Genomic DNA, 251,925 nt, shown 5'->3' with positions numbered 1-251,925 from the left:
TTAGAACATCTGGGTTAGCAGCCCACGTCTGCCGATCCTCCGCCACTTCAGAGTATCGTTGAATAAGTATTGTTTTGGTCGCTAGAGGTCTCTATTTTACACGATATATGTCAATACTGAAATTCAGTTCGGACAATACTATAGGAGAACTGTTATAGGGTTTAGGATTTAGGATATGAAATTTGAACATCTTTAAGAAAAGGTAGATTACAGAAAAAACATCATACTACTTGCATTTTACCAGATACAATAAATAAATTTCATCATTTTGATAAAAGCGTCAATAGGGGTTTCCTGTCGAAGAGGAGTTCCTTCGACCCTATAAAGTTTCTAAATATAGCTATATTTGTACTTAATTGATTTATAGACTCCATTCATTTATAATTTCAAAATGGAAGGTGTCTTAGTGTTCGAATTTCGAATAGAATTTCAATATTTTCGTATAATCTGAAAGAGGGAGACCTTTGGAGGTCAAAACCTTACACTGAGAGAAATCCAAAAAAGTTAAAATAACATTCCGGAAATGTTAATTTTACCCTACAGTATTGATTCGAAATCGGTGTAAAGTATTATGCTTTTTAGGTGTATTAGGGGTTAAAGTTAGCCTTTTTCATGTTAATTTTACCCTTTAAAAGGTGTAAAATTAACATTAAAAAATGTTGATATATTTTTACACCTAAAAAGTGTTAGTTACGAGGAAAAAAGTTAATCGCACCCTCTTTTTTTCAGTGTACTTATTCAACGTAAGGTTATTTTTTTTTATTTCCACATTAAAATTATTTCATTGAAAATTTAAATGTAGAAGTTGTAATTCTCTTTTTGTTCGCCACTGTAACTTGAGAATTTGAGTTCAAAATTAAATTAAATAGTCCTAAGTGGGACTTTAGGTACTATTCTTGGGGATGATAAAAATACTTATCAAATTAAAGAATAAGACCATCATCCCCATTTTGTTGAAGTTGAGAGGACAGAAATTTTAGCTTTGCATACAAGTTTTTTAAGTGTGGAAAACATCTCCCAAAGGCGAATTGAAGGATATGCTTTATGATGGAAATTTAGGGCCCACAGCGTTTATTCTTCTAAAGTATTTTCCTATTTCCAAAGCTCTTCTCGATCACATTCTATCTTTCCACTTCGAAAGCCATTCCGTTTGGGTGAATCCTTGAGGGAGGATGGGTGAAAAATAAATACGAGGGGATGTCTTGGAGACGAAAAGAAATGTCAAGAAGCCAAAAAGGAGAGCGAATACGACAAAGATATACTGGAAGATGTGACTAAGCTTCAGTACTTCACAGGCACTTTGAGTCATCCCCAGCTCACCCCCAAAAAGCCACCCTCTGGCGTGACATCACAAGGGAAGTTGCCTGAACAAGCGTTACGACGCAACAATTCAAACCAATTTCACAATCGACTTCGTACATTCTCTCAATGAGAATTTTAATTATGATTCATGCAATTTGATGGAATAATGTCCTTGGTGATCCTATTGCCGATGACTGTTACTTAGCTTATTATTAATGCATTCCAAGATACAAATGATTTTTGGGAATTAATTAATTAAATTAAATGATAATTGAATTATCGCTGACTTCATATATTTATAGGAATCTCTTTTATCATAAGCTAAGAATTACACATTTGTCTTTTTAAAAGTTTATTTAGCATCTTCAGATTTTATAAGAAAAATCCTCAATCCGCACTAAAATCCTCAATTTGGATTTTCACCTTATCTTAGCAGCTACGGCATGCTATTGTCACACGTGGAAGAATTCTAGGTCAATGGGCTTAATCTTTTATTAGATACACGTGTGTCGAATTTAAGGGTCCATCATCGTATAGAACTCACATAATTCTGCACGAGTATCCTTACAAAAGTCTGATTTCAATGCTTTCATGTACTTCTTTGCATAACACGCAATCGATTTCTTTTAAAATATAGATAAAATCTTAAAAAGAGTTACAATGTAAAAGTTGCTGGCTCCACTCCAAACACTTGGCTCACAAACTTGCATTTCCGTAAGACGATGCTCAAGAAAATTAGTTATATAGAGATAATTTGAGCCTTACACAAAAGAATAATCTACTGCAGTTCTCAGATTATCCACCAGCAATTTGTCTTCGAGACTCTCTTGCATTCGAGATTTTTTCTTCAGCTTAACTTTCGCATTTGGAGCACGAAAGACGGTGATCGTGTGTCCAAGGCAAAGAATACCATACAATGTTGCAAAAAGTGGCAAAATTCATGAGTCCGTGAATTTAAACGCCTCACCATGATACAACATCATGAATCATCGTGGATTTAACTGTTTAATTGCGATTCAGTGTATTCACTTCAGGATGTTTCTGGCTGTGATTTCTTGGATTTATTTCTGCCATGCTGAAGACTGATGCTGACTGAATACACTGTGCGACACGTTGTGGGTGTCTTTGACGAGAGTGCCAAAACTTGTTAGAGGGTCATTTAAGGACCTCAAATCTGCAATCCGTTTGTCCGGGTCACCTCTAGATTTTTTTGAAAAAGCATATTTAGTTTTTTGATGTTTTATAAAATTCAAAAATTCATATCTCCGGTTCTAATTATCCGGTGGTAGTCACATAAAGCTAAACTGACGCGTAATTTCATCCTCTATAACTCTTGTGAACATATCAAGCATCTACGATGAAAATGAAGTATATTTTTTAAAGATTTTTTGAAAAAGGGCACCTAAAATGGTACATTTTTCTGTGTTTTTTCCATCTTCTAGTAATTTTCCCACTTTAATAGAGCATTTTATATGTCAAATAACTATGCCTAAAAGTTAGAGAATTTAATATTCTTTCATATCTTTTTGGTTTAAATTTTCTATCCTAATTCGTTTATTCACAATAATTTATTGAAAATAAAATGCATTATTATAAAAATAAAATCTCTTATTATATATAATTATTTGGTATCTTTGTCTAACCTACTGAAGAGCATTCTCTTTTGCACTCTCACTTACACATTTCATATAAAAAGAAGTGAAATGAAAAAAAGAGACGTATATAAAAATAAAGAGAGAAGAATAGTTTTTTGGCACTCATAACAGCTATTCTTCTCTCTCTATTTCTATATACGTCTCTTTTTTTCACTGCACCTCTTTTTATATGAAATGTGTAAGTGAGAGTGCAAAAGAGAATGCTCTTCAGTAGGTTAGACAAAGATACCAAATAATTATATATAATAAGAGATTTTATTTTTATAATAATGCATTTTATTTTCAATAAATTATTGTGAATAAACGAATTAGGATAGAAAATTTAAACCAAAAAGATATGAAAGAATATTAAATTCTCTAACTTTTAGGCATAGTTATTTGACATATAAAATGCTCTATTAAAGTGGGAAAATTACTAGAAGATGGAAAAAACACAGAAAAATGCACCATTTTGGGTGCCCTTTTTCAAAAAATCTTTAAAAAATATACTTCATTTTCATCGTAGATGCTTGATATGTTCACAAGAGTTATAGAGAATGAAATTACGCGTCAGTTTAGCTTTATGTGACTACCACCGGATAATTAGAACCGGAGATATGAATTTTTGAATTTTATAAAACATCAAAAAACTAAATATGCTTTTTCAAAAAAATCTAGAGGTGACCCGGACAAACGGATTGCAGATTTGAGGTCCTTAAATGACCCTCTAACAAGTTTTGGCACTCTCGTCAAAGACACCCACAAAAAGGTAAATTTTGTCGCACCGTGATATTCCCAGGAGATGGAATAAAAGCACTTGTCTGATTAGAATTTCAGTGCAGTTCTGCGACTTCTAGTTGAGATTCAATAGACAATTTTATAAAAGTTTGATGTTAAAGGGAGCTTTAACATAATATTTTTGAAATTTTATCATTTGAATTATCACAAGAGCTGAGATTAGTTTAGGATCTGAAACGAATGAGTAACAAATTTATTTTTGGTAACTGCAAAAAAATAATTAATTAATTACAAGGCTCTATAGTTGGCTCTATATGTTCTATACTATATAGAAACATAACGTTACCTTTCTATTTTTCAGTTTGTGGACTGCATATCAGGAGATGTTTGAGTACGTTTAGAAAGTGGCCTGTGAATGGCAGATAGTCCTATCATTTTTCATGATCAGCTGATCGCATCGATAAGTATCCATGATCGGCTGATCGGCACCCAAATGTGGCCCATGAATGGTAGACTTGCTTAACACCTGTTGCAGAACCTGTGCTCTATACAAGTCCCTTATATCTACCTAACAAACCTTTCTCTGATAATTTTTTCTATTTAAAAAAAAAAGCATTGTAAAATGGGAGCCGGCCAAAATCGCAAAGCTAAAATTCATAACGCCAAAATCATGAAAGCTTAAATCCCTAAAAATCAAAATCCCAAAAGAATTAAATCCAAAATGGATCAAAACCTTGAAGAGCCAAAATTCTGAGTGGCCCAAGATCCCAAATGGATAAAAATCCCAAAGAGCCGAAATTCCAGACTTTGGAATCTCAAACGCTAAAATCCCTAAAGGCAAAAATTAAAAAGTCTTAATTTCAGAACGTATTAAAACTTTGAAAAGCCAAGATTCCGAATGGATCGAAATCCCAAAAAGCCAAAGTTCGAACGCCAAATTTTCAATAGGACCAAATGTTGAATAGGCCAAAATCCTGAAAGTCAAAATTCTGAAAGGGTCGAATTTCCAAATTTGTCAAAATCCCAAAAAACCAAAATATCGAAAGTGAATATCCCGAACAATTAATTCCAAAATTCCAAAATCATGAAATTGATAAAATCCTAAAAACCAAAATCTCCTAATTCTTGAAAGTTTCATAGTGTCATATCTTCCTACGATTGCACCCGTGCTTATTGGAGGCAAAGGGAAATTTTCTGTGTTTTAGGGATTTTTTTCATATTATTTTCTGTATAATTTCGTCCCTTTCAGGATTGTGAACATTAGGCATTATAGTTTTTGTGTGGCTATATGGGATTTTGGTCGTAACTTAGTGCAAAACATATAAGGTAAAGTGGTACAAGTTGGACAATGCAATGGTACAATTTTGACAGGGCTTTTTGTCTTGATAAATTTAGTACTTCATTTTTATTTGTACATTTTTAATGCTTTAGTTTTATAATTTGATTCCTTGTGCTTAAAAACAAATTTTGTACTGTATTTATCAAGAAAAGAACCAAGTCCAACTTGTACCGGCGAATTGTCCAACCTGTAACACTAATTCCAAATTATATCACTTTACCCTACCGTAAAATCACACAACTTTGTGTCACCGTATTTTTAGACATGAAAAGCTCTCTAGCGGAATTGGTAGTTGCAGGGAAGCTCATTAGAAATTCTGCAACGTAAAGTGATTACACTGAGAGAAAACCGAAAAAAGTTGAAATAACATTCCGGAAATGTTTATTTTACCCTGCAGTATTGATCCGAAATCGGTGTTAATATTATGCTTTTTAAGTGCATTAGGTGTTAAAGTTACACTTTTTCATGTTAATTTTACCCTTTAAAAGGTGTAAAATTAACATTAAAAAATGTTGATATATTTTTACACCTAAAAAGTGTTAGTTATGAGGAAAAAAGTTAATCGCACCCTTGTTTTTTTCTCAGTGTATGGGTATTCCCTTTTATAACCATTACCAAAGATTTGTAAAAATTCTATCATTATGCTGTTTCTTCATTTTTGCAAATCTGCAGAAAAGCGTCCTCTAAAACACAAATTTAAAAAAGTTTCTAATTTATTCCTTGTGTTATTTTGCATTCCTTTACCATTAAGGATAAAATAGATAAATCAAAATGGGGGAAATTAGTGGAACAACTTTATGCCACTAGTTTTGTCGATAATTTAACCCCTATATAATCGATATCGTTCAAATTTCAGTGATTAGTAATATCTGGGACTCAGATCTTTCAAACAAGAAAAATTTGATCCCCTCCAACCGCCCTGACCAGAGATATTGGTCATAAAAGAATAAATTTTGAGACTTCCTATAATCATTTAAAGATTTTATTTATTTTGAGCCGTTCTAGTTGTCAGAATTTGATCATTGATAGTGTAAATTAATGGTCTCATGAAATACACAATTCTTGGGAGCATTACAGCTTCGAGCGACCACCACCAAGGGCGCTATAATGGAAAGATTGATTTTCGTAATTTCTAAATCTAATATTTCGAAATCTACGTCCCAATTTCGACAAAATTTTGGTATGCTGTAGCTAAGGTTGAAATCTTTCTAACGATAGGTCGCACTAGCCTCTCGATTTTACTCGAGTCGACTTATAAAAAAATAATTTATGAACAACAATAAATTGAATTAAATTAAAAGGGAAATGAAAATAAGACTTCTTATGTGTAGTGGTTAATCGTAAATGGTTATAGAGTGATGATTTGAAGCTAAAATTGTGAGATTGGACAAGATAAACAACAATTTTATCCGAAAAAAGGGTGGCACAAAGTTGCACAACTTTCGTTTACAACTTTGTGCCACATACTTACAAAAAATTTTCCTTCTAGTCCAAAGAAACCTGGATTTTTTTCTATCTTGGAACTATATTCCAGCAGAGATGTGTTGGATAAAAATCTCATTGAAATATTTCAACTAATTTGGAAAATATTCAAGAAAAACTTTAAAAAGTGGCACAAAGTTGTATGATTTACTGTCAATGTGATTCTGAAACATTGATTTAAGGTAATTTGAAAGAAAAGAATTTATTTTAACAGATTGAAGGAATTTATATAACTTTACTTTAAATGACAAAATTTATTGGTGGAAAAGAAAAAAGAAGTGAATATTTAATCGAGAGAATTAGGAAAAATCAGAATTTTAATTACAAAAAACTCTCAAAGGGAGGAAAAGGGTTGATAGCGTACATACAATAAGAGTCTGGTGTTGAGACGTAAAAGTCCTCTGGGATTCCTCACATGCTCGATCCGTGATGAACTCTTCTCGTGTCCGGGTATTGGAGATTAATTTCTCTTCTCACTCCATCCGGAAAGAACGCTCCGAGTTGGTGTCCACCAAGATCCGCTGTCAATTCCCCCGATGAATCCCTCGACGATTCCCCAAAGGGGCTGGAAACCTCCCACGAAGGCGACGAAGCATGACCGATGGGGCCCATAGAGTAAATTCCCTTCCGGGAGTACTGCAGTCGTCCAATGCGCTGATCAGGTGTCCCACGTAACCATAACCTCCAATGTAGATTTGGCTTCCGTCTGGTCCTGAGTGGAAGAGGTTGATCTTGGGCAGAATTGCCCTTTTCTTCCGGGAGTCTCCACCACATGGAGAAGAACCAATTACCTCCACTCTCCTCTCACACACTCCGCACTTGTTGGAGGACAAATCCAGACTGCCCCGATTAGGAAATAGTAGGATGGGTGAAAGGTGGGATTGAACAAACACAGTCAAAGTGGCCATTATTCTGAATTTCGCCGCAATTTCCGAATTATCAGAATATGTATATTTTAAATTAAAACGACCGTTATAATTCTGCCCTAAATTTTTAAATATTTCTAAAAATTTAAAAATATGTAAATTCTACTTAATAGTATTAATAATAATAATAATAATAATAATAATAATAATAATAATAATAATAATAATAATAATAATAATAATAATAATAATAATAATAATAATAATAATAATAATAATGTTAGGTGGCAAAATTTGAATCACCCGCCACCTAGAATTTCCCTCATAGTCAGCGCACAATATGACTACCGTGACTACCGGGCGCTGACCATGAGGGAACCTCATTTTTCTATCCGTTACTTTCCACCCGACCTTCCTGAAGTCAAAACCACCTCTGTGAAAATTTTTATTAAAGTGAATTAAATATATCTGTTGAACCCAAAAAGTGTAGTTTTTCTACTACGCGTGCACCACGGGATTTGGCGACAATTCTGGGATTGGATTTTACTAAATATTCTTCTATTTCCCAGGTAAATCCCGTAACAATACATAACAAATAATAATAATGGTGGTACAACATTCCATAGAGGAACTTAGGCCTTCCCGCAAGGGGAGTTCGGAACGTAATTTCGTCTATTAGGGGAAGGTTTTGAAGGTTCGTATTAAAAAAGGAGTCCAAGATTTAAGACTTTCTACTGAATGTCACACACACCGAATCAATTATATCACTATATCAAAAAAATCTCTTGCTTATTGGGTTCATAATTCTGCCTCACAAAATTCCTGGAAGTCCTTGGATTTTCCTCTACAGGAAAAAGAAAATGTAGCGGCATTTTTTACGAAGGTGCCCTGATTAACTCAGCTTCGTACCACTTTTTCACACCTCTGTAGGCCTCATTTTCCCCGAAAATAATACACCGGACACAAAAATTTTAGCATCACTGCTTCAATAGAACTTTCATCTACTTGTTTTCACCATTTGTAGGAGGTATCACGCATTAAAAATCAATTTTAAGCTATTTTTCTAACACATGTTTTTTGATACTCGGAAAACCATTTTTTTCCTGCACTCTGACAGTCAGTTAAGAGCTTGGTTAAGTATGATTCTCTCATAATCACACCTAATGTAATCCACGGATTTTCTCTAGCACCTCCAATTGGTCTTATAGAACATATTTCGGACGTAACTGATTTCAAAAATGACCAGCCACCAATTTAAAGTGAAATGTGGGAAGTTCTACTTTAAAACAAGGAAAATAGAATGAGAAATACTTAAAATACATCGAAGTGGCAATTAAAGAATCACATCTATCATAAGCAGTCTAGTTTTATCACTGCACAAGTCAAAAGGTAGTAATCACACCTATTGTAATCCTTGTTTTCTCTCTAACGTCTCGAATCTGTCTTACAGAACATTTTTTGAACATCAGTGATTTTTAGAATCACCAGTGATTAATTTAAAGTAAAATGTGGAAAATTCCGCTTGAAAACAAAGCGAATTGGATGAAAAATTCTCAAAACGCACCGCATGGGCAATGAAAGAATCACACCTACCATAAGCAGATTCAGGCTTAATGTTTAATTTGACAGAAGTGAAATAAAAACATCTGATGAAGTCTAATTTTTATGGGGAAGTGCGTGTTTTCCTTCGAGATTTTAGTGAAAATTGTTTAATATCCCAAAATTTTCTTGTGAATTTATTCAATGGAATCTCTGATGAGTCAAATATCCCGAGCAGCGTGCACAGTGCGGCCCAATACAAAGAGGAATTCTCAAATTCGGAGGTCAGTAATTTTGACAGATGTTTTTACGAAGCTGCAAAAATAAATTTTCCTGAGCTGCAGGGGTGGTAATTTTTATGAATTTTCCTCCACCCACAAAAACGACCTCTTCCGAGCAAAAGATTTTCACGGTAAATATTAACCCTATTAAACCCTCTATAACCTGGAATAGTTGCTTTTTCGAGAAGCCACTTGCAGTGTGCAAAAATGCATAAAATATTACACATCAGGAAAAAAGGCCTAGGCTTCCAAGTTTGTCAGGAAATGTGAGATGTATGACTAGCTTTTACATTATATGTCCATGGATGGAATTCATTTAGTAACTTGGAAAAAAATCAACCTTTACGGAGCTGCAAAATTACGAAGGTGCAAAACCCTCCCCTAGTAGTTGCATTCTTACACTTTCAATAAAATGAGTCTTTAATAATTTTTTTGACGACAATGTGTTACAGCTCTTAATATGAATGTGAAAAATTTCAGAATCTTTAAACTTAAACTCTATTTGATAGTTAGATGTAATTTTCAATTCATTAATTACTTCTCAAAATTAATTCCCAATTGCTCTTTTTGTGAAAAAAATTGCGTTTAAGTGATTGCATCCAATGAAAATAACCCTCTCATCAGTCGTATTGGAAGGTAATTTTGTTTCTGGTGTTCTTGAGAATCTCTAGTAATTTTCTGATGCTGGAAAATTGCATCGTGTGCCTTAAATTCCCCCGATAATGACCAATGATGAGTCTCGTTGTATAAAAGACATAAATAGCCGTGTTTCCTGGGTATTTTCTCCAGAATATACACTTCAACTGTTCCTGGAAGATGCAGAAACTCTGGTTCTTCATCACCCTCATCATCGGTGTCGTCATTGGACCGACTCGAGGCACCAGTGTAAGAATCACTACCAAGAAATCTTTCATTTGAAATTCCTGTTCAAATTTGTCGCCCCTCTTTTTGCCCAGGAAGATGATCATTCTGTTGCTCGATGGATTATGGCATTGGACTCTGCTGATGTTGAATTTGGACCCCTTCCTGACTCATCTTCCTCCTCTGAGGAGGATTCAATACCTTCCCTGGAGTCCATAGACACAGACAGCCGGATTGCTGCTGAGGATCAGAGTCCAACAGCTCGAGTCTTCATTCCAAGCATCAATAAAATTCGCACTATTGTGGATATTCTGAAGACCGTAGGTGAAGTTGTGATTCCAGTGATTGTGGAAAAAGGCGAAGCATCAGCTGGAGTTTCTGCTGGAGGTGAAATCTTAGAACAGATCAAAGCAGGAACTCCAGAAGACATTGTGGCTTACAGGACTCACGGCATCATGCTGCTGCAGAATGCAAAGAAAGAATTTGGGAATTTCGGTCCAATGGGTACAAAGATGTTTTGATAAATGAAAACCGATTTTTTTTTATTAGAAATAGGGAGTGTTTGCACATAATTTTCAACTTAAATATAATATCACAAATTTGTACAGTTTTCAACCGTTTTTTCTTTTATATTTAAAAATCTTTTTGTTATGCTTCTCATTCCCTCTGTTGATGAATAGTCGAAGTCTCTTCCACATGTACTTCACAGATTTTTACCCAGTGGACCATACGAATACCATACTATTCCTGACACATTACATGTAAGGTAAACCAATCCTTGTCCCTTCAACTATTTCATTATCTAGAGCATTTAAAAAATCTTCATGGCGCTGCCACACCTTTTCAATTGAGTGATATTTGATCAATGGAAATTTTACCTCTTACTCTTTCAAACTGAAATCAGATATAGCTGTCCCTTTCTGTCAAATGAAAATTAAAATTGAAATTGAAAATGAAATTGAAAATCAATTTTCGTTTGACAGATAGAGACAAATATATCTTATTTTAGTTTGGAAGAGTAAAAAGTAAAATTTCAATCGATTGAATTTCACTAAATTGAAATGGTGTGCCAGTGGCATAACATTTTAAAACCCAAGGCAAAAAACCACGCAGAATACGAAATAAGCATATAATTCCAAGTTTTGAAGTATTGGGTAACCCTTTTAAAGTGGGGCACCTTTGAAATTGAGATTTTTTACTTACTTAAAATAAAATTGAGCCTTACCGTGATATAATTTAGCTGCACAAACAGATTGAGAAGCTAAATGACATTATGACATGGCTCAGTTCCAATTAAACATAGGAGAAAACTCCGAATATCAATGGTGCTCCACTTTCAAAGGTGCCCCACTACCCCCTAGCTAAATAACATTTTTTTATTGTTTAGTAAAAGCAATTAAACAGGGACATGACATTTCCTATGTTTCCCATATGTTTCTAGTGCGTCGAAAAAACTTTTGAGTGTATTAGCTGTTTTCTGTCATTGTAGAATGAATTAGCAAAAAATACAAATATAAAATAAAAGTCAATTTATTAACAAAGAGGCAACCGAAAACCTCAAATTAGCAACCTACGTAGTTTTGACGATATCTCGTAAACTGCGTACGAAAACAGGAAAAATGTTGTACTAAAACTGGTCGCATTTTTCCGAGCTAATGCTACCCCCCTGCAATTAAAATTTCCTTTTCTGATGTCGTATACCAGAGGTGTGCAAGAAACCGTTGAAACTGAATTAACGTCAGAATAAGTTTGAATAGTAGCGTTTTGACCATTGACGTACATGTTTCATTTGACGTTAATTCGGTTTCAACGGTTTCTTGCACACCTCTGTCGTATACCATATAAAAGAGGTGACAAAGCATCCTAGACTTTGCGAAATACTCATACTCGTGACTTAGACGTTATATCTCTAAAGTATTTTCGCATCATTTACCGCTTACAGACTGTCAATCGATTTGAATTGAACCGATTTATAAGTCGTTCAAAAGATCATCCAAAAATTGTTTGAAAAGTAAATAGAATTGATTTTCTGACATAAAATTACTTATCGGTTCATAACACGTTCACAATCGATTTGAATCGATTTATAAATAATTCAAAACATTTCCCAAAATACCTTAGCCGTAATGTAAGGTGATTATATTATGGATGCGAAGTTGAATAAAATTATTTATAATTTTTATTATTATTAATTGGTTATCGGGTATGAACCGGTTCATTACCGGTTTAGTCTATTACCTTTTAAACATTTGACCTTGAAAACTACCCATTCTTAGGAATGATTCTACGGTATTTTCGTATAAAGACGCAATGTCTTGCAGTCTTGTCATGTTTATTACGAGATTTTACATGAAATTAGTACTGAAAATGAAACTATACTAAAAACAAACGCTAAAAATTTCAATTGCTGCGAAAATACTGTAGAAAACTCTTTCATATGATAGGGAAAACACTCCAGCTCCTTTCGAAGCTGACCTTGGAAAACATTATCCTATGTTAGCTGTTTCTGAATTCCACTCGCATTTCCTGAAGAAATGTATTAAAAATTTCTCAACAGACGTTCTATAAATTCTACGTTCTTATCTGGATACGTCCCTATTAAGCATTTTCCAGTTTTTGAGGCCATTTACCACGATTTCTTGTAGTAATCTACAGGAAACACGAAAAATTCAACGACCTTTCTAATAACCTTAGAAAAATTGTCAGTATTTCCTAAGAATTTTCCTCAGACCTCTTGGACAAATTTGTACAATGTTCCGGGAATAGAATGTACCAATTTCGGAATAGTTGTATATGGAAGCGCCACAGTTTTGAGTTTGTAATTTAATACAAATTGTATTGTTTTGTTACCTCTTCTTAAGGAATGTTGCATGGAACAGATAGATTGTCATCTTTGTTTTTTTCAGAAATCAATCTTAATTCCTTTTAAAATTAAGAGAAATAGATATAGTTTTGGATAATATTTCGTCCATCTTGATTATCATACTTCCAGACGTTCCAGAATTCCTCCAAAGTGTTTTTGGCTTCCACATCAACTCGTTCGTAAAAATGACACTTTTTTGTGTTTTTTGCATTGTATAACCTCTAGAGCAGAGGTGTGCAAGAACGGTTTGAAACCGAACAAACGTCAAATTAAACATTGTACGTCAATGGTCAAAACACTACCAGAACAAACTTATTTTGAAGTTTATACAGTTTCAAACGGTTCTTGCACACCTCTGCTCCAGAATATACAAAAACTTTAAAAAAAATCATGGGAATTTGAGGAACAAAAGAAGTGGCCGAAATTGCAAACTGTCCGAAATTAGATACAGTTACCTTATAACACAGATTTCTCACGAAAATTTATGTGAAAATATTCAACACAAGTTGGAATTCTCCATAGGAATAGTGCGTAACACTCTCCTAGGTCTCCTAAAAATTTCATCGAGTACAAGAGGAATTTGAGGAATTTTTTCCTTAGGTGACATTCTTTAAATTTTCCAAGGAAATTTCGTATGACACGGCGGATATTTTTTTATAGGGTGCTGGCTGTCCCACAATTATCGTGGGTTGTTGTATTCGATTTTATTTGTGAAACCTCTACTGATAGTCGACACAAAAACCCTAAAGTTGTGGATTCAGAGTTGTCCCCGCTGTCCCACGATATGGTCAGAAGTCGGTTGTTGCCTTAGATTGTTTGTGGAACGTACCTTTCGCAGTCGGCACAAAACAAATCTGAAGTGGGTTATTGTCTTCGATTGTTTGTGACACCTATTTCTGACAGTCGAGACAAACACCGTGAAGTTGTGGATTGAGAGCTGTCCTAGCTGTCACACAATAGTGCAAAGTCGGTTGTTGTCTTAAATTGTTTGTGGAACGTATCTTTGACAGTCAGCACAAAAACAAGCTACACGTGAGTTGAGTATTTTATTTAATGCGAATTTTGCGTGAAATCCTTACTTCATTTCTAATCTTTTAGAAATGTCTCTTACTCTGGAAAAGTTGGAAGAAGTACACTCCCAATTCCTTCAGGATCTAGAGGTGTACGAGCGCCAGTTGCAGAGAATCAATGCAGAAATATCAGAATATTGCCAGCTGAAGCAGACTATTGTGGTGATCGAAAGGGATTTGAGGGAAGGCTTCAAGGCTCAGGTAAATGTTGGAGCTAATGTCTTTATGCAGGCAAAAGTGAAGGACACAGAGAAAATCCTTGTAAATGTTGGGATGAATCACTATGTGGAGTTTTCGCTGGAAGAAGCCCTAAAGTTTGTGGATTTAAAAATAAGGATTCTCACAAAGCACAGTGACGTCATCCGGGAAGAAGTCATAAAGACAAAAACAAGGATTAAACTCGGCCTACTTTGTGTCCAAGGTTAAACATTCAGCAAAGGAACATCTTAATTTAAGAAAATGTAAAGTGTAAATTTTAGTTATTTGGAAATTTTTCATTATATACTTACATTTCTTTCACTTATTCTTTCTAGATTGTGCGATTCACCAAGATTTTAGAGATAATAATACTAAATATAAATTAAAAGTCATAATAAAATTTTGTGTATTGTTTTGTTTTTTTTTTTTTTACTGCCCAAAAACTCCAAAAGCTCGAACTCACGAGACAGAGCTCACTGTGAATTAGCTTTTTGCATAATCTTTTGGAATCACTGATCTACTAGAGATTAAATTGATTCATAAATCAATCACAAAAGCATTTGAAAATCAAAAAATCGGTACTTAACCGATTCACTACCGATGAAAACCGATGCAGCCGGATTCTAATTTGCAATACTTTTCTAAAAAAATCAAATCTTAAGCAAAAAGAAAAATGAGCCTTCCAAAGTAGTTGACCTTTGACCTTCAATAATTCAAAATGGCGAATTTTCCGGTCATAAGTATGTTTGGGCGAAATGTTCAACTGGACTAGCTCTAAAACATATCCGAAAATCATTGAAAAAGCTTGGGTCAATTTTGAGAAAAATCGAAAAACATTTTTCTTTGGGAATATTACTAAAAAGGAGATGTAAAATTATTCTAAAATCGGTTATTAACCGGTTCATTACAGATGAAGACCGATGCAGACGGGTTCGAAATTACAATATCTTTCCAAAAAACCCAAATTTAACCAAATCGGTTATATAATCGGTTAACCAATGGGCCCCCCAAAGTAGTGGACTTTGACCTTCAATAATTCAAAATGGCGAATTTTTCGGTCATAGGTATGTTTGGGCGAAATGTTCGCCTGGACTAGCTCTAAAACATATCCGAAAATCATTGAAAAAGCTTGGGTCAATTTGGAGAAAAATCGAAAAACATTTTTCTTTGGGAATATTACTAAAAAGGGGATGTAAAATTATTCTAAAATCGGTTATTAACCGGTTCATTACCGATGAAGACCGATGCAGACGGGTTCGAAATTACAATATCTTTCCAAAAAACCCAAATTTAACCAAATCGGTTATATAATCGGTTAACCAATGGGCCCCCCAAAGTAGTGGACTTTTGACCTTCAATAATTCAAAATGGCGAATTTTTCGGTCATAGGTATGTTTGGGCGAAATGTTCGCCTGGAATACCTCTAAAACATATCCGAAAATCATTGAAAAAGCTTGGGTCAATTTTGAGAAAAATCGAAAAACATTTTTCTTTGGGAATATTACTAAAAAGGGGATGTAAAATTATTCTAAAATCGGTTATTAACCGGTTCATTACCGATGAAGACCGATGCAGACGGGTTCGAAATTACAATATCTTTCCAAAAAACCCAAATTTAACCAAATCGGTTATATAATCGGTTAACCAATGGGCCCCCCAAAGTAGTGGACTTTTGACCTTCAATAATTCAAAATGGCGAATTTTTCGGTCATAGGTATGTTTGGGCGAAATGTTCGCCTGGAATACCTCTAAAACATATCCGAAAATCATTGAAAAAGCTTGGGTCAATTTTGAGAAAAATCGAAAAACATTTTTCTTTGGGAATATTACTAAAAAGGAGATGTAAAATTATTCTAAAATCGGTTATTAACCGGTTCATTACAGATGAAGACCGATGCAGACGGGTTCGAAATTACAATATCTTTCCAAAAAACCCAAATTTAACCAAATCGGTTATATAATCGGTTAACCAATGGGCCCCCCAAAGTAGTGGACTTTTGACCTTCAATAATTCAAAATGGCGAATTTTTCGGTCATAGGTATGTTTGGGCGAAATGTTCGCCTGGAATACCTCTAAAACATATCCGAAAATCATTGAAAAAGCTTGGGTCAATTTTGAGAAAAATCGAAAAACATTTTTCTTTGGGAATATTACTAAAAAGGGGATGTAAAATTATTCTAAAATCGGTTATTAACCGGTTCATTACCGATGAAGACCGATGCAGACGGGTTCGAAATTACAATATCTTTCCAAAAAACCCAAATTTAACCAAATCGGTTATATAATCGGTTAACCAATGGGCCCCCCAAAGTAGTGGACTTTTGACCTTCAATAATTCAAAATGGCGAATTTTTCGGTCATAGGTATGTTTGGGCGAAATGTTCGCCTGGAATACCTCTAAAACATATCCGAAAATCATTGAAAAAGCTTGGGTCAATTTTGAGAAAAATCGAAAAACATTTTTCTTTGGGAATATTACTAAAAAGGGGATGTAAAATTATTCTAAAATCGGTTATTAACCGGTTCATTACCGATGAAGACCGATGCAGACGGGTTCGAAATTACAATATCTTTCCAAAAAACCCAAATTTAACCAAATCGGTTATATAATCGGTTAACCAATGGGCCCCCCAAAGTAGTGGACTTTTGACCTTCAATAATTCAAAATGGCGAATTTTTCGGTCATAGGTATGTTTGGGCGAAATGTTCGCCTGGAATACCTCTAAAACATATCCGAAAATCATTGAAAAAGCTTGGGTCAATTTTGAGAAAAATCGAAAAACATTTTTCTTTGGGAATATTACTAAAAAGGGGATGTAAAATTATTCTAAAATCGGTTATTAACCGGTTCATTACCGATGAAGACCGATGCAGACGGGTTCGAAATTACAATATCTTTCCAAAAAACCCAAATTTAACCAAATCGGTTATATAATCGGTTAACCAATGGGCCCCCCAAAGTAGTGGACTTTTGACCTTCAATAATTCAAAATGGCGAATTTTTCGGTCATAGGTATGTTTGGGCGAAATGTTCGCCTGGAATACCTCTAAAACATATCCGAAAATCATTGAAAAAGCTTGGGTCAATTTTGAGAAAAATCGAAAAACATTTTTCTTTGGGAATATTACTAAAAAGGGGATGTAAAATTATTCTAAAATCGGTTATTAACCGGTTCATTACCGATGAAGACCGATGCAGACGGGTTCGAAATTACAATATCTTTCCAAAAAACCCAAATTTAACCAAATCGGTTATATAATCGGTTAACCAATGGGCCCCCCAAAGTAGTGGACTTTTGACCTTCAATAATTCAAAATGGCGAATTTTTCGGTCATAGGTATGTTTGGGCGAAATGTTCGCCTGGAATACCTCTAAAACATATCCGAAAATCATTGAAAAAGCTTGGGTCAATTTTGAGAAAAATCGAAAAACATTTTTCTTTGGGAATATTACTAAAAAGGGGATGTAAAATTATTCTAAAATCGGTTATTAACCGGTTCATTACCGATGAAGACCGATGCAGACGGGTTCGAAATTACAATATCTTTCCAAAAAACCCAAATTTAACCAAATCGGTTATATAATCGGTTAACCAATGGGCCCCCCAAAGTAGTGGACTTTTGACCTTCAATAATTCAAAATGGCGAATTTTTCGGTCATAGGTATGTTTGGGCGAAATGTTCGCCTGGAATACCTCTAAAACATATCCGAAAATCATTGAAAAAGCTTGGGTCAATTTTGAGAAAAATCGAAAAACATTTTTCTTTGGGAATATTACTAAAAAGGGGATGTAAAATTATTCTAAAATCGGTTATTAACCGGTTCATTACCGATGAAGACCGATGCAGACGGGTTCGAAATTACAATATCTTTCCAAAAAACCCAAATTTAACCAAATCGGTTATATAATCGGTTAACCAATGGGCCCCCCAAAGTAGTGGACTTTTGACCTTCAATAATTCAAAATGGCGAATTTTTCGGTCATAGGTATGTTTGGGCGAAATGTTCGCCTGGAATACCTCTAAAACATATCCGAAAATCATTGAAAAAGCTTGGGTCAATTTTGAGAAAAATCGAAAAACATTTTTCTTTGGGAATATTACTAAAAAGGGGATGTAAAATTATTCTAAAATCGGTTATTAACCGGTTCATTACCGATGAAGACCGATGCAGACGGGTTCGAAATTACAATATCTTTCCAAAAAACCCAAATTTAACCAAATCGGTTATATAATCGGTTAACCAATGGGCCCCCCAAAGTAGTGGACTTTTGACCTTCAATAATTCAAAATGGCGAATTTTTCGGTCATAGGTATGTTTGGGCGAAATGTTCGCCTGGAATACCTCTAAAACATATCCGAAAATCATTGAAAAAGCTTGGGTCAATTTTGAGAAAAATCGAAAAACATTTTTCTTTGGGAATATTACTAAAAAGGGGATGTAAAATTATTCTAAAATCGGTTATTAACCGGTTCATTACCGATGAAGACCGATGCAGACGGGTTCGAAATTACAATATCTTTCCAAAAAACCCAAATTTAACCAAATCGGTTATATAATCGGTTAACCAATGGGCCCCCCAAAGTAGTGGACTTTTGACCTTCAATAATTCAAAATGGCGAATTTTTCGGTCATAGGTATGTTTGGGCGAAATGTTCGCCTGGAATACCTCTAAAACATATCCGAAAATCATTGAAAAAGCTTGGGTCAATTTTGAGAAAAATCGAAAAACATTTTTCTTTGGGAATATTACTAAAAAGGGGATGTAAAATTATTCTAAAATCGGTTATTAACCGGTTCATTACCGATGAAGACCGATGCAGACGGGTTCGAAATTACAATATCTTTCCAAAAAACCCAAATTTAACCAAATCGGTTATATAATCGGTTAACCAATGGGCCCCCCAAAGTAGTGGACTTTTGACCTTCAATAATTCAAAATGGCGAATTTTTCGGTCATAGGTATGTTTGGGCGAAATGTTCGCCTGGAATACCTCTAAAACATATCCGAAAATCATTGAAAAAGCTTGGGTCAATTTTGAGAAAAATCGAAAAACATTTTTCTTTGGGAATATTACTAAAAAGGAGATGTAAAATTATTCTAAAATCGGTTATTAACCGGTTCATTACCGATGAAGACCGATGCAGACGGGTTCGAAATTACAATATCTTTCCAAAAAACCCAAATTTAACCAAATCGGTTATATAATCGGTTAACCAATGGGCCCCCCAAAGTAGTGGACTTTGACCTTCAATAATTCAAAATGGCGAATTTTTCGGTCATAGGTATGTTTGGGCGAAATGTTCGCCTGGACTAGCTCTAAAACATATCCGAAAATCATTGAAAAAGCTTGGGTCAATTTGGAGAAAAATCGAAAAACATTTTTCTTTGGGAATATTACTAAAAAGGGGATGTAAAATTATTCTAAAATCGGTTATTAACCGGTTCATTACCGATGAAGACCGATGCAGACGGGTTCGAAATTACAATATCTTTCCAAAAAACCCAAATTTAACCAAATCGGTTATATAATCGGTTAACCAATGGGCCCCCCAAAGTAGTGGACTTTTGACCTTCAATAATTCAAAATGGCGAATTTTTCGGTCATAGGTATGTTTGGGCGAAATGTTCGCCTGGAATACCTCTAAAACATATCCGAAAATCATTGAAAAAGCTTGGGTCAATTTTGAGAAAAATCGAAAAACATTTTTCTTTGGGAATATTACTAAAAAGGGGATGTAAAATTATTCTAAAATCGGTTATTAACCGGTTCATTACCGATGAAGACCGATGCAGACGGGTTCGAAATTACAATATCTTTCCAAAAAACCCAAATTTAACCAAATCGGTTATATAATCGGTTAACCAATGGGCCCCCCAAAGTAGTGGACTTTGACCTTCAATAATTCAAAATGGCGAATTTTTCGGTCATAGATATGTTTGGGCGAAATGTTCGCCTGGACTAGCTCTAAAACATATCCGAAAATCATTGAAAAAGCTTGGACCATTTTTTTTGCAAAATTCGAAAAGCTTTGTTTTTCGGGAATGTTAATAATATGGGATGTAAAATTATTCAAAAATCGGTACTTAACCGGTTCATTACCGATTATGACCGATGCAGTCGGGTTCAAAATTTCAATATCTTTCCAAAAAATCCAAATTTAACCAAATCGGTCGAAAAACGGATCCTCCAAAATGATTGAACTTTGACCTTCAATAATTCAAAATGGCGAATTTTCTGGTCATAGATATGTTTGGACGAAATGTTCGCCAGGACTAGCTCTAAGACATATCCAAAAATCATTGAAAAAGCTTGGGCCAATTTTTTGCAAAATTGGAAAACCTCATTTTTGACCTATTTTTGAGGAATAGGGAACGTATGAAAGGGGTGGGTGGGGGGGAAATAAAGAGGTTGGGCACGAGATAGTGTCATTTGAGGAAAGGTCACCGAAGACCGGAAGTCGATATCTCTTACCGTTTAAGCTCCAGAACAGTGCCAGAAAAGTCGATTATATAACTGCTCTCTCTTTGAGTTCGAACAGTAAAATTAATCATTATGAAGCTTGGGGTCGTGCAAAGCATGGGGCATTTGCCCCTAAGCGGTAAATTGCGCCAAAGGCTTTTTGAGGTGTAGAATCTAAGTAATGAGCACGAGTTCGAGCAATTCGCAAAGTCTGAGACGCTTTGTCACGCCCTTGGGAAAAAAAGCATTTGTTAACGAAAAAACTATCAAAACTTATTGATATCCCTATAATTGTGATTGTTTGATATTCACAGCTATTTTTTTATAGTAAATCGTATAGATTATAAATTATAGAATAATCTCATATAAAAATGGCATGGAATAATAAAAAGCGTAATATTTTAAGAGTTGGAGATATTTTTTATTCCTCTGTGTACATATTACATACAATTACTTCTGCAAACACTTAGGAGATTAGAAATTTCTACAGATTTGAGCATCTCCGTGACTATTTGGAGTTTGCCAAAAAAAAAAACACATCCTAAGAAATACTGGACAGAGAATTATATCCTCCTTTGCTTAACTATTCCTGTGAGGATTCTTAACGGATTTCCAACATTCTTGCTCTTCATTCTCATTCACAAAAAATCTGTCTTCTGAAACCATTGTCTGAGTTCAATTACCATCTACGACTGGGTCAGTCTTTGTGGTACAATTCTTGCTTTTATCACTTGAAAACCAACGTGTCCTGAAACCACTGATTCATCTTTGAAAAAAAAAGCATCCTTGCACTCTCTCTGTAATATTTGATAGATGCCAGGAGATCAAGAAATATTTAGCTTCTTTACACCAATAAATCTAATTGATTTTTTTGCATCATCAATCTAAAATTTTAGTATTTTTAATTTCTATTAACTATGGGATTGATTTTTATTGTTGAATTCTAATTTTTTTTAAATTACAGCTGATAAATCTCTGTAGTTTTTTCTACAAGATGCATTAGATTTGCTTTTTAGCTCAATTCTACAAGCCCTTGTCCGAGTAATGAGAAAGGCAAAACAAACGCTGAAAAATATTGCAGATTTCTTTTACTCTGATTTTTCTTTCTAATGTTAATGTATTGGATTTTTTTTAATAGCTTGTAATTATTAATATAACGGCCATCAGCATAGTTAATTACGCCTACAGTTATTTAATTTGTAGAACATACATTTAATATTTTAAATACATATTTTATAAGTTTTGTTTTTTTATTATTCAATAATTATTATGCATATTTTCTTTTTTAATATTCTCAAAAATTAATTTTATACACAGTGAGAACTCTTTGAAAATCATATGCAGTAAAAAAGGTTGTGACATTAAATTAGGTACGCAATTGCGTTATATTTCCTCTGTGCAAGTTCTGCTCAATATCCTCTTTAAAAATTATTTAATTTAACAATTTAATTATGTAATTTTATTCTCTGTGTGCACAAAAAAATTCACAGTAAATTTGTCGCTTTTGCAGCAACATCACACAACACTATTAATATTTATTACAATCATACGGTAGTAATATCATTAATAAATTCGTTGGCGTTTCTTGGTAATTAAATATAATTCTTCTCTCACTTTTTATTTTTTGTTTTCAATATTTTTGACTCTCTGTTCAATGCTGATTTTGTGTATATATAGTTAATATTTTATTTTCACAAATTTTTATATTTGTATAAATGTTAATTTCGGATGGCATTTTTCAATTTACTTTCAAACGTTTCAAAACCAATTTTTCTTGTTTAAAAAATCACAAAATTTTCTTCTTAAATTGTATTTCATAAATTTAATAAAAAAAAAACATTTCAAACATTGACAATGGAAATTGTTTTTGCATAAACCTATAATATCAAAAAATATTTGAAAAACTTTGTCGTATTTTTTTTATCTTTTACACAGTTCAACTTTATTATTTAAAAAAGTTTAATTAAAGCTTTATTTGAAAAATTATTCTCATTTCAATCACACGTCCCTAAAATAGATTATTCTGCAATATTTCCATACAGATTAAATCACAATAAAACATCTTCCTTAGTGCTTTATTCAGTTTTTTTTATTCATCACAAAATAAAGTTAAGTGAAAATAATTAGAACTCTGATGACTGGCGACGGATTCTGGACGAATACAGGAGATTTAATGAGAACCTTGGACGAATATTTTCACCAACTTCACGTTAAAAAAAAGTTAGAACTGTGTTTTGTTCGATAGATTCCATTCAGTACAGAAAGGTAAGGTCCTCATTTGAATTTTTCCAATTAAACTTTCCACTCTCTTTGTCTAATGAGAACAATTCTGGATGTACTGAGGAGGTATCTATGGAAGGATTTTGAGATTTGTCCATTTGCTAATTTTTTTTGCAGCTCTGTTGTTTTCTTCCTTATCTTGATTTAGATTCCAATCAGAAATCTGTACGCGCACCATTGGTAAATGGATTTGTCACATTGCCTTGCTGTCCTAATCGACAGTGGAAATTGGAGCACCTGTAAAAGGGAAAAAACAAAAATGGAACTCATTAAAATTTTTCTCTATATTTACTCTGAATATTCTAAAAGTTTCATCAAATTCAATTTAAGCTAACTGACTAAAATAATAAGGAAACATTTTGACAGCTGTCAAGTGTCAGTTACAGTTCTTGAGAAATTTTTGATGTGTTGTAGATATTTCCATTTGTAATCCTACTTGGAGTTTGCGGAAAAGTAAACTGTTCATAGTATAATATAATAATAATAATAATAGTTTATTTTAATTCACAATAATAGGGTCATCCCTCTTACAATTGTGAAAAAAGAAAAAAAGAAAAAAAAAATACAAAAAAAATTAATACATCAAAATGAGAAAAAAAATGAAAAATAAGCAAAAAGAAAAAAAATTTAGGCGATAATTTCTCAAGGCTCAGCCCGAAAATGCCGCCGAATAGCATCCGCAGAGTTACGGCTATTAGCCGGAATGGAGTTGTGAAGTACTATGCCCTTTACAAACAGTGTGCGATAAAGGCAGTCACTGTTAGATTTAGGTACTATAAGTCCTCGAACCCTTGCCGAACCCCCCCTAACCAGAAGATTCGATAGGTACTCAGGACGTCCAAAAAGCAACAAGTTGAACAAAAAGAGCACTGCTCTCATGTTCAGAAGAGAAGTCAGGTCACAACCAACAAATACATTGCGATGAGGAGTAATGTGGTCACGGCGATTTAAGCCGCAAATATACCTGACACAATTATTAAAAGCGACTGTTATGCGACGAATTGTGTCACTATCCGCCGCGAAGAAAAGCTCTGCACCGTAATGAAAAAAAGGAAGAAGAAGCGCTCGCGCGAGAATCAAGCGAGTATCATAAGGCGTGATGTCCCGGAATCGTCTGAGGGTATATAGAGAATAGTTGACCTTGCGACAAATGGATGTGGCATGATCAGACCATGAGAGGGTTGAATTGAAGATGATACCAAGGTTTTTGACCTGATCAACGTAAGGGATAATCTCTCCGTTAAGGAACAAGGGATAAGAAGTAGAGGATAATGATTTCTTTGAGATAATGATTGCTTGAGACTTTTTGGGATTCAAAATCAAGCCGTTTGAAGTTGCCCAGTGCTCAATACTAGAGAGGTTTGAATTCATGAGATTAAAAGCATTTAGAGGATTGGAAGGATCACCCTCAACGTAAATTTGGAGGTCATCTGCATAGAGATGAAATAAGCAATTATGTAATACTGTAGGCAAATCATTAATAAAGAGGGAAAACATAAGAGGGCCAAGAATGGAACCTTGACCAATGCCTCTACTTAAGGAACAAGGTGGTGAAACATCTTCACCAAATTTGACAATTTGAGATCTTCCTGTAAAGTAAGATCGAATGAGGGCAATAGCTGAGGATGAGAAATTGAAGTATGCAAACAATTTATAGCAGAGAAGATTGTGAGGGAGACTATCGAAAGCCTTTGTGAAGTCCAGAAGAACTAAAATCACAAAGTGACCACGATCGATAGCCGAAGAGATGTCATGATTAACCTTGAGAAGCGCCGACGTAGTGCTGTGACCCTTTCGGAAGCCCGACTGAAAGTCACAAAGCAGACCATTGTCGGTTAAATACTGGGAAATTTGTTCGTGAAGAAGGTTTTCAAAAGCTTTTGAAAGAATAGGAAGAAGACTAATAGGCCGAAAGTCAGAAACAGATTTAGGATTCGACGTTTTGGGAATCGGAACAACAAGTGCTCGTTTCCAAGAATCCGGAAAAGTGGAAGTTGTGATAATGTGGTTGAAGAGATCTGTGAGCACTGGGATGATTACCGGGAGGAGAATCTTAATGAAATCTAGAGAAATACCATCACACCCCATAGCACCCGACTTGACACGGGAAATAGCGAAAATAACATCTGCTTGTGCGAAGCAGATGAAGCTAAAACCCTCCCAGGGCGCTGAGGGAAGCGATGGACAGACTAAGGAATCAGCAGATGTAGAAGAAAAGAATGAGCATAGAGCAAAAGCTGAAAGAGAGTTCACCTCCCCATGTGAGACAGATGGTCGCATACCAAGCTTTTTAATATTGGACCAAAGTGTTCTCGATGGAAGCTTAGGGTTTAAGCTTCTATTAAAATGTTGTTTCTTGCGAAACTTGATATGATTTCGAACTCTATTTCGTAATCTCCTAAAAATGGCCCAATCAACCTGATTGCGAGAACGCTTCCATTTAATATATGCAGAGTCCCTGCGCTTAATAAGATTCACGACACTGTCATCAATCCAAGGAGTGGACAAGGGAGGGATAATTGAGCGCTTCTTGGGCACTACTCTCTCAAATAAATCGTTGATAAAAGATGTAAAAACTTGTACTTTCTTGGTGGCTGAAGTTTCAAGGTATAAATTACCCCAACAGAGCTCTAAAGCAGCAGAACATGCAACCTTGCTATCACAGCGCTTAATATCGAAGATGATTTTAAATTTATTAGACGGTTTAGGAAATCGCAGATTATAAGAAGCAAAGATTAAGTCGTGGTCTGATATACCAGGAAGAGGAGCCTGGCCGTAATCAAGTATTCTTTGTGAATCATGGGAGGGAAGAATCATTAAATCGAGAAGTGACCCCATACGAGTTGGGCTAAAAGGTACATGATGAAGAGAGTGCTCAGATAGGAATTCTAGGAATTTTTTGGCTATTGAAGTTTCAGCGTTGAGATTAACATTAAAATCACCCAGAACCATAAAGTTGAAGAATATGGTAGCAAAGAATATGCAAAGAATATGGTAGAGAAGAAATTAATCTCCTATTAAATGGCCTGATACATCTAATCTAATAGAGTGATCGATTGAAGTGCTTTATGCAATTGGTTAACCCTTTAACAACGAGACAATTTTTACGGACTAAAAATCAACAATAAAAATTAAAACGAGAAACATAATTAATGATAAGTTTTACATCTAACCTTGGAAACTCTAACCGAGTCTGATTCGGTGTCTTTTGTGCTTCTATGAAAGATAGGGACAGAAATAGCCCAAAAATTTAAGTAATTTTTCTGACAATACCAATGAATAATATTTTTCGCTTTAATGAAAAGTATTATGTATAAGTATTGTAGTTTTTATTGCCAAAGGGGTTTGCTTAAAAAAAATTGGAAGTATTAAAAATAAATAAAACCAATTATGAAATTGAGAATTTAAAAATTCACCATTTTTTAGCTTAAAAATTTACTATAGCTGGAGACTTGCAAAAAATATTGTAGATTCCTTCAACCTTCTACTTTACAATTATATACAGACTACAGACATAAGAAAAAAATAACTTTAGGTAGTCAGGAAAAAATATTTTCTTTATTGGACACCGGTATTCCAATCGTCGTTAAAGGGTTAAAATCGTATGGAAAGTCAAACGATAATTTTGTGAAAAATTTAAATATTTTCTCAAACATCTGGCAAATCTCAAATGAATTTGGCATTGTTATTAATGAGTTGAAATTGCAATTATTTGATGATTAATTAAATGAAATATTATTTTTCAATGGTTCTCAGCAAAATGAGCGCAAAGATTCTTACATTTCTTACATAAAAAACTCAATATATTTCCTTTTCTCATTTACACATTCTCAAGCTAGTTAAGGGGTTACGTGGATCAAGAAGACTGTAAAAATATAATAATTTCTCAATTTTTTCAGCATATTAAGAAAAAATATTTAATTTAAGCTCGTAGGATATAAAGGTGCAACATTAACATAACCTATATATTCTAAATTTTTCATTAATTTTTTTTTTAAATTTAGTCATTGAAACCTTATTTTTGGATTTTTTTTTGAAAAAAAAAACATATTTTTCGGTGAAGAAGTTTTCTCGGAATTGGTGCATCTAAGTCCAAAAATCAAATGTTTCCTGTTAGCTGATAAGTTAAACTAATCCTTAAACCAAGATTTTTATGTTCACTTGATCAAAACGTATTCTACATTCTACAAGACGAAACGTAGTGTAAAACACGTCAAAACTGATATTTTTATGTATGAAATCTTCTTAAAAATTAAAATTTCATTTTTTGAAAATTCCTTCGTTCAAAGACTAACTCATCAGGTAACGGAAATCTTTGGTTTTTGGTTTCCAGATGAACCAATTTCGAGAAATCTTGTCGAACAAAAAGTATGTTTTGTTTTTCAAAAATGTCTCCAAAATTAAGTCCCACAGAATAAATTTTTAAATGAAAATTTCAGGAAATATAGTTTGAATGTTGTACTTTAATATGCCTAAGAGCTTAAATAAAATGTATTTTTTTATTAAGTTAAAAAGAAATTATAACAAAATCTGCTGTTTTTTTTGTCAATTTTGACCCACGTAACTCCTTAAGTATCGAGGAATTAGAATAATACTTTATTTTTAAAATTGTCTTTTTGAATATTTTTTTTTTTTGTTTCACCTCAATCATTAAAATTCAAGCGAAGTGTGGGACCGAAATTGACTAACCAAAATAGATCAATCAAAAATTTTGATAATTGCCCTACCTTTAACTACTGGTGCACTACCTTAAATTCAACTCAAGCTACGGCCCTGCACGAGATCCCTCCACTTAATTGGCCTGATCTGGGATCTTGCAATAATGCGAAAGGTATTTTAGAATGGGTCTGCATGAACAATATGCCATATGTGGAATAGATGTTTAACCCCACTTGTACCCTGGAAGTCAACCCAAATGAGAAAGACTGGGGAATTTGTAAGATCGAACTCAGGAATAAAGCTCAGCCAGCTGAAAACTTGCCGAATCTCAAGAGGAAGTGGAAAAAATCGTTCGTGACCGTGAAAATGGGCTGGTAAATTCCTTAATAAAGTTATTGCATTAAAAAAAAACATCAAAACCGCGGAAAAATCCTAATAAGAATATTTTTCAAAAATATATTTGGTTTTCTTAATATGTGGTTAATATTTAACAGCCATTTTTCAATGGAGAAATTTCAGTATTACACAATGCGCACGATTTAGTAAAGTTCCATAGATGTCTTACTACTGGGAAAGCCTTGCTCTATCAAGTTAGAATTTTCTAAGGGTTTATTAAACTGAATAGGGTAAGTGTGCCAAATTTCGGCATAGTTGCATGCAAACGCCAAAGTCTCAAGTTTGATATGTAATATCTTTAATAGAAATTGATTTTTTACATTCCTTCTACTTAAGGAGTGTTGCTTAGAACCTTGTAGACAGTTTATCGTCTTTATTTTCTCTAAAAGCATTCTTAATACATTTTAAAATGAATAAAAATGTAGACATAGCTTTGGTGCCTTATTTCGGCCACCTTCACTTTCATAGTTCCTTGCCCTTCGGGAATTCTTCTAATATCTTTTTCACGTTATCTCATTTGTCGAAGCTACATTTTTTGTTATTCTTTTGCATTGTATAATCTCTAGAGTACGTAAAATCTAAAAGTTCACGGAAATTCAAGGAACAAAAAAGGTGGTCGAAATTACAAGCTGGCCGGAATTTGGCACACTTACCCTAAGGTTTTTGTTTTGTACATCAATTCATAAACTATTCTAAACCACTTTATAAATCACTCAAATTATTGTCTATAACGTCTATAATAACTTAGGAGAAGTACAATTGAATTTATAATGAAAATTAGTTATCAGTTTATACTATTATTGGCTTGTCAAGGATTCCCACACCTTTTCAAAAATGCCAAAGTGACGCTCGGATAGATCAGATGGATAGCCAGTCAGTCAAATTTTACATTTTTTTTTTAACATTTTCTGTCTGAAAGTCTTAGTATTGCCTAGAATATAGATGTGTTGTACGAAACTATTTGTAAAAACCTTTATTGTTTATTTTATGCTTACATCTTGCTAATTGCTGTCAATAAAATCTTTAATTCTGTAATCACAGGCATTGAAATACGCCAATTACTGATCATTAGAATGGAGTATCAAAGTAATCTTCCATGAATCTTTATTGCATCTAGATAGTACCTAGGATGTAGTCAGAGCATATAGCTACAATCACAATATAAAACAACTATTGAACACCATTGTTTTTTAAATAAACTTTAGAAGACAGAAACAAGGAAAAATTAAGTTATTCAAATTTCAATGTGAATGTGAAAAAATGCCCAAGCTCCAATTTCAACAAAATGTTTTAGTTACGGTAAATTTAATTATTTAAATTATCAATGGAAAGATGATATGTGAGAAAAATGTGTACATTAGTTCCAAGCTCCAATTTCAACAAAATGCCCTAGAGTTCTAGACACAATTACGGCTTAAGCCTACACCGGCTTAACGTAATTATTTAAATTATTGATTTAACTAAATTTCCATCAGTGTCTCACTAAGTTCGTTCCTCGACTTTGGCCGAGATAGGGATTAACCAGAAGCTGATGGAAATGTAATCAGATCATTATTTTGATTATAATTACGTTAAGCCGTCTCTCGGCTTAAGTCGTAAGTGTATTCAGGGCATAACATCAGTTAATAAATTTTAAAGAAGATTATACTCTAAATAAGATCAGATTATTAATAATCTCACTAATTTTGAAAAAATACTCACAATATTTTGATCGAGAAAATGTTCAAAACAAATCCACCTGGCCGTCGTTTACACTAAAATTTTCATTTTATTTTCCAAAAAACATTTTTATTAAAAACTCTAGAAGTTTTGAGCAAAAATGTACACTATCAAAATCTTTTAAAACTAAAGTTCCAAATCTAAAATGCATAGGGTAAGTGTGCCAAATTTCGGCATAGTTGTATGCAAGCGCCAAAGTCTCAAGTTTGAAATGTAATATCTTTAATAGAAATTGATTTATTTTATTCCTTCTACTTAAGGAGTCTTGCTTAGAACCTTGTAGACATTTTATCGTCTTTATTTACTTTAAAATTACTCTTAATACATTTTAAAATAAATAAAAATGTTGACATAGCTGTGGTGCCCTATTTCGGCCACCTTCATTCTCATAGTTCCTTGCCCTTCAGGAATTCTTCCAATATCTTTTTCACGTCATCTCGTTTGTCGAAGATACATTTTTTGTTATTCTTTTGCATTGTATAATCTCTAGAGTATGTAAAAACTAAAAATTCATGGAAATTCGGGGAACAAAAAAGGTGGCCGAAATTGCAAGCTGGTCGGAATTTGGCACACTTACCCTATCGGTTTTTATAATACAGGATTCGTTGAGAGATTACATGCCATTCTAAACTAAGCCAACTTTTAATTAGAAAAGTATTGTGAGTTGTTCTAATATTTGCTCTATTCCACTTTGCACTTCACCAGGAAGTGGAATTTTGCAAATTAATTTAATATAGTGTGACAATCCAGAAAATGTTTGAATTACCCAACAAAAAAAGTTTGTATGGGTGATAATCTCTTGCCACAAGCGATAAGTTTTTCCCCAGTATCAGTGAAAAATTTGCGATAATTTCAACTGCACTCTTGATAAGTGCAAATAATATAAAATGCATAAAAATAAACAAGCTTGATAATAAATATCAAATGTATTGTTGGTTTTATTGTAGAGTGAGAAAAGTAAAAAAAAATGGCCAGAGAAGTTGATCTAATATTTGTATTAAAGCGTCTATTGCTCTGATATAAACTCCATATGACTGATTCTCACATTGAAATATAAAATAGCAAACATTTCGTGTATATGCGTGTAATTAATTTTCCGTTTTGTATACTATCTACTACAATATTTTAAATTTATTCAAAAATACACAGTATGTTTTATTGCACTTATTTTATATACCGCTCACAAGTTGCACCTCAATGTATATAATTAACATTTTTGTATTTACTGGCTTTCCAATGATGTATTTTGCTTCATTTGATTGATAGCTTCTTGAGGAATTTACAAAAAGGGAACCAGAAGTAATTCCAATGAGCTGAGATCTTTTTATTCGTCAGTTCATCCTCTCTCCTTCATTCCAGTTTCACATTAATCTTTTAATTTTCAAAAGAATCACCCAAAAAAGAGTTTATCATCTTTAAGTATTGCAATTAATCCAAACATGGGGGTATTTTGCTAACATATTTTGCAAAATTTGATTGATTTTTGCTGGAATGTTAAGTGGCAGATTAAGTGTCATCATTCTATGTTTGACAAGATTTTGCACTAATGAGCCATATTGTATTAGTTATGAATGAGATGTTGAAGATTGGAAATAAACAACATAAAAAGAATTAAAATAACATTACGGTAGAATATACGCATTGCAAATACGCGTAATAAAATGAACTCTTTTGAGTTTGTCGTCGTTAAAGCAATTAGGAACTGATAGATCATTAGTTCAAGCTCTGACGGTTGTGATAGAGATAACCTGTAGTTCCGATTAGTTTATTAAAATGCAATGACATCAGTGCAATTATGTGTATAAATTGTGTCATTCATAAATTTATTAATTGATAGGGCGAAGTGGGGCTACTTTGAGATGTGAGGCTATATTTTTACAATTTTTTACATATTTCTAAAGAAAGCTGGACCTTACAATAATTTAATTTAGATCCACAATTTTTTTGCCTATCTAAATTACATTACGTTAAAGCCCAGATTCCTTTAGAAATATGCGAAAAAATCGTATATCAATATAATCCTACTGCTCAAGTAGCCTCACCTCTCCCTATTTTGCAAAATTAAAAAGTATTTTTTTATTTAAAATTATCCCTATTTCATATCTTTTAGAATATTTTACTGTTTTTATCTACTTGTTATAGAACCAAAAAATCTTAATTTCTTCCTGTCTCGCTGCTTATTCGATTACAGCGACCCTTGTTACAAGCCTTCAAATAGAAAATTATCCTTGTGAGCCTTTTATAGGTTAAGACTTCTTAATGTATTGGTTTTATAAGACAACTATTTTGATTCTCGAGCTACTTTTTGTGTTATTCCGAAATTTTAGAGGCAGGTTAAACTCTTTAAATTAACCCTAATTAGTAATAATTTTAAATCACACTCCTTGCAGATTTACGGCCTTTTTCAATTGCCATCTATGGGCCGGCTTTTAGGCTTAGCACACATTCTGAATTCAAACACTTAACATTCTTTCCATTTTCCTTTAATGAATTTGTGGAGGCCCCTAGAATGCCATAACCCCAGGGAATCCACCTTAAATACGGCCCTGTTCTCTTTATAAAATGTCCGTTTAGGCAAGGCTCTGATGGCGTCTCCACACTCCCCATAAAAAAAATCCCCTCGAAGGAAATTTCATCAGGGGATTCCCTATAGAAATTTCATCAGGTACCACAGAAATTTCCCCCTACAAGTCTCCAAGATTACCCTTCATAGGACTTCAAGTGAAATTGCTCGAGAAATTACCCACTAAAGAGTGGAAATTTCCAACCCAAGAAGCAAAATAGCTGCCTTATAGAACCAAGTATTAAACAAGTCTTTTAGTGCACTTTTAAAAGACTTAAAGTGAGAATTTTCATTTGAAATTCCTATAGAAGCTCTTAAGATCCTTAAGAGTGCGCCACTGTACTTATAGTAATCTCTGTGATGGAACCAAGAGCGTTATAAGCAAATAAAAAGATTTTTGGTTGTATAGTGTGTTACTTAAGGAATCCTACAAGACTATATTAAGAAAAAAATGCTTCTTGGGAAATTAGATAATTGGGCTCCATTGGAATTTTCTTCTTTCGGAAAACACAGTGTTATTACAGATTGAATTTTTTGATACTTCTTTTTCAAAAGTGTTGCTTGGAACCTTGTGGACGGTTTATCGTTTTTATTTTCTCTAAAATCATTCATAATAGACTTTAAAATGAATAAAAATGTATATATAGCTTTGGTGGCATATTTCGGACACCTTCATTCTCATAGTTCCTTGCCCTTCCGAAACTCTTCCAATATCTTTTTCACATCATCTCTAGAATCTCTATAATCTCTATAATCTCTAGACTATGAAAAACTAAAAATTCATGGAAATTCGAGAAACAAAAAAGGTGGCCGGAATTGCAATTTAGCCGAAATTTGATACACTTACCCTATGGTAACTTCCTAGGGAATTTCAATGAAACTCCTAGAGAAATTTTTATGTGCAATTTCCATTACATTCTTTAGGATTTCCCACCAAAATTTCGATATTCACGTCAGGGTTTTTCACCCTAAACTCCCCTACAATTTCAACAACGAGAATTAATGTGGAATCTCTGGGAAAATTACCCCGCTGAGCTGTCGACATTTTTCAAAGAAATCCCTTTGGAAAATTTCCCTTAAAAATTCCCTTGGAAAATTTGGCTGGCTCCCAGTGAATTCCCGACGAATTCAAGAGGAAATTTTATGGGGAATCTTCTACCGGTATTTTTGGAGATTTAAAGGGGAAATACTCTGCTAGTGTTTAGAAAAATTCCATGTGCATTTCCAGAGGATTCTTTCAAATTTTCCGGATCATTCTCAAAGATGTCCCAGGGAAATTGAAAGGAAAATTCCTTCCGGAGATACATAAAAATTTCGTGGTGAGTTCAGGGAAATCCTGGGGAAAATTCTGTAAAAGTTAGGCTTATACTTCGGGCAAAGTATTTTACTTCAAAAATTGTATTTTTCTTATTTTGACGTTACTGCTTGACAAGGGAAATTTTCTTTAAAAAAAAAAACATTTTCTTTTTTAAATTACTCCTATGTAGAGGCCTTAAAACCAATTCAAAAATGAAACATTTTTGAGAAATGTCCCCCCTCATTTCCATGAGGGGGGGCATGGTTGACTTCCGAGAGTTCCAAATCCCTATCTATAACTGTTTGACCTCTAGAGCTATTGACGGACAGATGGAAGCGACGTGACATAAAAAAAATTGAAACTGCAACGAAAACTTTACCTTCGACTTCTTGCTTCCTAATGCCCTCTAGGGTAAAGTGATATAATTGGAATTAGTGTTACAAGTTGGACAATTCGCCGGTACAAGTTGGATATGGCTTTTTTCTTGATAAATACAGTACAAAATTTATTTTTAAGCACAAGGAACCAAATTATAAAACTAAAGCACTAAAAATATACAAATAAAAATGAAGTACTAAATTTATGAAGACAAAAAGCCCTGTCCAAATTGTACCATTGTCCAACTTGTACCACTTTACCCTACACACTATGAAAAATTTCTTTAAAAAATACCTTTTTAAAGAAAATTTCTCCTATCCTTGTAGGCAGAAACGTAAGAATTTAAAAAAAAAAACGCAATTTTTGACGAAAATTGCTTCTAGTGTGTAGACACCATAAGGGATTATATTTTGGGATCACAAATCAAGAGATTATACTGCTTTCTAGGTAGAATTTGAGCATTTAAAAAATTCCGTAAATCATGCAATAATATATCTAACCAATTCTTATACAGTGCCGCTCAATAATTTTAAGATCGAGTTAGAGGCGTGGCTTAATGTTTAATCATAAATTGAAACTGTACGACGGAAACTGTCCTGGGAAAAGCATAAGTGTAGTGAAAATGAAATAATTTGAAATGAAGATGGCAAAAGTTAGAAACATCATAAATCTCAATCCATCAACTGAATTTATCTTTGCTAATATATTGAAAGGAATTAGTGACACAGAAAATTGACTAGTACTTGAAGCTGTAAAAGTATTATGGGTGAGAGTTTGCAACTGCACTAAACAGGATATATCATACAATTTCATATTATGATTAATAAAATCAATTTTATGTATTTGATCAACAAACTTTTAAATCGAAAACACAGGATTAAATTCAAGTATATAATTGTTTTGTCCCTGAACTTCTAAGTTGAATCAACTTCGATGAAATTTATTTGTGCTACTCAACTGGGCTTCAATAATACTTGTTTAGATTTCGCAAGTGCAGAAATCCGATCTATCAACAGATTTGTGGCAATATGGGTTGAATTTTATTGCGTTTTTGACGATCGCGCGGGATAATTTTTTGCTGACTCCGCACAAATTGTCTTTATAGAGATTAATTTATGGCTATGTTGGCCAAATAGAAGCGTCTGGACAAATTGCTGGCTCACAAAATGATTTGTGTCTCTTTAATCCTACTCAGAACAGAATGTATGGACGTAAGGTATTTTGAGATGAGTTGGTAGCACATAAAATTGCAACCAAGGATGAAGGTGCAAAGGAAGGAGAGAAGAAAATTCCTAACAAGTCCAAATGCATCATGAATCAAGAAGACTTAAATTTAACGATCCTGTCCGTTGAGGATGATGTTCCAGAGATGCCGAATGATGTCTATACAACATTCTGCCTTCCGCCACCCTCCCCAAAAAAAAGAAAGAAAAAAAACGTGGTGAGAGTGATTGTGCCTCTGGGGGCATCGTAAAAATGAACAGATTAGCAATCGAAAGACATTCAAAATAAGAGATTTTTAATGTCATAAAAATTTATTATGTGTGTGAGAGAAGAAACCCTTGCACATCTTTCCAATACCAGAGCATTTTTCTCATTTATTGCACATATTTGCCAAACAACTGTGTTGGAAAGACAGACTAACAGCCGCATGAGAATTTAAATTTATATTTAACGATGATGCAGATTTGCAGTTAATGTTCAAATGTTGAGATTAACGATGATATTGCGCCGGACATTTATATTAAAACCAATTTAATTGCACATAAGGGGTGGAGCACAAGAGATTTGCAAGGTGGATCAGTTGAGATGTCTTGAGTGTCAATTCTAAAATATAAATGCTACTATCTAGCCATAAATACATAAGCTCGTTAACTTATGGGTATTTAGCCTTTAGTCAATTGTTGTTTTTTTTTAAAAGGCGACAAAGCGTTCCAGCTTTGCATAATACTCGAGTTTTTGACTTGGATTGCATAATAAATTTTGCAGTCTCTTCTGTCCTACTATCCCTTCAATATACACCATATTCCTTATTGATCCTTTAACCGAAATCAGAGAGATCGAGGTTTAGGGGAAAGTGCTCTCCCTTCGAACGTTCATGCCTTTGATTAATGTGAATATTCTTTTAGTTTTCCTAAGAAACTTACACATTTCTATAAAATATTAGTTGGCTTATCATCAATTGTTGATAATTCCGTGATAATTTAATGTAAATCTATTATGAAAAACAAAAGAATTTAACATTATTCGATGGCATGAACGTTCGAAGGGAGAGCACTTTCTCCTATGTGGTGCGAACACCTGAGGACGACCCTCAGACACCACTGCACTGCCTTGGCACTCGCCATGTACTGAGTGACTGATTCCTCTCGTTCAGTAATAACCTTCCCGATTTGAGAGCTCTCTCCGGTAGAGGTTTTTCCTTTACCGATTCGAAGGTATATCAGAGAGAACTTACCTAAAAACCCGTTGGAAGTTCGAACGTTTAAACCGACGAATTACACAAAAGTGAACAAATTCACGAAAAGGACATTTACCTTAATAAAATTGCAATTAACACGTTCTGCCATCCTGAAATTCTGCAAAACTACACAAAATTCACTTTTTGCAGCAAACGTTTGCACACTGTTGTTGACATTATTGTTGACGATTGAAGTGTCAAGAATATCGAAATTCGAAATGGCAGAACAATCAGCGCTAAAGCGGCGAGTACGTGAACTTGCACTTTAGGCTTCCGGTAGATTTTCGAATGGGTTTGGCTTGGCTTTGGAGTGGCTTTGTCTCTTCGAAAGGTTATTAGTGATCGGAGCCATTGAGCAATGAGCGAATGTCTCGCCTCGGGGTGCACGCTATGCTCGTGTGGGACATACCGTTATAGTATAATCTCTATGGATAATCTACAGCAGAGGGATTTTACGCTTATCGTGACTTTTCGTGTAACATAAGCACCAATATCATATGGGGGTTCCCCTAATTAGATGGTCAAAAATAAGCTGTTTTAATTTTTTTTCTCATTGAAAACAGAGAAAGAAATCTTTTTGAAATGTTTGGGATATGTTTAAATATACTTAAATTCTTAAAAAAAATCCTTTCGCAAAAAATAATAATGCCCAACTAATTAGTAGTTCACAAGAACGCCTTCGTCAGCTGATAACTTTTGTCTGAGTAAAATTAACCACTTGAGTGTTCCTGATTAATTCATCTAAATAATGGGAACTTAGCAATTATTGAGTTAAATTTTTATATTCTTTCCAATAGTCCTCGATAACTATACATTTATTTGTTCGCAATTATATATTTTTTGTCCTCAAAAAGAACAAAAAAAAAACAGAGAAATAATGATAAATGTGTTGTAAGGAAGGCCTTACTAAAAAGAGTAGTTCGCTAAGTTCCTCTGAAATTATCTAGAGACTATTGTTGTATTCAAAATTGGAATGCTTTCTATTCTATGCTATATACAAAAACGTATCATTATTAATTCAATAGTCCTTTTCTCGACAACAATTCTTTCTTGTGGCATATTGGGAAAACTCTAGATTCCAAGTAAAGAGTTCATTTAAGCGAATTATCTCTTTTTAAATAATAATAATTTTTTTCAGAAATTTTTACGACAAAAATTTCGCGCCTCTTAAGTGCTATTTTGATTTAGCAAATTATTGCAATTCCATCCTAAACGTGATAATTTTTAAGTATTTCTAGAATTTTTCTAAAAAAATGTCTCAAACAATTTTTTAATTATTGAAAATCCCTTTCGATGAATGATTCAAAAATATTGCTGTAGGGTAAAGTGGTACAAGTTGGACAGTGGTACAATTTGGACAATGGTACAATTTGGACAGGGATTTTTGTCTTGATAAATTTAGTACTTCATTTTCATTTGTATATTTTTAATGCTTTAGTTTTATAATTTGGTTCCTTGTGCTTAAAAACAAATTTTGTACTGTATTTATCAAGAAAAAAGCCATGTCCAACTTGTACCGGCGAATTGTCCAACTTGTAACACTAATTCCAAATTATACCACTTTACCCTAACTAGACGAAAAGTTGACCTCGACATTTAAGAAAAAAGTGTATTTCTTTACAACTAATAGTATTTCATATTTTTAAGTTTTCTTAAAAATAGAAAGCCACAAATCTTAAAATTGGAGTAATGGAAGTCAGTAAAAAGCAATCCCTGATGTATTAGGACCCAAATAGATGCAAGTTGATTCTCAAAAATTTAGCCCTTGAAATTTGGGACTAAAGGAACTAGAGTTTCTAATACTGTACTCTGAAATTCTGTCTGGGATTTACGAGATTTTCGAGATCTCTAAGCTTCCGGGGATCCGAAGATCTTGGGGCTTCGAAGATCTCAGGATTCTGTGTGGTTCTTGATAGCAGGGTCCCGAAAACAAGTATCCCAAAAGAAAATTCATGCAAAACCCCTAATTTTTTATTCTAATCCTGCATTATATTAAAATTTAGAATGATCCTTTTCCTCCAAATGTTTCTGATAAGTAACCATGATCAGTCTGAATTTATCTGGACCCTTAGAAGCTCGAACCATTCTGAGGATGTAGCCGATAAAAGCTATAGGAATTCAAGTTAAATACTTGAAAAACCATGCAAATATGAAAATATTCCAATTAGGTACTCATGGAGAAGGCTTGAGAACTAACAGAGAACTTTCTTTTGAACTCATAGGTTTCCCCGGTTTTCCCAGAATAAATGTAAATTTAAAAAATTCATTTGCATCAGGCAAAATTGATACAGGATTAGCAGGCAAAACGAGATACATTGGAGTTTCTCAAAGCTCAGTCCCTCAAATTGAAACGCGAGAGTAGAAATCAAAATGTCAGGTAATTTATTAGTTAGAATAATATTTGATGTACTTAAACTTATATCTATTTCTTCTACAAATGTATAGTTATTAGTGAGTCTAGTCTAGAGCTAGTAGTCATGCCTAGAAGTAGTACAAAATTGCACCCCTTAAATCATGAAATCGTCAGTACTACCACCTACCATCTTTGTAGTTAGACTAGAGTATGTAGTATGTCCTAAAACATTTAAGAAACGAGCAACCGATTTTTTCTCATGGGACAGTGCGACCGAGGCAATTTGTGCCGCCAAAAAGTTGATTATAGTGCCTCAATGAAAGGGTGTGGTATACATAAGTCATCACTAAATTGTCCAATTTTTGGTTAACAAGAAGTCCATCTGCAATAATTGTTGGTCTGCAATAGCTTGAGGATGTAATTGATTTACAATGCTCACCTTTTCAACATTACCATATTACATGTTATCACATGGCATAATGAATTGACTTGAGAGTCTCAAACATGCTTACAATAAAATTTATTAAAATCTCCACCTCATTGTTCAACCCAAAGGGGGGACGGTAAGGCTGCCATCGGCAAGGTGGTACCCTCACACTCCTCCCCAAAAACCCAGCCACATTGCGAAGAATCCACAGAGCGAAAAAAAAACTGATCTACTAAAGTTGCAATCAAACTTAAATCGCATGCAACCCATAAAGGTAAAATATTTTATGAGCAGTCGTAAAATTGTAGGATCTCTTGTGCCAAGTCCTCCGCCGTCTATCGCCCGTAAAAGAGCTTATTGGAAAAGATTATGCTGCAATGGTGAAAATGCATTGCGACCACCGCACAACAATTGCACCGTCAATTGACGGCTGTTGCTGCTCCAACTCCACACTAAAATGATTTAAATTTCTATTGAAATTTAAACATTGAATGCCCCCATCACCGGTCTTAAGATGTCACTTTAGTCCGATATCATCTCACTTTGGTGCATTTTAATGGGATGAAAAGGATGAAAATGAAATCGAAATAGGGTCATTCACAAAGTAAAATTGACTGGGTGAAAGTCAGTAAATTTAAAACTATTGTTTGTATCTCCAGTTCACCTGTCAGATCGGGAAAACTTCATGGAATTAAAATTCACATAACATTCTTTTTCAAACTGATTTTGTTGTGATGTTCAAAAAAAAAAGAAGAAGAAGAAGAGTACGAAAGAGTGGAATAGACATTTACAAAATATTTGGGAAAGAAAGGAATGTGAATTTTGATTTTGCGAAATTTTCCCGATCGAAAAGTGTGTCGAAATCACTAGCACCATAATAAAACTTAGAAAGTTCAGAACAAGTTCCAGAAAATAATCCATTTTATTAAGTCAAATTACACTGAAGGGAATACGGAAATCGAGTTTTGCAGAAAAAGGTGTATTGCAGTCAAGTGTGCTAATCCGGGCGCTTCGCTATCTGGATCGTTTATGACTAATTCACTTAAAATAATTATTTTTATTTCCATAACGTAGTCACTACAGTAACATAATAACTATTCAAGTTTGAGAAAAAGCAAAAATAATATTTTTATCCATTAAATAAGTGAGTGTACTTCACTTATTTAGTCTTCACTAAAAATTTTCTAGCAGTGATATTTTCGCTAATGACAGCTGGTTGATGGAAAACATTTATTGTTTTTCCTTGTGAAAAAAAAGTATTTTAAGTGCAAAGGTTTAATTAAAAGTGAATTAGCGAAAAGGCGACCCAGTTACAGCATGCTGACTTATTTCAGTATTATCATTATTTTATACATTTTCTTTAATATTTTTGATATTTTTTATATTGTGTTTCTGAATGAAACAGTGAATAATTCTATGGATTTAGAAGAAGTAAAAAAGAGTTTCATCAGTCCAAAAACAAGCGTTTAAGTAGTACTTTTCGGAAAACGATCCAGTTACTCCACCTTACTATAAACTTATGAATATAATAAAGAAGATGCATTGAAGTTATATAGTGTTATATATATAGTGTTAAGTCGAGTTATATACTACTGCTCATACTACACTTATTTTATTTAAAAAAAATCGAAAAATACTTAACATTTTCCATGATTGAAACTTTTCAGCATATAATATAATAATAAAAAAATAGTATATCAAGTTTGAAAGGAAAGCATTTAGGAAAATCAAGTCAAAGTAGCTTTCAAGGTGTGCGTAGACTTATCGTATAAGCTAAATTCTTTTTTTTGCATATAAACCTAGCAGAATTTTACCTGTTTTTTAAACTTTATATAAAATAGAAACTTTTATTGCACTACCCAAGTGGCAAAATATTACTATAGTGCCAAATTGAGGTAATGGAAACGGTAGTCGCACGTCACTAAATTTACCTCGAGTTGCTCTGAGATTAGTAAACCCTTATTACCTAAATATAACGTTGTAGTTACTTTAATTAATAACGTGAAATCAGCTAAGTCATAATAACGTAATTTTTTTGAAACTATTTTCTCAAACAATTACGTTACTTGTGGAAAGAAAATATACCTTAAGTTGACGTTAATTTGTTACACACGCTTTTCAACAGTTCTTGTCAAATTCAAATCAAATTATTTACACATTTGAAGTGAAGTTTGTGAAAATGGTCAAATAAAAATGAAAAAAATAAAAGATTATACATATTCGTCTACGCATTATCGTAACGTGAGCACGTGAAGAGCGAGAGCCAAGTGCGTATGTATATGAAAGATGATGCCGTGGAAGAAAGTCAAGATTTCTAAAACTCTGTGGTTGAAAGGATTTTTGATATGTAAAACAGCGCCAACAATACAATATCTTCCAAAGTATTCCTGCACCTTTATAGAAATGCCAAATAACATTGCTGTGAAGAGGATTTGTTCTGGAGAATTCTGTCACAACTCAATAAAATCAACAATGTTTGATGATTTGAGCCAGGATATAAAGATCACATTCCAGCTTCATGTTGATGGTTTTCCAATCTGCAGGTCATCTAAAACGCAGCTCTGGCCAATTCTTTTTTGAATTATCGAGAAAGTAGGAGTTCCACCACAAATTATGAAGTTGTGTCTGGTTATTGTGACAAGGGGAAATGCAGAAGGTATTGGATTGGGATGTTCCCTTGTGAAAGAGTGAGGTTATGCTTTCTCACATTTATCCAGTATTTTTGGTTTTTACCTTTGTGAATTAGATTCTTATCACTTAATAACATAGACGTTTATTTATTCTTATTTTTACACGATTGAGATGAAGTTTCGTCTTGTACCTGTACATGTGCACCATGAATTAGTTAAATAAATCTCCTGAAAATTCTCCAGCATTGAAAGATGATCAGAAGGCACAACACGCACAACATTTGAGTCTTCAGATTGCAGAATTTTCCTTTCTGAACCTAGATTCATGTGGCCAGCAGAAATCTGAAGATTTGCAAGGTTTTCCTGTCGCGAAATACTCTGCGTCTGAAAATTTAATTCTGCGTCTTCTTGGGTGTCACTGCACAACAGTGTTCGTCTTTTAAGCTGGGAGGAACTCTGCTATCATCTTGTTGTAGCCTAATGGGTTTGATGGACTTTCAGGGCTGTCAGGGCTTCCCTAATGTGTCCTGCGCCTTCTAAGGAGCACTATTTTCTCATCATCACTGTCTGTGCTCACCTTTTCTACAAGAAACTTCACGTCAATTGCTTTTCTGAAGGTTTCATCTTGAGTCAAAATCACTACACATGGACACGTAATTCAATTTTCTCCTGAAAGAAAAATACAAGAAAAAGTTATAAATTCGTGAAGTAGCCTTTTTTAGTTGTACAAACCTGGAAGGGAAATTGCGTTCGATCTAAAACGCTAAACGCTGCCAGAAGTTGTCCGGGACGGAATTCCATTAGCTACCATCAAGAAGTTACAGCCTCTGTGTACACTAGCTCAGTTTCTACTATTTTTAATACCTTAAATGCCATTTTTCTTTATAATTATCACAAAAACCACAGCAGAACGAGAATAAACAAAACTGACAGCGAGCGGAGACACTGACACTCATGGCGTTTCTGCTGCCAATTCAGCCCTATAACAAAGTGTCTGCAATTTTTCAACACGAATAAAAAGGCAATAGATTCTGTGGATATCGTACGAACGTACGGCGACAAATAATTTTATATTTTTAGTATTTTAATTTTTTATATTACACTTTTAATATTCAAAAACAAAATTTTTGGTAAAAAATATTGCTTTCACATATTTCATATAAAAATAATAAAAAAGTAAGATTACTTAAAAAAATATTAATGAATAGCACAAATTTAGAAAATTCAGAATTTAAAAACTGAAAATATTTTAAAAGTGATTTATTAAAATGTTGTCCTAAGTAATAAAATGTAATTTAAATGTTGTTGAGGAAACGAATGCACCGATACCATATCTTCCTAGAGAAGACAACGATACTTTAAATTTTTATTACATAAATGTTTTAAAATTCAAAATAAAAATTAATTAAAATATATTATTACTTTCAAAAGTGCTTTTTTTTTTTAAATATTGCTATGAATATGGGCAGGAGAGCTCCCACCTCTGTAATAAATGCATTCTGGCAAATCGACAGGGAGTGAAGAAACCCATCTGTGGCCTCGATTGGGTAAAATCATCGGGGTTTGACAAATTAAGTTCTAATTTGGGCAGAACACTCCAGAATTCAGTGTCCGAACTGCTCTAAGCGTAGTTAGAAGCGTAGTTCATGAAAAATCCCAAAGATGACTTCAAGAATAGATCTCCTAAACTCCAACAGTCCCGCTGCCATGTAGAGCATTCTCTTTCTAGCAACATTCAATAGGGCATCTCTAAAATCCTCAAAATCTCAGACGTGATCCTCCGGCTTGAATTTGAATTGAATTGAATTTATTTCATCTCATTCTTGATCTTTCCCACCCCCCATGCGGCCACCGCCATCTTAGCGTTGATTCCAACCTCCAGGACTAAACGGTGGAAATGTCCTTTCTCTGGTTGTATGTTACGGATTTTACAATATGTTTTACATTTCATTGGGGATAGGCTAGTCAAAAAGAGAGAGCAAGATTGCCAAGCTAATCTAGTAAGCTGTATGGCAATTTATTTCCAGCCTAACTACATAACTTCTCATAATCACCAGTATAACAGAAAAAAACAATAGTATGCTAGTTTCAGTTTAGGGAGTTGGTTGGTTTCAAAACTTTACAGAAGAAATTCTGCTTCTCGGCTTCCAATAAGCCCCAAGCTGACCAAAGACTAATCTGAAGAAAAACGAGTTCCACTAATTTATATTGTTTTCGTTTGCCAAACGATTTTCACAACGTTAAGAAGTTCCACAAACATTTGTCATGCTTCTGAAAAAAAAATTTAAGGCTTGAAAATAAAGCCTCTTGCGCACTAGGCATACGTTGATTGTATTCTCGCTCTTGTTCCTGAGACTAACCTAAAAACTCAAATGAAGACTAAACGCCAGAATATTATATTATAAGTCTTTTTGGCAAAAGTTTAGTTTAATTTAATGGCGTGCAATCTCTTAGTGAAAACGTGATTTATTGTTCTCTAAATTTTGTTGATTCTAAGTGATCTGAAGCTCCTAAAATAACTCTTAAGTTTGATATTTGTTTCTGATATTTGAATGTATCATTGAATACAAAGACATTGATTGAATCGATTGGAACTAATGAAAGGAGAAGATTCTCAGAAAGTAAGGTTACGAAAAAATAAAACTGTCAGGCCATTAACAATTAATTAATTTTCAGATTCCTTTCTAATGTTTTTCTTATTCTCTCTATTGTTATATATTCTAAGTTCCGGTTAAAGTAAATGATGGCTTATTCGGAACAATTTTATTTCACAAATTCTACAGAAATTTTACACAAGATTCTACAGAAATATTTAAAGAGTCTGCCATTATTTTGTAAAATATTCTATTATAAACCTACGTACTGTAAGAGAATTCGTCCTTGGAATTGAAGATATGTCGCACGACTATCCGAGGACACACTTTTATTGGGGTGAATGCGCCATGAGATTTTCTAGCGCGGGAATTCAAAATTTTAAGAACGATTTTAAAATCAGTTTTATACAAAATTTAATTGATTTTGAAAATTATTTTTCTGATAAAATAGTTGTAATAACTTGTAAGAAATTATGAGTAATGCTGCAAAAATTTTCAGGGAATTTCCACAATTATTTCACCTAAAAAAATATTTAATATTGCTTTTTTTCTGAGTGGGAGGTATTTTATATCATTAATCGATAATATCTATGTCGATAAACGACATTGGCATGTTCTATATATTATATAAAATCAGTGAAATCCCGCGATATTTGTGCGCTTATTATTGAAATATTTGCAGTGAGAGATTTCATGATAGAATTTTGCGCCATGGAAATAAAAAGGAAAACGAAGAGAGAGAAAAAATTTTAAGGTGGGATAGAAAGAGATGAATAGAAAAGAGGTAAGAAGCGACGTGAAACAAACGTAACAAGATCGTTAGAAAACTTACCAAAATGGTAAGTTGTGTCGCTTTCCTTACCTCTTTATAACGTGGAGGTTATTCCCCACTTCGAGAGTATGACGTGCGAGTGCACCAATTAATTACTATTACCATACGAAAACGATGACGTTATAATGCCACATTTTTGCTACTTGGGTACGGCGTAAAAATCAGTAGTATGATGTACCTCTTGTCTCAATATAATTTATTGTGTATAGTTCTCTCGTTAATAATTAATTTCATTTTATGTTTTCATTTTAGATAGTTCCTTGTCTATTTTCTCGAACTCTGTAATTACGTTACAGATAAAAGGTGGAATTTTCCTATGGAATGAGCATGCGAAAAACCATAATTTTTGGTGCATTGTTATTAATTAATACGACAAGGAAGGGAGAAATAGATAGAAATCCAAAATATTGTGTATACAATTGCACAACGTTACAAAGATTAAAGTTTTAATTTATAGTAATCAATTCAAAGAAAGACAACGTTTGAGCGACTGTAAAATTTTCTCGTCATAAGTATTTTTTCACAAATTTTCGCGTTTGCAACTTTTTTTTTCTACTAAGAAAACCAGTTATTACATTTTCTTGCCACTAAATGCGATTCATTAATATGAAAGAATGTTGAAAAATCAATCCGAAAAAAAATAAAAAAGGTAATAAAAAAGTTGCATGTTGCACACTAACACATTGATATGGACACACACCATGAGGGCTAGACGTGTATGTTGTAGTAAACTAAATTTTATATGGCTATTAAAAACCGTAAAAACTGAGAAAAATTTTAAAAAAAAATCGCAAGATGTTCAATTAAAACTCAATTAAACAATTCATCAGTAATACTTCCAGAATAGCCGTAAGAGTATCTATTAAGCTTTCTAATTGAAATAAAAATTTACGTAGTATATTCTCACTGAAGCTATCTACCTGACCCTTATCATGAATTACTTTATGATAAGGGTCAATTCTATTTACAAATAGGAAAAAAACTCAAATTTCAAAGTTCTCCAAATTCAAAGGTGCCCCACTTCCCTCTACTTCAAACTGCTAGTGACTCATGCACCGGTGTGTTTTGGACACTTCATCCTAGTAGTTGGTTTCTCACTTTTGGATTAGTTTTAAATGGGTCCGGATCAAGATCCCGAAAGCCAAAATCCCGAAAGCCAAAATCCCGAATTCCAAAATCCCGAACTCCAAAATCCCGAAAGCCTAAATTCCGAAAGCCTAAATCCCGAAAGCCAAAATCCCGGCTTTCGGGATTTTGGCTTTCGAGATTTTGGCTTTCGGGAGTTTGGCTTTCGGAATATTGGGTGCCACCGGTTTTAAATATCTCACGGACATTGAATAAAGTGCTTTTTTAATGGAGGAAGTATGGGTGTAAAACAACGATTGTTGCGTTATTCCATAAGAAAGTAATTTTTCGCTTTTGGGTTATAATTCTTGAGAACAATACATATTATAATTGTAACTATATAAAAGAAAGTAATATTTCAGCCGCGAGTTTTGAGGAGAGTGTTGAGACTCTGGATATCTGGCCCGAGTCGTTTGTAGGCGATTTCTAAAATATCCGCCCTGGTTCTATTTCCTTTTGGTATCTATTTCCTCGGCCTAAGCCGAGAGCCAGATTAGTCAGGAAATGCAATCTGATCATTATTTTGTTCATAATTATGTTAAGTCATCCCTGAGATTAAGTCGTAAGTGTGTCTAGGGCATAATCTTGTGGGGCGTGAACCCCTTTCTGTAAAATTGCCCATTTGGCACTCAAAAAATGATGTAAAATTTAGTGAAATAAAAAAAGTCTACAAGAAGAATTGCGATGTATTTGCTGGAACTATAAAAACCATATAGTATTTTGGTCATTTGTTAGCTGAAAGTGGTTACGAGGTGTTGGAAGGTTTTATCTTACACCTAAAATTGTAATAATATATATGTAGGGTAACTGTACCAAATTTCGGTTTAGTTGCATGCAAGAACCAAAGTATTAAGTTTGAAACGTAAAACGTAATATTTTTAATACAAAACGAAATTTTTTGTTAATGCTTTTCGAGGAGTGTTGCATGGAACCTTGTAGATAGTTTAACGTCTTTTTTCCGGTCTTTTCTTTCTAAAATAATTTTTAATACATTTTAAAATGAATTAAAATGTAGACATAGTTTTGGGTAATATTTCGGTCATCTTAATTCTCATTGTTCCCTGCCCTACCGGAAATCTTTGAAAATTTTTCTCACATCATCTCATTCGTAGAAGCGACATTTTGTTTTTTTTTACATTTGTAAAATCTTTAGATTATGCAAAAACTAAAAATTCAAAATATTTGGCCGAAATTGCAAGCTGGCCGAAATTTGGTACAGTTACCCTATCTCATTTCGATATAGTTTCAGGGCTTTATTTTTATAATTTTTTCCACGTACCTCGTTGAAAATATTCGCATAAATTTACTGTATTTGTTAAATTTACTTATGTATTTTTGAACAACAAAAACTATGCCTGAAAAAAGTCTAAACGTTTTAAGATCTTTAAATAACAGCATATCTTGCTGAAAAACTAACTCATACCTTTTCACCATTCATTGGAATTTCTTTTGAATCTTACGTATAGATAAAGTATTTGAATTTTAAATGATGAAGAAAAGAAAATTGTATTATTTTAATGTAGACACCCCCTATGTTTTTTTTTTATTACGTTTCTCTTGCTTGACATTAAGTACGAGAGCGCGATACATATTCAAGTTAAGTTTTTACTATCCGCCAACATCTGCCCTGCACTTTTCCCATTTTATGAAATTCCCACTCGAGCATATTTTATATCATTTTAAAATATACATTAAAATGTTGATGTTAATTTAATTAATAATTTAATTAACAATAACTTCATAAAGTTCAAGGCAATAGTTACCACCTTCTGCAAAATTTCTAATGTGCAAGAGTTGTGAATTGAAATTTATGCATTTTGTAGCATGTGAAATGCTCACAATACTTCTTTTATTGCTGCAAATACCATCTTTTTATTTCCTTCTCATCCACATGAGATCCTCCAAAATCACCACATAACACCACAAGACAATTAAACATACATATGATGAAGGCTTTTTTCAGGAAGTTGCTAAGTAATTGTATTTATTCTTCCACACTTGTGAAAAATACCACGGAATCATGCCCAATAGGTAAAATGGCATTTAAAACAAGTGAAAATAAGGATCATTGTCGATAAATTACTTTGTCCGACCCTGTAATTAGTCGGAATATATACACATATATACAATATAGTTTAAAAGTATATATTAATAGCTCTTGGGAACATCTTCCTCAACTACTTCCAACCTTTAAAGACTCTTCAATCATTTTGAAAAATTTCATCAAGTGAGAGTTTTCACGATTTCAGCGCAAAAACTAAGCTGTAAGCATTCTTAACTTGGTAATTACGGTGTTGAAATTTTGAAGAAGATAAAGGAATGATAAATGTTGCAAAATTGCGCGAATGTTGTCACGGTTACGAATTTTAAATAGGATTTTTCGAGCTTTTGGTGATCATTTTGGCAGCTGTCTTTTTAAACTTACCAGGAAATACTGCTTTATTACAATTATATCAATAAATTAAACACTAATTTATTTTTTATTCCTACGCAATTTTAAGTATAATAAAGGTGACAATAAGGTTTTTTTATGGGTGCTTTAAACCAATTTGCACATGCCCTAAATTAACCTTCATACAGTCAGATATAGTAGTATATTTGATTGTATCAGCAACTGGACTAACTGCAATTCTTTTGTATTTGTATTTATTACAAACATCACGAAGTGATGCGTCGTAGGTAAAAATATCATTTATTGCGACTTTTAGCTAAAGAATTAGCTAAAGAAAATACTTTTGGAATAATACAATATCAGAAAAAAAAATTTATTAACGGCTCATTACCTGCCAGGGCATTCAATGGGTCAACTGGTAGATGCAACTGGTAGATGGTTGCTCTATGATGCAAGTGTTCCGGGTTCGAATGCACTTTAGGTCACCAGGAATTACTGGCATTAAAGGTGTTCGAATTGCATCCAGTGGGGTCCCGGTCAAAATTCCGAAAGCCAAAATCCCGAAAGCCAAAATCCCGAACGCCAAAAACCCGAAAGCCAAAATCCCATATGGGCTAAAATCCCGAATTCTTAAAAGTGTCATAGCTACTCCCACGATGGCACCCGCGCTTGCTGGTGGCAAAGCGAATTCTTCTGTGTCTTGGGAAATTATTCTATAGGCGAAACTGGGGCACCACCAAACACGGGGTACCACCAAACAATAATTTTTATTTCTAAACTACTTGGACTATCTCGACCATTCTTTCACAAGCATCCCTATAATGCCTATAAATTCCTTTAGGTCTTATCCTCTGAAGTCGAATATTCGATTAAAAAATCGCAGTGTTTGATGCTACCCCGTGTTGGTGGTGCCCCAGTTTCCCCTACATTTTCCTCCATATAATTTCATCCTTTTCACGATTTTGAACGTTCGGGATTTTGCCTTTCGGGATTTTAGTCTTTTCGGGATTTTGGTCTTTTCGAGATTTTGGCGTTCGGGATTTTGGCTTTCGGGATTTTGGCTGCCACCGTTGCGGGAAGGCCTAACTTCTTCTACGGAACATTGTACCACCATTATTATTATTTATCATTACCTGCCCATTACCGGTTTCAACCGCTAATAGACTTCTTAAAGATTTCAATACCTTTCTAATAGCGCCGAATTTGCCCAAATCTGTTAATAAATGCGTTCTTTTGAATCTTTTCAACTTATTATTTAACTTTCATTAAGAATGGTTTTGCATTAGTTTATTATATAAGATGATAATTGTAAATCTCTCAATTTACTCGGTTTCCCAAATATCTCTATTAATTAGTAAAAAGGTTGCTATAGAATTTTTTGATTATCTATGATGCAATTGCGAAACTAAGGCCTTTCATACACCTGAGGATTAGCCGAGAGACGGCTTAGCGTAATTATATTTGAAATAATGGTTAAACTATATTTCCATCATTTTCCACTGAGCCGTCTCTCGGATTAAGTCGTAAGTGTGTCTAGGGCATAAGATTATCATAAAACAATATTTAAGTAGTTAATTTTAAATTATTTCAATAGTTTCGTATTAAACAATTTTAGTTCTATAAAACTATAAAAGGTATTTAAAAATCAGTTTGAAAGTTGAAATTCTTATTTTAAAATGTGATTGATACAGTTGTAGAAAATTCTGATGAAATATATCCGCTTGTGCTGCTTTAAGGTTAAATTAAACTTTCGAAATTTAAACTGCACATTTTTAATTTTTAAAAAAAAAAAGAATATTCTGAAATTTTTGTATTGGTTATAAAATATTTCTTATTGGTTCTCAATGGCCCAATTAATTTACCGAGTCTGATGAATAGTGCTAAGATGGAGCAAATGCCAAAAGCTATTAACTTTTATAGCTCTGTGAAAAAGAACCAATTTGAATATTCAATTAAATGTCGCTCGAAGGTGCAAATAACCAAAATTTCATTTATATAGCTTTTCATCTCAATTTCCCAATTAATTACACCAGACCGTCATTGCCCTATTCATATGGCAAATTAAACACCAAGTGGGCAAAATATAGGATTTGTGGGAGAGCTTATGTTCTTCCTTGTGTGGTCAAATTTAGTTCCAATGGGAATTTAGCGTGTGCATTTGATGCTTTTTGTCATTCAGCTTTTGAGTCTCTCAGAGGGAGTGGGACATTGGTGGGTGTTTTCGCAGAGAATAGAGCGATAAAAGAGTTGCAAAACAACCAGATTCTAAAAACAGGGTGCATCAAATGAATAGAAAAGATTAATTGGGGTTAAAAGTTGTCATTTTATTAATATACATATTTCAGGTATATGAAAAATACTCTTCTTGTAAAAAAAAATTTAAAAATCAAAATGAAAAAAGTTTGTGATAAAGTAAATTTTTTTTTGTAGTGTCAATTTTTGCTTTGGAATGGAAAATTTATTTTGATGAATCCCTTGAAAAATACGGTTCAAACTTTGGAAATTTCAAAAAATGGACAAGTATGCCGCTTTCAAAATTAAATTTGAATTTTATCTTCGTAAGATAATTTCGTTAGTTTATCCATCAACACTTTTTATCTCATTTCAATACGCCTTTTTCACACGTTTCTGTGGTCTTTTTTTTCTCCAATTCCTGGAAAAATATTTTGAACATTTATTAACAAACCGTAATATTTTATTACTTTTCTTACGTTGTATTAGTCGATAGTGATTCTAATACACCAAATTTGGCGAAAAAGTAAGACAGGAAAATACAAAAAATATATATAATTTGCTGCACACAAAAACAAGCTATCGCCTATGTCATCAGGTTATATAGTTTTAAGAATGTGTGTATGTTTTTTTTAAATAAAACGGCCAGTATCATTAATTTTGTTTTTTTTTGTTTTGTCAAAAAATCAAGATCCTAAACGAATATATAAAATCACAACAAATAAGACAAATGTCGAAACTTCCCAATTTTGAAGAGTAGGGCAGACTGGGGCAAAAAGTAACAAAACTGATATATTATTTTTTTACAATTTACCCTGGCGCCCCAGAAATTTCTAATTAGTGCAGTTTTATAGGAAATTTACTGCTCTACAACTTTGTGAAAGTCATTTTCCTCTATTTTGTAAGGAAATACATTTATCGAACTGTTTTCTAAAAGGTAATTTTGTGACTATTCTCAAAAATGCTGGGGCAAATAGTACCAGACATGGGATATTATCACATTTTTATTTGCTTTATTACGAGCTTTCGTAAATTAAAAAAATAGCTAGGTGACATACTTTCATAGGAAATTTATACCTCTACACCTTTTTAAAACACAGTTTTCTCTATCTGAGTGAGAAAAGCGCTTTTCAAGCTATTTTAGAAAAAAAAACACACAAGAGACTGCTAATCGTTCGACTAATGCAAACAAAAAGCGGCGGGTCGCGAAAATGACGTTTCTTCTTGCCGTGAGACATCAGAAATTGCTTTGGTCTTTGTTACTTTTTGCTCCATAGTTTTTGTTACTTTTTACCCCAGTGGTAATTTTTAATAAAAGGATTTCTGGAGAAAGGAATCTTTGTAAAATTCTAAAATAGATAGTGGTTTCGTATTCAAAGAATCCAAATTATTTAGGAAATGTTCACCAGTGCATTAATTTTGGAAAATAAGTAGGTCAAAATTGATATCTGTTGAAAGGAAAACATTTGAAAAATAGGACTAAAAATTTCAATATTTTTTATTTTATTTTCTAAATTCCTTGTTCGAATTCAAAGAAACTTACGACTTTGAAGAAGGTCTATGGAGGCCATCCATGGAAAAAATTTTAAGCCGCTATCTTTTTTATCTTGGAAGATATTGTATTTTCAATTTGTGACTTTTTACCCCAGTCTACCCTATTTTCAGTTATCATATTTTTTTAAGGTAGTTAAAGGAAAGCTGTAGAGTAATATATTGACACACCCTGTATGTATTTTCTGTGCTTTATTGCATCAATTTGTCGTAACCGAAACTGAGGCACTATAGAATGTGGTTTTGTGGACCGTTTTGTGATAAGTTTAATACGTTGAATAAATTGTGGATGACAAGAAGGAGAGGGTGGGCTTTTGATAGCCATACAAAAAGAAGCTAATGATCAGTCTTGTTGCCACCAATTTCTTTCAGTGCATGTTAAAATATAGCTACATCTTTTTATGTGTCTCTCAAGGGGGTTCCATGTTTTCCGCCAAATAAATTGTATTTCAAATTAAACACAAAACAATAAATTATCCTGCCAAGGGATCATTTTCTACGAAACAAGTCATAAAAGTTCTTGAAACTTGTAGACAGAGATTTCCTTCTTATGGCAAGAGACGTTTCTGCCGAAAAAAGGGGTAGAGGGACAAAAATTCAATCTTCTCAAAAATAATATAATATTGCTTTTTTTTGTCTACTTTGCTGCAAAATTATTTGTGCAGAAGGAAAAAGATGCCGAGTATGGCTACAAATATTACAAAAATTAATATTTCATTTTAGACTTTTATAGTTGTAGTTCATAATTTGTGAGATATTTTTTTATGTTCTCTCTTTTGGTTGCTCTCAACAATATCCCAGCCAGTTGGAACATAATTGCATTTTAAATACATTTTTATGTGATTTTTATAGATTTGGCGAAACGCTTTCAAAAATTAATGACCACGAAAATCTCTCGGGGATTATTGAATATAGAGAAATCATTGGGTAAAAGCAAAAATATGTACAAAATTTATTCTATCTGATTGGTTTTGCACAGAGTATTTACCACTATGGATAGTTCTTTTATGATTTTTTTTTTCATTGTACTGTAAACAATCAAAAAATATTATGAATCCTGTTAATCAAATTAATGCAAATATAAAAATCTCTTGAATAGGAGCAAAATTATCAATTTAGATAGAATTGTCAGAATACAAGTAAATTCATGATATCAGTGGTGCAATTAAATGATATTAGTCGGATTACAAATATTATAAACAGAACATTAGGATATGATGTTATAGTTAATTCTAAGTACTCCTCATCAAAGCCAGACGAAATATCAGAGGGAAATTGCATCCTGATGGAACCCATTTACAATGAGGGTGGTTTTCCAATGATATCCAATCCAATAGAATGAAGAGGTGTACAGTGATCAAAAGTGACAACACTTTGAGTAGCCCGGCAATTGGAATTAGAGATTTTCCACCCTAAACTCTCAACATTGTAACATGACAAGCTAATGCAGAGTTACCAAAACGTGGGAAATAAAATAAATGTTTGAAAAAAAAATTATGATTTCATACGGCCCAAGAAGCAAAATCAAAACTTAGTCAAATACTCGAACTCATGATTAATTTTATTTATTTTATCATTTTAATTATTTTTTGAATTTATGTCTGTGTTCAATTTTTATTGGTGAAACTCAAAGAGAGAGCAGTTATATAATCCATTTTTTTTTCAACTTGTGACACGGCTAGAGACCAAACGGTAAGATTATCGACTTCCGGTCTTCGACGACCCCCATATAAATAAACAATAACTAGGACAGTATTTTTTCTTTTCCCCCTACTCCCTCTTTCCCTCCAAAATCAAGTTGATTTCGAGTTTATTAGGTTATTAAGTTATTAAGCTTTTTAGGTTTATTTCGAAAACGACTCCTAGAATTTTTCTTTCATATTCGAATATGTCTTGGAGATAGTCAAGGACGATGGATTTCGATTTTTTTTCAACCGATTTGCTTAATATTGAAATTTTTTGAAAAATTTCTAAATGTTCAGCCCGATTGCATTGGACTTGATGAGCTCGATCACAAGTAGATTTTGATTCTCCAATAGTGTCTTGAGTGAGCCTAATCACAAGTAGATTTTGATTCTCCAATAGTGTCTTGGATGAAAGGTAAATGGAACTCTATTTGAACAAAAAGTCGTTGATGTTCCAAGAATTCAAATTCAATTTCGAATTTTCATACTAAATTTTCGAACAAGGTGGGAAAAGGAGAATGGTCAAAACTATATGGGCGCTGGTCCCGAAATCGCCACAAACGAGAGTAGTCGCATTTTGCAGGTACTGATATAAGATTGAAAAATTCCCGGTACCCAGGACGATAAACGCTGGGAGTCCTTGTAAAAATGCCTTTATCCTTTCGATAAATCGCTGTTTTGACAACGAATTACGCAAGAACAGCTAAAGTGATCTCGATGAAATTCGGTATAGGGTCACTGTATGACTTAAAGTTTTTATCCATGCATATCACCCCCTCCCCCCACCCTCCATTCTGATAGCCCCCATACAAAATGGGGGCGCTTTACCTTTTAACTCCTTTCTAAGAGGAGGTAGAATGCTGAAATTCGACAAGGGAACAAAGCTTAGGGAAAACTTTTAAACCATGTATAATATTTCCCTTCTCTGTCCCCCTTTCTGGTAGCCCTCATACAAAATGAGAGCATTTCACCTTATAACTCCTTTCTGAGAAAAGATAGAAAGTTGAAATACAGCACGGTACCAAGGCTTAAAGAAGACTTTTTAACCATACTGACCAAACTCTTCGTCCATCACCCCTTCTGGTAACCCCCATACAAAATAAGACTATTTTACCTTATAACTCCTTTCTAAGAGGAGGCAGAAAGCTGTAATTCGACTAGATGTCTATAAATGCATATAAAATCTAGAAAATTGTTGTTAACGTTATTAGTTATTCATTTTTTTCATTCTTTTACAAACAAACTACTTCTTCTCAGAAAAGAGGTCAAAATGTTCTCATTTTGTATAGGATTACTAGAAGGGGTGGTGGAGGAGGGGATTAACATGCATGGTTGAAGTGTCTTCCATAAGCTTTGTTCCCTTGTTGAATATCAGCTTTCTACATCCTCTTAGAAAGGTGTTATAAGGTAAAGCGCCCCCATTTTGTATGAGGGCTACCAGAACGGAGGGTGGAGGGAGGGGGTGGTATGCATAAATAAAAAGTTTAAAACATACACTGACCCAATACCGAATTTCATCAAGATCACTTTAGCAGTTCTTGTATAATTCGTAGTCAAAACAACGATTTTTCGGAAGGATAAAGTCCTTTTTTACAAGGACTCCCAGCGTTTATCGTCCTGGGTCCCGGCATTTTTCTCAACTTTATATCAATATCTTCAACATGCGTCTACTCTAATCTTTGTATGAAGATGAACCAGCGCCCATATACTTTTGATCATTCTTCATTATTGTAAAAAATAGTTTTTATGCTCTAGAACTGTTCCTCCATGGTTTAGAACATTGATCCCAGAACAAAAGTTGTTACCTATACTAATGTATATCCAATGACATAGGTCCCGTTCGTGGCGATTCCGGGACCGGATTTGACCATTCTCAAATCAAATCAAATATCAGACTAAAAAGCTGGCAAAAGAGTTACTCAGTGATTATGGAGTGATTAAATACTGTGGCAAGAACAGTAAGCGTCTTTGTTCTGTTTTTTTCCTCACAACAATGTGAAGACCGTCACATTTTGACACTTGAGCACTTCGAAATTCGAACAGGATGTATCTCAGCCACCTTGCGGAATTATCTAAAAGTAAGAAAGTCTCTTTTTTGGATCTTCAAATAGATTTTCGAATTTTTCAAGATCTACTTCTGTACGGAAAGAATCGGTCGTGAATCAGTAATGTATCTATAAATTATGTAACATTTCTCGAATTTTCTTTTTTATATGTTCTTCATATGCTTGATACTCATCCTAAAATATTCTAAGATCTACTTCTCCAAAGCAATTTATTTCGGAATGATTTTTTTTTAAATTTTCAATTAATTTAATTCCATAAGGCTCCAGTGGATATTCACAAACATTCACTAATAGTTTTATGAATTTTTTTTCTGTGTAAAAAAGACCCTGAATCGTTGAATTCTTAAGTCATTCCAGAAATAGGTTTCTGATGAAAAAGCGGGATGAGAAGAAAAGGCTTACATGTAATATTTCGATGCTTTGTATTAATGTTTTTGGGGGTAGTTAAGGTATAGATTTCTACCCTTTAGACCTAATTACCATGAGGAAGACAGAGCGATGGTATGTCTTGGCATGAATGAATGAATTGTCTTTTTGGGTAGGATCCAAAACAGAAGCATAGAGTGAATGTCTGGCGTGGTTCTTGATATGTTTAATTTAATACAATTTAATTATTTCTTACATGTGCTTGAGAAACGACTTTCATTGACTTAAGCGATCTCAACACTAAGGAATTATGTAATCCAAATCATTGATCTTCATATTTAATAGTACATATATATAATCACAAAGTAAATAACAACTATAAACAACCCAATTAGCATAAACTAGTCTTTAGGACGTATATTATGGTAAGTAAATCTGTATTATTTTATGACCTCTACACACTAGAGAAATTTATGCACATTATTGACTTAAATTCTCTTTGCTTATGTAGGAAAAACTCTTCAATATGGACATAAATTTCTCTTGTGTGTAGAAGCCATTAGTCACTTAGAAACTTTATTATAATACGTGTTTGGTATTTCCAGAATTTATATAAAAAAAATTAATATGCGTACAGAACTTCCGACCAATCTATTCTTTGCTTAGTCATATCTGAGGGACTTCGAAGTCATATGACTGAAAATGCGAAAACTTCAACAAGAAATAATACGTCAAACTTTCTAATAATAGACCTTTTCGATGACTATTGATTTTAAACAGAATTTTTGAAAGTATTATCGATTCTGACGATAGTGCTTGACACACTAAACATTAATATTGTCAAAAGAACATGTCAAATTCAGTCTGTCAGATCAATTGTTTTAATATTTCAATTCTAAAGTAAATTTATTTTAAGCATAATTTATTAAATACAAATGGGCGAAAGAAAATTTTCATGAAGAACAAATTTAAGTGAAAGTTGTTTTTACAACATGTTATATTGAATGACCATTTTTTGATCATAAAGATAGGAGACTCTGAGGTGATCGGCATACGTATCACGCCAATCCTTTACCTGATTAATTCTTTTGATCTTTCATGCTAATGATCATAAATAATGTTATAATTGAGTCACAGTGACGTCGGCACTTCGAAATGAAACTCATTTTGATTGTGGTCTTAGGCCTAAAGACCTAAGACCTTGGTAAGGGGGGAAACCAAAAAAAAAAGCAAAAATATGCTGAAAACGCAGATTTTTTCAGTTAATTTTACTCGCTACAATGAAAGAAATTTTCGTCTAATAAGACCTGTTTTAAAAAAATGACATTTCCGTCTACAATTATTTATAGGGGAAATTTACTTAATAAAACATTTTTTACAAAAATTGTTTCCAAGTATGTTGAGATTTTTAAAGAAAGAAGGTTATTGCGAATAAATGGGGTGACAATTCGATTCCTTGATCCATATACAGAAGTAGTCAGGAAATTTCAAGCCATTATATTTTTAGCTTGACCAGAATATTGGTCAGATGAATTTTCGTATTTTTACCGGAAGAAGGTTTCCTCCACTCCCAGAGATCTTTTAGAAAACTATTCATGCAACAATATTTTTCAGTTACTCCCTGGTATCAGAAAGACGTTCTAGAAATCAGATTATCTACAATGTCTGCCATATTCTAATTAAACAATTATTAAGAACAAAGTGAAAATATTTCTTTATTGTAAAGTATTTTTCTGTAAAATCTACAGCATTGTGAATTATTTATATTTTCAAGTCCTACTTTCAATTAACTCTTTGGTGCTGTAAATAAAAGTGCTTAAAAATTGTTTGTCGCTGAATTGGGATAATGGGTAATTTCGTGGATGAAATGACCTATGAGTTGCCAAAAAAAAATTGTAATTTTTTATTTATGAATCATATATCATTATATGAAAAGATTTAAAAGTCGTAAATTTTCATTATAAGGATTTTAATAAAATTTAGTTATTTTTAAAATTGAAATAATTCATACTTATAAATAAATAAAATTTGGACATTTTTATTGCAACAGCAAGATAATGGTTTGGGTTTACTGACTGAGTGTAGCAAAGTTAATTTGAAATTTATAGGTGATTATTTTTTTGTATTTTCACAGCGGATGATTGATAAAATAACAACTTCCATTAAAAAAATGTGTGACAAAGTGTTCCAGCGTTGCGAAATGCTCGAACTCGTGACTTAGATGCTATACTTCAAAAGAACTTTTACATAATTTACCTATAATAACAAATGTAAGTTGCATCTCTTTCGATGTTCGCCAGACAATTCGATCTTTTAAAATCAAGATTTCGAATTTTTGTAAAATATTTTTATCTTTTAATTTAAAAAGAATGAATTGTCTGACAAACACAGAAAAAGCTTAGAATATATAGAACTCCACCAGATACATAATCCATAGTATATTAATTAAGGGGTTACGTGTGTCAAAAAGACTAAAAAAAATATAATATTTACTCTAAATTTTTTTCAACATAATAAAAGCTCTTAGCATAATATTTAAACTTTGAAAATTGTCATTTAAAAATTTTAAAAATTCTGCCATTGAGACCTGGAGTGACATGATAACTTATTTTCGATACTATCGACTATCGATTCTGAAAAATTTAAACGATAATAGGACTTCCTGTAAATAATATAAATATTTATCAGCAGTCACATTCTTTTAAAAATGTCATAATGAATGGCCTAACAATGTGTCAAAAGTCGACATTTGCTCGATCTAACAGATAGAGCTTTATCGATACTATCGATTCGATAGTGTCGAAAAGTTATCATTCTCCTGATTTTTGTATTTTTTTAAATATACTTTTCGGTGAAGTAGATTTCTAGGAATTGGTTAATCTGAAATCCAAAAACCAAGTATTTCCTGTTAGAAGGTAAGTTAAACTTAGTCCATGACGGAACGATTTTATGTTTACTCGATTACAACTTTTCTATACAAGACAAAACCTGGTTGACTGGTAAGGTATAACCCCATATCTGTTATATTTTTACCAGATGATAGAAAAAAAATTTATTGATTGATGATTTGGTATTTCTGAATACATAGGTCAATTTATATCGGATCTCCCAACATTTGATTTTGGTCAAAATAGGCCTCAAGGCCTAAGACCTTGGAAAGGGTTGTTGGTAGGGTGGGAATCAAAAAACAAAAACAAAACCTGGCGTAAAATACGTCAGAAATGTTTTTTTTTGTACAAAATTCTCCAAAAGAATAAAACTTAATTTTTTTTCAAAAATCTTTCGTTCAAGGACTAGTTTAACTCATCATCTAACAGCAACTATTTGATTTTAGGATTTCAGATAAATCAGTTCCGAGAAATCTTGTCTACCGGAAAGTATATATATTTTTAAGAAGGTCTGCGAGAGGTCAAATTCATAGGGAAAGTTGTAGTGTTTACGAATTTGAAGATTTCACACAAAATAACTTAGAAATAGCACAATTAATTGCACACTCAATGGGTTAACTGCTTACGCGCTCTATGATGCAAGTGTTTCGGGTTCAAATCCATTTAAGGTTCCGTTAAAGATATATTAGAATAATGAATTATTGAATAATAGACGGTAAATAAAAATTAACGAAGTTTTTTTTAAATCTTAAAAAATGTTATTTTGTTCCTAGAGTACCAATCGTAGTGAAACACTGCCCAATTTGCTGCAGCCTTTTATAAATCTCATGCAAACAAATATTTCCCTAAAATTAGATGGCTCAAGGGCTTACAGAAATCGTATGAAGGTTTAATGTTTATTTCAGTGAATTGAGATGAAAGGATTATGACCAAGAGCAATCCTTTAGAGACAATAAACTATATTCTATCCCCATTAGATTTCCCAATTGATTGTGTATCAGTGGATTATTTAGAAAATCGATACTATAGCAAAATGTTATCTCTTCGGTTTTGCCAACAATGTCAGAGTATGAAATAGTATACCTCGTCTCTTCGCACAGTTCAACTGACGATGTGAAGTTGTTCAGAAATTCTTGTGGTGACACACCGAATTTCCAGTGTTTTAAATTAAAATTGTAACATTGGGGGATATGTTGGGATATCCTTCTCTTGGGAAGACTTATCAAAAATTTTGACCTTTTCCAACCACCACTTAGTAGTTTGTTGCAAATTGTGTTTACCACGCTTCCACCCCAGATATTCCGCAAACTTGAGAATGGCAAATGAGCTTCTGGCTTGTTCCAATTTCCGTTGACTCTTCTCTCTTGTAAATACATTAATTGTGTGTAGAGTTGTACTTAATGTGCTTGAGTCTCGTGTGTGGCATTTTCGTCACCGCTACCGATGAGTCCCACAATGGAGACTGCATCATTATTGTAAACATGCATCTGCCTGGTGTACACAATGTGCGAACTCTTTGCCAAAAGAAAAACCAACGACTCATGTACATTATCCCAGAGTTTGTACAGACTTCCTCAAGAGGAATGGTGATGAAAATGGAATGCTCTTGGAGTTCTGCAGAGTCTCCTACTGTGGCAGTACACCGGAGGACAATACAGCCCCACAATCAGGAAAGTCTCCTCTCTACATGCACTTTGACGTGAATATTAGCAGATAGGATCGAATGGTGTGAATTTTCCTCCAGAGGAATTCTATTTGCTCTGTTTCAGGGTGTGTTAACTTTGCAAAGACTGAGAAAGAACTCTTCATAGCAAGAATTCAAGGGGCTCATAGCTGTCATAAGCGCCAATCAAAATTACTTTTACAAAACTTGGAAACAGAGTATCTCGAAAAGCATTAAAATAGTTCAAAGAAATTTGCACTATACGTATTTATTATATTCATACTTCGCTGATTCAACATTAAAGAAAAATCTTCCTATCTAAATACTAAGTGGTTACTTATACATACTGCTATGATTGGGATTAAAGCCTTGACCTGTAAAATTCTTACCATTATAGTGAAAATTTTAGGGGCAAGTAGAATCAGGCTGATTTTCGAGGATATTTATCTTGTAAAATTTAGCAGCAAAGATTTAACTAAAACTGTCATACTAAGGGCTTTAGTATCATCGATTAGACGGTCATTGAATTAATTTCCTCTACCTAATGCATACTGCCAAATTATATAGACTAAATATTCTCGAGGATTAGCCAGAGTCTATTTGGGGCCTTACGTGCTGAACAGACTCGCAACTTAACCCGAGCAACGGCGTAACGTAATTCTTATAAAGATAATGTTTAGACTACACTCCCATCAGTTTCAAACTAAGCCATAAGTCTGTCTAGTGCTTTACAGTCAAAATTTATACGCTTTTAAATAAGTTTTCCTAAATAGACGAGTTCTTTTATAGCTCGCGTTTTGACCAGGGGGGGCGGGTGACATTAGCTGTGAAAAATGCGACCGGTTTTAGTGTATTTTATTCCCTGTTTTCTTACACATTTCACGAGATATCTCCGAAACTACGTAGGTTGCCAATTTAGGGTTTTCGGTCGTCTCTTCGTTATTACATTGGCTTTTATTTTGTATTTGTATATTATGCTAATTTATTATACAATGACAGAAAACAGTTAATAAACTCAAAAGTTTTTTCGGCTCGCTAGAAACGTATACAGTGCTGCTGTCTCTATATGCACTGCACAGCTTTTGTGTCGGTTGCATTCAAAATCAATTTGTTACATTTTGACAAAGTAATAAAGAAAATTAGGGGTCAATTCCCAATAACATGTGTTATGTGTTACCGTGTGTTATCTCGAAATAACACATTGATTGGTATTCCCGATAACACATGTTATAATCAAAATGGCGGATGTGTTAAAAAAGTCTCCAAACATGTGTTATGGAATATTGGTATTCTCCATAACACACATAACACATCAATTTGTTCTACGGCATATGTTATCTTTAACACAACCTCTCGAGGAGCATTTATGATGTGTTAAGAAATGATTCAAGGAAAAATATATTGAAATTAATACAAATAAGGACTATTATGACTCACGATTATTGATCAATATATTTTTTTTCTTTTTTTTACTTATTAATAAGTCACATATTCTACCCCCAAAATTTTCATTTTCCAGCCCCATCAGGGAACTTGTTTTTCAATATATCTTTCTATTTCATTTTTTAAAATTATGACTATTTTTCGACTTTAAAGATTATTGTTAATATATTTGTTTTTTTTTATTTTCAAAAATATTTCATATTTTTGTGAAATATGCAGATTTATTTATTAAAGATTTTTTTTATATATTTTATTGTTTGAAAATGTCTGCCAATATTCATTCAAATCCTAGATTTTTTTTAATTTAAGTACAAGATTTGAAAGTGTTTCAGAAATTTTATATCAATTTCACTGCATGATATCTTCCAACATCAGCTGCAAATTGAATTAGCATGCAATCGAATTTGCTCATGTTAAAAATCTCATCTACAATAAGCTGATCTAGGCTTATCTGTCCATTTTTCTCTTTCACTCCAATACTGCTTTCCTGTTCTTTAAGTACAATAATTTGCTTCCAGATTTTTTAATAATTGAGCAAATGAATGCCACACCACTTCATCCTCAGTACAATATAAAGCATTTTGAAACAAATATAATGTATTTAGCTCCTAAGTAGAGCTCTTAATTAAAATTTACCATATTTTGGAAAAAATAAACATAAAAAATAATTTCCAATTGGGGCTGTCAGAGGCCAAAACGTACAATGGATGGCGCTGATTGTGGGAAATGCTCTACATTAGATGGCGCAGCCATCAAGTCTCCATGTGTTATCATAACACACCATAAAATTCTCCAAAGTCATTTATTGGGAATTGCTCGGATGTGTTATGAGCTTAACATGTGTTAAGTGTTATAATAACACATGTTATGATAACACATAACACGTTTTATTGGGAATTGACCCCTTATTTTCTTAGTAACTAATTTTTCTTAAGAGAATTAAGAGAATTAATTTTATTTTTTCTGTCTCATATTATATTTAAAATAACACGGGAAATTCTAGAACAATAAAAAAATGATAATTTATTGAAAGATAGAAAAAAACCGTTGGGAATTTCAAAAAAGTTGTGCATATTCAGAGAGAGAGAACTGTCAAAAAAGTGCCCAAACTGTGCATATAGAGAGACAGCACTGTAGGAAACATAGAAAATGTCATGCCCCTGGTTTTGACAGTTTATTTAGACATATGATTTACCTTTTCTTATTTTTTCCTATAACATTTTTGAGAAAATATTTTTTAAGATTAGCTTTTAAAAGCGAATAATCCACTAGATCTTGAAAAACTAATACAATTATTGTTATTTAAGATTTTGTAATCTTCTGGAATCGGTTTAAACTTCCAGTCTGAAGACTGTACAAGAAGTGATATTTTTGTAGAATTTTGATATTTTGAAGTTCCGCTTTTTTTGACATCGCTCTGTTCTTGAGAGAGTCTAGATCTACAGGTCTAGAGATCAAGCAGTTAGAAGGCTAAAATCTACTTTTTTACCCAATATGGCCCTTTCTTAAGAAATATATGATCCAAATTAATCAGTTGTCGACGGTAGCGATTTCCAGAGTTACGTTTAATTTCTGAAGTTTATTATGGATGATTTCCAGTTAGTCCCACCAAGCAAATCGGAATTTGCTTTTTGTTTCTTTCTCTATTTTTCCGGTCAACTCATGCAGTATCTGCAGTACCAGTTTTTCTTCATTTCTTATTTTTTCTATGGCGTGAAAACATTTAAAAATACCATGATGAGTTATTATTATTAATCTTCTCTTGCAAGCTATTCATATTGACATAAAAAGTTCGAATAGGTCACGGAATGTTACAGTGCCAATAGGTATTCCTTCGACCCTACACATTGAATGAAAAAAAAAATGATCCAAGCGAAACATACCGTTGTCTATTAATCCACTACATTGTGTAAACAGAAGCAAATTTGAATGACACCCGACCGATAGTGACGACTCCTGAGGCACTCAGTTGTCAATCAGAGACGATGAGTCATGAGACAATGGTCGGGAGCCTGACACTTGTAAGCCTCATACGGGAATTTCAGATGAGTAAGACAACAATACAAAGGGAAAAATTCTTTTTTAAAAAATAATACGCTTTTCCTCTCATCATTTTTTTTCAATTTTTCTACAATATTTATTTATTTCGATATTTTACATATAACCTCACACAAACGCTAAATTGCATTGTCTATGTAGACATATCGTGCATATACGAAAATACTCTTAACCCTTTAAGGACGATTGGGTCACCGGTGACCCAAAGCTGAAATTCTTCCTATGGTCTTCTAAAGCTACGTTTTGCTCTAAAAAGTCAGAAAAAGTGATTTTTTCTGACCCCCGATTTTAAACCTTCTCATCCTTAAAGGGTTAAACCATCCCTAATAAGAGTTTTTAGAAGTCAGGCGTTAAAAACCTTCCAGATAGCGTATTTATCAACCAATCTGGGTAAATTTGGCGTTTTTGGAAAGGTCTTGGAACACTTACCAAGAACCGATAATTAATTCAATTAAAATCAACTTACATTACTTATTAGATATTTTGGGAAAATTCTGAGGCAATCTATGATTGGTTTAAATCGATTGTGAACAGGTGCATGTTAAAAATGACGTGTTTGAAAAAAAAAAGCGTAGAAAGGTCAAAACCAGTGAACACTGATTCTACTAAAGAAGATTATGGTCTGAAATGCAAATTAATATGAATAAAATAAGTATTATCTTAATGGATTAAATTCAATACTTGAAGATCCCAATCTTCCAAATGTGCTTAATCTTCTGCGATTGATATCCCCTGATTTTTTTTCACAATAGTAGTAGAGGCTTATAGATGTAGAGTGTTAATTAATTCATTGGTACAAATATACAAGTTCTCTTCATTATCTTTCCTGTTTTAATTTGCATAAGCAGACTTTTCTAAAAATATTTCCTATTATTCCAGTCACCCCGTGCCTTAACACTTTCCCACTTGCGATATTGTCCTCCTGTCTTTCAGCAAATATTCATGCCGCCATAATATTTTCAAGAGTCATAAAAATATGTCGTTGGCAAGAGGCAAGAGATGAAGGATGATCCATGGTGTGCAAAGAAGCGCCTCAGATATTTTCATGTCAGAAGAAAGTCATAAAAATTTGCATCAAAATTCATGAATAGTATTGCTAAAAGATCTACCACTGGCAGGATGTATTGTGTAGCACCCTAGTGACATCATTTTATTCATTGATTCATCTCCAACACCATGAAGGAACTATTCTTTCTCCAGCATCTCTATTCCATCTATTCCACAGTTATATTTGCAAGTGAGAACATGATTTTCTCTGCATTGTTTGTCTTTTGAAATGCAAAACGCACATTAGTGTCAGGAATGATTATGGAAAAACTAAAGAACAAATTTACTCAATGTGGACTCCCATATGACCATCTCTTGTGCGTCTATTCTGGTTTAAAATTTTCCTTCTTCAAAGATCGTAAATTAGAGACACTTAAAGAATTTACAGATTTCAATGGACTTTTGTGCTCCGAATAGATCATATTTCACCGAAAGTCAAGAGTTCCGCAGTTAAAACACAAAATCAACTTTTTAACACTTTTGGTTTTCATTGCATTTTTTTGTGTGCCTCCTCGTGCAACATTGTTGCCAGAGGGGAGATTTTCTTGAGTCTTTCCTGCCGTTTTGTCCCAAGACCATACAATGCTGATTCACTCATTAATTCATGATTGAGACACAACATTGTATATACAAAGTCGCTCTCCATGGGTTCACTTAAGCGCCAATTGAGCCAAAATACCGATAAATTATCGTGCATTGATAGTTCTCCATAAGAATTGGGAGGCAGAACTTATCTTTCTTGCCTTTTTTGTCTACTCCCAAATCTAAACATTCACCATTATTTATTTTATGTATATCAATTGGATATTCTGTTGTCCATCTTTGGATTATTTTCACGCTAAAGCAGAAACAAATTTATTGGTTTGGTTTTCGAAATATCGTTGAAAGTTGAATAAATAAGTAAATGTGTAAATTTTTGTACAAAAAAAATCTTTAAGTTTTATTGTTGAAAAGCGACAGAATAATAATGATTTTAACACGTTTTTTTATCAAGATGATTAAAATAACATACGAGTAATATATTTTGTAAGAAGATATTAGGTGAGAGTGGGATAGTTTCATGGATGCATTCCTCTAAGTTAACAGTCCAGTGGAAAAAAGGGACATAGGGGATAGTGCCCATGCTTGATACCATTGGAAGCTTCGTAATGACTAAATTTTTTTATGTTTCACAATATATATGTGACTCGTCGCAACCATATTTTAAAAACTATGGGAAAGTGGCCAGTTTTTAAAATATATTGCGGAGTCACGTTTATTGAAAAACATAAGAAAAATTTAGTCATTACGAAGCTTCCAATGGTATCAAGCATGGGCACTTTCCCCTAATTAGATCGCATAGAGTTCATTTCAATGTAGAATAAAGTCATTAGTAAAAAACAGGATCATTTTGATCCATTTGTAATAGATGGATCAAATTTCAAACTTTGAATGCACATCGTGATAGAACATGTTTTATCATAAGCTTATTACTCACTTCTCTCATCTAAACGAACACTAAAGATGAGTTTTCATTGCTTTTTTTGTGTATTATCTTGTTAATAAAATCGATACTTTTCGAATGATTTCTGGTGATCCATTTATTTTTACCAGTGGTCTTCAAAAAAAATATATATATTGTTCTGCATAAAACTATGTCAACTTCCCCTATTTAAGAAACAATTGACCTGGATAACCTTCTGACTTAAATTTGATACTACAATACAGCCAAGAATACAGCCCTATTCAGAATTTACATTTTCACAAAAAAAATTATTAAATATACTGTAAATTTTAGGGAAGACTTTCAGGCTCTGCGCACACTCTGGCATCAAATACTTCACATTTTATCCGTATTCCTTTACTGAATCTGACCTATCTATGACATATTTTAATAGTTAATATTAAGTCATATGCTGCATGAAAAAATATGTCAGATTCATAAGAAAATATGGAAAAAAATATGAAGCCTTCGAGGCCAGATTGTATGCGAAATCCGAAAGTCTTCCCCTAGAGGACTTTAGCCTCTGGGGGTAATTTTGCACCCGTACAAAAATTTTAGTTAATTTTGGCTCTTAAGGATGACCTGGTTTTTGAGGATCGGGCATGCGGTAGATCGGTTCGGTAAATACCATAATTAAATACCAGGAATTAAAAGAATTAAAGAAAAGCTTATGGCGTTATCACACTTGCACATTAAAATTTTAATGTGATTCACATTAATTGTCGCTAGTGAGCGTCTAAATATGTTATTTGTGTCTTTTAGTCACTTAATATTTGGAGTTTTTCTATTTATTGATAAAGAAGTGGACTTGACCTGCAAAAATAAGTTTAAATTCACCTAAAGCATAAATATTTTTCACATTAAAAAATTAAAGAGAAAATCGCATTAATTTTTCACAATTATGCTATAAATCAATTTATATCAAATTTTGCGGGCCAAGTCTACCTTTTTATCAACAAATAGATCAAATTTTGAATATAAAATGATTCAAACACGCAAATTACACATTTGGACTCTCACCAGCGGCAATTAATGTGAATCATATTAAAATTTTAATGTGCAAGTGTGATACCACAGTAAGAACATTTGAATCTCTGAGCAAGTTCTCTATAATCCAGTATAAGTAAAGATACTAAACAAATTCAACAACAAAGATTATACTAGCTTTTGTGTTTATCTAAATTTTATCTAATATTCTTGTAGAAATAATTTTATTTCTTAGTCTTACTTTGATATAGCAGAAGTATTTCTGTTGAAAGTGCAAAATATTGTTCAAATGAAAGTTCCTCAAATAAGAGATAGTTTTTCCACCAACGGTAAATATTTCCTGGATAAATTCTTCCTTGCAAGGAAGAGGTGAGCTTACTACTTTCCCATGGTCGTTTCTGAGTGTATGATCCTGAAACCTTGTGCCAAACAAAGGGGCAAGAAAATCAGTCACGTTTTCATCAAATTGTCAATTCGTCCTCAATGGGGAACTTGTGAGGAGAATCTCTCTGTCACAAATTTGAATTTATCTCCACCCACCATTTCCATCATTCTACGTAGACAAAGTATCACTTTTCCGATTTGCATCATTATTTAATTAACATGCTTAGAGAGCGTGAGAGAAAACTTCTCTGAATCTATTGTCTGGATTTTGTTTGAAAAAAAAATCCACTTCAGAGTCAATTAAAAGTTTAAATCAATAGAGTCATATTTCACAACACGTGACAAATATATTTTCTTAGGAAAATTCTGGTTCTTCTACCGTGCATCTCGCGTACACGGGAAAAAAAATTCAGAACGGCGGACAGGGAAGATGCAAGAAGTTAAATAAATTCATTGAATCAACTATTATCGCTCAGTAAGGAGTTCTGTGTGCATACGAGACAACTGATGCTGGATTTTCCAGCGAATCTTGAGATACACCTCCTTGGAAATTAATTAAATTTCGTTCAGGACAAAGGAAAATGATATTGAGTGGGAGCATTTTTATGGCCCCAAGGATAAATTCAGCTAAGGAACGTGGAGTCTTCTGTTTATTGTCAAACAGATACATGGAAAAAGAGTCAAAAATACGCTGACGGAAGTGTTTAATTAAAATTCCATCCACTTCAACATGAAACAAGGTCTGACCAAGTTCTTTTTCTTCAGTAAATTGTAAATAACACTGCTGATTGCTCTTTGAGTTCTCCAACAGTTTCCTTATTTACTTTGCACAAGATTAGAGTAGAGCATGCAACCTGAAATGCGTGGAAATTTGATTGTGTGTTGAATTTTGAGAGATATTGCGTTCGAGCAAACATATCTCGACAATTCAAATGAATAGGTTTGCTTTCATGCAATGCATTTACTCCCTAAAATTCAACTCATAAGTTTACCTCAAGTTAAACAACAAACCATGTGAGCTCAATTAGAGTCTGAAAAATCTTTTTCCCTTGGAATAACTTGGAAACAGAATGCCTGCAGAGACAACGTATAACCTATTCGACTATTGTTAACTCAGTCGACGCCAACCTTTTCGCTATTCTCGCCGAAATGGAGCGTTTTAACAAGATTTACGTGCTCAATTTCTAGGATAACGAAAATTTTTCACAATTTTGTAACACATTTGAAGAACTTCTCCGTATTTTGGATTCTAAAAAATAGTCCTTCTACTGTCGTCGGAGCATTGGACTGTATGGGTTACTACACCGGTTTTTTAAGTCATTTAGCGTGAAAGTCACTTTGAAATTAAGAGAGAACTTTATTACTCAATTTTTAAGTAAATTTTGGAATTATATTATGACAAACATATTATGGTTTCAATTTTTTGATAGTATTTGCGTTTGTAAAATCGGCGTTGAAATGACATGAATTTTAATATTCCTATTAAGCGGCATTTATAGGGGGACTTTTGATTCGAAACTGTTCTTTCGAAATAAAAATACCTCGCTGAGCTTTCTCGCCGTGTCATTTTGCCTACTCTCAGGCGCACAAAATATCGCCCTGAGCTTTCTCTCAGTGACAATTGCCTACATTCTGGCGCACAAAATATCGCACTGAGCGTTCTCAGTGGAAATTGCCTAATTTCTGGCGCAAAAAAATAACTCTTCGAAAGCTTTATCAGCTGTTTTTTGTTATTGATAAATATAAAATGCTGTCCGTGCAGATTTTTCAAGAGTTTACACACCTTTCAGCAAGGATATCTTTAAAAATGCCTAGTATTACAGTAAAATTGTCTAGTGAATTTATTTTTTTGATTTTAATAGATTGTGTCTCTATTTTTTAATAACAGTTCCACACCCAGCGAGCACAGTTAGCAGAATAAAATAGGATTTTCAGCATTTTTTTGCTGAATCGGTCTGCTGGCCAATCAGCAGCTCTCGAACAAAAAGTGCTAAGCAAATACATGAAAATGGCACTGTTTAGCGCTCGCAGTGGATGATGGCAGAACTAAATACTGCCGGTAGATGGCGCCAGGAAGCATTTAGCAGCAAATTTTCTCTTTCATTTTTTTTCTTTTTCTCTCAAAATGTCAAAATGGACTTGGAATTTCCCCTGAAATTATTTATCAACTTGGGGGATATTATAATCACGATTTTTATTACTTATATTATTATAGGAATTATGCTGCGGTATGCTGCCTATAGAGAATGGTCAAATAAGAGTATTAAATATACTCCCGACCAAAAATGTTGCATTTTTTAGTGAATTGCGTCATTATTTTCCCGAGAAAAAAAATTTTTTTCTGAGCAAATATTCAGTCGGGGGTTATAAAATTATTCACTATTTATGAAAAATATGTTTTTTCTTTTGCAAAAAGCATATTTTCCTCAATTTTCGCAATTAAATATTGGCATCTTTCCTGGAACAGCCATTGATGTATTATGCTCACAGTCGGTCACAACTATTGTAATTGATCTTGAAACAGGATTTTTCTACTTTTTTAACTTTTTTATGGTAAATAAAGTTGCAGATGCATTTAAAAAAATCCATTTAAAAGTTGTGACTCCCCCACTTAACTCTTTCGCCTCTTTTGGGACTCTGAGTACACAAAGCAGCATATGAATACTTTGTAGAAAACAATGTTTTTTTTTAATTATTCAGAACTGATAAAAATCCTATTCTTGTGAATGATTACAAACTATAAGGATGTCTAAATGTAAAATATTTTTTGTGTAGGACCTCAATTAATTTCTGAGCAAAGATATTTTTGATTTAAAAAAAAAGTGAAATTGGCTTACAGTATATGCTGCGGTCCGGAAAGAGTTAATGAGTTCAATAATGCCTTTAAAAATACAACAAAAAAATTTCTATGGATACTACAAAATAAAATATAATTGTTTTATCACAATTTAAGTTGAAAAATTTACATAAAAGCGTTTTTGTTTGTTGCGGCAAATGCGGAAAATATATATATTTTTTTATGTTATAAGATGTTTTATATTTTACAAGTGAAATAAATGTATGATCCGTGCACGATGCATATGCATAATGTATATGCTGCACTTTTCTATTTATAAATTTTCGATTATAAATTTTCTAAAGCGCATTTTTACGCAAAAAACTACTTTTATTATCGTGGTAAAATAACAAACCAACAATTATCGTTTTTTTAATACTGTACGCATTCTTTTTTAAATTAAAAATTTATTCAATTTGATGATTCATTTTTTAAATTAAAATGATATGCATTTATATTTTTTAGAAGAGAGTTTTTAAATACCTTTAAAGTCAGGAAAATATGCTAATTAGTTGGAAATCATTTCAAATAATTTTGAGTAGACTATGTATACCATTAAATAAAAATGATAGAGGCCCTATGTTCTTGATCTTCTTGGTATTTCCATGAGGTTCCGAAGTTTTTTCAATATTTCTCGAATTTAGAATTCATTAAATATCAAAATATCTTGAGAATTCCCAAGAATTTCTTGGGTTATTAATTTTCTAAAATCACAGCGGACAAGAATTCTTGGCAACGTAATTTTAATTTAGGTGTAGTGTATTTTTTTATAAATGAATTCACAATATATTTTGATAAAATTAGACAAAAAAAATTAAATTTATTGGTCGGAAAAGGTATAAGAATACATATTATTCAAAATATATTATAAATATGATTTTTTAAAATTTTTGTGAATCTTACATTTTTTGCATTATTTTTTAATGTCAAATGTGGTTATTGTAAGAATCATAAAATTGTAATAATGGAAAAGGTTAACCTTAGCTTCTACACAACTCAGCAAAGACAAAAACCAAGTGCATTAAAGTCTCTCACTCGATTGGGGAAAAAGAATAACTTTCACTAATTGCCACTGCGATCGCTAGTGTAACTTCGAGGTCAGCAGAGCTCAGCTGAAAAAATATATGTTTTCAGCTGATTTGAAAAAGCTTAGCATTTGGTGCTCGCTGGGAACACACATGAGGAGAAGATCTGTTGAGTAAAATCTTCAAAAAAAAAAAAACGAAATATTGCTATCAAGAGAACACAAGGAGTACTAAAGTAAGATGAAGGTTTTCATAAAGTCTAGCTATCATGAATTATATAAAGGAAAGCTAAACATTAGCTATTGTAAAGCAACTTCATCAGCAAAACGTTTTCGAATTGTAAAGCAACTGACGATGTTTCCTTAAATTTCTGACAACATGTCATAAAACACTGCGGTGACACGATTTTGATACAATATCTTTTCTAATTTGTTTTTCATCAACCATTAATATTTACTTGGTAACCCTTTCTATTTTAGTCGAGACACAAATGGGAGTATTATAACAGCTAATTGGGAGATTTTATTTAGACACAAACCTCAAGAGGAGATTTTCCAAGACTCGTTGGTGCGTAGCACAGTGGGGTGCATTTTTAAAATACACTCGTTTAAAAGCATACTTAGGAGTAATTTCTTCTATAAATTTAGGAGTAACACTATTGAAGCTAATGTAATATCCTGTCTAAGTATATTTAAAGTAATTTCCAAATTACTTACAATCACTATTAGTTGAATCACATAGAGTATACATCGCTACGTCGATGCACCAGATAAGCTACTCGTTGGTATCAGACGAGTAATTTGTAGAGCGGCAGGAAGTGGCAGAGATGAATAGGCTGACGGAGATTCCGATATATTCCGTACCGCAGGAGTACTTTCCGAATTGAGGTACTTGCTGTGCAAATGCGGCGACAGTACTGTCTCGTTATAGAAGTTATATAGGAAGGGACTTGTAGCTGCCGCCGTAGATAGGTATGTGTAGTACTGGTGTGCTGGGATTGGGAGTCCATGTCCATATCGACATTTTATTATACTCGCAGCTGCAAAATAAACATCCTGATTACTTAACTAATAATATTGTAATATCCGGTAATCATGATTAACCAATGACTCGCGGGCTCTTTAGTGGACGATAGAAATTGACTCGAACACCCCGCAGATTCAAATCCTTCTGTAACGACTTCTTTATAACCTAAAGTACTCGCCGCACGTACTTAAGAATCTGCAAGGTATGTGAGTCAATTTCTCTCGGACACTAAAGAGCTCACGGGTGCGAGTGAGCGTTTCAAAAATTATCCCTCAGGTTTGAAAGATCCGGGAAGAATAAATTTGTACTTTTATTTACACTAACGGCCAAAACATTAAATACACCCTTCGTAAGCTTAAATACACGTGATTTGGACCGGGAAAACGCTGTAATATCCAGTTCTATTGACTGAATTAGTTTCATATATAAACCTAAGAACAGTTTTAAACAAGATTTGAGAAAATACATGAGCTACAAAATTTATAATTTGAGGATCAGTCAAAAATTAGCTTTTTTGAAAAAAATGCAAAAGTAGCCCCACATTCTAAAACTGATCTAATTTTTTGATAATCATTTAATATAAGCTAAATACTATTAGTAAATATTATTAAGAGTCAGAAAAACTGAAAATAATACCGAGGGAATATTTTTGATACGGATTGTGGTCGGTTTCCGATGTGATGTGTTCTGAAAGGGGTTTCTTCTTTGAATATTGAAATTTTCAACCCAAATTCTACTTTTTCATATATTTTTTATTATTTTTCAAATTACTATTTATTCTTGTTGCAATTTCATTTCTTTTACTTCATTATTTTATTTAAAAAACATGAATAAAATCATCAAATTTAGTTTTCCTCGAAGAATTTTCCTTTAGCTTTGATAAGCGCCTCACAAATTCGGGACATCCTGTTGATCAATTTCTACAAAATGTCAGAAGGAACTCTGCCAACATATCCTGAAGTGTTTCCACCAAGATTGGAACTGATGTCGCGCCTTCTCTCAAACCATCTGGTCTAGAAAATTCCAGAAAATTTCGATGTGGCTACAATTGGGTGATTGGGGTGGCTAATGCATGTATTTTAGGACCCTGCGTTTCTCTTTCTCAAGAAGGAAACCTCTACAAAGCTTTGAGGAATGCTTGGGATCGTTATCCTCTTGGAAAAAAAACCCACGCCCAATAAACCGAATGCATTAGCCACGCCAGTCACCCGATTATAGCCTCATTGCACTTCTTTTGGATTTTCTCGACCACAAGGTTCGAGATTAGGCGCGACATCAGTTCCAATCTTGGTGGAAACACTTCAGGATGTGTGGGCAAAGTTCCTTCAGACATTTTGTAGAAATTGATCAACAGGATGTCCCGAATTTGTGAGGCGCTTATCAAAGTTAAAGGAGGATACTTCGAGGAAAACTAAATTTGATGATTTTATTCATGTTTTCTAAATAAAATAATGAAGTAAAAGAAATGAAATTGCAACAATAATAAATAGTAATTTGAAAAATAATAAAAAAATGTATGAAAAAGTAGAATTTGGGCTGAAAATTTCAATATTCAAAGAAGAAACCCCTTTCAGAACACATCACATCGGAAACCGACCACAATCCGTATCAAAAATATTCCCTCGGTATTATTTTCAGTTTTTCTGACTCTTAATAATATTTACTAATAGTATTTAGCTTATATTAAATGATTATCAAAAGATTAGATCAGTTTTAGAATATGGGGCTACTTTTGCATTTTTTTCCAAAAAGCTAATTTTTGACTGATCCTCAAATTATAAATTTTGTAGCTCATGTATTTTCTCAAATCTTGTTTAAAACTGTTCTTAGGTTTATATATGAAACTATTTCAGTCAATAGAACCGGATATTACAGCGTTTTCCCGGTCCAAATCACGTGTATTTAAGCTTACAAAGGGTGTATTTAATGTTTTGGCCGTTAGTGTATGTGTAAAGGGAAAATAATTTTAACTAGGATAATTTTATAAAAGACGAACAACGCCGAAAGTCTGACACACTCAAAGTTGCACTATGGAAGCGCTTTAGCAAACAAATACGTATGAAGGTGTTTCGTAAATGTCTGCTTTTAAATTTAACTTTTTTTGTTACTATGTTGATCAGTTTCGTTCGAAGTTCCCCATAGTGTAGTAGTGCTTTCACGGGTCTATATTTCCATAACTGATTTATTGTTGATCTGCGAACGACTATATTCCCAAGTAAAGTATAAGGATAAGCTGTCAGTAAAATGCTAAGTGGATTAGAAGTCTCTCTCCAATAATTTGACAAAGCAATATCAGAGTGTATTGTATTCAAAATTTGATATAACGATTACAGTTATTAGTATATCCATACGTAATATATTGGAAGTAATTCTTGCGTTCTAATTCATAAATTACGGACTTCGCGAAACTACAGCCTTTAACTTTAATCCAAAGTGGTAAATGTACTATTTCAAGTTTAAAGTTAAAGGTTGTAGTTTTGCGAAGTCCGCAATATATGAATTAGATTAAAATAAAAATAAAAAGAATAAAAATTCAAAAATTGTTAAAATTTCTCAAAGACATTAACATAATTAATCAAATTTGAAGAAATGAAAATGAACACTGAGAGAAATCCGAAAAAGTTAAAATAACATTCCGGAAATGTTAATTTTACCCTGCATTTTTGATCCGAAATCGGTGTAAATATTACCCTTTTTAGGTGTATTAGGGGTTAAATTAACCCTTTTTCATGTTAATTTTACCCTTAAAAAGGTGTAAAATTAACATTAAAAAATGTTGATATATTTTTACACCTAAAAAGTGTTAGAGTTACGAGGAAAAAAAGATAATCGCATCCTCTTTTTTTCTCAGTGAACCATAAAATGTACAAAAAATTGTAAATCACAATATCAGTCACGGGGTAATCATCTTCTAGATGGACCCCTAATAAAACAAAAAAATCTTCATAAATCTTAATAGAGAGAACTTGAGAGTATTATAGAATATTACACAGGACACTGACTAAATTCACTTCTTGTAAATTTGGATGTAGACGTTACCTCAACTTGCAGAGGTTGTAGAGAGAGTCTGATAACAGTACACTGAGAAAAAATTTGGGTGCGAGTAACTTTTTTTCCTCATAACTTTAACACTTTTTAGGTGTAAAAATATATCAACATTTTTTAATGTTAATTTTACACCTTTTTAATGGTAAAATTAACACGAAAAAAGGTAACTTTAACCCCCAATACACCTAAAAAGGGTAATATTTACACCGATTTCGGATCAGTACTGCAGGGTAAAATTAACATTTCCGGAATGTTATTTTAAATTTTTCGGATTTCTCTCAGTTTAGGACACATTTTTTGTTACTGTTGCAATTTCTCAAGCCAGAGAATTATTATTTTTTTTTTAAAGAAAGAATTGACGACCCTAAAGGATGTCAAAAGAGTCGCACCTCAGAGGATTCTACAGTTCAGCCAGTTATTAAAAGAATTGGAGTAAGGTTTGTTAGGGAGACATAAGGGGCTCAAATATAGAGAGCCTAGGTGTCTTCAGCCTACAGATCTCACCATGCAATCTACCGATTACTTAATCCATATGTATTTGATTATTCAATTCTTAAAAATATTTTTGTTTCATTTTAATTTAACCCTATGATTGGCTGAAGTTTTGAATTCGCTCAAGCTCTAGTCAATCAGAAGCCTCGATGGAACTAAAATATTTTATAAGATAAAATATTTACTTAGGGCTCTTAGGCTAGAGTAATCGCTCTAATCCAACTGTCCTGAGTTTGAATCCCCTTGTCACCATCAAGAATTCTTTGGCATTAAATGTGTTGGAATTTCATTTAGTGAGTTGTTTTCACGGGGAATGAGACTGGCATCTTCATCCCTGTATACGAAAAATGCATTTCTAAAAATCGGTCTTAAAAAGACTTCGATCTTCTCTGGAACGTTGAGCTAGCATTACCTCCATTTATAAAATTAAATATTTAATTATGTGTGAATAAGTCACAAATCTAAAAAAAATCTAGGTTGGAATGCAATCGGGACTATTTTTTGGTTATGCATTTCGGCGAAATACGTTGCTCATGCAAAATTTGCAGAAAAATTTAGGGGTAACTAAAGTATCAGATTATTAGTCGATATTAACCATTAAAAATTCAATATACTTCCTCTTTGTATGCAAAATGTACATCCCTTCTTTGTTGGTGCCGTTGAAAAAGGCGGAAAAATCGATCATCAGGTGCAAGTGTGTATAACTGGAAACGTTTACCCATAAAATTCACGTGAAAGAGTTGGAGGGGTTTTGGGCCAGAGGGTTGATCGTAAAATTGACTATAAGGAAAATACATTTCAAACTTTTAGTTTTCAAGCCATTTCTTCTCTCTCGTCAGCTCCCCATTCTCCCCAACCATTCTCTTGTTCAACATTCAGGTTATATTGAGCAGGGAAAATGAGATATTGTAATCTCCATGTGTACACCTTAAGAATAGATATGGCTGATGGGTGGTATATGGCCCATAAAAGTCACTATGCACAAATGCACATAAATCGCTTTTCACCCTGAAACTCGCTAAGTAAACTTTATTGTAATTACTCTGCATGTTTGATGCATCTTCATGGGGAATTTCATAAGAAAACCCAAACTCTCCATACCACAAGAATAATCTTGGCCAAAAATTTTCCAGAACAGTTGCAAATTAATAATGGTAATAAATACAGTATGGCGGAAAAGTTTCTTCTTCAAGCTCTGTGGTTTTCTGAGAAAAAAAATATTTTCTTCTGCTCCTCTGCAAATTATTCTAAGCAAATATAAGTATTAAGTTTATCTTAATAGAGACAGAAGACAGAAAATTAAAAAAAAAACGAAAAGAAGAACATGAAGGTAAATATACATTTGCCATTAAAGATTGTAAGTTACACATAAAATGGGATGTATACAAAAAGTACCGACATGTAAAAAAGTACAAACATCTTATATTTGTACGGATGTCAAAGAATATTTGCCGCGTTGCTTCACTAACATTTAATAGATATCCTTCTCATATCTGAAATTATTCTTTGAGCTTTAATTCTTTATTTTTGTCTTTAAAAGAGTGATTCGTATTTCCGATAATGGTTTTTAACTTTTAAATGTCAAATTTATTTAACTCTTATGGATAATCGCAGTGATTTTTTACATTAACTAAGTTGAAATGGATATAGCTTCTTAGATCAACAATTATCGTTTGTAACCTAAATCAGCTATTCTGAGTTAGCTTTTTTGGCTCCGGTACACCTTTTAAATCAGGAATATGTCATGAGATCAAAATTCACATCTCTTTCTTTTTCACGCGCCTTGTATATGTCTATCTCATTCTATCGCAATCCAAATTCAATTGAGCCAAATTGAATTTGTTGTGACGTTTAAAAGAAGAAGAAGAGTGTAAAAGAATGAGATGCAAAACGTGCACATATGCAAAACGTGTGAGAAAGTAAGGAATTTGAATTTCGACTTCATTATACAGCTGATCTATAAGTTGTGCCAGAAGCATTAGGTTTAAGTTTAAGTACTTATGGCGCTGGCACAGCTTTTCAATTGAGTGAAAATCAATAGATTGAAATTTTACCTCTTACTCTTTCAAACTGAAATTAGATGTAGCTGTCTCTTTCTGTCATATGAAAATTTAAATTGAAATTCTAATTTTCGTTTGACAGAAAGAGACAAATATATCTTATTTCAGTTTCAAAGAGTAAGAAGTATAATTTCAATCGATTGAATTTCACTCAATTGAAAAGGTGTGCCAGCGCCATAAGTACTTAAACTTAAATCTAATGATCTACTGAGAATTTGAAATATTTTCTAAAATGGGCGTGTTCTAACTTATATACATGTGATTATATATCAGAATTTTAAGTACTAAAACAAAGGCATCATATTAAACATTTAGGTTTATAAAAAGAACTTATAAACATTTGAAATACGATTTAGAGAAGAGAACTCAAAAACAAAAACTAAATATTTCACAGGCTTAACTAAGTATTTTTGTCATTTTTAACCTCAAGAGATACACTGAGAGAAATCCGAAAAAGTTAAAATAACATTCCGGAAAAGTTAATTTTACCCTGCAGTATTGATCCGAAATCGGTGTAAATATTATGCTTTTTGGGTGTATTAGGGGTTAAAGTTACCCCTTTTTATGTTAATTATACCCTTAAAAAGGTGCAAAATTAACATTAAAAAATGTTGATATATTTTTACACCAAAAAAGTGTTAAAGTTATTAGGAAAAAAAGTTAATCGCACCCTCTTTTTTTTCTCAGTGCACGTGCACGTGTTTTTCTCTTATTAATTTGAAATTTGGGAATTTCAATCTATATAGATTATTTTGAAATTTCGAATATTTTTTTAAATTGTTGTTTAGTATCTTTTTATTTTTACATTTGTTGGAACCTTAAATTAAATAACACATATAAAAAACTATAAAATGCCACAATTAGGAAAAACCATCTCATAAATTGAATAAAGCGTGTCCACGACAAGATTGTTCCAAATGATTTGATATTTTTATGACAGATGTCACTAGCTCCGCATTTTCATTGTATGTAAACATTGTAACACGTGTTTTTATCTTTTTTTTGGTGAAAACGCTCATCAAATTCTGTTCATTTTTCACTGAAATACGAAATAATAATGGAAAAGAGAAGGGAACTGATCGTGTCCACGTATCTAAATAATCCTGGAATCAATTACGCGGACCTTGGACAACTCACAAATATCTCACGCCAGACCGTCCGGAGGGTGATTCTTCGATTCCTCGACATTAAAACCACTGCCCAGAAACCTGGATGTGGAAAAAATTGGGGTATTGGAGATCGTTATTTGGAGAAAAAGGTGATCATCCGCTACAAGAACAATCCTTCGACATCTCGTCGGTGGCGTCTACCTCTGTCGTATCTGCATTTGTTTTGTATCTGCATTTGGTGAAAGCTACAATACAGACGTCCCCTCTTGCGTTAAATGCTGACACAAAAGAAATGTAGATACGACAGAGGTAGACGCAACCGACGATCTGTTAGAGCAAGGCGTTCTTCATGCAGGGCACCATGCACTCGTCAATTTACATCACGGAGTGCCTCCAAAAACGCCTGTTGTCTTTGTACAGATGCCATGACATACCCCCGATCTTCTGACCAGATTTGGCGTCGTGCCATTACTCAAAAGCAACCAAAAAATGGTACGAGGAGAACGACGTTCGTTATGTTCCCAAGGCTATGAATCCGCGAAACACTCCAAATCTCCGTCCAGTTAAAACATATTAGGCTATTATCAAATGCGATCTGAAGAAGAAGGCTAAACACGTCGAGATCATCGAGGACTTCAAGAAAAAATGGAATGAAACAACCAAGAACCGCGGTGATGATCTTCTACAGACCTTGATGGGGGGACTCAAGTAGAGGATTTGAGATTTCGCCAATCAAATATTTGAATAAAAAAAAGTGATTTATCTAATAAATCTACAATAAATTAAAGTTTCAAAAGATATTTTTCATTTTTTCAACATTATGTAGATTGCATTTTTAAAGCATTACTTTTGGGAACAATTTTATCGTAGACACCCTTTAATTATCTCAAGACCATTGACTTCTGTTATTCCCTACAAATCCATGTTTTTTGACCTTGTCCTTATCCAATTTTTGTATAAGAATCTCGCGTGTTTACGGAAAAAGTTAAGCTATAAGAATAAAACCTAGGTCTGAAGACCGTTTAACGCCCGATTTTTATCTCTCCATCTTGCCTATTTTATGAATAGGGTGTTAAGTATATTTAATATCTTACCAATAAAATTTTAAAGTACTAATATGGAGATGGAAATTTGAAATTTATTTGGGATGAAGAAGCATAAACATTCAACTTAGCACATTGCATTATTTTATTTGCCAATGGAAAATATATTTAGAATAAATATGGCAAATAACATTAGGTAGTAAAATTTCAATTTCCATAAAATCCAAGTGGACAATTCAAAAGTGTTTAATTTGTATTTTAGTGGAGTTAGGTGAGGTTGTTTTTTGTACTAATTGCATTTTAGCATCTCCGCAAGGCAATCACTTGGATGCGTTATGCTGCAGAATATAACCTTATTGGAGAATTCACACTTTTCCTTGTAACTTTCAATTGACTCCGACTTTAATGTCAAAATACAATGAGTTGATGCATAACATTTTATATTGTTTCTTTTTTGCTAATTTCATGTAAAATTCATGATATATAGTAGAATTCATTGTTCTATCTCTTGTGTTATTTTTTAATGCATTTTATATTGAAGCAGCACAAGTTATTGCTCGTTATTGCTTCAAATAATAATTGTAGTAAATTATTTTGTTCTTCTTAGATATCATAATAACAAAAGATGGCAATAAAAGTGATTTGTATGGCGTGCAAATGTTCCTTACAGACGGTATTATACTGATTATACATATGTATATTATTCCTATTACACTTTTTCTTTACTATCGTAATTAATTAATAGAGCACTTTTAATGTCATCTCGAAGGTGAAAATCTCATTGAAATGGAAAGAATGAGTTTTGAATTTAAATCCATATCACTTTTTTTATTATTATTTTACCTCTCAGTCCATTGTTGAGCCTTTCAGTTATACTGTTAAAATGAATGATAGCCTCATTGTGAAGGAGCATTTTGACTGCGAGTGGCAACTTAAGGAGAGTTTGTAGCAATATTCCATGTCTTTGTGACGTTGAAGAGTTATTAGTCATAAAAAATTTTTTTTTGCACAAGATGCTGAGAAAAAAAGAGAATCTTCTGCAGTTGATGCTTTCGGTTGGTTCCTCATTCATTGCCATGTCACAAAGACACGATGAAGATGCTGTAAAAAGGATGATTCGACGAAATGAATTCAGTTTCCTTCATGAAAAACTATCGAAGGCACATGCAGAGATTATATGAGAACACATGGGGTGCATAAGTAGATTTTACTGTTGAATTGTGTGGCTTTTCAGATTCATATTCTCACCTTCAACTGCTAAATTGGCCTTAAACTTTCAGTGGGTTCAATAACTCTTCCCAAATATTGACTCTTTGAGTATTAATATTTCCGACTAATTGTGGTTTACAATACCTTGTAATTATTTTAAATTGAAGGTGACAATAAAAGTTCCTATTTATCGATTTATGCAAAGGCTCCAGAAAAGTTTTGTTGGCATAGTGCTAAATATTTGAATAGGTAATTAATCTCTAAAGGGATGGATGAATAAAGACTACGAAGAAAAAACAAAAATCGAAAAGTACAGGTTTAGTTCATATTACCGTGCTTACAGTGTAATCAAATGGTGACTGTCCTAGACAATCGTAAGCGAAAAATCAACACCGATTTTTCGCAAGAATCGATATGTCGGCTTATTGGACCATTATTTTCAAGAATCGACCAAAAGATCAACCCTTAAAATATCGATAAAACGGATTCATTTAGGAAGAGGGATTCCATGGTACGGTTGGTAAGAGCGTTAGGCTCTTGGCCAGTGTGACCCCTGACTCGATTGTTACAGTTGTGAGATCGAGTCCCGCCCTGTGAAAATTATTGCAGCGTATAATGGGACATATTTTTCATACCCGAATCTGAACAAAAGTTTCTAAACTGAATTATGTACCAAATACAAAAAGCCTAAAAAATGAATAGTAAATTCAAATCGGAAGGATCGCGATTTTGATACTATTCTCCCAAGGGTCGACAAGTAAGAACAGGGTTCAGCATTGAGTCCAATACTTTTTAATAATGTGATGGACTATTTAACTTCCCACATACAAGAACCTGCACCGTGTTGCCTCTTGTATGCTGATGATGTGGTATTGGACGGAGAGGATAGGATCACCTTGGAACACGCCCATGGCAAGTTGCCTGAAAATTGAAGCCACTTTCTCATACTTCGATTTAAATTTATATGGGATTTTTTTTGCGCTCGCTACCGTTATGCTAAATATTTAAAAAGTGAGAAGCTTTTCCGTATTATAAGATACCTTTCCGTGTGGAGGGATAAATATACTAATTTTTTGTTTAAATAAATTTTTTCCTCGGAACACTGCGAGCTGAGTCCGAGATCAATAAGAATTGGCTTCAAATAGCTCCATATAAAAAAAAATAACTTGCCACATGTTTGCCTTGGAACGAAAACTCGAGCGTTTGAGGGGTGCTTTGGAGAGCAATGGCTTCCGAATTAGGAGGACAAAAACGGAATACATAGTAACCATTTGCGGAAATTCACCAGACGTATGAACCCCGCCAACTATATGATTGCTGAGATGCAGGAGCGTGCCACTTGGCACCTTCGAAGTATAAGGACCGACCCCCGATAAGGGGACATAACGGCGGATAAGTAAGTAAGTAAGTAAGTCGACAGGTAAGAACATTTTTTGTGCAGGTTGACAGTTCTTTACAAACATAACAAGCATCACGTGACTGGATTTGCAATTGTATAAGGATCATAAGGCGGTTTCAGTTTTGAAAGGATCAATAGATCGGTGCGATCTTTCCAATAATACTCAGATCGTCATGATCGTCACAAGGATCGGTACGATCTTTGAAATAATCGACAGACTGGTGTGCTTTTTAAAGTACCGATCAAGGATCTTTTAAGGTACCAGTAGATCAAATATTAATCAAGGATCAACAGATTAATGTGATTTTTGTGAAAAAAAACAGAACTACACGGCATTAAAGAAAAATTTACAAAAATGATTAGAGAAATCAAATCAAATTTTAAACTCCAATGAATAGTTAATTACTGATATAACCCAAATTCATAAAATAAAGGCTGATATCAACAAACTCGTTCTCTTTTAATTCCTGAACCTTAACCTCGTCACTAGTGCATACACATCAATACGAATAAAGGTATAAAAATTGTGGAAATAATCATAAATTCCATTACACTTCTGTTGAACAACATTTAAAAAAAAAACAAAATGTAAGCCAATCAGTAGCTAATGTGAACTAATTGTATCAACAATGCAATTAGTGGTAAAAATTTCAACTTGTTTGCATCTTCAAAAATTTAATAAAACAATGAACAGCATTGTGACAATTTTTGCCATAATTCATCCAAATTAGCTCATGGTACTGGAATTTATTGAAAAGTACATCATTTGCAAATGATAATTTAGTTACAATAAAAATTCAATTACACCTCTTTGTTGTACAGTTCATTTTGCCATTCCCCATGAAAATCACAAAATATTTTAGTCAGGTTCGTAAAGGACAAAGTGATAATTGATTGACAATATTACGTTTTTCCAACTAATAACTCCTGTATAGTGACACTCTGCCTCTTTCGCAGGTAATTTATTACTTTGTGTTTTTATGCAATTTGAATAGATCAAAATTGCATGAATAATTTATTATTGTTACATTCATTATTGGCGCGTGAATTTACATTTATAGACAGACACAGATCATTTTACACAATTTAGCTATTCTAAGAATATTAATTAGAATTCTTGGGTAATTTTAGGTATTAACGTAAATCTTCACCAAATAATGTGATGTTTTAAAAAATTGTAAATATATAAACAAAATTGTTAACATTGGGGAGCGCTCCCATAAGTATACCCAACGACCATTAATACTTAAAAGTCTAAAAAACCCTTTTTGACTCTTTGCAGCGAAAAGCTCATTTTAATTTTAATTAATTTATATAAGATCTAAAAATCTAAAATTGTTGTATAATGGAATATTTAATTATAAAAGATAATTAAGAAGAAAATTTGCTTTTTTTGTTGAAAATATCTGAACTGAAGTTTTATACAAATTCAAATCTTAACGTGATTTTTTTAAGTGTTAATACAATCCTGCGGTACTTCATGACGACATTTAATATAGTTGAAGAACTTACAAAAATAAAAAAAATAACTAGAAAATTAAATTTAACAACAAAGTAGCAAAAACTAATCCTCACAATGCAAATTTTATTACGTTTAAAATAGTCATATCTGAAACCTTTGAAAGTCATATCAATAGCAGTGAAAGGTCCTTAAGAAATATGTGAATTTTTGTCCGAGGATGCCTTCGATGAATGCAGAACGTCGATAATTTTATTAAAGTTCATTGCGTAGAAAAGGCGTTTGTCAATTTTATTAAAAAGAATTACGCCAAGCAAAGCCTGTGAGAACAATAGTTTAAATTAAAAATCTCAAGGAAATTTATTTTCAATTGAGTATTGTATTTAATTAATTGAATTTGCTAATACTTTTTACAAAGGAAAAAGTATAAAACACGCGCTCATACTGATCTTAGATGAAATCTTACTATTTTTTGCGTAAAAAAATCTGTGATTTTTTTACTACACTGAGAGAAATCCGAAAAAGTTAAAATAACATTCCGGAAATGTTAATTTTACCCTGCAGTATTGATCCGAAATAGGTGTAAATATTATGCTTTTTGGGTGTATTAGGGGTTAACGTTACCCTTTTTCATGTTAATTTTACCCTTAAAAAGGTGTAAAATTAACATTAAAAAATTTTGATATATTTTTACACCTAAAAAGTGTTAAAGTTATGAGGAAAAAATGTTAATCGTACCCTCTTTTTTTTCTCAATGTACTTGAAGTTCACAGAGATTTTATCACCACTAAAATTCCACATTCCACTCTTGATTCCACTACTTGGGGATCACTTTTGTGAACATATCTCCAAGTTTCAGATGATTTCTCAGAAATGACGTTACGCTGTTTGTTCGCTAAGCCGCCTGTCTGTACGACCGTCCTCAGACTAGAGGTAAAGCCCAGTTTCCGAGGGTCTCAAAACCTTAAACAACAACCGATTTTATTGATTTTTCAAAATGTAAAAGCTCATTTGCCCTTAATAATCCAATCCTAAGTCAAAATTTTCCAAAAAATCTTGACTGATAAGAAATTAGAGAAGTTAAGCCATATGGTTAAGCCTTAAGTCTGAAGCCCGTATACGGTCGTTAACAGACCTAGGCCTTCCCTATAAGTTAATCCAAGGACAAGGGCAAAACCATACTTTTGGGTTTACTTGAAAATAAGTATTGTGATTTTTTTCATTTTTCCATATATTTTAGAAGTTACTTAGGCAAATATTTTGTTCGTACACCGAGAAAAATTTGGATGGTATTTTCTACAAATCGTGTCTTTAAATTCTACTATCTCAAAAGATAGTAGAAAATACCATCCTCCATAGATACTTTCCTTTAGAATCTACCATCTTGACATTTTAAAATTTACTATCCTATAGATAGTAAATTCTAACAGCCGGATGGTAAAATCTACTATTCTCCTTTAGATTTTACATTGACCTCTCTTAGATTCTAATATCCGGGAAGTAAATTTTACTGGCCGCATATTTGATGTTAAAATTTAACTGGAAGACAGTAAATTTTAACGGAGGATAGTAATTTGGATTGAAATTACTATCCAAGCCAATAAAATTTGCCATCCTGCTGTTAGAATGTCATTTTGGAATATCGTGGGTGCTGATGCAACGGTTCCCGATATGCTTTGAATACATTATAGCAATTCGTGGCGCAGCTGGAAGATGCTGGACTGTCATCACAAAGGTCGCGTGTTCAAATCTCGGCTGAGTCGTCAAAGTTGGAAAAAGATTTTCACGCATCAAAATGGCTTGAAATACAGAGAATGTCATCCAGGAAGGGCCCCAAGCCCTCAAACAATGGCCAAAAATCAATGGAAATAAGGAAAAATAAATTTTTCCGACATTTTTCATTCTAATATCCGGCCAGTAATATTTACTGGCCTGCCAGTAAAATTTACCATCCATATTGGAATTTACTATCCATGCAATAGATTCTACAATTTTTGACAGTCCAATTTAATATAGCGTTTGCTGGGTGACTTTTTTACTATCCGGCCATTAGAATTTTGTATGGAGGATGGTAAATTTTACCATCCACATTTTTCTCGGTGTAGGGTGGAATCTACACTTATGGATGTTATACACACTAACTTTTATACACACTTATACACAGATTTCTAAAAGTAAAAAAAAAGTTAATTACATCAAAAACTAATAATTTTATAACTTTCCGAAATTTGTTTTACGTAAGAACTTAAGATTCTTGCACGCTGTCTATAAGTGTATAACATCCGTAAGTGTAGACTCCACCCTATACGGGAATACCGTTTGATTCATTCCTATTAAAATGGTTTTTCAAAATCAAATGTTAAAATGTCTTTAAAGAGCGTGTTTCTCAACTGAATGCAATCATCTTCGGGTTCGTTGTAGAGGTCTTAAAAATTCTAACAAGTTCAATCTGGCTCTAATCGGTAAAGAAACACAATATAAACCGATAAGCAATTTTTGTCCGAAAATCAATTTTATTACTCTTCAAATTATTTCGTGGGATCTTTCGAGTGATATATCAGTTTAAAAATCCGTTGAGAACCGGTAAACGGTAAATGATGCAAAAGTACTTTTGTGGTACAGCATCTAATGACCTCTACACACTATGAGAAATTTCTTTAAAAAATACATTTTTAAAGAAAATTTCCCCTATCCTTGTAGGCAGAATCGTCAGAATTTTCTTTCTAAAAAAAGGCAATTTTTGACGAAAATTGCTTCTAGTGTGTAGACACCATAAGTCACGAGTTCGAAGAAATGTTTCTCTGTATAATAAATAAAGTATCATCACTCTGTATCATATTTGAGCCTTTCCGAGCAAGAACTCAATTGATAATTACAATGAGGTAGATACTTCGACACTAAACTTACACACAGAAAAATGAAAAATTCTTAAACAGAAACACCCAGGAATTTAATTTCAAATCCCATCCAATGAATGCCAATGCCCTAATTCTAAATCCTTTGATCATTTAGTTTTAGTTGCAAATCTGTAGACATTTTTCATTTTCCAGCTAATGCAGAACTTAAGTTCCCGATCTCTTAATTTGAAAGAGCTAGGGATTCTAGCTCATTTCTTTCGCTCAGAGCTTCTAAACTTAAACGCCTCGGGGATTCATGTCCAATTGAAGTTCCCAGGATCTTATATATTCTTAAATTTAGAGTCAAAATTTGTCTGTGTGTACTTATTGCCAACGTAAATAATAAATAAAAATCTTGTGATATAGAATCACAGAGATATTTCTTTGACAGGAAGATTTCTCCCTTGATATAGGAAGAAGTGGGGTACCTTTGAATTAGGACTGCTTTGGGCTTTTTTCCTACTTTTAAATAAAACTGGACTTTATCATGATATAGGGGAATGTAGGCATGGTTCGCACAGAGTGAACCTTCAAACGATGCGAATTTTCTCTTTGTTAAGAGCTGACCTAACATTTCTCATCTCGTTTCATGAGCTTAATAATGATCTATCTAATGGCTTATAAATGACGAACTATATAGCTCTTTACAAACAAAGAGAAAATTCGCATCGTTTGAAGATTCACTCTGTGCAAACCATGCCAACATTCCCTTAATTCAGCTCCACAAATCAATTGTAAAGCTAAATAATATTATGATAAGGCTCAGTTCCACTTTCACAGGTGTTAATTCGAGCTATGATTTAAAATTTATTAAAATAAAATGCCCCTAAAGGTTTTTCACCCATTTAGAACAAAGAATTAACATGATGTTAGACTATTTGCCTAATATCTGATATTATTGTGAATTGTGAATGTAAATAAATTTAACAAATAATTCCAACAATCGACTTCAAGAAACCTTTCAACTTAAGGGTACTTTATTTTATTTGAATGTACTTGACACATAGGGGAGAAACCACCCTACAAATTCAAATCATTTATAAAAACCGTTCACTAGTAAAAGTAACCTTTAGAAAGATGTTTCTGTATAAATAAATGTATTAAATCGACTACTGACAAACGTTTTTCATTTTCACCACATTTTTTGCATGTCAAAGAAGTTCCTATCCATGCATGATTCAGAATTTTTGTAAGAAGCTGTCCTCAACTCTGCATAAATAAGCTGGATAATATTTTATCTTATTGCTCACGTATTATATCACATGCTTCCTCATAAAAATGCACAGTGCATTTTTTATAGCTAGGGTAATTTGAAATGTTATTGTCTATAAATAAAAGAAACTTTTGTACGCAGATACTTTACTTGGTAAATCCAAATGCTTCCTCAAATGAATGCACTTTTCACCTCTTCTGGTATCTTACCATGGCAAATCGATATACAGAAGGTGGGAGTTGTGCAACAACAACGTGGAAATTTGATCAATTGATTGGTCAAAACGCGTCAATTGTGACGGTATTACATTCCCAAATGTCGTAACTTAACCACTTTAATGATGAGTGAAAGGGCAATTATGTGCGGAAATATTTTTTGATACTTTGTTGTGGGAAGTTGATAGTTTTTTTTTCTGGTTTTGCAAATGCTTTGAGGCAATTGACTTCTTCATTGTCTATTTCTTCACTTGTCCATCTGGGCAATGGTGTCCAATTGACCACTAGTCACAACATTCTCCAATGGGTGAAAATTTATGCACTTCTCCATATATTAATATGTAGCCTGTCGCATGGAAATGGGCTCATTATTGTTCATTCTCTTCGCAAGAATAAATGTGTTATGATAACTGGAAGTGACATTCATTGACAATTCGCCAGCTCCAACAGTCAATATGGATTTTGTCGCAATGTAACTTGTACATATCCGTGATATTTGTATCCAGAATGCATCTCCTCAAATGGTCACTCTTGTCTCGTCACATATGCACCTATATTTGAAGAGGATATTGCCAGCTATTGAAGATAAAATTATGCACTGAGTCAGGTCCACAAATTTGAATTGTTTATTTGCGCTACGGCAATTCACAGATGATTTTGAGGAAGTATGAGACAAAATCTGTCAGTTTGTTCTATTTAGTCCTTAAACAACATGTCAATATATAAAATAATTTCACTTTATTGACTTAATACGAATCCCAGACTTATTGCAAATTTTCGATTGACCTATGGAAGTGCCATTGTAGATGGGAAATTGAAAAGAAAAATTACACATCGACCATTTCAAGTAGATATGCCGTATTTTGACTTCGTTTTTTCGATCGATTTGAGTAGGGGAGACCGTGGTAGAACTAGCCACCAAATAAGATATTCAATTGCGAATAATTTGTACAAAAAATGTTTGTAAGAGGCTGATAAATATTTCAATGAATAGGAAAAGGAGTCTATATTTAAAATAACGAGTGGTTTCCTCAATATTCATTCGCAGGCAAACTATAACTCTTTCGTCTCTTTTGGGACTCTGAGTACCCAAAGCAGCATATGACTGTTTTGTGAAAAACAATGTTTTTTAAATATTCAGAACTGATAAAAATCCTATTCTTGTCGATGATTAAAACCTATAAGGATGTCAAAATGTAAGATATCTTTTTGTAGAACCTCAATTAATTCCTGAGTTTAGATATTTTTGATTAAAAAATTGTGAAATTGGCTTGCAGCATATGCTGCGGTCCGGAAAGAGATAAGATACCACTATCTAATACTATACGTGGCTAATTCTGCCCCGGTCTCCCTATACATTTTTTTAAGAAGCAGGAAGTTCTGAATTTAGAATTCTAGAAAAAGTAAAACTCAGATTCATAAAAAATATTGACCAGAAATCGTAGATAGGCTAGAAACACGGTCCAACTTTGCGATAAGCTTAAGCTCGTTGTTTTACTACAAAACTAGTTCTGCATTATTTGGTTTGCTAATTTACTCGTTACTATATTAAGTTTTACTCATGAACAATTTAATTTAACCAATATAACTTATAGATGAACTAAAAATTTATTCAGAATTTATTGTCGGTTCATATTCGGATCATTATAGGTTCATATCCGATTGAAACCAATTCACACTTCCTAGGGGTTCAAAGGTTTTGCTCTATATCTTTTGTTACTTTTTACCCCAAGTGGCCATTTTTAACAAACGGATTTCTGGAGAAAAGAACTTTTGTGAAATTCTAAAATAGATAGCGGATTCGTATTCAAAAATCCAAATTATTTAGAAAATATTCACCAGTGCATCAATTTTAGAAAATAAGTAGGTAATAATTGTTATCTTCTTCAAGGAAAATATTTCAAAAAAATAAGGCAAAAAATTTCAATATTTTTTATTTTCTAAATTCCTTGTTTGAATTCTAAGAAACTTACGACATTGAAGTAGGTCTATGGAGGCTATCTATAGAAAAAAATTTGAGCCGCTATCTTTTTTACCTTGGAAGATATTAAATTTTGAATTTTAAGATTTGTGACTTTTTGCCCCAGTCTCCCCTACAATGTAGCAAAGATGCAAAAGAGTAAAAGAACCAATGGAAAGGGAAAAAAGTCAGTTATGAAATTGCGAAGGCTAAGATCAATTGCTTTTTTCTCTCTTTAGGTAATCCATTCCAGAGAGATAACCCTAATACAAAATGTGAAATGGTCAATAAAATTGTAATATTTCAAGAAAAATATTAGAAAAAATATTTTTCTTCAATCTGGTTGGTAAATTACTGCGAAATGAGGGGGTTTGGACAATTATACACAGCTCCACTTGATTGCTGTAGGATGAGATAGGGCTACATAGAAAACGCTATTTTTTCGTATATTTCTAAAATAAGTTGAACCTAATGATAATTCAATTTATATCCTTAATGGTTTTGTCCATCTAAATTACATTACATTAAAGCCTAGGTTCCTTTAGAAATACGCGAAAATAGAGCTTTTCAATGTAGCCCTAGCTCAATATAGCCCCACATCCCCCTACTGATTTATGGTGCTATTGCAATGAAAAGTGAACATACTATTTTTAGCACTTTACTGTTCTCAAGTTCTTCTACATATTAAACTCTTCTTTTTTAAGGCTTCCTGTTACGACTGTTTGGTGGTTTTAGAACACGAAAAGAATTAGGGAAAACAGTTGAGACAGGAACCGAAACAAAGTAAAGTCGATAATACAGAAGCACTTGAGAACAGTAAAGTGCTGAAATCAAAGTGGTAAAATGCAATCGGGGTAGTTACGATCAACATTAGATAATGCCTGCTACTTGATATTTAGAATTCTTAGAATATTCCCAACCCAATAAGCAAATCTTGGCCAAATCGTCGAAATTAAATCGAAATCTCTGAATCTGTCGAGCGTATTTCGACAATATTTTGTCAAATTTTCGAATTGGTCAGAAAATGCTCTTTGGGAAGTTCAGTATATAATTTTAGCCGACTGGAAGTCTGCTGGAACTATTGCATATTCATTAATACGTTTCCACCTTGTCCACTTCTATCACAAATGTTTTATTATAAATAATTTGAAATAGACTTGTAATTGAAACTTCGTTTTTTTCCTTTTTCACTTTCGATTATACCAGAAAAGCGTATTATTTTTTTTATTATTTTATCCCATTCTAATCATTTTATAAGCTATTCTTGGTTCAAATTACTTCATTGGTATCAGTATCGAATTCTATTAAGTTTAAAAAATTTACAGATTGGCGTCATTTATATTTTGTGGTTTTTTTGTACACATTGTCGAAATTCCCATTTCTGAAGCGTGTACATCAATTTTTACGGATAGTATGTTCAGGGTAGGTCTCCTAAAGCAAATGATCAGCTTCGGTTTTGCATTAAAGTTAAGGCTGAAAATAAAGCTTACAGCAAATACGGTAAAGGCTCATAATTTTGTCCAGTTTCTTATTTTGGACACTTTGAGGATAAAATTGGACACTAAAAATAAATTATTTAAAATTATGGATTTTTATTCCAATATTTGATGAATAATGAATTCTATCTAAATATTTGTTCTTTTTGGAAGATTTTGACACTAAATACGTTAAATTTTGAATATGATTTGAGTTGAAATTGCTTTGTTGAAAATTCAGTGTGAGCAATTGCTTACCAGGAATATGACAGAACTTCGTGTTTACTTCAGTCTTATTTAGCTGTGGTAAAGTACTAAGAATGTTTCTTTGCTTTTTTTTGAGTGATATTATTGAATATTGTGTTTATTCACGTTAGTGGTAATTTGTACATTTGACCTGAAGTGAGATTTGCCTTGTGAATTAGATTTTTCGTGCGAAAAATGGGAAATTTTTTAAGACATTCACCAGTGATATGATAGTCCTTATTTTGAACAGATGTTTTTCTCACGAAATTTCGTGAAGTTTTAGCTCTTCTGATGACTAGGTTGGACAAATGCCTGGGGAAACAAAGGAGCATCATCACAACGAAGGAGATGTAGCGAGAAATGCCTTGAAAGGCTCCCGGAAAGGCCAGGTAATGAGCGAATCCGCACGTACTTGGAGTACCGGAGTCAACTCACTTTGTTGAATGATATGGAAAGTTTCCGGGCTTCTTGTGACATTCTACGTTTCCCTTACATGGATTTGGTAAGATTGGTTCATGAAATGAAGAGCAATAGGCATCCAGTTGAGTTGGATTAGCTGTCCAAATTTACAGCCAAGTTGTCCAAATTAATAACCAAGTTGTCTAAAACAAAAGTCAAATTCACTTCTACATATCTATTCATTTTTAAACGTATTAAGACTAATTTTAGTGAAAACAAAGACAATAAACCCTAGCCAAGTTTCTAAACAACCCTTTTGAAAAAAAGAGTAATAATAAAGTCAATTAGTATTAAAAATATTGCACTTCAAACATGGAACATCGATGCTTATAAGCAGACTGTCTAAAATTATGAACCTTTTACTGTGATACGAAACACGACGTATTCAGTGCAATAAAAAGCTACGTTATTTACGTTTCGGCAAAACGATTATACAGTCATATGACTAGCATTACCCGATGAAAATAAGTTGAGATAATACTATATAAGATTGTTAACAGCAAAAACTTGTACACTGCCTCTAATATTATTGTTTATTAACAATTTTTTCTCAGTTTAACATCCCTAGATTCCAATAACGTATAAAGTAAAATATAAGAAATATTCTGTGCATTTCTGTTCGTTCCAAAATAACAATAACTTTTATTCCTCACTATTAATTAACTTGCAATAAATTGAAATTGTCTGGGCAATTCCATCAATCTTTTCAACACTTCTCAAGAGGTTTTTTCTTCCTCGACCAACATGGGGCAAAGGAACTGAAACAGTCCATATGTAGGGAATAAATGGAACATAATTTGATGACGACGAAGACGAATAAATTGAATGGAGAGAAAAACAAGGGAGTAGCTAGCTTTTGAACTTTACAAAAGAAATCTCTTCAAACTAATAACTTTTATATAACAGAAAGAGCTTGGGAAAAAAATATCGTAGAAAATAGGTGGAAGTGAAAAGAGATGGTATGATGAAAAAGAGATTAGAGTATGAAATTACTTATAGCACTTTGCTGTTTTAATATAAAATTTCTCACTTATAGTCCTTAGAGGTTGGAGTAAGACAAGAAGTTCATTTATTTTCAACTTTTATGATTACGTTTAATGTGCATATGAATTCTTATAGAATTAATTACACCCCGTGAAAGCATTTTCTACTTTGACTACATCAACTTCTTACCATTCGCCTTTGAACATTAATGTGTTTTCTCCTTGCACTTTTTTGCTGTTGTTCCACTTTTTTTTAACGCTGTTGCAATCTTCTGGCATCCACTTCTATATTGTTGTCAATTTGATGAAACGCTGCCCATTTCTCACATTGTGAATGGATGTACTGTTAAGATTGTGGCTAAATCCAAATGGTTGATTGATTTTCTTCTCTCTTGAGAGTCTGATTTAAGTGGGTCCTTTTGGCATTTCCCGCCAATAAAACATCATTATAATTGAGTCAAAAATTATGGAAGATATGTTTTGTGATTTTTGAGCTTGATTTTTTTGTTTTCAATGCAGATTTGTTGATTGAAGGTGTTGATTGAAGAAATGTTGATTGAAGAAAATGTTGATTGAAGAATCACTTTAACACCAATAGCCACTACCGCGAACAATCATAAATAATCATTTAAAACAATAATTATCCACAAATATTCTTTTTAAGCAATTAAAAATGCGCACTCCAAGAAGTTTTAAACAATATTAATTACTAAATATATAAAAAGAATGAAAAGAAGTGGCCGTACTCATATTATGTACATCTACAATTAATTAGTAAATCTAATCAATAGAAGAGTTTTGTGTAAGCTTAACGGGGTTGATCTTTCTTTCAAATACGCATTTCTTGGGTTAAGTTACGATATATCTTAGTTTGAACTTAGGTGTGTACGAGTGCCAACATTTGCATATTATCTCAATGTTGATTGATGAACGTTTGTTTTTTTTTTTACTAACATATGAAACTGCTGGCAGTAAATTATCATCCGCATTGCCGGGTGGAGCCCCTCAATTCGGCTCCATCATACATATTGAGATTATGCATTCGAGTATACTCATTCACAACGCATTGACCTAGATCGTGAAGTGGTAAATGTTGTTTAGCAATCATTTGTCAAAGCTTAATCCTCACACAAATGCACTCAAATCCCATTGAGAATCAGTAACATTTGAAATTGAATCGAATTAGAAAAGACATTGCCTTTAGGTGTCTTAAGTAACATAAATTCTCCCAATTGAGGAGAAATTTTATCTTCAATGATTCCTGAAATGATTTTGATGAAGACTGAAAGATATCAAATATATTCCTCTCTGATTCCAAATCCAAATAACTAAGGATTTCATTTCAGTAAAGTCAATTAATCCAATATTACCACAATTGAACGTTACAGTATACTGAATTTTATTTTTTATATTTTATTGATGAGCACGGTGAATAAAAAATTATTAAAAATATATATCAGATATTCTCTTTAGATTTTAAATAACACTTTAAGCGCAAAATCTTTAAAAATAAGCTTTGATAGTTGAGTGTTCAAAAATATCCTTCATTACAGTTGTGTTGTAATTTATTAAAATATTATAACAATTCATATTAAGCTATCGCTAGTATATGTTCAAATACCTTAATTTTGCTTCTTAATACTAAACTTACCAAGACCCGGTCAAATTGACCGGTTTAAAATTAACACATATTTAAACGATACAATGTCACTATCAAACTTTATGAATTTCTTAAAATATGCATGTATAATATATTTTTCAGTGTTTAAATTTTAAATATTTGCTTTTTTCCAAGAGAAATTTGTAGAGCATCCGGCCCTACCTCGGTTTGTCATTTGACCGAAAAACGTCCTTAAGCGGTCGGTAGGTTTAGTGTTAATAAAGTAAAAACATAAAGCTTGATTTATCAAATGTAATAGTCTACACATCAATTATGTCAAAATGGAAATGTAAAATTTCTGCACACTTTACTTTATTCAAAGTTGACAGCAAAATGACTAAAATTTTGTTAAAATATGATCTGTTCAAAAATATAAATAAAACAGAGATCATAAATTGTAAAAATAAAAAATTAAAATAGTAAAATTAAGAAATTGTAAATCGTTTGAAATTTAATTGACCTTTCATAAATTTGGCGATATTTACTGACAAAAATGATAATCTCTTGCTGACATAAAAGCGTTTTATTGACCTAAAATTCCAATTCCGATTTAAAAACTGCCCAAAAGAACCTTTTTAATGTTTGAAACTTCAATAAATGCAATTATTCAAGTCTAAATTCTTTTGATCTAAAATTAAAAGATTCAATTTGTAAATTTGATTTAAAAAAATATTATTCTTTTTTTATTTAAAAGTTAAGAAGCTTGATTTAATATAATATAAATTATTTTTTTACTTTTCGTATTTTAATTGTTGTATAAAGGGATAGCTGACGGTGGTGTAACTGAGCTAAGTTTTTCAGAACAATCTGTCCTTCCGGTCAGTGTCGGAATTTGTTAATCAAATCCTATAAATTACACACACAATTTCACCAGAGCTTTCGACACATATCATGTCTTCCTCAGTGGTTCTTTGTTGGTCTTTTCTTTAGGATTTTTGTCACTAATTCCTCTACTTTCTAATGCATCAGTTTTAAATTTTGTTAGGAGCTCACTAATAATTTTCTTCTTTCCTTTTTACATAGCGAACGGATTGGTCTACGGACTGAAGTACCAGTCCGTTCGCTGTGTAAGAAAGGAAGAAGAAAATTGTTAGTGAGCTCCTAACCAAATTTAAAACTGATGCATAAGAAAATAGAGGAATTAGTGACAAAAATCCTAAAGAAAAGACCAAGCAAGAACCACTGAGGAAGACACGATAATTGTCGAAAGCTCTGGTGAAATTGTGTGTTTGATTCATAGGATTTGATTAACAAATTCCGACGCTCACCGGAAGGACAGATTATCCTGAAAAACCTCGCTTTCATATTTAAAGCCAATTGTATAGTTTTGTAAAAAAGATATAAAACCAAACACGTTTTCGGACTGAATTGAATGAGTTTCTTATTAGATAACTAGGGATCTCAGTGGCGCAATAGCAAAAGACCGTTGGTCTTTAAGCAGAGAGATCCCCAGCTTGACTTACAGTCGTGAGGTCGAGTCCCGCCCGGTGCAAAGATCTCAATGTCTAGAAAAAGGCAATTTCATTGTAATACAATATAATAAAAATGCACCGCCGCTGCCCAAGAAACTTCGGGGGTATTTATGAAGCATCAACAGATTCTTCCAACACGTAATACGACAAAATGAATTAATTCTAACAAATATAGGGTGAAAGGAACGTCTATTGACACTTTAAGAACTTGTGTCAGCACCTATTGACACCCTACTCCGTACCATTTGATATAAGAAATTTGAACATCTCTGTTTATAGTAAAAGGTATATTACAGAAAAAAAGTTACATTACTTACGTAAGGTAAGTGTGCCAAATTTCGGCATAGTTGCATGCAAGCGTCAAAGTCTCAAGTTTGAAATGTAATATTTTAAATTCAAATTATTTTTTTTATTCTTTCTTCTTAAAGAATGTTGCTTGGAACCTTGTAAAGAGTTTACCGTCTTTATTTACTCTATAATCATTCTTAATACATTTTAAAATGCATAAAAATATAGACATATCTTTAGTGCCCTATTTCGGCCACCTTCTTTCTCATAGTTCCTTGCCCTTCAGGAATTCTTCCAATATCTTTTTCACGTCATCTCGTTTGTCGAAGCTACATTTTTTGTTATTCTTTTGCATTGTATAATCTCTAGAGTATGTAAAATCTAAAAGTTCATGGAAATTCGAGGAAGAAAAAGGTGACCGAAATTGCAAGCTGGCCGGAATTTGGCACACTTACCCTATATTTTACTAGACACATTAAATAATTTTCAACATTTTGACAAAAGTGTCAATAGGGGTTCCCTGTCGAACAGACGTTCCTCCGACCCTATTCCGATACGATTAATAAAGCACATATCCAAGATTTTCTTTTTAAATTAAATTTTTCAATTCAGGCAACTCTATTCGTACAACATTGATAAACATAATATGTACATACTTTATTATTCAACTATCATAATAAATTAATATGTTGAAAGAAGATATTCTCGTCAGAGCTTGACAATTGCCTGAGAAAAGTGTGTAATGTAATATTTTCTTAATGAATCTCAACATTTTATTGTCCAGTACTATAAAATTTGATATTGCAACCATTATGCAATTTCTTAGACGTAATTTAACTAATGTTCTAACTCACATAAAACTTGCATATTAAGTTCTTCATCAGTAAATAAAAATTTTAATAGTTAAAAGTCTTGTTCTGCCTATAGACTACTAAATTGAAATTGATCTAATTTGACATAAAAGTAAATTGTCTCTACAGCAGGAAGATTTATATTCTTCAATTTTATTAGTCGATGGAATCTAGCTAAACTAGTTCTTAACAACGGGACCTTCTTCTTAATAAATTTGATTTGATTGGATTATCTAGTAGGATCCCGATGCCAAATTTATGTCTTTCATATCAAAATCATTTCAGGAATCACAATGCAATGGGGTTCTCGTAAACCCAAAAAGATATTTTTCAATTTCTATAAAAATCAATAAAATACCATCTTACCTTCTTCAATTCTCCGTGCCGCTTCCCTCACGTCCGGGGCATTTTCCAAGATCACATACATTAGGGGCATCAGTTCCCAAGGATAATTGAATTTGTCCAGCAATTTCTGGCAATTGTCAAAGAAGACTTCGGAGCTTTGACCTGAAAGCGTGACAAGAGGAAGAGTTGAACATTAAAATCAAGAAAATATTCCATCAATTACAGAATCTAGTTTAAGTGTTGGCTCTTTTTTATGGCATGGTATTTAATGAATAGTAAAAGGAAATATTTGCGTGTTGCAGTCTATCATTAGCTTCCATTAAAATCAAATATTATATATCAAAAGGTGCGTCAATATAAAATTATTGCGAATCTGTGATCTCCACGGACTTTGCCACTCGATGATATCTTTTAAAAGCATCTTTCCCGATACAAAAAAGGGTAAATAATATTAAATTGAAATAATTGTTGAAGTCATTGATTGGCAAAGACTTTTCCTTCACCATCATCTTGAGTGCCTTTTGATGAAATCAAGTTGTGAATAAAAAACTGCACACCTCAAGACACTTCACCTGTACTTCAACTATGTCTGTTGACTTAATTGATAAGGAAGTAGAATGACTAAGAATAGAAGGGTTTTTGCTGATAGTTTTCATGTCTTTCGACTTTGTTGATTCTAATTACAAACATTCATAGTAAAAACCATGTTGGACATTACACAATATTTTTACAGATTAAATACCTCAACAGCTTAACCCTCTATCAGGTAAGACCGTCTCAAGACTGTCTTCACAACGGTGGCAGCCAAAATCCCGAAAGGGATGAAATTAAATGGAAGAAAATGTTTAGAATAATTTCCCAAAACACAGAAGATTTGCCTCTGCCTTCAGCAAGCGCGACTGCAATCGTGGGAATAGGTATGACACTTTTAAGAATTTGGGATTTTGGCTTTCGAGATTTTGGCATTCGGGATTTTGGCTTTCAGGATTTTGGTCCATTCAGGATTTTGGCTTTCGGGATTTGGGCTTTCGGGATTTTGGCCCATTCGGGATTTTGGCTTTCGGGATTTTGGCTTTCTGGATTTTGTCTTTCTGGATTTTGACCAGAACCCATTTTGTTAACCAGTCTTAAGTCCCATATTTCCTGAAGAAATAGGTCAGATACATAAGAGAAATATGAGAAAAATATAATTTGTTCGAAGCCAGAGTATATTCGAAGTCAGAAAGCCTTCCTTCACTGCTTAAAAAAAGTTATATGGGTTACGCACAATAAAATCTCACAATATTTTCTCTATATTTTTTCAATATAATATTCTTTTATTTTAAAATCTTAAGCATACGAAAACTATATCAATTAAACGGTATCACCAAAAATTTTCATTTAAAAATTTTGAAAAACCAGACATTGGGACGTAATTTTCACGGAACTTTTCGAGAAAAAAAACTTAGTTTGCGGTGAACAAGACTACAGAGTAGGTTCATCCAAAGCCAAAACAATAAATACTTTTTAATAGCAGTAGAGTTAAATTCAAGCTTAAACATAGGATTTTTGAAAAAAAAAACGAGAAACGAAATTCGGATTTTTGGGAGAATTTTGAACCATAGAATTATAATTTTCGGACCATTTTACATTTTGTTTTGCTTTGTTAAAGAAGCAGTGATCAAGGAAATAAAAAAATCCCTGCCACGAGTTTGTACGCCACAATGTAGGTTTAAAAGAAACGATCGGTGTTTCAAGGACCAAAGGACAGAATTTAAAAAATAAAAAAAAAATCTGAAAATATCAAATGTTGCACTTTTGTATGCTAAAGAGCTCGAACTATTTTTTTTTATTATACCAAAAAATTGAAAAAATATGCGGTTTTATAGTATTTGTGACCTTTGTAATGGCCTCTACACACTAGAGAAATTTATGTCCATAAATTTTTACGGCTTTACTTTTAACCAGGGGCATGACATTTCCTATGTTTCCTATATGTTTCTAAGCGAGCCGAAAAAACTTTTGAGTTTATTTGATGTTTTCTGTCATTGTAGAATGAACTAGCAAAAAATACTAATACAAAATAAAAGCCAATTTAATAACGAAGAGGCAACCGAAAACCCCAAATTGGCAATCTACGTAGTTTTGAAGATATCTTGTGAAATGTGTACGAAAACAGGGAAAAAATTACACTAAAACCGGTCGCATTTTTCAGAGCTAATATCACCCCCCTGCTTTTAACAATAGTATTAACTGTGATTATTTATTATATCATAGGATACGTCGTCAATTAACCAATGTCAATCTGTTGTTCATATCATTTCCCATCTCCCGATCAGGTCGATAGAAGTAAGTCGACGGCAGCCGCAGTCTAAGCATATTATTACTAAGTCGATTAGTGACTAGCTCTCGCAAAGAACCGTTATGCCCTAGACACACTTACGACTTAAGCCGAGAGGCGACTTAGTGAAAAATGATGGAAATGAAGTCTAACCATTATTTCGAATATAATTACGCTAAGCCGTCTTTCGGCTTATCCTCAGGTCAATCAAGGCCCTTAGTGACAAGTCAACAAATTTTTGCCGATTTGAGTGTTAAAAATCGACAAATCGGCATTTTAGGCAATCGTGAGTGACACAGCTATCTATTCATCGTCCTAATTTATTACTAAAGTATTGATCAAACTTGTAATTTCATTCACATAACACTTTCACGGTATCACACAATTTAATTATTTATTTTTTTAAATACATATAGTATTTTACAATTCTGTGACAAAACATTCAATAAACATTCAGTAAATTCATTCCGATGATTGATTGTAAAATGTGCAATTTGAAACACCTGTAGTCGAGCTTAAATTAATTATTACCGCGCAGTTTAAAAATATTGAAACTTTAGAATGGGAAAAATTGAAATGTCTACCACCCACGTCTTGAGTAATTCCCCTCTTTACGTTTATAATGTAATGATTTGCCAATGAGTAATCCAGCATAACCTGATAAAACCCAACGAGTTTCCCTGCCTTTCCTATTGAAATGACAAACTTATGACTTTGCCATATAAAATTGATTGCAATGTAAGAATTCATTAATATTTTATTGAGGAAGTATTTTTGATTAATGATTAATGACCAAAGCAAGATCATTTGTTAGATCCTGAACTTTTTTCTCAAAGTGGTTTGAAGTGGTTGAAAAGCATTTTGAGGATGTGGTTAAAAGGTAGTGGTATCAAATGATTATCCGGTGGAAAAGTCGGAAAAGAAAGTAAATTGGGCGCGATAGTGTGGAAAAGAGCGCGTGCAAAATTGAAACGAATTTGTTGTGTGGTATGGAGTGACTCCGAAGTTAAGAGCAAGGCGGAGCTTTCGATTCATTGGCTACGAGCATTCTCCCTACTGCAAAATTTGTTCCCTCTTCTATGAGAGTGGCATAATGCTCTGCCCCGACCACCAAGAGAGAGAAATATGCTGCAGTGTTGCGTGGCTTTATGTACCACATTCTAGTGCTGTTTCCCATAATGTTGCCACGAACGAGCGTTAGAATGAGCGGTGCAGCTAACTAGTATCCCCCATGTAGCATGTGCCTCGTTGCTCTCCGAGATAACCACGTGGCTCCTGGCCAAGTTCTCTGGCGCAGCTCAGCTAGCACGCAAGCCATTTGGAACGCCTGAATTACATCCCTATCTCACTCTTACACATCCCCAACTCAACCCCCAACGGACTTCACAATTGCCATTCTCCAGAGACCTACATCGCTTTAAACATCCTTATACCCCCCGTCAAACCCATTCAAGCATCAACTGTTAAGAGCCCCAACACAATATCCCAAGGTGGGGCTATATCCCAAACCCCTCGCGAACTTTCTTCTCAATCAAATCCCCAATCCTCAACCCCCTGGCCCAAAGGGGCAATGTGGCCCAGAAATATGCATCTGCACTTGTGCCAGAGCCAGAGACTTGCTGGTGAGGTTGAGGTGCCTGTAGGGTGGGCCAAGAAGAGCGTCATCAGGAAAGTTGAGGAAGTAGTAAAATGTTTTATGGCAAACCATACATTTTATTATAAACGAACGAATGAAACGAATACACCGAGGAAGGGAGAAAAAAAAGTGGTGCTGCATTTCTGCTTGAGAGCTTTTATGTTTCAATGCGATCGAGGAGGAATTGTCTGATGACTCGAGGGAGAGTGCACCTCAGCCCAATCCTCCAAGTCTGCCCCACAGCCCCCCAAACAAAAGGCATTTATGCACGAGAAAGCATTGAGATGAGAGATGCACCCAGGATAGCTATAAAATGATTCAATGCAGCATTTCACAACTTTTCAAGTCCTAGATTTTTCGGAAACTATTTTGATTTGCGGCACTTTGGGTGGAAGCAGATTTACTGATACCATCACTCAGTATAAGTATTGCGATTTTCTGAAATTTATATATTTTATTAGTAGATTTGCCAGTATTTTGCGAAAAAACAGTTAGAAATTAGTAAAATTTAAAGTTTAAAATCACGCGGAAAAAAAATGTTTATCGGTTAAGAACCTGTTCGCCGCTATTGATTGACAATCGATTGAAGCCCATTCATATCCATCTAAGATTCCCAAAAATCCTTCCAAATTTAATTTATACATATTTGTAAAAATCGATTGGAAAATAGGGTGAAAGGAACATCTATTGACACTTTAAGAACTCGTGTCAGCACCTATTGACACCCTACTCTGTACTATTTGGGATATGAAATTTGAACACCTCAGTTTTTTATAGTAAAAAGTATAAGATAAAGTACCCTCTAGTCGGCCGGTTTCTCAACTCGGCCAGTTGAATTATTTAACCAATTTTTTAACGTTTTATAATCAATTTCTATGAAATTTTCACTGATTTACGTTATATATAATATAATACACCTTCTAATGTTAAATCGGTAAGACCATATTATAACAAATCTAAGTAAATTGAATAAATAGTCGCACTGGCCGAGTTGAGAAACCGGCCGACTACAGGGTACTTTACCTTATTACAGAAAAAACGTTATATTACTTATATTTTACTAGATACATTAAATAATTTTCAACATTTTGACAAAAGTGTCAAAAGGGGTTCCCTGTCGAACAGACGTTCCTCCGACCCTATGTTTTCGAAAGTCTTTTAACCATTGAGCTTGAAAAAGTCATTTATAGAAATAATTCAACAATAATCCAATAATAATTCAGTAATGATTTAGTGTAACTTAAATGACAAATTCAAATATTTTACGCACTCGAAAAATATATTTGTTTTACTAAATATAAGTAGTTAATCCCATAATCCATTTTAAATCAACTATTTTTTCTATCTATTTATTTAATAAAGGTACTTCAAGGCTTAGATGTAGAAATTGAACCCAAAAAAAGAACCAGGCTGTAAAGTAATAACTTATGTGTTGATAGTTAAATTGAAAAATTAAAAAGAGCTACCCATGTTTTTTATCATATTTTCTATTATCGTATTAGATGAGCACATATATTCTTAAGATTATTGTTTTTCATATCTAAATTTAAATCACTCATAGTAGTATAGGGGAGCTCGGGGTGCAATTAGCCAGGGGTAGAATTAGACAGTAGGTTATTTTCGTTTCCCTTAAAATGTACATTGAGCAAAGTATTTTTTAAATAAAGCAGGAACACATCCCCATATTCCCAGAAATATTTTTAAGTCTGAAACTGTTATCCTACAATTTAGAAGCATTTTTATAAAATGGGTGTAAAATTGTAATTTTGATGTCATAGTTTTCGGTCCAGCATTTGGACTTCTAAGTTGTTAGTCAAAATCTCACAGTTTTACTTTGTTTCTGGTTTAATAAAATTAATTAAGAGATATTTTTCACTTGGACAATAATTATCTACTTTTTTTATACAAGATAATAAACATTGAAACAGCCCTCGGAGCAGATGTAGCCACTCTTCCGTGGCGGGATAAAACTATTGATGATTTTTCACTAATACATGGATAATTGTTAGATGAAAAAGTACTATTGATATTCCAAGCAATATTGTCATTTGGATAAGTAATTTGTGAAATAGATTTTTTCAGGATGTTTCCATCAATTTTGCCGTAATTACAAGAATGTCATAAAAAATCGGCTAAAGCCTTTTTCTTTAGGTTTAAGTGACATATTTAGCATCAGTGGGCTTCAGTGTATCTAGTGAAACAATATTTGGTATCTCCAGTTTCAAATTTCGTCTGAAAAACAGGTGGTAACTAGTATCCCAAAAGTGGCTATATCTACCCAGTCCGGGGCACTTGTAACCAATTTTCCCAAATGTGCCATACTTTTTTCATTATCCTCTCTAGAAAAAGTCAAGGATTTTAGAACTTTGAACTACATTATTTCATAGAGCCAATATCCTAATGTTATTTATAAAACATAAAAATATTAGGTAAACCTTATCATTTTTTCATAAATCTGGCTAAAAGTACCCCGGTCTCCTCTACGTAAGAAAGATCTTGAAAAACGAAGAAAATAAAAAACTATCCTTCTTTAAAAAAAAAAGAACGCTATTAGATTGGGATTAATTTTAATTTATAATATGAAAAGCGCGCACAGTAGCACAACTGTGAGTGGTGGCCTGATGAGATTGCCTTTGTTAAGGGCGTGTTGACGTACAGTAGACTCTCACTCAATCGGCTCTTTTTCAATCGGGCGAAAAATTTTGTTGACAATTTTCACGTTTAATTATGAAGCTAATTCGCTCAAATTCGCTGTAGTTCTTCCTATTTTATCGTGATTCTTTGTAATTGAGCACTTTTTGATGAATTTATAAAGGCTTTGACTCTCAATTCTATCGCTAAACCGGATGACATTTTGCCCCATATTCCCGATTGAGAGAGAGTCTACTGTATTCCCAGCTTAGGATCAACTGACTGTCTCTTGAGAACGCACCATCGGAAGGCACATATTTATTAGCTGTCTGCAGAAAATCTTATGCTTATCGTAAGGCATGTTCACTAATAGACTTTTTTTTTAAAGATGCACATCCATCACCATCAACTCAGGGGGGGGGGGGGCAAGGCACATTGCGTACCCAATCTGTTCTTGGGGATTCACAATAATGGCAAGATCTATAGGGTACAAATTGACTCAGGCTGATTCTAGAAAATATTCAGTCTGTAAAATTTCACAGCAAAGGGTTAGATGAAGGAAATTTATGTAAAAGATCCCTAATCGATGATTCTAAACATTCAATGAATGACAGATTCAGATAAATCTTTACTGCTAAATTTTACAGGTTAAACATTCTCAAGGATCAGTCAGAATCTATTTGGGCCCTTAGGAACCAACGATTAGTCTTATGCCGTAAACACACTTACAACTTAAGCCGAGAGATAATAATAATAATAATAATGCTGGCGCAACATTCCATAAAGGAACAAGGCTTTCCCGCAAGGGGATTTCTATACATGCATTATTATTTTTTCTTGTATGGGATGAGGTTTTCAGTCCCATGCTCGTGGAATAAAGTGCAGTGAAGCTCACTGGATGCAATCCGAACACCTTTAACGCCAGAAAAATTCCTGGTGACCTAAAGGGGATTCGAACCCGGGACACTCGCATCATAGAGCGAGTGCTCTACCAATTGACCCATTGACTGCCTCCGAGAGATGATATAGTAGAAAATTATCGAAATGAAGTTTAACCATTATGTCGAATATAATTACGCTAAGTCGTCTCTCGTCTAATTCTAAGGTCTGTCAAGGCCCTTACAATTGTATCTATAAATTATAGTAAATTCTAAAATAAAAATTCAAGTAATTGGATTTTTTATTTTTAAAATTTTGTAGTTTTTTAGTAGTTCGTTGTTGGCTCTGCATTATTAGGGTGTAGAATTAATTTTTCAATTATGCATATTAGACTTCAGAGGACGAGACCAGTATAAATTCATATATACTACGGGTGCTTGTCTACTAGGGATGATCATTATAGTAGTTTAGAAATAAGAATCAGTGTTCCCTGCTACCCCATGTTCGGTGGTATTCCATTTTCTCCTACTGTTTACTTAAAATAGTTTTTTAAGTATATATTATTTTTCACAGAATTATTCAGATTATTGCAATCACTTCCCCTCTCTGGACGAGAATCGAAAAGACGCTCTTGCAGTTTTTCTCTTCTTGTGAGCATCGTAAAAGAATTTATTTAGATTCGTGTGTGGAAGAGTAAGACAGACATGTACTATATATTTAAATAAAAACGGATCAAAAGTTTCGATTTTAGGAAATTTTCCAGATCTGAAAAATGTATCAGAATTATAAATAACTACTTTATAAATAACTAATCTGTTATGAAAATCTCAAATTTCTAAAGTTTTTGTAGAGCGTGCGGCCTATTCGACACATGTCAACCCTCGTCGACGGCTGCAACCCACCAATCCCAATTCCTTATTCCTTTAACACGCCCAACTCCTACCATCTCAAGGCGGGTGCTGAAGGTTGCTATATGGTGCTCTTGTTGCTTATGGCAATTAACATCAGTACTTCAGTGAGTAAGCATCAGTCGCCGTGGACAGTCACTCTCAGGAAGTTGAAATAAGGGTGGCAAACCTCAGTTCCCCATTTTCCCTCTATAAGTTTTGTATTTTATTTAAGTGAGTCCCATCTGGGCTTACATTTTCAATTTTTTAAAGTGAGCCAAGAAAACCTTTTCTGCTTGTTTATAATTCTAAGTATTATACATTTGAAATTTTAGATGCCTAATCATATTAAGAAATTGGTTGAGGTCGACTTTATATTCAAACTATATTTTGACGACATTTGAGACACTCTGAACAAAAGGATACTATCATATGCTTTTCCTTAATAGTCCAGTCTTGTTTTAATTGGCACATTTATACCAACAGCCCCGTCTACATATCTATATAAATTAAAAAAAATATATAATATCAATTATATGAAATTTTTAGAATAAAACACATTAGAGACAGAATTCCAAATAATGTGAAACGCATGCAGATATAGTTATAGTTTAAAAAAAAACCTAAATAACAACTATATAAAGTACAATTAGCAACTAATGGGGCAATAAGACTAAGATAACCCTTGTTTTTGGGGTTTGCTGTTAAATTAATCAAACAGGTCCATTACCACAAATATTTATTACCAGATTTTATCACAAGCCACGAGGGAACAATCAATTGAAATTGTCCTACAAGCGTTGCAGATTCAACAAGTTAATATGTTGCATTCGGTTCTGACGCAAATGATACTTCCCGATGGAAAGATGTAATTTGAACAAGTTATATGGCTATATGTTAATTTTAGATCTCAATGTTGGATTCATAGTCATTACACAAATACCATTCTTAATTCAGTGTTATGCAGAAGAGTAGAGAAATATCAATGACAGTTTCACTAGAAGCCAAGTGACCTAAATGAACACACCCCGTATGACTTTATCTGACTTAAATGGGTCATGTCAAAGAGATGTACCTTTGATAATGAACCCCATGACCATGAGGTCGTATACATATTGCCGCTTGCATGGATCAGATGTGCTGAATATATTTCCCTCATATTTGTTTTTGTTGTAACCGACAGTGCAGCGATGCACTTAGCATAGTTGTTGATTTAGGCGACGATAAGTCCTATATATAAATGATATTTTTAGATCACATTTTAAACAATTGGGTGGAATTCTTTAGAAACAAAATAGCTGCCTTATAGAACCAAGACTTTGAGAGGTCTTTTAGTGCAGCTTTAAAAGATTTACCATGAGAATTTTGTATTGAAATTCCCGAAATTCCTGTAGAAACTCTTAAACTTCTAAAGAGTGCACAGATTTATTTCTATTAGTCTCAGTGACGGAACCAAGAGCGATATAAGCGGATTATAAGCTGGTTTTCTAACACCTTACTTGGAAACATAGCATCTCGATTATGTTAATTTTATGCCTTACTTACGACTTAAGCCGAGAGACGGTTTAACGTAATTATAATCAAGATAATGATTAGACTACATTCCCATCTGTATCTCATTAATTAAGTTGCTTCTCGGTTTAATTAGGGAGACGGTTTAGTAAGAAACTGATGGCAATGTAATCTGATCATTATTTTGATTATAACTATGTTAAACCGTCTTTCGGCTTAAGACGTAAGTGTGAAACGTAAGGGCCTTGATAGACCTAAGGATTTGTCGAGAGACGGCTAAGCGTAATTATATTCAAAATTGTGTTTAAACTTCATTTCCATCATTTTCCATTAAGCTGTTCCTCGGCTTAAGTAGTGAGTCCGTTAAGAACACAAAGTTCTAAATAAATCGGGTATACATTTTAGTGTTATGCAGTGGTGGCAAAAATAATAGGACCACATCTGATAAGCCTACTTTTTTAACTCTTGTAATTTTCTATTCCAATGCGTTGAAATAATTTTGATGTAGAAATGTTGAAATGATATCCATACGCCGAACAAGTATTGTTTTAGCCACTAAAATTTTGTTATTTTGTTAGATGCTTGAAATAAATTTGAGTTTATTACAGTGGTCCTATATTATTGTCCGAATACATTATCACTATTCACGTACTATATCGTCGGTTGCGGGTACCTCTGTCGTATCTGCATTTGTTTTGTATCTACATTAGGAGCAACTACAATACGACGTCCCCTCTTGCGTGAAATGCTGAGACAAAAGAAATGCACATGAGACAAATGACGATATGTCAAAATAGAGATCTCTAATGGCCAAAACAACACTTGTTCGACGTACGGATATCATTTGAACATTTCTACATCAAAATTATTTCAACGCATTGGAATAGAAAGTTGCAAGAGTTAAAAAAGTAGGATTATCAGAGGTGCCCCTATTATTTTTGCCACCACTGTAGTTTCCCCTAAGAACTAACGATCAACAAATAGACATGGCCTTTAACTCCCTTTGATTTTTTTTGACACAGGATGTTAAAAAAATAAATACTAAAATACCCATAACTCCCTTATTGCTTGAGGGTGATAATGAAATAATATTAAAACTTGATACAATCACCGCTTCTTTCGATGTACCGTGCCCTGCTGTATAGCTGTCGTAACTATTCTAGACATAAAAGCTTAAAGATTTAAGTTAAATTTCAACTTTAACACTAATTATTTCAAGCTACATAATGTAGGAATTTCGAATTAACCAAATTTGAGCGTCACTAAAGATTGACCATCAAAGATGTCAAAACGTTGTCAGAGTTATTGTTTGCACGCTCTCTCCAGGAATTTCATCTGAAACTTTACTGGTATGCTGCTGGAAAACCAAAAGAAGAATGGTCGTATAGTGATAGCCGAAAAGGGGTGCTTCATCAACTTTGTGCTAGAACACAAATTAATATTCACTTGACGCTTTAAGCGACAAAATTTAAATCCCTCGATCTATTCTCACACATTGAAATAAATTGACCCCACCTGAGGAACAGTACATAGCAGCAAGTGATAAATATTGAGATTATGTTTTCCGTATATTCTTCCTAATTATTCGTTCTTGTTATCTTTTCTTGAGATTCTAAAGAATTCGCAAAAAGGGGGACGTAGAATAACTTTAAAACAAGACTTTTTCTCCTATTTTTTAGGTAACTGCATCTTATCATAATATAATTAAACTTGACATTTGATTTATGGAGCTAAATTATCATGGTATGGTCCATATTAGTTCAAAAATAAGAGAAAAAAAATCTATTTCAGAGGTGTCTCGATTCAAAGGTGTCCCCACTCCCCCCTACAAAGTAATATTACACAAAACATATTCTCAAGGTTAAAATTGTTGAAACGGTGGAATGAGGGTGGATGACCACAACAACAGCTGACTTCAGAATAAAACCACTGCAGGGTTTTACGAAGATATGTATCTGTGAATGGCGACCACATAATTATGCTAATATACAGTCTTTCTGTGTGGCTATATTAATTCCTGCAGCAGAATTGTTCAGTGATCCCATTAATCAGATCAATAGAGAACTTAGAATTGAATTTAAAAATTAAAATGAACTGTTTTTTTTAATGTAAATGTTCTTCATTAATTTTTACAAAGTGAAGCGCATTTCTATTGTCTCATGCTGAATCTTTCTTCCATATAATTTTGTCCTTTATGGCCTCTACACATTGGGAGCAATTTTTGTCAAAAAATGCTTTTTTGAAGGAAATTCCCTGCAGCGTTGTAGGGGGAACGTCAAATTTCTGTCAAAAACGCAATTTTTGACAAAAATTGCTCCCAATGTGTAGACGCCTTTACACATATTTCTGCTCATAGTTTGGTTCTGGTTTACTAGGAAAACTATTATTAATCATCTAATAATCTATTTTAGTTTTTAGATCCTTTTAATCTGAAAAAAATAAGATTCAAAACAGATTTCTCTAAAATTTTACAATACAAAAAGTTCCGCATGAAAATGCTTACATATTCAAAGGAAAAACATCCAAACTTTTTCATATCGTATTTTATAAAATTTTTGCGAAATACAAATTTGATTTTTTCCTGACTATACTAATACTGCAGGTTTTAGGAATCTCATTTATAAAAGGATCGGTCCCTACTTACTCAAAAGAAAACTTCTATTTATTAAAGTTATGTTGTCCTCTAAGCAGTCAGAAAAAATAGTTTATGGATCACTGGTTTTATTAAAGAGCAGGAACGAATTATGAACAATTTACAAAAAAAAAACAAAAATAATATAAAAGTAATTGAATATAAGAGATTTTGAAGATGTCTGTAAGCCTTGTGGATCCAATTATTAAACTTTGGCCATTTTGGATTTATAATAAGGCCATCATAGGATTAAAAATACTTTGTAGAGATAAATTTTGATACCATGTTCCATTTTTTCCAGAAATTTTTCAATATTTGAAATTTTAATAATGCAAAATCAAAGTATTTGCTGCATCAAATTGCGCAGGGGCAGGGCATTAAATGATTCATCTACCTTACTCTGCGAATATAAGACCGATAAGTAGTACGCAGCCACACAGCTAGTTCGGTCTTGTCGACAATTTGGGTCAGCTTCTAACCAATAACCTAATTCCGAAAATCGTAACACTTTATGGCAAAACATAATAGTTTTCAACGACTCGATGAGCATTATACGTATTTCCTATTAAACTTTAAAATAATTCTAAAAAATGTTTTATATTTTTAAGATATTGTTTTAGAAAAAAAAGAATATTAAAATAAGGAATGTGAAATACACTAGAAAAATAATCTAGGGGAAACAAGGGCAGTAGTAAACACGGTGTAGTTGTAAACACTGCGATGTTTTTTTTTTTTAAATTAGATATTGAAATTTTTGCGAAGATGTAACCTACGGTAAGTGTGCCAAATTTCGGAATAGTTGCATGCAAGCGTCAAAGTCTCAACTTTGAAATGTAATATTTTAAAATAGAAATTGATTTTTTTATTCTTTCTTCTGAAAGAGTGTTGCTTGGAGCATTGTAAAGAGTTTACCGTCTTTATTTACTCTAAAATCATTCTTAATACATTTTAAAATGAATAAAAATATAGACATAGCTTTGGTACCCTATTTCGGCCACCTTCATTCTCATATTTCCTTGCCCTTCGGGAATTCTTCCAATATATTTTTCACGTCATCTCGTTTGTCGAAGCTACATTTTTTGTTATTCTTTTGCATTGGACAATCTCTAGAGTACGTAAAGTCTAAAAGTTCATGGAAATTCGAGGAACAAAAAGGTGGCCCAAATTACAAGCTGGCCGGAATTTGGCACACTTACCCTGTATAAACTTATAGATAGTATAGGGATACTTGTTCACTTAAGAAATTGTCGACACCCGGTTTTGACAAAAATTCTTGTTGAATACAAAAAAATACAAGAATTCCTTTGGCGATAGCCGGGGGCTAGGCGACAGTTATAGCCAAATATCTTGATAATTTGCTATGTAGGGCTGCAAAATATTACAAGATTTTTACAATATATTTTTATAAGAGTATGTAAGCATACTTCCAATAGTTCAGAGGTTGGCGCATTTGCCTAGGCAGCGAAAAGTCCCTAAATCAATGCTGAGTGGTTTAATTAAGACAGAGATTTTTCTTGTCTCTCTACCCTTGGAATTAAATGGCATTAATGATAATCCTTTCTCTTGCGATTACTAATAGTTATTGTGGCACGACGTTCCACACAGGAACAAGGCCTTCTCGTAAGCAAGATTTTAGAAGATGTAACGCCAGAGAAATTCTAGGTGACCTAAAGGGGATTCGAACCCGGGACACATGCATCTTGATAGAGCAAGTGCTCCACCACTTGACCCATTGTGCACCCTTTGGGAATGCCAATGAAGTTTAAAACACTCGAGTATAAAAGAGCTTTTTTCTAGCATTTAGCTGATCAGATTCCGTGTGGTCGTGTGAGGGTTCAAATGGAGAAAATATGCAGAAAACAAGAACTGGAAGTTTATGTTGGCAAATCAACGACTCAGGAGTATAATTTAAACTCATTCGGTGATTGATTGCTATCAGATTTTATGTTTGTCGCTGCATTTTCGAAATGACTTTTTACGACTGCAAAATTATACACGGACACTTCTTCAGCTTGAGTGCGTGGTGTACAAAAGGGCTTTTTGCTCCAACACTGTACAAAAGTGGGACCAAAGGCACTACCAAGAACTAATTATAATTCCTTCCAGTTGCACTTTTGTGAATGCTTTAGCAGTGAGAGAAACTTTTAAAGGCTCGGAATCTCTCGCGCATACATAGTTTTAATGTGCTCCAACCCCTTTTTTGTGAAGAATTTAATATTTTGTAGGCGGTGACTGCGAGAAATTCGCTAACATTTATTCTTCCTCTTTGAGCCCATCTCTCCCTCTTATATCGTGAAGTAGGTAATGTTTGGGTGCTGTGGAGTGTGTGTTTCCTTAGAAAGACATAAAAATGTGTATTTCTTTTATTACTCCCTATTTAATTTTATATGTATTTTTAACTCTGCACAAAATAACCACAATAACTTGAGCTATTTTGAGTATAGTGGCAAATGTTATATGGGTGTAAGAAAAATCAAATAGTCTTCACGCGAAGTATAAGAATAAGGCTCAGTATTGGGTAAATAGCTGAAAGTGAGGAATTGCAGAACGATCTTTTTACTTAATTTTTTTCGTTTTGTTTTATTTACTCTTTTTCACCTCCTTGTTGTCGTTCATTCGCACTGAAGAGACGGAAAAGAATTTGATCGACATGAGCTGCGTTTATACGTTTTGGATAATCCAGATTTCTTCACTGAGAGAAATCCGAAAAAGTTAAAATAACATTCCGGAAATGTTAATTTTACCCTGCATTATTGATCCATAATCGGTGTAAATATTACCCTTTTTAGGTGTATTAGGGGTTAAATTAACCCTTTTTCATGTTAATTTTACACTTAAAAAGGTGTAAAATTAACATTAAAAAATGTTGATATATTTTTACACCTAAAAAGTGTTAAAGTTACGAGGAAAAAAGTTAATCGCATCCTCTTTTTTTTCTCAGTGTTTCAAATAAGGAAAATTGAACGAAATTATATTGAGTTCTTTTGACATTTGGCTGATTGGAACAGAAAATGACAGATCAAAATCCATGAGCGATAATGGATTTTGTATCCGATTTGCATATGTATTTGACAGCTGTCACCTGAATATCGAGGAGCTGAGTGTACCAAATTTAATTAAATAGTGGCAATGTCAGTGACGTTCTGAAGTTTGAGCTATTTTGAGATAGGATTACTGAATCAATATACAGTTTTTCTTTAAATATTTTACATTAGAAGTCGGTCTTTTTACTAGTAACAATACGTTTGAGTAATCCTAAAATACTGAAAATTAATAATTTTGTATTCTGAGATACACTTGATAATTTCAAAAAATAGAGATTGGAATCTGTTTAAAATGTTATATAAAATCGACGTTCAGAAGAAGCTTGAATTCTCATCGGTTTTGTGATCTTAATTGATCTCCTATATCTAAAAGAAAATGAAAATTTTAATATTTGTAGTAATATTTTTGTAATTATTAGGGCGAGGTAAAGCACATTTAAATTACGACACTTTTGAAATAGAGCTTTTTTCTAGTACTTTCAAACGGGACTGAGCCCTTAATAATGCAATTGAGCTTTATAATTGGTTTGAAGAGTTAAACTATATCATGGTAAGGTTCAGTTTTATATAAAAGTGGGAGAAAAAGCCCAATTTCATAGATGCTTCACTTCCCCCTAATTGATCATAATGAGTTTTGAAATTAAAGTGATGCAGTGTTAAGAGATACAGCGATTTTTAATTAAGCTTATAAACCCCAAATTTATCCAATAAACCTTTTTAACTTCATTTACGATTGACCAAATTAGTTTGAATTCTCATGAAAAATAAGACTCTGAGAAACTTATTTTTAATTACAGGTATATTTTTAGATAATTAAAAATAATTTTAAAAAAATCTCGTTCGATTCGAAAAACAAAATTATTACGAAGAATAACTCGATTCTTTGAGTAGCATCAGCATATGAATAATTATCCACAGCTTATTCCTTTTTATTTTTTAAAAAGTAAAAGAAATAAAATAACTACTCGTCTAGTTAACAAGAGGTCTCCAGTTCGATTCTGGGTGGAGGCAGGAATTTTTCCCTTTCTCCACTGAGAAAAAATTGGATGATTTGAGTGTCATTTGCTCTGATTGACGATTTCTCTGTACATAAATACAATTAACATTAAACTAAAGTTCGTAAAAATTCTCACAATAAAATAACCACCTATCTAAATTCATGATTCGCGTGGATAACTAGCATCTTCGTATCCTGTCAAATAACTATTATATAGAATTTTCTTTTATTTTAATTAAAAACTTTGTGATCAAAGTATTGTTACGATTTTGGGGGTAGGGTAAAACCCTACAACCCCCGCAACCACCTTCAATGGGACCACGACAACAGTGGACTGCGAAATGGGGTCCCAGGTCCAGAAAAACACTAATATTTCACATTGGGAATTTATTTAACTCACTTTCTTCTTTCTTACATGTCTTTCGAAGCCCCGGGGGCCTGATGGGCCACTTAGAATGCCAGGGTAATCCTGGATTGCCCACGGACAAGCCGGGGCAGATCCTTTCCTTCTATTACAACCTTCGCGGTGTAATTCCAAGCACACCCCCATGACATATTCTACACAATTATAGCTGCAATTGCATATGTGGTGCTCCCAAGAATTATAGCCTTAACCCAAAGAAAATTCACATTCCTGGGAACACCACACATAAAATCGCAACAGTATAATCCAGGAATTTTATCCAAAGATTATTTAAAAAGTATAAACTGACTCAAAGAGCAGTTCTCTCCTTATATGAATGGGGATTTTACTGGTGTAAAATATAGGAATTCACCATCTCTTTCTCACTATACCCGTATATACACTCCAAACTTCGCGATAGGTATAATTATCCTTGGGTTATAGAGGTAATAAACAGAAACGTAAAATATAAAATACTACTTTGCAATACTGCATATGATTTAGTAGACAAATAAAATTCATGGCTCGTCCATTCATGATGAAGGAGAAATTGCACATTTAATAGGTCCTCCTTTCGTGTTGCCGAGAAAATCCCATTGAGAGTACCCCGACTCCATATCCCAGAAAATTCTCACTCATGGGACAAAAATCGTAGTCAATTTGCAAAACAATCGCACCCAAAATTTCAAACAAACAGGAGAAGATCTTTCCCAACCTTAATTGCCCCTGTTACAATTGTATTCCCTTAGCTGTATATACATATACTCTCAGGAATCATCCGTAGTTATGAAGATATCCGAAAAAGGTTGGAACTCAGAAAAAAAATGTTTCTTTTGCAACTTAGACATTATTGTAAAAGGTCTACTTACTCACTATGTGTACGCTAATTGGATCGTAAAACGATACAAAGCCACAATTTCGTTATTATTATAGGGTTCCATGGTTGAGGGTAACAATCTGCATCGGTTTGAGGTTCTTGCTTTTCATGTGGTTCACGGTACACAAAAGTACGTCGTAAAATTTGTCCGCAGAAAATTATATTGAGTCATGTACTTCTTTGTGAAATCATGCCACATTTCGAACATTCTACCAAAGAGTCAGGTTAACAATTTTGGGCGACTTTTAAAATGTATTCAATTAGTTAGATTTGACAAAAAAAATTTAATCCTGTTGATAAAGAATGTATTGCAACAAAACCGAGTTTCTTAAATTATTGGAGGGGTCTTACTCGGAATAAAAATTTTGAAATTTATTGTGCTATCCGCTACCCCAATGACGTAGCTACGTTCTGCACTTACGCTTCTGTCTCGGATTCATTCAGGAAAGTGTAAGTATAACCTTGCACTACAATTTTACAATTCCTTTTGAAAGGGATTTTTAAGATTTTAGAAACACACTGCTGTAGCTGAACAGTATAAAAATATTATAAGAAAGTTAACACAAATTATATTGCAGAACAGTTCTTTATGAAGTAGCTCCAGAAGTTAAATACACCCCTAAAATCGATAAAGATTTAATTAAAAGCGCATTATTCTAATATTTCCTTTATTTAACTGTTATCTATCTTGAATAGTTAATCTCGGATGGGATTTTTTCCGGTTCTAATACAAAAGGAAATTCTAATTTAGTACACAAAATTTTTAGTCAGAAAAGTTATGCAGGCCATTATCTCGGGGCAGACCTAAGACAAGGTGGTTGAATCAAATTCAGGATCTTGCCATATTGGAACGCCTCAAAATCGAACCCAAATATCTTCCTGAACTAAGTCGTATTAGTTTTTTAAAAAAAGATTTCTTCTAGGATCTAAAACTGGGCTACATAACGAAAATATTCCAAAAGAAAATCCATATAGAAATTACCGTCTAGATTTTAATTGCATCTCTTACATTCGAAATTTTGAAGTAAATTAAAAGATTTCAATAGGCAAAGTAAGTATAAATTAAAAATGATTTAATCTAGTAATTAAGATATTAAGAGATCAATAAGTAATTAAGATAATTTTCTATATTTTATCATTAGTTCAGAATATTAAACTTTTGTTACGAGTATGTCGATTTTTTTCCAAGAAAAACTACTCGATTCTGAGATAAATAAGAACGTTTAAATATTTGTTAACATTATATGATTAAGATGTAATAAGCACAAAATATGCTTCAGAACATACACGATGACCAAAATAAAGATGAGAAACTGGTTTACAATTGTATCTCTTCTTGTGAATTACACATTTTGAACAAGCCGAAAAATTGCCTTAAGAGAAACATAACCATGTTCATCAAAAGTCTTTCTTTATCGCAAAGATGGGCAGATATGATTGGAATTTAATAACCTCACCTTATTGATTTATACTTCGCTTGATACACTTTTGTACAGATCTCTATATACAGAAGATATATATTATCACGTGCAAACACACGATCAACTCAAGAGGAAAGGAAGTGCACCTTGATTATGGGATGTTGCGACAATGTGTAAATTTTATGCCAGATAATTGAAAATCAATTTGTCCACAGGTCATACATTACGTAGTAAGTTCAAGTTCAGCACATTAAATTTAGCCAGTAGGATGAGTAAATTTATTTTTAGACTACCAATAAATCAACATATACCCTTTCTCTCTTACCATCATACTTCAGTAAAACACTACTTGGTGGAAATTGCACAGAATTTGTATAATTATGAATTAGCGCGTGTGATTAAACATTAATTTCAAACATCTTCATACAACTATCTTCCTATTCACTTTAACAAATGATTTACAACCACATTTCTTCAGAAATTATACAATATTTTATTTTATATGCCTTTAGTATAACACATATTTATTTATCTGAAAACCATAAAGGTAAATGAGTGTAACAATTTAAGTAATGCGTATCTTTCATATTCCAACTTAGAACATTAAAATATCTTACCCACGCAATGCTCTTACGATAAATACCTTACAAAGAAATCTTAAATAACAAGATAATAAGACTTGAATATTTAAGTGAAATTGTATATATATATATATATATATATATATATAGACTGGATTTGAAGATAACCTTCCTTAACAAAGTGGTGTGATTAAAGACTACTTTATGTTGATCGCCTTTGTCGCTACCAGTAAGTACTTGACTTTTGATAATATTGCAGATTGGAATAATAAATTAAAATAAATTTATTTGAAATTTTAAATAAAATACGGTTAGAAAACGCCCCATGCTTAGCGAAATACTCGAACTCGTACTTGTTCTATACAGTGCTGTCTCGCTATATGCACAGTTTGGGTACTTTTTTTGACAGTTCTCTCTCTGAATATGCACAACTTTTTTTTGAAATTCCCAACGGTTTTTTTCCTTCTTTTAATAAATTATTATATTTTTTATTGTTCTAGAATTTCCCGTGTTATTTTAACTAGGGGAAAGTGCCCATGTTTTAAACGGTCCCAAGCTTTATAATGACTAAATTTTTTATATGTTTTTCAATAAATATGACTCATCGCACCTATGTTTTAAAAACTACAGGACAGTGTCCTGTTTTTAAAATATATTGCGAGTCACATTTATTCAGAAACATAGGAAAAATTTTGTCATTGTAAAGCTTGGGACAGTGTAAAGCATGGGCACTTTCCCCTATAATATAAGACAGAAAATATAAAATTAAGATAATTAAAAACGAGAAAAATTAGTTACCAAGAAAATAATTTTCTTTATTACTTTGTCAAAATGTAAACAAATTGATTTTGAATGCAACTGACACAAAAGCTGTGCATATAGAGAGTGTACATATAGAGAGACAGCACTGTACCTCAAAATTAATTTCATATAATATACCGGTTCATAACTAATTTGACCCAATTTAGTGCATTCAAAAGCGGTCTTCAGACTATTTAGCCTAGTTTCTGAAGGTCTTAAAACCGTGAATAACCCATTTTTTTGTTTTTTTTTTTTTTAGAATCTATTATATGATTTGCCCTTACTATTCCAGGTCTGTAGCGCGTAAAAGAGTCGTCAAAAAAATTAAAGAGATACAACAGAATAAAAATTAATTATGCGTTCATTACCGGCTTATAACCAATTAGATTTTTAGATTTTAATAGGCTAAGATTTTTCATGTATTACAAAATTTTCCCAATGAATACAAACATGGTCCATTATTCCGTTACTGAGTACGGCTCTTATGGTGTTTTGAACTTTTGACCTTGAAACCCGTTATTATGAACGATCTGAACGATTAACGAAATTTTCGTATTTGGACAAAATTTCTGCCTAGGTCATCTCTAAACATATTCAAAAATAAAAATAATAGCTCCATGAGTTTTTAAGTAATCCAAAAACCTCAAAACAAATGATTTTGGATGGGTAGCAAAGGGATGGGTATCCTACGAAGGTTCCACGTCTCTATCTGATACCATTTACCTAGAGGACCCGTAACGGCCGAATGGACACACGTACAGACGAACAAAAAGTATGACATTATTTCTCAGTAATCGTCTGAAACGCGAAAGTAAGTTTTGAAATGTGATCCCTGTGCAAGAATCCAAAGATTATAAAGTAGGGGAAAGGGCCCATGCTTTACGCTGTCCCAAGCTTCATAATAACTATATTTTTTATGTTTCTGAATAAATGTGATCCCACCAATTTATTTTAAAAACATGACACTTTCCCCTAGTTTTTAAAATATGGGTGAGATGAGTCATAAGGTAAAGTGCCCTCAAGTTAACCGGTTCCTTAATTCGACTGGTAGAGTTGATTATTCAATTTATTTATATTTGCACTAATTTGGCGTATGATCTAACATTAATAGGTCAATTATTCCACAAATAAATACTAATCAATGACAATTTTATAGAAATTCACCATCAAACATTCAGAAATTGACCACCGGTCGAATCGAGGAATCGGTCGACTCGAGGGTACTTTATCTTATTTATTGAAAAACATAGGAAACATTTAGTCATTGTGAAGCTTGGGACCGTGCAAAGCAGGGGCACTTTCCCATACCGTTCTCTATGGAATTTGAACAGTAAAATGTGCTGTATATTTCCAAACAGCCGGTACTCAAAAAAACTATAGTTGAACCTAATTAGCTTAAATGTAATTCAAAATCATTTAGTAAAATCTTAAAAAAAATCTTTGAGCTCACTGTAACTGACTTATACTGTGCTATAAGACAAGAGACAATTAAAAAAACAATAATAATTTTAATTAACAGAAGAAATGCTTTAATTGATACAATTAATTGTGTCTTTCAATGTTATAAATAGTTTTAAGATGATAATAACGTATATCTCTTATATTTCTATTTAGTTTTTTGTCCATCAAGCGTTTTAAGCAATCATGTACTATCTGTGATTAAAACAAAACGCTTTTATCGTTCTCACTGATTGATTGAATAATGAGTTTTGAATATTCCAGCTTTAACTAATTAGAAAGGGCAACTCAAAATGTGATAAAAGTCGAAAGTTTTAAAATTTGATATCTTTCAAGATAATAGAAACATAGGATTGAAACATTTACCATAGGTAGTCTACGTCCGTTCAAAGTAAATTATTCAAAATTTTAAGGGATTAAATTAAACTAAAAATGTAGAGAAAAAACAAAAAAAAATCAGTCTATTAAATGTAAATATTATTTTTATAATAGCTCTGCCTTTACACAATAATGTAGCATCCAGAATACATACAGACATCGTATGAAGGAAAATTAAAGAAGCCACTAAAGCATTGCAAAAGTAATTCCGCACTTATACTTTTTCAGACTTGCATTCACTTTAATTTTGGTTTATCGCATCATTGCATCACTTCAAACCATATCTGCCTTGATTTAGATATTTCTTCATTTTCAATCCCTTACTTGAGTCACTTTATCGTCCAGATATTTAAATCAATTTTGGTGGAATGAGTAAAAATGAATAGACAAATTCCAAAGAAGAAGAACAGTTTCAGAAGGAGTAAAACTAGAAGAGTCGTAAAATTTTTATTTTCAGTGTTCTTAGAAGGGCGCAAAAAAGTCACTTTAACAAATACGCGTCCGTAATGTACCTTTTACATCAAATTTATATTTGTGGTCAATAAAAGTGATTGGCATGAAAAAGTCAACGGTTTTCATGTCTTGTTATCGAAGACTATGAATATTGTATGGTTTTCGACGAATTAAGAGTGCAGGGAGAAGTTGGCAAAGCCAAAATGCAGAGATGCAGTCTTAAGATAGAATGTTAGACAAAGGATGATGAATCAGACAAAATAAATAAGGACGGAAGTATGAAGGAGGGTTGGGTGAGATGGCAGTCAATTGGAAAATTCACTCCTGGAAGATATATTCAGTTTTATCACCGACATTGTCATAGGAGAATGAGAAGGAGGGGAGAATAAATTAAATTTTATTATTAACAAGTTGAACTTTATATTTTTTTCCTATGCTGTCGGTGATGCTCCCTCTGACTTCTTGAGCATTGGATGTCCTTTTGAGAAAAATGCTCATGGAGAGTCGTAAAACTTTTCCCGCGAATTGCGAGTCACACTGAAAATTGACGAGGAAGAACATCGCGTATGCGAAAGTTTGCATTTTTATTACAATCACTCACATATTAATACTCATAGTAATAATTTTAAGGCGATGGCACGAGAAGGGATACCGACGAGGATGGATTGTAGAGAAGCATCTCTCTTGAGCCATTGCTGGTCGTAAAATATTTATTAATTCATTCTCTGCCATGGACAATGATGTATTAGCAAAAATGCGAGATACATTTAAATGTTAATGGATTTAATCGCAATATTTAATTGATGGCAATTCCATGTTGATTGAAAATTATTTATCTTGTCGTTGAATATGTTAATGAAAATAACTTACTTTATTTGATCATATGTAAAAAAAAATGAAAAACTCTCATTCATGTAAATTATAGCAAATAAAACCAATAAATTTCCACTACTTGCCACAATGTGTCTCAAAATATGTTAATTAAATAAATAATACTGAATAATTAGAAATTACATACATTTTTAATAGTTTTTGACAAGAAATTACAATAAATCTTGGACAGTTGTGAAGTCTTCATCATACTACAGCTCAAAGGGAAGTTAGATGTGTAGCGAAAAAGGAGGGAAAACGACCGAAATAGTTGCAAATGTCTTACTAAACTCTGAATTTTATTATGTCTAGACTTTATAGCCATCGCAAACTCTCACCCAGAGATCTCTTTGAAATGAAATGTTTCACTTGTCATCGAAAATTACTAATTAACATACGCACAAACACTCAATATAGCACATAGTGGGAACAAAGAAATAAATTTGACATAATTTGAAATAATTATATTCTACGACCCCAAATAAAATTTAATAAATGAAATATGTAGGAAAACGATAGACTTAAGAAGATCCTCAAGAACTAATAAATTATAAATTTTTAGTACAATCGTCTAATAGCCAAAATTTATCCAAAAAATAATATAGTACTAACTAACTACTTATTATTTATTTAATAATCTTTCCTGGCAAGCTAGGTAAGGCGTTCTCGTAGCGAATTATGGGCTTCAGATCTAGGTCTAAGCTGTAATTGCTCAACAAAAAATATTTTGGAAAAAATTTTAATTCAGTATTTTATATTTATAGCATGTCACTTAATATACCTTGAAAAATCGTTACAATTCTGGAACTAAGCTAACTATCTAGTCTACAGACTACTTACAGTAAAATAGTTTTCAGACTAATAATGTAGGCCAGTTCCAAATAATTAGCAATTTGCAGTGATTTTACAAAATCTGAAAGATAAGTTGCTTCTAAATACACGATCCTAAAAGAATTTTTTCCTGAATACGTCGCATAAGGAAATTAAGCCTTATGCCGGCTTCAGACTGGAGGTTTAGCCCAGTACCCGAAGGTCTCAAAAATCTAAATAAACAATTTTATTGATTTTTCAAAATCGAATGGATCATTTGCCCTTAATATTCAATTCTAAACAACAATTTCCTAAAAAATCGTGCCTAATAACGAATTAGAGAAGTTAAGCCAGATGGCTAAGCCTTAGGTCTGAAGCCTGTATTACAATACGTAAGAGTTTTAAGTTAGGAGTTTAACTTTGTTTCAAAATATCAGTAATTTTTTATAAACATGAAACTGAAAATTTTGAAAATTATTAAACATTAGTTATTTTAGTATTGTAAAAAAAATTTGGGAATTTTTGGTTTTAAAAAGTTTTACTGATTAAATTAATAAACTGAAAAATGTACTTAAGAAATACAGTGGTCTTTTAATTGAGAAAAGGATTCAAAAAACCTTTCAAAAAATCAAAATAACGAGATATATGTTGCAACATTTTATAATTTCTGACTTCATAATAAATAGTAGTAAAATTTAGTAATAAAATCTTCTTCAATTATAGAGTTTTAAAAAAAATTTTAACTATGACATTCCGTATTTTTCTGATCTAAATAACTCAGTAATTTTCGGATACGGATACTGCTCGAAGTCTACAGAGAGTTTATTTTGACTTTTATTATATACCGCTCCTTGGAAATTATAAGGGGCCAACGCATTTTCAGCAATTCGTCGGTTGCCTCAGCAACTGTGCTAACTGCATCTGCTTTGTGTTTGCATTTATTGCAAACGCCGCGCAGCGAAACGTTGCTTACTACGTATGCTGACACAAATCAAATGCAGTTAGCACAGTTGCTGAGGCAACCGACGAATTTTACAGAAGATAGCGTTAAATATTCAATTTTGTGTAAAGTTAATATCTCAATTTAATATATGGAAAATTTTTTTTCATGTCTATTCGTCTAAACTATCACATAAACATCGAAACTTTTATATTTTTACTTATCAAAATATATTTTTCCTGAGTTAGAACCTTGTTATTCTAAATGATATGCAGATTTTCCTGAAATAAGAATGACAGAGGATTAACTCTTTCGTCTCTTTTGGGACTCTAGTACCCAAAGAAGCATATGAATATTCTATGAAAAACAATGTTTTTTAATTATTCAGAAATGATATAAATCCGATTCTTGTGAATGATTACAAACTATAAGGATGTCCAAATGTGAGATATTTTTTGTAGAACCTCAATTAATTCCTGAGCTTAGATATCTTTGATTAAAAATTGTGAAATTGGCTTGAGTCAGTCCCTTTGTTTCACAAAACTATAAACGATAGTCTACTTTGTGCCCCTTGACTAAGTAAAATTGCGCAAGCATTCAAAAAAGAGAGAAATAAAAAATATGTCTATAATAACAAAATTTAGGAACTCTTTTCGTTTGAAAATTTATTAAAGTTCCGGGCATTAAAATCTCAAAATTGCAAAAAAGTGAGTTATTCCCTCGTAATTTCTAATAATTTGGCTCCTTATCTCCGTAAGGGGTCATATTTTGGTAGAGTTTTGTAAATTTAAAGTTTTTGAATTATTTTATGTCACGCTGTTTGTCCGTCTGCTTGTCGACCGCTCTAGAGACAAAATTCTTAGATACTTAGGACATTTGGAATCATCGATGAACCCCTATAATTAATAACCGATCCTTAATAAGTTAATTACCGACCTTTGATAATTAAAAATGCCCCTCATGTTCCTAACTCTGTTTTTAGGGATTACTCAAAAGTACATCTCAAGATTTTTTTTCATTTTTAGATATGTTTTAGAGGTTAGGCGAACATTTTGACCATATACGAACATAACGTTAAATCATTCTTACCGGTTTTTCAAGATAAGGTTGAAAAAGCCCTAGAAAGCATATTTTTCAACCGAATTTATCATATTTGGGCTCTTTGGAAATGTATTGGAATTTCTGATGAGACTAACTCTGTTCCAATGGATTAGGAATTGGAAATGATTCGATAAGGAATTTTTTTCAGAAAGGCTATTACTTTTAAGCCATTTTAGGCAGTCTTAAGAATAATTCATTAATGAGTCCAAATCGGTGAAGAAGCGGTGAATGGTACATGATCTGAAATTACTTTTGAGGTATAGCATCAAAGTTTCGAGTTCCAGCATTCCTCAAAGAATGGGATGCTTTGCCACTCTTATTTTTTGCTGAATTATCAGGAAACAATTAACGATGTGAATTTAACATTTCACAGCGAGTGAATTTTGAAAAAAAAATCGTTTTGATTTACTTTTATAATTTGAATCGTACGGCTTTACAAAGTAAGATTAGTACTCCCTCCGTCCCGGAAAAAGTCGTGCGTTTGCTAGTGCATTTTATATGAAAGAATGTACGAATTATTTTGAGAAAAAGGTGGTATTATTTATTAAAAATCAGAATCCTTGAAAAATATTGTAGAGTTTTTAAATAGGTACGTTGCGACGTTAGAATATAACTATGATATTAATAGATTTTTATTAAGAATATATATTTAACTGTTAAATGGTTATTTTTGTAATGGCATCTTGATCGCTATAGGTTTCAGACCTTTTTCAAGGGCAGAGGGGCATAAAATATTAAAAATATAGTTAAAATGTCTGGGCAAAATACCATAAGTTCACTATGCAGTAATAGGAACATATAATGTATAATGTGCAGAAAATGAACAGTTTAGTATGAGAATCAAACACATCAAGTTACTCATTAAGTCATCATGAACTCAGGAATAGGGTAATTTTTATATCTTTCACTACTAACCGTACATAATTCAAGATCGCGGTTTAAAAGATTTACATGTGTTTATAAGCGAACTGTTCAGCTGGACTGCTAAACATATTTGAAAATTATTAAAAAGTTGGGTTAATTTCTAGAAAAACATAGAGAAACATTTTTTTATATGTACTTGAGGGGAATTCAGGATGGTTGATCAGGAGGGTTAGAAAAAGAAAAGACATTAGTTTCTAAATATCATTTTAAGAAGGGTCCATCATGGTATGAAATTATGGACAAAAGTGGATTGTATATACTTCTAATTTTGAGTTCAAGTACTAGTAACTATTCACATGAATCCAAATTCACTTCAATCGGTTGAGAAATATAGATTTCACGGATAATATTAGGTTTGATTTAAAAAAAATGTAAATAGAAAGGGATACTTATAATTGATGTCAAACAAAAGATCCACATATATTTTTAATATATCCAAATATATTTTTTACTTTACTACGCTATTTACAGCCCCTCGATGGATATTTGAATACGCCCCTTCAATTCAATCGCAAAACACTAATTAAGTGTATTATTTATTTCGCAAAACACAGTGAGTTACATATTTTAACCTGGAACTTTCTCAAATAACTTATTTACACCCCTTCATTTAGCACTATGTAAAATCGTTCAGTCAAGCGTTGAGTATTAAAGGGATGTATAATGCTGATTCGTATCGATTTGAAATATTGGGGTCGAGTAGGAAATTTATTAAATGTTCGTATTGTATAATAATGCAAAAAAACTTTATTATGGAAATATTTTTAAGAAAAGATTTCATTACATGTACTGAGATCAAATGTAACAAATATTTTCAATTAAAAGGTTGAGGTATTTCTATGCAGATTATAAGTACTCAATGTAATAGAATTCTAAGATGTTAGGAAAGAATATAATCCATGTAATAATGTTTAATAATTAAAAGTAACTTCCTGAAAAATATTCATAATGGACGTACGCCCCTGTAATATTGTATGAACGAGTTATACAAAATTTTTATGTTTCTTTCTCATACATATGTGCCGTTAAAAAAAACCGCAAATGCAACAATGTAGCTAGGAACACGTGGTTAAGAGTATTGATGCATAATAGTGAGTCAATTGGTTACAGATTGTATGTCAGTACGGAAATTACAAGGCAATGAACCATCTCACTGTCAATGCCACATTTTAGTGGTCAGTGGAGGATGGTGTGGTTTGGAAAATAGAAAATATGAAGGACAATGAACTGCTTTCTGGGAAAAATTCAATTTCTTGGTTTTCAGATGTTGTTGGTCACTTTTGTCCAACTTTCTTGATTTTTGAAAATATAACAATGACAGAATTTTTGCATATTAGCATTGAACAGACTGGGCCATTGCTCTTTTAATCGATTTTCAAAGAGGCAATGGAGAAGTGATATGACACCTTCATTTTTTTCGATTAGATAACTCACTGAGAACAGCGCCATCTAGTGTAAGTAAAATGTCCAAGGCGGGAAATATTTTCAGTTGTTCAAAACAATGTAATTCACATTATTCACATGTATTTTATACTAAACTTTAATTTCACTAAGCCTAGACTCATTTTAAATGTATTTCAAAAGTTTTCACAAAAGTTTTATGAGTTAAATTTCCTTTGTTTTGATTTTTCCTGGCATCAGCTGATTTCGATGGTGGTCGATGAAATTTCGAACAGTGAATTCAAATAGAGAATGTTAACGGACTATGTAATATGAAAGTGTCAAGAAAAAGCAATTGACCGGGCAATTGCTTTTTGCTTTTTGTTCAAGGTATTTAAATTTGGCTAATTTTACTAAAATATCATTTTCTTTTTACAGAATATTGTCTCAGAGAACGGAAAAAGATCAAATTGATGCAAAAATTGGTTTGATGCCTCAATTTTTTGAATATTTTTTCCACGTGTAAAAAAGCAATGAAGGAGTAAAAAAGCAATGACCATGTAAAAAAGCCCAGTCTGTTCGATGTGATTGTGTGAATTGTATATAGAAATACATAATATGAGCAAATTATACTTCGAACTAGGAAAGTTTTGAGGATAGAACTGAAAACGACTACTAGAATACACAAAAAAAATTCCCGTATTTTTCCTCACAACTTTTTAAAGATTTTTAACTCAAATATGGCAAATTTGAAAATTTTGAAATTCAATTGAAGCCAATAATATTGCACCATAACGATTTTAACCAATTTTGTGCTTGGGTTCTTTTGGACTTTTTCATACTAGTTGAGCCTAATTACATACCTAAATTCAGGGGCATATCAAGCCTAATAAAAAGTGAAGCTATTTTTCACGTTCCCTTGTAAAAAATTTGCAGATATTGAATCGGGAATTAAAGAAAGTTGCTCGTAGTTCTTGTATTATTCCGGCGAACATTATGAAATAGGTATTTTTAGATAGCTTTTAATGCATAATTTTGAAATATATCAGACTGATAAGACAATTCTCTTTAGGAAACAAACTTGCCATTAGTCTTCAGTGCGTCTATGCAAAAACGTATGGAAAAATGAATGTCGAGAGAACCCTGCCTAAATTATAAGGGTACATTTGTCCCATAAAGTAATTTAGGCACTTCCAAAATAATCAAAAAATAGTGTAATTATAAATTAAAAACCTTATTTCCTCTTGGAATAATTTTGAGCGAAATTTGTCCAAATCGATCAACAAATATTTTTATAAAAATTTAAAATATGAACTTCCATTAGATTTTTCATTACAACTGACTACAAAAAGTCTTTAATAAAATTCATAAAATAATGTAACGTATTTTAGGAAAAAATCACTTTATTATTTAGAAAAATTTACCTATAAAAAGGCAGGTTTTTTCTGGTAAAACATTTTACAATCAGCCTACGGTAATAAGTAACACAAAAATTTTAGGGTGGAGATCAGATTTTCCATTTTAGATTACATTTTTACTTCTTTTTCTTATTTCTTCTAGTCGCTTATTCCTTGAACCGTCGTTTCCTTACTTTTACTCTTTAACCCTTTAACGACGAGACAGTTTTCGCTGACCGAAAATCATCAATAAAACTGAAACCGATAAACAAAACTTGTCAAAAGTGTTATATCTAACCTTCGAAAAGCCAACAGAGTCAAATTTGGTGTATTTTTTCACTCTATGAACGATGGAGACAAAAATAGCTAAAAATTTTAAGTACTTTTTCTGACGGTACCAATAACTGATAATTTTCATTCTAATGAAAAATATTATGTTTGGGTATTGTAGTTTCTTTTTCCAAAGCGGTTTTTTTAAACTGTAAATATAAAAAATAATTGAAATTAATTTTCAATATGAGAATTTAAAAAATCGTTGTTTTTGAGATAAAAAATTTACTATACAGCAAATAGCTGGAGACTTATAAAAAAGGGACAGATAATCCTAACCGGCTTATGTAGGTGAGATTCTTAACGTGAGCTAACTCGGAGTGCATGCAAATTCGATTTAGAGCTGAAGTTGGGAGACGCCATTCAGTTATCTTGAATCAAATTCGTGAAATTATACAAATTTTGTATTTAAACCAAAATATCAAGGATTTGGATGGAGTGACAGAAAAGTGATATATTGGTGAAATGTAGACCATAATGTTCTCTATAATTTTTCCGTAGAACTTGATCTCATCGATTAATCAGAATCCAAGATAAGCGAGGTTTTTTGTTTCTTAACTTGTTTTTTCATCCAGAGTGCCCCAAGTAGTCAATTGTTGAACTTCAACTATATCAAAGAATTGTTGTATTTTGTGGGACTTTCCATTTAAAACCATATTTTAAGTGTCTTTGTGGAGTAGAGGCAGTCAATTTGGCATCTGAGTGATTTCAAAGCGTTATTATGGGAAAAATCAATTTTTTCACACTTAAACGGCAAAATCTGAGTGATAGCGTAGTCTGAGTGGAAAATGATGTATGGACGAAATGTAGAGACAAATGTGCTCTACAATTATGTTGAAGTAATCATCAAAATCGGTTCAGCGACAGTCGAGATAATTGAGGTTATGTGATATTGAAATTGGTTTTTCGACTGTGGCGCCCCTGGTGTTGGTCACACGAAGTTCAAATATTCTAGAAAGCTGTAGCATTTGGTGAGATCTTTCGTTTAAGCCCTCATTCATCAAAATCGGTCACATAGAACCGGAGATATGATTTTTTGAATTTCGTGAACTTTGACCCCTCATATCTCCGGTTCTATTGAAACCACAGCGCACATACGCACCATTTTGGAAACGTCCTAGACTGGACTACAACATACTAAAATTTCATTAACTTGCACAATGCCGTTTTTGAGAAAAGTGACTTTGAATTTCGATGAATTTTGACGCTATCACAGCGCCACCTGTGGTGACTTTTTGAACTTCCATCTGAAAGTGCTCATCGAGACGAAACCAAAAAGGTAAAATTTAGGTCGCTATGTTAGTTAGAACCGGAGATAGAGGCCGGTCAATGTTCGAACTTTGACCCCTTATAGCTCGGGTCAGGGGTTATGGATCGACTTAAGGTTTTTTTTGTTTGATAGGTATAATCAACGGCTACAACATACTAAAATTTCAGCCCGATGCACAATGGAATTTTTGAGTTATTTAACTTATAAGATTTAAAAATTTTCTTTTTAATAATAGCGCCCCTAGCGGTGGTTTTATGAACTTGCGATGTTAGAAGGGGAAGTGGCATTTCACGAGAGCTTTCCAAAAAGCCCTCACTTTTTAAATTCTGACAATTAGAACCGGAGTTATGGCCATTTTAAGAAATTTTTTTTGGACCCTTATAGCTCGGGTCAGGGGGATCGGGGGACCTTAAGTTTGGTATTGATGGAAAGCTCTAAGGCCCAGCTATAACATACTAAAATTTGAGCCCGCTCGATGCCATAGGGGCGGAGCTATTGAGAAAACAAAAAAAGGGGGGTCTTCAAAATGTCGGAAGGAGGGGTGGGGGGTGGGGGGTCAATGCACCAAGTTGCAATTTTCACCCGATATATAACCTTTGCCGAAAACCGCAAGTCGATATCTTTTTTAGTTTAGGAGCTATTAAGCTCCAAAGAGCGGCCGGCCGGCCGGCCGGGAACGTAAAATAGCCACATATATATTCGTGATCAGGAAGTGCTGAAACACATTTTGGCCAAGTTTGAGGTCGATCGGACGACATGAAATTTTGTTAGGATTATAGTAGGTGAGATTGTTAAGAATCTCACCTAATATCCTAGATTCCTTCAAACTTCTACTTAACAATTATGTGCAAATATAAGGAAAAATAAGTTTAGGTGGCCAGGAAAAATTATTTTCATTATGGGACACCGGTGTTCCAATCGTTCTTAAAGGGTTAAAAAAAACGTTCAAAATATTTTTCCCCAATAACTCTTTCTAGCTTGGTAAAATAATGTAGGTGAGGTTGAGCACCGGTTGGAAAAATCCATTATAAGTGATAGATATTTTTTTAGTTCTTCATTTTTTAAAAGTAGTGAAAAAATAATCCTTATAAACCATATAGGAGAAGGTGAGACAGTTTCAGACAGTTTAAGTTTTTTTTCAAATTCACTTTTCAAAACGTTTTAAAAAATTCAAGTTAACTAAGTATATGTCTTAATTATTTATCCAAGAGTTTTATATTTTCGAAAGTAATGTATGCCTGCCTGTATTATTAACGAATTGTCTTTCGTGATCTCATAATTCAGTAAAATAATCGTTTAGTCACACCGAGTCTAGGCATAAAACTATTATATAGCATATTTATATTTTGAAAGTCAATTTAATCTGTTTGTATTCTGTCAGTTATATCAAGTGAACAATCTCATCAAAATTGTGGGATATTTTGGACAAATTGGCATATCATTGTACAGACTGAGAGCGAATAATGGAAGGGATGTATCGAATTGTTGATGAAAAATCGGTTGCAATGATAATACGGTTTCGGAATAGATTGACTAAGTGATGCAAGAAAAATCCTGAAATCTCCCTCATCGCTTGTGTCTGAATCTAGTGAAGCGTCTCCCAATTGTGTGTCAGCGCTGGGAGCATCGATTGCCACCGTTTCTATCATTGGGGATTCCACATGGAGTATGGTTGCTTACTTTCTCACTGCCAATGGTTTGTATGCGGTGAAATGCAATAATTTCCTGGACAGGGATACACAAAACACAAAATCGCTTTGTACTTCCCAACAACATAAGCGGACATCCCATCTTTCTCACCATTGCTGCCTCATTCACAACAATTACTAATCCCTGTAATATTGCAGGGATGAAACGGAACTTCATTCGCGCACTTTAAATACAACTGACAAGAGAGCGTATCTAGCATTCCAATTCACATTCACCTCTTTTCAATGATTCTGGTGGGACGCAGAGGCACAAGCATAAATTGATTGTGTGTGATAAATGCTGGGGCCACAGGCAACCGATTAACACATTCTACGCGACGATTGCACGTACATATCTACTCTCTTATATATGGATTATCCCTTTGAGTTCCACAAATCATTTGTTTTTTCAATCATCATATCGTGTGTATTTCACGTACTGGTCCTCCGGGCTCTTCAATCACAATTGAGCTGTCGCAGTTATAATGGTGTTATTTGATTTCAACCGTAAGCGCTATGAAACTACTTAAAATACAATTACAATAATTTTTGGTTATTTTTACTGCTTGAACAATACCTCTATTTAGAGTTTTTAGATCTCTCGATTTTTCATCCCCCGGAGTGACCATTTTTCTCAACAAATCTTCACGTTTCCGACAATTTCCTGAGAAATTCTGCCACTCTGCTTGTTCGTATTTATATATGTCCTTTCGTATGTCTTTCTGTCTGTCCGTCTGATCCATTCGTCCGTCTCGGAGTTAGAGGCTAATCGGATAGAGATATAAACTTAAGATATTCGCGGACCCCCTCAAATCCGTCTTTAGATCAAAAATGTGACCATGATTTTCCTTCATTATTAGCCGAAGATCATTCAAATGATCCGGAGAACAAGGTTTTCAATCAGACTTATCAGATTGGCTTATTGAAAAGGTTTTGAATTCTTTGGCAAGTTTAAACCGGTTTTAATATGTCATGTAGAGGTAATACATCAATTATGAACAGATCACTTACTCATTTTTTCCGAAATACAATTCTACTACTAAGCTTTGTAGAGCAATCTTTTGAATGATTTATAAATTGGTTTTCTATCGGTTTTGATTCGGAAATCTTAAAAATAAATTTCACAGTTAAATAAACTTTGAGAAATCCTAAACTTGTGAAAATTGTTCTATTCCTCATGAATTAGTTTACTAAACAGCTTTATTAATATATACTGTAAGACCCCGTGTTGTCTGTAGACTTTCCTTTAGTTCTAAGACTAAAGGGATATATTATGTACCAATAGGGATCCAATGATCTGCAAACGAATATAGTTAGAGTTTCAGAAATAGTCAATAAAATGCAAAAATTCGTATTTTTCCAAAAATCGACTCCGTCAAAAAATTATCTGAAAATCAACTTCTAAAACGGATCCAGAGTAGTAAATTGACTAAGTCTATTCTACATATATCTGAAAAGAATAATTCATTTCGTTTTTGCTAATTTTTTCATTTAAAAAATTGTTTTTACTATTTTCTTCCTAGGAACGCATGATTTATATCATATAATGGCATATGATGGTCTTTCTATAAGGCTTTATTACAAAAATAATTGAATAAAAATTGTCCAGTTATATGAGAACTTAAGATAAAATGCTTGAGATCTACTAAATGACATATTAGCCAGCATGTTTTGACGTTTCTGTCCGCCATTTTGAATAACTGTGGAAATATAATACTCAAATTGAGACGAAATTTTAGTATATTGTAGCTGATACCAAGACCTTTTCAGAGCATATTTATAATCTGACCAAGAGTCAAACGATTACTTGGGTACAGAAGCTTCAAATTCAAAATTCTAACACATTTTGAATACATTATTATGGGACGCTTCCTTTATTGAAACCACTACTAAAAATATAGCAGTGCTATCTTTATATAACACGATTTAACAAAAAAAAACTGAGAAAAAACTGATGTTTTTGCTTAATAATAATAATAACAATAATAATTATGCTGGCAACAAGAGGGCCTCGAGTGGGTCAGTGGATAGAGTAGTAGCTCTATGACTGCGAGGTCTGGGGTTCAAAGCTGAGCAGCAGCAGAAAAAGATTTCTCATGCCATATCGGCTTTGAATTCGTCCAGTGAATGAATGAATAGTAATGTCAATGGTGCATATTGACAAAAAAGTGAACCGCCTAAACAATAGAGGCTGGTACGAAAACGAGTTTCGATGTGAAAGTGGTACTTCAATCGATACAAATATTCGCTGTCACTGATCCCAAACACACACCGAGAAGGGATGCTGTGACATAGTAACGGCACTGACTGCTCACAGAGCTGTGATATAGAGCGGCTACCCGTATCGGGGGATAAGATAGAATAGGAGTGGGGAAGCATAAGGGGCCCAATTGGTGGCCTGGATGCATCGGAATATCCGAAATGGAGAACTGACCCCTGGCAAAATCTTATCTTATCTTATGCTGGCAACAACATTTCATGAAGGAACTAGGCCTTCCCGCAAGGGGATTTCTAGACATGCATTATTATTTTTTCTTGTACGGGATGAGGTTGTCAGTCCCATGTCCATGGAATCAAGTGCAGTGAAGCTCACTGGATGCAATCCAAACACCTTTAACGCCAGAAAAATTCCTGGTGACCTAAAGGGGATTCGAACCCGGGACACTTGCATCATAGAGCGAGTGCTCTACCACTTGATCCATTGAATGCCCAATTATTCTTTTATACAGATGGGATTATCAAAATAAAAGCATCAAATATTTTTAGTGCTTATCAAAGTATTTCGTTTATGTTCTAGAAATTGAAAATTAAATAAATAATAAAAGCAGAAATTGGAGTATTTCAAAATTTGAAAATATGAGCCTCTATTTTTAGATAATTCTTTGAGCCAAACCGGAACATAGATGTCTTCTGGAATGGTCTTGCTATCAGCTACAACATACTAAAATTTCAGTCCAATCGGACAACTGATAAAGAAATTTTTGATTTTTTTGTGTTTCTGTAAGGAGGATAAAGTCATCCGCACCTTATCCCAAACGTAAGGGGAGGTGGAGTTACTTTGAGCAGTGAGGCTACATTTTTATACGTGTTTTTTCGCATTTTTCTAAAGGAAACTGGATTTTAACTTATTGCAATTTAGATAGGGAAGACAATTACAGATCTATAATAATTGTAACAATCAGCTTCATTTAGAAACACGCGAAAAACGTTAAAAAATGTGAAAATTCAAAAATAATTTTGAAGTATGGAATGTATAACAGTCGTCAGACTAGACGATTAGCCTAGTTTCCGGGGTTCTAGAAGTTCTAATACATAAGAATATGCAGTTTTTTCGGAATTTGTTAAACCAACTGCCTTGTATGACTTAAACTTAAAATTTTCACTGTTATTTTTGAATGTTCTGCTTTGACAAATCGGTCTTTCGGAATTTCAACTGGGGTCAACTTAAATTCGAGCAGTTTTGAAATTTGGCTTATTTGTTTTATTTCTAAATAGAATTGAGACTTATCTTACTGTAATTTAGTTTCGCTATTGTTTTGTGAAACTAAATTATATCAGGATAAAGTACAGTTTCATTTGAAAATAAGAGAAAAATGCTAAATTTCAAAGCTGCCCCAATTCAAAGGTGCCCAACTTTCCCCTAATTGTGACTTGTTTCCTTTATTTATGTAGCGATTAAGTAAAAATTAATAAGATATTCGGAAGGTGAATTTATAAATCTCACTTGATATTTCAAAATATCACTGTGATTCTGAAAAGGCAAAATTTTTTTTTACAAATGACATGTATAAAACCACCTCAACTTCCCTAATCCAACATTGCTTTGCATTCCTAAAGCCAGCAAAGGTATTGTAGCAAATAAATGTTGCAGTAAAACTTTGCAAAAATGACTAAAAAATTCTAGCAATCCATTTTCATGACAAGAACAAATTTATGGACATCCATAAAATTCTAAACCATCTTCTGCTTGTTCTAAAACTTTCACACACATCAGAGAATCCCTTCTTTTACATTTTCATTGCTGTTGAAACGCGTACTTGTTCCTCGTTTGATGTGCTTCCAGTACTTTAGTTGCATGGATGGTGATATTTCTGTTTATGGTTTATGACCGCCTGCAACAGTATAATCTCGCTTGTCCTAGTCGTAATGGGTGTCCACACGTCCAACTTTACTTTAATGACACTTTAGAGAGGAAAATTCTTTGGAGGAAAGATTTTCCGTCTTAAGATCGTTGCAGATCTCATTTTAGCATCGAATATATTTTGCTGTGTGTGCAGAAAATGTCAGTATTAAGAGGTGAATTAATTGTTTTAAAAACGCAAACTCTCGCTAATTTTTCGGTACAGGACACTGAGCATGACCGCTCTTGTTTGTGCACCTACAACTCTCACTCGATGTGCTAATAAGAATGTATATTTAAATTAAGAGACGCAAAGTAGTAAAAATTGTGTGGCGAGAAATTTATGTTTACAGCTAAATAAAGTAGTTGGGTTTCTTGCGTTTTTTTTTACTCTTAATGACAACTCAATGTGTGAATTATTTGTTACAAATATGCTCTATGAGGTAGGGTATGAAATGGTACATAACTCAGGGGAATTTTCTGCGCACAGAGCATTGGAAAAATCATAAATCATCGTCTTTAATAAGTTCTAAAGTTTTCAATCACTTTGTATTTGGTTTATGGGCGGCTCTCTTGAATATTTTGTGAAAGTCAATCTTGACTAGAAAATTACACTCCTGATGACAATGAGCAGACAAAAACATGGGGAGGACAGGAATTGAGTCCTTTTCAAACTATCAGTCCAATTGAATTACTCCGAAACCATCAACGATACATTCCAAATTGGATACAAAAGCATAGTACCATTCAAGCCACCCCCAACCCCCTTATGAGAACACCTCTTGCAACACATTTCCCGTGTACTATTTGAATATTATGTAAAAGCATATTCACAATATTCTGCAACATTGCTAATTTTACTGCAAATACACTACAGTACCCTTCCATAAAAATAGGTACATACAAATGTCATCAGCATACATTTCATGTACTTTCATTTACACCTGTCCGAGTCTCTCTGTCACTTGAAGACCATAGTGAAAAATGCTCATTTGCCAGTGATGATAGATGTACAAAATATAATTAACTCTATACACGCAATTTAATTAAGCAAATACCTATTGCTTCTCGTAGACACGAATAAAATTGAACATAACGTACACAATCACGGAAAATTTAATTATTTTGTTAAATACATATCACCGATTATCATCTCAGTTAGAAACCTGTACTCTACTCAATATACCATTATGGAATTCTACAAAATTCTTACAAATTATGACGTCTGAGATGCAATTTGGCTGTAATACTATGATTAGGATTTGGAATTGTTAACTACCCTGCCAGTCAATTAGAAGATAATCTGCTAAATGCACATTTATATGTAATATTCAAGATCAATTAGATGCAGCTATGCATTTATACTTCATTCATCACAATTTAGACAAATGCATAAAGCGATTCACTAAATGATCAAAATACAGGGTGATCCAAGTGTTACTTAAAAAAAGCATTATCCAAATTTATGAATTACTTTTAAATTCTTCATATAAATAACTTTGGCAATGACAATGGAGCTGAATTGAGCAATAAAAACATATCGCAACAACTTATCATAGACGTTATGAAATAATTCGTGCACCATTTCCAATAGAGGACACCGGGACAGAATTAGCCAGCAACTAAATTTTTTCCTGCTTCCTATCCGTAATTTATGGAAAACATGTTTGAATCCCACTGATAAATATCTGAATGAATAGAGAAGGAGTTGATTACTCTGAAATAAATAGTAATTAGCTCAATATTCTTGCTAAAGAAAACTACAATACCCCGCTGTCCAATACTATCCGCGGCTAATTTTGCCCCGAACTCCCCTACTCTTTCTGATTTCAATAACAAGAAACAATAGCATAATATCTGCCCTTTGTCTCGTACTTCAATTTCGTAACAGAATTTTAACTTATTGAAAACGAAGAGTTTGTCGTCAACAGATTTACAGATATTTGTATTGTAAATGTCCCATATGAAGAAGTCGAGAGAATATGCTACTGGATATGGTGACCGAAGAAGTTGCCGTGCTCTCGAAATGAACAACAGAACATTGTGGTCGATGTGTGATCTGTGCGTGGCGATTCCGAATTTTATTGGAGTTTCCACTCCTTCTCATGGGAAATATTGAGCCCGATCACAAGTAGATTTTGATTCTCCAATAGTGTCTTGGATGAAAGGTAAATGGAACTCTATTTGCACAAAATGTCGTTGAAGTTCGAAGAATTCAAATTCAATTTCGAATTTTTATACTAAAATTTCGAACAATTTGGGGAAAATTTATCAAATATCACACTTAAATCTCGCAAAAGAGTTACTCAGTGATTATGGAGTGATTAAATACTGGGGCGAGAACAGGAAGCGTCGTTGTTCTGCTTTTTTCCTCACAAAAATGTGGAGACCGACAAATTTTGACACTTGAGCACCTCGAAATTCGAACAGGATGTAACTTCCGCCACCTTGTTAAAGTATTAAGAAGTAAGAAAGTCTCTTTTTTGGATCTTCAAATAGATTTTCGAATTTTTCAAGATCTACTTCTGTACGGAAAGATTGTCTTCCTTTGGTTCGACTTTCGAAATAATTCCAATTCGAGTTTCTCAGCGAGCACTAAATTCTAACCGATTTCAACTTATACAAATAGTTTCAGCTGAATTCTGCTAACTCTAAACGAAAATTCAGGAGGAAGTGTCATTTCCATATATTTGCTTAGCACTTTTTGTTCGGTAACTGCTGACCGGTCAGCACACTTTTGCACATTTATTCAGCAAAAATATACACCTTTTGTCTGTTAGCTGTGCTAGCTGTGAGCGTTTTGGAGCATTTTTCAGTAAATCAGTAAATATAGTTTCGAATCTCTAGCGTTTAATTGTCCGATATTAAAACGCATATCCAATACTTGGGAAAATAATTAACTGGTAACACAATTTCAAGTTTATCTGGTCAAGCACAACCATAGACCACAAGTTCAGACAAAGAAAGTTCTTAATTGTAGCAGACGCCACCAAAAATTCATACCAAAAAATTGCCCCTAAAAAATCGTGAAAAAAGTACTTAAAAAAAAGAAGTTTTTTTTGAGTAAAATCAACCCAACAGAGACACCTGATAGTGATGATTGGCATAAATTCTTAAACTCTCATGCTCGATATGTTTTGAAATTCGCTCAGGACATAACTTGATCAATCTTGAGGAATTATTAAGATGTTGTTTTGTATGAAGAGATTGTAGCATTATTCTCATCCCATAACATCTATGAGTGTCCAATATTGCGGTGTCTTCAAATTTAAAGGAATGTCCTGTTTCATCTGCGTGCGCATATCACTAATAAATGTTATGGAAAGAGAATGATGCTAAAATTTCTTCGCATAAAACAACATTTATCAAACACGGTAAATTTACACTCCGAAATATCCGGTGTACACAATGGTCATGTAGGTTTGCTGAGGAAAGTTGCATGAGACTAAAAAGGGAATGATAGATGAGGAAGTCGCACGAAACTTGGGGGAGAGTTGAAAAGAAGATGAAGAAGAAGAAGAAGGTCAACAAACCAACGCAATGCACTCAAAAAACTTATAATCAATTCAAGTACAAAATGACCTCTGGCAAATGTTTCAGAAAAATTTCAAGATCAGAAAAATTTCAAAATTAACTAGTAGAGGAGACCGGAGTAGAATTAGCCACCAATTGAAATTTTTCATTACGTATAATTTGTACAAAAAATATTTGTATGAGGCTGATAAAAATTTCAATGAATAGGAAGGAAACTATATATAAAGGGTGTCCCATAAATTACGCAAGATTTAAATTGAGCGGCAATTCTGAAATAAAGGTCCCCAACGAATAATAAAAATACTATGTGACAGTTTATAGATTAGGGTTATTAAAAAACCATCACTAAATGACAGGCCAACGCTTTTTTGTTCTTAAAAAATATTTCAAAAATAATTAAATAATTTGGTTCGAGAATTGGTCAGTAAATTGACTTAACTTCGTCAACTATGAAGAGTCTAATTCAGAGGTGTGCAAGACCGTTGAAACCGAATAAACGTCAAAATAAGTTTGCTCATGTAGCGTTTTGACCATTGACGAACAAGCTTTATTTGACGTTTTTTCGGTTTCAAACGATTCTTGCACACCTCTGGTCTAATTCAAAAATTCACAGAACTAAATTAATTTTGGGGGATAAATACACTTTCCATTCAAGAACAAGCCCTTCAAATGATTAATAATATCGTATCAGTATATTATCCGAAAATAAAGCTGATCAAGAGTTACTTGTTACTGATGCTCGATATCGCGACATGATAACCGAGTTTATGAAGCCTAAATCTAAGGATTTGTTCATTAATAATTAATTAATTTTGAATTCATTAATATTGAGGACATGTGGATTTAGGAAGATAGTGTGACATATCATATAGCCTATGAAATAATGCAATTCCTACATAAAACTTTTCCTGATTGTGATTTTCTCTATTGGTGATCAGAATTGGTCCATTTGGATCATGTAATTTTAGACCCTTACATTTTCTTATTCGGTTATTCGAAGTCACAAGCCTAACTCAACAGACCTACATTCACCTCTGTGCATTGAAAAAGGACTTTTAACCATGAATTATCGAAATTTAGCCACACTTGTCTAAAAAGGTCATGAAAACCTTAGACGAAAGAATTCATATGCCAGCAAAGCCATGGAGGTTAATTACTGGATGCGATATTTAACACATAAACCCTTATCTTATATACTTTGTTTTCCAATTTAGAAAAAAAAAATATTTGAGAAAAATTTGTTTTTTTATTTAATTTAAATCTTGCGTAATTTATGGGACATTCTATATTTAGGTTTCCTCAATATTCCTTCGCAGGCAAACTATAAGATACCACTATCTAATACTATATGTGGCTAATTCTGCCCCGGTCTCCCCTATTTCTATTAAAACTTTTAGAATAACTTGAAAAGTCTTAAGTATAGGGTCGAAGGAACATCTCTTCGATAGAAAACTCCTCTTGACACTTTTGTCAAAATGTTGAAATTTATTTAATGTATCTAATAAAATCCAAGTATAATATGAAGTTTTTTTAAAAGTCAACGTTTTCCAATTTTTTTTTCCGATAAGGAGAAATGTTCATATTTCGTCTTCTCAATGGTACAGAGTAGGGTGTCAATAGGTTTTGGCACTAGTTACTAAAGTGTCAATAGGTATTCTTTTCACCCTAATTATATTTTCCTTTCTATCACTGATAGAAATCCGAAAAAGTTAAAATAACATTCCGGAAATGGTAATTTTACCCTGCATTATTCATCCGAAATCGGTGTAAATATAACCCTTTTTAGGTGTATTGGGGGTTAGAGTTACCCTTTTTCATTTTAATTTTACCCTTAAAAATGTGTAAAATTAACATTAAAAAATGTTGATATATTTTTACACCTAAAAAGTGTTAAAGTTATGAGGAAAAGAAGTTAATCGCACCCTCTTTTTTTCTCAGTGATTGTATGTTTAGTGTAGACTGTAGAGTCTATACTAGTGAGTACAACTAATGTTATACAAAATTTCAAAATAATTCTCCGAGTTTTGGAAATAATGCTTATGTTGTCGAGATTTTCCACCTATAGCAACATAGAGCCCAGCTGGTGGATTCCCTTCCCTGTTTGCAGGAAATTCACCAGCCGGGCTCTGTTTCGCTGTTACGTGGAAAATCTAAACAACAGTTGTTTAATTTTTATCTTTTCAATACGTCTGAGGTTTCTTTTAAATCTTACAAATTGAGTGTGCGCTCCTCTATTTTTATCTGGAATTTATGCAAGTGATTAAGTGTAGTTGCCACAGAAGGAAAGACTCCTGAAAGGTTAGCTGACAGAAGTTCGTAACTCTGTATCCCTCCCGCTATGTATATGTAGCAACGTTCTTGATGTATTTTGTAAATCTGTATTCCTGTTTTTTTTTGTGTTTTTACCAGGTTAGAGGTCGAAAATTGCTCTGAGTAGATTGAGTGTTGTAGTGTTGTCTACTGGGTCACAATCATTCAACAAGACTCTGGGTCTTTCAACAAAGGACATCATTTCCTCAATTGCCGCCAAATAATCTGTTATTTTTCTCTGATCGAAAATTATCGAATTTTACATTACTCATTTCCTTTTTTTCGCTTTTAGACAAAGTTTTGCTCTTTGGTGTATATGATACCGATCATATCAAGTACAACAAATTGGTTGATTCGTTATTTGTCCTTGAGATTTCCCTCAAGTATGCGAAAGCGCGCTACCTTCGGACAACCCAAGCTTCGAACAACTCAATCTTTTCTTTATGATCCAAATGGATTTGACCCACGTTTCTTTTTAGCAGATTGGAAGCATTGGACTAGCAATTAAGATATAATATTATAAAATGGATCAGATTCATTAAAAAGATATTGAAAAGAAAAAATTGTTCGAAGCTTCAATCATCCGAAGCTAAGACGCTTTCCACTACTGGCATAAAATCATTTATGGTACTTTGGCGTTTTTGCATCGCACTTGTCTCAGTTTCCTAGTCAGATGTGGAATGTGTCTTCATATATTGTACACAATTAAAGACTATAATTTGTTCAAATCTCTTTTCATCCTGTGGCAACTTCATACTTAGTTTGCAAATAGGACACTTCACAGTTGCGAATATTTCCATTATTTTATATTATATTATTTTATATTTTATATTTCCATTCAGATAAGATAAGCTTAAGAACAGCAGAGGACAAAGTCAGGGCCTTGACAGACTTGAGGATTAGCCGAGAGACGGCTTAGCGTAATTATATTAAAAATAACGGTTAAAGTGCATTTCCATCATTTTCCACTAAGTTCTCTCTCGGCTTTAGTCGTAAATGTGTCTACTCTGAAAAAAATATCTTGTTAAATAAACAAGTAGATTTTGTTAAAATTTTGTCAAAAGAATTTTATTTGCCAATTTGACAAAACTTTTTCTTGCATTTTATATGGAAAAACACCCTTTTGACAAACTTTTAACAAGATCCAGTTGGCCACCGATTTGACAAAACTTTTCCATATTCTGTATGGAAGAACATCCTTTTTACAAACTTGTCTTGTTAATTTGGCAAAACATTTTTTTTTTTCAAAGTAGGGCATCACCCTCATGAACGGTAATCTCATAGTAAAGAATCGTGTTGAGTTAATTTTATATAATTTTGTCCAACGAAATTAGTTCGCTCTTCGTAATTCTTTCTCTTCAAAAATTAACTCACAACAAAGTTTACGAGTATTCCGAGTTATAAGCATTCTGTAATTGCCTGTGAGGAATATCAGCTATCATTAACTAATCTAGGCTAATCACTGGTTTTTCATCTCTGAATCGGTGAGACGTTTATTAAATTGTGTAACATTTTCTATATTCAGCTCAGCACATGATATACATCCTTGATTATTTATTTGGCAAGGTTTTTTAAAAAATGATAATCGATCGTTATTAGGTATATTGGAACAGCGAAATATTTACAACCATCTTTTGTGATCTTAGCAATTTCTTGCTGGGGAAGGGAGACCACAGTAAAACATATAACATACCTCGGGCTCTAAATTGCGTGCAAATTGATAGTAAATAAGTGTAACACATGAAAACAACAATGTTTAAACGTATTATGCATTAAAGATAAATTGGACACGTTTTGTGAATTTTCTTGCAACAAATCAATATTTAGAAATGCCTTTGATTGCACACTTTGTACAGGAACTGTAGCATCGTTCCATTTGTATCATATGATGTCATGAATATGACACAAAATTCCTCTTATGCTCATATGTACCGTTTGATACATTATTCAATGCGTTAAAATCTCTCCAGATAATTGGTTTTGCATAATTTTCCGTGCCCAAACACAAAAATTATGTATTACACGTGGTAAAAGTGGTGGGAGTAGAGGCTATGGTATGGGTGTTTTGTTAAAAAAAAGGGATGTTGTGCTTTGTCACAGAATCGCTTTTAATGTCATTGTGGACATAGGTTCATGCACAACAAAAAAGTGATTGGATCCTTCAGGGAAAATTTGGTTGTGAATGGTTGTTTGTCTATCAAATCTTCGAGTACATTTTAATGATGGACAATATTAATCATATACCGTGCATATTTTGTATGTCCGTCCATTTGCATAAAATGCTCCATGTGCAGATTTTGAGTGAGATGTGAGGTCGCAGTGATATACAATAAGCATATATAATAATTATGCTGTTGTGAGGGATAAACAGAGGGATAGGTGTGAGTCTGAATGGCCATAGGCTATTGTCAATGGCAAACCAATTTCTCCTATATCTACATTTTACACTATGAACCATATTCGATTGAAATGAGAATCACTTTGAAATGCACCATAGAGGGGAATGCAATCGTTTAATGTTCTGTATGTTGTTGCATGGTGAAGTGTGATGTATTTGAGTGTGATGATGTTCATTAATAGTTACAAGGGCCCCAAAGGACGAGTCGTATTAAGTGTTTGGGTAAATTTGAATACACCACCTCGATATCCATTACACAATTGACCGGAGCAAACAATTTTGAAAACCACTAGTGGTGTAATGTATAGATTGATCAATTAACATAATTTCGTCTCATAGTCCCTTAACCACTGTAATTCCTCAAATATGTCACGCTAAATGTAATTTAATATCTAGTCAGAGTGAAATATGAACTTTTCTCATCCTCAGTAACATCTTTGACTCAATGAAATTTGAAGCATTCCTATAAAATGAGGAAATAAATACCTGTATTGGTTTTCACTTAGAATCCTCAAATGAAAACATTACCTAATAATGAGGAGTTAGTACATCTTCGTGATTTAGTCAAATTCAAATGACGAAAATAGCGCCTTTTGTTGTATTGCCAAAATGTTTGATTTGCTTATATCTTTCTATCAAATCTAAATTCAAATTGAATTTTGTGACGGGAAATTGAAATTTGGTAACCCTAAACTTGTCATTTAGCATATTTACAGTATTCACTAACCAACTTATGCAATTTTATATGGGAAAGCGCGCTATTTTCGGACGACTGAACCTTCGCAAAATTCACTTTTGTCAATGTGTTTAAAATTTATTTGGACATTGTAATATTAAATTTTAATAGCAAATCCAAATTTTCATATTTCCAGAAAAGAGCTGTGTATAAAATCCATTTAGAACATAGGAAAAAATTGAGTTGTCCGAAGCTTGAGTCGTCCGAAGATAGCATGTTTTACCCTACTGATTTCCGTTTTTTATTTAATTGGCAAAAAACTTTTATTATCAGTACTTTAGTAAAACGAACAGACACTAAATTAAAAAAATAAGCAAGTAAAGCAGTCTTATTTATTCAGAAAAAAAATAGATTTTGTTTGTAAAAATTTCAGGAAAATTATAATAATAATAAATTTAATAAGCAAAAAAGGTCAAATTTTATAAATAAAAAAAGCGAATTCGATTAGCAAAATTGCAAATTCAATTACAAAAGACAATTTATTTTAGCTGCAAGAGAATAAAATTTAGAACAGCAAAGAATCAATTTTTGTCAGTAAAAAATTTGATTTTGTCAGTTTATATTCAAATTTTGTAAATTTAAATTCTAGTTTCGTCAATAATGGCTCAGGCACACCATTTAGATTAGAAAAATTTCACTTTCCGTTCTTTCATGAAAATTTTGCATAATGTTTCGCACTCTTCTTCTTCTTCTTTTGAACATCATATCAAATTATTTTTTTTTAATTCAGTCAAATTTGGAGTCTGCATAGGAAAGACTTATGTTAATCTTTTGATAAAAAAGGGACGCGAATATTGATTTTAAGAAATTTTACTGATCTAAAAGATGTACCAGAGGCATATAGAATCAAATTTGGTCAAAATAATATTCAAAATAGTAGAAAATACAAATTTGACTTGCAAAAAAAGGCTGTCTGTACAAAGCTTAATTTTAGTAAGTGATAAAAATAAAGTTAAAGAAAAATTAGTTTAATTTGTTCAAGACGTATTTAAGTTTGTAGTAGACAGAACTAAATTCTTTTTATTTTCCATTTTCCAATATAGTCAAATTGATATTCTGTCCAACAAAGGTACTTTTCCTTCTAAATAAAAAGAGTTTTTTTAATTACACAAAAAAAATTTTTTTTTCACTAAAATCAATATTTCAATTGACGAAAATTGAATATTCTACTGAACAATTTTATTTACTGACTGAAATATTTCAAAAATATTGTCGATTTCTGATCAAAATTGATTTTCCACTGAGAAAATTATTTTTTTAAAATTATTATTTATGAATATTTTATTGAAAAAAATAAATTTTTAAACAAAATTGATTATTTTACAGATAAAATTTGTTAAGGTATGGGTCCCGGTCAAAATTCCGAAAGCCAAAATCCCGGACGCCAAAATCCCGAAATCCGAAATCCCGAATTCTTAAAAGTGTCATAGCTACTCTCACGATTGCACTCGCGCTTGCTAGAGGCAAAGGAAAAATCTGCGCCTTTGGAAAATATTCTAAACCTTTTCCTGCATATAATTTAATCCCTTTCAGGATTTTGATTATTCAGGATTTTGGCTTTCGGGTTTTGTCTGCACCCGATTTTAAAACCCCTCATTCCTGATTAAGTAAGTTTAATAGTGAAATAGGGGAAGGTGCCCATGCTTTACATGGTCCCAAGCTTTACAATGACTAAATTTTTTGTATGTTTTATAATAAATGTAACTCATCTCTTTCGTATTTTAAAAACTAGACGAAAGTGTCCTGTTTTTAAAATATATTGCAGAGTTGTATTTATTCAGAAACATAGGAAAAATTTAGTAATTGTATAGCTTGGGACCGTGCAAAGCATGGGCACTTTCCACTACTGTAAGTTAAAATTAGAAAGTAAGTTAAAAAAAAATTGAAGATGTTTTTTTTTTAGAAAACGGCTGGTTCTATTTTTTGTATACATGTGTAACCTACTCCAGCAAATAAAGTCTTTCGTTGAAAGTTCCCACTGTCCCCTAAGATAAATTCTTAAAAAAAAATCTGAAGAAAAGAAAATAAAAGTGATGAGACGAAAATGGAGGAAGTTATGGTAACACCCCAAAACCAAATTTGGAAGAGAACATAACAAAGTTAATTTATGATTAGGAAATGACATTTACAGCTCCTTAGTTTCTCCGAATACCATTTAACCGATGGCAACACATGAAATGGTGTTTTGAATGTGCCAAGTGTAAAATCAAAATGAAATAAGCTCTAAAAATTTTATTGCTACAAATTATTTATGATTAATAATTATTGCATTTCAATAGAATTGTACACTAGTCTTCTCTGACGCATAGTCTGTGTCTGGGACGTCAAGTTTTCAATAATAAAACTAATAAGACTGAGAAAATATGTGTATACATTGCAGTAAATTGGTTTAAATTAATTTACTCCAAAAGTCGTAAAATAGCATCAAAGTAGGAAATTGTATTTAACTGAATTTTTTTTTGTAATACAGAATTGATTGCTCTTGTGACAATAAATTAAAATGATGTGAATCCAGAGAATTTACATAACTGTCACGAAAAAAGTCAACATTTTCACACTAGAGCAGGGCAATTTCTTTTTTTTCTTGCTCAAAGGAACATAATTGGAACATAATTGAAAAACAACGCACAATAAAATTGCACAAGGTGGCAAAGAGTAAATTTCTCTTTTTATTCTCTTCATAACAAAGTACAATTAGTTTTTCTTTTATATATTTTATTCACCTGAATAGATCTGAAAATCATAGAAATGCTCTTCATTCGGTCATGCTTTATTGGTTGATCAGACTGAATTGGATTTTTTTTTTAAATTGGTGTCGAAACACGTGAAAAATAGGTGGAAATTTTTCATGAAAAACCAATGCACATATTGACAAGTGTGAGAACAGTTTATGAAAAATCACTTCTCAATCGATATCCGCTTCAAAACTTACAATTTTAGAATTAAATATTGAAAGGATGATTCTCCTGTCATGTAAAATGCTCAAAGACTGTCTTACATTTTTACATTTATTTCTTGTTTTACCTAACTACCCATTTGATTGAACCTTTATATCGCTTGAGCTCAAGCGTTTGTAATGCTAAAAATGCAACAATATTGAAGCTTCGATGAAAATATGAAAATTCAATATAAACTCATACATATTGGTTAGAGCCGATGAAAAAGATTCTCATCACTTGTATACGCTTCAATGAATATTCATTATTGCAGGGTGACCAATAAGCTGTAATGTTCAAGATTTTTCATTCAATTTGAATTCTAAATCGATTATTCGAATTTAACACAGCAATTTTACCCATTATCTTAAGGCTCACAATATATTTGCATTTTATTGAGCCTTCGAGACGCAATTTTTTCACATAATACTTGCAAAGTAATTCATTACGAAGTGTCTTCTGGATTTCAAGCTTTAGCGGATCTTATAAAATAAAATAGAGCTTTATTAAATCTATGTAGATCAATCTCAGCATCATTATTTTTCATAGACAGAGATTTATGAGTTCCGTATCTTGTTGAAGAAAATGACAGTATAAAGATTAGGTCATGCCATTTCATGTTGTAAGATAAAATAGGAGTAATTATGAATTTTATTCGTTATAAAATTGTAATAAAATTAAAACAGTCGAAAGGCCTAGAGGCCCTAATAATAATCAAGAATGTGCCACACATTTTTCAAAGTAAGTGAATTATATTATTTTCAAGAGCAATAAAAATATTCAAACTTAATATTTATCTCGATTCCACTGAAATAATCCGTCTATTTTTTCACTATTTTCCTTAACATATTTTCGTAAATCGGATTATTACTGAGAAATACATAACAACTCCAAATGGTGTTGTCGGACACACCAACCTCAACCCCAAAATCAACTAACCCCAATTCGGTGTTCAGAATACACCAAGTGGTGTCACAAAGTAACTAACACCGGCTTTGGGTTTCTGATTACACCAATTTTACACCAATTATTAACACCAAATTTAGCGTTGTTGGAACACCATTGTGGATTTTGTATCACACCATCTCAAGAAAATATAGGTGTTCCTTTTACACCAATAAATGAAAAATGTCTACAGATTTGCAACTAAATCTAAATGATCAAAGGATTTAGAATTAGGGCATTGGCATTCATTGGATGGGATTTGAAATTAAATTCCTGGGTGTTTCTATTTAAGAATTTTCCATTTTTCTGCGTGATTTTTATTAATTTTTGACCATTGTTTGAGGGCTTGGGGCCCTCCCTGGATGATATTCTCTGTATTTCAAAGCCATTTGGTGCGTGAAAATCTTTTTCCAACATTTAAGCCTGCGCCGAGATTTGAACACGCGACCTTTGTGATGACAGTCGAGCATCTTCCAGCTGCGCCACGAACTCCTATAATGTATTCAAAGCATATCGGGAACCCTTGCATCGGCACACACGATATTCCAAAATTAGAGATTACAATTAGAATTACAGATTTGCAACTAAAACTAAATGATCAAGGATTTAGAATTAGGGCATTGGCATTCATTGGATGGGATTTGAAATTAAATTCCTGGGTGTTTCTGTTTAAGAATTTTCCATTTTTCTGCGTGATTTGGCGTTGCAACAGCACTGTTTAGAAAATTGATGGTGTTACTTTTGCACCATTTCAGAGATTTCTGTGGCGGAGTTAATACAACACCGCCAAAGCATTTCATAGAACACCATTGATTCAAAACTAGGTGTTAATTTGGTGTGAATGCTACTACGTTTGGTGTTCAAGCAACACCAACACCAAATTCAACCCCAAATTCAACACCGCTTTCTCAAAATCACTTCTCTGTGTGTAACATTAGGCTATTTGTGCATTTATCCGTTAACAGAGATAGAGACGGAGTGGTTTAACCCTTTAACGACGAGACACTTTTTACGGACTGAAAATAAACAATAAAAATTATACTGGGAAACATAATCAATGATAAGTCTTATATATCTAACCTTGGAAAGTCCAACAAAGTCTGATTCGGTGATTGGTGCTTCTATGAATAATAGGGACAAAAATAGCCCAAAAATTTAAGTAATTTTTCTGACAATACCAATGAATAATATTTGTCACTTTAATGAAAAATATTACGTATGAGTATTGTAGTTTTTATTGCCAAAAGGGGTTTTAAAAAAAAAATGTAATTATAAAAAATAAATAAAATCAATTATGAATTTGAGTATTTAAAAATTCCCCATTTTTAAGCTTAAATATTTACTACATAGCAAATAGCTAGAGTAACGTGTGGTATTTCTGGACAAGATGCTTTTCGGGACATAATATGGATATTTTGGGACACATAAAAAATCCTATAAATATTTGTTTTCTAATTATTTTTAAGTTCTATATGAAATATTAAGCTCTTCGCGTATCGGATAATCATAAAACCTCTAAAATTTTATTTAATCTAAAGCGTGAAATACTCGTGAATTGTGAATGTCACATTTCACTTTTTACAAGACCTTCAATGTGGTCAATTTTGCAGATATCAACACAAACAGTGCTTAGTTTTTTTTCGATTTAAGTCACTTTAAAAGTGAAATTTAAACAAAATTTTTATGAAAGAGTGGAGTTTAGAACTTGTACTTAAAGGTAAATAATCAGGCCCGGTGAAATTTATTTGCATAATAGCGCCTTTGTCTGTCCTGAAATGCCCAATTGTCCCAAAATTTACTACTCTTACTACTTTACATTTTTTGCGATTTTGTATAAAAATGATGCATTTTTCAACATGTTTCGACAAAAATCTTATTCTGTATAGCATAAGAAACATAAATATATGTATTGACAAAGAAAAAATAATTTGAGATGTCGTTAAACTGTTTAAAACTTAAAAGTCCTAAAAAGTGTCCCGAAATACCACACGTTACCCTAGAGACTTGCCAAAAATATTCTAGATTCCTCCAATCTTCTAATTTACAATTATATGCAAATATAAGAAAAAAAACTTTAGGTAGTCAGAAAAAAAATATTTTCTTTATGGGACACCGCTGTTCCAATCGTCCTTAAAGGGTTAAGACAACTAATTAGAATGTATAGTAAGTTCTCTGATAAGTCCACTACAGGTCCCAAAATAAGAATCTCGTATTTTCCCTCCAAAAACATTTTTTTGACTTTGTATTATATTTAGAGGTGGTCTAGGTAGACATTTTGATTTCTACGATATTAGATTATAGGGGAAGGCTTTCAAGCTTCGCACACATTCTGGCTTTGAACACATTCTGACTTCGAACACTTCATATTTTTCTCACATTCCTAATTAATTCGACCTAATGGCAATATATTTTGATAACCCTGAACAAAATATGTCAGATACATTAAATGAACATGGGAAAAATTTGATGTGCCAGAGTATGCGTGAAGCCTGAAAGCCTTCCCTTACCTATGAATTGGCTTAATGGTGCTATTCCAAGGAAAATGAAGAGTAAATCCTTCTTCTGAACATTTTTTAGCCCTTTACTGTTCTCAAGTGCTTCTGCATAATCAACTTTTATTTGTGTTGGTTCTTGTCTCGACTAATTTCTTCAGTCCTCGCCGTGTTTTAAAACCACCAAACAATCATGACAGGAATACAAACAAAGAAAAGTCGCTAATGTAAAACCACTTGAGAACAGTAAAGTACTAAAAACAAACATGTTAAGTTTTTCACTAGAATAAGCACTATAAATCGCTTGCAAACATGTTAACATAAAAATTGGCATAGTGAGAAGTATACTTTACCACATTTTGGAACTCGTGAGTACGATGCTCTCCCATAAATAGAAATTCTAACCAACTTTATTAATGCAGTCAAATAATGCGATATACTCCTTTTGACGTATCAAAGTCAATAGTTTGAGCATTCCGTAGAGCTGGGATAAATTGTCAACCCTCCATGCCCCAAAATAGCTTTGTATTAATTTCCATTTACAAAATTTCACACCTAAATATAGAATGTGAGATTTTGTCTCACCTCCTGATGTCTATTAGCATAAATTGCAAATGCCATGTCAATTGCATAAAAGCCGTGCGGAGACTCTTTAAAAAAAAATAAAACTTTAGCTTCTATTGAGTGAGTACGATCATTTTTCACAGTTGTCATCTACTGAATGCCCATATAATTAACAATCTTCCTTTTCTCAGAGACAAGAAACAAGTGTGAGTCTCTTCATTCTGAACTTCACATTATACTGTGATCTCTTGTGTATTTAGTATATGCCATAAATGCAGTTCAAGATCAAAAGTCAGCCGAGTGTCGGAAAATTAGTTAAAGACACGAGTTTTCTTTTGAGTTGCCCTGTATGCAAATTCTCGGGAAAAAGTGTGATATGGGGAAGTGGTTGCGAGCTCAATAGCTGCCAAGAGTGTACCTAACATTAAAAGAGGAAGCCGAAATTGAAACATTGTGGGATGTAGCCAAAAATTATGACATAGCCTCACATGAAATTTATGCTAAATTTCCCCATATTGGCGTATTTTGAGTAAAATTTAAACATGAATATTTATCGAGAATTTCAAATGTATTAACACACCACTACCAATTACAGATATGTGAACAAATTAGGAGGAATAAAAATGCAAAAAAAAGAAAAAGTGCAACATTGAAGAAAAAGCAATCATAAATGCGATATGAACCATAAATTACTGTTATCGCTCGGCTGCACAGTCAATGGCACAATTCGAAAGTCACTATCACTCTTTTTTCGGCGATACATTTTTTCAACTCAAATGTGCCAACCGATAAGGAAAAGCTGAGAAAGTTTACTGATATATTCAGCACATCGTTTAAATATAGCCTTCGGTCCCACTTCCAATTGTAGCAACATGCCAGAGTGAAAATATCTGGAATGCACCTGGAAGTAATTCTATCGCATTATTATCTCATGAGCATTACTGAGTTCTTAAAAAAAAAAAACGCTTCGTTAATAACCTTCAAGCACACACAAAACAAATTTGGACCAGCAAGTAAGGGGATCTTAATAGCATTTTTCGCTCGAATTTAAAGAAAGATAAATATCAGAGTTGTTGAGAAGTCAACTTTTCGCGGAAAGGCGACAAAGGCTGAAGGCGATAAAAGCGCCAAATCCGACATTTTCACGCAAAGTTAAATTTCATGCAAAACAATTATCAGTAAACTGCCTTTTGGTTCAGCAGATGCAGAAACAAGCTGGAATAAGCAATTTGTTCAATGAGATTAGCCTAAATGGATTATTTCTTGAGTAGGAAGCGTTGGTTCCCAATACCATCTCCTAAAGCTGTTTAAGATTGAGCTATAGGGGAAAATGCCCATGCTTTGAACGGTCCCAAGCTTTATAATAACTAAATTTTTCCAATGTTTCTGAATATAGTAAGGTGGGGTAACTGGATCGTTTTCCGAAGAGTGATACTTAAACGCTTGTTTTTGGACTGATGAAATTATTTTTTACTCCTAAATCCATAGAATCAATCATTCCCAATAAACATTTTATTTCCAATTAGAAAGCCGTCCAAATTTTGTCGACATAGTGTCGACAGATTCTAGAAAAATAATTTTCCAAACGATTGGAAATATTTCTGTCTAAATATTTCCCAATTGGACAGAAACTGGACAGATTTTCGAAATTTTTCTTTCGAAAAAATCTCGACAGAATATTTCGAAATATTTTCGACAGAAATTGGAAAAAATCCTTACCATCTTCGTTCTATTCTTCTTCTTCTTCGCTTTTCTGTTCAGAGTCTTTCGAGAAGTCTTCAGTGCACGCAGTTTGCAATTTTACTTTATGAAAATAAAAATGCGTTCAAACGTATGATTATTTTCTAGACTTCGTAGAAAATCTTTGAACGCAAGTGTTAATTTTTTCGTGTATTTAAGCAGAAGAACGGGGAAGTGAAAAGAATCTTGCAAAGCAGGTAAATTGTATTTTTGTACTTTGTTTTTCTCCTTATAACTAGTTTCTTTTTATGTAAATTTGCTAGATCCTGAACGCACGGAAAATAACACATTCAGGATCTTCCGCCTACGAACATGTTAAAGATCTCAGAGATCCTGTTCCCGCGTTATCTGACCAGCTGCGGGTTTGAGCAAATAATAACCTCATCACCAACGGATTCCCTGTGAACCCTGCTGTTAATTCTACAACAACACCCTGATCTACACAATCTTTCGAAGAATGCTCGGGCCCTATGTGAAACTCCCAAGGAAGTGGGTTAAAACCTTGATCCAGGACAGTTCTAACTAACATTGAGGGTATCTTGATCGCAATCTTACAAGGCAATCCTCACATCCAGAAAATCAGTCTCAGGACAGGACCTCAGGTCGTCTTTCTAGACCTTTCATTTGTATAGCTTTCAGAAAATAAGGACTCAGTGGAAATAAATAAAGATATTTGCAACAAAACCAAAAATTGTATTTACATAATCGGGAATTATTGTGAGGTTAGATATTAGTTTCTCAATTAGCCCTAATTCTTGCGATGGCTTATAAAGTAATCTTTCCTATTCTCAGCTGTCAGGAACAGCGTTGATAAGATTACAGCTATCCTCAACAGTTCCAATAATTTTCCTAATCATTTTTAAGAAATTTAGTTGCTCGTATTAAGAATATGTGCACTGACAAATTGACCACAAAAAGAAATAATGACAAATAGATACGCGTAATTAATTCATACGTTTAATAATATATTTGGGAATTATTACGCCTACAGATTTATTAATAATATTTGAACCGTGCGACTGAAGTATTACATCCTGCATTAAAAATCCAATAATGTAAATAATTACTATTAATTTTATTACACGGTAATTGTAGCAATACATATTCAGCCAGTAATTATTATTTATCATATTATTTTTATGATGGATCACAACTTCGATGGTGTGGTCATGTTCAGCACATGAATGAAAAAAAAAGATTTCCCAGAAAAGCTATGCAAGGCAAGCCATTGTGAGGGAACCTCGACCTCGGGACAGACCTAGGACAAAGTGGCTGAATTAAATTCAGGATCTTGCTTTGGAGCGCCTTGAAATTGAATCCGAACATCTTCCTGAAGTGGCGGAGGATCGACAGGCGTAAGCTGCTTAACTAGATATCAGGGACCCGCGACTCCAATAAGGATAAGCGGTTGAAAATGATGATGATGATGATGATTTTTATAATTTATTGCACTTAAGTCATTACAAAGAATTGAATATCACGAATTTTCCTACTTTATTGGTTCATTGTTCATTGTAAACCGAAAGATGAATTTTTTAACTGATAATCGTCTGAAATTTCCACTGATTTAGCTTCTAAAATTCAACTTATTTTAACTGTGAACACCGAAAGTGTCATGGTGAGTTCATTGTAGAAACAAATAATGAAGTTAGTAATTTAAAAATAAAGTATAGAAACAGGCAAATATTAATTCCCACTATTAACTTACGAAAACTGTATATTTATACCATTTTTTAATACTATTTTTTTTGTAAATTTATTTCGTTACTATTTTGCTTTTTTATTTCAGTATTTTTTCATGGCACTTTTTTGATAAATCTGAAAGGGAAAATTAGAATTAGTGTCGACATTTTTTTTTTTTGTAAAATCCAGAGTACAAAACGGAGTTGTTTGTCCATAAACATCCAGACATACGTCCCCAGAATTCTCGCGACATATAACAAAATTAGGACTTTTGTTTAGACGGTAAATCACTCTAATACTCGATAGAAAAGGTATCAATCACAAAACATCTAGAATAATCGCAATGTACGGTAAAACAAAGACTGTTAGTCAGTAAACGCCAGAAAACTAGCGAGATGGGGCAAAATATGGTGTGATAGCCTGAAAACGTTTAGAAATCCAGAAAGATCAGGCAAAACATAAACTATTAGTTTATAAATATTCGGAATACAAAAGAATAAGAGCAATGTGGGTACTGTTAGTCCGAACAAGTCTCTAAAATATCAGCTAGATAGGGCTAAACAGATTGCAAATATTATCCGGAAAACATCTGAAATACTCGCAAACAACATTTTTTCCCTACTGCCATCTAAAGTCTTAATTTTCCCATCCAAAGTCATAAAAACAAATTTTTTGACCCCGAATTTTTGACCATCTTTTTCTTAGAGGCTTAAGGACTAAACTGGACGAGCATATTATTCTCAACCACGGCCACATGGCGTTTTTTGGGACTTAAACGCTTAGAATACGCGCGATATAAGATGAAGCTGGCACTGTTAGTCCGCAAACGTTCAGAATACTTATGAGATAGGGCAAAATGGGGTGTCTTAGTCTGAACTACTCCCGATTAAAGACATAAGAACGTCTTTTAAGTCATAAACGACTAGAATGCAAGTGAAATAAGAAAGAAGGGGACTAATAATAAGAGAAAACGCGGACTCATGGTCCGTAAACATCCTTAATACTACCGAGATAACCCTAAACATTGTTTACAAAATACAAAAATCCTCTGCATAAAACGATGAAGATTGTGTAAAACCCGCACTCGCTTTGCGATTGTGAGTGAAATGCAACAGACCCTGCAGCAATAAGCAACCATTAAGCTAACGTCCTATATTGCGAGTATTCTAGATATCTTGCGTACCCTGGCATCTATGAACGAAAGATTGCGTTTTGTCGTGTAACACGGGTGTTGTGAGCTACCAGTGTCCGTTTAACCCTATCTTGCAAGTATAAAACACGTTTATAAACTAACAGTCCATCTATTACACTATCTCGCTAGTATACTGGGGAGTTTAAGGATTTAAGGGATTTAAGGTCCCCGCTTTGTTTTATATCGCAAGATACTAGACGTTCATCAGCTAAGAAACTCCGTTTTTCCTGCCTCACTGATATTTCGGGTGTTTATGTTCTCTCTACAGTCTCCTTCTTGTCTTCTTATACTAAGCATTTATCAACTAAAAGATGTTATCTTGTCTTTAGTCGGAAGTACTTTGATGTATAACAGTTTTAGTTTGATCTTTATCATGTATATGAGTCGTTTATGAACATAAAAAGTCCAATTTTGTCTTAAAAATGTCGGTATTCTGAACTTAGTCTCCGATTTGTCTTATATCGTGGGTATTATAGACGTTTACTAATTAATAATCCTCTTTTTAGCCTATCTTGCTAGTATTTTGTGCATTTATAGACCAAAATCCCTGTACCGTCGTACTACACTTATTTTGAATTTTTCGAGCGTTTTTTGTCAATTTTTATTACTATTGTAACCAAGCAGATTTGGGTAGAGATTTATGGATTTCATTTATAAAGGCAAAGAAAGCAAACGAACAGTTAAAAATTCAAAGTGGTCAGTAAAAAATTAAAAATGAGCACCAAAATATCTAATTATGGTCAGTAAAAAATTTAAATCTTTACAAAAGTGGGTCTTATTTATATATTTAACATTTAAATATATTGCAGATAGAATGAAAAGCCCTTTGTTTTCCCTTTGCCAAAATTTGGATGATAATATAACTGTTTCAAATTTTTTGTCACTGCTCAATTTTAACTTTTTACTGCTCATTTATACAATGTCATTTATAAATTCTCTTACAAATTCACTTAGGAAAAAAAATTTGTGAAAAGCACATAATAAAGAAAACAAAAAATGGTTATAAAATAAATTTACATATAAATAGTTATTTGATTAAACTATGGTAAAATAGGTTTTTTTGGTTTTTTAAATGTGTTTTTTTTTTTTTAATATTTGCTTATTTTATAGTCTTAAAGAAGGATTATGAAGCTAAAAATATAAAATTACTGAAATATTTAGCTTTTTTTTTTACATATTTTACCCCTCCCATACATGGTAATTATACCGCGTAAAAAATACGCATTCTGTTTTTTTTTTTCGTGAATGGCGTCATTTCATCTAAATGAAATTTAGAAGAAAATTCAAACTCTTTTTTCTCTCCTTTTTGTTGCTTCCAAATTCTAATTAATACTTTTTATAACTCAACAAAAAATATAGAATTTTTTGAAAATACTTGGAAAAATATTAAAAATAATTCCATTTTCAAAGATGATTTTTTCAGAGAAATAATCATTATTCGCGTGAGGCGTGGAACTATATTGCTCCTCACACATTTCTCTATCGGAGAAGCAATGCTGCAATTTCTATATAAATATAAAAGTCATTTTATTCCTGCGATAAATGAATCATAATTTCCATTCATTTTGGGAGATGTAATCATTTTTCACTTGACTTGGTTGCCATGTGAATATCTATTTTGTATGTGGAATATATTTTTTCACAGCTGGCAACTCGCTGTGGAATTTATTTTGACTTTTGTGGACTGGACAGATATTGGAAAATATTTGGGGAAAATTTTTCGAAATATTGTCGAAAGTGATGTCGACCGTATGTCGACAGATTATTCCCCATTTTCGACAATCTGCCCAGCGTGTGCCTAGTTTTCGCCCATTTCTTGACCTCGTTTTTCGACATTTTGTCCAATTTTTGACCAGAAATGTTTATTGGGTTGTTTCATTCAGAAACATAATATAAAAAAATTATCAAAAATATTAAAGAAAATTTATAAAATAATGATAATACTGAAATAAGTCAGCATGCACTAACTGGGTCACCTTTTTGCTAATTCACTTTTAATTAAACCTTTGGATTTAAAATACTTTTTTTTACAAGGAAAAAATAATAAATGTTTTCAATCAACCATCTATCATTAGCGAAAATATCACTGCTAGAAAATTTTTAGTGAAGAACCCAGCTGGGCACAAGATTGAAATGAGTCGATTACACTCACTTATTTAATGGATTAAAATATTATACACTTGACTGTAAATGTGACTCCGCAATGTATTTTAAAAACAAGACACTTTCCATTAGTTTAAAATATGAGTGCGATGGATCACATTTATTGAAAAACATAGGAAAAATTTGATCATAATGAAGCTTGGCACTGTGCAAACCATGGGCATTTTCCCCTACATAGCATGTGATAAAGATCTTGATATACAGTTACCATGAGTAAGTAAGATGTTATGTAAGACCCGACAAACCAGTCTGTTTTTCCTGTCAGCGTACCCCAGCTCGAAGCGAATTATCTCCGGAAACACGAATGAGAAACACGAAAGAATTCAGGAGGAACCTACACTGAGTGAGAGAAATCCGAAAAAGTTAAAATAACATTCCGGAAATGTTAATTTTACCCTGCAGTATCGATCCAAAATCGGTGTAAATATTACCCTTTTTAGGTGTATTGGGGGTTAAAGTTACCCTTTTTCATGTTAATTTTACCCTTAAAAAGGTGTAAAATTAACATAAAAAATGTTGATATATTTTTACACCTAAAAAGTCTTAAAGTTATGAGGAAAAGAAGTTAATCGCACCCTCTTTTTTCTCAGTGTATCAATTCCCCCTATTAGGAGCGGACCAGATACATAGCATTGCTGTGGAGTAGGAGACAATATTTGAAAATTCATGCAAAGGGGAGCATCGTTCTCCATGTTTTGGGTCTTGCAGAGTGGATAATAGGAATAATAGGTTATCCCATTGCCCAGGACAACACAGTGAATTTGCGACTTGCGAGACATTTTGGAAACCCGTTAGAAACTCGAAAAATGTATGAAACATCAAATGAGTATCAGCAAAAATTACCAAAAACTAAGAAATCCTGCTGAGAAATTCGAGGAAAGCTCAAGAAACGGGAACTCAGAGAACCACAGCGAGAACTAGAACAATCTTTCATTCTTTTATTACATATACGATAACTCATGGTCCTTATACATAGTAGCTCCGGTTCACGATGTTTATTTAAAGAGATAATTCAGAAATGAGCTATGGAACTCCTTTTTGTAAGACTAATTAGGTCCGCGGTTAGTCTTTGCCGTTATTATAAGGCAAAAAACAAACGAGCAGTAAAAAATTCAAAATGGCCAATAAAAAATTAAAAATGAGCAGTAAAATATCAATTATGATCAGTAGCAAACTTAAACCTTTACAAGAATAATTCTGATTTATTTATTTAACATTTAAAATTGTTGCAGACATTGCAGATAGAATGAAAAGCCTTTTATTTTCTCTTTGCCAAAATTTGGACGATACTGTTTCAAATTTTCTGTTACTGCTCAATTTTAACTTTTTACTGCTCATTTACACAATGCCTTATCATAAATCTTTAAAAACGTAATGAATAAGTATACAAATAACCTTGTACTGTACATAGGGTTAGCCTTGTGAGTGAAAGGTCAAGAATGTGCATCTTAAAAGCCTCTTAGTGAACATGCCTTCCGATGAGCATAAGGTTTTAAGTAGAGAGGTAATGTGCTTTATTCCCTAGACACACTTGCGACTGCGACTTAAGATGAGAGACGGCTTGACGTCATTATAATCAATATAATAATCATATTACATTATCATCAGTTTCTGACTAATTCGTCTCTACCTGTAAACTGAGAACCGACTTAGGTAGTGGAAAACTGATGGAAATTCAGTCTAATCATTATTTTGATAATAATTACGTTGAGTTGTCTCACGGCTTAAGTCGTAAGTGTGTCTAGGGCCTTATGATGCTTCGCTCTCAACAGACCATCAGTTGATCCTGAGCTGTGAATACGTAAACACACCTTTAACAAGAGTAATCTTGCCGGGCCACCACCACCAGGGTTAGTTGCCGAGAGTCTAATATACTACAGTAGACTCTCACTCAATTGGCTTTTTTTTCAATCGGGCGAAAAATTATGTTGACAATTTTCACGTTTAATTATGAAGCTAATTCGCTCAAATTCAATGTAGTTCTTCCTATTCTATCGTGATTCTTTATAATTGAGCGCTTTTTGTGGAAATTACAAAGGCTTTGACTCCCAAATCTATCGACAAACCGGATGACATTTTGCCCCAAATACCCAATTGAGAGAGAGTCTACTGTAAATATAATTTCATTTTTGGAAGCTGTCCACTTACTCCTAAAAGAAAAATAAAATTATAAAATTTTTGCTCTGGAAAGAGAAAAAAGCTTGCAATGTTTGAATCTGACTACCTTCGCTCATCTTGAGAAAGATCATCGTTTCCAAATGCATAATACGGACTTCAAACCTAAAGCTTATGTAAAGAAGAGTCTGCATGTTTCGAACGCGGTGGATTAGTCTCTGTTTATTAAAATAAGTGTGACAAAAATACTACTAGAATTATTTTACTAAAATCTATACTAGTAAGTATATGAAGCGCTATGAGTGCTACACAAAATAATTTTTTGGATTTTGTAAAAATGCCTTAAAGTCTAGACAAAAAAAGTGTCTGAAACATGTCTTCTGCAAAGTCAAGATTTTTTGGCAAATTTTGATTAGTGGATGGAATTATTGGAATTATTATAGTCCTATTCCACTTGACAAGTACCATCTGTCCTAGTCCCTATACAAGACTTGATACAGAGCGCGAAAGAATACTAAACGTAGCTTAAGGAGACTATTTCTACATAGCCTCTACAGTGATAAATCTTCGTTCAATTTTACGATGTATAGAGATCTAACATAAAACAAAAACGTAAGTATAATGAACGCTATACATAGTTTGAAATATGATCATTAGTTTGTCCACAACTGTTAGCCTAATTCTTAAACTAAAATAGAACAATTCTAAAATTCTCCAATTTTGTTGCAAGAGATAGAAACAACCACATGTGACTATTAATTTATTCCAATCTAAAAAAACAAATGAAATTTTGCTCCTAAATACACAATTCGTCCATAATTTTCTCTATTCGGTCGCCACTTGCAGATTTCAAAGTACGTATGGTTGACTATTTTTCCTTTTTGTAACTTTGTATACACTACTAATATTGTCCTGTCTGTAACAAGCGCGGAATTAAACGCATATAAATAACAATGGAAATTGCGGGAAACGAATGTTGATAGACACAAAACATGTGAGTTGCACAAGAGATGGTGATGCACGATTGAAAATTGAATTCGATTTAGATGTATATCGAATTGTATAGGTTTAAAGAATACACACACACATACATATACGGGTATTATATACATGCATATGTGCAGTATATCAAAAGCAAAAAATTGCAACAATTAAAAGCAAACGAAATGATGCTTTAGATAAACATACCAAAATAAATTTTATTGGCAGATGAGACAGTTACTGAACAAATAAAATGAGATATTTATACGTAAACTAGGCAGTTGCAGCATTAGATTGAGATTATCATTTTCAAATATTTGTTTAATTATTAGAATTCTTATATTATAAATACCAACTGATTTTTTTTAATTTGTTAGAATATATTTAAGGAACAAGTAATTGAGAAAATGTTCTTTTCTTTTAAAGAGTAAATTTGGAATTACGGAAATCCTAGAGTGCAGGACGTACCATTTTACAATTTGGGAACGTCTATTAAAAATTAATTTAAAAAAACAAATAAATGATTTTTAAAATAAAGTACGACTCCAGGTAACAACCCTTAAAATTTTAAACACCATTGCAAAAATATGTAAAATTCCAGGGTAATATCATATTTTTTTAAACTACTTTAACTTTTAGTAACTAATACTCTGAGACAAGTAATTTATAAAACTCTAGAAATATTAAGAATCAAACTGTTGACACTGTAGAAATCGTACAGTATTCTATTTAGAATTTCAAAGTCAAAGGCCAAACTTTCAATTAAATTTGTCTGGAATTTTGCCTTGTCCGGAATTTCAAATTTCACGTTACAATATATTTTTTATATTCAAAAATTATGCAAATATTAGCACAAATTTTGAATAAAATATTTTTATTTGATTTCGTGTAATCTCGGGGAGCACTTTCCAATCTGGGTTAATCCAGTTTGAAGTCGATAGTTTCCTTTAACATTAAATTCTACTTTACAACGACAACTTTTCAGTAGAACCATTTAAAGTTGACGAATCCATTGCTTTTTATCTTTTTTATCCGTGTATTTTTTTTTGTATTTTTGAAAAATTAGAATATCTCACCACCCTACGTTATATGACCACCAAATTTTCTCAAGTTGTAGATATTGTTTCCAGAAAGAACAATGTCTCGTAGGGGATCTGGTGAAAATTCCGAACACCAAAATCCCAAGAAAGAGTCAAAATCCCGGAAGATTAAGTCCCAAATTTTTGAAATAAGTTACGCCACAAATGCATTAACGCTTGTTGGAGGCAACGGGAAATTTTCTGTCTTTTGGAAATTCAGCCAACATTATTCCCCTTATAATTTCGTCTTTTTTATGATTTTGACCATACTGACTTTTGGTTTTCGGGTTTTCAGCTACCAAACACTCTTTGAATAATATAGATTAATGCCTTAGACTGACTATCGTGGGGGACATTTCCGTTCAGCTTCAGTGGAAATTTTCGGAGGAAAGCTCTGTCTGGACGTGGCAACACAAGCTGTGGAGTCTCCAACCCAAAAAGATCAAAAAAAACTCACTCTTCTCCAGAGCTTTCGACACGCTCCGTGTCTTGATCCCGTATGATCCGTGGGGGATCATACAAACTTGGCGGGAGGATTCCAGGGTGCTCACACAAAGATCTCGGAAACACAGCACCAGACACTCTTCAATCATCAGAAGACACAGTTATCTCTTGATGATTGAAAAGTGTCTGGTGCTGTGTCTCCGAGATTTTTGTGTGAGCACCCCGGAACACTCCCGCCCAAGGGGTAATTCATAATCAATCAGATTGGCTCGGGTTCCCAAAAAAATGTATGGGTTTCCCGGGTTTCCTGAAAAAAATGTATGGGTTCCCCAGCCAGATTGGCTCGAGTTCCCCGAAATGAGTTACCCCTCGCTCCCACCAAGTTTGTAAGATCCCCCAAATAGCAGAACCCAGTGATCTTTGACATCACTCGATCACTGAGGAAGAAATGGAGAGTGTCGAAAGCTCTGGAGAAGAATGAGTTTTTTTTTTATCTTTTTGGGTTGAAGACTCCGCAGCTTGTGTTGCCGCATCCGAACGGAGCTTCCCTCCGAAAATTTCCGACTTAGACAGACTTGCGACTTATGCCTAAAGGCAGTTTAACGTAATTATAATCAAAATAATGATTGAATTAATTAACCAACTTTGATCATATCTCTAAAAAATTGTGGATAACATTCCTGTCATATTCAATTGTTATTACGGTTATCACTGATTGAAAATAAGCTAGTGAAATTTGAAATCATTGCTGCCACCATTAATTATTTCTATTAAAAGGTAAAAAGCATTGTGCGCACAGCTTTATAAATATTAGAATATGTGATGAATATACTAAAATAATTAATTCTGGCATCTTTACAGTAATCTTTGGCATTCATCTCTATTTGCACTTTAAGTAATTCCCAAGATAAAGATTGAACGACTTGTTAAGATCATGCCTCAGAAAGCTAATTTATTTTATGGTTTACTGATAAGCCACGGACAATAGAAAAGTTTTTACTCATTCTTAGCTATGACAATTTTCCTATTGCACTCCAATGGAAGTATATGAAGCAAATAATAGGACGCACATTGAAAGGAAAACTCTGAAAAAGGCACTTAAAGCATTGCAGCCATCAATTGAGTATCAATTGACAACACAGTGGTGTTGAATTGTTGAAAACAATTAGAGTTAATTATATGGAAAATTCACAGCCATAAATTGCAAATTACTACGTGTATACGACAATGTGTAACTCATAATTGAAATCATTAACTGATAGAAAAGTGTTGAAAAAAAAAGAATGTCCAAACTCAATCCCTTCCCCAATATCTCCATTGATTTGTTCACAATATTTCCAATTAAACTAAATTTGATTTTCTACTGAGCAGAAATTTATCCAACATAACCTTTATTTTGTTGGGTGAGAGTGAGACGAATGAATGCAAATATTGCAGATTGGCTGATGTTATTTAGCAATTATTATATATTTTTTCCTCCCTTGTCATCTCGACCCCTCTGAAGTTGCAAATGGCATAAAATTAAAATTATATCATTGTATACAATATTGAGGTAATTCTATTTGAATGTGATTTCACTCTGTGCAATAATTGTAATTAAAAGGAATATTTATTGGTATGCTGAGAGCCGGGGAAAATAGTAAAATTGCATTATTATTGGAACGTTATCAAATTAAGATTACAACTTGTATGTCACACTGCACACTCTCGCTCCTTTATTTATGCATTTTACCAGCAGACAAGCAAAGAATGCATTTAAGTTTGTTCAAGTGCAAGGTCACACCATCACACAAATTGAAAGCCACACACCACGACATCGCGGTGGAGCTGAAGAAAAAAAATTAATCTCATTCCAAGTGACACGTATAAAAGCTTTAAAGCTCTTCCACCAAGTGCTTCTCTTGCTCTCTGTTACCAACGGCTTCCAGAACTCATTGTGTGACTTTATATCAATTGCTTGTGTATATAAAGTTCTCTCGAGTGCAGACACTCGTTTGTATTCAAGTCAATTGAAATGTTCGGGCTGTATTTAGTTATGAAAGAAAAGTCATCTGCATTTCATGAAGAATTCAATTTTCTTATGGTAAGCATCATGTCGCTCTAACGAACATTATTTGAAAGTTTATTGAAAAGTTTCTCTTGACAATATTTGACAAGAACAAAACACTGCTAACTTCATATCGAAGAAATATAGGGTGGACGGGGTCGACAGTGACATCAACTATCCCTTTATAGTAAACTGATCCGAAGAGTTTAACATTTGCTGGAAACTTTATGAAGTCCGCACTTGTCCTGCATAGAACTTTCGCTCTAACGTTATATAATTCAGGTGAAAAACGCAAACGACCCGAATATTATTGTCATAGATATGAAGTAGTATGACTTATACAAGACCAGCACGAGTAGTTCAGAAATCAAAAACATTCGAATTGTATCCAGTGAGCTTTACTGTTATGGATTGCAAGAGTTCCTAACAGATTCTAACTTAGAACAGGAACACTAATTAGTTATAGTGCTATTTGATTAAGTAAGTACGTATACGTACTAAACTAAGATATTTTCTGTAAAATGATAAAAAAATAATCAAACCTAGCAACTACTAGTTCAAGGTTGATGATCTAATTAATGTTAGATTGACTTATTAAATATGGAATGTTCTCATAGATTTCTGTGAAAGCTAAATTTTAACATAAGAACTTAAGTTTAATTTTACCCTAACAGACCTAAAGTGCCTAAAGTTTACCACCCTTCAAATCTTCAATAATTTATTTAAACTAAAATTACAGTATTGCAGTTTTTGCAAATCGGTAAGATAACTTTTCGAACCACCCCTGGAACATTGGTTGAAATTGCGGAACAGCAATGAGTATATTAAAGGGGAGAGCGCACAATGATTGTGGAGTCATGAGGAAAATGGAAAGAAAATCGCAAGTGGAAAATTATGTATGAAGAAGAGACGATAAGTCTCTTTGTTCTCTGTAATTTTCTTTCTCAAGATACCCTCCACTTTTGTCATTTCGCTGGTGCCAGAATTTTCTCAAATGGCATATGCTTGTCTATCATTTGCCCAATCGATTTCCTAGAGAGAGAGAGGAAACTTTACCAATTTCATTCAGGGGCCGAGGTAAGGGGGGTGAAATTGTGCAGAGCTGTAAAGACAAAACCACCATCTTACCCCCTATCGCAAAATATCCCCCAAAAACTCCCAGAATAAATAAAAGCGTCTCCCCCAGACGCAAAGAGCAGAGAGTTTGGAAACTTTTATGTGTTGCTTCATCGTAAAAATATCTTGACCTACGACATTGATGAGACGGTTAGTCGAGCACGAAATAGTTACCTATACTATATCCGTTGATATGCTATATTTAGACGCCTCTACCCACGTTTTCTTCCCATACAACAAAGTTCCACAGAGAGAGAAATGTGATTACGCTAGAAGAAACGAGATAGTCTATGAGATATTCAACTTAAATTAATACAAGTGTTTAGATATTTACATTACAACCACGACAGGTTCTTCTAATACATTGAAATAGATTTTACAAATTAAATTGTCATTCGTACTCTTCAAAAGTGCTTTTAAGCATTGTCTTCTCGTACACTCTTAGAAAAGTTTAGATATCATTACTAATGAAAATTAATTGATCGGGTGACTATTATCAAATCGATTTAAAGTAGTTCTCATAATCTTAAAACATTTTTCTCATAATTAATTTATTAGTAGTGAGAACATAAGGCAATAATTACATGGATAAGATGTGGCAATTATTTCATAATGGTTTCATACAATTATATTTGCTTGTGTTAATTAAATGAAATCGATATCCCAACTAATATCGGTCACTAATTCTTTTTAGTTCTCACAACTAATGCAAATAAATGGGCCTATATTTTTATAAAGTCCTGACAAATTTTTCAATAGTAAAGAGTGATTTTTTTACTTATGTATTGAAGCTTTTTCGTGCTATATAGTAATCACAACTAATATGATATAGTTATTACAGCCAATAAGATAAGTATCAACCCCATTTATTTGGTTATTGGAACTAATATGCTATAGCACCCGTTACTAATCTAATTTAGTTATGATAACTAAATGAAAAAGATACTGTAACTAATATTGGTCAACTATTTCATTTAGTTACCCTAGCTAAATATATGGATCGGTCTATCTTTACTACATTTTATAGTTTCCATGAAAGTATATGAGGTAGTTGGGACTAAATTTTTCTAAGAGTGTAAATAAAATACTATATTACGTGGATATATTGTTCCAACTCCCGTGAAATTCCCTGCGTGGAGAAGAAGTTTCGACTTCGGTCCAGAATCAGGCCTAGGTGGGGTACGGCAGAGTATGGCAGTGTAGTGACGTCAAATAGGTAGAGGTCAGTAGTGTAGCGTGGGTCAAGAAGGGTCGCCCCACATTGGTCGGAACCGGTTCTTCTGATTTAGGTTTTATAGAGTAAGGCCGGCTTCAGACCTGAGGTTTAGCCCAGTTCCCGAAGGTCTCAAATTTGAAAATAGTTACCGATTTTATTGATTTTTCAGAATTACCCAGATCATTTATCCATAATATTCAATCCTAAGTCATATTTTTCCAAAAAATCTTGACTGATAAGAAATAAGAGAAGTTAAGCCATATGGCTAAGCCTCAGGTCTGAAGCCCGTATAACAATAAACCTGCCGGGGTTTTATTGTCCAATAATTATGATATTTAAAACAATTTAGGGAAATAGTACATTTTCTGAAATATTTTATTGGATTAAATAAAATGTAATTAAATATATAAATAAATATGTACAATACATAAACAAATATGAAAATTTATGGAGACAAATATTCGTAAAACAAAAAATGCTCATCAAGTGACCATATTGCGAAAAGTGTTTGTGAAAAACTTACAAACTTTTAAAAAAAATTTAGTGGGTTATACGACTTACGAGCATTTTGTAAGTTCCTAAGTGGGGAAATTCACCAATATTTACAAACAATTTTACAAAATATTTTTTTCCTGTGTAGTGGCGTAGTGACCGTTACTGTTAATATGAAAAACGAGCTACCACAACTTTGCTCAATGTAGAGGAACTGAGAAAAATTTCGGACAGTTTGAAACATCGGACGCATCGGACGATAATTTTCGATAATTTTACAACACTCATAAACAAAAAGATTGTCACGGCTACAAAGCAGATGCTGTAGAAAAATCCGTAAAGGGTTTTAGGATTGGCATAGACCTGCAACAAAATAACCCTATCACTGTTCCATACCCGATGCGCTCTATTTTAGAAAAAAATCATATACAGGAAGTGCTTGTACTTTTAGACAACGTGCAAAATCATCAATGTGCTGAGTTTAAAGTACGATTCTTAGAAAACATATTTAAGTTTTTGTTTCTTTTTTCAGAAGTTTGTTTTGGAACTTTGACAAACAGTTCTAAAATAAATCTTAAAACGTTTAAAAATTAATAAAAATGTAGACATGAATTTGACTGTAATTTTGGACATCTTGCTTGTAATTTTGGACACTTTGCCTCTAATTTCGGACACCGCTTGTAACTTTGGACAGCTTATCCGCCTCAATAGGATGCCCATTGTTGTCCATTCCAAGAATCTGACTTGGAAAGAGAAGAGGAATCAAGTCCTCTTCCTACTCATGAGAAGAAATAACATGTTTCAAGGAGCCCAGAAACTTGCCATAAAGTTGATTAAATACAGATAACTTCGGCATTCTAAGTACTCACAGATTCACGTAATTCCTATCTCTTCTGGGTCTCTCTTATGGCTGTTTGTATTGAATCTCGTTCGTCGAGATTATGATACTTCCCTTCTTAAGGCTGTTATACAACCCAACCATTACAAGAACCAAAATTTTATTAGATTAAAAAAAAAAGAATCGAGAAAACACACCTGTTATAAATAGCAAGTATCACTCCCTGGTGAGTCTATGACAAAATTGTCTTTTTGTCAAACAAAAAAAAAGTAATTTTCAAGGCAAAATTTACTCTAAATCTAAGGAGCAAAACACTATTAAGTTGAATTAGAACAATATTATATGAAAATTTTATAATACACTTCAACAACAGTTAAATAATGACCAGCGCACAATAACTTTTGTTTGTAAACATGTTTTCAAAATTTCCCATGAGAATGAGCGAGATGACTAGATCTAGATCTCACTTTATCTCATCGAAATGTCAAAAACATGTTTAATAAACAAAAGTTATTGTGCGTTGAGCATAAGACTGAAATAAGTACAAAAATCTGTCACATTTTTTGTAAACAACTCCCCACACTGACTTTTTAAGGACGTAAAAATTATTCAAAGTTCAACAAGTTTTGTGTTAAATCTTTTGAGAATAAAAAATATTTAAATAGTTTACTTTATTCAATAAATATTTGAAAAAAAAATCATAATTTTAATCAATTTATGTGTAGTGCCCAACTTCGCATACAGACATTTCGTTCATATTCGAAAACACCGTTGAATCATTCCTAATAACGGTTTTTCAAGGTCAAAGGATAAAAACAGGTCTACCAAAGCAGCAATTTTTTCTTAAAATAGTCTTGTAGAATTCCCTAAGTAAGGCTCTATAGAACCAAAAATATATTTATTTACTTATAACGCTCTTGTTTCCATTACTGAGATTACTATAAGTAAAGTGGCGCACTCATAAAGATCTTAAGAGCTGCTATAGGAATTTCCACAGAGAGTTTTCACTTTAAGGTTTTTAAAAGTGCACTAAAAGACTTGTTTAATACTTGGTTCTATAAGACAGCTATTTTGCTTCTTGGGTAGAAAGCATTTTTATCAAGCAAATGGTATCATGTTCAGGCTAGTTGGAAAGGTCTTGGCATTTCTGATTAAACTGAGCAGATTTCAATCGTACCGGTGCTGTACCGGTGATGAACCGCTTCATAACCGATAACTAATTTTTCCCAGGAATTTAATCGTATTACTCCTAAGGAATATTTTAGGCTATATTAAACCGGTTATGAACACCAATAAGTAACTTTTATCCGACAATCGATTCTATTTCTCTTAAAACTATTTAAGGGGATTCATTGAGTTATTTATGAATCGGTTCAAATCGATTGAGAACCGATAAACAGTAAATGATGCGAAAGTACTTTTGAGATTTGGCATCTAAAAGTCACGAGTTGTAGCAATTTGCAAAACCTAGGACGCTTTGCTGACCTTTTGGGAACAGAATATTATGTTATTTTGCAAGGCTAAGACGCTTTGCCCCTTTGTCATGGCCTTTTTGTCACAGGACTAGTAAATGTTCATTGCTCAGATTGAAACGATTTATTTATTTTTTTGTCGCATTCCTTACAGCAATAATGCAAATTGACGTGCCTACGACTAGAATGAGAAAAATAAGTACAAATAAATTTCAACTACATAATAACAATTAGTTGAAATTTAGTTTGATATTGCAGTGTGAATATGCATAGTTTCTTATCTTATCCATGTGCAAAATTTACTTCCTATAAATACGGCAAATTGCAACCGCTTTACCACTCTGTAGCAGAATATATTATTTAATAAATATTTACACAAATTGCTTTTATGTGTCTCACTGTGCCTGCGTTATGTAGTATTTTTATCAACTCTGGCCACTGCATCGTGCTGCAGTTCACATAAAAAATGTGAAACGTTTTCTTGACATAAATTGCTAATCGAGATTAAGTCAATAGACACGCAGGAGGACATTTTAGTCAACGGACTCTGTATATTAAAAGTGAGATTATGAACCATCAGCTGACACTGACATGAAGTTTTTCCGCAGGCGATACCTGCGTATGTTCTCCCTTAAAACACATATCGATCTCGAAAAGCCACAGGAAGAAGTTTCCATTCCATAAACTTTCCATCCACTCTTCAACCTTCCGTTTAGCTCATTTGTCTGACAAACAATCCCATGAAATTGTGTGGGAGAGATGTGGTTGAAATGTCTCTCAAATTCCTGAACAATTTGTCGTCTTTCATGTTATGCAGAACACTTTAGTTCATTCAATAATTATTGTCGAGGGTCAATGGGGAAACGATGAAAGAAAGATTACAGAATAGTGAAAGAAAATATTTAGATTTTCGACAATAAAGCAAAACTTTAAATTAACATCAATTGTTAGTTTCTGAAGTGATTTTAGGACAAAGTCTACAATGGATGAAGTCTTAGAATGATAAGCTTATTGACATAATTTGAAAAGAGTTTAAAAGGACAAGCTTTCAAAAACATGCTCATCTAGAATTTAGTTTGTAAAGCGAATTTCCTGTATTAAACTAAAATTGAAGTTCAAATTTTACTGTGAAAATTTTGAAGAATCTTTCGTAATGTGAAAAAATCAATTTAAGTTTGTCATATTGCTTCTGACTGACTACAGTAGGTCTTAGGGCCTCGACAGATCTGAGGATTAACCGAGAGACGGCTTAACGTAATTGTATTCGAAATAATGATTCAACTACATTTCCATAATTTCCCACTAAGTCGTATCTCGGCTTAGGGCAGAATCACATTGACAATAAAATTCTCGCCGTAGCCTCACCGTATTTCGTTAATTTACGCATTTTCATTCCAATTCTTACGCAAATTTTCCATTACCGTATTACCTTATCTCATCCTCGGTGGCATTAGGTGAAAATAATTGAAGAAATAAAACGAAAATTCCATAAACATCGCCATAAGCTGTGAAAGTAATTAATCGTACAGTTTTTTGCTCAGCGTTTATCGCATTTTCGTTTTATTTCTTCAATTTTCTTATATTATTTTCACCTAGTGTCACCGAGTATGAGATAAGGTAATACGGTAATAAAGAATTTACGTAAGAATTACAACGAAAATGCGTAAATTAACAAAATACGGTGAGCATTTTGCTGTCAATGTGATTCTGCCCTTAAGTCGTAAGTGTGTCTAGGGCATTAGAAAGGTTATAAAATTTGAAAAAAAAAACATTAAAGTTTGCGTACGACAATTTTTAACAGATAGGGCAAATGAATGACAAATAAAAGTAGTTATTATTGTGTTCGGCACATCTTTTGGCTCTAGAAAATTTCATGAAATGAAAATTTTATTCCTTCTGTTTCTCAAACGTATTAAACATGTCTGTCCCTCTTTCATGTCCTCTTTTCTCTTTTTAAGAATATCACAAAAAATTCAATTTAGATTTGAATGTAAAAGAGTGGGATAGGCTCTAAATGCTAGTCTATTTTATTCTCTATGTAATTCACTGTTTAACAACTTGTAATTAATGAAATATATTCAATCTTTATGGTTAATATTTATTGATTTTCAAAGTCGTTTACACTGCACTTCTAAACAAATTAAACCAACTTCTCAGCATTTGTATCACAAAAGTAAATCAACAATAAAAACGAATTCTCTGAAACTCCCCACTTTCACCTATTGATTCATAACATTTTAAAGATTAACATAATGGTTTCACACTTCTCCCCAATAATTCTCAATAATTAAATAATTTGCAAGATCTCGCGTGCAGCAATTCGCAAAAGGTTTAAATAAAAATCAAATGAAGCGAATAAAGTAACAACGGTTATACAAAAAAGATAATTTTCCAGTTGATTCGGAAAAAAAATGTTTATTGCACCTTCTGATACTTAAAGAAATCTTGTGGGTTTTCCACAAAATGCATAAAATTGTAAATTGATTGTAGGAAGTGCTACCACGTGGTTGTGTTTGAGTTTGTCAAATAAGATTCTTTGCAGTCTCAGCTTCAGTGGTCCGAGGTGAAATTCTACGAGGTCAAATCGGGCCGAAACTTAGTATGTACACGTCTTAACTCTCGTAGATCACGAGAATTGTGGCAACTTTGAACTTGGGCTCTTTTCTTCAAGTTCTAAGTAAAACTGGACCTTATCATAATACAATTTAGCTCAACAATCCAATTGCGAAGCTAAATTACATCACGGTAAGGCACAATTGCATTTAAAAATAGGAGAAAAAGCTTAGTTTTTTAAGCTACCCCAGTTCAAAAGTGCCCCACTTCCCCCTAACCGTTAAAAAATTATATTCTTGGTTGTCTCCTACTGTCTCTCCGTTCGAAGTACAAAAGCTTCTAGAGCCAGAACGAAAAAAATGTCGGCGAAGGTCAAATAACTACGGATAGCAAGAAGGTGATATTCTCAGATCAACTCCTGTCTCATTTTGACAATTAAATAAAACATCTGCAAATTTTGTTTTTTCGGACGACTTAAGTTTCGGACAATTATTTTTTATGCTCTTATTGGATTTGACAAATGGTTCCTTTCAGAAAATTTAAAGTATTGAACTAGTTATTAAAATATAATATTTAAATGGGTCAAACTCATTCAAAACATATTGAAAAAATGAGTTGTTCGAAGCTTCAGTCACCCGAATGTAGAGCGCTGTCCCGTAAGGCGATTTTTTATTCTGTGAGTGACAAACGTACTCCTCAATATCTAATTCTCCATCAAAATTTTTCCAAAAAACATGACTGACACAATAAGAAATCAGAGAAGTTAAGCCATATAGCTAAAACTTAGGTTTGAAGCTCGTTATAGCTGAGTTACTAAAATTGTACTAAAATTGACCAGACACTGTCTTAAAGGTGATAGGTTTTTTTTTAACCCTTTCACGACGAGATTTTTACAGACGACTTTGAATAAGTTCTTGCAACTTGAAGTTCAATTATTGTGCGTTGAATAATGATTGTAAAGAATTAGGGTGAAAGGAACGTCTATTGACACTTTAAGAACTCGTGTCAGCACCTATTGACATCCTACTCTGTACAATTTGGGATATGAAATTTGAACATCTCTATTTATAGTAAAAGGTATATTACATAAAAAACGTTATATTACTTATATTTTACTAGATACATTAAATAATTTTCAACATTTTGACAAAAATTTTCAATAGGGGTTCCCTGTCGAACAGACGTTCCTCCGACCCTACGTAAGTAAAACTCCCTGGCGGTCTTTAATGTATTTGGCTTGACGTGATTATAAATCCCCAAATTTTACGCACAATGGAAATTTGCATGCATTCCGAATTGCAAAACACCCAGAGTTGGAAGCATTGTAGAGAATCTCAACTACCTTAAGCTCATCTAGGTTTATCACTTCGTTTTTAGTAATAAATTTAAATTTTGCTGTCCGTTGAAACTGCCAAGATTGTGTGAATTGAAATGGTCAATTTGATGTCGTTTGAACTACTCCATTCAAATTTATTCAAGTTTCTATGAATAGGAAAGTGGAAGAAAAAAGATGCTAACACTTAAAACTAACTATACTTGCAAACATTGCGATGTCATATTGCATGTTGACATCGCGGAAGTGTAAATTTGGCTCCTTGAAGGCATCAATATTGCCATAGACATTTCTAATGACTTGCGGTATGTCTAGTTAATTTCTTTTGGATGCTTTCCAAAAGTTCACGGCAAGAAGTTGCTTCCGTTAACCCCTATACTTTGTTGCACTATCTTGACATTTTTTCGATTCCTTGCAATACAACTCTTCATCCAATTCGATATGTTGAAAAGTGTAAAAAACAGTTTTAATTTTATTTCCTTAATTTTCCAAAATTTTCCTGAGATTTTCAAGGCGACAATAAAATTATGCTGACTAATATTCTCTTAGAAAAAGCAGTCATTGAATAAGACTTTTTTACTTGATAAAAAAGAACGAAGCGCACAAATCCTGATATAGAAGATAAATAATTATATGGTCGAAAGAAAGAAGAAAAAAAAAAGAAATAACAGTTCATCTGACTCATAATGAGAATTCAACTTTTCTTCTAATTTTTTGAATAGGGTAAATTAAGCTAATTCAAAACCTGCTCCAAATGGAAATTTTTCGCTACTCCAAATGGAAACGTCTTTGTTTTCATGATAAATACAGTACTAAATTATTAAATTTATATATTTTCTATACCACAGTTTCATTATTTAGTTAATGTTGCTCCAAATAAAGCGAAAATCCATTCATATTCACAAATTTTAATTTGTTAATTTCTCAGAAAAATTAAAAGTGTACCTTTTCACCATCGAATTTTTCATCGATCGACTACGTTTTCCAATGAAAAACACAATGATGTGACTGTTGTTTATTCGTTTCGTTTAACATTTATGTCATATTTCTGGATAATTTTAGTTAAATTAAGTGATAATCTTTATTGTTAATGATACGTGAAGGTTCAAAATGAAATAATTACCGATTTCGTGAACAAAAAGGGTTTTCCTGAAGTGTCTGAAATGCATCAATAGGAAACCCCGGAAATATGATTTTTTGGAGAGATTTTCTTATTGTTTTAGATGGGAAAGGAGAAAAGACCAGGCATAAGAACATATCCTGCACTCAGGAGCAACTCAACAAGGTTTTGGAAGCCTTTCGTGACGGTTTCACTTACACTGTTTGTCTCCAATTAGAAACTTTCCCTTGTCTCCATTTGGATTAATATGTTTCCAATAGAAGCATTTTACGCTCGCGTATTTTTCTTGTATTTAAGAAGTTCTCAAATTATATCTAAAGAATTTTCACTAAACAGTAATATTCTAGAAGAGTCAAGGTGCAAATTTATGTAATTTTCTTCAGAAAAAATATGAACTTAATGTGTTGAATCTTCTGTCAAAGTTAAAGCGTCTGGAAATGGTTTTCAATTAGGACATTTACCCTAGTTGACATTTATACTGCCATTAAGTTGCAATGGTTCATGTACCAATTGACTATTCCTGAAGATCACCCCAGTTCTGCAGGCGATAGGTAATATATTGGCATTACTAAGTGATTTTAATTGTTAAGTTTTAATCGATACATATTATCTCAGAAGCTGACGCGATTATAACTACACAGTAAAAAAAATTTGGATGCTTTACCATGATTTTCATTGTAAATTTTACATTAAACATGTAATAGTGTGTACTAATACACATTTGTGTAATTTGTACACATTTTGTCTGAAAACTGTGTAATTTGTACACCTTTTATTTGAAAATTGTGTAATTTCACACGAAATATGTAAGAAAATATACAAAACTGTGTAATCATTCCTAGTTGATTACACGGCTTACACTTTTATAAAATTTAAATTACACATTTTCAGATTACACGTTTTGTTGGAATACATAATTTGTGTAACTTTACAAGAATAATCGTGGTAAAAAAGCAAACCAACGATTATCCTTGTATTTTTTTTACTGTGTAAAATAATAATCGTTATATTATTACCAGAACATGGATTTCGTTTAGGCGGTTATGTAGTGTCGTACATGTAGTGTCGACACTACACGTACGACATGTGGTGTATGTAATATCTTCTATATACTAAGAAAACAGTAATTTTAACCAGTTTATCACAAGAAATGTTCTTTGAGAAGCGATTATATACATCGTTTTTTTGTGTAAAGTTAGACCCCCTAGACTTTGGAATTGCACTCATTGTATTGACTACTCTAGTTTTTTAAGTTCATATAAGTTTTAATACAGTTCACGATTAAATGATATCAAATCATCTTAGGTCTTTGTGCGTGTGGAAGCAGTATGCAGGTTTTGTGTGGAATATGAGGAAGTTTTCAAAGAAGCTCCGAGGACTTTGATGAAAGTGTACCAAGCATATTTTCTGGCAAATATTCTTGGTTTATTTATTAGTTTAAATTCAAAGAAATTCATATTATTGAATGAAGCAAATTGTGCTTAATATTATTTGCAGAAAATGTGTAGACGTACCACTAATATATAGTGTATTTTATGTGGATACACTTGGGTGCAAACAAACACTATCATTTATTTGCACTCTCATGGGTTTGTTTATAGAGAACACGCTTGTATTTGCTGTTGAATTCCGGTGTGATGTTTGTACGGTTTTCACTAAGATTTTGCAGCACTATACGCTTAAGTAGAATCTTTATATAGCTAAGACTGCAATCATAAATGTCTAATACCTCAGCGATTAATATTCGTTTATTTATTTGATGTGTCAGTGATCGATGCAGCTCTTCAGCCCAACACCCCAACAGGTTAACCAACGGCGGCATTGCGATTATTGCGATGATCATGCAAAAACCTATTGCAATTTTAGACGTCAAAATCAATGGGAACATATTGTTTTTTTTGGAAAATACAATATAAAATCCGACTTTATATGACAGGCATATAGCGAAAATTAGCAGAGAGACAAGTGAAACAAGATTCCGCGGGAAGGATTATTTTAGAAAATATGCATAATTGCCCTGTGAAATATTTTATAAACATACCGATAGTTTTTTCCCATCTCATCTTGCCGCCTTGGTGAGAAAGAGAGATATACAAGAAATTCAAGATATATTAATAATGGATGAAATATCTTCTTGTGGAGTCGCATGATGGTTAGCTTCTTCAATTGATTATGTTGTCTATATGTGAATTCTACCGGATTCAAAAAAGATTGCTCTCAAGATTATGCTTAACCACTGAAAATCACAGGTTTTGATTCTTTTCTCACACAGTTAGTCTCCCAATCAACAACCTTATCAGCAATTTTAATGTCCTGTAAATTTAATCCTCCTCCTCAATTGCCCACAAATAGATTGTAACAATGACGATTGTACACATAAGCACCTCAATATTGTATTTAATTGCTATGGATTTTGCTATATTGTTGCCCAATTCGATTAAGTGCAGTATCTGTGCCTGACACTTAAATGTTCCAAACCCAAATAACAACGCAAATTAATTCTCCAAATTCTCTTGTCATCCGCTTCTATTCAGCCACCTTCCAAGTATATTTAACTAGTGGACAGCACTATTTAAAACTTTTGCTCAAACACTTCACTTTCCATCCACTAAATTCACTTCCTTATTGCCTGAGACTCAGAGAGAACCAGAATATGATTTCAGTCTCAGAGATGTTCTTACTTTTGCCAAATTGTATTTAAATACATTCATCGTATATTTATACTTGTCTCAGCAAAATTAATTCAATTCCAGCTCCAATTGCTTCAGCGTACCGTGGAGGTATTCATAGTTGTGTATGTCATCAATTAAAGGTGAAAATGTATCGGAAAGTTACGCATATTTAGTGCCAATACTCAGGATAATTATAGTTGTAACACTTTGTAATTTTCTCTTATTAAATGGCATTTTAAATAATTATCTTATCAGTTTCACCCATTAACGAATAATCTGAAGAATCGTAATTTTATCTTCATCTAGTTTTAAGGGTTTAGTTAACCTAAACCTCATGCTCAATACACATACCAGAATTGGTGACTTAAAGGAGATTCGAACCTGGGATACTTGCATCATAGAGCGAGTGCTCTACCACTGTATCCAGAAACACATTGCCAGTCATTTTGACGGTATAGCCTAAAAACCCCCGTGGAAAGCGATAATAATTTGTCTTCAAGGAAATTCAGTTCAGACCTTCAAATAAGGTGGTCCTTGACTTCCATTGGTCATTCGAACGAACTATCGTATGATCTTTCCTTTAGATAGACATAATCATTTTGATTGCACATCAATTGCTCAATTGAAAATTCTTCTTATCAGAAAAAATGAAATTCTGGAACTGACCATGAACGTGCAAGAGAATTTACTCCTTCGTCGATCGAGCATAACTTCTTTATGAAGATCGACGATGTCTCTGCCTTTTCAGGATTTTTAAAAGGTTTCATGTAGAGGTCCTTTAACAATATTTATTTCATGGTTATTTGCGATCTATGTGTCTCAGAGATCGTTTGTTTGCAGATGTGATGCAGATTTTGTTCAATTTTCTTCTTCACTTTAAGGACGATGACTAGCGATAAAGCAATTTTTTTAGACTATCCACCAAAGCATTTTAAAATGCTACTAGTATCCCTGTATCAAGTTATGCTTCGAAAAACAGAAAGTTTAATTACATTCAAGGTATTTAAAAAACCCTAACGTTAGCTATTTCCGCATTTCCTGAAAAATATAGCGACATTAAATTATCGCGTTTGAGTTCCATTACGGTTTAAAAAAGTTTTAGAAAATGTTGTCTAAAATGCTTTTGTAGGCTTTTAACCAATAAAATGAACTACCACTATGCAAAATACGAAACCGTTATCACTAGTGGTTTGATAGCTATGCGCTCTGAAAGTTGTTGGATTTTTTTCAGCCACCCTATATTTTCTGATATATTTATTTAAAACATATTTAGAATTTACGTAAGACAGAATATTTCTTGATTTTGTTGATAAAACTCTGTCAAACGAGCAATATAGGAAAATTACATCAACCATTCTTTTACCTGAATTTGTTTTGTGTCTATGGTGAAATTTAAACATCTCTCGATTTTAAGTAATACTATTTCTTTCGACTTCTTATTCGTTAACGAATAATATTTTGGAATCATATTATGGAAATTTGAATATTAGAGGTTCTTGCTATAAAGTTGTTTGACTGTCTGATCCGCTCGCTGCCACCAGATCTTAAAGCAAAAACCGTTAACGATCATAACTTGGGGTTGGGGGAACCCAGCAAAACTTCGATCTGCAATTCTGCACTTTTGAAATTTTAACGTTTCTTGTCATTCAATCGGATACTTCGTGTGGCTTCGGGATAGTCGTGCGACTTCGTGAGCATCGCGAATTTCTTTCGTGTTTTCTAACCATTTCCTTCCCCTTCGTATTTTCTATTATGGCTTTATTTAATAATATTGTATTATAACATTATAATAATATTGTAAAAAAAGAGAGTATTCACGTAAAATTGTTGAATAAAAATTGAATTTTAAATAAATTGAAATACATATTTTTATGTAGTTAAAATAATGTTTAGAAACATTAGAAAGGGTAGAAGAAATGCAGAAATCATCTAAATACTCTAAAGAAATTCTGCCGATAATTTTAAATTTTTCTATAGAAATTCTACAGAAAATTCTGCAGAATTTTCATACAACGATCGGATCCACCTTAGAACAAAATTCTGCAGAAATTCTGCTGATTTTTCGGCAGTTAGTAATTCAAATCTGACGAATTTCTGCAGAATTAGCCGGGTGGGAATCTGTATATTAATATAAGCTCTGGTTTAGTAGATGGTCGAGTGATATCAAAAATTTCAGGCTTTCATTAGATGAAAAATCTTACAATCGTTAGAAACAAGCTTGAGAATATGTGATGTATCTCCGAGATCTGTGTGTGAGCATCCTAGAACCTTATTGCCAAGTTGAGTATCAGGGACAGTAAAACCAGGTACTGACCTTGGGATCTTTTCTCCTTTTAATTTCTTAAGCCGACTTTTCGGAGGGGATTTTCTGCTTCCTCAGATATGGAAATTTTGGGGAAGAAACTGAGCACAATTCGGACTTTGCACAAAAAACGTCGGCTTGAGAAATTAAAAGAAGAAAGGAGCCAAAGGTCAATGTCGTGTTTTACTGTCCTTGATACTTACTGCCAAAATTATAAGATTCCCCAATTAAGAAAACCCTGTGTTTTTTGACATCTCTCGACCAGTGAGAAATACACAGATCGTGTCAAAAGCTCTGGAGAAGAGTCAAGCTTCATTATACTGAAAAGTTGCACTTTGGATTACCCTCTTTCTTGGGCTAAGCTAGGCGCTGTTTGTTTGTGTGAGGGCGGCTGTCTCCTTTGCATTGGCTTCACTTCGCCAAATCTCAGTCTCCGAGATCCGCTACTAAACGATAGTTCCCAACCCTAAGAGCACAAATAAACTAATATGCTCGAGAATATTTAGTATGTAAAATTTGTCAGTATACATGTATCCCATGTATCCCAATTTATCGTACACAAAGGCCTTAGGATCATAAGAGGTTGCATAAATATTCTTTACCTAATCCTTTTCTATCAAATTTTACGGGCTAAGTATTCTCGAGGATCAGCCTGAGTTCATTTGGGGTCTAACCCTTGGGCATGGGGACAGCACAAATTTAATAATTAACAATAGGTAATAATAATAATAATTAATAAATACTTTAATAAAATATTCGATTGAAAGCTATTCAAATAGCGTTGCCGCGTCCGGATAAATCTCCTTTTCGAAAATTCCTCTATTTTCATTGCCGTTTTATATCAAGTCTTTAGAAAGTTGTTCGAAATCGAAATTGGTTCGCCTGGAATTACAATTTTTATCCTAATTATATTATTTGCAATACACTCTACATGTTAGTGGAGTCCCATTGAAACTACACTGGTAAAAATAAAAGGATCTAATTGATTTTTTTGCAAAGAATGGATCAAATTCACATGTTCTATTATGATAAATGTGCTCTGCATTCAAAGTTCGAAATTTGATCCACCCTTTGCAAAAGGATCAAATTTGGATCAAATTGATCCTATTATTTTTACCAGTGCAGAAGTGGAGAAGTTCAAGTATTCAGGAGTGATGATAGGATGTATGCAGAACACTCGTCGATCAGACTTCTGCAGTAATGAGGGAACAAGGTGAAAAAGGCCGAGCTGAGTAGTTCCGCAAAATCTGCTAAATTATCGGTTTTCAAAGCTGTGTTCATCAGCTGTCTCGAGTGCAAGTTGGCGAGATGAGGTATCTCCGGGCGGTTAAGGGAGTCACTCGTCGAAATCGAGTGAGGAACGTAAACATTCGAGAAGAGCTATAGGGATCGAGGAGCTGCTTCTTCGTGTTGAAAGAGTAAGTTTTGCCAGAAAAGCTATGCAAGATATTTTGAGGAGGCCCCGATCTCTGGACAGATTAAGGACAAGGTGGCTGAATCAGATTCAAGATCTTGCCTTGGAGTTGTCTTGGAAATGATTCCGAATATGTTCCCGAAGTTGTAGAGAATCGACGAGCATTGATTTCCAACCTGGATATTCTATCATAGGAGTGTGACCTCGATAGGGATATGCGGTGAAAAATGCATGAATGAATGAACCAATATGACATTTTAATTTTATGTTTAGTTTGATAAATTATTCCTCTTATAATTTTCAAAAAAGTTAAGAATAAAAAAATATTTTTATAATATTTATTTTATTTATCCAAAATCTTAATAATTTAATTAATTAATTAGTGATTATTTTAATATATTTTCAAAAACAGGAAATTTCTTAAACTATCATACTTATATCTGTTTATAAAGTTTATAATTTATTTAAGTTGAAAACTTAGAATGTTGTTGTTTGCAAATATAAGCCTGTTTCTCCGTGTTTGATTGATACACAGTTAATTCTCAATTATCTATTTGAACTTCTTCTATTAAATTCTGGATTTCTAACAAATTGCAACATATGCATAGCAAATTTCATGACTTTCTAGTAACAGTCTTTTAATAAATTTACTGTAAAATTATACCAGTTTTCATGTTTAATATTCAATGTGAAATAATAAATATTGGAATGAGTGTTGAGAAAAAAATCAAGTTGTCTTCACGCTGAAGCGATATCATTTATTTAAGTCATTTAAGTATAATTAAGTGTTTGCAAGTGCGGTCCATCTGCTACAATCTGCAAGAATGTCCAATGTCGTACATCATTGTTCTTTCGTGCCACCGCGTTAACCGCAAAAATTAAATATCTTGCATTCAAAGTGCATTTTAACAAAATGACATTAATATTTTCCGGAAATCGTCTAACAAATTAACATTTTAGCATTTTAACAGCTCCACATTCTGCCTTGTACTTGATAAGATGACGCTATAATCGTAAATTATTTCACTGGCTTTATATTGGTTATTAAATTTATGTATTTTATATTACAAACTCTTCTTACTCAGCCAGAGTCTTTGCGCGTATTTACCAATGGGAGATGGCATCGATAGGACTGGAGAATTATTTGCAATTTTATAGTTTTTATAGAAGTGTCCTTCAACAATTTTCTCTTCATTCCATGCCACAGGCGCAATATGAGCAATTTTTGCATATGCATAGCATAAGATTGTATGTATGCACTTTATGATGATCTGTCAATGTGCAAAAAAGCACATGAAACATTTCTATCAAATTTAACATGCATAATTATTCGTGGCTTTCGTGTCATTTGTCAATTTAATTCCAATATACTCTATTAGAGGCATTTAATTAATATTATTACTAAGAGTGATTGATCAACTGCACCCGGACAACCTCTGTAAGTGAAGTTGTTGATCTTTCACTCAACAAATCCATCTCCTTTCTCCTTTGATCACATTATGTACATGGCTATAATGAATGTCTCTGGAGAAATTGCATTTAAAATAACTTCCTCACCATAGACAGATAGATATAACTTTCTTGTGTATAAGACAAGCTTTTCAGTTATAGACATAATGCCAATTGAGAAACATTTCAATGGTTTTTACAAGAAGGCTATCAGTGATCACAAGAAAGATTTTTTACTACTTAATATATTATTGTCCTGTACAAGAAATGCATCACTTTCGTAAAATTAATTTAATAAAAGAAAATGCCAAGGATCAAGTCTTATTTCATATCTTATTTAGTGCCGAAGAATTAGTTAACTTAATGCAAATTTTATTAATTCCAGCAATATAACATTCAACTATGAATTGGTAAACGAGAATAATGCCATTGATCTTTTAAGTAATGCGCTTACGATAGAGTTTATTTGTTCGAAGTGAAAAGCACTTTATAAAATACTTGTATTACTGAAATAGAAGGATTATTGTCAAATTTAATGACAAAAGATTACAGGTTTTAAGATCAGTTTCATTAATGTGGAATAACGCATGAAAAACCAATTAAACTTAAAAGAGATATCAAGCCAAAAAAAAATTATATGACATAACTAAATTGGGATTAAGTCTTTGCAAACTTAACTAATTCCTTAGATATCTGAAATTGTATTGCTTAAACTTTATGTAGGAGAAAATTGTATTTTATACCTTTACTAAAGAATTATAATTCAACTTTATTTGATATTTCAGTGATACTAAATCTTAAACTAGGATTTATTTAAAGAGGTAAAGTTGGACTTGGCCCACAAAAATTGAAATTAATGTATACTTAAACAGCACAAATATAGAATTTAATTTATTCAGAAAATTTATCAAAATGAATTAATAATAAATTATATAGATGCATTTTCTAAATTTATTTTTTTTCACGCGCCACAATAGCTACAGTAAATCTGAATCGCCATAAGACTCTATTGCCTTAGACAGACTTGCGCTGTAAGCCTAGAGACGGCTTAGTGGATGTGTCTAGCATAATCTTTTGTGTTTTGTCGTCATATTAAGGGCTTACGTGTGCCCAAAAGACACGAAAACAGTTTATATTTTCTAATCTTTTTTCAACATAATAATTTTTTAAATTTATGTTCTTAAGCATATGAACATAATAACATTTAAACTGAATTTTCTGAAATTTTCACTTAAAAATCTTAAAAAACCAGTCATTGAGGACTGATATTCAGTTGATATTGGGGACTGATATTGGCATTTACTATTGTTGGTAACAACTGTAAATAATGTAAACCTTAATTGCGGATGACTTTTTGCCCTCCAGGGTGACTCTGCCCCCATCTTCTTCTTAAGTTTTCCATTAATTTTAGCGTTTTCGACAGTCTTCGGTGTTTGAATGTGGTACATAGAAACCGGGAAGATCATTCTTAGGTGCAAGAATTAAAGGAAAGCTTACGAACTGCAGGGGGAGCACTCACCTGCATCTAAGAAACTTAAAAATTTTAATAGCACGAAATTTTCCTCTTAAGCGGTTTTCAGACTGGAGGTTTAGTCCAGTTCCTGAAGGTCCCAGAATCCTCAATGGCAATAAATTTTATTGCTCTTTCAGAATCGAATAGGCCATTTATCCTTAATAATTCAATTCTGAGTTTAATTTTCCAAAATATCTTGACTGATAACAAATTATAACAGTTAAGCCATATAGCTAAGCCTTAGGTCTGAAACCAGTAATTTGTTTTCTAATTGATCTAATTAGTCAACAGATTATTATTATTATTTTGAATAGAAATAAGACAAACAACACAAAGGCATGACCTAAAAAAGTTCCAGTAAACCATTGTGATTTTTCAGCATTTTAAAAACAATCTTACGCCAAGGAAAGTTAATTATGGAGTTTTGCGTAGAAAATTAACTTTGATTAGGGTGAAAGGAACACCTATTGACATTTTGAGAACTCGTGTCAGAACCTATTATTAACGTCCTACTCTGTGCCATTTGGAGTGTGAAATTTGTACATCTCTCTTTATAGGAAAAGACAGAAAAAAAATGTCATATTATTTACATTTTAGTAGAAAATAAATAAATTTCAACATTTTAATCAAGGGGGTGACATTAGCTCTAAAAATGTGACCAGTTCTAGTGTAAATTTTTTCCTGTTTTCGAACACATTTCACGAGATGTTTCCAAAACTACGTAGGAAGCCTATTTGGGGTTTTCGGTTGCCTATTCAATATTAAGTAAGCTTTTATTTTGTATTTGAATTTTTTGCTAATTCATTTCATAATGACAGAAAACAGCTAATAAACTCCAAAGTTTTTTCGACACGCTAGAAATATGGGAAACCATGGGAAACATAGGAAACGTCATGCCTCTGATTTTGACTATGTCAATAGGGGTTTCCTTTTTTTATCCCACCTTACCTATAAGGTCTTATTGGCTTATAGCGCAGGTATTCCTTTTACCTAACCTCATTTGAGACTCTCGGAAAATTATATTTGACTTAGAGTACTAAAAAATCAGTGATAGGTCCTATATCACCTTAATATGGTTGAGTTTCTAAATACTTATCAATTAACTTGGAGTGACTGAAATTCTTCGAAGCGATGTGCAAAGTCTTCTTAAAATTGTTAACAAATAAAATTTTCGCTTGAAACTAAAATATCATGATGGGTTTCTTATTATATTTAAGAACACGGAAAAACTCAGAAACATAAATATTAATGAAAATCATTTTATCATAAGTCAGTGTATTGAGATTATGTGATGTGAAAATTACTTTGACCTGTAGGGGAATTCTGTAATGATATGACAATGTCATATGCGAAATTTTCGTGATGTATTCAGGAGCAGAACATTATTTAAGTCCAGTAAGTATGGAATTGGTAATGCAAGGAGCTACATGAAGCTTTCAGTTAATTGGCATGAATCTAATATTTAATTATTTCGTCTAAATTTACCACTTAATAATTTTTTAGTTTGTTACAAAATTGCTCTAGTGGAGGCGAATTCTGAAGAATAGTGAGAATTCTCACAAAGAAGATGTTGAGTATTAAACATTTAGTATTTAGTTGAATCAAATTGATTTTGGAATACATGCGTAATACTTTATAGGCAGTTGCTGAATTTAAGTTAAAACTTGTGACAATTTTCATTTATTCAACACATTAATGAGAATTGTCATGCGAACAAGTTTAGTGAGAAGATTACCAGCTAAATGTAATATTGGAAGCTTTGATCAGGATAAAGTGGCTAAACAGAGCTTTACATAATTCTGTTAGTATCAAGCCCCTTGCTAAGTCTCTTTAAAAGATTTTCATTTCATTTTCAATACTAGTTCTTGAATGACAATTCTCACTGTCTGCAGAATGCAGCCCCTGGATCTAATTTATCGTGAGAAGTGGTAAAGTAGTATCAGCTGATCGCGAGGTCCCAAGCCCAAGTTTCCTGGAGTTTTCAGCAAGTGATCATATAGTAAAATCGCTTGATAATATTTGATAATATTGCCTGTATTGGGGTGACTTGGAAAATGTGTAGGCGGGGCTTATTGATAATGTCAAGAACAGCATCAAAGCAGAATGGCATGTGGATAAGGCCCAAACACAATAAAGAATTTTATGCTAAAAAAGACCTCCAAATGCCAAAAGTGGGAAATATTACGTTTATTGTGTAAAATATCGTGATAATGGAGACTTTCCTCACATATTTAACCTGTCACGAAAAAGTATACAGTCTTGCAAATTTCTCTATTTCTCATGAATTACCGCGTGAAGCACTGTAAATACGAAAATTACCAATAATAGTGGGATTTTTTGTTAAAACTATTTTAGCATTTAAAAAGTCTAACACGATGTGATGGATATCGTCGTTTAAAAAAAAATCCCTTATTACTTCTGGCAGTATCACTTGTTAGTTTGGCATCTATCTTTTCCCCATCTAATTAAATTGTCTCAAGTCATCCAATTGCATTTATCATGCAAATAAGTCGTTTGGAAATGTACATCGACGTTTTGCTATATACCAGATCGAAATATTCTGATAAATTGGATGCAAATTGAAAGATGGATGCTGAATACTACGTACAAGAATATTCCAGTGGTTCATCAAAAAGAAATATATTTGCAATAGAGAGAATTACTGAACGTCCAGTTTGAGAATCTCCTTAGTCATTTTCTCGTGCACTTCTCGATATTAATCTAATTTGCAGTGGTATGTCCTCCAGCAAAAAGTCACCATGATCAATACACTGTACCGTCCGGCAAACGTGCAGATCCTTCATTTGCTAAACCCGTCAAATTTTTCCCCATGGTAAGCCTTTCCTTAATATTCCCAAACATTGCTCTATCTCGTATTTTCTCGACCTCCCCAATCAATCTAGTTCAATTGACAAGCAAATCACGTCTGGAATTCACTTCCATACTCACAACATTCACCAACTTGCGGTGAAAATTTCACTAACGACAAGGAGGATTTTCCATTCCCCTCTTTTAGGATAGGATATGTAAATTATTTTGTTAGTTAGAATTTCCAGGACTTTTTCTCATATCCTGCATTCTGCACTTCAGTAAATCTCAACAAAATAATTTCAAAAATATTTCACTGAAGAAGTTCAAATGCATTTGATAAAAGTGTCTGGATAAACTTTAAAGCAATTTCAATATTTTGCTCTTTGGCATCTTCAACCCCATAGGAAGTACATCAAGCGCGGAAAAGTGCAAAAGAGACCTGTTGATATGCAAATTTTTCCCCAGAAAGGCAATTTTCAACACGCGAAATCTATTAAATTGAATTACAAGCCACAGTTCCGCTCTTCAGGAAAGTATCTCCACTTCTTTGCTAAGTTTCTATTTGGAAATGATTTACCAGGGGAAAAACATTTCTAACCTCAGGCCCAAAGTTTGTTTATGGTATGCCTTTAGTTTAAGAATGTGTGAAAATGTTTTATTATGTTGATTACGTTAGAAAGTGTTTGATTGACTCGTCACTTTTGAGTCTCAAAGTAATTTTGACGCAAAATGATTTTCATAATAGCCAACAGATTATACAAAGCTTTCTGAAATACGACTTTTCTATTACCTAACATTGATTGTTTTATATAAACACACAGAAAAAAAGTAGTAACATTATTTTTAATAATCAAAAGATTAGCAAAAGAAAGCATCCCAGGCTTTGCAAAATACTAGAACTCCTGACTTATGCCGAAAATAGACACAGGCTGATCCTGGAGAATACTCGGCTCGAAGAATTTGGCGGTAAAGGATCAGCCCAAACTATCATACATTTAGGATTCAGGATTAAGGATTAGCGTTTTCAGCGTAAATTTCTACCAAATGTGCACACCTTGATTGCTGAAAAACTTCTTAAGTGCAATATCAATGGATTTTTCGTAAAGAAAGAAGCAGTGTGACCTTCCTATTATCCCAATCTTAATGCATTTTAAGATTTTGCGATATTGCGTACCATCACTCTCCATGTTTTTTCACCCAATTGACATTTCGAAAAGCACCCAAAAAACCCCAAAGTGAAGCTATTTATTTTCAAAACTGTCGCTGATGTCGCCTAATCCTCGTAATTTCACTAGACCTCACGAATTTAGAAGATCAGCCTGATCCTCCAAATTTTGGGCTGATCCCTGAGTGTATCGACACCAATCCTCATTTTTCGGGTTGATTCCTAAGTCGATCCCTGTGTCTATATTGGGCTTTAGATGCTACCTTAAAAGTATTTTCGCAACATTTACTGTTTACCGATTCACAACCGATTTAAACCGTTTCATAAATTTCTCAAAAGCTCAACCAAAATAGCTTAGGAGTAGTACAAGTAATTTTTTTTAATAAAATATACTTATCAGGATTTCCAAGATCTTTCCAATGACCCTAAACATGACACCGTTCGGTTGATAAGCTTTCTCCAGAGCCTTTTAAACCTTTGACCTTGAAAAACCGTTATTAAGAATGATTGAATGGTATTTTCATATGAAGACGAAATGCCTGCGTAATCTCTAAAACATATTCAAAAATGAAAAAAAAATCGCGCAAAGCGTTTTCGAGCAATCCCAAAATATCATGGTTTTGGAAGCTATGGGAAGAGGTAGGGGAGAATAAGGGGCACATTACATGACACACTACACGTGACAGCTGAGCAATACGGCAGGGAACACTATTCTATTAGTTCCGATGCTCGCCGCTACGAGTGTGAACCTATGTCTTTCACGTAATAAGGGGTATTTTATATGGGAGCATCTTAAAAGTAAGATATGAGAGATACAGGGCTTAACCCGTTCAGTCAATGTACCAGAAATACTTGAGATAGAATGTTCATATTTTGGGATTAGTTTCCTGCAGATCAATAGATGAATTTTTGAAAAGAAAAAATTTTACCTATTAAGGGGGTGCGGGGAGCCCCTATTAACGGTCACTGAATTTAAATTCTGTGCATTATTTCATTACAAACTCTAAAGAGTAACTATCCAAGATAACAAATTGGCAACTAGAATTCAAATCAAGAGGAAAGAGGCCAATTTTAACAAATTCGACGGGATGTCACATTTTTCGTTCACCATTTTGAGAAAAAATTTTGCATGACCTTCCACGAAGCGAGAAAAGAACAACAAAATGCATTTCTATCTCTGTCGGACTATTTTTCCCAAGTAATTGAAGAACTAAAGTTACTAAAAATCCATTTTCGACAGAAATTCTGTTAAAAGTTGCCCAGGAATAAATTATCTAAAATCACTCAATTTGCGTATGATGTATAATACCATGGTACGGAATGGGTTAATTAGGTATTTAATGCCCTAGACACACTTATGACTTAAGCCCAGAGGCGACTTGGAAAATGATGGAAATGAACTTTAACCAATATTTCTAATATAATTACGCTAAGCCGTCTCTCGGCTGATCCTCATGTCTGTCAAGGCCCTAGCCCTTTAAGGACGATTGGGTCAACGGTGATCCAAAAATTATTTTTTTTCTACGAGCTTCTAAAGTTATGTTATGCTCTAAGTTGCTTTTGTTGGTTAGATTATTTATTGAAAAGCTCAGTGTCAAGTAGAAAAAATAAGACACTATGACGCTAGGGGAAAGTGGAGCACTTTTGAAAATGGGATTTTTCACTTATTTTTAAATAAAATTGAGCTTTATCGTGATATAATGTAGCTGTACAAACAGTTTGAGAAGCTAACTTACATTATGATATGGCTCAGTTCCACTTAAACATAGGTGAAAAATCCCAATTTGAAAGATGCCCCACTTTCCCCTATGTGTTTTGTTGGTCACACTGATTTTTTGGTTATATATCACACACGTTATACTTTTTTCGAAGTGTGTAGGGTCCTCAACGTCAAAATGATCTAATTGTTGCAATAAAAATTACCATATTAGTAATATTCACTTCTTTCAGTTTATTCCATTTTTCTTTCTTCATTTTTTACAACTGATGACGTTCTGACTAATGTAATCATAACATACAGGGAGTCCCGTGATCATGTACCTCAGAATTATGCACACAATTATGCACTTTTTTCTATCATTGGGAGCCAATTTGTCAAATCAATTTTTTAATTCGCCTTAAGGTATACTAATTTTTGACACGGGATACTTGATAACACTTTATGCTTATTAATCATAAAAAAAAACTTCATTTCCTTTAGTAAGGTGAATTGTTTTAATACTCAAACAAAATTAATGAAGAACTCAAGCAAAAAGTACTACAGTAGAGTTCCTCAAATTTGAACATTGGGGGGGGGGCATAGATAATATTTCCCACTCCTCGAATTTGAAAAATATTTTAAAAAACGTAACGGAATTCATGTGAAATGCACTTTCCCTAAATTAAGAAAAATAACTTTATAGAATACAGTAGACTCTCTCAAATTCGGGCATATGGGACCGAAATGTCAGCCGAATTAGACAGAAATTCGGACGACAAACTTTTTGAAATGCAACGATTTTTTATTCATTTGAATATAGATATTGAGTTTACGCACTCATATATAACGTAAATTACATGAAAATCGCTCAATAATGCAAAATCACATCAAAACTAAGACAAACCATGCCAAATTTGAGCATATTTGATTCATTTGATAATCATAATCAAACTTGAAAAATGACAACAAACTTTTTTCAAATGTAACCGCTGCCCGAATTAAAAAGTAGCCCGATCTTAAAAGAGCCGAATTTGCGAGAGTCTACTGTATATCAATGTAATTTATTGTGAAATAAATGAAATTAGTGGTGGAAGTTAATATAATACGATAAAAGTGATAGAAAAATGATTCTAATTCAGAATTCATGCAAAACTCTCATTGCATAACCTCAATTTGCCTACATTTTACCAATTTATGTATTTATAACGCATTTCTTTTGAAATGTAGAACCTTTTTGTTTTGACTAATTTTACTCCGTGTGGAATTCGTTCTACAGTTGCCTCATTTGAATCAATTTCTTGATATTATAATGCCTCTTCGTGTGATTTTTTTTTCAGTCAAGAAAATGTGCATAATCCCGAGATCCCCTATAATCTATTGGCTAATAAAAATATTATGTCACGGTTTTTATATTATCTTACAATGTCTTCCACTTAAAGAATGACTATTTTTCAATAGTTATCGCTGGATTTAATTGTATTTAAATATTATTGAAAATGCGTTAATGAATTTTCATCAATTTTCATTATATTTACTAAAAAAAAACATTTTTTACTGTCTTTCAAGGATGAGAATATTGAAATATTTACAAAACTGACCTCATATTTTCAAAGCTTTTATAGTGTTTATATTACAAATTAAAACATAAAATTATATCAGAAGATGATAGAGAAAAAACGAAGTGTTAAATCAATTGCAAAAACTTTTGTAAATTTTACTGATGTTAATTTTCTCTTTATAAATCTGGATGCGTATATGCACAATAAATATTTTTTGGCTCCTACTTTTTATGTTAGATTATGTCTAATAATTATCGGCATTGAATAAATGATCAGTAAAAAGTTAAAATTGATCAGTAACAAAAAAAATTGAAACAGTGATATTATCGTCCAAATTTTGGCAAAGGGAAAATAAAGGGCTTTTCACTCTATATGGAACTATTTTAAATGTTAAATTTATAAATTAGGCCCATTTTTGTAAAGATTTAAGTTTTATACTGATCATAATTAGATATTATACTGCTCATTTTTAATTTTTTACTGATCATTTAGAATTTTATACTGCTCGTTTGTTTTTTGCCATAATTTTCTGCTGAAGGTTGATTTACAATGCAAAGAAAGCGGTGGTTGCACGAGGGTATGAAATCTCCTAATTAAATAAATAAATAAATTAAAAGGAATACAAAAACGAACACCTGGACACAATCCTAATATAACTCAAAGATCACACCTTACACATTTTACTTCATTTTCATTCTTTGAGGCTCAAATATAGGATTGAAGTTAGACAAGAGGGAAGATGCAAGATTTGCGACTTATATCATGCCTGACAATTACTCTACATTGCAGACATAAGTGTATATTATTTTCAGAGACACCAGAAACTGAAAGGAAAAAAAATAAGAAAAGCGGAGTTTGACTTCGAGGAGTAAAATATTCTAATTGGTAGTTTTAGACAAAGTCGAAGGCTGAAAGACGGCATTTTTCAAAATATTTGGTGCATCCAAATAAAGTTTGGTGTGAGTCAAAATATCCCTTGTGGTAACTTAATAAATAACTAAAGAGTCTATATTTTTGTGGATTAACCGCGAAATCCGCACTACGGGTCCTCTGGTGTGTAATTTCAAAAGGGCGAAATAAGTGGTATGAATAAATATTAAATTGCAACACTTCTTGTTTATTCTGGCACCATGAATTAACTCATTATATAATCAAAAGCCTGGGTGGCAGCTGAGGAAGAAGGAAGGCGTGAAAAAAAGGAGGATAAAACAAAGAGATTTGCCATCGCTTTCAATTCCTTGTGATTTTTCCACATCGAAGAACTTTAATGAATTTATTAAGTCGTCAGCAATGGCAAAAGTTGCAGAGTTTTGCCATTTAATTTTTCAAAATACCGCCACTGGCTGATAGAGTTACTATAATTAGATTTCTTGTGGAAATTAAGTGCAAATACTTCCATGTTAAATCATAATAACGAAATACGAGATGGTAAATAAAAAGTTACTGTTCAAAAAATCTCATCAGTTTTCCTTGATACCTCATACACACAATTTCAAGAAAGCTCTTCCGAATAATATTCATCATACAACGTATTCGTAATCCGCCCGAGTACATCTCCAAGTAAAGAAATCAATAACTAATAAATAATTCATGAATATTACGAGATCTTAGTTATTTGTTTTTCTTAATGAATTAGCTCAAATTTTCTAAGGTACATGGGAAAATGACATGACAAAAAAGTCAGTGAGGGATAGTATAGCCAATTAATGTCAATTTGAAAGTAGACAAGCAACATTGTATAACAAGAAATTCAGAAATCGGCCAGAAAATTGTCAACGTATCAGCACGCTGAGTCGAGATTTTGCAAACATTCTCAATCATCGTGCCAACTCATAATAAAATACGTGCGTTGATGAACTAAAATAGATCAGAGAATTAGAATAGAATACATTTTCTTAACTGCAATTACCAGCTATCTTCACACCAAATCGTAAATGATGCGCATTTGGGTATGAAATGAATCAACTATAAAAACATTTAAGAGGTTACCAAACAGAAAATTCATTGGGACGGAAGTAAATAGTATTGCCAAAACTAATTATTGAAACATGACAATCCAATAATTTTTTTGAAAAACTTGTGGTTAATTAAAAGATTTTCTGATAAGGAAATTCTTAGATTACATTTAATATGTAAAAATCTTAATAGACCTCAGGATTGGCTAACAGGTGGTTTAGCAAATTCACTGGTGCAAGTATAAATTCACTTCACATTAATTTAATCAAAATTTTTACATATTTAAAGGTTTTTCGCTGTATTAAATTATAAAAACAGTTTTTCTTTAAAACATTGTGTTTAATTGTAAAAGAAGTTCATGTCTTAGCAGACTGTAACATATTTTAATTCATTTTAAAAGTCGTAAAATAAACGGCTCGGAACAATTTTAATAGGTTTTATATTTGCAATCTTATTTATTTTTAATATTGTTTGGATATAATAATTTACGATCATGCTTGCCATTTTGCTTACAATTTACTACTGCACCTGCAATCTAGGCGAAACCATATTATTTGTTATTTCTCGCTACTTAAATGACCATGGCTGGGATTATTTTGAACATATTTTATTTTGGTAAGAAAAAAGTTAAAGAACTTTAAATGACAGATAATTGTTTAGAACTTGTGAAATTTGTGAAGTTTTTTGAGATAATAAATTGGGAATCTATTAACGATGAATTTTATTCAAATGGTGTCTGACCATGATATCACATATAAGATTAATATTAGTATTAAGAAAAGCCGGATAGAGAGGTATATGGTATGCATAATTTCAAATGGAAAATCACGTATGTTAGAAAGAGTATACTCTAGTGGAATAATATGATGAGTAAGATATTACTGTTCGTATTAATTGCTTTCTGAATCGTATTACAGACGATTCGAGCAATTTTCCATGCGTGCCAACTGTGATTCAGGCAGTTTTCGAGCAAAACACGAGAGAGAGGCAAGATAAAACACTTGCTCTCTTTTTTTTTGACATTCTCGCAGTTCAGAAAGTATTAATCTTATATGTGACATGGTCATGACCATGGTGTCACATATAAGAATAATATTAATATTAATAAAAGCCGTTAAGAGAGGTATATAGTAAGCATAATTTTAAATGGAAAATCATGTGTGTAACGGCGTTATAACACTTGCACATTAAAATTTTAATATGATTCACATTAATTGTCGCTTACGAGTGTCCAAATATGTTATTTGTGTCTTTGAGTCACTTAATATTTGGGGTTTTTCTATTTATGGATAAAGAAGTGGACTTAGCCTGCAAAAATAAGTTTAAATTTACCTAAAGCATAAATATTTTTCACATTAAAAAATTAAAGAGAAAATCGCATTAATTTTTCGCATTAATGCTATAAATCAATTTAAATTAAATTTTGCGGGCCAAGTCTACCTTTTTATCAACAAACAGATCAAATTTTGAATATAAAATGATTCAAACACACAAATTACACATTTGGACTCTTACCAGCGACAATTAATGTGAATCATATTAAAATTTTAATGTGCAAGTGTGATAACACAGTTAGAAAGAGTACACTCTAGTATATTAAAACGATGAGTATGAGTAAGATAATACTGTTCGTATTAATTGTTTTCTGAATCGTATTACAGACTATTCCAGCAATTTTCATGCGTGACAACTGTGATTCGGTCAGTTTTCCAGCGGTTGTATTGCTGCCAACTGCGTACGCAGAGGAGAAATGCGAGAGAGAAACAAGATAAAACAATTGCTATCTTTTTCTGCCATTCTCGGAGTTCAGAAAGTAGGGGAAGGCTTCGATCGTTCGCACATACGCTACCTTCAAACACTTCATATTTCTCTCATATTCCTTTATGAATCTCACATATGGCTATATATTGTAATAGCTAGCCTTAAATCCCATGTTTCCTGAAAAAAATGAGAGTCTAATCATTTTTTTTCTAGTTTCAGGAAGCAAAAAATAAAAACAGATGCAAAACTGTAATTTTGATGTGTAATACTTCATACGATTTTGCACAATTAATATCACTTTTCTGAAAAACGACAGGAGGTAGAGGGGTTATTAGGGTTCAGATTTATGTAAAAATCTTTTAGGCTGAAGAGGCACTTTTTGTAAGTGGAAGAAAATTCACAAACTTGATTCACATTCATCGATCGCACAAAGAAGACATGGCTTCTCGCACATTTTCCAGGAAACTTATTTTTAGATGCGATCCCTCATATTCACATCTATTGTAATCTACCGATTTAATCCACCACTAAAAAGTAAAACTTACAAACATTAAAGTTGATAAGCAAGAAGAGATTTGACTCAAATAGACCCCAGTTGAGTAATTTTTAAGCAATTTTGCATTTCTTTGATATAAAAATATTTTTCAAGCTACCACAAATTGAATGTGCAATGAAAGAATCACATCTACAATAAGCTCACAGAGTTTACAACTGGTTTTTGACAATGTTTCACATAACCTCACTTTTGTGTTGGTTTTTATGTCAAAGATAAAAAAATTGTCCGTGAGAAGCTATGTTGTGAGAATTTTAGCTTGTTCACCTGCTGAAGCTCAATATCTGTGCTAAATCCCGATTCCTGCAGCTGCAGGAACAGAGAAATCTTCAATGATGCGCATTCAAAAGTTTTTGTGCATATCCGGCTCCGTGGAGGAATGGTGGAATCTTGTGTGGTCTTCTCGCTTGCAAAGTTTTAGTCAATTTTTAGCTTTATAAACTTATTGATTCGTGTAAATTTCGTGATATTTGGACTTTTCAAGAAAGTACTCATCAGATTCAACCGTTTCCGGAGTGAAATTCTCATAGAATCAAGCAAAAAAATTGTTTTTAGTGTTAATAAAACATCTCTAAGAAAAGTTCCAAAATATTGATATTAAAATGTTTTATTCCTTGTACGAACGGTTTAATATCAAGTAGATTAGAGTTCCCTTCAAACAATGATGTGGAACTTTTAGTGTCCGGTGCAAAATTTACGGTGAAAATGGGGTGTTCAATGATGGCGTGAATCGTGTACGAAGATGGAAACTTGATTGATCTATCGCACAAATGGCCATTAAATTTTCATTTTCCTCTGGAGGAAAATCTAAGGATTTCTTGGGATTTTGTGGGGTGGGATTATGAACCTTATAAGTAAGACATTTTTTTGGTATAGTTGGAGAATCCATACGGTTTGCATGGTAGTCAGAAAAAATCACTGAACTTGAACATCATTTTTGTGTGCGAAACATCAAAGCCTCCCCCTATCAATCTTATATGTGACATGGTCGTGACGATTTTGGAAGCAAAGTCAATGCCGATCACCGATCTGCGTGCGAAAATTCTTTCGATTTTCGGTTTGAGAATCCATACAAATTTGCCGATTTTTCCTTATTTTATTTTAATTAATAGGGAAGGTCTTTCAGGCTTCTAGCACATACTTTGGCTTCGAACACCCATATTCCTTTATCGAATTTGTAGGCCAGGTTTATCAAAGGAATATGGGTAACATATGAAGTGTTCGAAATCAGAGTATGTGCGAAACCGGAAAGGCCTTCCCTACTTATCAAAACCTTGATTTTTTCCTGGTTAGCAGTTAAAATAAATATAGAAACATATTTTATAACTGTTTGTATTTACTGTGATTATTTTCCTAACCCATACTTTAGTGAATACAGCTTGTGCTTTTGAAATTTAACATGAGAAACCCCTTGTTGATTGTACGTGTTCTAGTAGCAGACGAAAAACAACAAAAAAAAAGTCACACGCAAATTTGTATTTGAAGCTAAAAGTCATAATGCCTTCAGCATGTGCAAGACACTTTTTTTTTCCAACGTTGAAATTGTGCGGGATGAATGTAATGAGCATGAAAGTCTATGCCGGAAGAGAATTTTCATCTAAGAGTGCAAAATGAAATTGGAGCAAATAGATGTCAGAAATGTGTGAAATTGTTGGATTTTCTTAAGTGGCAACCTTGAGAGATAAAATATGACTTCAGCCACGACTCGGAGTGTACTCTATTTGTTTAAACAAAATGTTTAAAATGCGTCTAAATGAAAATATTGATAACATATTTTCACAGTGGAAAATCGTGTTTATTCAATGTGCACAGCCACTTGCATAAATCCAATTGTGTTTGTGTATTCAAATGTGAATATAGCCAAAAAAAAAATCATCTGCAATATTGTTGAATTCTGCTCTACGATAGAGAATAACCGAATGAGACAAGGTTAGAAAAGCTCGTCATGAGGAAAAGCTCCTCGAATATAATAAAGCTGAATGGAATTATGTCTTAGAGAGTGTGAGAAGATAGTAAAGTGGATGATGATCCAAGTCTTTTGGCTATTTGAGTGAAACTTTATGAAAATACTACAGAATACCACATGTTATGCCATTCTATTTCCTCCAACATATATACGATACACTTCCTATTCATATGCCATATAATCTTGCTGGACGCCACAGGAGAGATATCCTGGTAGATGAGAATCAGACAATTGCTTCTATGGAGGAAAACAAAAGAAAGGTTACAGACATTCTTCCAATTTGAAAACTACTCAACATCAAGAAGGAAAAATTCTTAAATGAAAACTCTTTATACTTTTCCTGATTATTCGGTGATGGGGAAAAGTGGAAGTAACTGCTGATTGCACAATTTCCCGATTTTTCCGTTGCACCGCAAAAGATTGGATTACACACCAAAATATCATTATTTTACCAAATTGGTTTAATAAGGTCTTCAGAAAATTAAAAACTTTTTCCATCTCAACACTCAGTAAGTTAAGACAAAATATCTAACACCAATTTTCTCAAGCTGCAGAAAAACTTACCTTTATAAAGAAGGTAATTTTCAAAAAAAAAATACAAGAGGTATCAATAACTTGTAGGATTTCATTCTATGAAAGTAGCAATTCAAACAAATCAAAGTTAAGATTTTGTTCAGGCATCGCATGCACTCTGGCTTCGCACATTTCATATTTTTCCATGCTCCTTTAATGAATCCGACCTAGTGGAAAAATTGAACTAAATTCATCAAAGCAATATGGGAAAAATATGAAATGTTCGAAGCCATAATGTGTGCGAAGCCTGAAAGTCTTCCCCTAATGTTTTATGAGGGCTTACAGCTTAAATTTGCGCTGTAGCTTACATTTACACTTTGAGTTAAGAGTCCATTAAAACCTCAATGAGCCTCTATTTTTCATACATTATTTTTAAGAAGGTCTCATAGAAAATACCACTTAAAAAGTGTTACGTCGTGGTCAAAATCCCGAAAGACAAAATCCCCAAAGCCAAAAACCCGAACGCCAAAATCCCGATAAGTTCAAAATCCCGATAAGTTCAAAATCCCGAACGCCAAAATCCCGAACGCCAAAATCCCGAACAGGCCAAAATTTTGAATAGCGGAAATTCCGAAAGGGTCCAAATCCTGATCGTCAAAATACCGAAAATCCAAAATCCTGACCACAAGAACATATCTTTCTCAATTTGAGAATTATTAATCTAGAAAAACTTGATGAACGGACGGGAAAGATTTATAGCCGCCCTTGATCAGGGAGTTCCGAAACACATTTTGACCAAGTTTAGGCTGAATCGGAGGAAATGGTGTATTATGATGATTGCAATAACAAACGCATTATAATTATTTTGCTCAAGGTAGTTGATAGTAAATAGTAATTTTTAAAAATCCATTTTATCTCGGGGAGACGATCCGGGATAGAAATCTCATAATCCGAGTTGTATTGTCATTATGTGCATCTTTTAACTTATCACATTTTTAGAGATAAATTTAATAATAGGGGAATGTAGGCATGGTTCGCACAGAGTGAACCTTCAAACGATACGAATTTTCTCTTTATTTACAAAGAGCTGACCTACAATTTCTCATGTCATTTCATGAGCTTAATAATGATCTATCTTATGACTAAGAAATGACGAACTAGCTCTTTGCAAACAAAAAGAAAATTTGCGTTGTATGAAGGTTCACTCTATGCGAACCATACCAACATCCCCCTAGTTTGACAAAAAATTAATTGTAGGTGAGTCTTTTAGAATACTAACGCAATCCAATATATAAAAATATAAATTTCAGAAAACATAAAGTATTACCGAGTAATGCATTGTTCAATGAAGGACTCATGCATTAAGTTTGTTGTCCAATAAGTATTCCTGCCGTGGAAAATTGAAAGCCCCCACAAAGAGGACCACAATTGACCCCGTTATTGTTATGCTTTGTCGATTACCATCCGTATCCATGTAATTGCATTCGTCACATTATCAACATGCGTCGCATTATGCACTTGACCATGCTATCTCCCCGGTACTGAATTAGCACTATGTTCATTATGCGTCCCGAAGGGTATGAGAAGTGGCATATTTGTGCCATTGAAGGGGGAGTCCCTTGCTTTGGGTATATAGAATATGGAACCTTCAAAGAGGGCATTTCAATTTGCACACACTTTACCTCTTTGATACAAAATCTGGTTTATTGTTGAGCTGAGGACGATGACATTCAATCTGAACACTCAGCTTTAAATGAGAATGCAAGTGAGTGAGACTTAACCACCTTCTGCAGGTATTTAATATAAGGTGAGTGAATGGAACATCTGCTCAATACAACTTTGTTCCCAATATTCCCCGAAATGGCTAATTTAGCTTTAAAGAAAGAGGGGGAAGAATTTTTTATGCATTTTATCGTGCGAAGTTTATACACATCAGAGACAATATATGTGCATCTACATACATACCTTTTATTAAAATTTTTATTTACATTTTCATTTGCAAACACATCTCTCTCATATCCCAGTCACTTTAATTGGATATCATTTACAAAAATTTACGTTTTGCAAAAAGTGCAACATTACCAGAACTATAAGCAAAACGGTTTGAGATACTGGCTTTGGCTCTACGAGTGATTTCCATCGATCCTTGTATCAATAACATGACATATTTTTTGCATATCTTGAGATCATAGTTTGTTTTTATTTTGATATATATGAATAATTTAAAGAATATTTCTCATATATATATTGTCACTGACATGATCGTGGCTACTTATATAGACGATACACTCTTCATGGTTTCACAAAATGATCTCCACATTGTCTCTAAGAGACTCCTAGTAGGGCTATTGACCCTGGAAACATGGCTCAAAAAGTAGAGAGTGAGAGTTTCTGAAGACAAATCGAGCCATATTACTTTTACTACAAAACGTCAAAACTACCTTTCTGCCTCATCATTATAAATATTATTTATTTAAATGCTTTTGAATGCGGAAAATTAATAGTATAATATAGTAAGTCATTGGTCTTAATTTCACCCCATGTAATTTTGTCATTTTAATCATAAAGTTAGCTGAATATATGTACGGTCGCGGCCAAAATAATAGAATCAGCTCCGCAAAGACCACTATTTTAACTTTAGCATTTTTGTTTATTCCAATTCGTTCTAATAATTTTGATATAGAAATATTCAAATAATTACCTTACGTCAAAAAAGTTTTGTTTTGGCCGCTAGAGGTCTCTATTTTTCACAGAATAGATCAATAGTGAAATTTGGTTTGAACAACACGATAGGACCACTTTCATTTAAATTAAAGAATGTCGTCTATAAATCAAATAAGTTTAAATAAAACCATATTCAGAAACCATTAATGACAGTTTTCCAATTTCTTTGGCCGTATTGAATTTCACTATTAACGTTATTCTGTGTGAAATAGAGACCTCTAGCGGCCAAAACAGCCATTATTCTACGATTCTAATAATTTGAAGATTTCTATTTCAGAATTATATCAACAAATTGGGAAAAATTACAAAAGTTTAAAAAAAATATAAGCGTTGCAAAGTGATTATATTATTTTAGCCGCCACTGTATATATGCAGATACAAAACAAATGCAGATAAGACAGAGGTAGACGCAACCGACGATATATGTATATGTATAAAATCATATAAGGTAAGACACATTCCGGGTTTCTGGTTTGTCGAGTTTCACGAAGTTAGATTACCAGAGTTTCGCGAAACAAATTTTGGGTTTACGAGTATTTTGTTCTGCAATACTTTTTTTTTTTGAGTTTTCTGGGATTTTCCGAAACATTTTTTATGTTACTCGTGGATTTCAGGAAACATTTCTCGAATAATTGAGAAGGGTTTATACACGTAATTAACCCTTTGATACAATAATATCGCACTTCCGCACGATTTGAATGGGGCATTTTGCATAGGGGTTTTTTGATATAAAACCCTCAAATATTTTATTTATTTTATTTTATTTATTGAATATTTATTATTATTTAATTATTGATTATTTATTTATTGATATTATATTATTAGTTTTTATTTTTTAATAATTAAATATTTAATGTGCGACACATTGCATAGAATAAAGACATTTTTTTTAAATAAATAATGGTTGTTCCTAATTATTGGATTTTTATTATTATCTGAATCATGTGCAGCGTATACTATACCGAGAAAAAATTTTGATGGTATTTTCCACAACTTGCCTCTTTAAATTATATACTGCCCCAAAGGGTAGCAGAAAAGAAAATACGATCCTCTGAAACGTTTTCCTGTAGAATAACCAATAGCCGGATGGTCCCTTCTTTAGATTAAACCACAAGCCTCTCTTAGATTTCAATATCCGAGTAATAGATTTAGCGAGTTGGGCACTCAATGGGTCAAGTGGTAGAGCACTCGCTCTATGATGCAAGTGTCCCGGGTTCGAATTGCAAGGTCACCAGGAATTTTTCTGGCGTTAAAGGTGTTCGGATTGTATCCAGTGAGCTTCACTGCACTTGATTCCACGGGCATGGGACTAACAAACTCATCCCGTACAAGAAAAAATAATAATGCATGTCTAGAAATCTCCTTGCGCGAAGGCCTTGTTCCTTCATGGAATATTGCACCAGTATTATTATTATTGCTATTATTAGATTTTACAAGTCGGATAATAAAACTTACGAGTCGCATATTAACCCTTTAAGGACAAATAGGACATCGGTGGTGTCCCAAAAACAAAGACAATTTTTTTTGACTACAAAAAGATATTGTGTTGTCTAAATAATCCGAAAAATTAGTTTTTATTTTTGGTCACCGGTGTCCCATTCGAACTTAAAGTATTAAATATTACAATTAAATTTGAAAACAGTAAAATTTAACCTGTCTCTACTTAGGTTAAATTTGGAGAATTGGATATTAGGGAGAGATCGGCCTACATTCATATATGATTTTTTCATCTATTTCTAAATTAAGTTGATCCTTACAATTATTTTATTTAAATCCACAATTGTTTTGTCTGTCCAAATTACATCATGTTAAAATATAGTTTCCTTTAGAAATATTTGAAAAAATCGTGTAACAATGTAGCCACAAAGTTTAAAGTTGTCCCACTTCCCCCTACTCATTCTGATTATCGCCTCTGTCTGTCTACAAACACAAAAACTCTTGGGCTTACGAAACAAGCGAACAGAAGCCTGTTCAAGAACACTTATAGTAAAATTTAACAGTGGATAACAATTTGCATTGAAATTACTATCAAAGCTAGTAAAATAACTTATCCTGCTATTAGAATGTCATCTTGAAATAAATATTTAACGTGACGATGCAACAGCTTCCGATATACTTTTCTATAGACTATAGGAATTCACAATCGGAAGTTAATTCTAAAAGTGCAGAAAATGCTTTACCTAACCTGTGGTAATCGAAAAATCGAAAAATCTTCGTAATGTCGCTCAAATCACGAATGCACGATATCGTCACTTGCATCAACGGTACTTGTATTTGCATTTCTTTATTTTTGCGGTCGAATTGTATTTTTTTTTTCAATGAAGAAACTTCACCACCAATTAGTTGTGGAAGGGTGTTTACATACGCTAAGACGGCGTCAGAGTCCAAACCACAAACTATTCAGCTTAATTGGGTTTCACCAAATATTCATTATGTTTTCAACCACTTATTCCAACCGGGCTTGCCGGCTCAATCAAATAGCATATTTTTTGTTAAACAGTTAAACAGAATACAGAAAATAAAATATTTAAAAGAAATTAATTAAAACACAAATATTTGAAAATACAGATACGGCAAATGTTGATGCAAATGCCTGCCGATTAAACTGTCTATTATCAGGACAACACCAGGCCATTGCATTGGTTAATCTGTGAAGTTTATGAATCAGAAGATTTGCTTAGGATGTTTTGATGCATCCACGTTATAGTTTTGAGATCGCTCCGACCGATTATAATATTCTTTCTTGTCTGTAAAAACCCTTTTGATACTTTCAAATTGAACACTAGTATAAGGACTGTGCAAACCATTTATTCAAGGCTGTCCATAATTTCGAATACCTGACCTAATTATATTAATTTTGACATTACTAAATCATGAGTTGGAAATCATGTAAAGAGTTGTAGCTCTCTACCCTGCACATTTTAACAAAAGCAATCATTGTAATATGCTCAAAGGGTTAAAGTGATATTATATTTTCGAAATTGATGCAATTTTGTAAATGGCTTAAGTTAAAGTTTGCCAAAGTATTGCAAAGTTTCATTGACAATGGTTTATATATTAATTTTTACTATTGAGGAACAAAAACGCATACCTTTGGGGCTCACAGAGAATATCCCAAAAAGACGATGATGATCTTAAGTGTCTCGCAAAAGAAGTGGTTTGGAGGAATCTTTGCTTCATGGTAATTTAACGAACAAAACAGCATCCATATTCAGACACAACATTCTGCAGAGAATACAAGTCATTCGTGCAACATTTGCAATCCGCCGGCATCCATTGAGTGTGAACAATTGACTGACAATACTATGAGTTTGCCTTAATATTGCAGACAGCTAATCACAAGTCATCTTTTTCTTATATATTTCCCCTTTAATATCAGACACGGCCGAGACTCATTCAATGATTGATTAATATAAACCGATATATGGTAGACCTTTTTTCTGCACAGAGACGTGTGATTTCTACACTATGGCTATAAGCCATATGTGAGTGCATTAAATTAAAATCCATTAGAAAATATCGTAAAGAAGGAAAAATGAAGTAATGCTATGTAATAGCCAAACGAGACTTTTTTTCCCTGTGCACTACGCTATCGAAGAGTTATAATTATGACTTGATGAAGATCAGGATCTTTAGAGCGAATGTGATAAAAAATGGAATGTTTTCAGGACAAAGGACATACGGGCAAATCATGTACAGCAACTTCTCTCAAAAGACAAAATTTTAACCCCTTGCTGCTACAAGGTAATTCTTTTGTTCACAAAATTTACATTCTCAATTAACATGTCCCTTGAATAATGACAAAAGCATTTGAGAAGAGATGCAAGAAATTGTATTTGACGCAAGTCGCACGAACCAGATGACATTGTTAATTAAAATTATTTTAATGCAAATCAAAAATTTGAGATATTAACTCACTCTCTTATATGTTTAACTTTTGAAAATCGTCTTAAGTTGTAAATTATGTTCAGAAATAAAAGTAGACCACGCCTGTATAGTTGTAATGGGAAAGTAAATCATTTTTTTAATACTTCTCTCAGTGTTCCTAAACTTAGATACTTTTATACTTCCTAGACTTCCTTCATTACTTTTCTTATCGTCCGAACTCAGCCTTCGACACACTAAAATATAACCCACGCTCGCAATGACACTTGCTATATAAAGTGCTACTCAATACATATATATTTTTTAAGTCTTTGCATTTTCTGTTACACGAGAAATCAATATTATATGCAATAAAAGTAAAGTTCCTTCAAATCGATTTATTGATTTATTTAATCTTCTATGGTCAACTTATGAGGAATTCTCATTAATTTGTATTTGTGAAATTATCTATCTCTTGATGTTAATGCCTAAGGATCAGCGCACAGTAACTTTTGTTTGTAGACATGTTTACAAAATTTCCTGTGAGACTGAGTGAGATGACTAGATCAACATTTATTTCAGTTTGACAGAAATGTCAAAAACAAGACTACAAAACTAAGGTTTTTTCGCATTGGACATTAAAGTTTCACTAAGTTTTAATGGAAATGTAAATAAATCTCATAATTTAGTCGTACAATGATTTATAATTTTTTTTTAAATCTCGTATTTTTTGGCCCCGCCCTCAAAAGTGAAGGTTTACAATTTCAAACGAGGTGTGGCGTAATATTACTTTATTTTTAAGTTCTTTTTATCAGTAGAAATTGTCTTACAGGACAATGCGTACAAATTTGAAATTTTCAGAACGAACGAAAGACGCAATCTTACAAGACAGCTCTTAAAAACTAAAGGCTTTCGGGTGGAGCAACTCAAACAAATAAGGGTGGAGCTTTTGAAGAGATGTGGTATCACATTCTAACAATATCACGGCACAGCGAAAGCAAACTAGAGGTCTTCTGTGCAGATAGCAGAGATAGAAAAGGAGTATAGCATCGTCTATTTTGAGAAGTGGTACTCCTAATTTAAAAAATCACCTGGGACAGCGGAGAGTATGAGACTTTTCATTGAAACAATTAAAACAGGAAAACTGTACAGGAATTTTAAGGGGCGTAGTATCAAATTAGTTGTACCTTTTTGCATCCCTTGTTTCTGAAGTCTTTTGGTACACGTACTGATCATAATAACAAAAAAAGTAAAAAAGAGTTACTCAAAAAATACTCAGTTGTCAAAATAACGAACAGACAGATTTGAGACAGACACAGAAAATGACAGATTTTTGAGTGGAGTTTAAACACACAAGGCGAAACTGAAAAGGGGTAGGGTAAGTGTGCCAAATTTCGGCATAGTTGCATGCAAGCGCCAAAGTCTCAAGTTTTAAATGATATATCGTCGGTTGCGGCTACTTCTGTCGTATCTGCATTTGTTTTGTATCTGCATTCGGAGCAACTACAATACAGACGTCCCCTCTTGTGTGAAATGCTGACACAAAAGAAATGCAGATACGACAGAGGTAGCCGTAACCGACGATATCTTTAATAGAAATTGATTTTTTTTATTACTTCTTTTAAAGGAGTGTTGCTTAGAACCTTGTTGACAGTTTATCGTCTTTATTTACTTCAAAATCATTCTTAATACATTTTAAAATGAATAAAAATGTAGACATAGCTTTGGTGCCCTATTTCGGCCACCTTCATACTCATAGTTCCTTTCCCTTCGGGAATTCTTCCAATGTCTTTTTCACGTCATCTCTTTTGTCGAAGCTACATTTTTTGTTATTCTTTTGCATTGTATAATCTCTAGAGTATGTAAAAAATTCATGGAAATTTGAGGAACAAAAAAGGTGGCCGAAATTGCAAGCTGGACGGAATATGGCACACTTACCCTATATCTTTGCGTTACTCATTCTTCTTGGCTGTCATTTGTAAAAATATCATTCGGTATTAGATTTAAAAAATATATATATTTTAGTTGGACTACGAAGAATACAAACAAGTAGATAGTCCTTTAGAGGGCGTGGTTTCATTTTTTGGCAAGAAAAAATTTCCTATACCATTAATGTTTTAAATTAAGTTAAGACATCATGAAGGGAATATGGTATGATATTATTATGCTTTTGATTAGTAGGGGAAAGTACTCTCCCATCGAACGTTCATGCCTTTGAATAATGTGAATTTATTTTATTTTTGGGGGTCCGTGGTGCAATTGGTAAGAGCGTTCGGCTCTTGGGTGGTGTGACCCCGGCTCGACTGTCACATTTGTGAGTTCGAGTCCTGCCCGATGCAAATGACTCGAGCGTCTGAATGGACATATTTCTCATACACAATGTAATCTGAATAAAAATTTGTAAACTGAAAAATGTACAGAATGGCAAAAAAGCCTGGTACATCAAAATAAATAAATAAAATAATAATATAATTATTTTTCCTAAGACACTTACACATAATTATTATATAATTATCAATAATTTTATAATAAATAAGCTAACTTATATTTAATAGAAAAGTGTAAGTCTGTTAGTAAAAATAATAGAAAATTCACATTATTCGAAGGTATGAACGTTCGAATGGGCAGTAATTTCCCCTATATCTTAAGCAGTACCATAGTTCTATCGGTTGCACCCTCTTAAATACTGGATTTCAAAATAAATTAGACTCAATAGAAGGAGTTTCTTAAATTAGTCATTTTAAGGGTTTAGTATTGTGAAAATACGATAAAGACATTTTGTAGTATTTTTTGTGCAAAAATAAAAATACTATTTTTTCTATATAGGTACCATACACAAATAGGTTAATATACTTTTTTGTAATACAGTGTAGGATGGTATCTAAACCACGGTCAGAAGTTTACTATTTCTGTAAGTATGCGATTATAAATAGGTATTCGCCAATAAGACCTTAGGTGGAGTAGCATAAAAAAACAAGTTTATTATTTTTCAGAATATATATCAAGCAAATTACGTGATCATATGTAGGCAAAAAGTGAAATTCCTGATATATAGACTCTCAACCCTACAGTACAACCGTGAATATATTTCTTTTTGTAAAAAGAAAAAAAAGAACTTGTGTCTTCTGTATATTCTTTGTGTCAATGGCCAATGCCTAATCTTAAAATCTCTTGCAATATGTACAATCGCGATGTATTGTCTATGTAAAATCTCACGAAAGATGCTGCAACAATTGCAACTGTGTGTTTGAAACCTCCGACTATAGATATCTCTGCAATTTTAATACAAAATATAGTTTTGCATTCTTTCAGACGTGTTCAATGTTCTTACAATTGTTTCCGAGGTTATAAAAAAGATGTCCTTTTTTTAGTAAACCCCCTTCAGACTATTTTGAATTGTTGTCTAGCCCCCAACTGTTCAGAAAACTGTTGAGTCTCGTTTCTTATGTTATCTCAACTCTAATTCTTTAAACATATTTCGTGCACCACGACATTTATGTAAATATCAGAAAGATGAATTGTACGTTTCCTCTTCTACTTGTTGCATCGACATTGACGAAGGGAGTGAGAAACTCGAAGCTCTGCAGAAAGATATACAATATCAGCAACACTACGCACCATGTTACCACCAACAAGTCACTCGACGGTCTAGCATATGTGCTGCATAAAAAATAAATAGTCATGTTTTACATATTTTTACTCTTAAATAATAATTAGATATTGCCTGGTTTGTTTTTCTCTTCAGAAAGACCGGTTAAGCCTATTGACCTTTATCGTAATCTATCAATTTCTTGTTTACTTCATTAACATTTCAATAAAACAACGATTCTGTGGTAAGAGAGAGTGAAATTACATTGTACAGAATTTTCTTAAATTTTAGGTGAGTATCACCGAAAATTTGCTCAAAGGTACTTTCTTTTAAAGCTGTATCTGATTGGTATTCAACCTAACTTTAAAACATTTTGATAAATAGAGTTATAAGGTAAAGGTAAATAATAGCTGAATGGAGATGTATCTATTTTGTAGATTAAATTCTTAAAAATTACCTGTTTTTTTATATGTACTCGAAACCCGCCCCTCAGAAAAGTAATGGATTAACGGTCGTTAGAGTGGTTATATTCCGGAAATCATTAGTATCATCGTTTAATAAAAAAAAACAAAACGTTTAAACATTTTTATACACAGTGTTTTCCCGTGGAGAAATACTCAGTCCTAAAAAGCAAAAATCAATAAGGTTTGCTTAAAAATATGAATAAAAAATAAAACATGTCTACGGGATGTTCAGTAAAAAAATGTGAAGTGTAATATTGGACCCTTGATTGAGAGAACGTAGGTCAATTTTACGTACATTGAGAAAAAGGGGGTGCTATTAACTTTTATTCCTAATAATTTTAACATTTTATAGGTGTAAAAATATATAAACATTTTTTAATGTTAATTTTACACATTTTTAAAGGTAAAATTATCATGAAAAAGGGTAACTTTAACCCCTAATACACCTAAAAAGCCTAAAAAGCATAATATTTACACCAATTTCGGATCAATACTGCAGAGTAAAATAAACATTTATGGAATGTTACTTTAACTTTTTCGGATATCTCTCAGTGTAATAGGGCAGAGCAGATGAAATGCTCAATACGATATTTCTTTTAAGTAAGTCAGATTTTTCCAAAGGGCTAATAAATTTATATATTTTTCATTACACTATGCAACACGATTTTTGGCACACGGATCTCACATAGTACGTGCGGTAGAGTCGAGTCCCCTGATCAAGAATCTGTTCTTGGTTTTTCTCCTATACGTCACAATTTTATTTAATTATTTTTTTTTTGTTTTTGCTGTTTTGTCTCATATTATCAATTATTCCTCCGGTTCTAGTGTACAGAACTTAACAAATGAGCATCCGTTGGAAAGGTAAGTAGTTGTGCTTCAACTTGAAAATTACGTGATATTTTTTTAAAAAATCCTTAGATAGACGTTGGGATGAAATGGAAGTGACATTTGGATTCCTTGGATCAACTTATGGGGGGATACTCAGAACATTCCAAGTCGATATCATCATCAGTTTATTGAGAAAATAAGTTTTTTGGCAAAAATTTGCAAGATTTCATATGTTTTGAAAAAAATCAAAGAATAAGGCATTTAGAGGTACCGGAGCTGAATGTCTAAGTCTGAAAAATGTAGTCCTAAGTGAAATCTATTATATTCTGAAGAGAGTACATTAATATTTAGTTTAGTTTAGTTTATATGATTTTTCAAAAGTTGTTTTCTTAGGTCATTTTTGAGAAATTTTAGTTTGATTTTGTTTTTCCGCCCCCAAGGATTTTTAAAAAAATATCACATAATTTTTTAAGTTGAAGCACAACAGTGATAAAGTCATCTTTGGTGTTCGCTTAGATGAAATAAATATGGTATCTGTAATAAGTTCGAGATAAAATATAATCTTACGTTATAAATTTGCATACAACATTTCAAGAGACACTAGTGACCCTTTCAAAGGTTCAAATATGATCCAATTTTTTTTTGAAATGGATGGAATATAGGGTAAATTAAGCTAATTCAAAACCTGCTCCAAATGGAAACTTTTAGCTACTCCAAATGGAAACGTCATTGTTTTCATGATAAACACAGTACTAAATTACTATATTTATATATTTTCTATACCACAGTTTCATTATTTAGTTGATTTTGCTCCAAATAAAGCGAAAATCCATTCATATTCACAAATTTTAATTTGTTAGTTTCACAGAAAAATTAAAAGTGTACCTTTTCACCGTCGGATATTTCATTGATCGACCATGTTTTCCAATGAAAAACGCAATAAAGTGACTGTTGTTTATTCGTTTTGTTTCACATTTATGTCATATTTCTGCCTAATTTTAGTTAAATTAAGTGCTAATCTTTATTGTTAACGGTACGTGAAGTTTTCAAATGAAATAATTACCTATTTCGTGAACAAAAAGGGTTTTTTCTGAAGTGTCTGCAAATGCTTAAATAGGAAACCCCGGAAATATGATTTTTTTTGAAAGATTTTCTTATTGTTTTAGATGGGAAAGGAGAAAAGACCAGGAATAAGAACAAATCCTGCACTCAAGAGCAACTCAACAAAATTTTGGAAGCCTTTCGTCGCGGTTTCAATTACACTGTTTGTCTCCAATTAGAAAATTTCCCTTGTCTCCATTTGGATTAATATGTTTCCAATAGAAGCATCTTACGCTCGCGTATTTTTCTTGTATTTAAGAAGTTTTTAACCTATATCTAAAGAATTTTCACTAAACAGTAGCATTTTAGAAGAGTCAAGGAGCAAATTTATGTAATTTTCTTCAGAAAAAATATGAACTTAATGTGTTGAATCTTTTGTCAAAGTTAAAGCGTCTGGAAATGGTTTTGAATTAGGACATTTACCCTAATCTAATTTGAACATTTCATTTTTTCCTAAGTGTCAAAAGCATTGGTGATCTTAAAAAACAAAGCAAAAGTATGTATTAGCAGAATTATTCAATTCATCGACATTTTAGACGATTTTAGACATATAGTTTCAGATTTTTAAGCACTTCCAATTCCAAAAGCAGTAGATATGATTATGCTCAATCTTGCTATTCTTGATTTTTTAAATTTTTTTTTTCAAAAAATTCTTTAAATATCATTTGAAGTTTTAAATAGCATTCAATGTAACCTGCCATTCCCCTAAACTTCGCACCACCAAGTAAACTGCTTTAAATATCTCAATACACTGTAAAAATGGTATAGACATATTGAATTCACCAACACGAAGCAATTGATTTTACCAGTTGGATTGAAAAAGCGGTCACCGCAAGATACTCGTAAATATCCTCTCTTTAACACACTGTAAGACTCAATTTCTACCACATTAAACACTTTATGTGGAGCTCAGTGTAATCGCTAAAATGCACACATTGTGTGCTGACTTCTTCGATAAAATTCCCCTATAAATAAAGAAAATATGCAGAAATATCCAGTCATTTAAAATAATTTGAAACTCATTGAATACGCAAAGCGTTAATGGAGAAAAAAAGAAATTGAATGTGAGCCAGAATATCCGCATTTCAGAGATTGTATTTATTTTTTTAATCATTGGTTTTGGCTTAAGACATCGTCTTCTGGTAAGGCAACCCTAAAACAACCCACACAAAAATCACATATGGGATGGAAATAATTTAAATTAAAGTATTTCTCATAATGTAATTTGAATCCATTGATAATGAGGAAGATGGAATGGAAAATGCAACTATGGTGAGCTATTAAGGAATTTAAGGTAACTGACCGTCTAAATTGCTCTGGATAGTTTTTTTGATGTAGGTGCTTGTGTGGTAAGTCGTGGAGAACCAGCTGACGCAAAAAGAATCATCGACTCAGGTCACCATCGACAGATTCTCTTCAATTCGCCAAAATGGATAATAACACCATATAGAGTACCAAACAATTTCTAGAACACCAGGCAAGATCGAGTGAATAAAAACATAAAATAAGGATAGAATGCATTAAAAGGAGGAAGCCTTATATAGAACTTATAGAAAAACTTTCATTAGTCTACCCACTACATTGTATGCAGACAATTGTGATAAATTGACAGAACAATAATAATCAGAAATTAGAAATGTAATTCAATTGGCTCAGCTCCCTTCTCATCATCCCAATCCATTCATACCTTCAGCTAGTTTAGTAAATTATGGAGGTCGAAAACAAAAGAAAAATTTAAAATATATTGTACTAAAGAGTTGCAACGAAAGAAAACGATATTTTGTCTAGATAAGAACAAAAATGAAAGACTGATATTTTTACGGAGAAAAAGGGGTGGCAAAGCGTTCCAGGCTTTGCGGAATGCTCGAACTTGTGATTTAGGTGTTATGTTTCACAAGTATTTTTGCATAATTAACCCATTTACCGGTTGTCAACCGATTTAAACCCATTCATGAATTACTCAAAAGATCGCCCAAAATGACTAATGGGAAATAAAATTGATAGGAGTATAGGTTGTGAACTGGTTGATTACGGCATTAGAATTGATTGGAATCAGTTCAGACTTGTGAGAAATTTCACGACCTTTCCAACGAACCCAAATATGATACCGTTCGTTTGAGAAATGAGCTCTCTAGGTCTTCTTAAACCTTTGACCTTGACAAACCGTTATTAGGGATAATTCTACGGTATGTTTGTACAAGGACCAAATGTCTACCTGGATAATCTCTTCACTAAAAATGATAAAAATCGCATGATACGTTTTTGAGCAATTAAAAACATAGTTTTGGAGGGTAAGGGTTGATTTATGGGGGCTCGAAAGTTCCAAGTCTCTATCTCTAACCATTTGGTACTAGACGTGATAATGGGCGGACGGAAAAGTAGCGTGACGTCAAAAAACTCGAAACCTCAGATTCAATCAGATTAAAGAACAAACTCCTATTTTTTTTTAAATAAAATTTAAACTAGGTAAAATCAATTTTGTAGAATTTGCTATTTAAAGAAATAAATAAATATCTTCATTATTTATTTTATTTATTTTGTCTCAGACTGGTTTGCAATTCCAACGAACCGATACCGCCAGCTTATCACCGAGCGACATCATCGGAAAAGCGAAAGAAAATCTGACCATGTATGCAGTTCTATATTGTGGCCATATCTCTTTTTGCACTTGAAACCGCTAGAGAGCTCTATGCAGTAGAGCTCTTTAGCGATTTCAAGAGCGATTAAAGAGCTCTCATTATCCAAAAAATTTAATTGATAATCATTTTTAGAGTATATAAAAGAAAACAAAAATTTCAAGAATTTCGCAAAGCTTAAATACTTTGACTTCCTTTTTTTCAAATTTAAACTTTAAAATGAAATTCAAGTTGGTCCGCAATTTTTGAGCATCATCAGATAAAATATTGCAAAACAAAATTTGCCTCATCGACAGTGTCTTGGTTAGAATGTTGTACGAGCTGCGGGATGTTCTTCATGATGTCCATGATAGAATTTTCGGGCATTATCCAGACAATCTCAACCACCCGCAAAAGAACTAGAGGATGATGTGGCACCTTTGAATTGGGATATCTTTGAAATTTGTCTTCACAATTTGTTTGTGGAGCTAAAAGATATATCACAATAAAGTTCAGTTCTATTAAAAGATTAGAGAAAAAATACCCCATTTTAAAGGGCAAAAAGCAAATGGTCAGTAAAAAGTCAAAAGTGGTCAGCAGAAAATAAAATTTCATCAGCAACTAATTCGAAATATTCAGCAAAAATTTTCAATCTTGTCAGTAAAAAGTTAAATTTGGTCAGTAAAAACTTTGAATTGATCAGTAGATATATTCGAGTTGATCAGTAAAAAATTAAAAATTAATCAGCAAAAAATTAAAAATGGTCAGTAAAAAGAAAATATGGCCAGCAAAAAATTAAAAAAATTAAATTACTGACCACTTTTTATGTTTTACTGATTACTTTTTGTTTTTAACTGATCATTTTTTATTTTTTACTGATCATGTTTAATTTTTTGCTGACCACTTCTCATTTTTTACTGACCGCTTTTAATAAAGTACTGGTCTTCTTTTTATTTTTTACTGATCTTTTTAAACTTTTTGCTGCCCTTTTTTTATCTTTTAACTGATCATTTCGAATTTTTTGCTGACCAAATTTGACTTTTTACAGCTCATTTATTCAATGCCATTTTAAAGGTGTCCCAATTGAAAGGTATCCCACTTTGCCCTAAGCCCACAGTTTTATGTCATCAGAAAATAAAAAAAATCAACTTGTGCCACAATTTCCTTACAATCTGTATTCTATTACTCGCCAACAGTTGCAATATCAATAACTTTCTGCACATTTTCAAATTTCATTAACATTTCTATTTTATAGAACATTCTCAATTTAGTAATATATCAAATTTATTTATATTGTATGTGCCAAAACTTCACCAACACAAATTTTGATGTTTTAAGTTAATTCCGCAAAGTTATTTTCACACACCAGGCAATGTTATTTTTATACTATATCAATATTAAGGGACACAAGAAAGTGAGAATAAGAAATAAATCAAACAGACATCTTTTTAATTCAAGAATATATTCTTAATAATAAAAGAGTTTTTAAAGATAATACTGAAACTGTCTTATTGTCAATTTTTTGTTGTATAAAATTATTCTTTTAGATAACGTAAAAATATTGATTTGAAAATAATCCGATATGGACCTTAAAAGAACCGAATTAACAGGACAACAGGAGTTTATTGTAGTACGCAAAACGCTTAACTCTTTCGCGTCCCACTTTTATTCAGCAGATGAATTTATGTAAAATTGAGTTTTTCCTAATGCTTATGATCAAATATAATAATTCAGAGAGGAAAAAAATTTTCCATTGCGTGAAAACTCGGAAAAACCCCGGGTCATATATGACCCTGTTGTCCTCAAGGGAAGTGTATTTACCATTTTCAAAATCTATATCACGGGCTTTCTAAGAGTTTTTTTTGCTTAAAGTTGTTAATTTGGCCAAAACCATGGCAAACTGGATTGTTTTGATGAACACTGTACTCCTGGTGTTCAAGGAATCTTCCTGGTAATCCCTTGAACAGTCACTGTCACAATATTTTGAGTGGTATTTGGCAAAAATAAACTTATACACATATTTATTCACACACAATACAATTGCACAATATGAGACGCTTGCAGAATACTCTAAAATATTGCAAAATATGTTATTATTCATCAGATATAAGATGAAATGTCCAGGAGCAAGATGTCCCACCTGCATTTCACGAAGAAAAACAATGTCCCAACTACATTTCGCTATAGATTTGGGACGAAAACACTGTTACCCTTGGGGACCATAGGGTCATATATGACCCGGAAAATTCTACACGCTTTTCTGGAAAATTGAGAGTAGTTTATTATATCAAAATATGCAATATACAATCTTTGGATATTCTATTTTGTGTTTCTAAAGAACTTTTTGCTGAAGAAAATAAATTAATATAAAAAATTTTGAAAAAGAAATGTCATTTCACAAAGTTCGAAATTAGTGATTTTTGATCTCAAATATTTTCTTTTCCTGAATATCTGGAGTCTTGAGAAAATTAGCCAAGAATCTTACATCCTTCTATTATGATGTCGTGCACAAACCGATAGATTTCAATTAATGTAAATAGTCAAAAAAAATTGTTTTTCCCCGGGTCATATATGACCCTAATGACGCGAAAAAGTTAAAGGAGAAAAGTCAAACTATATGGGCATCGGTCCCGGAATCGCTACAAACGAGAGTAGGTTCATTTTGTAGGTACTGATATCAAATAAAAATAAAAATAATGGAATGCAGGACGATAAATGTTACTAATTTTGTATTGGGGCTACAAGAAGGGAGGGTGAAAGGAAGAATGGTATGTATGAATAAAGTTTATACCATACACTGAACCTGGTATTTTATGAAGATCGCTCAAGCCATTCTAGCGTCATTCGTTTCCAAAAAGCGATTTTTTGGAAAGTTAAAGGCATCTTTACAAAGACGCCTAGTGTTCCCAGCGTTTATCATCCTGGGTTCCGGTATTTTTTAAATATTATATTAGTACCTAAACAATGCACTTATTCTAATTTCTGGAGAAAGTTAAACCAACCAACACAGTTTTGACCCGGTGGCAGCTAAAATCCCGAAAGCCAAAATCCCGAATGTTGAAAATCGTGAAAGGGATTAAATAATATGGAGGACAATGTATAAAATAATTTCCCAAGACACATAATGTTTCCCTTTGCCTCCATCAAGCGAAGGTTCATTCGTGGGAGTAGCTATGACACTTTTAAGAATTCGGGATTTGGGCTTTCGGGATTTTGGCTTTCGAAATTTTGACCGGGACCCTTTTCATCATTTTCACTTTTACGAATTAGTTTTTATGCTTCAGAACTTTTCCCCAATGATTGAGAATATTGATCCCAGAACAAGAATTTTTAGTTATACTAATATCTATCTATTGGCTTAGGTCTCGTTCGTGGTAGTTTGACCGGATTTGTCCGTTCTCCTTTAATTAATTCTGTTATTTTAGGACAATTTGTACTTCCGATAAATAGTATTGAATCCAGAAATTTGGGATTTTAGCAAATTTTCTTTTGAGATTTTTAAGGTTATCAACCCTAATCTGGTCTCTACATTGAACGCGTTTTTCTTTTCGCGTTGTGTGTATTTGTTAATAAAAAAATTCTCGCGAAAATAGAACCATGGGCCCCAAAATAACTCAGACAGATCCTCAAGAATTTCTAGTCCGTACAATTTGACGTTAAAAGACCAGCGCAACGTGATTAATACTCTCAAGAATCAATTTTAGTTTATTTAATTCTTTTTTGTGTGGTGAGCCGACGGTAAAGGTTTAATTCTGACCGATTTAGTATATTGTTATTACGGTGAGTGTCGGTAGGATAATTTAATCCATAAAGAATACATCACTTAATTTTCTAAGTTAATTAGTTTAACCGTGAATACCGTATCGTATCTATATAAATTATGATTTAGAAACTCTACCATAGAAGCCAGTTAATATTACCAAGGGCACAATAAATGAGTTGATTTGAACAAAAATAAAAGAATGATCAAAAAATAATGAAAGGAAGTAACAGACAACATTCATAAACAGTTGAGGGTGTTAAATTAAGGTACTGAAGAGATTTGGCAAAATGTTGCTAAAACTGGAGCAGGGTAGTGCAGGGGCATAGTTCCTTAGTCAGACGTTGTAGCCACTCATGCAAGTAAGAGTTAATTGAACTGGTTTTGAAAAAGACATCGCTTCACCCCAAAAATTTGTGATCCTTAGGTCACAGCAAAATGCAGGAAGTAATTATCTTACTTCAATTTTGTTAATCAATTCAAACCAGATCTACCCCTAATTTCTGTCACAGGTTTTAGATTATTTCTTATTTTTATTACATGTATATTAGTACAGGTGAACAGTATTTGGTTATCAGGAAATATAAATGTTAAATATTTATCATCACAGGCCAAACTCAAACTCTTGCCTTTAGGGTAAGTGTGCCAAATTCCGGCCAGCTTGCAATTTCGGCCACCTTTTTTGTTCCTCGAATTTCTATGAATTTTTAGTTTTTACATACTCTAAATATCATAAAATGCAAAAGAATAACAAAAAATGTAGCTTGGTCAAACGAGATGACGTAAAAAAGGCATTGGAAGAATTTCTGAAGGGCAAGGAACTATGAGAATGAAGGTGGCCGAAATAGGGCACCAATGTTATGCCTAGATTTTTATTCCCTTTGAAATTGATTAGGAATGAATTTAGAGAAAATAAAAACGATAAACCGTCTACAAGTTTCCAAGAAACACTCCTTAAGTAGAAGGAATAAAAAAATAAATTTCTATTAAAGATATTACATTTCAAACTTGAGACTTTGGCGCTTGCATGCAACTATGCCGAAATTTGGTACACTTACCCTATTTAGTTTCTGAATTTAAATTTAGTTCAAAAACCTATTTAAAAAAAATGCATTTTTAGTGTTTTTTCTTTAAATCATTTTTTCGTCAGTTTCGTGATTTTTTCAGGATAGGTTCTTGACAGATCTATGGCTTAAAGGAAAATTTATAGAAATATAACTTATTTTTTCAATGAGCCGTCTCTCGGATAATCCTAAACTAGGAACCGGCTCTTATTCCGTAAATTTCCGTTTAAATCTTTCGTCTACTTTTTTGCAACTCTGGACATCACCAGTACTTTTCACATTGTTGCATTCAAGCTTGCCGCGGTGTCTAATTTTGTTGGATGCAGAGATATAAACAATTATATAGAAAAGTTTAAGTATTGCAATTCCGTCGGCAAATAAACAACTCTTAAGAAAAAATCGTGAGTTGTTTCACACATGAAGATCATCCGGAAAGCAAAAATTATTGATACAAAAAAAGGGTATATTGTAAGAGTGTGAGGTATTAAAATTGTTGTTCAATCGGTCTTAAATTAAGTACAAAGAGTGACCTTATCAATTGTATGGGCGGGATATTTTTGTCCATTCTACATGGGCAAGTCAGAGATACAATTTCAAGTCCAATGCCAATAAAATTTAACCGTTGAATACAGTAGACTCTCGCTCAATCGGCTCTTTTTCAATCGGGCGAAAAATTTTGTTGGCAATTTTCACGTTTAATTATGAAGTAAATTTGCTCAAATTCGCTGTAGTTCCTTTTATTTTATCATGATTCTCTATAATTGAGCGATTTTTGTGGAATTTACAATGACTGACGCCCAAATCTATCATTAATTTGGATGACATTTTGCCCCATATGCCCGATTGAGAGAGAATCTACTGTATGAACTGAAAAACATTTTATGTTTGGTATTTATGTACCTACTTTATCAATTCAGAGGGTTTCTCCACAAAAACATTCTGGTTTTTTTCTGATTTCTGTTTTGGCACTGAAAAAGAAGTCACCAAGTTAAGATACAAAATCATGATTTTTATTGAATTTGTGCCACATGAAAATTCTCTTGTGTGTATAAACTCTCACCGGCTTTATTTATAGATCTCCACCACGAAATGCCACAACAGTGTTGCACTCACTGTACAAAATTACACAGAGTATTGGAAGTTAGCATTTTGCCGGAACCGGTTCCACTATAGAATTCTACCTTTTTTGCCATCACACTTAAGAGATATTTTGATACAATGTGTACCATACATCTTGTTGGCATTATTTATGTATACCACTTATTCCCCTGGGAACACCTAAACCATCGTGCTTTCTCCCTAAAAAAGCCATGCACGAGATTGTACCTTTAAACCGTATCCTGTGTTTGGATATATCATGCAAAATAGCATTCAGTTGTTTAACCCCTTTAACTGGATGATTCAGGTGAACTTACGGCGTCATTAGCGCATTGGTTTTCTGGCCTGCAGACATCCAACGATCAGACAAAAAAAATCACTTGAGATTTATCTTCCGACGATATCAATTCGGCTGACAAACTACCCAGACAAAAAAATAACTTTTTAAGCAAGATTCTTTATGAGGATCCACCTTAAAAATATTCTGATTTTATTTCTTTATTTTTTTCTGTTAAATCCTGATTGTATAACTATAATTAAATTTTATTATTTTCTAGAAAATAATGGGAATTTCTTCACAGTCATCGCATACTTTTGATGAAGCCGCTCTATTGAGGATTTTTTGCAAATCCTTTGAGCAAATAAGTTCAATGGTATTTTTTAAAAGTTAATTTGCAATATCAACAAAAACATCTAAAAATTTGCCTTTTTATTTTAGAGGAGAGCAGGGCTCTTTGAGATATGCATAGAGTAAAAATTTTGTACTTAGAACAAATTAGCAATATTTTAAAACGAAGCTAAATATTTTAAATTGATAATATCAGTTATAATTCCTTGAGAAAAACAATTGTGGAGAAAGGTTTACGTACCCACACTGAGAGAAATCCGAAAAAGTTAAAATAACATTCCGGAAATGTTAATTTTACCCTGCAGTATTGATCCGAAATCGGTGTAAATAATACCCTTTTTAGGTGTATTATGGGTTAAAGTTATCCTTATTTCATGTTAATTTTACCCATTTTACCCTTAAAAAGGTGTAAAATTAACATTAAAAAATGTTGATATATTTTTACACCTAAAAAGTGTTAATATTATGAGGAAAAAATGTTAATCGCACCCTCTTTTTTTTCTCAGTGCATGTTTAAATTAAAAGTCTATAAGATTCTTTTCTAAGTTAAATTCTAATGCAAATAAATTAATTTTCAGCCAAGAATATTTCATTGAGAATATTTCATTGAGAATATTTCACTGACCACTCTATACATTAAATTTTAGCAGAATATATAAACTATGAACCTGTAAAGTGGGCTTCTTTCACAAGATTTAGCCCATAGTTCCTGAATGTCCGCAAGGGAGTATGGGGCAATTTCAGGTATGCAAGATTTTCCAAATCATTTTCCGAAATTTTCTGAACCTTGTTAGCTTGCATATATAATACAATGTAGTTCATAATCTTTTGATATAAGAGTCATAAAAAAAAACTGTCTCTGCTCGAAACTACTCCATACTCCCCTACATTTTTTCCGTCGGCATCAGACTTATATTATGTAGAAGCAACATGTAAGAAGCCAAACATTTCAATTTCGTTATTTTGCAAGATCAAGACCGAGGGGGCTTTTTCAAAGGTTCAAAATCTTGAAGAATACAGCAAAAATTAAATTAAAAAAACAAATATATTTTTTTTAATTCTTAGTTTCTTGTTTTTCGTGTAATAAATGTCGCATTTACCAACGTATTTACTATAAAGTAAACATCAGTAATAGTATTTTTAGAATTATTTGGATTTTTCTGAACATGAATCTATTTACAGTTCTAGGATTTCCCATAGATTTCCCTCCAGAACTTTTTTAATGGAATAAGGAGGGGTAACCATAATCATTGCCAGGTCGCCTTTTCCGTTTTTTTTCTAAATCAACAAAGGCGTTTCTTTTGACGAAACCGATTTTTGACAAATTACCTAAAAAATACATTTTCCGTTAAGACAGAGAATATATTTTAAGATAAAGTTTGTAAAAAAAAAAAATAAAATTTCGTCACATTTTGCCCGCCATTTCTTGCATATCTTTTAGAGTACGGTAACAAGTTTTAAGTTTACGGTAAACTGCACATTAATACTTAGTTCTTCGGTTTATGCTTAGAAATTTCATCATTAGAGACTATATAGACGATAATTAAACATCAACAAATAAACGATTTAATGTTACTTTCTTCTTTGTAAAGAAAACATAAGGAAATACATATTATGGAGAATTAAGGAAATATTTTGGAAAATTAAGGAAATATTTCGGCGGAAAAATAGATCTTTCTTAATTTTTTTTCCTCTTTAATTCTTAACAACGTTTCGAGGATTGATGTCCTCTTCAGGTTTCGAATGTGAAGGAAAAATGACGTACAGGTTGGAAAGTCTGCTGCTGCACTGCACTTGGACTTTTTTACAATTCTTCACTCTGAAGTTCACCATCCAATGGACTGACACAAAAATGGACTGTCACACAAAAATGGACTGACACAAAAATTGACTGTCAGTCCATTGGATGGTGAGCATCACAGTAAAGAATTGTAAAAAAGTCCAAGTGCAGTGCAGGAGCAGATTTTTCAACCCGTACGTGATTTTTCCTCCACATTCGAAATCTGACGAAGAAGACATCCACCCTCGAAACGTCGTGAAGAATTAAAGAGAAAAAAAATCAAGAAAGGTTTATTTTTCCGTTCACTATCAGCCATAAGGAAATAGATTTCTAGTAATACCCCTGAAGAGTTCAAATAAGTTCATTACATGAAAAAAATGTACACTAAAATTTTTAAGTTTCAACAGAAGAATTAGATTTTCCTATACATTTTTAGTAGTTCACAAAAAAAACTAGTAGGATATCTAAAACATCCACATTAATAGAGAATTAAGATACCATTCAGGTAATTGTGATTACATAATATTTGTTTAGATTATGTGTATTATTAAACCAGTAGAATCAAAGTGAGATAATTCAATTTTGTATTCTTCATTATAAATTTCTTAAGAGCCAACACTGGTAGTATAAGTTCAAGGCACCCTGTTCGACTACCCTAACTATTCTTATGGCCATTTCGAAATTCACCAAAAAGGATAATGTAGGTGAAATAGTTCTAAATGAGCAGTAGATTAGATTCCTTTTAGATTATGGGGGAGGAGTTGAACCTACAACAATATAGATATCATTGCACGTAACCCTCTACTTGGGCATCTTGTACATCTCTTGATCATTGCCCTCATTAAGGGCAGGGTGTGTCAAGCCTACCAGTTCTCTAGACAAATTCGATAAAACAGTCTTTGAAGCGTCAGATGAGGGAAGGCATGAAATTGGTATTTCCTAAAAATGGTCTTTTTCAAAATATGTGAAGTAAAGGACTATCTGTTGAAATATATATTGCTATATTTACGTCAGATTACAGTAGGCGAGACTGGGGCAAAAAGTCACAAATCGAAAAATACAAAATTCAATATCTTCCAAAGTAAAAAAAGATAGCGGCTCAATTTTTTTTCTATAGATAGCCTCCATAGACCTTCTTCAATGTCGAAAGTTTCTTAGAATTCAAACAAGGAATTTAGAAAATAAAAAATATAGAAATTTTTAACCCTATTTTCGAAATATTTTCCTTGAAGAAGATAACAAATATTACCTACTTATTTTCCAAAATTGATGCACTGGTGAGTATTTTCTAAATAATTTGGATTTTTTGAATACGAATCCGCTATCTATTTTAGAATTTCACAAAGGTTCTTTTCTCCAGAAATCCTTTTATTACAAATGGCCACTTGGGGTAAAAAGTAACAAAGGGTATAGAGCAATAAGTAACAAAAAAGCGAAGCAATTTCTGTTGTATCACGGCGAAAAGAAACGTCATTACCATGTCTCGTCACTTGTTGTTTGCATTGGACAAACGATTTGCAGTCTTTTGTGTGTTTTTTCTAAAATAACTTGAAAAGCGCTTTTCTCGTTTTCTCACTTTTCTCGCAGAGAAAACGGTGTTTTACAAAGGTGTAGATGAATAAATTTTCTATGAAAATATGTCCTCTAGGTATTTTTTTCAATTTTACAGAAGCCTTTAATGAAGCGAATCAAAATATGATAATACCCAATGTCTGGTACTATTTTCCCCAGCATTTTTGAGAATAGTCACAAAATTTCCTTGACAAAATTGTCAAAGTATTTCATTACAAAATAGAGCAAAATTACTTACACTAAGTTGTAGAGCGGTAAATTTCCTATAAAACTGCGCTAATTAGAAATTTTTGAAGCGATCGAGTAGCTTGTAAAAAAATAAAATATCCATTTTGTGACTTTTTGCCCCAGTCTCCCTTACTTTCTTCATCCCAAGTTTTAAAGAATTTCCTCAACTCCGAGGATTAAGCTTATATTTTTTTAGTGTATGTGGCCATAAGTAGGGTAGCTGTTGTAGAGGGTACCATATACGTAGTAAGGACAATTTGAATGGTACTTACTTGCAGTTGGATTTCTGATGGTTGGATTGACTGGGGCCAATTTGCGGCTGGATGGCACGGAGATGGGTTCTCCGGAAGCAGAACAGGGTGTGGCCGATGATGAGTGGCAGGAACCCTCTAGGGAACGTGCCGGTGTGGGCACTGTAATGGGTGCCGGTGGTTCGCTATCGCACTGACTCTTAGGAGTGGCAAGGGTGCAAATGGACGGGGCTGGCGGTGGCGTCGGTGGCACCTCATCCGCGGAGATCTGACGTGCCTCGTCCTGAGCCTGAGCACGTCTTAGGGCCGTCTGCAAGGCCATCACCCGCTGACGTTCGGCCGTTAGACGACACTTTTCGCAGTTGCAGTAACGGTACTTGCAGTAGCGTTTGTGACCCTTAAGGGCTATCTTGAGGCCGTGATTGCGGCAGCGGGCGCAATTTGGTGGCGTCCTCGGGCTCAATGAGTTGCCGCTGGAGCTCGAGGCTCCTCCGCACAACTCGTTTTTCGAGTCTGTGAGGTCCGAATTGGACATCACGTCGCTCCACGTATTGTGCTCCGACACCATCAACAGCGTCCCACTTAATTGAACTTTTAACCGAAGACTGACACTTAGTCTAGATATACAGAGAATTTAGTCACTTTTTGCACACAATGTTACAGAAATTGCAATAGTCACTGATCAAAAGTTTTAATGTCTTTGAATTCTCTCTTTTTTTTGTAATTTTACAGGTCTTTTACATCTGCCGAAGTTATCCCAACCAAAGGCAAACATTCATCACTTTTTGCCACTTCTTTCTCTCATTTCCTTCTCACGGATTGTCTTCTGGCATAACTCTGTATAACCCAAGAAAATATCGTCAATTAACGACAGGACTTTCTGGCCAAATGTCTCGAGGGCAGGGATTTCAAATGCGATATGATTGAAGACCCCAACACTTTGTAGGAGATAGGTGTTTGATCAAAACTTAAGGTATGTCTTGAACAGTTTAAATGGATCAATCTTATGTAGAAGTCAGTATGATAATCTTCTAAGATAGAATCATTAATCGTCACTGATGTGGATCACGGAAGAGATTTTACCTCTGTGAGTCTCTTGCAGATGGCACGTTTTCTGCACAAAGTTTGCACAATTCAATAATAATAAATATAGTCTTGATAGTAACAGGTCGAAAGCTTGCAATTCTACACAAACTCAAACTTTTTTCTCAATACCAAGCTAAGAAGTCTACCTCCTCTGCTATATTGTTTTTTTTTTTCGTGGTGAGAGCTATATGATAAAAGTGCCTATATAATTGCCACTTCCACTGTATTTATGTACTTCGTTGCAAGCAACAAGTCACAAAAATGTATACAATTGTTGGCATATAAGTTTAGTGCACATGCAACCGACTACCCCAGGTTCTTCTCAGTTGAGAAGCTCTCTTGGGTAAGAAAGTGCGCCAATGTTGCAATCAAAGAAGACATTTAATAAATTCACCTTCACAATCAAATGAACTAATGGAGTATTTATAGTTTTTTTTTCTTTCTTCGTCAGATTCAGACGTTATGCCAATATAATGCTTTAGGACTTGAGTTTATTTCTGATGACCATTGCGCGAAGATTCGCCAATGAACGACAAGATTGCGGTACTACAGGCAATTAATCAACATTTTCTGCTTTACACTTCAGTTCAATCAACACCATGGGGTGGTACATTTAATTCAGTCAATATTTTATTAAAAGTAGAAGGAATGAAACTTCCCTCTTTTTTTGTGTCTCACTTTATGTCTCTGGCAAAAATTTCACAGGAGAATATTTTCATGTGAAACAATTATTCTCAACTAACAATCTCTCAATTTCACCTTCTCAATATTCACACAAGCAGTAAATTGTCCAAAGAAGAAAAAAAAAAGAAATTATTACTCGAGCACAAAGCACCGCGCAGCGCTATGCCGCGTGGTACACGATTATCGAAATGCACAAGCTGATTAGGAAAATCTCGGCGGAATCTTACTTTTGGGATTTAGTGCAACTGTTGCCGATGGTGGTGTCAAACAAACTGAGGATATCGAATTGTAGCGACAGGAATTTGAAAGCCAGTGTGACACGAACGGAGGACGGGTTGCAACTGAATACATAACCATGGGTCTTTCGGTCTGGTTGCGATAGTGCATACAGATCGTATAATACAATCCCATACGTATCGACACACTGACGAGTGCTTGAGTTCTCTCTTCGCGGCTAAATCGCGTCAATGCCAAGATATTTCGCCGCTCAACGTCATTCACTTGAATATATATTTGCAATCATTACTCACACATGCTCAGAACTTAATGTCTGCTATGCATCAACATATAGCATATGCAATGTTACTACCCACCGTCTGACCATTTGCTTGTTGGTGTTGCAGTGGCGCACATGGGACATGGAAGTGTGTGCAATAATTGCGAAAAGAAAAACCGTATTGATGAAAGTGAGAGAGATATATGTCCAGAAGCTCCCCTTTATTTGCAAAATCGAGTCGAGATACACTCGGAAAAAGAAGTTCTAAATTCATTTTAATTCCATAACAGTGCAAAAAGTAACAATTGATTTCTAAAAATTGCACAGTACATTTTTAACCCTTTAAGGACGATTGGAACACATGTGTCCCATAAAGAAATTTTTTTTCCTGACTACCTAAAGTTATTTGTTTCTTATGTCTGTACATAATTGTAAAGTAGAAGGTTGAAGGAATCTAGGATATTTTTTGCAAGTCTCTAGCTATTTGATATGTAGTAAATATTTAAGCTCAAAAATGGCGAATTTTTAAATTCTCAAATTCATAATTGATTTTATTTAATTTTTATACTTCGAATTTTTTTTAAGCAAAGCCCTTTTTACAATACTCATACGTGATATCAATAAAGCGAAAAATATTATTCATTGGTATTGTCAGAAAAATTACTTAAATGTTTAGGCTATTTTTGTCCCTATCGTTCAGAGAAGCACAAAATACACCGAATCAGACTCTGTTGAACTTTCCAAGGTTAGATGTAAGACTTATCTTTGATTATGTTTCTCAGTTTAATTTTTATTGTTGATTTTCAGTCCGTAAAAATTGTCTCGTCCTTAAAGGGTTAATATGATTCTCATTAATTTTATTGTTAATTAATTTTCAAGTATGTGATTTGTGGGAGTTGTTTCTACACTGGTAAAAATAAAAGAATCAAATTGATCTAAATTTGATCTTTTTGCAAAGGTTGGATCAAATTTCGAACTTTGATGCACATTTATGATAATGGAACATGTTAACTTGATCCATTCATCCTTTGCAGAAGGATCAATTTGATGCTTTTATTTTTACCAGTGCAGTGTATGAATCATTTAATATTTAGAGTTTGTTCCATTTGCAATAAGTGGTAATTGCAATAAGCAACAAGAGCATCACACAGTAAAACAATTTTGTCTCCTTTACCATGATTTTCATTGTAAATTTTACATTAAACGTGTAATTCTGTGTACTGGTACACACACATTCATGTAATTTCTACACATTTTGTCTGAAAATTGTGTAATGTTACATGAAATTTCTAAAACAAATGTACATATCTGTGTGATTATTCACTTATTTTGGCAGTACGGTGAAAAAAGACATAATGTAAAACAAGAAAGTGAAATTTGATACCGTGAAATGTAAGAAAAACCACTTCCGTTACAGAATTCTTTGTACTTTTGCATTAGCAACAGAACATTACTTAAAAAGTACAATATTTCATCATTTAATTGATTAAGTACACAGTTTATGATTACATAAAATTTAAGATACACATTTTCAGATTACTTATTTTGCTCAAATACATAATTTCAGTAACTTTACAAGAATAACTCTTTCGTCTCTTTTGGGACTCTGAGTACCCAAAGAAGCATATGAATATTCTATGAAAAACAATGTTTTTTAATTATTCAGAACTGATAAAAATCCGATTTTTGTGGATGATTACAAACTATAAGGATGTCCAAATGTAAGATATTCTTGTAGGACATCAATTAATTCCTGAGCTTAGATATTTTTGATTAAAAAATGGCGAAATTAGCTTACAGCATATGCTGCGGTCCGGAAAGAGATAATCGTGGTAAAAAAGCAAACCAACTCTTATCATTGTAAATTTTTTTTACTGTGCATATAACAACCTTCAGCACCCGCCTAGGGATGATTTGTTGGGTATGTCATAGGAATGAAGGATTAGGATTAGTGAGTTTGGCCATCGACTGGGTTAACAACTGTAGAATGGGCCGTACGCTCTACAAAATCGACTTTAAACATAAATAATTTTATATTAAAATTTTTTTGTGAAAATCACATTTTTTTTTTGCAAAATTGCTAAAAATCAATTTAAATCAATTTCTGTGTGGCAAGTTCATCTTTTCCTCAATAAATAGACAAATCTCGAAATGTTAAGTGACTCAAAAATACAAATCACATATTTGAACGCCCATTAGCGACAATTAATATGAATTCTATTAAAATTTTATTGTGCAAGTGTGATAAGCTAATTCAGTAAAATATAGGTGAAAATAGGCTACCATCCAACACGGGGTAACAGTGAACACTGTGATATTATAATTAAATATGTAACTTTAGTGGAAAAAAAGGAAGAAAACTAAATGAATTCATAGACACTGTAAGGACGCCTGTATATTGAATAAATGGTCGATGTAATCCAAGTAGAAATACAAATCAGTGTGCAGTGCTACTCCATGTAAGATTGTACCCCTATTTCCTCCAAATCCATTAATTACCCCTTTTGTAGCAAAATGTTACCATAATGTAAAAACTAGGTCATGAAAATGTTATTCGCACGTGATTAAAATGGCTTGGGTAGTATTGTGCTCTAGCCACTCTTTCACCTAAATCTCTCAGTTAGCCTAGGCAGAAATAAAGTACAATAAATATAAAACTCTTTATTAGTAAAATAAAGGTTCACATCTGATTCTAAGCATCACGAATTGATACAGAATTTATACTTTTCAATCCTTACTAGTCCTAATTGATTGAGAAAACTAGTAATCAGCTTATTGTAGGGTATTGTCAGGGGCATGACATTTCCTATGTTTCCCATATGTTTCTAGCGAGCCGAAAAAACTTTTGAGTTTATTAGCTATTTTCTGTCATTGTAGAATGAATTAACAAAAAATACTAATACAAAATAAAAGCCAATTTAATAAAGATGAGGCAACCGAAAACCCTAAATAGGCAGCCTGCATAGTTTTGGAGATATCTCGTGAAATGTGTACGAAAACAGGGGAAAAATTACACTAAAACCGGTCGCATTTTTCAGAGTTAATGTCATCCCCCTGGGTATTGTTATTAATCGTATTGGGATCTATGTACAATGTGTAGTCATTTTACCCGCCAAAACCGTAAAGTAAGTTCGTTCCCTACAACCTCGCTGTGGCAATGTCCGTTATATTCGAACCGTTCCCCCCCCCCCCCCCCCCCCGGCCAGCCCACTGAGTATATGAAGGTGACAGGTGGCGACATGAGTAGTGTTACTATGTCACGAGAACTTCGTGAGTTACTGCACTGTGTATGGGAGAAACTCGCATCGAGGACCACCACCGATGCTTATCGGTTGTAAGTGCCGTTCCTAAGAGGAAATTCAAAACTCCGGGAGCCTGGGAAGGAATTAGGGCGCTTCAAATTTAATCATGTCATATTGTTGTTCATCCCTTGTTGGTAGAATTTGCGAATTTGCTAAGTCTCATTGTAGAACGTCCAGGAACTCCTACCCTGCAGTGTGAATGTTTCTTCCATGCTTCCGGAGTTATTGGGCAGAAGCAGTGCATTTTTTTAACATTTTATTCCATGTAAAAATGTCTTTTTCTAAACATTCAGTTGTATTGCACCCCGGAAGACCAATGATTTTGCCTATTGCGCCACTGAGATCCTCTATTGTAGGTGAAATGCTTAATGTGAACAAACTCGGATTGCATGCAAATTCGATTTGGAGCTGAAGTTGGGAGATATTGTACAGCAATTTTGAAAAACAAAATCTAAAATAAACGTAAATTTTGTATTTAAACCAAAATATCTAGAATTTGGATGAACTGAGCGATAGATTATTTATGAGTGAAATATAGACTGCAATAATATTGATAAATACCTTGATTTTATCGGTTGCTCTATATCTGAGATAATTCAATTTATTTGTTTTGGGTTACGTTTTTTGAACACAGGTTACGTTTTTGTGTCTGTAGGTGTTTCGTATTTCTAGAACTGATCACCTTTCGAACTTATAAAACTGTTTAAAGAATTTTTCAACGTAATTTTCATAAGTTGTCAAAATATGAGCTCGCGTTATTGAATTAACAAAGAAAAACAGTGTTTTTGTAGTCGCGTAATTTACCTCAAATTTATCTGAGTGTATCATTTCACTCAACAGAAATTAACTTGATGCACTTCACAGGCCCACATTTCAGTCACTCTGTAAATAATGCAATGTTATTAAACCTACACGAAAAAAAACATATATTCCTGATAAGGAGTTTTTTTTTTCTAGTGTGACTTGTGATAATTAAATAATGTCTGATAATTCACGCTTAATATAAAGATTTCTCAAACAAGGTCAATTTTGGCAAAAGTCGCAAAAATGGCCTTCAATACAATCTAGATTTCTGGATTGATAAGTGTATTTATCAAATAAAAAGGTACGTCAGATTGTTAAATTTTTAGTTTTTCTTTAGTAAGTTGTTCCGTAAACTGAAGAAGCACCCTCTTGAATTCCGGTTCAGGTGTATATCAATTCACAAACACAGAGAAATGAGCAAAAGCGCGACTGAGAAAAATTCTCATGCAATTTTCTCACTCACTCCTGCAGATTCAATTTTCCCGCCACATGAGAGAGGCGAATAGTTATGCGCATTTTGTATAACTGTTCTGTTGGAGAAAATGCACAATGTATCGAAGTACAGAAGTGCACGAGAAATTGTGACGCAGTTTCTGGTCCATTATTGCTCCAGCTTTACAAGAGTGAGCGATGAATACAATCCTCGATTTTGAAATATTAAACTTATTTTTGCTTTAAGGCTATAATTTTTGTGAGTAACGCATATAGGGGAAAGTGCCCATGCTTTGCACGGTCCCAAGCTTCATATTTACTAAATTTTTTACTAAATTATTTTAAAAACAAGGCACTGTCCCCTAGTTTTTTAAAATGTGTGTGCGATGAGTCACATTTATTGAAAAACATAGGAAAAATCTAGTTATTCTGAAGCTTAGGATCCTGTAAAGGTAAAGCATGGGCACTTTCCCCTACTCTAAAACTCTCCTTTATTTGTCCAACTTACTAATTACTATCTGTTAAGGTTTAAGCTACACTGAATGAGTTAACCCTTTACGGACGAGTGGGACACCACTGTCCCAAAAACAAAACTACTTTTTTAACTACAGAAAGTTATTTTGACCTTTAAATAATTAGAAAAAAATTGGTTTTCGTTTTTGGAACACGGGTGTCGCAGTAGTCCTTAAATAATTTCGAAATAAAATCTCAATCTATTTTAATATTTAAAAAACCTGTTCAACTCAAAATTCATGAAAAATTAATTCCATATGACGATCACACTCGCATTTAGGAGTTATTTTTAATACTCGAACTCCACAGAGAAAGAAGTATAATGAGTAGGGGAAATGCTTCTAATTTTGTCCAGTTTCTTATTTTGGACACTTTGAGGATAACATTGGACACTAAAAATAAATTGATTAAAATGATGGATTTTTATTCCAATATTTGATGAATAATGAATTATATCTAAATATTTGTTCCTTTTGGAATATTTTGACACTAAATACGTTAAAATTTGAATATGATTTGAGTTGAAATTGCTTTGTTGAAAATTCAGTGTGAGCAATTGCTTACGAGAAATATGACAGAACTTCGTGGCTTACTTCAGTCTTATTTAGTTTTAGTGAAGTACTAACAAAGTTTGTTCGCTGTTTTTGAGTCATATTATTGAATATTCATTGAATATTGTGTTGATTCACGTTACTGATGATTTGTACATTTGACCTGAAGTGAGATTTGCCTTGTGAATTATATTTTTCGTGTGAAAAATGGGAAATTTTTTAAGACATTCACCAGTGAGGTGATGATTCTTATTTTGGACAGGTGTTTTTCTCACGAAATTTCGTGAAGTTTTAGCTTTTGTGATGACTAGGTTGGACAAATGCCTGGAGAAATGAAGGAGCATCATCTCTACGAAAGAGATGCAGTGAGAAATGCCTTGAAAGGCTCCCGGAAAGGGCAGGGAATGAGCGAATCCGCACGTACTTGGAGTACCGAAGTCAACTCACTTTAATGAATGATATGGAAAGTTTCTGGGCTTCTTGTGACATTCCACGTTTCCCTTACATGACCAGGAAGAGGACTTGGTAAGATTGGTTCATGAAATGAAGAACAATGGGCATCCTGTTGAGGCGGATTATCTGTCCAAATTTACAGACAAGTTGTAAAAATTAATAACCAAGTTGTCCAAAATAAGAGTCAAATTCACCTCTACATATCAATTCATTTTTAAACGTATTAAAACTAATTTTAGTAAAAATGAGATGATAAATAGCTTGCCAAGTTTCTAAACAATCCTTCTGAAAAGAGAGTAACAAGAAAAGTCAATTAGTATTGAAAATATGGCACTTCAAACTTAGGATATCGATGCTTATATGCAGACTGTCCAAAATTATAAGCACTTCCCCTATATCCCGTGATGTTTTCAGCCTTCAAGATTTACAACTTCCACCCGAACCCCCACCGTAAACTACTTTTCCCAGTATATTTTTGCATTTCAGACGTTTTCTGACAAATGACGTCACACTGTTTGTCCATTCGTCCGTTATCGCGCCTCAAGGCCAAACGGTAAGAGATAGAAACAAGGGACCTTCAGGAGATCTCCGTATTTCGACCCAAGGACGGTTAACAGGCCTCTCATTTTTAACTTAGTCCTCTACTACCTCCAAAATCTTGTCTTTAAGGATATGATTTTTGGATATGATTTAGAGATTACCTAGGTTGACATTCGTTCTTATACGAAAATACAGTAGACTCTCGCTCAATCGGCTCTTTTTCAATAGGACGCAAAATTTTGTTGACGATTTTCACGATTGATTTTAAAGTAAATTTGTTGAAATTCGCTGTATTTCTCCATGTTTTATCGTGATTCTTAAAACTTGAGCCCTTTTTGTGGAATTTATAATGATTTTGATGCCCAAATCCCTCGATAATTTGGATGACATTTTGCCCCATATGTCCGATTGAGAGAGAGTCTACTGTACAAAACTGTTGAATTAATCCTAATACCAATTTTTCTAAATCAGAAGTAAAAAGCTGAAAAGAACATATTTAACAGCGAATGGGATCATATTTGAGCTAGTTGAAAATGTCTTTGAATTTCTCACAAATATGAGCCAGTTCCAATTAGTTATAAACGTGTCATGAACCGCTGAGCATTTTTTGTCCAAGAATCAATAATACTACTCCTAAATTATTTTTGGATTTTTTGAGATTTTTTGAGTAATTTATTAATTGGTTCAAATCGGTTATGAATCAGTAAATCGGTAAATATGTGGAAGGTCTTTGAGGTATAACATAACTCACGAGTTCGGGTATTTCGCAAAGCATGAGACGCTTAGTCACTCTTTTTAATTACTTGGTCTGACGACACCTTCTACCATCACCCAGAAGGTTTATTCGATACTCAAAACTCTTCGACGTTTTCTGGAGTGGACTTATAATGCAATACTCGCCTGTACTCTATTAGAACATTGTTTATTCCAATAACATACGGGACGGAGTTTTTTCTCGCGTTATTTCTTTGACATTGACCTTTAGCAAATGCATTAGATACTTATGTGGTCTCAGCCCTCATGATTATATCTCGGCACCGCAACATCCTGGTGTACTGTAAACCTCCATCATTTCTTTATCAGCGAGCGGTTTCTTTTTTTCGCCTTTCTAGGAGCCTGCGATACACTTCTAACTACAGTTCACGGGCTTCGACCAGGGTGAGGAGCCCTGGTTAAAGGGAGTTGGTTTGAGATCTAACTTAAACCAAATATTACGGATAGTATTTATTGATGTGATAGTACTTTTTTGATAGTACTAGAAGTTCCAGAAATGATACTCCATAATTTCTCACAATTAATTTTCGTCTCTTTAGTCTATTCTTGTTAGTATTTCTAAGGAATTACTATCTTCTCTTTTTCTTTTTAGTTGATATTCTTTACAATCTCAGCTTTTATTGTCACAGGTGGAATTCGACTTTGTCAGATTGGGCCCAATTTTAGATTTACACGTTTTGACACTTATAGATCACGAATATCATATACGCCAAAAATTGATTTTCGTGGACGTCCCGTCTCTCCGTCCATCGTATAGTCACCTCTGGAGAGAGAACGGAGAGAGATATCGACAAGTGGTTTCGGCAAGTGTGTATGGGTGGCTAACAGTAGGTGATGTCAGATCCACCCCCCCCTCCCTCAACCGAATTTTGGAATACCTTCAAATTTTGTTTTCTCAATAACTCAGCCCATATGGCATCGATCGATCTCAAATCTTAGTATGTTATAGCTGGGCCTAAGAGGTTCGAGCTTAGGCCCCCCGACCCCCTTGACCCGCGCTAAAAGGGGTTAACAATTTAATTTTCAAATGACCATTACTCCGGTTAATTGTCAGAATTTGAAAAATTTTTGTGATTTGGAGAGCTCTCGTTAAATGTTACAACTATTCTGCACCCCAATACCATCCGATTTAATTTAATGTCCGATTGATCTAAAAACGATTTTTGCAACCTTGATGTTGAATATTTCGAAAACGGTGAATCACACTACTTCTACTATGTTCCTTGAGCTATAACTGGTAATGTCTTGACCGGAAGGACCGGACCGTATTTTCAGTGTTTATGAAGCGATTTTAATGAAATTTTAGTTTATTGTGTGAGATAGAAAACCTTTCTAGCGATGGGTCTTATCCATCAGAACACGACCGCATGGGATCTCAGTGGCGCAGTAGGCCATGCCGTTGGCTTCTAGGCGGTGAGATCTCTGACTTTACTCTCACAGCTCTGAGGTCGAGTCCCACCCGGGCAAGCAACTGAATGTCTAGAAAAAGACATTTTCACATGTGATAAAAACTTAATAAAATGCACAGCCTCTGCGCAAAACACTATGGGGAAGGCGTTTCTAGGCGATCTACGATCAGCAGATTCTTCCAACACGAGCACGTTGTAAAAGATTACATTGTAATACAAATAAAGTGTCTCGATACGATTAAATAATAACCACCGCACTAGGGGAAAGTACTCTCCCTTCGAACGTTCATGCTTTCGAATAATGTGAATTTTCTTTCAGTTTTCCTGAGAAACTTACACATTTCTATTAAATAATAGTTAGCTTATTATCAATTATTGATAATATTATGTGATAATTATGTGTAAGTCTGTTAGGAAAAGTGAAAGAAATTCACATTATTCGAAGGCATGAACGTTCGAAGGGAGAGTACTTTCCCCTACACCCTGACACTTACGTATCGAAATTGGCCGGATTCTGTGTGTAATGTTTATTAACCGATTTCAATTAACTTTTTCCTCTTTTGTTGGTCTTCTGAACCTAAACTATTTAGAATAGAAAACGACCAATGATAGACCCATATAAGCTTATGGTGGTGAGATTCTTTACACATGACCTCTAAATCCATGCAACTCGGGATGCTTTCAATTCGGAATGCGTAAGAATTCAATTGCGGGTTAAAATTTAGGGGTAAAGAATCACGTCGAACAAACGGTTTTTGACTGATGAAATGAATAAAATAGGCTCGACGCGAAATTCTATTCAAAATCGAATTTTCATGCATTCTAAATTTGAGCACTCCGAGTTGCATGAATTTCGAGGTTACCTGTAAAGAATCTCAAGTACCTTAAGCTTATTTGGACTTATCACTGGATTTTTTTTTGGATTCATACTGTAAGCTTTCCTTCAAATGACGTTATTTTGAACACTGAATCATAAATGTTACTACCTATGTTTTCGAACATGCTTTTTATCAATTCCTTTTATGCTAAAAAAACTTTTCCCTCACCATCTGCTGAAAGAAACAGTGCAATATAATCCACGAAGGTCGCAAATTTATGCAGGTTTTGTGTTCAGAAGAAATGTTTATCAATTAAGCAAAATTAATGCTGCGCTGCGTGATCTAATCCACGAAAAGCCGGCAACCTAATAGCGCTTTTTGAATTTCTATATCTTCTATTCTAGTATAATCATCAGCAAGAACTGATGCAGGTTTTTAATTTCCTATCAACAAACTTCATACTTCAAACAGTTACTTAGCAAATTGTAATATTATACAATATGATTTTTTCAATTAATTTTAAGCATCTTTTAATTAGATATTTCTTGTGAATTTGCATAATTTCACTTACGTCATTTCATTAACTCGTCGAGTATTGAATTTCCATGGAAAGTCTTCTTCAACAAATCCAATAAAATTCTTACCAAGGTAATAGGCACTTATTTTTCTAGGAGAAGGCGGAACAGTTTTAGACATGAACTTTGATTTGGATTTAAAGAGAGATAAATGGAACAGTATATTTATTTTGTATATTTACATAATGTTTTATTTATTTATAAATTAAAATTAATAATTGCTGAATTTCAGTAATTTTAAAATCGTTACCCAAGAACTAAATTTCCCTTCAACTATTTACAGTTATGTTTTCCTTTAGATATCCAGAAAAAAATGATTTTTTTTTTTGGTCGAGTGGGTCAGATCATTGAAAGTCCACCACTCAGAAAAGAGCTCTGTAGAAACAGCTCTTAATTTAGCTCTTGAAATAAGAACGGGCATTTGTGTCTTGGGTTAAAGACTATTTTACTTGAACGAAAGCATTTATTTTAAAACATGCTTTGGCTCAAGAACGTATAGTCTTTGAATTTTCAAAGATTAAAAAGAATGTCTCTGAAGGAATTTTAAGCACCGAGCAGGTCTTGGAGCAAAGCATAACGAGCTTTGATTCCAGTATCATATTTTTTCTGCTGTATCGTAACAATGTTGACGTACACTCACAAATAATAAACGCAATTGAATTTCACGTTTTTTTATTGAACTATCACTGTATACATTTTTAATCTATTGTATTTCACATTCCCTATTCTTTTTTCTTAGCGAAATTGATCACTTTTTGGCCAAATCAAGACTCACATTTAGAAACATTTTTTTCCATCTGACTATCGATGAGCGGGATGCCCGACATGTTTACAATTTTTTTTTCACCGGAACCATCTCGCAAAAATCTTTTAAATTTTTCACTGATTTTTAAATAAAAAATCACTATTGCACAACACTCCAGAGGCTCGAGCGAGCTCGTGAGCCACAATGTTTTGTTTTTCAGAAAAAAATATTTTTGTATTTTTCGAGCAATAATTCACCTAATTTTCACATATTCTTGTCGGCACTGTATTTTTTTTAACCACAAGACACTTCACTACTCGTAAAGGCTTCTCCCACAATTTTCACTATAATTTTATTCATAAAATTCGCGAAAACAATCACCACTTTGCGAATTAATTGCACTGTAAAATATTTTGTCTGCCATTTGACAGCACTGGAAGCCACTGAAAATTTTCTAGTGAGACGGTACTTCACTCAAGACACGCCAACTCTTGGTTGATCTGTTTTAGAACACAACTCTTAATTCAAAGCACGACATGTTTAGGTTGATTCGGCTCTTAAAATATTCTTACAGACAAGAGCTGTATTTTTGCAAATCCCATACAAAGTTAGAACTGCCCTTTTCTGAGTGACTCTGAACAATTACTTAAAGTAAATATTCAAAACCATCTAATAAATAATTAGGTGTTAGATACCTGATTATTATGAACCCATCGGGCAAACTCAGTGAAATTAATGATCTGATAAAAGAATGAGAAGCTCAAGAATTGCAGCATTAAAGGGTTTAGCCCAGATAAGAAAATTCGCAAAAGATGAAAGTATTGCGGCCTTAATCTGCCCCACCGTCCTCTATATACAACTCAGAGTCGTAAAGTTTACGATTTTATTTCAACTGTAGTTAATTTGATTTTTTTAATTACAAGTTATATCTATTACATAATAAAATCATATTCAGTAATTATATCCTTGAAATATTAAAAATAACTCAAAATGTTTAAATAAATGTATATTCAAATAATGCTTTTATTTAACTCTTAAACTACACTTTTCTAGAATTTTCTTTCACTAATAATCGTATTTTTAAATCATTGAGAATGTCATTCAAATCTCATTATGAATTACCTTGCCATTAAAAAAATAAAACAGAAAAGTTTTTTTGTAAGTTCTCATTTAGTACAGTTGCTGATGCAAACAAAAATATCTTGATCATATGATTTTGAATATTAACGATAGGTCTTCTGACTTTCAAAAATTCACAAGCATCAAGTACATATCTTCTGCTCTATTATTCTTAAATATTGCACAGTTCCTCATGAGACAATATCTCTTCCTTAGAAATAACTTGTATATCATTTGCTCAGCGACCGTAAAGATGATTATTTGTATTATGTTGTCAAACTAGACTTACGTCAGTTTAATTTGTGTGACATAAATGCAAACTTCTCTTGTCTGTTTCACGTCAGATTTGGCATTTCAGTGAAAATTGCAGATTAATATCAGTCAATCTGTGCAGATATCTGTAAATATGCACTTAACGTTTATTAGTGCAAGTCACCGAACCAAACTACGCTCTGCATGTTATTGATTTATTATTCTTTAAAAGGAATTCTTAATCAGAAAAAAGCATGAATTTTCAACTGACATTGATCTACCTTTTAATAACGTGATTGAAGTTTTCCATAAAATTTATTACTGCAATGTATTATTATCATTATTAAGAAAAACTATCCGATTTACAATAATGAATTTAAAGTTATATTATTAAAAGTATTTGATTGTTTTATATTTGGTTCGATCAATTTAGAAAACTATGATCGAAAAAGATTTCTCAATATAGAACCGATAAAGATTCTTTATCAAGTTTTGCCTCCATAAGGGAATAAATTTAAATTGATAAATATCGCAGCAAAATTATCATTGAGAACATATCACGGTCACATCAACATTATTTCTGCAGATCTCTCCTTTAGTATGTTAAGAATAAATTTCCATTGAGTATAAAGAGAGAAAAATAATTGACTACAAAAAAGAAAACAATTTATGCGAATTACCAAAGTGTTAGAGTCTATTCCAAAAGGTTTCTGTTGACTTTTAACGTACTTTAGCCACGTGGTGTAGAATTTACAGTATGTGCTCAAATAAATTATGCGGATATGTTTCGTTCATTGATGCTAATGTCTAAAATATTCGCCTTTCTTAAATTTTCATGGTTAAAGTCCAACGATTCTGAAAGGCCTATTCATCAGCCACCTTAGGTAAAGTATTAATAAATTTTATTGAGTTTTAAAATTAATTGTTATTAATTTCTTGGTTTTTACAGGTCTATAAGGTAACATTAAGAGTTAAACAAGGCTTTTTGGTTTATTTCTGAAGCGACTCAAACAATTTAAGAAAAACCTTTCAAGCTTCGTACACACTCTGGCTTTGAACACTTCATATTTTTCATATTTCATATTTATTTAATCTGGCCTAATGTCATATTTTTTTAAAGCTAGCCTTAAACCACACATTTTATGAAGTCTTATTCATTAAAGGAATATAGCAAAAACATAAAATGTTCAAATCCAAAGTTTGAAAAACATGTTTACTAAATAGAAGTCATTGTGCGTTGAAAATAATGACTACCGTACAATAACTTTTGTTTGTAAACATGTTTTAAAATTTTCCTATGAGAGAGCGAGATGACTAGATCTCACTCACTCTCATTGAAAAGTCAAAAACATGTTTACAAAATAAAAGTTATTGTTCGTTGGGGATAATGGTGAATAAATTTAAATTTAATTTCGAATTGTTGTTGTTGTTATGAAATAGCATTATGACAAGCTGTTAAAAAATGACATTCGAGGCGTTCCGAAATTCTAACAGCAAATTACATGAGCCATCTAATGTAACTATGGATATTATAGTCCTACTAAATACTTTCTTTATCGGAATGTAAATAAAAACACAATTCAAAATGATTCAATTCAATTCAATAAAGAAGTCTAAATGTCTATTCCTAGGATTTTCAAACCAACCTTAGAATTTCCTAAAATTCGGTGGTGTCCACACAGATTTTGAATTTAACTGAGATACGTACCTCAGGATAATATATGTATGTACAATTATAATCAATGGATTCAATGGACTAGACTTACTTAAAACGGACTTTAATTTATTTGCATATAAAATTATTAGAAATTTGAAATATATAGATAATGGGCTAAGCTCAATAAATTTCATTTTGTAAAAATGTTTGCGAAATTACCTATGAGAGTGAGCGAGGTGACTAGATCTAGATCTCATTTATTCTTACTGAAATATTATAAACATCTTTATAAAACAAAAGTTATTGTGCGGTCGACATAAGAGTTAGCGAGATAGCTCTCAAGTTTACATATACTAAAACTGTATCATATTCTTTATTATGAGATCAATACCATTCAAGTAATGTTATTACTACTTTTTTTATGTTTGCAACAATGTCTCACAATTTAAATTAAGTAATTTGCCTCACCCTTCCTAATGCCTAATAATTATTGTGTACTAAATGTTGCTAATGATATAATAATATATTGTACACACAGAGAAATTTTAGTGGCATAACAACTCCAAATGGTGTTGTCGGACACACCAACCTCAACCCCAAAATCAACTAACCCCAATTCGGTGTTCAGAATACACCAAGTGGTGTCACAAAGTAACTAACACCGGCTTTGGGTTTCTGATTACACCAATTTTACACCAATTATTAACACCAAATTTAGCGTTGTTGGAACACCATTGTGGATTTTGTATCACACCATCTCAAGAAAATATAGGTGTTCCTTTTACACCAATAAATGAAAAATGTCTACAGATTTGCAACTAAAACTAAATGATCAAAGGATTTAGAATTAGGGCATTGGCATTCATTGGATGGGATTTGAAATTAAATTCCTGGGTGTTTCTATTTAAGAATTTTCCATTTTTCTGCGTGATTTTTATTAATTTTTGACCATTGTTTGATGGCTTGGGGCCCTCCCTGGATGATATTCTCTGTATTTCAAAGCCATTTGGTGCGTGAAAATCTTTTTCCAACATTAAAAGCCTGCGCCGAGATTTGAACACGCGACCTTTGTGATGACAGTCGAGCATCTTCCAGCTGCACCACGAACTCCTATAATGTATTCAAAGCATATCGGGAACCCTTGCATCGGCACACACGATATTCCAAAATTAGAGATTACAATTAGAATTACAGATTTGCAACTAAAACTATGATCAAGGATTTAGAATTAGGGCATTGGCATTCATTGGATGGGATTTGAAATTAAATTCCTGGGTGTTTCTGTTTAAGAATTTTTCATTTTTCTGTGTGTGTGGTCGATGGTGAGCGACGAACACCGTTTGGCGTTGCAACAGCACTGTTTAGAAAATTGATGGTGTTACTTTTGCACCATTTCAGAGATTTCTGTGGCGGAGTTAATACAACACCGCCAAAGCATTTCATAGAACACCATTGATTCAAAACTAGGTGTTAATTTGGTGTGAATGCTACTACGTTTGGTGTTCAAGCAACACCAACACCAAATTCAACCCCAAATTCAACACCGCTTTCTCAAAATCACTTCTCTGTGTGTAAACTTGAAACGGAAGATCAACGTACAAGTTATTGCAATTTTCTGGGCGGTCACTGTTTATGTGCTGAATGTATCAATATGCAGATTTTACACTATAATTTATTAGGTGCATTGATTTTTAGATTAAATTTTTCTAAGTCTATAAAAATGCGTATTTTGCATGTTATTTAGATTTCCATATGAACATATTTCGAAAGGCGAAAGAACTTTTGCAAATTTTACTGTTGAGCAACTTCTTGCCAGAGGCTCAGGTATTCTTGATTTGTTTTTTTCCCTCTTTCCGTATCACCATCCTCAGTTTTCTTCGCTTAAGTGGGTTATATAATATTAATAATAATAATGGCATTAGTTCCGTTAGCATCATGAGTGATCCATTTCGGAATGAATGTAAATAGACATTAAAATAAGATACATTATTTGTTTCCGATGTGTCCAGGCCAGGAGCATAACCGTCCAGACATTCTCCCATATAATCAAATCCATAGAAATTAAATGATAAATATACTCGTTGGAGATAATTTCTATGGTGACACTTTTTTTATTCATATTTGCTAAATTAACAAGAGAAATAAATTATTACTTTGTCTCGACTTCTTATCTCCTGCAAATGTTGCGAATTTTGGGCAAAAAGTGGCTTTTAATGTTTAAGAAAGAATGAGAGAAGTAAATGGCAATTCCATTGAGTTGCATCTTCAAGTCTTTTATGGCCTCTACACATTAGAAAAACTTATGTTCATATTGAAGAGTTTTTCCTATACAAGCGTGGGGAATATACTTCAATATGGACATAAATTTCTCTAATGTGTAGAGGCCATTTAGTATAATACCTCAGATATTTTGAACATTTCTATTCTTATCTCTTTTTACTTATCATACTTCTTTCTTTATTTTACAAACCTAATAACTTATTGAAATTATACATAATGAAATTTTAGAATTGAGGAACGAAATATTCTTTTTTTCCATATTCTTATTTTACAAGAATTTTCACGATTAATCATCATAATTGCAGTAAATTTGTAATTAAAATTACGGAGGAAAACAAATCATATAGTGCATTATTATTGTAGAAATATTCTAAAAGGGCAAACAACTAACATAATCCAGTCCCAATAATAAAAAAAAAAATATCAATTTCATTTTATAGGAAAAATAAAGGATATTTCAATGTTTTTCTTAATACAAATAAATTATTAATAGAAGGTAATGTTTAAGAATTTCTGTAAAATAATCTTGCAGTATTTGCATCTCAATTAATTCCATTTCATAATAGTAATTGATGAAAAATTTATTTTACCGAATTTGTGGTATTCAGACTCGTTTTATTACCAGTTTGTTAATAAACTAAATACTATTCAGGTAACATTTTGAAGGTATTTAATGTTCTGCAAACTCATCTAAAATTTTTATTGTATATCTTTAGAACAAACTTTATAAAAGAATTTTATGAAACAAAATTCATAAATTCATAAATAAAATGATTCATATTTAGCGAATCAAAATTATTCTAAAAATAAAAACACCCACTATGTCACAAATTTTCAAAAAAAAAATTACTTATTTATATTTTACTGATGTACTGGGCTATTTTTGCCTTTTTGTACATTATTCATTTTACAAATTCATTATTCAGTTTACAATATTTCGTGAAAAATGTCCATTAAGATGTTTCAATAATTTGCATCGGGCGGAATTCGAACTCACAACTATCACGGTCGAGCCAGGGGTCTTGCCGCCCAAGAGCCGAACGTTCTTACCAATTGCACCAAGCACTCCCTCAAAACAAAAAAATATTTGGTAACTTCTGTAAGAAATATAATATTTTAAAAATATAGCTCACAATTTCAAAACTTTTTAGTTGCTACGTTCCTCTAACAGTTTCTTTAGTATGCGAAAAAAGTAGTTAAATAGTAGTTAATCGTTAAATAAACTCAATAAAAAATTATCCGTTCTTCATAGGAAAAGGTAAAAACCGCCTGGAGACGGTCATTTCTGTTTAAGGCATCAAAAAACTATAATATTATTATTGAAAAATAGTGTATAAATAGTAAAATAAATTAATTTTGAACGTTTTTTATGGATCTAAAAAATTATATTTTTTAGGAAAAAACGTTTACAATTTTTTGAACTAGGCGGTAATGAAATTGAAGATGTGTTAATAAAACTGACGTCACTTTCTTGAATCACTTAAATGTATTTGGAAATACATTGCTCATCTTCTGGCCCTCTGGCTTTCACGATCTGAGGCATTAAAGGTCGAATAAGGGAATTCGTCATCACTGTTGATGTCTGCTCTTTTTTTGTCAATCTCGCTTAATTCACAGAAATCGATCATTTTACTCATTCTGGGTAGTCTTCATGTCATTTCAATTGTTTTCTATGCTTAATATTATATCAGGCAAGTCAAGGTGGGAGTTCGGTCTATTTTTTTGTTCTTCAATTTATTTCTTCAGCCTGGCTGAAGAAATAAATTGAAGAACAAAAAAAATAGACCGAACTCCCACCTTGACTTGCCTGAAATATCCATACGGTCGAAAAACCATAAGTGACTTAATATTATATGTTGAAAAACAATAATATATTTTAATAGAACAGCCAAAATAATTAAATAAAAAGATCAGTGATTTTTGAAAATTTTACATGTGAACTAATACCGTCCACAGGCGGTCTAACTTCTTTCCTTCTCAATCTAATACTTTCAATTTTTCACATTCATTAATGGAAATGTGCAAACTACAATAATATATCTTTCAGGAAATAAAATTCTTACTATAGTCTGATTACTTTAAAATGATTTTAAACGAAAGATCAAAGTAGGTTCAACTTCTGAAGAAATGTTAGTAAGACTAAACTAAGGACACCGTAACTTCAAATAAGTTATATGTATTATCGTAGTAAGTGCGATTTATAGAATAATCGTCTTGAGGATGTCTTCCCTGACAGAGGGCTAAACTTTTGCACAACGTATTGGTACATGTTAGCATTAATAAACTTAACCCACTCCTTACCATGGTATTATACATCATACGCAAATTGAGTTATTTTAGATTATTTATTCCTGGGCAATTTTTATCCGAATTGCTGTCGGGAATGGATTTTTAGTAACTTTAGTTCTTCAATTACTTGGGAAAAATAGTCCAACAGAGATGAAAATACATTTTGTTATTGTTTTCTTACTTCGCGGAAGGTCATGCAAAATTTTTACTCAAAATGACGGACGGAAAATACGACATCCTGTCGAATTTGCTAAAATTGGCCTCTTTCCTCTTTCCTGATTTGATTTCTAGTTGCCAATTTGTTTTCTTGGATAGTTACTCTATCTAAAGCAATAGTGTTTGCAATGAATTAATGCACAGAATTTAAATTCAGTGACCGTTAAGACGTGTGTTTGACAGGGACTCCCCGCGCCCCATAATGCATAATTTTTTTTTCTTTTCAAAAAATTCATCTATTAATCTGTAGGAAACTAATCCCAAAATATAAACATTCTATCTCAAGTATTTCTGGTACATTGACTGAATGGGTTAATTCATTAAAGTTAATTAATAAACGATAACCTTAATTTTAATTAAAAAATCAATACCGTTATATAAGAAATCTTCCAGATTTTCTCAACACTAAGGGCCTCAAGTATGTCAGTGGACACAGCAGTGACTATCGCTGTGAGGTCTCGGGTTCAAAGCTGAGCAGCAGCAGAAAAAGATTTCTCATGCCATATCGGCTTTGAATCCGTTAAATGAATGAATGAATACTAATGCCAATGCAATGGTGCAGTGCATGTTGGCAAAAAAGTGAACCACCTAAACTAAGCAATAGAGGCTGGTATGAGAACGAGTTTCGACATGAAAGTGATACTTCGGTCGGTACAGATATTCACTGTCACTGATCCCAAATACACACCGAGACGGGCTGCTGTGACATAGTAGCGGCACCAGCGGCACTGATTGCCCACAGAGCTGTGATATGGAGCGGCTACCCGTATCGGGGAATAAGGATAGAATAGGGATGCGGAAGCATAAGGGGCCCAATTGTGGCCTGGATGCATTGGTAATCCGAAATGGAGAACTGACCCCTGGCATAATCTTATCTCTTCTTAACACTAAATGTACCGACCGTTGGTCGTTTTCCTAGCGCGCTCGGTCAAATGACAGACCGTGGTAAGAGGATACTCAACAAATTTTTCTTGGTAAAGAGGAAAAAATTAAAATTTAGGGTAAAATGGGGTAATTTGGAACCATTTACAATTTGGGACATTTGAGATTTTCTCACCGTTTTAGAAATTCAAAATGAAGAAAAGCTGAGTCTGTTCTTCTTAGTCGCCTTTTTCTTGTATTACGCGGTCTTTGTTTTCTCTTTGCTCATCTGAAACAATGAGAAAGTCTCAAATGTCCCAAATTATAAATGGTTCCAAATTACCTAATTTTACCCTTAGAATCGAAAAATATATTACACACATATTGTAAGAAATTCATAAAGTTTAATAGCGACTTTGTACCAGTCAAATATGTGTTAGTTTTAAAAAATTTTAAACCGGTAAATTTGACCAATCTTGATAGGTTTAGTCTTAATAGATCTTCTTAAAAAAATTTAAAACATTTCATCCATAGCTCTTTTCTCGAAATTTGAGGCATTGCAACTATTAAAATATAACATTATGGACCGAAATAATTTAAAACGGATTGATAAAATGAATGGTTTGAAGCTTGATTCGTCCGAGGGTAGAGCGCTTTCCACTATCTGGGTAATTTTTTTTACTATCCGTCTATTAAAATTTTATATGCAGCATAGTTAATTTTACCATCCTAGTTTCTCAGTGCTATTTAAAGTAAATTGTGGATATTCGTTTCAATATAACATGGGGTAATATTCTAGATTTGCGAGTTGATTGCCCCTTGAAAATTTTAAACATGTTATCTATTCAACTTTTATATAAAAATTCACTTTATGTATTGTTCTCACAATGACAGTGTCTTTATTTTTGATTGCTTTTCATCTTTAATTTTAACTTTTCACATATTTTAAGTCTTATTTTTTACGCGTCCAAATTAAACTTAAATGGGGTAATTTAGCATGACTTGCACGATAAGCAAATGAAATGCAAAGTGGAGGCAGATGTGATAATAATGTCACATTAAAAGATAAATTATAGATCAACTAAGGCAAAAATTCAATTAAATATACAGAAACATTTTGCTGTGTACGCCAGAGAATATTACTTACAACATGTACTATACATTGTTCAGTAAATTATTCTGCAATTTGCTCAAAATATCCAAATATTGACATTTATGTTTCGTCTTGTTGCAATTCTAGCGTATCATTTGGCACTTAGGAACGAAAAACACATTTATATGCTAAAATGATAGTCTTATTTCGTTCTCTCATATTATTTGAGAGAAAAATTATTGGAAGTTTGTGCCGGTTAGAAACTGCACGATCACACGGGTTTTACTACACTGCGATCTTCTTATATTGTTGCGATACTTGCAGTATCACATTAAAGATAATTTAAATATAGCTAAACACATACACTGATACATTCGCTAACAAAGTGGCAAAGACGATCCACTCACAGCCACAGAACTTGCAAATTTAGAAGCCAATGAATATGTATTTTGACTTTATTATTTGCAAAATAATGTTATATATCTTTTTTTTTTTTAAATTACGGTCAGCTAGACGTTCTTCACTGACTTATATCACAAAATCTCGCATTCTGATTTGATCATAAGGCACTCACACATCAACCACTTGGCAAAATGATACTAAAATCAGCCTCAATTGCAGACACTTTTATCAGCTCCCAAACTCTAAGCAAGAAACGCGAATCGATCGAGCCAACGCGAAGTGACCAACTTGCACGGTGTTTGGGACGACTCTGAGCACGAGTTTGCGAATGTTGATGTGCAAAAATATCGAGTAGAGCCGATAATAAGCCTCCACTACCTTCTTGTAAATAAGATTTCAATGTGAGACAATACGGAATGAATAAAAATTCAAGTTGAATCTGAATTTGAATAAAATTCATTAAATGTAATTCTTTATGATCTTTTTCAGTATTTTATTATTTTAAAATGATAAAGACGTGAAATAATAATGTAATGCATTCACTGATAAAAGTGAAACGATCACCGAAGATCCATTCAAAAGTATCGATTTTTTACGTTTATTTAAGCTATTGAAAACAATGAAAAGTTACCTTCGGTGTTCAGTCAGATAAAAGAAATATGTTGTGAGTAATAAGTTACGATAAAACATGTTCCATCGTGATAAATATGCATTTCAAAGTTTCAAATTTTATCCATCCTTTGTAAAGGGATCAATTATGATCCATTTTTGAATCAATATGATCCTCCTTTTTTTACCAGTAGTGTTGTAATGAAAGTGCGCTACGTTCGGACAATTCAATTTTTTTCTATGTTCCTTATGGATTTGGCCCACGCCTCTACAGGAAATTTTACTGCACGAACTCTACGGACAGAGCTGTATCCGTCCGACTGTCGCTAGCTCTAGAGGCCAAACGGTAAGAGATAGCGACATGCGACCTTAGGGGGAACCCCCCATAAATGGACCCAAGGATCGTTAATATGCCCCTCAATTTCCTACCACCCCTCCCCTTCCCCTCCAAAACTATATTTTTTGGGATTGCTCGAAAACGAGTCGTGAGATTTTTTTTTTTCATTTTTGGATATGTTTTAGAGATTACCTTGGCGAATATTCCGTCCAGATACGAAAATAGCGTTGAATGTTGAATAATTCCTAATAACGGTTTTTCAAGGTGAAAGGTTAAAAAGACACTAGAGAGCGCATTTATTAAGCAAATGGGGTCATGTTTGGGGTCGATGAAAAGGTCTTGGAATTTCCCATGAAAGTGAACCGGTTCCAACCGGTCCATAACCGATAACTAATTTTTATCTGAAAATCAATCCTATTACTTTTAAAACAATTTTGGAGGATCTTTTGAGAGATTTATGAATCGGTTCAAATCGGTTGAGAACATAAGTCACGAGTTCGAGCATTTCGCAAAGCCTCGCTTTGCCACCTCTTTTTAAAATATAGTAATATTTTAGTGGGTCAAAGTAGTTTAAAATATATATTGAAAAAAGAGGTGGCAACGCATCACATGCTTTGCGAAATGATCGAACTCGAGACATACCTCAAAAGTACTTTCATGTCATTTATCGTTTACTGATTTACAAATTAAAAATTATACTCTAAATGTCACCCAAAATAGCTTAGAAGTAATAAAATTTATATTCTAATAAAAATTACTTGTCTATTATGAACAGGTTCATTACCGGTTCAGAACCGATTGAAACAGGCCAAGCTTTTTTTTGGAAATTCTAAGACCTTTTAAACGAGCCCCAAGCATGATACCATTCGGTTTTGAAATACGCTCTCTAGAGCCTTTTTAACCCTTGACCTTGAGATTGAGTGACCTTGAGTTATTAGTAATGATTCAACGGGATTTTCGTGTAACGAAATGCCCGCCAGAATAATAGGCAGAAGGATCCGCCATCAGAAGAGTAGTGAAGGAGAGAGGTGAAAATGTGGTACATTTTGACGATTTTTGAATCCCCCGAAGGTCCCAAGTTGCTGTGTCTTACCGTTTGGCTTCTAGAGCTTACTAATTGTTACTATGGGTCACAAAAATGTCCTTCAACCATTCTTATTAATGCTTATTTTAGTGTCATCAGTTGTCACTAGCTACTTCCATACAGTTAAACCCTCAAATGGCATTTGAATTGACATAGTAGATGTTTCTTGAAGCGGCGCCGAAACGTAATTAAGAACGTTCCTGGTATTACACAACGACTTAACCCTCCAAAGGGTATCATCGTGGATGTTAGTCCGGTTAATGCTTAAAGCGCGGTAGAAAATACAATAATTATATTTTTTGTAGGAATATTTAGACTTCGAAGGAAGTCCCTGGTGACTAAAGCGTTTATTTCTCGCAACTGTTTAGAGTTCCGTCATTATATTACTTCACATTTGATCTAAAAAGAAAATATTGAAAATTCAAAAAAGGTTGATATGAAAAACTTATTGCTCAAACGATGAGAAAAATTTTAGATACGACTCAATAGTTTTTCAATTCTTTACAAAATACAGCTGGTATTAATCGGCTTATAACTATTTATTAAGTATTTGAGTATTTTTTTTAAGTATTTAGGTTATGAGACAATAATTTTTATCCAAAATTTGTAACGTTCGTTTTTTTAAATACAGTTTCCATAAATATCCATTTTATGGGACGCAGGTCATATTGAAGAGTTTACTTGTGTGTGTTTTGTTCCATCTTCCACCCATCAACTATCTTCCATCAAGATCACTTACAGTCGAGTTCCTCAAATTTGAACGACGACGGTTTAGTTCAAAATGTAAAATTTGAGGTTATGTAAAGAAAGTTTTGCGTGGAGTCTGAATTAGAACTATTTTTTCCATTTCTTTAACAATAAATTACATTGATACATTCTCTAAAGTTATCTTTCTCAATTTAGGGAAAGAGCATTTCACATCAATTCCATTACGTTTTTGAAAATATGTTCAAATTCGAGTAACTCTACTGTATCTGGCTCTGGCTAGATACTGGGTAATTAATCTGTGAGTTTAGTTAGGTGATAGGACTTTCCTCT

The 251,925-nt window shown here is 33.0% G+C and overlaps 3 protein-coding genes across 13 annotated transcripts; 2 read left to right on the top strand and 1 right to left on the bottom strand.

Annotated features, from left to right (window-relative positions):
- The first annotated feature begins 9,970 nt into the window (after nt 1–9,970).
- On the top strand, nt 9,971–10,652 carry LOC129806317 (uncharacterized). The gene is made up of 2 exons (XM_055854809.1): nt 9,971–10,066; nt 10,138–10,652. Exons 1-2 carry the CDS (start codon nt 9,998–10,000, stop codon nt 10,561–10,563), a joined length of 495 nt encoding a protein of 164 aa, XP_055710784.1. The 5' UTR covers nt 9,971–9,997; the 3' UTR covers nt 10,564–10,652.
- A 3,282-nt stretch (nt 10,653–13,934) lies between these two features.
- On the top strand, nt 13,935–21,044 carry LOC129807294 (protein UXT homolog). The gene is made up of 3 exons (XM_055856469.1): nt 13,935–14,436; nt 14,509–15,237; nt 20,111–21,044. Exon 1 carries the CDS (start codon nt 14,006–14,008, stop codon nt 14,399–14,401), a length of 396 nt encoding a protein of 131 aa, XP_055712444.1. The 5' UTR covers nt 13,935–14,005; the 3' UTR covers nt 14,402–14,436; nt 14,509–15,237; nt 20,111–21,044.
- Nucleotides 21,039–249,186, bottom strand: LOC129807293 (protein doublesex). 11 transcript variants are annotated; one of them, XR_008752257.1, is made up of 7 exons: nt 248,510–249,186; nt 225,528–226,776; nt 99,390–99,530; nt 95,707–95,823; nt 94,943–95,353; nt 73,176–73,498; nt 21,039–23,156 (listed from the first exon to the last, which is right to left on the bottom strand). XR_008752257.1 is itself a non-coding variant. In XM_055856467.1 (4 exons), exons 2-4 carry the CDS (start codon nt 226,072–226,074, stop codon nt 95,732–95,734), a joined length of 780 nt encoding a protein of 259 aa, XP_055712442.1. In that variant the 5' UTR covers nt 226,075–226,776; nt 248,510–249,186; the 3' UTR covers nt 95,145–95,731. The 11 variants fall into 11 exon arrangements, 1 of the variants encoding a protein (XP_055712442.1); XR_008752262.1 differs by having other exon boundaries at nt 94,943–95,823; nt 225,528–226,620; XR_008752263.1 differs by having other exon boundaries at nt 94,943–95,823; nt 225,528–226,444.
- Between the last annotated feature and the right edge of the window lie 2,739 nt (nt 249,187–251,925).

Source organism: Phlebotomus papatasi, chromosome 3 (assembly GCF_024763615.1).
Source record: "Phlebotomus papatasi isolate M1 chromosome 3, Ppap_2.1, whole genome shotgun sequence".
Classification (NCBI taxonomy): domain Eukaryota; kingdom Metazoa; phylum Arthropoda; class Insecta; order Diptera; family Psychodidae; genus Phlebotomus; species Phlebotomus papatasi.
The sequence above is the reverse complement of the archived record's forward strand: the minus strand, read 5'-3'. Positions and strand labels throughout refer to the sequence as shown.

Coding starts and splice junctions, on each gene's coding strand:
- LOC129806317 (XM_055854809.1), top strand. CDS start 9,998: ATGCAGAAACTCTGGTTCTTCATCACCCTCATCATCGGTGTCGTCATT. Junction 10,067..10,137: donor GACCGACTCGAGGCACCAGT/GTAAGAATCACT, acceptor CTTTTTGCCCAG/GAAGATGATCATTCTGTTGC.
- LOC129807294 (XM_055856469.1), top strand. CDS start 14,006: ATGTCTCTTACTCTGGAAAAGTTGGAAGAAGTACACTCCCAATTCCTT.
- LOC129807293 (XM_055856467.1), bottom strand. CDS start 226,074: ATGGTGTCGGAGCACAATACGTGGAGCGACGTGATGTCCAATTCGGAC. Junction 99,531..225,527: donor CATCAGAAATCCAACTGCAA/GTAAGTACCATT, acceptor TCACGCTTTCAG/GTCAAAGCTCCGAAGTCTTC. Junction 95,824..99,389: donor GGCACGGAGAATTGAAGAAG/GTAAGATGGTAT, acceptor TTCACGATCTAG/GTCAATGCGTTGTGAATGAG.